Raw genomic sequence first — 288,358 nt, 5'->3', positions numbered from 1 at the left:
TTAATTGGTATGTTCGTTTGATACTTTTTGGTGTACGTGTGTCATTCGAGCCGATTGGGAAAGCCGCAAGCAATACACAATATACCAGATTTATTTCGATTAAAAATCACGGACATTTATTTATTTATTTACGTTTTAGTGTTAAAATGCGACTTTTTTTTTTTTTTTTTTTTTTTTTTTTACTGACTGGCCTTAATGGACAGTCAAATGCAGTTTAACGTGGCTTTTACTTCATTCTCAATCGCCAATACAGCAAAGGCAGTGCGCTTTCCTTGCTTTACTGTTGATCGGAGGTGTTTTTTTGACGCGCTTCGTTAAAGAAAATTCTCTTTCTCCAGGGTCGGGGATAATGTTTTCAGCGGTACGGGGCTTTCAGCTCCGATTTGTAAAAATATTTCTCGGTTGAAATGCCAGCGGGTGAAGTTCACACAGTTTGCGCGCAATTCCGTATCTGTTTAATAACAACAAAAAACTTTTCGTTTTGGGCCCTAGGCAGGTGCCTAGTTTGTCCACCCCTGAAGTAGTTCATTATATTACTTTACCTGCAACACCTGGAGTGGAATAGCCCTCCGGGACTGTGATTGGACCCCCCTAAAGAAGAAACGTCAAAATGGGAGCCATGATATTGTTCTATACAGCAATACTAAATTAAACTTAATACATTATATTGCACTTTTTTTCCCCCCAATGTGTTTAATGATGAAATTACGTGATTTATAAAGATATCATCCCGACGTGATGAAGTGTGAAGGATTTCTTAATTGTCTTATTCAGAGTAATGTGCAGGTATCCAGAAATTACCCATGTTGGTGTGAATTCAGCAGTGGCCAATGGTTTTGCATCACCATATAGAAATAACTAATTTTACTTCTAAGTTGAAGTTAAATGAAACTGCATAATGTTATGTTAACATATTGAATTACATACCGCTTTGTCGTTTTCTATATACTGACAAAAACTTAAAAAATGTGACATTTCTGTATACTGTACTACTATTATGGCTTCCGGTAGACTTTGAATATATCATTTTGTAGTTTATTTGATAGTTTTTAAATTACGTTCATATAGTTTTTTTTATATATGTGTCAACCTTAAATTCTAGGTGATGCAAAACTTTTTGGCCACAGCTTAGTCGGGAAGAAACTTGATGTACCCCACGGCTCCCCGCCTCCCCGCCTCCCCAAGCAGCAGCGGACTGTGGTTCCCTTTATTGACAGGTGTGTATCCACAGGCACGCCGGTCCCTTATGAAGAAGCCCTGCCTGCAGCTACGTTACTCAGAGGAGCTGGCAGTCAGTCTGCTTGCCCAAAGCGTGCGGAAAGACACTGACCGAGTGATTAACACACAGATGACTCGCCGTGCGTAACATTTGGATTTCACATTCAGGCAGGGGAGTGGGAGGAGGTCGGTCATTGCTGTCTGCCCTGGGAGCACGCTGATGAAGATCTAATGAGAGACTGCTGTCAGTTAATAGATTTTTTTTTTCACTCGATGCCGTGTGTGCATTGAGAAATGTGGCAGATGTGACAAAGCAGGGTGTAACTGACATACTTAAGAACACTTCTGACAGTGTTATGGCTGGTCAAATTTACACTCTAATACTATATAATATTTCGATGTTTTAAAAAATGGAACGTAAGAAAACTTTTTTTTTTTTCATTTTATTTTAATTTCACACTACAACACAGATCACAATGTAAAACAACCAACATCACCACACCAGTCATCTATTGGGTAGATCCAATATCGCAATATCTAAGGGGGGGGGGGGGGGGCGAGGAGTGACCACTCCCTGATTGGACTTGCCCGGATTTTCTTAGAACGGGAATGGTCAACCAGATTTGTGGCAGGGTCGAGCACAGCAGGTACAAGCAGTAGAGTTCATGGTTGTATTAAAATAGATTAAAGACTCGGCTGCGCCTCGTACCTAATAACGCCCTGCCTGTGACTTTATACACGACATATCACAGCCTCTCCTACCTTATTGCTTTTTTAAAACGGCTACACCAATATTTGTAACGTTAGTCACTTTTTGAGATCTAGTCACCTATGTATAGTTATGCTAAACTCCGCTAGCAAATCGACTAGCCATCCTATGCTAGCTAGCTAGCTAGCTGGGTTACTAAAAAAAACATTAGCTCAAACATTTCCCAGGTTGCGTCTCTCTCTCGCTCCACCATTTAGCTGGCTAGCCCTGATATAAACTGAAACAAAATCATGGCAAGCCGAGCTGATGGTGGTATTAGCCAATTTTTATTTGTAAAACTATAGCATGACATGCCATTTGGCTATAGTATTGCCCCCTACTGGACACTCGCAGCGTAGATTTCACATTGCATGTATTGTAAATCCCAAATTTTAAAGCAATCGTTCACATGAATTTGAATGGGTTTGGTACTTCGGTCCATGTTGATTAGGTTGTTGTGCAAAGATATAATTTATGGAACAGTGAGAAGGCCTAACAGCGGCCTATGGTTGAATATAGCATGGCTGGATCGCTGACCCATCAGAGAGGAGGACCGGAACTATCAGTTTTATAAATTAATCAATGTTCTTGTGAGTATTCTTCCAAATTATAATAAATTTTGCTAAAGGTATTAATTAAATGGATTGCTGTTGTTCTTTTGTGCATATTAAAGCAGATGCAGCTGAGCTTGAGGATCGAGAAAGGGACAGAATGGATGCTGTTGCAGAGTCCAGTGCAGAGAGAACAACAGCTGAGGAAAGAGAAGGAGAGAGAGACAAGATGCAGGCATATGAAGTGAATGCAGGGGGGTCAGCTGGTAGCTTTGATTACTTCACACGCCCTCAGTCCAAAGAGCTGGACACATTTTTGTTATCACCCTAACACAGTGGGACAGACTGAAGATGTCAGCTTTGGATAGATACAGGGTCAACACAACAAGTGAGCACAACACAACAGTGGAGCATGTGAAGAAGAGCTGGAGCTAGAGAACAAAACGTGCACTTCATGCAAAAACTGTATCATGTGTTGCTATTTGATTCTATCCCGATACAATTTATTGACTGATGCCTATCATGTAATTGGTTTGGGCTAAAAATTCCTCCTGACTTTGTCAGTAACCACTTGGAAGGGTTCATGCCAATGTATACAGAGAAAGAGATACTGATGGCCCTAGACAGTGATGGAGTTATTGACAGGATTGCAGAGAAGTGTGCACTGCTGCGACGTCTGCTGGCGACGTAAGGTAGGACAGTCTCGTTTACTTGTATTTGGGTGAAGTAGTTGACTGTATTTTGAGATATAATTAGGGGTTCTGAAACCCTATTGTAATTTTGGGTTGCTATTGGCGCTGAGTGCTGCTAATGGTTTCTAGAATTGCTAAATATGAGCCGATGTGTTCAGAATTATTATTTTTTTTTTAATTAGGCCTATTGAGAGACCGCAATCTGTGTGATATGTGTTTATACTTTACAGTTTATTATTAGGCCTACTGAGGTTGGTTTTGGTGTGCAGAGAATGGTTTCTTTTCTACGTGTTGCATTCACTAACCACAAAGCGGTGGCAGACAGAGACGTGCAGAGACAAAGAATAATGAATAGAAACATATTTCGTAGACGAAAAAATCTATGATATTTTCAATAGGATAGCCTATTATTTGTGACTTCTATATCATGAAGCCATGGTATGGCAACTGCCATAGCCTATACTTTGCCATACCTAAATCGCCCCTGATATGTTTGAAAACCTGGTAGTAGCTATAGCCTACAATGTACAAAGAAGTTTTACCCTAACAATTTAAAACTCTATTTTTTTTACCGATACTTCATCATGACGGCGCGCTGCGTGCGCTGACTTCATTATTATTTCGGTATGTTGATTTTGACATAAATGTGGGCCGGTGGACCCGAACTTCCTGGGCCGATTTTTGGTCCCAGTCCGCCCCTGCTTGAGGGGTAAGTTTGTCGGTGATATCAGTCAACCTGCATTCCTTTTTAGTCATCTCCCAATCAAAGACAGTACATTATTGTGTGTAATTGTGTGCTGTTTTAATGATGAGGCCTGTAGTCCACTGGGAATCAGCTCAATAGGAAAGTAGCCCAGGGCCATGCGGCGTTCTAACACATGAAATATCACGCTGTGCTGCTTTACACTACTTCAAACATGATCCCTTTCACCCAGAAAAGATCATCTTAAATGGAGTCATCACCGGCAATATTATTATTATTATTATTTATTTCTTAGCAGACGCCCTTATCCATGGCAACTTACAATTGTTACAAGAAATCACATTATTTTTACATACAATTACCCATTTATACAGTTGGGTTTTTACTGGAGCAATCTAGGTAAAGTACCTTGCTCAAGGGTACAGCAACAGTGTCCCCCACCTGGGATTGAACCCACAACCCTCCGGTCAAGAGTCCAGAGCCCTAACCACTACTCCACACTGCTGCCCAGTATGTTTGGTCACTATTGCAGTTATGTGGGGGTTTACTGTGTTCAATATGATAAAGGTTTTATTGTACTATATAATGTATATAACTGTCATGATAATTGCACAAGCTATTATAGTTCAGTTATGTCCTGAACTGTAGAATTCTGGAGAAAATGCTAACTATAAAACTATGGATACCAAAACTTGTAAGGGTTGTGTTTGGAGATGGAGAAAGAAGCAGGTAGACGTCCAAAAGTTGCAGTAAGTCTCTAATTTACTGTGAAATCTACATGATCCTTTGGATAACTCTAGGCAGGTTGGTTCCAGGCATACATACTCTACCCTAACCCTAACCCTAACCCTAACCCTCACACTTCAGCCCTACTTCCTCGCTCGCTCCATCAACTGCTCCAGCTCCAGCTTTACACAGAGGTTCATTACAAACTCTACCACTTAATCTACGATGGCCTTTTACACATAAATATATGTTTCAATAGCGTTGTAAAATTGCTGATCATTGCTTGTAGGAATCCCTTGGCTATTTGCATGGTGCACTGGAGTACGTAAATGCCTGTCACTCTGTACGACCCTGATCCAGACACTGAGAAGCTGTGACTTGTTTCCAGTGACACATGGAGGTGTCAAGCCTCTAGTTAGACACTCTGTTTTGAGCATGTTGTGTGTTAGCCCTGCAGTTCAACAGCACAGCCTTTACTGACAACTGTCTTAAAGAGGATGTGCCTGCCAAGAACAGGTGCTGCTCTGCACTTTCAGAATGCACTGTTTTACATTTAAAGCTATACAAAAAAAAACAACAATTAGATGAAAAGACAACCTCAATTGACTTCTTCCCTTCAGACAAATGTTCACAGCTTATATAACCCCACAGAACCATAAGCTTTTAATAGATTGTAAAATATATTATTCGTTATATAAGTATTCATTATAACAACATGTTTCTGAAATGTTCATCAATTTTTTGTACAAATAAAATCAAACATGTAGAGTATATTTTTTTCATAAGTGACGAGTAGTTATAGAGGTTAAGTGTTATTATGTCATCTTCCAGCAGGGGTCGACACTATCCAAGAACATCACGCGACGTGGCACTGTTTTTCTTAGTAATACAATGCCTAACAGATGGGGCAGTGCGTGCTCTATGAAGATTGATGTTAGAGGGTTCTTGTGGCGGGATGAAGTAATTAACCCATGAAAGCAGTGGAATTTAATCACCTTTTCCTCTGATTAGTCTCTGAATGGCCGCTGTTGGGATCTCGTTAGTCTGATCCCTGATTAATATTAACCCTCTAAGTGGTGTTTAATCAACGACAAGTGACTTAGTCTCAATCAATAATCAAGGGATATGATTAACTATTGGTCATCCTTCAGCGTTCGGAATAGCGGGGGAATTTCTTCATTGTTGGGTTGCAGCTGTGAGGTAGCCTTTCAATTCAGATTGAGTTGAAAAAGTGGGTGGAATTGATAAAAATAGAGTTTCTTAATAAAATGGTTTCTTAACAACCCTGGAAACTATCTATCTATCTATCTATCTATATCTTCATCATCATCATCTTCAGCCTTTTTCAATCCACTGCTGGATGAAGGCCTCCCCAAGATTCTTCCACAAAAGTCTGTCTGCTGCGTCCCTCATCCATGTTGCTCTGGTGTGTTTCCTAATTTCATCTTGCCATCTTCCTGGAGGTCTTCTTCTTGGTCGCTTTATATCTCTTGGGATCCAGTCTGGTATCTCCTTGGTCCAGCGATGGTCTGTTCTTCTTGCTACATGTCCGGCCCACTGTCATTTCAGGTTTTTCGCTCTTATAGTAACATTGCATACTTTTGTTTGTGCTCTTATCCATTCCTTCCTTTTCCTGTCTCTTCTTGTTATTCCCAGCATGCATCTTTCCATACTCCGTTGAGTCGTTTGTCATTTTTGAGTCATTTTTGCATTGAGGGTCCAGATCTCGCATCCGTAAGTTAGCACTGGCAGCCCGCATTGGTCGAAGACTTTCCTCTTGAGGCATAAGGGTAGTTTCCCTTTCAGAACCATGCTTAATCTTCCAAAGGCACTCCAGCGCATTTTTGCTCTTCTGTTGATTTAGCACATTTGGTTCTCCGTTGCCGAAACCTACTGTCCTAGGTATACATAGTTATTGACGTCTTCAAGCTTGATCCCATTGACTTCAATTGCCTGTGGAGTGGTATATTTATTGCACATGACTTGAGTCTTCTTCAGGTTCATTTTCAAGCCCACTTTGATGCTAGCCTTGTGTAGTTCTTGTATTCTTGTTTGTAATTTTTCTGGGCACGTTGTAAATATGAGGATGTCATTAGCAAATCATAGGTGATTCAAGTAGGCTCCATTGATCTTCAGCCACTTATTTTCCCAATCCAGTGATTTGAAAATGTCTTCTAGAGTCTCCTATCTCCTTGATGAACTCCTTTTTTAATCTTGATTTTGTCGCTGTTTTCTTGTAGTCTTACTATGGATGTTGCATTCTTGTATATGGTGTTGATCAAGTCTCTGCACGTTTTCTCAATTCCTTGTTTTTTCAGAGCGCTTAATACAGATCTTGTGTAAACAGAGTCAAAGGCTTTTCCATAGTCGATGAATCTCATGCAAAGTGGTAGTTCATACTCGTTGCTGGTTTGGATCACATGCTGTACAACTTGAAAACGGTCCATTGTGCTAAATCCACTCCTGAATCCTGCTTGCCGATTCAAATGCACACACACACACACACACACACACGCACACACACTCACACACACACAAATAGTATATATTGTGGAGGTTAATCATAGACCATACTTTGTGCTGGACAGAGCAGAGTTCTTGCTGTACTGCATTGATTGTGCATGTGCAGTCGCAGGAGTGCAATATTCCCTGATCACTTTAACAGACAATTTTAATTTGCAAAGACAGTGCCCCCCCCCCCCCCCCCCCCCACACACACCTCTCCACCTCTCGTCCAAGCCCTAGGTGGTTCAAAAGCAAAATAAAAGCAGCTAAATATGGTTTCTTAGAGACGGCACAGAGCACAGTCAACAGGTTTAAACCACTGGGAGGGAATTGATCTAGAAGTCTGACCTGCGGTAGCTGTGGGGGTCATAATATTGGAAAGCACTGGTGGGCAATATCCATGGATAAATAACTAACTCTTTTAGGCTATTTTAATGATCTAAACATGATCTTAATACCACCAGTTATTAACCTGACAGAGCAATGTTGTATATATCAAGATTGTTTTCCACATGAAAGACCCCTATCAATCTTTACCAGTTACTCTGTACTATTTTAAGCTTTATAAATCTCTCTCTCCTTGTTAACTCAAGCGTTTAGCCTTCTAAAGAGCTGGGAATAGTGTGGCCCAGTGCAATTCATAAATTAAGGTCAGATTATTGGATTTCCTGGGCAGTTCTTCAAAAACATATGATGTGTATGAATTTGAATCCATTGTGATTTCTGACCCCACGCACTTAACAAACACTTGAATGTCACTTACAATCACAAAATATTCACAATCAGATAGAATGATAGACTGCATTTAATTAAGAAGCACAGCGCGTCCTTACATCTAATTTCAGGAGTTCTTAAGCTCTTAAAAGTTCAAGTTGCATGCCATAGATTTACAGCAAGTAAACCAGGCAAGATCAGCGACGGTCTTAAAAGAAGTAAAAGACACTAGGCCTCTGGATCAAGTTTCACTTTGTTTTGCTGCTAATACTCTGCTGTGCACTAGAAGGCGCTGTTGTGCGCTTGTGGTTAAAGACACTTTGATCTAGCTTACATTACTTAAGTCTATGTCAGGCAACTAGAACTGAACAATATTTGAGTAATCGCTATTTTATAATTTTGATGTATGTTATTTAAAGGGGTATTTTATCATCTTATCTTTTTACTATTTGTCAGAATTGTTTTGTATGCTGTACTTTTTTTATCTGTAAAGCACTGTGAGCCGTTTCATTGTGAAAGGCGCCATATAAGAAATAAAGGTTCATTGATTGATTGATTGATTGATTGATTGAAACACTAAGAATGATTGCAAACACCATGGAAAGTTAAGAGGACAGAGAAAAAAAAAGAAATGTAATTTCAAATGATCTGTTCTTTAGTTGTGTTATGTTTATTGAACCTTTTAAATTTGACTATTAAATTATAAATTATGATTATGGTATTATTTCCCATAGTGACAACACACAATACCAGGGAATAACTATTAAAACAAGCACATCTATACATTTATTCATCGATGCTGGTGCTTTTGTTGACAAGCATGCTAGTATAGACCATAGAGGTGCTTCGGAGAGTTGCTGCACTGCCCTGTCTCTCAGTGTGACCCGAGGATGAACTATGCATATCAAACTGCTCTCACAGCCCTGTCTGATTTGATTCTGCTTGTCAAGAAGGAAAATCAGAGCCTGTGGAAAATAAGAGGGATCTGTTTATTGGGGAGCATGTTATTGCATGCTTCTCAGAAATGCATTGCTTGATCCACTTGCTTCAAGGTGAGTTTCAATCATCCAATCAGTTATTGATTTAATAACACAGATATTGTGTTTGTTGGGGTCAGACCCATTTATGGCATCTTGTTTGCATGGGGGTCTTGTGGAGAAAAACACATCCAGTTACATCCATCATACACACAGTACAGTTTCCATTATTTCCATAAGATCCATTATATTAAACTAATAAATTATGCCTTTTTGCAGCACTGATTTCCAGAATTCTCTTAAACTTTCGACCTTGGTTTGCTATAAACTGTCCTCAAACCATGTCTTAAGCAGCATTGCTTAGTTGTATGTCTGGTGAAACATTTGTGATGAATTAAATGTAAGAAATTAAACTTAAAATTCATTCAAATAGCCTATGATAATACATATTATTTTATTAAATTGACACGTGTGTTTATCATTAGCATTTTCCTGTGTATTTGAAATACATGATATAATTTGTAATTAAAATAGGGAATATATGTCGATCTTTCCTATCTGGCCTCATCTCGTCGAAAATAACTGAAGCTGTTACAATGTTAACGGTAGAGCGCCCTCTAGTACAATCCCTGGGCAATTGCAGCACATGGTTACAATGGGCGCCCGGTGAGACGTTTATTCAGCTGTAAAAATGGAAGAGGGAAAATGTGCGTCATTATTGAATAAAAACAAACTGGAATCGTTTCAGTTCAACCCCAAACTAAATAATAAACAGTTCCCAAGAAAAGCGGTGAATCAAAAAGTTGTTTTGTTTTCGTATTTTTATAACAAAAGTTTTTAAATGTATATTATATATCCCAGTTAACATTTGCAAATAAACGTCTATTGTACGTGTTTAGCTACAACAACAACAACAATAATAATAATAATAATAGAATTGACTGCTTGTGAATGGTGACAAGTACTGTATATATTGTGTGGCACTGTAACACAAGCATAGGCTACCCCAATGTTCGCCTTAAAACATACTGACAATAGGCGACATTCAGTCAGGGTTCGATGAACATTTGAGTCCACTCAATATACTTCTGAATGGAACTCGTTTTTTGATTACTAGGTAAATTTGAAATGTCATGAATGCAGAATAAATACCAGTAACATGTTTGACCTCAGTTTTTTTTTTTTAAGAAGAATAAAATAAACGTCATAAGTGAGGAGGTGAGGGGAGGGGGGGGGGGGGGGTAGTTGAGGGTTGTCAGCTTGTAGGAAACCAATTAACTGCCCCCCCCCCCCCCCCCCCCCCTTTCACAATGGGGTGGTCGTGTGTTTGCAGAGCGCTTGTTAGTTCAGTAATATATCGATGAGTTGTTCTGAAGTATTCACGCACGAGGGGAGGGGTCCTGTACCGCCCTCCCCTCGCCCGGCTGCAGTGTCCTGGAGACAGCTGCAGGTATATAAACCCCCTGGGTAGCGGTAGTCGAGCAGAGACAAACAGTTCCAGTCAAGAAGCAGCAGCGTACCGGTTTATCCAAAAGGATCTTCACATAGCACAAGCTTCGCAACAGCAGCCTAACCTACCGCCCTGCTTAGCACCTGTAGTAAAAGTAAGTACATAGAGGGTTACATTTTAAAACATAGGAGACGTATTTTTGTAAATTCTAACTTATTCAGGCATACATTGACACTGAACATTTTGACAGTAATGCTTGTCTGTTTGGGGAATATGTGTTTTTACAATGCAGTTTTAAAAGTTTTCTGCTGTTTAATATATAATAATACTATAATTTGAAGCTTTCAGAAGTTGATTTCTAACGTAATCTGACAATTGTGTGTGTGTGTGTGTGTGTGTGTGTTTATTGTTTTATTACTGCATCGGTATATGTTTCCTCAAAATACGGAATATATATACACTTGGTTAGTTGGTTTTAAATACAGGCTGTTGTTAGTGGTAACTACAACTTAAAACGTTAATGGTACTGACTTGATGACACGATTAGGTGTTATACACAACACCTATCAAAGAGATGTAGCCTGGCCCTGTGCATATCATTGACGAACTCTCATACCTGGAAACGGGTGTAGGCTAAGTTATGTCTTATTACCCTTCATTCTTTAATCTTCTTCGAACAGTTGTACATTGTTGACCAAACACTTGACAGTATAGCTTGAGAGATAATATCTCACAAATTAATAAGTTTAATTTAAAAGTCAGATTTTTTTTGTATTTTGTATTATTGTTATATATTTTTTTACTTTATAATGTATTGAATTTTTAGGCGTAGGCCATTATATATATATATATATATATATATATATATATATATATATATATATATATATATATATATATATATATATAACTTTGTCTTTGAGACTTTTTAATGTCTTTGTTTTTGCTGATTAACATCACGGCCGAAGAAACAGAAAAAAAATATATGATTGTACTTAAATTTATAGAAAATGTTTTATTTAACTACTTTCTAGGTCGTCTTCAGATTTCAATGCCTGCAGCCAAATATTACTTATATTTACAAATCAGCCTGTATTTAAAACCAACTAAACAAGTATACCTTCACTTATGTCAAACATAAATATTGAATTATGCAATTTGCTAATTTCGATCAATATAATTTTTATACTTTCTATCTTAAAGCAATTAAACAATACAAATGCAATTACAAAATGAGCATTCATTTAATTGTTACGGAAATAAGACTAGTATAGTTATGTAATATAATTAACATTGATTTGAATTATTTATTTAGAATAACCTGTGAGATGATCACGTGAAGGACTGATTTAAAAAAATAAAATAAAATAGAACTCGAAAAATTACAACTATAAAGAACATCTGTTTTCTTTTTAAACAAAACGTTTTTATATTGAACCCTTTAAAACATATCTGCCCAGTATATAAGAACAGTTATTATTCTGGTAGAACGCCCATTAAACCTTTTTAGAGAGCTTAACATGTTTATTTTTAGATGTTGATACCCGATTCTCAATAAGATTTAGTCTGCTCTAAAAATTCATCATTTACATTAAATTGCAATAGCACCTGAAGTATTAAAAGGACGTATATTTTCAATTAGGTATTAACTGTAGCAATTATTGGCTCTAGACGAGACGTAATTAATTAGCGAGAGGTTAATTCGTGGATATTGGACTCTGAGCTATAGTGCACTTGACTGACTGGTGATAAATAATTAATAGAATGGTACTGAAATACGAAACCTGCTCGGAGCAACCCAATTTCAATACTGTGTAACGTAATGTAAGCTTAACAGATTGACATTGCAGTTGTTTGTAATACAATTTAAAAGACATTCAGGCATATTACTTTACATTTGTTATCTGTTGTTTTTTCTTTCTTTCTTATTGTAAAATGTGCTATTGATGCAGACTGCAAACATATTTTTGACATTTGCTATTTGCTGGAGATATTACAGTAAAAATAAACACACACACACACACACACACACACACACACACACACACACACACACACACACATATATATATATAATTTATTTCTTAGCAGACGCCCTTATCCAGGGCAACTTACAATTATATATATATATATATATATATATATATATATATATATATATATATATATATATATATATATATATATATGGTGTTAGATATAGGTTGATAGATTAGATAGATGATAACGCTATTATTATTATTATTATTTATTATTATTATCAACAACAATAATACTAATACTAATATGGTTTACTAAGGCATATTTTGGATAGCCTAATTATCATTCTGCAATGACGGGAACGATCTATCTGCGTAACTCATGAATGCATGGTCTTTCGCAGATGGTGTCCTGCCTGAAGCCCTGGAGTGTAATGCTCGCTCTGGTCCTGTGTGTGTTGGTGTGCCTGGGGACCTTTGTCGATGCCTTCCCTCCGAAGCCGGAACACCCCGGGGATGATGCCCCTGCGGAGGACGTGGCCAAATATTACACTGCGCTCAGGCACTACATCAACCTCATCACGAGGCAGAGGTGAGTGGAGCGCGCCAAAAAGAAATTCGTCCAAAAGTACTTCGCTCCGAGACGTCCCCGGTTTCAGTTTTCATCTGGTTTTAGTTAACCAGCCGTTGGCGCTCAAGCAGCAGATTGCTTGTCATTGGTTACAGGATACTGCCCGATATGCAAATGAAACAAATCAGGGTTTGATGCTGCTGGAACATGCCAAACATTTGAAAAGATCAATAACATAAACTAACCAGGGGTGTAGTGCTGGGGGGTCGGGGGGAGTGCCGCCCCCCACTTCTCTCGGGCAGGGAGAACGCCACTTCCTACATGTGTAGAATATTTAACTGTTTTGCTTCTGTTGTTAATATATGGAGATATGTATGGATTACACTTTAACTCTTAAAGCTCAGCCCCATTCATTTTGGGGCGCCAGCGCACCGAAGGTTACGCACATATTAATCAGGCACCGTAAAAGCCACCTGCCTGGTTCATGGCTTGTTTGAAAGTACAGAGCCGTCGCTTTCCAATGACGTATTCTGTGTGTATAAGCAGTACTCCTAGCCAAAGCTACGGTCGCCTGAAGGTAAGCCTCTCGTCATGTGACAGAGTTTACAGCTTGGCTTTCGTTTTGAGTCGATTGCTCCGTCCTTGTAGCAGCTAGAGGGAAACCGCATACCTAGTTCAGTGAGAGTTAGGGCACTAGAGAAGCTGCTGGCCTGACAGTGAGAGCGTGAGAGCGCGCGCGAGAGAGAGAGAGAGTTGTATGCTGCGGGGTCAGGGGGAGCAGGGACCCCTCACTTCTGGGGCAGGGAGAGCACCACTTCGGTACTTCACATGTAGAATATTGAACTGTTTTGCTCCTAATAATATATGGAGATAGACATACATGTGCATAACCCATACAAATAAGCAAAGAATACAATAACGAAAGAGATAAATAATGAAAGAGTGTTACGCATAGGACTATTAATAATAATAATGACAATGTTTTAATCATGTGTGTATTAATGTATGAAACTGGTTATGAAAAATAAGTATTTATTTTTTAATATAAATAGCTGTCAGTCTAGCACCTTGCATATACTATTGTTTTACAATAATACCTCAATACCTGATTGTCTGAATTTGGAATGAATTGGTGCACTTGTTAGCCCTTTCAAATACTGTAACTACTGTAGAGTGATAAACTGCGGTTCTGTTGAGTGTATAGGGGAATGGGGGGTGGGGGGGTAGATAGTAACGACCCCTCACTTCTAAATATAGCACTACACCACTGAAACTAACCCTTGCAGCCTAAAACCAGGAGTTCACTTGAGGTGCGCAAACTTTTTATATGCCGCCCCCTTTTCTTAGCATACATTTTGTTGCGCCCCCCTCCATCGCCCATGACACACATTAAATGTAAATGGGGTATTTCCTAGATTTAACCTCATAATGTACAGGATTAGCTAAAATACATATATGTTTTTTTACACTTGGCTAGTTAACATTTATACACTTGTCGCCCCATACTTGGAAGCCGCCATTTCGGCTCTGTTCACTGCGGTTTCACTGACACTCGGCACTTTAAACATCATTTCTCCGACTCTACAAGTCCTAGAGTGATAGTCAACGGCTTATTTGAAAGGTAAGAACTTGGACTAATTAGCTATCATTTATGTATTTATTTAAAATGTTCTCCCCGCTTACTGCCTCACGCACCACACTTTGAGCACCACTGCACTAAATACATCTAATGTTAGAAATACACCTTGCACTACAGTACTGCACTAGCACGGATCCTCCCTGTTATGCAGCTATACATTGAAACATAACTGCAATAGAATTTCTTAAAGCCTCTACACTCTACAGGTTCACAGCTAAACTCTGCACTGTGCTGTATTGTAATCTAATTGTTATTGAAGCCCAAGGCCACCCACTGAACTGTATTGGGTTGCGCTGATTAGATGCTTGAAAACTATTATCATAACCTTACTGCTCACACCGGGGATGACTTACAGCGACATTAGCTTATCAGCGGTATCCACTTGTCAATCGGCAATGAATCAGCAGGCTCCATTATTGGCATTATGCTTACCTGACCCTGTCTAGAAACATGCACATACAAACACAACAAGCGAATGTGCATCACTAATAAAATGCATTGAAGGGGAAACCAAGCCAAAGTGGCATTTAGCTTAGCAGCTGTTAAAACTAATTACTCCATAAAGAACTTTATTAGCTGATGTTACTTTTCAGGCTTCAGTGCGTAAAGACCATACGTCGAGATTTCACACTTTCCTACAGGCCCCTGCAGCTCACCTGGGTGTCATATTCCTTTATGTGCAATAGATGTGTTTTATAGCAACAGAAACCGAAATATCATGAAGAGATACATGTGCATTTGGGCTTGACTAATGCACATCTACAGCAGGAACCGAGAAATAATCCAAACTTAAAAGGGATCCAAACTGTTTTCTATTCCCTGTTTTGTGACCACAGTGAAAAATTATCTTCCTCAATGACCATTTTGAGAATGTCTCACTTCATTGATCGCTTATGTGAAAGCAAGGGGAATTGGTCAATATAGCCTCTTAGAGACAGATTGTGTGTTGCTAGTCAAGGTTTCTGGAATAGAGGAGGTTATCAAATAACCAATGGATAGTGGTTGATTCACTCTGGCAGTCATTTTTAACCTTTCGCTATTGACCATTTATGTTAATGATCAGATATACCTCAACCTCAGTATTTTCTAAATGCCATTAGTGTCCTGTATAATGTCAAGCACATAGCCACCTGTTAATGTTACTGATCAAAGTGCAGTGATAGAGACAGTACCAACCCAGAAACCAGATTATATTTCTATAAACAATACGGCAAGCACCATTCAAGCAAGTCCTGTAAACGTAATTGTGGAGCAGATAAAAGGATATTGAAACTCCATTATCCAGCCAAGTGGGAAGGAACAGAAGGATTTAATGTGATTATGGCTGGGCCAAGAGCTTTGAATTGGGGATGTATTGCTGGTGCTAGTTTCTGATTTCATAAGCTGGCAGGATCTCTGTGATTTCAAACAGCACACTGCACACCAACCAAGTTTACCATGCCAGTATTGCACTGCATTATTACTGGTCTGTCTTTCGGTGTTAAGATTGGAGTTTTGAGCCAAGAGATGCTAAGGGAAGCCAAACTCCAGACACAACATAACAACAATAGCTATATGCCACTTAATACTCATATGTCAATAGTTCAACAATTTAATTGGCTATTAAAAGGATTAGGCCAATGCAATTATTTAGTCATGCATTTCTCGTAGATGGTCTGGTGAGTTAACCCCTTTTATGCTGTACCCACAGGTATGGCAAGCGCTCCAACCCAGACTCCCTGATCTCAGAGCTGCTCTTTGGTGACAACTCAGAGAACAACGCTCGATCAAGGTGAGACAGCTTTACATGTCATTAATGACCCTTATTATAAATTATGGTATACCATCCCATTTAGAGGTAAAGAACAGTATGGTAAAAAAAAAAAGAAAAGTATGAGAAATGCATTTTATCCACATGGGGAAATAATATGAAGAATGAGGCTGTAATGTATTTGTTTCTTGATTTGTAGATACGATGACTCCTACGTGTGGTGATCCCGTCTCCTGACCCTCCTCCTAACGCCCCCCCCCCCCCCCATCTTTGTGACCATCGTGATGAAAAGCCTGATGAAAAGAAGTGACGTCAACTCTATTAACGCCAAGTCATTGTGCTCAGCCATTCGCTGCATGCTATCTCTCTCCTCTTCTCCCTCACTCTCTCTCCCGCTTCGACCATGCTTCTACCTACACAAAGACAATTGTATATAATTTATTAATGAATAAGACATAAAAAAATAAATAAAAAAAATAAGAAAACTGTCAAAGCAACGCACCATATCTGAAAGAAAATTCTTTTTGTTTGTATTGTAAAAATGCTTATGTGAGATTAAAATTTAATGGATGATTCAGATCTCATGGTTTTTTTTTTTGTGCGTTCATGTATGTATGCATATATGTATGCAGAGATAGAGATAACCTGCATATCTGCCATTTCTGTACACAAGAAAAAGCAACCAGCAAACATTATACAATCCCTGGCTAGCCCTGTTGTCTTTGCAGCCAATCACAGTAAGAATAAGAACATTTCGAAGCTACACAGGTTGAAGCGTAAACACCCCAGTTCAGTCCAGCTACAAATCCAACTGGAACCATCGTCAGAGGCAACCACTAAGAAAAAGGTGCCTATAATATTAAACAAACTGTTTTATAACTTATTAATGCATTTCCTTATTTTATGCATCTGTATGACTTTATATTGAAGTTTTATCATGTTCACTAAGTTTAAGAATTTCATGTTAAAATGTAAGTAACATAATTAATTTGCAGAGTCAGTGTGATACCCCCTGAAAATACATTTTACTCCCTCAGTGTTCAAATTAGAGGGAAAGTTACTCCCAGACCCAAAACCTTATTTGGAGTGCTGTATGTATGTATGCAGCAAGCTTTGGTGCAACAATGTGAATGGTTTTGTGCTGGAGACAATGGTAACACCAAGGCAGCTACAATGAGCCATGGTACCGAAAGTAACATTTTCATATTCTGACTAGCCAGGGCTGGTGTTACAGGCTAATTCTCACCCCGTCTCTAAAACAGTCAGTTTCAGAGTAGTGCCAAACCTGTGAGAAATGTCAGCATGTCAACATGGTTTATTTAGATTTCCAGAAAGCTTTTGACAAAGTCCCGCATAAAAGATTAATTCTCAAATTGAACGCAGTAGGGATTCAAGGAAATGCATGCACATGGATTAGGGAGTAGTTAACATGTAGAAAACAGAAAGTACTGATTAGGGGAGAAACCTCAAAATGGAACAAGGTAACCAGTGGTGTACCACAGGGATCATTATTAGGTCCTCTGCTATTCCTAATCTACATTAATGATTTAGATTCTGGTATAGTAAGCAAACTTGTTAGATTTGCAGACAACACAAAAATAGGAGGTGTGGCAAACACTTTTGCAGCAGCAAAGGTCATTCAAAATGATCTAGACAGCATTCAGAAATGGGCAGACACATGGCAAATGACATTTAATAGAGAAAAGTGTAAAGTACTGCATGCAGGCAATAAAAATGTGCATTATAAATATCATATGGGAGATACTGAAATTGAAGAAGGAATCTATGAAAAAGACCTAGGAGTTTATGTTGACTCAGAAATGTCTTCATCTAGACAATGTGGGGAAGCTATAAAAAAGGCCAACAAGATGCTCGGATATATTGTGAGTTGAATTTAAATCAAGGGAAGTAATGTTAAAACTTTACAATGCATTAGTAAGACCTCACCTAGAATATTGTGTTCAGTTCTGGTCACCTCTATACAAAAAGGATATTGTTGCTCTAGAAAGAGTGCAAAGAAGAACAACCAGAATTATCCCGGGTTTAAAAGGCATGTCGTATGGCTAAAATAATTTAATCTATTCAGTCTTGAACAAAGAAGACTACGCGGCGATCTGATTCAAGCATTCAAAATCCTAAAAGGTATAGATAATGTTGACCCAGAGGACTTTTTTGACCTGAAAAACGAAACAAGGACCAAAGGTCACACATGGAGATTAGATAAAGGGGCATTCAGAACAGAAAATAGGAGGCACTTTTTTACACAGAGAATGTGAGGGTCTGGAACCAACTCCCCAGTAATGTTGTTGAAGCTGACACCCTGGGATCCTTCAAGAAGCTGCTTGATGAGATTCTGGGATCAATAAGCTACTAATAACCAAACGAGCAAGATGGGCTGAATGGCCTCCTCTCGTTTGTAAACTTTCTTATGTTCTTCTTATGTTCTTAACAAGCCAGTACAAACTTACAGTATATTGCACCCCATTGCAGTCAAGGAAACCTGGCAACAGGTGGAGAAATAATTACTGTAATATGTGTATATAAGAGAACTTACAGAGCTACCAATATATTTACTATTACTGCAGAGTAATTATTTTCTCCAGCCAATTTTGAAGAAAGGCTGGAGAAAACACAACTGTAAGAACATAAGGAAAATCAAGAATGAGAACAGGTCCTTTCATCTGCTACAGCTAACCCATGTCCTAAAAGCATCTATTGTTAACACATCATCCAGTCAATTATTAAAGGATACCAATGTATTGGATTTGACTATGTGGTCTGGTAAACTGTTCCAAGCATTAGCCCCTTTGAGTAAAAAACATGTTTCCTTACATCAGTCCTGAATCTGTTTTTAAGGATAGGAGCCCTAATAAAGTGGCCAGCAGTGTACATCAATGCAAAAAACTGGCTGTTCAGACAAAACAAGTCATTATTGCTACAGAAATTAAAATGCATTACTTGTTAGTTTATTCTTTCTACAGGTTGAAAATGATTTTGTTAATAAATAATATAGCATTATCACTACTGTTTTTAAAACATATCTAGAATCTATTTACTTATAAAGCTATATCACTAGTCTGCTAACTTTCTTCCAGGAGTGCAAAAATGTTTTAGAAGACCAAGTCATTGTGCATCACATTACATCTGCTTACCACCCACAAAGTAATGGGACTACGGAGCAACTGAACCAGACTCCGGTGAATGCCCTGTTGAAGAAGGTGGGGGAATACCAAGACACATGGGATAAGGCTGTGGAAAATGTACTTTGTGGCTACAATTTCTCTACACACAACATCAAAAAATACTCCCCATTTGAAATAATGTTTGGAAGAAAAAGTAAGATGCCATTTCAGCTAGCAAACAAGGATGTACAGTGCCGTGAAAAAGTATTTGCCCCCTGTCTGATTTTCTGCATTTTTGCATATTTTTGACACTGAATGTTATCAGACAACAGCATCAGTCCAATCAAAGAAATATCCCCAGAGAAAATAGATTGCATAATTGGAGAGGGTGAAGGACATTTTATTCCTCAGAATGTGAAAGTCATGAAGGACCGTCAAGATAAAGTTAAGAGGAACATAGAGGAAGTACAAGAAAGGATGAAAACTGTATGATTTGAAACATGGTGGATCTGCCTATGAAGCTGATGAAAAGGTGTTGCTGAAGAACCTTCGAAGGGGGGGGGGGTAAGGAAAGGAGACAAACTGGATGTTAGATATACAGGTCCTTACAAAATAAAGGAAATCACAGGAAAAGGAACCAATAGACTGGAAAAGATTGATGGTACAGCAACGAAACAAAGAAGCAATTGGTGAACTCCTCTAGACTGAAACGTTATTTGGAACATGACACAGTGGTAGAGTCAAAGAGAAAAAACCACCACTGGATGTTGCTGTTTCAAGTGAAACTACTGCTACACAGGAAGCAATACCTGATGACATCCCTACAATAACATGCTCAGTACAGGAGAATTTGTACTTCCAGCAAATAAACAAGCAATCAGACAGGTAATCCAGACAGACAACTGTTTGATGTCAAGGTCCACAGAAATCTCCAGAAGCCCCAGACCACGGTTTTACTGCAGAGTAGTAACCTTGTGGTCAAGCCACAGGAAACACATTGTATTGTCGGAGATGGCAATTGTTTTTTCCACTCCATCTCTGCAGTGGATTTCAGTGTTATGTATGAGCCAGCCACCTGGACCACAGACGCAGAGATTTTGAGTGTTGCAGCTTTTCTAGAAACTGACATGTATATATTTTTCTCAAATGGATAAACAGAAGCAAAGTGGACCAAATATGAGGCTTAAGCATTTGGCCATCGAAATGAGCTCTGTGGCGTCTACCTGCACAGTCTAACAAATACACACTTTGATTTTGTTTTAGCAGTCTAAGTAGGGTGGCCAACTGACTCTAGGGCTGCTATGATTAAATCTAAAATTGATTTTTCGATCGATTCCATTCCTCATTAGATACGTCGATATAAATACTGGATAATCGATTCAATAATTACATTTTTGTAACGCACATAGTTAATAACATTATTTAAGTTTATCAACGAAACTGCACCGAACGCCCTGCCTTGCTATTTACAGTACTTCTGCCAGACAAGCAGTGGGCGGGCTCTTCTTTTCCTGCTCGTGTTAACTAGCATCTGATTTGCTGGTCCCACCCTACCAGCGAATCAGTTTTGAAAATGCTTTGTAAGTACACGCCCCTCTGTGTATTCGATGTAAACAAACAACAAAAAAGCACGGCGCGTTGAATCCAGAGCAGGGCGACAGGCTTGTATCCGTGGCAGGCAGCCTGTAAATAAATTGTGCACATTGAAGAAAATTGACTGTATATAGTTTGCGCTGCTTTGGAGTTTCAAAATGAACTGTTATATAATGAATATTTAACAATATTCAATAACGTTAAAAATAAATAAATGATTGGTTGAAGTTAAACGCAATTTTGGAGTAACGATCAGCTTGACCTATAGTGGATATGCATGTTGTGATAAGTAAATCAATTTATTATTATGATGATGATGATGATGATGATGATGATGATGATGATGATGATGATGATGATGATGATGATGATGATGATGAGCGGTGAAGCAATGCATGCTGTTGTGATTGGCACTGCTCTGCCGAACCAGAACACTTTATTTTATACACACAGTTGTTTTAATGCCTGTTTTTGACTTGCCCTGTCCCCCTGTACCCGTCCCGTGTGTCTGCGGTTAAATTGGGAGCGTGTGAGAGTCACCCGGTCCTTGTGGTCCCGTCTGTTTCCTGTCTGTTCATCTTGAATCACATTGCGCAAGAATGCTACACTATTCTGAGATTTAAATGGCTTCATAAAAACATGTTGTCCAGGCTGTTTTCTATTTTTTTTTTATTGCCAGAAACAAAACAATGCAGTGCAACATATACAATCCAGAGGAAATGAGTAGTTACATACAAATTATATATAATATATATATATATCTGCATGTTGTCCAGGCTTGCGCTAAACAAGATTCTTGGTTTATAGCGTATGAAACATTTTTGTTCTATTATTGTTCAATAAACGTTGCTTATTAGATCTACATCACAGTATTTTTTCCTGTATCTTTTACTGTACATTCACAAATATATGTCCTACTGCTGATTAGCTTAAATTAGTTATCGTACAATGAAAACAATTACGCTATGTACAAAGTACTGGGCTGAGAATTGGCCTGGGGTGAGAATTAGCCTATAACACCGTCTCCCGGGTCTGGAGCCGGAGCAGAGCTGGAGCTGGGGATTATCTCTTATAAGAGCACAGGAAAGTGTAATAAAGTACAGTGAAAGCATTGTAAAGAATAGTGAGATATAGTGAAGCATATTAATAAACATGGCAAGCCTATGGAGAACTATGGAGAATGTATAGAATAACCATGGAAAGGGCCAGTTAAAACTGCAAAAATACCACACACACCACAGCCCAAAAAGAGATGTTTGTTACTAACATATCTAATCTGCTGGGAAATGCCACTATTCTCTAACTATTATTATTATTATTATTATTAATTATTTCTTAGCAGACGCCCTTATCCAGGGCGACTTACAATCGCAAGCAAATACAAATACATTCAAGTGTTACAATATAAGTCATACAATAAGAACAAGAAATACAATAATTCTCAAGTGTGACAAACCACAATTCAATAATACAGCAGATAATAGTGAAAGTTACATCAGGATATGATTAAGTAGTGATAGTTACATCAGGATATGATTAAGTACAAAATACTACAGATTAAACACTTGGGAGATTACAATATTCTGAGGTACAGGATTAAATGCAGTAAAATAGGGGGCAGATAAGAGCAAAATAAAGCATATTTAAATGAAGGGTGATAGTGTCCCAGGATACAACAGAGGAGTTCTACAGGTGCTGTTTGAAGAGGTGAGTCTTAAGGAGGCGCCGGAATGTGGTCAGGGACTGGGCAGTCCTGACATCTGTAGGAAGGTCGTTCCACCACTGCGGAGCAAGGGTGGAGAAGGAGCGGGCTCGGGAGGCAGGGGAGCGTAGCGGAGGTAGAGCCAGTCTTCTAGTGCAGGCGGAGCGGAGAGGTCGAGTGGGGGTGTAGGGAGAGATGAGGGTCTGGAGGTAGCTGGGTGCAGTCTGATCAAGGCATCTGTAGGCTAGTACAAGAGTCTTGAACTGGATGCGAGCGGTGATCGGGAGCCAGTGGAGCGAGCGGAGTAGTGGAGTAGCGTGGGCGAAGCGAGGTAGAGAGAACACCAGGCGAGCAGCAGAGTTCTGGATGAGCTGGAGCGGACGGGTGGCGGACGCAGGGAGGCCAGCCAGGAGGGAGTTGCAGTAGTCTAGGCGGGAGAGTACCAGGGCCTGGACCAGGAGCTGGGTAGCATAGTTGGTGAGGAAGGGTCGGATTCTTCGGATGTTGCTCAGGAAGAATCTGCAAGTGCGTGCCAGAGTGGAGATGTGCTGGGAATAAGAGAGGCAGGGGTCCAGGGTGACTCCAAGGTTTTTAGCTGAGGAAGAGGGAGAGAGTGTGGTAGATTCCAGAGGAACAGAGATAGAGAGATCAGGGGAGGGGGAGGAGGAGGGAAAGAAAAGGAGGTCAGATTTAGAGAGGTTGAGTTTGAGGTGATGCGAGTGCATCCAGGAGGAAATAGCAGACAGACAGGTAGAGATACGGGAGGAGATGGTGGAGTCAGAGGTGGGGAAGGAGAGGAAAATCTGAGCATCATCAGCATAGAAATGGTATGAGAAACCATAGGATGCGATGAGGGGGCCCAGGGAGCGGGTGTAGAGAGAGAACAGGAGAGGACCCAAGACTGACCCTTGGGGGACTCCAGTCAAGAGAGGGTGAGGTGTGGAGGTTGCTCCACGCCAGGTTACCTGGTAAGTGCGGTTGGAGAGGTAGGAGGAGAACCAGGCCAGAGCAGTGCCAGAGATCCCCAGGTCAGCAAGAGATGATAGTAGAATAGAGTGATCAACAGTGTCAAAGGCAGCAGAGAGGTCGAGGAGAATTAGGACAGAGGAGAGAGAGGCAGCTCGGGCACACTTAAGTGAGTTGGTGACAGACAGAAGGGCGGTTTCAGTGGAGTGAGCAGAGCGGAAGCCAGATTGGAGAGGGTCAAGCAGAGAGTGGTTGGACAGGAAAGCAGAGAGCTGGCGGTGTACAGTCCGCTCGAGGGTTTTGGAGAGGAAGGGTAGGAGGGAGACAGGACGGTAGCTCTGGAGGGAGGTGGGGTCGAGGGTAGGTTTTTTGAGGAGGGGAGTGATCGAGGCTTTTTTGAAGGCAGAGGGGAAGATGCCAGAAAGTAGAGAGGTGTTGAGGAGGGAGGAGATGAAGGGGAGTAGAGCAGGAGCAGCAGCTTGAAAGAGGTGAGTGGGGAGGGGGTCCAAGGCACACGTGGTGGGTTTGTGACCCTGGAGCAGGGAGGAGAGGTCAGAGTCTGAGAGGGGCAAGAAGGTGGAGAGGGAGGGCGAGTTAGTAGGGGATGTAGTGGGTGTAGGGGTTGGAGCAGGAGGGGGTGCGGGGGAGGGAGAGGTGTTAAAGAGTTTGCGGATATCTGAGATTTTAGAAGAGAAGAAGGAGGCAAAGTCGTCAGGGGAGATAGAGGAGGGAGGAGGAGGGGGGGAGGGTTTAGGAGGGAGGAGAAGGTAGAGAATAGTTTACGTGGGTTGTTAGTGGAGGCTTGGATTACAGATTGGAAATAAGCACATTTAGCAGAGGAGAGAGTAGAGGAGAAGGAGGAGAGAAGAGTGCGGTAAAGGTCTAGGGCAGCAGGGAGTTTGGTTCTCTTCCATTTCTTTTCAGCAGATCGCAGTGTGATTCTTGCCGAGCGGAGCACAGAGGAGAGCCAGGGATGGGGAGGGGAGGGGCGAGCGGGTCGGGAGGTGAGGGGACAGAGGGAGTCGAGGGAGGAGGTGAGTGAGGAGAAGAGGGTGGAGGTAGCAGAGTCTACGGAGAGTTGTGAAAAGGAGTCGATAGGAGGGAGGTGAGAGAGAGCAGTGGAGGCAAGGACAGAGGGGGAGAGAGAGCGGAGGTTACGGCGAGAGGTGACAGTGGGGGTAGGAGGAGCAGGGAGAGGGGGGAGAGACAGAGAAAAAGAGATGAAATAGTGATCAGAGAGGTCCAGGGGGGTGACAGAGAGGTTGGAGGGGCAGCAGGCCCTGGAGAAGGTGAGGTCCAGTTGACGGCCAGCTTTGTGGGTAGGAGGAGACGGAGAGAGACAGAAGTCGAAGGAGTGAAGGAGAGGGAGGAATCCAGCAGAGTGGCTGGGGTTGGAGAGATGGATGTTGAAGTCACCCAACAGGACAGTCGGGGTAGACAGAGAGGGGAGGGAGGAGAGTAGATAGTCGAGTTCATCCAGAAAGTGAGTGAGAGGCCCAGGGGGGCGGTACAAAACAATGAGCAGGAGTTGACAGGGAGAGGTTAGTTGGACTGCATGAAATTCAAAGGTAGTGACAGAGAGGGAGGTGAGATCAGAGGGGACAGAAAAGAGTAAGGAGGGAGAGAGGAGAAGACCCGTCCCACCTCCCCGTCCGGTGAGACGCGGGGTATGGGACAGGACGTAGAGAGAGGACAGGGCAGCAGGAGTAACAGTGTTATCAGGGGACAGCCAGGTTTCAGTGAGAGCAAGGAAATCGAGCGAGAGGTGGGAGGCAAAGGCAGAGATGAAATCAGCTTTGTTAGCAGAAGAGTGACAGTTCCAGAGTGCACCAGAGAGTGTGCGGGAGGGGGGGAGAGGCAGAGAAATGAGGTTAGAGGGGTTGGAGGAGCAACAGCGGAGGGAGGGCAGAGGACAAGGACGGGAGGACAGAACAGGGATGTGAGAGACAGTCATAGCAGGACAAGCAAGACAAAAGGCACAGTAGGAGCAGTGGGGTGGAGGATACAGACCTGACTAGTAGATGGCTTCTTCCAGAGCGCTGGTAGGTTCGGATCTAGTCGAACAGCGTCTCAGCGCAGGCCTCCCCTCGCTGGACTCCCACAGCTAGACTCCCGGCTCTTTTGTTGAGGCTCTTCGGTTGGCTGGCGCGTCTGGCTGGCGCTAAAATAGGCTGCTTAATATATATTAAAAAAACAACTGCGTGGAAACCAATCAGATAGCAAAACAACTTCTATTCAATTAAACCACTCACCTGGTACTAATCACACACACCAACTCAGCTAATTCAAACACCACCTTACAGAGTTACCAAATGTAGTTAATTAAAGATTACTTGAAGCAGGAGCTAGCCTAACTAGACTAGCAAAAGGGCATACTAGCATTCATTTTTCACTTACTCATATTTGAACTGCGAGTAGTTCTTCAGTACATAGCAGGTTGAGCTCCATGTGTAATTGCAAACCTCTGCTCTATAAACGCTGTTTTTCCCACGGATTGTCTATTGAAGATTGTGTGTTTGCATTAAAATCACTGTAATGTCAGACCAAGGGATTCATTGAACTAAATAGGGTCATTAATTTTCACCACCTGTCCCACAGGACAATGGAGCGGGCCCATCACTCATATTCTTGTGCCTGACGTACAGTAGGAGCAGCATATGGATTTTCCAGCAGGGTCCCATTACAAAGAGAATATGATTAATATTAGAAAAAGGTGACATGGAGACTGCAACCTGCTGCTTAAAATGAACAGTGAAACTATAGACGTGTGATAATGTTGAAAATATATTGTATACCTTTAATGGGGAGACAATCACTTTGTATCTTACAGGAAGCCTGCCCTATACTTTCTGTTATATAATATATAGGTAAATAAGAATAATTGATTTGTATAGCTAATCTTAATACCGATCTCATACAATCTATATGATAGAAGCCATTTGATACAAAAAAGCATAGACATGTATCAGGGTTTATTTATAATTTCAGTACTATGGCTTTTAACCATTGCAAAGGCTGTAAAGTTAGACAGATATTTAATATGCCACCAAGTGCTGTCAGAAGGATAGCCGCACAAATGGAACAAACGGATACTGTAGAAAACAAGGAGAGACTTGGACAGTAGGGCTGTGGCCAAAAGTTAAGCATCACCTGGAATTTTAGGATTGAGACATAATAAAAAATAAAAATCTATATGAACATAATTTAGATATTTTATTTAACATCATGTAATCACAGAAACTACAAAAATGATATTGCAAACATTGGAAGCTGCAAAGCGGTGTGTAATTCAATATGTTAACGTAACATTATTCAGCAGGTTTCATTCGACTTTATGAAGCAAAATTTATGAAGCAAAATTAGTTAATTCTACAGGGTGCAGCTAAAATTTTGGTAAATCCTGGGGATTTATGACGCAAGAATGGAGGGCATTTTGATAAATCATGTTGAACTGTCAACAGCACAGTCAACCCATTCAGTGGTACAATCTAATCTTACTGGATTTGTAGATACCTCTAGAGAGACAGTACTAAGCTGGGCCAAGAGCACCTAATATGCTGCTGGTTTTATTTGTGGCTTGTTTGTACCAGTTACGCTGTAACTGAGCCACACAAATCAAGTGTACTAATACACCTGGGGTGTACACAGCATTCGGATGAAGGATACATGTCTGACATTTACACACCACAGTAAAAGCATAGCTAAGTCTAGTAAAGCTTTGATTGTAAAACACAGACAAAGAAAAAAATCTGGTGCATTGTATCCCTTAAAAAGTTACCATGATTTTCTAAGTTTTAAAATGTGATTTACCTGAACTCAGCTACAATACACCTATGCCTTAATACACTTCGCTATGCTTTTATAAGGGATACTCTAAGAGAGCATGGTAAATAGCCAATTTGCAATTCAAAGGAACCCAGCAAAGGGCATTGCACAATATCCACCAATAATTATTATTTATTTCTTAGCAGCCGCCCTTATCCTGGGCGACTTACAATTGTTACAAGATATCACATTATTTTTACATACAATTACCCATTTATACAGTTGGGTTTTTACTGGAGCAATCTAGGTAAAGTACCTTGTTCAAGGGTACAGCAGCAGTGTCCCCACCTGGGATTGAACCCACAACCCTCAGGTCAAGAGTCCAAAGCCCTAACCACTACTCCACACCGCTGCCTAATGTATGCAACACCGAGCAGCCAATAGAAATCTCGAAATATTATGCTAATACCCTAGTAAATCCACAATCTCGATGGGACTATAATAAAATGATAAGTATTTGAGTCATTTGTAAGGCAGCATGCCCATTAAAAAGAATATGTTTTTAATAAATGTTAACGACCCTGCCGCAGCAGTAAAGAAAGCTTATCACCAGTTTTTTGTTGTTTTTTTTCGCAGTGCTTCTGTTGGTTCATAAATACACAGTCATATTGGTCGGTGGTAATAATTTTATAGCAGGAACCAATCCATTTTCCTATCTGTTATTAGTAACATTATCATACTGCTCATTCAAATACAAAAACAGGATGCTGCTTCCTGGTTCCTAATTACTTCCTGTGCTGTAAATGAACTTCACTGGTCTAACTGTAATCAAACCATGTGATTTGCTGCACAGGTACCAGGATGCAGCTGTTTATCTACCACTATAATGTTTTGCGTATTTGGTACCATTGTATTGACGAACATCATTCCAAACCAGATGTTTTTGCTGTATTATAAGGTTGCAATAGTTGTATTCCTTTTTAAAAAAAACAATTAAATAACAATGTCTTAAAAATATTCCTCACTCATCTGTCTTCAATTGATTTTTTTTCTTCTCTGAAACAGCCTTGTACTCATACAGGCAGTGTGTGTTAAATATATGAGCTGTGACAATGTTCAGTTAAAATAAACGCCAGCCAAGAGGGCTTTATTGGGATACTACTATAGCATTTATGACGCCTTCAAAAAGACCACTGTACAAGTACGTGCAGAATCCTTCAATTTAAAAACCCACATGCACGCAAAAGTTTTGGAATTACATGTGTTCCAAACCCTAATCTACTGTAAAAAAAAAAATAATAATTAAAATCCGCATTTCGGTGTCGCCATGTGCAGTACATCCAATAATAATATAATTGGTAGCATTCCAGCAAGATGTTATGACAACATATTTATGAATACTTACATGTCAGTTTTCAAAGCGATCATGAATTTAGTCATACAGTGTTAGGTAGCCTTTATGAAGGTTTTATGATTGCTATATTGTGACCAATTAAAATAAACCGTTACCGCCAAGGGAAACCACACTTAAAACGCACCTACAAAGCTATGTCCTTAACCCTGGACAGTTCAGTGTATTAAACTGACAGATTGAGAGTTAACTGTTCTCGTTATGGGTCATATATTGGCTGTTGCTTCTTTAGCTTGTCAGACTTATCCGGGTTAATTCATTTTCTCAGAAGCTTCCCTTCCTAGTAAATGTGCTTTATGACTGATGAATGATGTTTTCTTTTTCTCCTGTGTAATTACACATATTGCATTATGGAGGTATTTGAGCGAATCGTAACAGCGAGTTTGGACACTATACAGTTATTGCTTGCCAAGTCAAAAAATAAAAGACAGATGTTTGTGCAAAAGGAACTCCCTGTTCAGCTGTACCGTGGCAGTCATTCTTTACAGATACAAGTGCGCCCCCTTGAGGACTGAGAAAAGAAGCACTCACATTTCAGTTATTGATATCCAGACCATTTTCTCCAAATTTTAATAACACCCTTGTGTGGATGGATAGCTGTAGCATTGAAGATATGGATTGTAGAAGGAAAGACAACAGAATAATTCCCCTCAACTTTTAATGGCAAATATGAGAAATGAACCAAGCCTCTTGGATTTAAAAACGTGTACAGATTTGTAATAGATGTCTTCATTATAGCATTTTAATGCTAAACTTCTCTGTTGAAACTCTACCTCCTAGTCCCATCGTCTCGGCATATAGCATGTATTTTGAAGAACATGAATAAGCTTTAATTGGTTTTTGCAGATTTTGCCAGGTAACAGCTCAAAAGCTGACAACGACTGGTTCCTTGATCTGTGGCTTAACGAACCTTTTCATTCTTTATTTATAAATAATGCACTCCCCCCGATGCTTGCATGCATAGTCTGTTTTTTCTTGTCAAAATTAGCAGCCTAAATAAAAACATTACATTCTGTGGGATTCTCTGTTGTTTCTGATAACATTAGTATTTGCCATGTTTACTAACTATTCCAGTAAAAACTATTGCTAAAAAAGACGAGGTTGTGAGCTGTTAGTAAATAATCAGAACACACACGATAATAATAATAATAATAATAATAATAATAATAATAATAATAATAATAATAATAATAATAATAATAATGTAGATGATATAGAAAGGATCCTCTTTAACAGTTAATTAGACATACCTTATGAATAATGACATGACGATGCATACATTTCCCCACCAATAAAATTAAAAATGTCTTTTCATATTGATGATGTTCCTGCTTTCACCACAAGAGGGCAACATAAGACTTCAAATCCGCTTGCCCAATGCAACCCCCTTTGAGATGATCCACAGTGTTTAGGAGGGTGTTGTGGGCATGGAGGTCAAGTCTCAAGGTTTACCCGTGAAACTCAGGTTTTTTCACAATTTTGAGAGTCTCACGGCCGTGCAATGGATTCTCATGTTTGTGCATATTACGTTTGTTATCGTTTGCGAGGCTGCGAAACCCTTTATACATGATACAGCGGTAAATCCAATACAACTGTCTAAGCGTATTATTTAATTTTTTTTGGGGGGGTGGGGGTCACCATGAAGAGGTGTACATTACCATTCTATATTCCTGTACCTGCTACGCAAACTCCCCCCTTCAATTGCCTTGTTGTCTCAAACTGACGGTTTGTCTGCGGGAGCCTTCTCTGTTTCTGTACACAGCACGTCATTACTCGGACAGAGTCGAAGGAGAGGCTGGCTGACTGTCACTGTCACAGAAATTACCACAGAAATAAAAGAGAAATAGACATCAACGAGAATTTAATTGTTAAAGACGAAAAAATATAATGATGCCAGAGTCAGTGATTATAAAGACAATACAAAGAAAGACGCCATATGGTAAGAAATAACAGAACAATTGGAAATTGATGGTATGTCTATCTCTCTTTATTTCACTTTAATTTTGGTCAAAGTGTTGACCAGTAATAATAATAATCACATTCACACACTAACTGAAGATTTTATTAAAACTGAAAATCAATTAAAAAAAGTATATTAAACAAAGGCAAAGGAACCGCGGGGGCCAAGGAGGGCCAAGCTTTTGTTTTGGGGGGCCAAATTATCTTTTGCCCCCCCCAACAATCACAGGAAACAAAATCCGTTGGGTGCCACAGAAATTGGCGTCACAATTATTAATTTTGTTTAACATTTTGCTAGTCCCAGGGAAATAATGGTAATTTGTTGATGCACAACTTAAGAACAACCAATGAGAGCAGTGTAACGAGACCGGAAATCACAACACGCCTTTTTTTTACTTGCAAGGAAGTCTTCTTGAAGATGGTTGCCTGGCAACAGTTCAATGAAGAGCTAAGATATGTATTTTACCATTTTTCTTAAGAGAATATTTAGACTACTAACGCACATTAGCCTACATGTAAGCCCCTTGCAGACGAACAGTAAATAGCTCTAAGAATATTTAATTTTGAATGGCCGTAATATAATATATATTTTTCTTTTTGGGTGATATTTCAGAAGACGTTATGAGCCTAATTTATTAATCAAATTACTGTCTCTGCAGATAAGCTACATTGTCACAAAAGCAGTTTTAAGTACTAACTGTCCCCGCAAACTTCCTTAGTTTTTTTCTTTGCTAAGTATGTCATCATTATTGTGAATATTATGGCGCCTTATCCATGGCGACTTCCAGGGTTTTTCAAGCATTAAAATTTTTTCGAGAAAAATGTAATCGGATTGATCATTACATTTTATAAACTGTGGGTAATTATATATATGACATTTTGTAACAGATAACTCAAATATGGCCCAGCAGCAAAGACGCAAAGGCAGGGAGCAACACACCTTGTTTAGCTTTGGCATTAAACGCACTCTTAAGACGCATCAACACCTACTTGAGGTCCAACATGACTCAACAGCGCCTGAACCACTGTATGCGGTTGCATATATTTAAACAGAGAACTGACTATTTTAGCCTGACAAATATTGCCAGTATGTTTGTCAGTGTCAATGAGAGGAGACACAACTTTTTTGGTTAATTTTTCTTTTTATTTTTTTTAATAATTTCGAAATCTGGTCCCCCCAATGTCAGACATCTTCCTACGCCTATGTTAAACTAATTCTCAGTCTTTACAAAGACATAGGTGTAGATGTATTCTTTTAGAATGATTTACATGTTAAATCAGATCATATATAAACATTCACTGTTAAATGTCATTTTTTTTTTAGTGTGTGGTGTACCCAGACTATTTCTTTGTTTTATATATTTTATTTCGTCTCCACAAAAGGAGCAAAAGCAGACACTCCAAAACAAAATCTAGTGGTCTAGGTTAAGGATTTTCATTAATCCCAAGGTTTTTCAGGTGGGGTCTCACTGGTATGAACACTTAGGGGTTGACATGTATGTATGGGAGGTGGGGGGGAGTGCAGCAGTAATTAGACACCATGAGGTCACTGGGTGGGAAGTGCTGCTTACTGTCATTGCAGACTACAGCGACACCATACGGCTCACTTCATACACCATAGCTGTTAGTTAAACGTGTTTGAATGGCTTCGAAACAACCAAGGGTATGAGTGACTTTTTTTTTACAAGGTGAGACAAAGTAATAATGTTGATTAAAAAGAAATATATATATATCAGCATGAATAAATACATTCCCTTGGTAGCGCACAGTTTAACCCAGATTTATTAATATTCCAATTCTAGACCGTTAGTGGAAGTGGCTTGTAAACTGCAGTTTAGCGCACCCAGTTTATGCAAATGTTAACAATTCTAACAATAGTTTAGAGGACCCAGGTTGTGAATATTATTAAATTATTTTAGGTAGGGGTTTGGGGGCTTGCCCCCGGTAGACTCTGTAACTTACTATACATAAATATGCCTTAAACGTAGGGCCTTCTGCGGTGTCACCACAGCTGAGCCGAGACCCAAGCATTGGGCCCCGTGAATAGGCCAATACACAGTGGAAATCGGGTGTATAAATGGATGTTTCGTGTTGAGTCAAGCAGTGTGCAGCTTGACATCGTGGATGCTTAAATTCTGTCTATTTACTAATGTGGAGTCTCTGTATAGCCCCCACTTCTCTGCTTTTGTGAGTGGCAGGTAGTGTATATAGACAGTTGCCTTGATTGATGTGTTTAGCACTGTCTATATTTCAATTTCATATCAGTATTTAAATTATATCCAGAATTTCTGTCTGTTGCATTTTATTTTTGACAAATGTACCTATTTGTATTAAAGAGTTAAATGAGCTAAAGAGTTAAATGAGCTGAAGATGGGCTTTGTGGTCTTGCTGCACTGTCACAGAGATGAGATTGATCTCTCCAGAACAGACATTTTGCAGAAATGTGATGCCAGTGGTCACAGGAAGACTGGCAAACTCCATTTAAAATCAGATGCACATGATGTAAAAAAAGCCAATTGGAACACTGCATTTTCATGAAAGAGAAGACTTATATTTCTGTATATAGTTGTCACAGCACTACAAAAACACACAGGTCCAGCAAATTTAGAACCTCAGGTATATAATAGTATCTTATTCAGGAAAGAAAAACCTAACAAAACGTTTGTATTTAAATAAACAACATATAATAATGTCCTTATGTCTTTTTTCTTCCATTATAAAAACTTCATTGTGGTAGGTGCATGATCAAGTGCCTAGGTGATTATTTTATTGCTGTCCTGTCTACACACCTGAGTCAGTATAAACAGACTTCAGAGATTGTAAAGTAACAAGCTACTGGCTTGCTGCTTCGTCCACTGAGCAATATATGAGACCTAGAGCAGTTAGTTAGTAAGCCATAAAAAATGGATTGAGATAAAGATTTATCAGGACATGAATGTTGGTTCTCGACTAGACGGGGGAGCATCTGTCCCAGACCACAACTGCAAATCAAAGAGTATCTTGTATCTTAAGGAATAGCAAATGTCCCAGTGGGGAAGAGTTAGGGTACAGAGGAGTGTGGTATCTGAAGGACAGTGCACACATTGATCCAGGTAGTGAGTAAACTCTATCGATCAGAACAGTGCGCAGGGAGTTCGACGCAACATGCATTTATACCAAGCACTGAGTAGGTGGCCATTTTATTAGGAACACAACATGCATAGCATATAACGCACTGACAAAGCTTTCTCATTGACAAGTTTGTCTAACGTGATTGCAGCGTTTTGTTTCAGTACAACTACACATCTGCAGTACCAGCAGCATTTTGAACCGGCTATCTGCAGGAGCTCAGCTTAGCATTTCACGTTCAGAGACATTCTGCTTAAGGACTGTAATTTATTTGCTTGTAGTTTCTTCCTTGGAGTGTAATACAGAACTGCGTAGGTGCAAGCTGAATACATAAGATGGCATTACCAATTCATTTTTTCATTTTGCCCGGGCCAGTACCTAATGCTGACAAAGGTAATTAGGCAATAACTGATTTCTGTATTCGCTAGACAAAGCCGCTTGGGGAAATATGTAACTCTGGATATTATTCAGCCTGTAAGTGGAAATCTGATTAAACATATTACTGTATATTAGTGAACTTACAGAGACAAGACAAAAAATGAAATTGTTCCTAGAGATATACATGACTGTGACTGGGTGACATTTTTTGTGGTTTATTTGTTTAAATAAATGATTTATTTTGTACTGGTACCTGTTTTTTTCATTCACTCTCATATTCTACAGTATAAATGCTCATAATTATTTCACTCACTTCTATATTTTCCTATTTAAATGAGTTTATTTTAGAAATCTTCACTAGTTGTATTTGTTGTTGTTAATGGTGTGTATTAACTTAGGACAGGGTTCATTTCAGCCTTGATTTCAATACTTGTTGAAATCGGGGCTGGGGCACGGGTTAGTGCCAAAATGGAAACTGTATTTGTAAAAAAAACTTTTAAAAAAATAAAATAATTTGTTCCTATTTTTAAAAATAAATGTATTTAATAACATTGCTATTTTAAGGGATGCCTGGTAGCGTTTGCATAACCTTTACAATGACTAGTCCACAATGATTATCACCCCATAAAATCTGCCTCAAACATCAGTATCTGCGCAGTGTTAAATGGGGAAGCACCTGCCAACCGAGCTGTCAGACCTCAAAGTCTGCCAGATGGGGTCGGCGCATATTGTGAACATACAGTAACAGTAACGGAGCAACACGCTTCACAAAGGATGTTGGTAACCAGACCTGTAGCTTTTTACTAGAAGTGGCAAATATGATGTATTGCAGGTATATGAACAATTGAAAATATGATCACCGGTTTTTTTGCTAATGCTCCCGAGGGGGATCGTTTTAACTATGCGCCAGAATTTATGCAGCATGTTTTCATGTAAAAAAAAAAATAAAAAATCTTCCTTGCGGTTGATATATAATAATCACTATATTCGTTTATAAATGAACCACAACGTTCTGTACCCTCATTAAAACAAATGTTTCCTACAAATCTCAGATGCAAATATGATTATGTATTCTTAATATGAAAGCTGCATCTTCCTGGCGTTGGATCGTTTCATTCACAACGGATAAACCCGTTTTTACTAGTTTTGTCCAGTCCGAGTAGGATTACCAAATACAGAAAGCTGGGGTTTACCCTGCAATCTCTCTGCTTAAATCCACCTCTCATTAAACCTCCAGAACAGATGACAAAATAGGTTTATAATCTCTGCAATGTATTTGGTATGCCTTTTATTAAATTACCGCATGTGCATTTGATCAAATGACTGGGGTTTAAAGCACTAGTGAAAATACTATACATACGTCAAACATTGCATAGTATCTAAAGCGATAAGGGATCTCATATTGAATGATGACCAGTGTCCAGTTAAAGTATGATTCATGCTTTATAACTTAACACAAAATTATGTGAAAATCAAATAAAACCATAAGTCGTCCTTATATGTTCCCTTTGAAACAGCATTGTTGAACGTTTTGAATTTTAGATGCAATATAATAAATTCAGTTCCATTTAAATACTTTTTCTCTAAATAACAACCTTTTCGTTTTTTTTTGTTTTTGTTTAATTCAATCCGATTGATACAGTGGCACTGAACGGCGCACGCAATATTATTATTATTACTATTTTAAAATGACATCCCTTAAAGCGCAACCCCCTACGCCTAAGAGATCAGAAGCAGCCTTGTTGTTATTCTCATAGAGTCAGTGGGGTCCACTGTGATTGTGGTAGGTAGGTTGTTTCCCTTTTAAGAGCGTAGTAAATGGACTGAGAGTGACATTTCGGCAACGGTAGAACCCTAACAATACTAGCATATAACAATTGGTCATAAAACCCGTTTCATAAAAAAATAAAAAATAAAAAATAAATAAAAATTAATAAAGAAAGAAAACCAGCTACCAGAGAAGACGTCAGCTAAACCAGGTGAGTGCACACTTTGTATTTCTACAGCACAGCTGAGGATGCAAGAGTGAAGCCGCTTCATTTTAAATTTCATTCTGTGATAATTCTACATAGGCTACAATACCTACTGCGTTCAATATATTGGAATGCATTTCCGAAGGGGGGAAAAAAAAACTGTTTTATTTATATTCCAATGTGTATCCTATGTATTTCAAGCTGTAGTTTAATTAGATTTTTTAAAACGACGGTATCCATGAATTTTTAATTTGCAACACTTACGCTGCGGGCTGTGTAGGATGCAGACAGAAGCTTGTTGATTCTGTGGAGTATTACAATTAGTAACGGGCAGGGAAGTGAGGGTATTTCAAATATTACTCTAGGCTTTTGTCAGAACGGTACTGTAAAACTATAGAAGGCAACATCACTTGTCCTGTTACGGCGGTAGTTGGTCATGAAATGTAAATATAATGAACTGTTTAAAATGACGTACTGCATGGTGGTAGTCTAGGTTATGCATGACCAAGTGCATTTTGTGAAAAGATCCCTGTCGCAGTTGTCCATATAAACCAAATGTTACTCAATATTACGAGGTTGAAAAAAAAAAAAAAGAAAACAATGAGTGTTTTTTCCGTACATTTGTACAAAAACTCAGCTTTATACAGTACATTATTATTTTTGAAGTACTCCTGTTGTATGGTTGTATTATGCTATTTTATTATTGAATCTCTTTTTCTAGCGTGTTGTTGTAGTTTCTTTTTTTTTTTTTTGGGTGGCTTCCACAGGCACAGAGGCACGTGCGCACAAAGTCGCTGGTTGCCGTTGAGACATTCTATCAGTTGCAATGATGACGCATTTTGGGATTGAATTTCATAGTTTGAAAAAAAACATGCGCTCCCTGGGTAGACAGTCGAACTCAGTGCTAAACCAATAAACCAAGCTCTTGAGACTGGAGGGCATAACTAGGAACATATGGAATGAATGAGCAGCTCAGTTTTATAGGCAAGAATATCTAAGACCTTGTAGGTCATCAATGCAATTTTAAAATCAACCCTGAATCGCAGCAGAAACCAATGAAGGCATTTACAATAGAAAAAATATGCTTGAACCACTTCTTTATATACTGATTTATTTTTAACAATACATTATATTGCAAGAATCTCCATGGATCATGAAGGCTGGGTTATCACATGTAGAGATTGCTGGTTTTTGATTGCCCAACCTGTTTTGTACAAGAGACATTTCCCTGGTGTGTGTTTTTTTTTTTTTTAATAAAGCCAATTTGCTTGCTTGGGCTAGAAGATATACTGCCTTCTCTTAGGAAGCGTTAAATTGATTTTTCTCTCTCCAGCGCAGTCATATTTATAAACGATGACGGGATGCTGTGATTTACGCAGATTATGTTGAATGTACGCATGTTGTCAGTTGCCGAGGAGATTATTTCCACAGGTTCTTGACTCACCGGGAAAGGATTTGGATCCGCATCTGGTATACTTAGGTAAAAAAAATAAAAAAACACGTAGTATTTTGTTTGGATCCTAGAGCATAGTTTTCAGACCCAGAAATGAGATGCGGTTGTGTCAGTTCCTACTGCCCAGCCATGCTGCGTTTTAATACTGCAATGTGGATGGAAGCCAAGCTCATTGAGGTCTGTTGCCCCTCTGATATCCTGTAAACAGCAGGGAACTCCTTTTTTTCCTCCAACGCGGAGCAGCAAAAAGCAGCTGCTTCCAATTGCCTAGCAGAAGGAGCGTGCAGCCAGGCAGGGCATTTTGGGCTGTTTTTATTGAACCCTTAGTTTTAAAAAGTCACCAGTTTTTCTAAATAACAAGAAGAATACATTAGTTAAAATGGGTTATTTTATTCCTGAGAGAGAGAGAGAGAGAGAGAGAGAGAGAGAGAGAGAGAGAGAGAGAGAGAGAGAATATACCATGGCCCACCTGAAAATATTAAATTTATTTCACAAGTAGCCTTTGCCTATTTAAGTAGAATAAGTACGATACTTCTTAAACTTTAAGAACTTTAAGAAACTTTAGATAGATAGATAGATAGATAGATAGATAGATAGATAGATAGATAGATAGATACTTTATTTTTTAAAAAATGTTTATTTACTTATAAAACTCAGTCAAACCAATTTGTAAACATTTAATTACATTATTTTATAACACAAAATTCATTCAGAGATTTAAACAACTCTTCCAGCTTATCCTCCACCTCACAGAGTGCCCCATTCACACACCACAACATATCAAAACTCAGCAAGTCGTGCATCATCTTATAAAACTCAGAAGTTATACGAGTAACCACCAATATCCTGAACACTTTTACCAGATCTTGATAAACTTGACTTTTCCTACTTTTTAAGATGGACAATTTTGCCTGCCCTAGAATAAAATTGGCCATCTGAATCAAATACTATTTATTTTTTGTATATTTCACACCAAAAATAAAAACAGTCTTTGTAAACGATAAATTCAATCTTGAAAAAAGGTTGTTTAAGAAATTGAGCAAAGTCTTTTACAATCCATGTATCAGTGGAAGACAGTCTCTCTCTCCTGGCAGAAGGGCATTGATCAGTCACCTCAGGGTTTATTAAGCTTATGAATGCATTAACAGCCAGGATGGTATGAAAGAGTCTCCATTGCAGGTCCCCTGATCTTTTACAGAGGGGGGGGGGGGGGGGGTATACAAAGTCCTCAAGGCTGGCTTGTCCTCCTCTCCTGCCCCCAGCCGTTCCCTCCAATGGGTATCTGGAAGTGTTAAGTAGTTCCTGTTAACTTTCACACAAATTTGATAGACTTTTTTTCCCCTCTAATAAGTTGAACTGACGTTAACACAGATACTTCACTTTTAAAATCGTGCCATTCTCTTCACCAAATTGCCTTATCGCAGGAGGATTAGCAAAGAAGGAGTTTGCTGAGGCATTCGACGTTCATCAAAAATGCTCTCCAGTACCTCTCGCCACTCCAGAGACAGGGCTTCATGCAGCTGTGCCAGATACAGACCAGCCACATGCACAGACCGCATGGCCAGGGCACCGGCTACACATTCAGGGCTTTTCCACACACACTGCTCTGTGTCTATCAGGTCATAAAGCTTTACTAGTTTAGCCCTTATGAGAGAATCATTAAACGATTCTGAACTATTAAAATAAATATTTAGGTGTGGATTTAAAACCAAAGGCTGCTCCAGAACCCCAAAGGGGTCCAAGGAATCATCATATTCAGCCTTTAGTAACATCCAAGCCCTCAGCACACTCTTATAAAAAAGAGGAAGACATGTACAATGTATTTTATTAAAATCTAAAAATAACAAATTCAAATCAAAACCAAGCCCCCCAGCCTGACTAAGAAACAAAAATGCCATTTCCCTCCGAGGCAGCTTTACCAGAGAATAAAACTGTTTCTGCAGAGCTTACATCCTAAAGGCAACTATCCTGCGCGCAATAAATTATTTATAACCAATACTTGGGCTTGGCAGAATTCGATTTTTAATTTTTAAGAATTTCGACAGATAATATCGATGTTTATTTTTAAACATTTACTTCGATTTTTATCTATTTAAATTTTCAGGATTGCGTGAAATTAGGGGTGGGGGCAGACAAAATTAATGTAAAAATTAATTTAAAAAAAATTCATTTGCTAGATCCAGCAAAGCTCTCCACATTTAAGTTTGTTTTTATTGTAGTAGCCTACAAAATGTTGAGCTGTTCAAGGCTTTGCCTTGAACTAACTGAATGATCTTTCCATAGACACTGAGGCACTGCGAGTGCATGTAATGCCACACCGGACATGCCAGGCAGTGACTGGGTTTCACTTTTCCAGTAATCAAGTGTTCTTATGTTTTTATCACAGGACATGTACAAAAAAAATAAACTATTATTATAGTGCAGTTTAACCGCCCGCAACAAACTGAGTATGATCTTTCTCAACTTTAACCCCAAAGCACCGCACCGTACAATGATGCGCAGCATAAATTATTCCCAGCTCCTCCCTGGAGCAGGCTGCTCTAGCCAGAGATGTAAATACTGTATCTCCTCCACTCATTGCGTTTTTATACACATTAATGAACTCTAATACGTTTTCAATCATCATTTTTCTTACGCCCACTTTCTATAAATTTTGATTATTAATGATGGAAATATTTTTTCGTCAGTATGTGAGTGTCAGGTGAAATCGTCGTTTATCAACGTTTACCGATAAACCAATACTCTTGCTCTAAAGGACATCTGTGGAAGAAGCCACTTTCACCTCCACCTGTAAACAACCTTTTAATTTTTCTAGAACCCCTTCCCAGTTTAACTGTTCCACTTTCTCACTGACACGCCACTCAACAGCACTCAGTCACGCTGATATATCCCTAACTAAAAAAATATTATGAAAGATGGATCTATTTGGGATGCAATAAGTTTGATCAGGATGCACAACCTTCTCGATCACTCTACTCAATCTGTTGGTCAGAGCTCTGGAAAGGATCTTATATTCAGAGCACAGCAGCGACACAAGCCTCCAGTTTTTGACATTACTAAGATCACCCTTCTCAGGGAGGAGTGTGATGACAACTATTCTACAGCTCAAAGGTAACTCCCCTTTCTCAAAGCTCTCTTCAAACACTTTGAAAAGGTTGTATTGAAACTTAGTCCCCAAAACTTTCTATGGGCAACCCATCGATTCCAGGAGCTTTACCTTGTTTTAGCCCCTGAAGGGCATCAGTAAGCTCTTCCATCGACAGTGCTCTTCCCAGCTCCTTTTTTGCCTCTTCAGGCAGACATGACAAGTCCTGCAGGAAACTCTGCATCTCTTCATCCTCAGCCTCAGCCTCCACTGCGAACAAGCCCGATTAGAACTCCACAGCGTACCTGCGGATCTCCTCCGGCTCCCTCAGCTCTACTCCATCTGGCCTTGTCACACAGTAAATGGTCTATCTTTGGCCACTTTCCTTCTCCAACCCAAAGAAAAACCGTATGGGTGTGTCTGTCTTTGAATCCTTACATCCTGGACCTCACCAGAACTCCCTGTACTTGTGCATCTAAAAGATCTGCTGTTAAATGTTTCTTATATTTACATTTTTCAATTAAACTATCATTTGGGTTGGAGCCCAGAGTTTCTTGAATCTCTAAGACATCCTGCTCCAGCGCTTGCAGAGAATCATTAGTTCTCTTTGCAACGTTTTCAGTAAATGGTTGACAAAAAGCGTTTATTTGAATCTTTCCCACATCCCACCATTGCCTGAGGTTGGAAAAACTTTTTTTTTTTACCAGCTCTCCATTTTTTCCAAAGAAAATTAAACTTGTAACAAACTTGTATTACATTTCCAGTAAGAGCGGCTATGTTTAAAAGGGCAATAAAACAAAGAGAAACAAGGTAGGGAGAAGGTAGTATGGAAATGTGACATTGTTTAATCAGGTTTAAATATTCTTTAGAAACATAAATTTGATCAAGTCTAGCCATTGAAATATTACTACTATACTCAACCCAAGTATATTATCTTTTATCACAATGTATATCAACTAACCCATGCTTTTTTCTTTATCAAGACTGCTAGTTCCCGGGCAGATTGAGGGTGTGGCTCAGGGTGATTCCTCTTTAGAATTCACAGTACAGTTAAAATCCCCTGCTAAAAACAATCTCTCTTTAGAGGTACAGTTTACTAAAACTTGCTCTAAAATCTTAAAAAAAACTCCAGCCTCCCCTATCCTTCATTTGGAGCATAGATATTAATAAAACAGAAAGACTGACCTTCTGTGACAGCTTTTACTTTAATCAAATGACCTTTGACCTCTTCTGTATAATTATTGACTCAGGTTTAAAATGTAAACAAAACTGCTACTCCAGTGCTGATTGGACCCGTGGCTAAAAGCTATTTCCCCTTTCTATTCTTTTCAGATCACAATGCGTTTCCTGCAAGAATTATTACATCAATCTTTTTTTGTATAAAATATTCAAAAACAGAGGCTCTCTTAAGATTGCCACATCCTTTTACATTAAAATTGCCAAATAAAAATGTCTTCATTGGGATAAATAGAGAAAACAAAACACAAACAACAAACAATATAAGAACGTAACATAATAAAAGTTTCTTATTATATTTACTTTTTGTTAAGATTATTTTGAATTTTAGTAACACAATTCTGTAGATGCCAGCGTTCGTGCTCCGTCAGATTATTATTATTTATTTTCTTAGCAGACACCCTTATCCAGGACGACTTACAATTGTTACAAGATATCAATTTATTTTTATGTACAATTACAGTATTTTTTACACATTATTTTTACATACAATTACCCATTTATACCGTTTAGGTAAAGTACCTTGCTAAAGGGTACAGCAGCAGTGTCCCCCACCTGGGATTGAACCCACGACCCTCCGGTCAAGAGTCCAGAGCCCTAACCACTACTCCACACTGCTGCCCGAAATTAGACCCAGACGCTTTCTTTACTAAGAAAGCCGCAGAACTTAGAAATATTTTCAGATTAGGGAAAAGATCCTCTACATCAGTTTTTCTTCTTCCTTTTGTGAGTTCTAAAAACTCTCTTCTATTTTGCTCACTATACCCGCTTTTTATCAAAGCGGACTCTGAGATGAGTCAGTAAGATCTACGTTGTCCTCGCTGTCTGATTCTGAGCTGCTCTCCTTCACAGTGCTGGCAACGGCTACACTCCAGGACTTGCCACACATATCGCTGACATTTTATTTCAGTTAGAATGACCACACATTGATGAAAAAATTATGTCTGTGGAAAAGTGTTGTAGCGACAGAATTTTAGAAAGGCAAAATATCGCCCGGCGAGCGATATTTTGCTGCTCAAATATTTTCCCGCAATGGCAAATCTGGGTCTAGCCAATCAGGTCCATGGTGTGGGATATGTTATGTCTTCATGAACTGGAATATCCATCAACATGGAGAAGTGTCTCAAAGACGGCTGGAGTGGGTGGCATCAGACCAGAAAGGAATACACACAGACAGACGATGGTGATGAAAAGCTGAGTGCAAATGGTAGCACTCAGCGTTTATTAACAAAATAAAAGGTTTAAACAGAAAACAAAAACAGGACACGACACTTTACGCCAAAATAAAACAGACAAACAAAACGCACTAACACTTAACAAACGGTGCACGGAGAGACAAACAAACACGGTGAGTACAAACACTTATATTTACGTTCTTATTTATTTTAACTCCTCTCTCTCTCTCTCTCTCTCGCGTTCTCCACTCTCGAACACCCAACCCCGAGTGAAAGAAATGTGCATCTATATATACTGTTGTGCTGGGATTCAATTACTAATTAATTATTCACTTGAATCCCAGCACGTGAATTAATTATGTGCAACCTCGTGCTCGCATATTAATTACTTTAAATGCATGTGCAGTGATGTGCAATCCCGTGCCTAAATACAATTATACATTTTAAATCACACGTGAAACACAGACCCGTTTATATCCCGTGTACCAATCTCTATATACCAACATTAACACACGCAACATACAACACATAACACACACATGCACACAGGGGCGGGGCACATTGCCACAAGGAGCTACTGATAGCTGAAGTTTCTCAGCATCCCGAGCTATTTGATTATAAAAATAAGAATTTCAAGGACGTTGGTTATGGGTCTATTGAATGATCCAGAACAAATACTAACCGCTTACACCCTGCATTAATCCAGTTACTTGACATCCTGTATCATTTGAAGGACATTCGCCGTCTGTTTTACCAGCTTCTGTCTCCTTTATTTTACTTGCACCAACAAAAACGTCACTTCTACTTTTTGTTTCAAGCTCCAAAGATTTAATATTTTTTTTGTTCACCCCTACACCAACCCCACCACTCGGCCCCGCTGCCTCTCCATCATTCATTTCAGCCCTCTCATTCTCTCTATCAGCTTTCTGATTTTCCGCTCCACCAACAGCACTACTTTTTTACACAGAGAATTGTGAGGGTCTGGAACCAACTCCCCAGTAATGTTGTTGAAGCCGACACCCTGGGATCCTTCAAGAAGCTGCTTGATGAGATTCTGGGATCAATAAGCTACTAACAACCAAACGAGCAAGATGGGCTGAATGGCCTCCTCTCGTTTGTAAACTTTCTTATGTTCTTATGTTCTTACTCGGCACTGTAGATTTCCGAGTCACTTTCTCTTTCTGCCCCCTCACCAGCTCCCTCCTGCTCTTTTGATTTTGGACAGTATTTAACTAAATGCCCATCAGCCCCACAATTAAAACATTTCATGGTGTCCGGTGTTGCAAAAATCACATAATTAGTGCCTTCTACTTTAAACTTCAGGACAATGTTAAGTTATTCATCTGTTTTATTTACAACCATAAACAGCTGCCTCCGAAAGGAGCTCCATGTTTTAACAATCGATATTTATATCAAAGCAGAATTCTTTTTGGGGCTGAGACAATCTGCCCGTGCCGTGATAACTCATTCATGATTAAATCGTTTTTTAGAAAAGGTGGAACGTTTGGTAGAATTATTTTCTTTGCCGGTACCTCTAGCGGTGAAACGGCAACAAAAGAATCATTTATAATAATTCTGTTCTCAACAATTTTATTGACCAGATCAGTTTGACTCAAAAAAGCCACAACTGAACCATTCATTCTTGAAGCAGACTTCATGTTTTCACATCCAACTACTTTGCCAATCACTAAAACACACTTCTCTAAAAAAACAAAGCTTTCTGTAATTACACCCACCCCTCGTTATATTGCCCCTTGTTATACTGTGGATTTGGATATATCGCGGTCCTGGAGTTGGCTCCCCATTTTTACTGACTAACTGCATATGCCTTAGCTGCAATAAACATAGGCACTTAGAATTTCTGTTTGTTTGATTTCGTATTGCACATCACAAACAAAAATATACAAAACAATTAAAAACAAAGCATTAATATTGTACTGTTATCATATACACACGTATTGCACAATAACACAAAGCAAATTAAATATATATTTGCTGACAAGGTGTTCACTTGTGGCAGCAATGCACAAGCAAAAATCACAGGGTAGTGACGTCAGCTCCCTAGCAACAAGCCTCCTATGTTGGGAATGGATTCTTTCAATGCAGCGGGTTTGTGCATTTGAGAAAGGATAGGAAGACTCATGAAATTAATTGGAGACTGAAGTTGATGGGAAGCAATTACCCTCCACAGTATGAATTAAAATGGTGTGCTGCTTTTTATACGAAAAATGAGAAAAAGCCACTGGAGTGGCTGGAGAGTAAAACATGTTTGTTTGTCATGAGAATTTGTAGTTAAGAAATTCTGGTTATTTTTATCTAGGACTAGAAGTATTACACAAAAGTCAAAGACCACATTTATGAATCACTTTTTTGTATCATTGTATAATTTATAAATTACAGTACAACTTTGCATATCTGACCCCCTGTGGACTGGAGTATAGGCGGATATGTGAAAAAGCCGGATTTACGAACATCTATAGAAGAAGCATTTACACATCCATAAATAGGTTAGTGAATAAAAACAACACACAAACTGCTTTAAACATAGGGACATTTTTTACTTTGAAAGTTAGCAAACCTAAATGAGATTAATTAGGCTACAAATACACAGTGTTGCTATAAGCCATCTCCACGCAAAGCTTTTTAAAAAAATAAATAAATACAAAACAAACGGTAAATGTACAGTAACCTGCAACTGATGGCTTCTTTCTTAACTCTAGAAGTCCCTGTCTGCCTGGTTCTGCTTTCTTAATATCTCTGTCACAGTACTTTGCTCGCTTTCTTGATATTGCCAACTGCCGATAAGCAGCTCGGTTTGAATATTGCTTCGGCTATTTTAAACAAATGACCGGTAAGCACTGCGTTTATGAAGCTTGCTTTGTTCAAATGCATTTAAAAGCTACAACAACACGCTGCCAATATCTGCAAGAGTGCGCTCCATCATATAAACACATTGCACAAAAAAAAGCTTTCTCTACTGGTGTACTGAAATGTCACTGCTACACGCAGCTGACTGACACACGCACACAGCCCGCCTCTCTTAAAGGGGAACACACCAAAAGGCTGATTGCTATAACGCTTTCTTTCTGTTTCCATTGCGGAAGCTGCATTTACTGCCAATTACTCTCGTAACCTAATTTTAATATATATTTATTTATTTAGCTAGGCGGTTAATTGATCGGTTAATTGATCAAGGTGGTTATGTGACGGTTGTATAACCAAGCTCCAAAACAACTTATATATACAACTTTATATATATATATATTTGAACACATATTTTTAACAGTAAACAGTGGACAGTTGAGTACAGGCATATAATTGTAGGAGCCCATAATTATAATGAATTGTCCTTGGAACCTGGTTTATATGGATACAAAATCGAACGAAATAGCCAGGATTCTAGAATTGTATGTGGGTTTTTTTTTTTTTTGGACATCATCAACAATTCTAATGAGCTGTAAAATACATTTTGATATGATTAACGATGAATGCGAGTACTGATATCAGGAGTAAAACACTGCTATCAGTAATTCAAATCTTGATCTATCACTAATTGGAATTAAGTACTAAAACGACCTGGCTTTAAGGTACTTCCTTCTTCTATTCAGTTTAATAGCTGCAGTGGGAGAGGGGCGGACAGTGAGGCATTAGGAGGTAAATGGACTTGTTCAAGGTCGGGGAGCGAGTCAGTGGCTGTGCTGGGAGGATAGGAGCTAACTGTAACCAAATATCGCTGTACAAAACACAGCCAAACAATAACTAAAAACGCAACCTTAAAGAGACTCATTACTGGCAAAGAAACTTAGAAAAACGAAAACACTTGGGACTCCTTTATTCTGTTGATTATGATCTCGAGTTATGCCCCATGTTGCCTAGGGCTGTGCTTATTAAGTGCAGTCCTTGGGAGACGCCTAACAAACCAGAATAGTGTTTCAACTACATGGAGGCTTTAAATAACTTCTATTTTGAGATGTGCATTGCTGCATGATTTAGACAGAAACATTTTTCCATGGACTATCTTTCTATTTTGGTATTCATGAATTTACTGCTAAGAAAAGGTATGTTAAAGTGCTTGTTATTGCTAGTTGCTGGAATAAAAATAAGACTTTTATTGCATAGTCAGACCAATGTGTATTAGAGTATCCTAGCTGGGAGAGGGAATAAGACTTTTATTGCATCATGCTTTCATCCATCCAGGATTTATTCTAAGATCAATTACGCAAACCATAGAGACCTTAGGCACTGATGTGATTAATTCAGTGAAAAGCCCTCTGGATCAGTCCAGCCCAGCGGACCAAATTCTGGGGATTTGTTTCTGCCATTTGCGATTGGTGATACGTGAATCACATGTAATGGAGGATAAAGGTCCAGGGTAGATTTTCTGTGCATGCAAAAGAAGAGCTGGGTAGCTTGGTTAAAATGGGGCCTATTTAATTGATCTATGCATCTATGCCCAGTTTTATGTTTTCTCCATGTACAAGACCAATAGTATCATCTTATTTCAAGGGATTTTCACCTATAAAGCTATTAATTGACTAAAGCCATTGATGAAAGGGCTCAAGCACCGACTCAAACTACAAATGGAGTTTTCATTTCCTCCTTCACCTCTGCTTTCCTGTTTTGATGCATAGTGTTGAGTAGTGGTTAGAGCTCTGGACTCTTGACCGGAGGGTCGTGGGTTCAGTCCCGGGTGGGGGTCACTGCTGCTGTACCCTTGAGCAAGGTACTTTACCTAGATTGCACCAGTAAAAACCCAACTGTATAAATGGGTAATTGTATGTAAAACTAATGTGATATCCTGTAAGTCGCCCTGGATAAGGGCGTCTGCTAAGAAATAAATAATACTACTACTACTAATAATAATACTAATACTAATACTAATAATAATAATAATAATAATAATAATAATAATAATAATAATAATACCATCCCTGATTCCTGGTCACTACTGGCTGGCTGTGATGTAACAGTCCATGGTCTTACAGTGAAATTACGAATACTATAATGCACCATGATCCAGCAATGGCTAACCATGGTAAATCAGGTTTGTCAAATGGTTTAAAACATGATAGAAAAGTCTGGGAGGTGTGTTGTGTTGACGTCTAAGATATTGGGTGTGTTTTGTAGAGAGAGAGAGAGAGAGAGAGAGAGAGAGAGAGAGAGAGAGAGAGAGAGAGAGAGAGAAGGAAGGAATGCCAAGGATATGGCAGTGAGACGACAAGAGCTCAGAGTCTCATTATCGCGCTGCTCGTTGGTTGTGCCAGGCTGCGTGGACCAGCACTGGGTCTGTGAATATGAGAGACGGACTGGCACGGCTGTCTATAGGTATATCCTAAAACAAGGACAGTACAACCTGGGGGAGGGATTTAACACACACGTCCAAACCTGCTACACAGAAATGTGTATAAAAAGATGGACCCCTCACTATTGGTGGTTGTCTATCATGGTAAAAGCGTAACCTACTGTAGCATAATGCAGTAAAGCACAGACAAGCACTGTAAAGCTTGTTTAAAACTACAGTAAAGCTTGGTAAATAAACAATGTAATCATGGAAAAACTTCAAAATCACCACCTCACAGTCTTTGACACATTTAGTTTGTGTTATCTGAAAGTGCGTTCTGGGAGCAGTTCCAGAAATCAAACATATTGTGTATGGAATTTTTTTTATTTTTTGGACTACAGTTCAACTACTACAGCCATGAGTCTGGTTTAAGCTTGTGTATTATTGCAGTGTCCCCTATATAACTGTGTACAAACTCACTGCTCTTATAATGTTTTTGTTTGTAGGATGTGCACTTTCATGCTGGATTTTGTTTGGACTTTTCCTTCATTTAAGTATTGTATTACCCATTTTCTTGTAAGTTTTGTCAAACAGCACAGGCATGCATTGACTATGTAAGTCTACATCATGCTTGCTAAAATATTGTCTGTATTAAAGCTTTATTAGAAGCCAAAGGGAACACCAATGGCCTATCCCTGCCAATCTTTTTTATGTAATATTCTCAGCTGAATATGTTCACCGAACAGTGTCTTATAGTACAGCTATAGTACACATACTTTCCTTGCTGTAACAAAATAGCATGTTGTGGCCATTACAGATTAACCATTTATTATCATACACAGCATGATCACATAGGGCCGTATGCATTAATGTAAATGCATAGGACCCCAAAGTTTTCCCAACAATGATCCATTTACTTCCAATGCACTGATGAAATCAGGAGCAGAAGCATTTTTCAATCAAACTTACTTTAGGCGAGAGTTTAGCCTAACTGGTTTACTCTAGCATCAGAGTAACAGAGGTGACCCATCCTCAGCCAATTTATCTCCCAGCCAAGATCAGCAACTCAGCATGACTGCATGACCCCCACTGCATTCCGGAATGTAGAGCCTTAATACTAAATTAGACCCTAGGGGTAGGACGTTTCACCTACAATAATTGAAAAACATTGAATTCATTCATTTGTCTCATTGTATCATACATGTTCACTGCGTTGTGATTTTACACTTTCAACCCATCCCTGTACTCCCAATTGTAGTGTAGTTATCACTTTTTAAAAACAGGGTCTCCAGTAATCAATGGAGCCGACTAGAGATTGCACTACTCTGCATCATGCCCTACCCAGGACCTGCTCTCCATGGAGGCTGTTTAAAGCCTGGGACTGTATGATCAGGACACTAAGATATTTGCCTGGCACTGATGTCTTGCAGTAATCAAAAAGACAAGGTACTAATCCCATCAAAGAAGCCCTGCTGTACCTCAGCTGAGTTGAAAACCCATGTCTATGAAGCTGTAACTGAACTAGATACTCTTTGAAAACAGCGGCAGTTCCATTAAATGTAATGCTTGTGTGAGGTTTCGATCGCCACATTGTGGATAAAGCATAATTCTGTAGTATAATTTTTCTTTTAAATCAAAGTTTGCACATTTCTTACTAATCTCCAACAAAGGTCCTCATCGCTTGTACACTTACAGATAAGACAAGCACACTTTTGCTGCCTTGAATTTAAAGAATCTAAAAATATTTAGCTGAATACTTAAAGTATATTTAAACATGTTTGTCCCGGCACTAGCAATTAAAACACACATACATTACCTTGTTGCAAATCAAGGCAATTCCAACCATTCATACATAATCATACTCTAGGAAATGAAAGGTTGCCATTTTAAAGGGCAATGCAGCACCAGATTTGATGCTGTAATTATGCTCTTTTCATACACGACAGGAAGGGGGCTAATTGATGGGGAGCTTTCATTCCGCGGGGTGACCTTTGACTTTTACTGCAAGCAAGGGGTAGGAATAATAATCCAGGGTTATAGTTGGGGGATGGGGGCGGGGGGAGAGTAGGATTTGCTTTGTACTGCATTTAAAGATACAGTAACCCTTATTTAACTGCCCATCCCCCTAACTAGCAAAAAAAACACTCATGGACCCACATGGAATGGGCATACTGTATAATCTTTATGCCAATTATACATTGCGAGATGCAGTGTAGGGCCTGTAGCGGTTAGTGTTTGAAGGTTTATCAGATCTTGTTTTTAATTGATACAGTTGTGTGTGCCTGACTAGTCATAGCATCTCAGACAGCAGCTGTGACACTGCTCCCCAGCTCTCTATCAACACTACTTTGCTCAGCCCCCTGGTACCGTGCATTGAGGAAGTGTGTTCCAGATGGAACAGAAGCAGACGGCATTGCTCAAAGGAGAATCTGTGGGGATCATCCCTCTTGCAGTAGAAGAGGCTCTATTTTACAGGAGTTGTGAATTATCCTCCCGGCTCCACCCCATCGAGACTAATACTACATCCTGTTAAGGTGGCGCCTAGCTATTATGTTTGCTCATTGAAGCAGCAGCAATTCCAATCTCTTATGGTCACTGGCCTTTGAAAATTAGTTTGTAAGGATTAGGGCTGATTATGCTTTGACAGTGTTATGTGATTCAGTTTTGTTTTGTTCGTTCTCATCCTTCTCCTGTCTTTCCTCCTTAAATGTTGCCTTGGCAACCAGGCATTAGTGGCTCTGATGCTTTCGAGCCTCTCTCTCTCTGTCTGCACAGCAGTGATGCTTCCAAAATGACAGATTGTATCTCTATGGTCGATCTCTACAGCCTGAGAACCCAGGCTTTGTTATTTATTAATGTCTTATTTCGTAAACTCTTCACTGTAAAAGAAAAATCACAATTATAAGGGTAGTAGAAAATTTCAGTCATTCGTTAAACCCAAGGAAATATAAAAAGGATATTCCCAGCTTTATGACAATAAATAATTTTCTGCCTAAGGTCTTCAGATAGCTCTTTACTTTTTCACCATATTGACTTATTGTTAATGACAGCAATCATCCTATGCCTAACCCTTTTATACTGTCTAAGAATGTTCACCTACAATCCAGCATTTTGTAGACTTTTCTAGAATTAGGTTTTGCATTATATTGAATTTTCTTGCACCTTTTAGACAATACTATCATAGCATCAAAGGGTATGAATACTTTTGAATTAGCATTTTTGGAGTTTTGCAAAAAAGATTGCTGAAATAAATAATTGTAGGTCTATTTCTTGTAAGTTTCCTCATCCACAAAAGCAAAACATTTGCAAAACATTTGCTACAAAAGATTTTTCCTAAAATTCTTTGTTTTCGAGAAATTTCTAGAAATTATAAATTCTAGAAATTATAAATTTCCATTGTAAACTTTTGACTTCAACTGTTATATATATATATATATATATATATATATATATATATATATATATATATATATATATATTATTTATTATTTATTTCTTAGCAGACGCCCTTATCCAGGGCGACTTACAATTGTTACAAGATATCACATTATACATTATTTCACATTATACAGATATCACATTATTTTTACATACAATTACCCATTTATACAGTTGGGTTTTTACTGGAGCTATCTAGGTAAAGTACCTTGCTCAAGGGTACAACAGCAGTGTCCCCCACTGGGAATTGAACCCACAACCCTCCGGTCAAGAGTCCAGAGCCCTAACCGCTACTCCACACTGCTGCCCATATATATATTACAGTCAACCTCAGTTAATTCGTCTTGGTCACAGATTTTCTCCATATAAAATCTATGCATCCTGCCTCTTATTATGTTAATTCATCACCACGTTTTACTCATAACTTGACACTTATTACCGGTACCAAAGGGATAAAAACTATTAAAAAGACTTGTGGATAACTCGACACTGTCATTTCACATGACTGACCTCTGACTGGAAACGGATCGTTCATTCATTCATTCGCAGCTACCAAGTGCAGCTGGTTACAATGTCAGTTCATAATAAGTGAGAAGCGAAAAATTAGTTCTCGTTCAACTGGCTTTGAAGCTCAGGTTATTCAGGATAACAAGCTGGTCAGCAGAACTTTCAAAGCACGTGTTTTTGCATGCGAAACAATCAACAATGCTTGATTTCTGTGTGAAACTGTAAGTTGTTCATTATTGTTTTTGTTCACCAAATTAATTCTATATAATGCACATTTGTTAACTTTTGCTATTTAAGCCGTCAAATTAGATAGTACAAGCCAATACATAAAAGTATAGTCAATAGTTTGTGCACAGTTTGTGGCTCGATTGTTTTCATAAAAATAACGCTGTAGTTATTTTATTAATTCTTATTTCAATCGAACTATACGAGTTGTACCAAGTTTGTACAGTTCTGTAGGCTGGAAATGATTCATTCACTGCAGTTCTTTCAACCGTTTTTATAAGGACATTTTACTAAAAATAGACTTGCTGTAATACTGTAAACGTGTGAGTTCAATTACTTATATGCATGCTAATGCCATGGCTCGTGTGCACCCGTGGTTAACCCGTGGGGTGACGAGTTAACCGAGATTGACTGTGTGTGTATATATATATATTCAGTGATGCGAAAATCATAACGTGTATTATATTATTTATATAGGACGATTCAATTTTATAATTGCCTTTTATATGAAATAGATTTTTTTTCATCAGCTGGTCAAATGCCAACACCACTTATCACAGATGTAGATTTTAAGCGAACAGCGCCACTAGTGCTTAACTGTTATAATTATAGCATTACTTTGAAAGGTTAAATCAAATTGGGGGTTATAGGGAAATCCCTGGTCTCTAATCACCCTTAACAAGCACAGTAAGCAATGAATTACCCTTTCTCAGCCAGATGGAGCCCTTGGTAAATGTAATTAATACATTCGGTTTGTATCATCCTGCCTAAAGGCCCAGCGTTGCTACTCACAACACCTTCATTTTACGTGCTTGTGTGAATATTCTTTGCATCACATATCGACTTTAAAGAACAAGAAGCACAACAGTTAGAGGAGGGCAGTGTGATGTTTCAAGAGAGGCTGGACAGAGCTAGCGACTTTTCAGGGTTCCCTAGAGACAACCTTTTGTCAAAGCGGCTAGCGACAATTCCAGTGACTTTCATAGAAAGAACTTGAAGTCGCCAAATTGTGTCGTCACGACGTCAGTCATGAACAGCACAGTACACCTGGGCTTCTCATCCGGTAACGGAAGCACATCACATCACGTTAACATGTGATCACACGTTGCCTTGATGTGCCTTGGTCTGATATTTTAATAAGTAAGTAATTTGGAGCTGTATCTAAAATGGATATGTCCAAAGCTGAAACGCAGCACACTCAGCCATACCGACAGGAGCCCCCGTCAACAGCCTGAGACGTGTACCAGTGTTCAACAGCAATCTACATCCAAAGACGGAGCATGCGACTGGGACATGCAGATTTTGATTTGGAGCAATTCACATGTATTAGAGATTCTGTATCAGTTTATTATGTGCAACACTTGGTAAATTGTCTAGCGACATTTTTGACGACTTTGTGAGGTCTACCGTACCTAGCGACAAATAACAACTTTTATGGCGTATGGCGACATTCAGGTGTAGAAAGGTGTAAAAACGTCTTCTGCCTGTTTAGATTGTAGGCAAACATCAAATGGGCAAATAAGTTAGCAGAAATGCACAGAAAGCTGTAAATGTTGTTTGTTGTAGCTTTAGCTGCCACAGGGACAAATACCTACCATGATATGGCCGCTGTTTTGGATGTTAAAGCTTAATTGTTTTTAGTTATAAAGTCAGAACCGCATGTTCGGGCTTGTTTAGGTGATGACTGATGTAATCAGGAAAGACGGAGTGGTAATTAGCGCAGACAGCTCCATCGCCAAGGGGGAGATAGACAGTCGTATGTCAGGAAATTGAAAGCAACAACGCAAGAGAATGACGGATCAGCTCCAGCACATGATCTCAGTTTTTATTACCATCAGCTTGCTTGTCTGCATGCCGGGTGGCTGTCAGCTTTCTGTCACTGGGGTGGCAGTGACGTCTAACCAGCTACAATGGAAAGAGGAGAGGGAGGGGACACCAAATAGGAAATGCGATCTCATTTACAAATTTAAGTTGTCAGCATGCTTATGAAACCAGAGGAAGATTTAATACCCAAGAGACATTTCACAATGCAAATTGCTGAGACTGTCCTTTCTATATGTTTTTAGAAGTAGGCTATATCACACACCACCGTTCATCTCATTTTCACTTGTTCCTCCTTTTAGCATCTTTCTTATTTAACTGTGGTACCCAAAAATAGCTATCACAAGTGAAACTTGGATTGGTGGTCTCAACATGGTCTCCTGCTAGCGGCTGATAAGTTAATAATATCGACAGCAGCATAAGACCCCTACTGGCCTCACCACTACAGAGCTTGCTCTTTAGTTGAATGGTAAGACGCTTGTCTTTGGGACCATATGAGATGCATTGCAAACGTATCCCCCACTTGACATTAGTCTACATCACAAAGCTGCACAATACAGCAGTCTCTGCTTTAGAGAGGCTCGGGACTGGAAAGGATGGAGGTGCACTCACTTGCACAGCTGTGAGAAGGGAGTTGTACACTGTTCCAGACTGTAGCCATTGCCCCTCACCTTTTGAGCACTAAATTTGCATGTACCATTGTTTTAAAAAGAAGATAAAACTAATAGAAAAACATTGAACAACAGCACCTAATAATCTGTCCTTTTGTCCTCAGTTCAGGAGCTGTGTGGGTGAAGGTCAAGGATTTTCAGCTGTCGTTGGATTCGGATATGCCAGTCGCATCTGCAAGTTCAGATTCTGGTAGGCAGCGCTCGGCATTTCTATTCCAGTATAGCTGTGCAACGCATGCATTTATTTCACACTGCTCTGAACATTTAAGGGACTTTCAGAGATATTGAAATAGTGCCTAACCCCCTCATCTTAATGCTAGACAGGTATCCGGTGAGGTGCCAAGTGGTTGCACTGCAGATATCCGTCATTATATGCTAGGAAAAGGGGTCCTTGTTGTCCACCTTCCATACAGTATATCTAATGTCTGACCACCATGGATACTAATACAGGCATTGATTATGTAGATTGGAAATGAGTGTGTCAGTGCCTATACACATGGTTCACATACACAACTCTGTATATTCCTTAACCAGGAATGTAATAATCATCAGCGGTACCAATGGTGAACTTGCATAACTGCTGCTTCCTGGCATCTCTTCCTGTGTTGTAGTTGAAACTCACTCCATTGGTCTAGCTGCAGTCAGACCTATAGCAAAGGTACAGAAAGATACACACTGTTGAAATAGTTGCAAGATACAGAAGTTTATCTACTGTATAGTGTTGAAGTATTTGCATATCCTGAATTAACGTAAAAAAGATTCTTAGCCCAATAAAAGGGGGCACCAGTAAGAAAGTTAATAAGTTAATAAGGTTAATATTCAAGTTAAGACAAACGACCGACATATTTAGTAGAAACTTATGTTAATGGACAGATGTGAAAATACAATGGAATACACAGACATGCCAACAGTGTACAGTGTTGATACGAGAGAGAGAGAGAGAGAGAGAGAGAGAGAGAGAGAGAGAGAGAGAGAGAGAGAGAGAGAAAGAGAGAGAGAGAGAGAGAGAGAGAGAGAATCTCTGGGGTCCAGTCCACAATTAACGTAATATCCCAGTGTCTCTGTATTGACTCATTTACTCTGCAGCCACCCACTGGGCACACAACACATTGACCGTGAATTATGTTGTCTAGCAACCTGTGAGCCTGGGAATAAATAAAAAAACACAGCGCTGCTTTACATCCTTGATTAAATCCCTGTTCTGTGTCTGTAATCAAACTTACATACATACGAGACACTTTGGAAAACGACACAGTGCAAAACCGTTCAAATGGGCTGTAATTGAATAATATAATATACAGCGCTTTTTGAAAAATTGATTAAATTGATTTGGGGGATAATGTTTTTAAAAAATAAACACGTTGTGTAATTGATCAATTCATTAATGAATTGTTATTATTAGTTTGTTGCGCTACATCTAATTCATAACAGTGACCAAGTGGCCAGTGACACTTTTTATAAACTAAGTCAAGTAGACCTACAAGAAATTTGAGATCAGTACCCTCATCACTGTGGCAGCAGCTGCAGCAGCAGGTACAATCTACAGAAAACTCAAGGGGAACATTGTTGCAGATTTCTGGTGTGATTTATTCTCATGAAATGAATACACTTCTAGAAACTACAAGCCAGAATGCAAATCAGGTATTACAGGTGTGCACGAATCCGGAACACAGAACCCTACCATTTTTTTAGGTCTGTATTGATATTGAACAATAGACAGCGAGGAATGGCAATGGGTGCATCTATAATTGAAAAAGCCTATCCCACACTATTTCTTAATAACCCAACTTCCCTGTTAGAACCTACTGATCTATTCTAGCCCTCCTTTTACCGTGAGGAATCTGAAACAATAGCAGGTATATAGTTGTAGTTTGTAAACTCAGAACTTTCTGAAGTGCTGGGCAGTGTGGATTACAGTGTGGTTGTAGATCAGGTTGCACCAGCGTTAAACTGTACAGGCAAGCAATAGTTTAATAGTGTGAATCCTTTACTCAGCAAGCATTGTACTGCTTGTCCTAAAATATGAATAATTCATACATTCATTCCATAACTGTTACATTCAAATGCGCTACTAGCTATGTTATGTCTGCATTTAGCTCACTTGGTAGAGGGCTTGTTCTGTGGAATAGAATGAATCTTCCAATCTTCTTAATTACAGAAGAAACTAAAATATACTAATCCCAATTCCCCTTTGCCTGCATTTCTGGAAACACACACTAGATGGCAGCAGTGATGGTGTTTCCCCATTTGGTGTCCATGTTAATTAATATGTAATATTCCACTACTAGTGCAATAAAACCACATTAGGAATTAAAAGTAAATATAGATTTACATCCTGGGGAATTACACAATTGTGCACCCGCGTAATTTTATGCATAAAACGTATCAGTACGCATAGGCATGTAGTATTACATAATATCACCGTTAACAGAGAACGACAGGGAAAATGTCAGATCACAATGAGGGTCAAGGGAGCATTGATCGATTTTGCCAGAAAATGCCACAACAAAGGTCCCACGTTACAAATATATAAGCAAAAGAGAGAGTAAAAGATTTTCTTGGGCAGGTATTTGAAGACCGACTTGTTTTGGTCATCAATAGCTGAGCATCTTCCAACACAAATGCAGTAACAAATACAGCTGATGCTGAGCGCAGTAACTCACTGTATAATCTTGTCCTGTGCGATCAGAGGCGTTGTCGGAAGAAAAACTGAAAGAGCTGGAGTGCCTTTATTTTGGTTTCTACTTAATGATGCGTTTTTTTTAAACTTACTGTCTAGTATTTTGATATCCAGTATGAGAGAAGAACCCAATACAACTGCACAATACTTTTGTTATTTGCACATACTTGTACAGAGATACCGCATCATTTTGCATATATATATATATATATATATATATATATATATATATATATATATATATATATTCTGTGCATAATTCCCTGGGGGTGTATAGATCGCACTGCATTATGAAAGTATACAATATAGATCACATATGTGTATTTTAGTTTTCATCACCAGAAAAGTGTACTAGCTCAATAAGATTTATACAAATGTTTTTTCAATATAGTGATGCTTAGAGCTATGTGTAAAATTAATATCTCACTGGATTGAGTGTCATTCTTTATTTATAAATATGAATGAATCATTTTTATGTAGCCCAGATACAAAATTGAATAACTGGCTGTGTGTGCGGGGTTTTTTTTTCATATACTTAATTTGTTCCATATGCATAATGCACTGGTTTAGAAATCAGTATGCAGCAACACAGGCCTTAAAAATAACCTCCATCTGAAAGTGTACATTAAAGACATACAGTGGCTCTCAAAAGTATTCACCCCCCTTGGACTTTTCCACATTTTATTGTGTTACAACATGGAATCAAAATGGATTTAATTAGGAGTTTTTGCCACTGATCAACACAAAAAAAGTCCATAATGGCAATTATAGCCATGAGTCTATTTGGATAAGTCTCTACCAGCTTTGCACATCTGGACACTGCAATTTTTGCCCATTCTTCTTTGCAAAATTGCTCAAGCACCGTCAAGTTGGATGGGGACCTTTGGTGAACAGCAATTTTCAACTCTTTCCACATATTCTCAATTGGATTGAGGTCCGGGCTTTGACTGAGCCACTCAAGGACATTGACCTTTTTGTTTTTAAGCCACTCCAGTGTGGCTTTGGCTGTATGTTTGGGGTCATTGTCCTGCTGGAAGATGAATCTTCTCCCAAGTCCCAGGTCTCTTGCAGACTTCAGCAGGTTTTCCTACAGGATTTCTCTGTACTTTGCTGCATCCATTTTGCCCTCTATCTTCACAAGCTTTCCAGGCCCTGACGCAGAGAAGCATCCCCATAGCATGATGCTGCCACCACCATGCTTCACGGTAGGGATGGTGTTCTCAGGATGATGTGCAGTGTTAGGCTTGCGCCAGACATAGCGCTTAGCATTGAGGCCAAAAAGCTCTATTTTGGTCTCATCAGACCATAGAATCTTCTTCCACTTGGTCTCAGAGTCTCCCACATGCCTTCTGGCAAACTCTAGCCGAGATTTGATGTTTTTCAACAATGGCTTTCTTTTTGCCACTCTCCCATAAAGGCCAGTTTTGTGAAGCACCCGGGCTATTGTTGCCAGATGCACAGTGTCTCCCAGCTCAGCCGTGGAAGACTGTAACTCCTTTAGAGTTGCCATAGGCCTCTTGGTGGCCTCCCTGACTAGTGCCCTTCTCGCCCGGATACTCAGTTTTTGAGGACGATCTGTTCTAGACAGATTCACAGTTGTGCCATATTCTCTCCATTTCTTAATAATGGACTTTACTGTGCTCCAGGGGATATTCAATGCCTTGGAAATGTTCTTATATCCTACCCCTGATTGGTGCTTTTGAAGAACCTTATTCCGGATTTGCTTTGAATGTTCCTTCGTCTTCATGATGTAGTTTTTGTTATGAAATGTACTAACCAACTGTGGGACCTCCCAGAGTCAGGTGTATTTAACCTGAAATCATGTGAAACACCTTAATTGCACACAGGTGGACTCGATTCAACTAATTATGTGACTTCTAAAGACAATTGGTTGCACCAGAGCTTATTTAGGTGTGTCATAGCAAAGGGGGTGAATACTTATGCAATCAATTATTTTGTTTTATATTTGCAATTAATTTAGAACAATTTGTAGATTTTATTTTTCACTTTGACATTATGGATTTTTTTTGTGTTGATCTGTGGCAAAAACTCCTAATTAAATCCATTTTGATTCCATGTTGTAACACAATAAAATGTGGAAAAGTCCAAGGGGGGTGAATACTTTTGAGAGCCACTGTACGTATTAGACATATAAAATGACTTAAATAAAGCAGACAGAAACAGCTCTGGTTTCTAATTAAGTAGATTGCAAAGAAAGGGAAACTACAGAAAAATATGACAAGCAATCACTCTGGAAAAAAATACATTTGTAAATTGTATTGTGGGATGCAAAGTAAACATGGCCATCATACAACCCTAAAGGTACAGCAGGATACAAGCACAGCTAAATGTAGGAAATAAAACATGTTTTACAATTAGCGTAAATTCCCCATCAAACTTTTATATTAAATTGCAAAAACCAGCTCTATATTGTAAAAGCATATTGTTTTTCATTTTCCAGCACAGTGCTGAAATTCCTTTAATCTGTCATTGTGGTTAAGAAAAGGGAAATACTATTATGATTCATTTGATCCGATTGTTAATTGTTTTGATCAGAAACAAAAGGTGTTTTGTTTATCCAATACAGTCGACCGGGATCAAATCCCGGAGAACCCAGGGGAAGGGATTTGAAACCGCGTCACTGTTCTGGGTGTGCATTCAGAAGCTTCCTGTGAGGGTGACATGTACAGTACTGTCATAGAGAGAGTGGGGATTGTGATTTACAGCACATTGTTCAGCCAGGCTTATAGGAAAAACACACTTACTGTATAAAACACTCAATTGCAATATAGTATGTAGAAACGCTAAAAGAAACTAGTAGTCTTTGACAAACCTTTCGTTTTGTGTCGTACTAAAATTTTTGGGACTGATGTGTGAGTCAACACTGAGCCAACTTTCCCTTTTAGAAACTCATGGTGCTAATAATCCAATCTCTTGTTGCACAGTATGTTGCAATATTAGCTCCATTGAAATTACATTGTATTGTATTGTAACGTGCATTTGACTGGACAGGTTCTATTTATGTCTAAGTGTGTATAGAATTCGCTGTCTTTCCATCCACAATTTAAGGCATGCAACCAATCAGAATTGAAAGCCTGAGAGTAGGTGGAGCTGGAAGCAATTGCATTGTGTGATTGGCTGAAGGGTCATGTCACAGTCGCAGGAGGGGGAGGGACTTGGTTTACTATATTTACTACACTGTACTATGTCTCCTGATACTGTTTAGGACTTACAAACTCCACCCACATCCAACCCAAGCAGGCAGAATGTCAGCTTGAATTGGCATTAAAGAGTTAATCACACCCACCCCTCCTTCCCTGCACTTCAAGGAGTTGGGGAGAGGAGTGGTGGTGGGGAGGCTGGTGAGAACACATACTGTAAAAGCCTTCATTGCAGACGGAGGGTTAAAAATCAGCCAACCGAGATTGAAGAGAGAGAGAGATAGAGAGACAGACAGACAGAGAGAGAGAGCGCATAGACCAAGAGAGCAGCTTTCCCTATTCTTTCTCCCTGTGTCGACATGGCTGACAGTCTCTTGAGGAGATTATCCTTGGAAGAGGGCTCTTTAAATTCGTCAGAGGGCTCCGAGCTGAAGCTGAGCGGAGAAGGTAAGGGGATGGAATGGGGATTCTCTGTGCTGAGGGTTAACGGAGCAATTACAGACCAGGTGCCTTTTTTAATTGAACTTAGGGCTGTGGGAGGACCTGGGGAACAGTAAGCTGCCTGCTGTTTAGTACTTAGTGCTGCATGGGAAAAGAAAATGAATGACATTCACAGGATAAGGATTAGAGTCCAATTAGGAAGTAGTGTGGCAGGTGTGTGGCTTGAGAGCACAGGTGATGGGGGGGGATAGGGGACATTATGTATGTTGAATCCAAACGAATATTTACTTATATGCTGGGTGGTGTTTTGTTCATCCATACCATGTTACAAAATACTGCAGAAATATTTAGCGTTTTTTTTTCTTTTTGGCAAGATGACTGATTTTGGTGGTCTGGAAACAAGCTGCCCCTCCCTCTCATGTACAGTGGGTTAGGGATATTCTGTATTTCCTGAAATTGGGAAAAATAAACAAATACACTCAGAGCCAAAGAATGATTCTTCCAAGGCATGGCACCCTTTTCTGCTGTATGTTGAAATTGCAGACTATTGTGCTGGATAAGGCACTAATGTCACAGTTCACTTGCAAATGAAAATGCACAAAAACAGCTAAAGATCACAGATTAAAACAAATACATTACAGTCTCTAAAATTGTTTAATGATTAACTGTTACATTACCGTAGCTTGTCTCTTTGCTTTGTTTTGGCTGAATTTTCGTCCGGTGAAACTGGAGGAAGCGCTGTGTAACTGCACAATAACAGACTCATTTGGCATGCAGAGAAAAAAAAAAACCAAAAAAACACGGGTTGTGACGGATAAACAAGTACATTGTAACATTGAAGAGATGGGCTTTGTATCAGCAAACTGGTGACGGAATCACGTGTGACGGGTATGAGCAATAATTTGTTCGATATATATGATGGGGATTGATTTTATTCTCAATACAAGGGCGGTAAAACGCGACTGACGACTGTACCATAATCCGATACCATAATCTTACAATCTCCTGTCATTGAAAAGCGCAACCCCTTCTTGCCAACCCACTGTTTAAAATAGAATCTTGTTTATTGAATGGATCTTGTTTATCCAGTTGCTGTTGCCAGATTTTCAAGTTAAAGCTCAGCACCTGTGAAACATGTAAAACATGTAAAACATGCAGATTTGTAAATTGAATTGTGTTTTTCATGTATTGATTTATTTTTACAGGGCAAACAAACCCCAGTTGATTTGTTTTCACGAACTTTAGCATGCTGACTATTTAAATACCAATCATCACTGTGTTGGAGAACAGTAAAACACATTACTCTGTTAAAATAAATTACACTACTTAATACAAATAACCAGGGGTGAAATTCTCAGCAAAAAAAGTACAGGTACTCATATGCACAGCCGGGTGTAAACGTTTTTTAAAATTTAGACAATTTGAGTGCCAATGAATAAATACTTTAAAAATGTATACATATTGGTACACGATACATTTATAAATACAAAACAAGCCTTAAAAAATAACTGATCAATTATAACCATAAACAAAGAAGTTGAAAATACTGAAAGCTTTCTATCCTCTGCTTGTGTCACTCAGTCATGTACTGTAATATAACACTGAAGTTAAACCTTAAATGACAAGCATTAAGAAATATTACACTATGCAGTACCTGCTGTAGAGAGGGAGTTTTGTTTCAAGATATCCTAAAAAAGGGATGATGTTATAGAAAATGGTATAAAAAAATCAACTGTGCTATGAAAAAAATATACAAAAAGGTCTAAGTCAAACAATACACAATAGGGGCTAAAATACCCCTCTAATGTATTATGTAACAGGCACTACTAATACTAATGATTAGTAGGACCTGGCCATGCTACGATAATAGCCTTGGATTAGAACATATATCCCTGTTTCTTTTATTTATTTTGTACTTATTACTTATCTTACAATACTATGTTCTGTGTGCTTCTCTGTTGTGTTTCTGAGTAGATTAAGTACCATGATCTATTCCAGAAAAATATTTTTCAAGCAGAAACAGTATAAAAGTAGACTTTATTTTATTTTATCCCTGGTATTGTGGTTTCTGCACAAGAAACAAAGTGGCAAAAGACACATTTTCACTCAAGCGAAAACTCACATTTAATTTAAATAAACTCTTCAAAATGTTTTAGAAAAGGGGGCATTGTAGAAAGAGAAAACACCTCACTGTTTTGGTTTTCATTTACTACAGTCCTCATAACAGAAAATACTAGGTTCACAACAAAACAAAATGTTGATCACTATGCTTAACATGTACCTTGGACCATGGACTCACTTACCAAATCTGAAGCTGCACTTTGATATTGTTTTTTTATGTTATTGATAATTAGGGATGCCAACTGTCCGGTTTTGGACCGGACATCCAGGTTTAAGAGAACTTGTACCGTGTACGGTCAGAACCACTGACCGGACAGCAAAAGTCTGGTTCTTGCGAATCTTGCTTACTCACTGTTCACTGCCGTTTGGGTATTTCCATTCTCGCTGAGCCAGTCCACTGTGCCTCCCCCAACCCCCCCCCCCCCCCCCCCGGAACGCTCAGCTTGCATTCTTGCATTCTCAGCTACCACGACCCCCACGAATGCTTGCCCCCCCATCACTTTGCTCGCATTGCTGGTTTTGGAAAATGTAAAGTTGGCAGCCCTATTGTTAATCCCTACTGTCCCACACATCACTTGCCATTTTAGAAAATTTCGTGCAAATTCTGTCAATGTGGTAAATCGGTTCAAGGCAAAACGCATTATGATAATTGATAATTATGTAATTTATAGCGAACACTGACGTGGATTTTTGCCTTCAAATTCATATGCAGCAATGTTCGTTTCGAATATTTCAGATAGCTTCTCTGCTACACTAAAGAAAATAATTATTACTTCGTAATAATGATAATTACTCCATACTGCTACTTTCACGTTGCACTGCTAAAGTCTTCTCTTGCTGATCATTGAATGAGCTCCGACACAAAGCGAAATGGGCGGAGATTTGTGACTCATGCCAAATGAAATCTGATCAGAATGAAAGCTTGGCCAATCAACATGCAGTGACGTTAATGGTGGCCAATAGCAGCTAACAAAAACAGAAGCAGTAAGGGGAAACAGAATTCAAGCAGCACGAACTGTGGTGAATGAAAGCGCATTTGAGAAGCTAGTGGACTGTGTGAGTGGGTGGAATGCATTCGCACTGGATGAAAAGCAGATTAAATAAGTCCCGGTACCCAGTACCAGCATCAAAATAAGTCCCGGTATGGAGTACCGGTGAGTACCGGCAGAATTTCACCCCTGTAGCAAGACAGTTTCCTTGTCAATATATAAAAACATTTAACATGCTAATTCAACAAATTAATAAAATACTAATGGTGCCATTCAGAGACCATGCTATTAGAGAACTACAATAATAAGACTCCATATACAGTAATGCCCCTGTAATGTATTTTCTAATACATTCGCAGACAGTTATTGCATGCTGTTTGGGGAGAATAATCTTGAAATTACACTGCTGGCCACTTTATTAGGACATATGCCTAAAAGCAGGTTGGGTCTCCATTTGCCCAGATTGCAGCCTTGATGCAAGTGCTGTAGACTCTACAAGGAACTGGTAGGCATCTCTAGAGATGTGAATCCATTCAGTCATTAATATTTCATGCAATAGGTAGGCAGAGGACACCCCTGTATATCAGGGGTGTCCAAAGTTGGCCCTTCCATACCTGGTCTTTGTTCCAACCCTATTCTACATTTAATTGAACCAATTAAACCTCCATCATCCAGACCCTACAGTAGTTAATGATGTAATTGTACCTGTTAAACCTGGAGTGGAATGGCCCTCCAGGACCGTGATTGGACAACCCTGATGTGCAGGCTCAAGTGGTGAGATCCCAAAATTGTGGTACCAATGGGAGATGTCTCTCCTGCACCTCAAACCATTCAAGCACAAATCTAATACATTGGATGACTATTATCATTATGAAAGTAGACATCGCCATCAGGGTTCAAGGGCAGCATAGTTAGGTGGACTTGATCCGCAACAATGCTGAAATCGAGGCAGCCGGGGTGTACCAGGAGAACATGACCCACACCAGGACAGAGAGGTCCTAATAAAGTGGCCAAGCAGTGTATACATGTAATATATAAACTGATGCACAAAAGAAACGCAACATTCAGGTCTAATGGATTTAATCAAATATTTTAAACATAGATATTAAACAAAATCACAGAAAACGTGAACAAAAATACAGATCAAAGAATCATGATAAGTTTTCAGTATAAAACGTGACACACTGTAAAAATGAAAACATTACAAAGTTAGTATCGGGTATGCATTACCTCAATCCTGGCAGCGCTGATGCATAGACCTGATTAGCCTCTGGATAGACTGTTGTGGGATGTTCCGCCACTCTTCCTGTGCAGCTGCAGCCAGCTGAGGAAGGGTGGCTGGTCACGGTTGTCTCCTGTGGATGGCACTGGCGATTTGGTCCCACAGATGTTCTGTTGGACTCAGGTCAGGAGAAAAAGCTGGCCACGGCAAGACCTCGACATTGTTTTCTTGTGGTCGTGCAATTGTAATCCTAGAACTGTGTGGTCTTGCATTGTCCTGCTGGAAAATCGACACGTCCTGATTGGCTTACAGGAACGGAAAAACTGTTGCCTCAAGGACTTTGTCAATGTATCACTGAGCAGTAAGGTTGCCCTCAATCTGCACCAAAGGCGTTCTTGTGTTAAAGGAGATTAATCTGCTGATTGTTGAAGCAGAACATCTCATTCTCCGGACAACTTCTCTCACAGACAGCGCGCCTTCAATCATGCCAAGAGCAACCAGGCGATCTTAATTACTCAAGCGGGGCACGGTTGTATCTTTCGCTGTTCTTGCGTTAATTAAATCATGTCTTTTTGAATGGCTATTTATACAGATTCTTAAATCAACTCATTTTGGCAATTTTAACTCAACTCAAATACCAAACACTGAGTACCTGGCGTTTTTATGAAATCACATGACTTGAGCTCAGTATTTTGTCATTCCAAGGAACAATACTACTCAAACAATCAACAAACCTATCAGCTCACTATTTAAAATGTAAATAACATTATGTATGTGCCCAATGAGCTATTGATGTAAAACTTAGACTGTTGCATTTTCATTGTAAATCAGTATATGTTGTTTGTAATCTGCTTGTGCCCTTATCCTCTGGGGCAACCTTGCAAATGAGATTTCACACACAATCCTATAACGGCTAAACTCAATCAAACATATATTAAAAATCAGGGGAATTAAGGATATCTCTGCTTTCATAAAAGGGTTATAAAATGAGATGAAAATTACTAAATTTGCCTTTAAAAATATCTAATAGTGCTGCTGAGATCTGTACCTTTACAAGCACTTTGTCAAAATCAATGGAAAATCAATGGAGGCTTTTCCTCTGCAAGCATGAGACACCTTTAACATTTAAAGTACAGTGACCAATACAGTTATAAAAAAACAGGAAAAGCAACTATGTTGCAAATATAAACATCAATTGAAAGGATCGAGATCCTTGCCCCCCCCCCCCCCCCCCCCCATTGGCTGAGCTACAGCAAAGCTTATGGTGTCTCAAGCAAGGCTGCTCAGTTCCCAGAGTGATGGAGTGACAACAAATCTTCAGCACAAGAAAGAAGGCATGTGTGCCTGCAGCTGAAACTACCTTTAGGGAATGGAAACCTATTGGAAAGCCAGAGAGTGCAGCAGTGGTAGAACACAATCAACAGTTCCCAATATCATTTTCAACACAATGCAGACGTGCCAGCCAAAGCTATTTCCTACCTCTCATTACTGACTGATTCAGTCAGCAGTACTCTAGATCAGGGTTTACCAATCCTGGTCCTGGGGACCCCCTGTGTCTGCTGGTTTTCATACCAACTGAGTTCTCAATTACTTAATTAAACCTTTAATTGAACTGATCATTTGCTTGATTACATTTGGACACAAACAAAGCCAGTGACACACAGACGTGTAAATAAAATAAAACATTCTGAATAAAGAGAAAAACTCTTTGTGGAAATACTTGTAGAAATTAGATAAATGCATTACTTAAATGAGAGGTACAGCTGGTCATGTTTTAACAGTTTCGAAAGATGATTAACGGTGCTGAATAAGATCTTTCTCCTTCCTTGAAATGCCCCGCTGCTCTGTCGCTATCTGCAGCAGCAAGAGGTTATACATTTTGTTTTTGCAGCTCTTAAAATAGTTGATCGTTTGTGTACCAACATATCTGAATGCTACAATTTCCTATGGGAAGAGATATGGGCAGGATGTAAACTTGCAAGACTAATGATTGCGCTGTAATAATGGTTTTTTAAACATAGTTCTTCAAAGCTTCACGAGCGCCAGCTAGTGCTGTATCCCCCAGGAGCTGAGATCAAGGGAAATGCTCAGTCATCTGCTTCATTTGAGTTTCGGAGGAAAGTTATATGAGGAAGATAGGCAAATGCACAAACAGTGAAATGATTTGGCTTTGCAGTGTGGATACAATATTGATTCTGGGCTAGAGGTGAAAGGGGAACATACTACATGCTGAGGTGCTTATGTTGTCAGATAGTACCGATCACATGTCTGGGGAAGAATGTCCAGTTGGTGCTTCATTGAGGTTGGTCCTAGAGACTGTTGTAATTTTGATTACTTAAATCTTCACAGTGGTTTTCCAGAGGGTTCATGAGTTCATTCGAATGTTGCAAAGCATTGTTTATGCTAAGAGAATATTTATAAACCAAAAACAGCCCTTAAATCAGTCCTTGGCGTGTTATAAATAGGGAGCATTATCTTCAAATTGCAGCTCAATAGTGTGTGCAGTTTTTACAGAACATTAGTTTTTCATCCAAATGAGGCTTTTTCAGACAAAAAAGGCAAACTGTCGCACACTCTTATTTTGTCTGCAGTCTTACAGACTTTAGATTAGATTTTGAATTGAATTGTGCCTCTTTATAGAAAACCCTTTCACAGTAAAACGATTTTTATGATTTACCATGCTTTTCTTATGCTCTACCGCAATTGGCTATACTTTTACCATGGTGTATCACAGTATTTTGTTCTATGGGTAATTATCACAAGTTGTAGTCTGTAGGGAAGGAAGTGAGGTTATACTGTTGTGGCAGGGGCTTTACATGACGGAAAGTGAAAATAAAGAATAAAGTCCTGTTTATATCATTGAACTGCTCATTGCTGCTCAGGGATGATTCAGCAGGTGTTAACCCCCCCCCCCCCCCCCCCTTTCTACTTCAAGCCTTCTGGTTTGTTAACGTTATTAAAATCTTTCACCAACTGGCAATGCATTTTGAGTTAGCTTGCATTTTGAGTTAGCTTGCATTTTGAGTTAGCTTGCATTTTGAGTTAGCTTGCATTTTGAGTTAGCTGTTCTTTTTGGTGTTTAGTTGGTTGGGTTTACAGACTGTTGATTTCAGTAGAGTGCTATACAGCCATTTGCAAATACCACGTTTCCATGAACCACATAACCCGGGTACGTGTTCGAGTAGCCCCCCCCCCAACTCTGTTTCCATGTTTTTAAATTACTCGAGTTGGCTCCCAATTTGGATGGGAGCCCGAATTCTCTGGTCTGATTTCACTCCTCGGGCTGACCTGAATTCGGGCTGGGAGGAAATTGCATCACAAATGTCAATCAGAAAAGTTGTAGGGGGAGGGAACATACCGTATAATGGGACATTTTGGCTGGTATTAAATTCGGTGGATTTGCTACCTTGGGGGATTTTGATGGTTTTTGAATTGCTGTTTTTCACTAAGCACAGTCACAAAGAAAAATGCAACGCAGTTTTGCATTTATACTTTTAATTCCAAAAAAATTCAAATAAATGTTTACTTAATGAAGTCTGTCTGCTAAAACAATAACTCATTATACTCGCATCTACAATGTCACTGCAGCAACTTGGACAACAAAAAAGGCATTCTAATCAGTTAGACACTGGTAAAATCAGCTCAGTTTTATAGTGCAGAACTCATTTATTTTAATGTTTTGTTTTGTTTATGGACTTTGCGATACCTGCACGGTGGGGGTCTTTAGTAATATCTACAACGTATCGAAAATACAATCAACGATTTTGCTACAGACTTTCTAACAAGTCTGGCATAAACAATTTTAGCTGTTACTTAATTAAACCCTTGTAAAAAAACAAACAAAAAAAAACACACAAAAAATGCTTAACATAAAAGAACAGTCCTACTACAGTAACAGGCGCAGTTTACAGTGCCTCTGGGTTTCTGATTGCATCAGATCAATTCCAGATTTTTTTAAAATCCTTTGATGGAAATGTCTGGTCTACTTTTTATGTTTTGAAGCAAATTGGCTTCATCACTGCCATTCTCATATCCACTTTGAAATCCAACACATTATTTCCCTTGTCCAGCGCTTCTTTCCCTGTTCTGCATACCAGTCAGCCAGAGGTATATGCACTGCATGAAGCAAATGTGAAAGAATATCTAGATGGATTTATCTTTTAAATCATTGACAATTTGACTGTAATACCGTCTGCAGCAAATGCACGTCTTGACCTTTAACCCCCAAGTATTTCCTGACCAACTCAAGTGATAACTCGGAAAACCACGTAAACGGCTCCATTTGCACCGACTCGAGTTGGCTTTCCATGGAAACGAGGTATAATTGTCTATGCTCTTCCTTTAAGTTTTTCGTTTATAACGGTGTTTTTATTTTCATTTTCATTTCAATTACAATTTTTTAGACTTCAATTTGTTATATTTTTTACAAACTAGCTGTTTATCTTAGTTTTTCTAATTTTACAAATAAAACCACCTTTTTTGTCTCCTTTTTAATTTGTTTTATTTTTTTTTGTATTCCTGTTTTTAATTTTAACGTTTTTGTTTTTTGTTGTTGTGGAGCCCTTTGGACTCTTTGTGACGAGAGGCACTATAGAAATGTGATCTGTATTGTATTGCATTGCAACATAAGACAATAAGAAAATTTGGGCATAATTCCATACCCTTACCACAAGTAAAGAAGTGTCTCCTACCCTCTGTCTTAAATCTGTCTCCACTTAATTTCCAAATGTGTCCTCTGGTCCTGGTTAACTTTGTCAACTCCTTTTAACATTTTAAAGACTTAATGTTTGACGTCTCCTCTTAAATGCGTTCCAGCTACCAGCACTGTACCAGATACAGTAAGATCTACTGTATAATAAAAAAATGTAACTTCTCTGTAGACGAATACAGGGAGTGAGGAAGATATAATTGCAGTGAAAACCTTCAGCCCTGTTGTTACGGCAGAAGGTGTAAGGTGCTTTGGAACTTAATAGACTTCCTTCCCCAGCAGTGGAGCCACTGTGTGAATTATATTATTTGTTGTATTATTATTTGAAAATGTATTGTTTATGTGTGTAAAAACACGTAATTGTTAATTGTTTTGCAGCATGGATGGGGTTAAACTTCCCCATCCATGCTAAACTCGTGCAGAACCGTCTCCAGATTGATTCATTTATTACTGATTTGGAGATGGTCACATGTATATAAACCTGCAGCTTTGGCTGAACGAAGTTGTGTGTTCAGAGGCGGAACGAGAGATGTGAGTCATGAGACACGAGTCAATATTATTAGAAAGCAATCGCTATCCGTGCTGGTTTAACACCAGCACGATGCTTGTTTCTTTTCGTGTCTGTGTTGCCTGTTTGTTTTGGCCACTGTGCCGTTTTGTTTTGTATTACTGTTCTGTTTATTCAAACCTTTTATTTAGGTTATTTACTATTAAAAACGCACAAGAAGTGCTTTCAGTTACCTCAGTGCTGTCTGTGTGTGCTACTCCTTCCCAGCCTGACGTCACCACACAAGCCAGCCTGTTCACAGCCACACTGCAGCTTGTCGCCCTGTCGAGAATCAAGAACGTGTGAGATAAGATGCCACTGCCCTGCACTCCCACTGGCCGACCCTTAGCAAAGGAGAACACGGGCAGACTGTAGACCAGCAGCTGACTACAGCCCTTTGTCAATACAGTTCAAATGATGTTGGTGCTCACAATGTAGGAGTCGTTTACCAACACATAGGCATTGTAGTACCAGGGTTAAAAAACTCACACGGGTCCTGAATTTCAGAGCTCCCCTTTACTGTGTTTACACGCACAACAGACGATCCTTTTGTGACTGATACTATTGAATCTGAAAACAAAATGTAGAGAGTTTTTGTACCAAACTCAATTGGGCTTGGAGGAATCAATGCTCCTTAACGATGCACTAGACTTCCCAACACGGTTCCAGCTGGTAAATTCAGACTACATAGAGGCTTAATTCCTGGAACAGGTAGCTTGAGTTTGATTGGACTATGCATATAAACAAGATACTTGTTTAGGTGTACTGTTGAAATGACTAGGTGCCACCAATGTACTCCAAGCTGATTGCACTTTTCATCACAGCATGAATATATCCCACCTCAGTCTGTAGCGAGCTATAGGGGAGGAACAAATCATTTAAAAGGGGTCTGATTGCACAAATTCCTGCCTTCTGATAATGTACATTCTACACTTAATTGATGGGAGCTCTGGAACCCAGGACTGGGTGCAGTGTCTAACCGTGAATACTGTGGACCTAACTGCTGTTGATCTAGTTTTCAGCTTTGAAATAAGAGCAGATTTTTCCTTTCTGATGAAAGCTAGATATTTTGAAGGTAAAACGCTTTTAAAAGTCAGTCCCTACAGTACAGTGTGAGCAGGGCTTGGAAATGCAGTTTGTGTTTTCAGTCATTGGATTTAGCAGTTTAGGGAGTATGGTAGGTCTTACATGAGGAGTAGCATTATTGGTTTATTACATGTGACGCATTTAATGGAATAAGGTGAGCTGGAGGCTGGAGCAGGCAGTGGAGCACCGAGTAGCTCAGTATTAACCTGGGTGGAAAGTGAAGACGCTGGGGTTTGAAACGACTTGTCCTGCAGCAGTGACTGGAGCGGAAATACATCATTTTACATTCTGCACAGCAATATGGGGGCATGACTTCTGCAGTTTATGTGACTTTAATAGAATAAAATGATATGACATAATTAAGCACCACTCTTAAAAAGGTTTACCACAGTATTTTTGTACTTTTACTATGCTTTTCCACTCAAGGTTATACTATGAATTTACCATTGTTTGCCCTGTTTTATAATATGCTTTACCATACCTCTTTGTGCTTTGCAGTGCTTACCTATGCCTTACCATACTTTTACTGTGCTTTATTCGACTTAGTTGTTACCTAGTACAGTAAATCCAGTGCCACAGTTTCCTGTAACATAACAAAACACCATATGGAGAAAAAAAAAGACATTTCTATTTTGCCTCCTGTTTTTTTTTTTTTTTTTTTTTTTTAACAGATCTTTTATTAGAACATCCATTTACAATGACCTGCTAGACTGTAAGACATCATCTCCCAGAATTAACAGTCAATGAACAAAATGGCATTAACAGCTAGGCAGCATAACACACAAGACTCATTTGAGGACAGGCTAATATTTTTTGGAGCATTTTTAACTGGCATCTACCGGTTATTTATGTTTTTTACGGGTGCATTAGTAAACTCAATCTGACGTTCTGAAAAAGCGTCCGAGAATGACCTAAACAGTTTAATACTGATAGTACTATTATTAACTATGATCATTATGCAGTTGTGTCGTTTAATGGCTTTTTCTTAGACCGATATAACCGTTATATATATATAAGTATAATACTACTGTAATTATTACTGCTGCTCTTCAGTTTAATAATTTTTTATTATTATTTTTGTGCAGCGGTACTGTTTAAAAAAAAAAAGGAAAACGGGCTAGCGTGTAGACGACGACTCCTGCCCTTTCTCCCCTTCAGTCACTTCAAGATGTAAAAAATAAAAATAGGTTTAGAATACACCCGCATCCACCACAGCGAGCCGTTATCCATTTTGAAAGTGAACGCTCTGAGAATCCAGCTCTGAAGCTAGAGCGGCCAGTGTGCTCCGAGCGCACAGAAATGTGTCTCCTCTGAGTTTTCGAACTACACCACAGAGCGCTCCAGGAGTTTACGAACGGTCAGAGTGCGCTCTGACACTGAGACTGAGTTTACGAACGCACCCTATATTATGATAACTGCAAAAGTTGTCTAAATGCAACTGTTAATTCTGCAAATACAGCAGTTCAAATGCTTTTATGATGCCTCAATATAAAATAAGAAACTGAAGCCTAAAAATGACACATTTCTTGGTGTTTCCCTCCCCACAGTGATGATAAACTCCATTTTCTATGCATTGAGATTCATAGCCGGTGTGAAATTTAACTGGTCTGATTATGGGCACGTCTAACTTGACTGTCCTCAAACGAAGGATTTAAAACAAAGGATTTTTTTTTTTTTTTTCTGTGAAGAAATATAGATTTAGAATGCATCAAATTACTATATGTTGTATTTTTTTGGTCACAGGATGATAGGTAAGAACTAGGGGGGTACGATTATTTGTATTCCGTGTGGTGCTTTTGTACAAAGCATCCTTTCCCTATCATCACTGCAAATGCGTCTGTCTCTTAATTGGGAGTACAGAATGGAGTCATGACAAGCTTTAGAATGTGAAGAGTCGTATCTCATGTATGAATCTCAGGGGTGTAGTGGTTAGGGCTCTGGACTCTTGACTGGAAGGTCGTGGGTCAGTGCTGCCTAACGTACCAGATATATCGTTAATATATATACAGTAACGATCTTGGTTACTCACAGGCGGAGGTGGGATGCGAACCTAGGACCTGCACTGAAGTATAGTGGCGACACTGCTGTACAGAAGATCCGCCTCCCTTGCAGGAGCTGGCATCGGCCTTATGTCGTCGTATGTGATTGCGTCACCTACCAAACCTGATCTCTACCCTCGTGCATGCTACAACCCTGACCTCTACCCTCGTGCACGCTACAACCCTGACCTCTACCCTCGTGCACGCTACAACCCTGACCTCTACCCTCGTGCACGCTACAACCCTGACCTATATCTACAATATATTTTTTAAATAAATGCTGGATTGCTTGGGATTGCTCATCGAGAAGCTCTTACTGATAATATGTTGTCGGTATTTCCAATTTCATTATGTTACATGGATAAAATTTCTTCAATGTGATGTGACAGTTTATTTGTAGCCTGCTTGAAAGCTAGCGCTTTGAATTTAAAACAACCTGCGTGATGCTTTTGTCTCTGTTCAATGAGGATCGATAATAAAAAAAAGATGTATTTTGATTAGGAGCTTTATTACTGTCTAGCGTTTCATGAATTACAATTCCAGATTAAAACACTGGGCTGAATGTCTACCTTTACTGTTTTTTTTTTTCATTCTTTTCGGCAGTTAAATCGTTTACATTTGAAAATAGTCTCATATTAAGAAAAATGTTAAGGAATAGATTTTTTTTCCATTACCAACACTGGTACCTCACCGGTCTTTTATAACAAAAAAAATACAAGTTGCCCTCTTTTAATACATCATTTATTGTGACATTTGCAACAAAGATGCACACTCTCATTGTAAATGCAGTTTAAGATTACATTTAATAGAATCACTTTGTAACTGCAGTTTAACACCAAAAAATCAGTAAAAACACACATTGCAACAGCAGTTTAACAATAGCCTGTAATAAAATCACTGTGTACCCACAGATTGACACTAGACTGTAATAAAATTACATTGTAGCTGCAGTTTTACACTGGACTGAAATTATCACTGTAACTGCAGTTTAACACCACAATGTAGTAAAATGCCATTGGAACAGCAGTCTAGCTCCCACTGCAATGCAGTCCAATTGTTCCTGCAGTTTAACAATGAACTACAGGCACAATAATACGCACTGTAACTGCAGTTTAACATTGCATTTAATAGAATCACTTAAAAAACATTCTAAGTTTAGTGATGTTAAATCCTTGTTCTCAATTTTAAAAACTATTATTTACATGTATGTTTTTTTACTGTTAATAAAGATTGCATTACAAATGTTTCATTAATAGATGATAATTAAATAGTTTATTATGGACAAAACATTTTGAGACCTTGTGAAATGAACCTTATGTCTTGTCCATTAAAACCTGTTTAAACTGACATAAAGGACGTTATGTCAAGTCATTTATAGTGTCTAGTGTGACACTTCATTTCTTACCTTGCAATTATGCATCATAGATTTCCAAAACTATGTAGATACGACCAACATTGTTTTACTATTTCGCTAGAATTACTGAGTTTGCAGTCTTTGCATTAACAGTGGGCGTTCATGTGTTGAAGTGTACATGTATATCCATTGCTACAGCACCGGTGGACCATGATGATGGATGTCTCTTGTGTCATTTTGAAAGAGATGCATGTTCTGCCTTACCTGATGATGGCAATCTGTGGTTGCTGTCTGGTTGCTGTCTGTCTGGGGGGCAACAGCAAACTCTACTGGCCAGACACAGAGCACATTCAGAGTGGATAAGAGGCAGGGCTGATCTCTGTTCTTTGGGATCAGTAGCCCCGCCCACCTCTGCTCTGGATTGCTCGGTGTGAAAGTGATTCTGGCTTTAGGCTTGTGAGATCGGAGGACGCTCACACGCCCTCAGAACGTCTGTGCTGTGTGGGGACTCGCTGCGGTGAGGAGACAAAAAAACATAACTGAACATTCCAAATTAGGGGAAAATAAATAAATTGGTCACTCGAAATTAAAAAAGAAAAAAGAAACCTTAACGCCACATTTCCTTGCTCTTGTGGCAGTGAGTTCAACCCTAACGCTGCATTAATGTAGTTTTTTGTAATGAAAAAAACAATAGATAGATAGATAGAAAGGTTTTATATATATATATATATATATATATATATATATATATAGTAAATATGGACTGGAAGTGGAAAATTATTGACCTGAGGGAAGACTGTTGTTACCGACAGGGGGCTGTAATGCCTGAAGCGAGGTAACAACACTCTTCCCGAGGGACATTTCATTGTCCACTCTGAGCTGTGTCTGCAGTACATATTTAATATATGAGTCAGTCAAAATAATGAGAGGCAAGGATGGGTAGTAAATATGGCTTCATATACTGTAAAGCCATAAATATTTGCAAGCCTTTAATTATGCGTTTTTCACGTATGAAAAAAAAAAGTTTTTTGGCACAAATATCTTAGTGCTGTACATATAATGAAGTAATATACTACTACCAGTGCAACAGGTCAGCAACATTTCTGGAGAAAAATAGGTTTTATGAGTGTGATGTGCCAAATATTTTGGTTGCATATATTTATGGCTTTACAGTATTTTGTTTAAATGTAGCTGATACAGCATAAGTACATAGCTAAATAAATAACAGAATGTTTTTGAAGTTCATACCGCAATTTTTTTTCTTTCTGTTGTCACAGAATCGCCGTTCAGCAGTTTTTTCATTCAGCCATTTTTTCTTGTTGTTAGGAGTGGAGGTGGAGGACGTTCCTTTAAAAATGGGCGGGACTGACAGTGATGTTAACCAATCACATGTCAGAGGGATATATATATATATATATATATATATATATATATATATATATATATATATATATATACATATATATATATATATATATATATATATATATATTAGCTCAAAGAGCCAGCTGCCCTGATTTGAATATACTGTATATATATATTCGGTAAATAAATGCTGAGACTACTTAGTTGCTTCCAAAACATCAGCATACCATTACTTTACTGCAGTCAAAACAGTCTCACAGTCTTCCTGGGGTGACAGTAACTTTTCACCTCTTATCTTCACACGTTCTTATTGCAGTCTTGTAGTCTTACACCTCTCAAAAGCAGCTCCTCTCATTTTTAGCAGAGCAAAGATGATTAAAAAATAATCTTTTTTAAAAATGGATAAGAAGCATTTGAGATACGAGTCCTCTATTTAAAATCAATTCATAACCTTAAGGCAATGTACCAAGAAATGCCTGCTGTAAAAGATATGTTTTTAAATGAGATTTTAAAACAGGGACAGACTCTGCTTGTCTGATCAAAGGTGGAAAGGGATTCCAAAGGCTAGGGAAAAGGTAAGTGAATGACCTTTTATTCATTCTTATAGGTTAGGAGCAGGAGCTTAAAATCAGCTTTAAATAGTACCGGAAGCCAGTGCAATGGGGCCAAGACCAGAGTGATCGTTTTTCCTAGAAATAGTTAACACTCTTGTAGCGGATAAGAAACTATGCTGTCCCCAAAGTACAGTATTAGTCTGAAATTCAGTCAGTCAGTGAAAAATATAAAGTGGTTTGAGGGTTATTTGTTAAGATTCTCCCAGAGTCACAAAGCTTATATTGCACTGAGCTCTGCTTTGCTTCTGAAGATTTACTTTTCTATTTGGAAATCAGTCAGCTGTATGAGCTGAAATCTTCCACAGGAATATTTGCCATCAATCTTCCGGAATAGAGATTTGCTGTATAATTGTGAAATTTCTTTACAGACTGTCAAGGGGTCTGGTGCTCTACACTTCTCCAGAGCTTAGGGGTTTAGTTATTCTTCCGTTGTTTTGTTTTGCTATTGCAATTTAAATGTGTGAAGCGCAGGCAATAAAGCCAAATAAATTGTGTTGTTAAGTTTCATTAAGGAAAAGATTGATATACAAATGCACGTTGGCCCACATTAGATCTCAATTTAGGGATTGTAAAAGTAGGCACATCATTTGATCTTAGTACATGTCTCTAACAGAGATGTAAGGTAACTTGGAGCATTTCCAGTGAACACCTTATAAACTAAACACAGAAAGATGTGAATAGGTAGGCCAAGGGGTTGTGGAGGTGGGGGGATGCAGAATTGAATACAGGAGGAGGGCACAGTCTAGGAAAGCAGAGTAATACCGAGTGAAAGCAAGGTAAAGCACAGGCAGTCAAGGGAAACCCCAGATGAACATGGGAAAGCTTTGTAAAGAAATACTGGTAGTATAAGAATGAGATTACCAAATTACCATACTAAACAGGCGTTAAATGCATTGCGAGTCTAGTTTTGGCGTTACTATACTAACTTCAGACAGATCAAACATTTTTATTTTTGTTTTAAAGCTGCATCCACACTGGACGCGAGCGATGCGAGTGAAGTCGCCGAATGTCAGTCCACACCAGATGCGGCTTGGAAACGATCCAAAAGACTTGATAAATACAGTACATGACCCCGCCCATGCAGTCCTATTGGACATGCTAGAGGTGGTCTGACCTATTACAAAACAGGTCTTGTTTTGGACTATAGATCAGAGTTATTGAACTCTATAGATCAGAGTTATTGAACATCCCTATATGTCCAAAAGTTTTATTGTTATCATTATTATTAGTAGTAATTGTACCGTTGTAGTCGTAGTATTTTATTTATTTTTTTCGTGGTACCAGTAGTGTTATTTCCACGAGTGCACCTCATCGCTACAAAATGGGATGTAAGCAAACGGCGAAACGCGCCGCTGGTTTTTCTTGCTATAAAAAGTTAGAAAGCGTTCGAGCTCCTGAAAAAAACCTGAATCAGATACATGACGCCAAGCAATTTGGTGTTTTCCATTCTGGCAAATTGCTTCACTATTCTGTTAAATAATTTTGTGCATGTCTTGAATATTGCTCCTGTACCTGTTCATAATTAATCTAGAGCTGCTGCTGCATTTTTTACAGGTGCACTCCACTTATAACGGACTCCCAGGTACAATGGAAATCAGTACTTTATAAACTAAGTACATAGTAAACGCAATTTGAAATGCAGTATGTAACTGCCAACATAAGTACCTTAAATATAAACAATACCAGAATGCTTAACTGCCAAAGACCGGGGAGTTTATTATTAGTACAAAACACACCCCAGTGGGCCGTACAATGTAATAAGTAGTACCATTTTACAAGTTTTTATTTTTGCTAAATGCAATTAAAATTGTATACATTATATGTTTAAACTGTGCCTGTGCCAATGAAAACATAGAAGAATAAAACTAAACAGCAACGGTTTTTCCTGCCTGACGTCACAAATGTTGCCATGACGTTTACTGTCCTGGATGGACCTTATCTGCGCAGACTATCTACATGTGCACCAGGAAAACTGTACGTCACGATACTGTATGTATTAAACTGTATGTGTTAAACACAAAAGACCTGCCTGTGGAACAGGAAAACTGTACGTATTAAATATACGTTATAAACGAGTCCGTGTTAACCAGAGTGATTCCCTATTCAAACCCATGTTGTTTGGCAGGGACATGACCCTCAATACATTGTAAACGGAACTCCGTTCTAACAAGATCTAAGTGGAGTGAACCTGTAGTTCAGTCTCACCTGATCCACAATGGAAATGAATGAAGATTGTGGTGATTAGAAGAGGAAATCCCAGCAAGTGTTTGCAGTCTCTAGTGTTTTTTTTTTTTAAATTTGTACCTGGCCAGGTTTACTGCAGTTCATTTAGCTGCTGGTATTACATATCTAGCACCACTTTGTGTGGCAAATGCCACAGTATAATGGCATCCCAGTGGTATTTTTCGAAACTTTACGAAGGTTTTTTACTGGTGACCTAAATGTGCAGAAAACCCTGCTGTGACCTGCATCCTTACATAACCACCAGGTCTATGAATAATGTATACTTTTAGATGCTGTACTGCACAACACTTTCATTCCTGCCGTGATCAGTGCTGGCACCTTATCATCAGTCCAGCAGAGCCTAAGTTGTGCTGTTAACTTGACTCCCGTGGTCACTTATCATCAGCCTCTGAAGTTGTGGGTAGGCAGACCAGTATGCAATTCATTTTCTTTCTCCTTGGCTCAGATCTATCACACACCAGGGAGACAAGCAAACAGTAATCCGCTGGGGACGATAATTAACTCACTGGTATTTTTATCCTGGGTTTTATATCACCTTTGAGGTGAGAAAACTTTAGATAGACTTCCAGACAACTGAGTCTTTACAGGGAATAATTTAAAAGTGTTGTTCCTCAAGTTTTCAAATCCATCTTCTCACCTTTGATTGGCTTTTGGTACCATTTTCATGCCCACCAGTCTTGTCAAGACTTTGTCTTGTTGGTTTGATGGTCCTGCTTTCATTTAAGGGTGATTCTTTATGTGCTGTATTAACTGTTAACAACTAACATATTAACCCCATTTGTAATAGATTAAAGGCACTGATTAAATGGATTAAAGCTGTTACAGTAGTAATGTTTAGGAACTGAGAAGAGGTTTTAATTGATAGATCTTCTTTATTAGTTTATCAATAGGATAATTTATATTAACTAACATTTGCATGTAAACATGTTAGTAAGCTTAACCATTGTGATTCTTATACAGAATATATAACTCAAGTAGATAAACATTTTGACTGTGTTATTATTATTTATTTCTTAGCAGATGCCCTTATCCAGGATATCACATTATACAGATATCACATTATCTTTTACATACAATTACCCATTTATACAGTTGGGTTTTTACTGGAGCAATCTAGGTAAAGTACCTTGCTCAAGGGTATAGCAGCAGTGTCCCCCACCTGGGATTGAACCCACGACCCTCCGGTCAAGAGTCCAGAGCCCTAACCACTACTCCACACTGCTGCCCCTGTTATAGCAGTGCATATTCTTGTACAGTAAAACCTCAGAACACCAAACACCAAATATGAAAATGTGGTGCTGTTCCCAATTGTTCCTCCGTACTGAACCACATTGCATTGTAGTGCCTTTCCATTGATCTTGGTAGGGGTGTAAACCACCCCTACTGGAAGTAATTCAGAGGGTCAGATCTATACAGGGAGACACACATTGCCTGGAAGTGCATTACACAGTCCAGCTCAACCTGCTCGTTGGCTGAAAGGCGTTGTTTTCTAACATCCAGCGGGAGTGATTGCATGCGCTTGAAATCTGGACATTGAATTGTAACAAAGTGAAAGCCGGAGCCTTTAAAGAGAACGTGATCAATAAGAAGGAGGCTCGATTTTAATCTTATCTCCATTCCCAGCCCCCACGGTCGAAGCCAGCAAACCCAGTGATGCTGGTTGTCTCCATGGCAGCAACTCACCCGTTACCATCACATGGAGGAGCTTAATTAATGAGTGATGAAACAGCTTCTAATGAGGCGTTTTAGCTGCCTCAGCTTCAACCTTGTTGTGGAGAAAGTCATTTGCCTGTCGTGGGCACTCAAATTCGTATGTGTCCTTTTAATTGCTTGTTTACATTCCCCTTTCTAGGTGTTTGCAAGCATTACGAGTGGCTCTGGGTGCTGTTCCTCCCAAATTAAGTTTCCATTTTAACTGCTGTGTTAAGGTGTTTTTTTCTAAATCTGCCTTTCAAATCACCTACTATATATACATACACATACACATATACACACACAGAGAGTAGGTGGGGCTGGCAGAGTAGAAAGGTTACAAGTCACATGATTTAAACAGATTTCATCTGGAATGCTATTAGTTCTGGCATTTAGGATTCTCCTGACAAGCTCAAAGCAGATTTAGAGAAAAAAAAAACGGCATAAAACTTAAAAGAAAATGCAACAAAAGAAAAAAGCAATTCAAATTGCAGTTGAAGCTAATACTCTTTTAATATAGTGCATTTGGTAAAGCCCTCATTAAATGTTTTTTTAGACTGTTAAATTGCTGTGGTTTGAATAGCCAGATTTCCAACCCAGGCCTCGAGATGAGAGGTGTAAAAGCGTGTGCCGTCCAGCCTTCTAACCCTCCGAGGATTTGACAGCGGCGGTTCCAATTAGTTGAACAGAGTGCCCTGCACTCATCACATTCGGCTCCCTGGACTATCAGGCTGTCTTGCGTTGCCTGAGTTGAAGGTACGCAGGGAAGATGTGCATTGAAATTAATTACATGCTTGGTAATTGGTCTTATATAGCCAGCTTGTTCCCATAATTTGCTACAGTGTCTTCAATGAAGATGTTGCAAGCCCTCACCTTTGTTTTTCTTCAGTAGCTGGCTATTGCTTCTTTACTAAACTGGGTATGTCTCCCATATTTATATATATACACTGACCTGCTCTTAAAGGTGTCATTTTTAAACATCTCTCAACTGTATTTTAATACTTTTACCTTAAAACCATTGCTGCCCAGTATGTACTGTGTCTTGTTGCAAGTTTCAGTGTTAGGATGAAGGCATGCACCAAAATGTTTGACGGATATCATCCTTTTTTTAAAAAACCTTAATTGTTTCGATATTTGAATCCACATGTCCTGGGATTAATCAGCTTCAGGATTGCTACTGTAATACTGTAATCTGTAAGGAATGGCACTAAGTTGATACACAGAGGGGTAAAAGAGGGGCTCTTTGGCGTTTGGACCTATGCAAGGGTTCTGCATCTGTTCAGGTGTAAAAACATGCAGGCAGGTAAGATGGTTGAGATGTGAAACATATCATTTTAAGCATCAGCTTAAAACAAATATTCATTTGAAAAGACTAAACAGTAAAAAAAATCAAAATCAGAAAGTGGATTTTCAGATCCAGGAATGGGGAAGCCATTACACTAACAGTATTTTTTCTTTTGTTGGCCCTGTGATGTGATTACAACTGGTAATGTAATAGTAATGAGTTAAGTCTCCAGTAGGTGGCTAGGACTAGTGCTGTTGTAATGCATTGCTGCCCAGTGCAAGACCTGACGCGATTGCCTTGCACATAGTCCTGCTCTTTAGAACTACCTCTTTGAGTTTGTTATAGGCAATTCTTTCTGGAAATGCAGACAATGGCGCCAGTAGAATTATAACCCCACTTTATACCACAAGGGAGGGTATATCAAGCACAGGATACATTTGAGTTATTCCACTTAAGTGGAAGAGCATGCTTACCGGGACTCATTTCGAATGTGTCTTTGCTAAATTCCAATCCAGTGGTGTGCTGCTGAAATTGACAGACTGAACTAAAGGTTCTCTCTAAAAAGAATGCTGTGAAGAGGCCATAAACAGGGCTCAAAATCAATCCGCCTTGAAGCATAGTCTGTTCAAAATTAAAGTAAAGATCCGCCAGGTAAAATAATCCCTGAATGAATTGATTTAATATAAAAAAAGACAAATTGTATTGCAATGTATTTTAAAATATATACTTGTGTTATAAACAGACTATTGAATGAATGTTCGTGGCATACAGTTTTTTTTCGCCTGTTGTGGCTCGTTGCGAATAAAAACTGTATACAGTAGTCTCAGTGTATAGGAACACCTCCAAAGAGAACACTTCGCCTAAGGGAACACCCTTGTGGTGAAACTGATTTTTCCCATTGTAAATGCTATGGCTAAAGGAACAGGAACTTCACTTAAAGAACATCTTCTTGGCACCAATAGCGATTTGTTCACAACGGATGCAGTACTGTTTTGTAACCTGATAGCTCATCATCATCAAACTTAAATTAAAATGGTTTATTCAGTCTTTTCGGTGTTTTGAGCGACACAGATTGGTTTATTAAATCTTTCCAGAACCGCCGTTATATTATCATTGACTCATATTCTGATTTCCACAAGCGCCTCATCGCAACAAAATGACATGTAAACAAACGGCAAAATGCGCCGCTGTTTCTCTTGCTACAAACAATTGGAAATTGTTCGAGCTCCTGAAAAAAAACCTGAATCAGACAAAAGTCGCCGAGCAATTTGGTGTTTCCCGTTCTGGTGAGTTGCTTCACCATTCTGTTAAGTATTGTACATGTCTTGTATATTGCTGCTGCATTTTTTAACATGTGTAGGGGTGCTGTGTTAATTTAGTTTGACAATTAGTTTATTAACATTAGTTTGTCTGTTACTTTATTATAGTTTATTAACATACACTTGCTTTTCTCTTATTCAATTAATTTCACGTGTTGATGCACGTGCATCATGACAAGTAATACATATTTATTTATTTATTGATTCATATTGTGTCTGGTGGCTAACTCCACTTTAGAGAACACTTCGACTATAAGAACACTTCGCTTGCTTCCCGAGGGGTGTACTCTTAGCCGAAGACTACTGTACCAAAAAACATCATTCAGTATCCTCTATTTACCCCACCTGCTGGAGGTAAAACAAATTGCATACTGCCTGTTTGAGATCCACGAGTAACTGTGGCTGCTGTTCTTTTGCCTCCCCAGCAATGCAACAAGTCATGGATACCCTGAGTGATACCACAAACTCCACGGGAGCCAATGACCTGGACCTCATCTTCCTCAAGGGGATCATGGAGAGCCCAATAGTAAGATCTCTGACGAAGGTACACTTAGCAGCGGGTCGAACTGGGTTTGAGTTCAGTCCAGAGCGCATTTGAAAGGGCAGCATTGCTGTCAGTGAAGGAATCCCAGAGGGTCCGGAGACGTGTTTAACGTATGGACCTGAGCTCAAACACATTAGCAAACCCGATGCGAGAGGAAAAAATGTGTTCATGTAGCTTAATTTAAAGGAGGTTCAAATTCCATGACTCTGCAGTCCTATCTATTAATGCACAATGTGTGTTTATAATAGACGCTATAGAAATCAGCTATCAAAGCAGACCCTGAGCCTATTCTTTGAAAGGTCAGTCGTGGGCTTCTCTGTAGAAGTTGTGATGAACTGTGTAGTGGCTTTGTAACACTCGTTACAGACTCATATAAACTCATATAAATTTGGTCCGATGTGACCCTAGTATATTTTTAAAGCATCTGGAATCTTTATTAATAATACATAGTATTCTTTTTTAGCATCTTCAATGTAGGTTTTATGCATTTATCCTGGGTATGGGGGTTGGTTCTGTGGGGTTTTAGTTTGTGAACGCACAGTACAAAAAATCCCAAACCCTCAAACTGCTGTACACCACACCTCAGCTTTCATTCATCTAGACCTTATTTATAAAAACCATTCCCACAATCTGTCAGCCAAATAAAGCTTGGCACTTCAAATGTAGATATCTCCTGTACAGCGCTGCCAGAACGCATTTATTTTACCGTAAATTATTTATGGAGTAACTATTTGGCCCTGTGTTTAAATAATATAGTTTTTACAGGTCTTGAGTACAGTTTGAGCTACTAAAATCCATTGGGTAGTCTTGACACCCAGATGACCATGACACCTGACAAAACAATGAGGCTGTGAATGCAACACCTATCGTACCTGTCAAATTATCTTCATTCCCGTGCATACGTACTGTTTATACAACCAAATGTGGGGTGATTGTAAAATCTCAAGTAGCAGTTTACTGAGCCTTAAACAACATACAAATTTAGGGACCCCTGCAGTACACAGATAATAACAAGCTATACTTTGATTTAAGGTTGGTGCACCATTGTGGGGCTCTGTATCTTTAAAATAGTCTCTGGTAGTTTATGTGTGAATGTGTCTGTTGCCTTTGCAACTGCTTTGAGGCGTTTTATAATAAGAGCAATGCTCTTACAGAATGGATTAATAAAAAGTCATTAATGCAAAACATAATTGGGATTGCAATCTTTTTACCCCGCAGGGCAGCCGATTTGATTTATTTATGTCTCTCCAGTCTCAGTACAGCCTGCACAGTTAACCATCGGAAGCATGAAAAAGATTTGTATCGGCTCCAAAGCCGTCATGTGGTTTTTGAACAACAGCAACCAGGGCTGAGGCGATTCAGGCAAAGTTATTTGGGCACACACAAGGAGGCAGAGAGACAACAGCGCGAAGACCGTCTTGTGTTTGCTTTTGTTTAAGGCTGCAGATTCAATTTAGATTGAGCTTTTGAAAGCGAATGTGACCTGTAGGTATTCTGTCTTTGTGCGTTTGTTAGGGGTGAGGAGAATGGAGGCTGTCAAGTCAATCACATCAGTCGCTGATTTAGGAGCAGATATCACAGTATTAATGGCCCTTGGATTGTTCCGGCTGGCTGTTTAGTTACAAAATCTCCTCTAGCTATATAAAGGGGTACAAACGTGGTAGTATGGGAAAGCCAAATGTCTGACTATATCATGGCTTACAGTAAATTCCCAAAGGCCGCATAAGGCTTTTTGCAGGTACATTCATCATTAATTAGTAAAACTCATATATTGAAGCTACAGTACGTGGTATAGTGCTAGTCTGTCTGGGTTTGTTTTCCGCTCCAGTGAGTTTGAAGATCTCTGTATTATCTCTAAGTGATGTCACAAAGCCATCCCACAATTCAGCGCAGTTGGCTGTTCCTGCTTGAGAGGACCCAAGACAGAGGGATGATTAGGTCAGGAATGAGCTGGTTCCAGTCATGATGAAATATCATATTATTAACCGGCTTGCTGTTCATACCTTCTTGGTGGCGTTATTATAAAAGCATCTAATCAGTGATGATGTTTCTGTCTGGCTCCTGTCAGCCAGTAAGCAGGTGGCAGGGATAATGGAGGGATTTGACAACTGAATCATGCATTGCAAATTGGAATAGAGATACAGGAAAGTGGAAAGTGAACTTGGTTGGTGCTTGCTGCTAATTTGCTCAGGGCCCTGTTCTACCTGGGCAGAGAAGCATCTGGTGCTTAAGCCCTGTTGAGAATTCAGCTGCTGCCTTCAGTCTCTGTTGCGTCAGCCTGGAACATTGCCTGGCCTTGGATGGGTAAAGAAAGTTATTCTGCCATAAAAGATCGAACGGGTCTTGTATGACATTTATCAGGGCTGTTCCTATTCTGTCTAATGATTTATTAATTTGGGATGATGGGGCAGTTTACAATCGCTGTACATGTCTCTGTGTGCTGTGCAAAACTCACAACTTACAATAACCCACAGCACAGGCAGAACTAGTGAACAACACGCCCTCCTCCAACCTACAGCACAGGCAGAACTAGTGAACAACACGCCCTCCTCCAACCAACAGGACAGGCAGAACTAGTGAACAACACCCCCTCCTCCAACCCACAGGACAGGCAGAACTAGTGAACAACACCCCCTCCTCCAGCCCACAGCACAGGCAGAACTAGTGAACAACATACCCTCCTCCAGCCCACAGCACAGGCAGAACTATTGAACAACACCCCCTCCTCCAGCCCACAGGACAGGCAGAACTAGTGAACAACACCCCCTCCTCCAGCCCACAGGACAGGCAGAACTAGTGAACAACACCCCCTCCTCCAGCCCACAGCACAGGCAGAACTAGTGAACAACACCCCCTCCTCCAGCCCACAGCACAGGCAGAACTAGTGAATAACACCCCCTCCTCCAGCCCACAGCACAGGCAGAACTAGTGAACAACACCCCCTCCTCCAGCCCACAGCACAGGCAGAACTAGTGAACAACACCCCCTCCTCCAGCCCACAGGACAGGCAGAACTAGTGAACAACACCCCCTCCTCCAGCCCACAGCACAGGCAGAACTAGTGAACAACACGCCCTCCTCCAACCAACAGGACAGGCAGAACTAGTGAACAACACCCCCTCCTCCAGCCCACAGCACAGGCAGAACTAGTGAACAACACGCCCTCCTCCAACCAACAGGACAGGCAGAACTAGTGAACAACACCCCCTCCTCCAGCCCACAGCACAGGCAGAACTAGTGAACAACACGCCCTCCTCCAGCCCACAGGACAGGCAGAACTAGTGAACAACACCCCCTCCTCCAGCCCACAGCACAGGCAGAACTAGTGAACAAAGGAAATGTAAACAAATCAAACAAACGTGACAACGTAAATCTAACAGAAGTGACCAATATCAAAGGAAAAGAACCAAACAATATAATAACCAAAGAACCACAAGTGAAATGGTGCTCTCAGACTGCTGCGGGCCAATTTACTGCTTACAAAGTTTCAAACCTTCACCTCTCTTATATCAAAAACCATAAACCAGCCAGCAAGTAATAATAACTTTGGTTATTTGTGTTCGAAGATAATCACACCCACAATAAATAAGCAACCTATATATACAGTATATATATATATACAGACATGCTCAAATTTGTTGGTACCCTTACAGCTCATTGAAATAATGCTTCATTCCTCCTGAAAAGTGATGAAATTAAAAGCTATTTTATCATGTATACTTGCATGCCTTTGGTATGTCATAGAATAAAGCAAAGAAGCTGTGAAAAGAGATGAATTATTGCTTATTCTACAAAGATATTCTAAAATGGCCTGGACACATTTGTTGGTACCCCTTAGAAAAGATAATAAATAATTGGATTATAGTGATATTTCAAACTAATTAGTTTCTTTAATTAGTATCACACATGTCTCCAATCTTGTAATCGTCATTCAGCCTATTTAAATGGAGAAAAGTAGTCACTGTGCTGTTTGGTATCATTGTGTGCACCACACTGAACATGGACCAGAGAAAGCAAAGGAGAGAGTTGTCTGAGGAGATCAGAAAGAAAATAATAGACGAGCATGGTAAAGGTAAAGGCTACAAGACCATCTCCAAGCAGCTTGATGTTCCTGTGACAACAGTTGCAAATATTATTAAGAAGTTTAAGGTCCATGCTACTGTAGCCAACCTCCCTGGGCGCGGCCGCAAGAGGAAAATCGACCCCAGAGTGAACAGAAGGATAGTGCTAATGGTAGAAAAAGAACCAAGGATAACTGCCAAAGAGATACAAGCTGAACTCCAAGGTGAAGGTACGTCGGTTTCTGATCGCACCATCCGTCACTTTTTGAGCAAAAGTGGGCTCCATGGAAGAAGACCCAGGAGGACTCCAGTTTTGAAAGAAAAACATAAAAAAGCCAGACTGGAATTTGCTAAAATGCATATTGACAAGCCACAATCCTTCTGGGAGAATGTCCTTTGGACAGATGAGTCAAAACTGGAGCTTTTTGGCAAGTCACATCAGCTCTATGTTCACAGACGAAAAAATGAAGCTTTCAAAGAAAAGAACACCATACCTACAGTGAAACATGGAAGAGGCTCGGTTATGTTTTGGGGCTGCTTTGCTGCGCCTGGCACAGGGTGCCTTGAATCTGTGCAGGGCACAATGAAATCTCAAGACTATCAAGGCATTCTGGAGCGAAACGTACTGCCCAGTATCAGAAAGCTCTGTCTCAGTCGCAGGTCATGGGTCCTCCAACAGGATAATGACCCAAAACACACAGCTAAAAGCACCCAAGAATGGATAAGAACAAAACATTGGACTGTTCTGAAGTGGCCTTCTATGAGTCCTGATCTGAATCCTATCGAACATCTATGGAAAGAGCTGAAACTTGCAGTCTGGAGAAGGCACCCATCAAACCTGAGACAGCTGGAGCAGTTTGCTCAGGAAGAGTGGGCCAAACTACCTGTTAACAGGTGCAGAAGTCTCATTGAGAGCTACAGAAAACGTTTGATTGCAGTGATTGCCTCTAAAGGTTGTGCAACAAAATATTAGGTTAGCGGTCCCATCATTTTTGTCCATGCCATTTTCATTTGTTTTATTATTTACAATATTATGTTGAATAAAAAATCAAAAGCAAAGTCTGATTTCTATTAAATATGGAATAAACAATGGTGGATGCCAATTACTTTTGTCAGTTTCAAGTTATTTCAGAGAAAATTGTGCATTCTTCGTTTTTTGTGGAGGGGTACCAACAAATTTGAGCACGTCTGTATATATATATATATATATATATATATATATATATATATATATATATAATTTGTTTATTTAGCAGATGCCTCTATCCAAGGCGACTTAGAGAGACTAGGGTGTGTGAACTCTGCATCAGCTGCAGAGTCACTTGCAACTACTTCTCACCCGAAAGACGGAGCACAAGGAGGTTAAGTGACTTGCTTAGGGTCACACAATGAGTCAGTGGCTGAGGTGGGATTTGAACCGGGGACCTCCTGGTCCACACAGCCTCCTTATATATATATATATATATATATTACAATATCCAAAAAAAAAACCTCTAACAAAAACAGCGATTGGCGCAATATTCCTAGGGAGAGTCCGTCACACAAAGCTATACACACTTACTGGCTCCCCCCAAACTTCACCTTCACAAACGCCTTAAACTCACAGCTCCAGGAAATCACACAACAGCACGCCAGTGAACTCTCTCTGCGTCTTCTTTGAAAGCAGTGGAATGCTACCTGTATCTGCTGCCAGTAATCAGCCGGCATTGTTCTCACCTGGGCTTCATCTGATTGAATTAATTCTCGTTACCGGGTCAACCTACTACATTCTGATTATACACATGTATATCTATCTCCATATATTAATAGGAGCAAAACACTTAAATATTCTACATGTGAAGAACGGGCCGACCCCGCGGCACTGCACCCCTGCATGCACTGTATACATGTACTATAAGTCTTTACGGCTGTACTTACATTTTAAACTCCTGTAGTGTTGAGTTAAATATTGATGCTTATAAAACATATGTAATTGAAAGATTGGTATCATCTGGACATTGCTACCACTGCCTACAACTTATAGGTACAAGTGGTAATACCCTTATAAATGTTTACCACATTAAAAGTATAACAAAGTGTAATAAAGCGTGGTAAAGCATGGGTAAGCATTGTAAAGAATAGGTATGATAAAGCATATTAATAAAGATGGCAAACCAGGGTTAACTATGGTAAATGCAGAGTATAATCATTAGAATTTCTGTAACCTGGCTTAAGTGCAGGTAAACTCGGTGTACAAACAGAACACTTACATGCCTCTTGGCGTTCATTTAAAGCGTCTGCTTGTGGATTTAAACACGGTTTCTGTGTTTTCCTGGCCCTCAGGCCCATGAGAAGCTGGAGGAGACGAAGCTGGAAGCAGCGGTGCGAGACAACAACCTGGAGCTGGTCCAGGAGATCCTGCAGGACATCTCCCCACTGGTGGAGAGGAACACCTCTGCCTCGGAGCTGGCACGCATCCTGAAGGAACCACACTTCCAGGTACAGCTGATCAAACCCACTCAGCCATCGCTCCATTAATATCCAGCTGTGGCTTATCCCGGCGGGGGAAAAGGTTGGCAAGCTGCTAGTGCCTTAGCAATTACAATGCAGAGGGCACTAACAGAAACGACTGTTTTACCTTTATTTATTTACAGCATTAAAAAACCACAGCGTTAGTACTTATAGTCAACCAAATGGTTCTTAAACGATAAAGCGATGTGCTTAATAGATAGTTGGTATAGCCTGCAATAAATCTGTTTAGGGCTGATGTATGATCTGTTTTGTTTTATTACACATAAGTCCCCTGTCAGGGTCATCACAGGTTATGCATATCCTTGGTGTATTGTTACGCTAAGGATATGCATAATAGGATATGCATGGATATATTGGTTCATATTCTCATGTGTGTTTTATTGACAGTCTCTCTTGGAAACTCACGACTCTGTGGCTTCTAAAAACTTCGAGACCCCGCCCCCCAGCCCTTGTGCTTTCTTGGACACAGCCCTGAACAACCAGCCCGTCCCCCCCGACGCTGTGCGCATGGTGGGCATTCGCAAAGTTGCCGGGGAGCACCTGGTAAGGGCATTCTCCGCTAACTTTGAAATTTTAAACCATAGTCCAACCCATTAAAGAGATCAACATTCTCTGAATACACTATGTAACACAATTTTTGTTCCTGGGTAGTAAGTGTTATTTTCTAATTGCTTATGCCTCAAAAGTATAGAAAATGGCTATTATTCCCCACAAACTTTGCTTTTGTGACCAGGACAGTGATATTTTGAAATTTACCTATTTCCAATGAGAAAACGGGCGAATTTGTGTCTTTTCGTTCACATAAAGTCAGAAAAAAACAACATATGAATCCAAATTAACATGTATTTATACTAAAGTAATACAAAAATGACTACAAAAGATTTATAAGTGAGTAGTTTTTCAAGATTTATGATTATACTGTAAATCACTTTCACGAATCAGCCCCCAAATGTAGTCTCCCATCATATTCTCGTTATACTGTCCTTGGTAGCGGCGTTCAAAGTCCAGTATATCCTGGTGGAAGCGCTCGCCTTGCTCCTCCGAGTACGCTCCCATGTTCTCCTTGAATTTATCAAGATGAGCATCAAGGATATGGACTTTGAGGGACATCCTACAGCCCATTGTGCCGTAGTTCTTCACCAGAGTCTCAACCAGCTCCACATAGTTTTCGGCCTTGTGATTGCCCAGGAAGCCCCGAACCACTGCGACAAAGCTGTTCCAAGCCGCTTTCTCCTTACTAGTGAGCTTCTTGGGGAATTCATTGCACTCCAGGATCTTCTTTATCTGTGGTCCGACGAAGACACCGGCTTTGACCTTTGCCTCAGACAGCTTAGGGAAGAAGTCTTGAAGGTACTTGAAGGCTGCCGACTCCTTATCTAGAGCTCTGACAAATTGTTTCATAAGGCCCAATTTGATGTGCAGTGGTGGCATCAGCACCTTCTGGGGGTCCACCAGTGGCTCCCACTTGACGTTGTTCCTCCCCACAGAGAACTTGGTCCGCTGTGGCCAGTCCTGCCTGTGGTAGTGCGCCTTGGTGTCCCTGCTGTCCCAAAGGCAAAGATAGCAGGGAAACTTGGTAAAACCGCCTTGGAGACCCATCAGGAATGCCACCATTTTGAAGGCTCCTATGACCTTGATGCCATCTCAGAAAAATGCAGATATGTATCCACTGGAACTAAACTGAACTGGTGGACTTAAGGCCCCTGTATTTATACTACTATTTATATTACTGGAAAGTTCTAGAAGTTACTCCAAGTTTACTCAGCACTGAATCTATCTGGAATGTTCTGGAAAATAGGTACATTTCAAAATATCACTGTCCTGGTCACAAAAGCAAAGTTTGTGGGGAATAATAGCCATTTTCTATACTTTTGAGGCATATGCAATTAGGAAATAACACTTACTACCCAGGAACAAAAAAAAAAAAAATAATTGTTACACGGTGATATTCAATACTGTAGCTGTTATGTGTATTCTGTATTCTCTATTGACGTTTCAGCTTAGAGAGATCCTTATTTACCAGGATTACTAACAAAAACAAAATTCTTTTGTTGTGTTGTGGTTAATGTTAGTAAATGGAAGATTGCCGTATAAAAATAAAAGACATTTTTAATACCCACTGACTGCAGACTACAGCAAGTAATTATACAAAAAAAACATTATAAGATATTAAACAAGTAAGAAATGAAATCTTCAGAAAACGTACATTAGGCGGTGTAAAGCATTCCTTTAAGATCTTTTCACTGGGGATCCTGAATGACAAACAGCTGCAGTTTTCCTACAGATGCATCCTTGACCCACGTATTCTCACCATTAAACCGATATTCTCCCACAGTGCTTACAAACTATCAGCCCTCCTTTAGAAGCAGCTGCAGTTTGCTTGCCTGTGTGCCTGACACTCTGCCAGGGACACAGGGGAGACGGTGTCATCTGCCTCGGAATAGAGACCTGGCAGAGAGGGAGCCAGCAGGCAGCCACAGCCTGGCAGTCAAGACAGGAACAGGGCAGAGTGCCAGGGTAACACTCGAAAAACATCACTCTGCCACTGTCCAAAAAATAAATAAAAGAAGCCTCTCTCAAGAATGCCATTCACATTTTCTCTGTGCCTGCAGTGCTGTCGGTTAAGGCATTCTGATTCTGGAGGGCTAGGAATTTGAAGTGAAATTACTTTCACTTGCAGTGGCAGCAGTGTGGAGTAGTGGTTAGGGCTCTGGATTCTTGACCGGAGGGGCGTGGGTTCAATCCCAGGTGGGAGACATTGCTGCTGTACCCTTGAGCAAGGTACTTTACCTAGATTGCTCCAGTAAAAACCCAACTATATAAATGGGTAATTGTATATAAAAATAATGGGATATCTTGTAACAATTGTAACCCTGGATAAGGGCGTCTGCTAAGAAATAAATAATTAATTATACCCAAAGTTGATTAGTGACCATAAGTCAGTGTGATGCAACAGTGCTGTTAACCACTTTAATACTGGATTAGCCTATAAGTGTAAATTGTGTATTTAGCAATACTTAAAGAAAGCAGTAAACGCCAATGGGTCTTTATCAATATCTTTAATAGTATATGTTCTTATAGCGTATGGGGTTGGTTGTTTGCTACAGCAAAGTAGGTGTGAAAACTCTTAATGGTACTTTCAGTAGTTCGGGACAAACACCAATCACAAAATGTTTTAGTACAAATATTTATTGTGGAGAATGCGGAGTATGCGATTTTACAGAGGAGTATGCTGTATATACACATTCATTTGGCATCAAACCTAACTTGGTTTGAGGGCTCGCTGCCTGGCCGACTGGACGAGGCTGAGACCCCCATTGATAAAACATAGAAATTGTTTTTAAGAAAGGCGGCGATGGAAAGGTGGTGGGTTACGATGAAATCGAAACGCAACTGAGAGGTAAGTGAAGAGGGTATTTATAGTGCTAACAATCTTAATTAGCTAATGTGTAAATTGAATGATTCAATTTGGTGACGCGGAGATTGGTGTCTGACCCTCCTCCCGAACTTTAATTATAAATTTCTTATTGAAGCTAAACGTACAGTATGGTGTTGGTCTGACGCTATTGACAGGGCCATAGACAGCCGTACAAAATCACAGTGGCACCTGTCAATCTTGAGATTATTATATATTGTTTATTTAAATACAAAAATGTTTTTTTTTTTTTTCTAAATAAGATACTAATTTTGACTACCTGATGTTCTAAATTTGCAGGACCTGTATGTTTTTGTACAGTGCTGGGACAACTATATACTGTACAGAAAATGCAGTGTTCCAATTGGCTTTTTTTACACATCATCATGTGCATCTGATTTTAAATGGAGTTTGCCAGTCTTCCTGTGACCACTGGCATCACATTTCTGCAAAATGTCTGTTCTGGAGAGATCAATCTCATCTCTGTGACAGTGCAGCAAGACCACAAAACCCATCTTCATTCTGGCCGTTATTCACCGGAGTAGAAAGAAGGCAGTTAATCAGCTCATTTAACTCTTTAATAGAAATAGGTACATTTGTCAAAAATAAAACGCAACAGACAGAAACTCTGGATATAATTTAAATACTGATATGAAATTGAAATATAGACAGTGCTAAACACATCAATCAAGGCAACTGTCTATATACACTACCTGCCACTCACAAAAGCAGAGAAGTGGGGGCTATACAGAGACTCCACATTAGTAAATAGACAGAATTTAAGCATCCACTATGTCGAGCTGCACACTGCTTGACTCAACATGAAACAACCATTTATACACCCGATTTCCACTGTGTATTGGCCTATTCACGGAGCCCAATGCTTGGGTCTCGGCTCAACTGTGGTGACACCGCAGAAGGCCCTACGTTTAAGGCATATTTATGTATAGTAAGTTACAGAGTCTATCGGGGGCAAGCCCCCAAACCCCTACCTAAAATAATTTAATAATATTCACAACCTGGGTCCTCCTAAACTATTGTTAGAATTGTTAACATTTGCATAAACTGGGTGCGCTAAACTGCAGTTTACAAGCCACTTCCACTAACGGTCTAGAATTGGAATATTAATAAGCTGGGTTCGCTAAACTGTGCGCTACCAAGGGAATTTATTTATTAGGGCTCAGGTGCCTCATAGCTGGCTGCGGCCTTGACTGACTCATGCAGGTGGGAATAGGTCAATTATCGCTAGCTGTGGGCATAGGAAAGAGAAAGGCTTCAGGAAAGTTAGGTAGATCTGATTCCTCTTGGATATTTTCATGTAACTAAAGACACAGTCATATCCGGGTTATAACAAGCCACTGCTGTATAAGCACTCCTGTTATGAATGGTGCGCCTGTCTGTGGTTCTAGGGCGTGACCTTCCGCGTGGAGAGCAGCGAGCTGGTGATCGCCCGCATCCTGCACGGAGGAATGATCGACCAGCAGGCCCTGCTGCATGTGGGTGACATCATCAAGGAGGTGAACGGGAAGGAGGTGGGCAACGACCCCAAGGTGCTGCAGGAGATGCTGAAGGAGGCCAGTGGCAGCGTGGTGCTCAAGATCCTGCCCAGCTACCAGGAGCCTCACCCCCCGCGCCAGGTACCAACTCAGAATGCTTTACAGCACCTTACACTGTCAAGAGGGCATTGCCAGGACAGGACAGCATTGATTTAACATGGGTCTGCAAGGTGACTAGACTGGTCAGGAGGGAAATACATCTGGCTGGTTTTAATCTTTGACTTCGAATCTTAAAAAATACACCTGAGTTATCGTAGACCCTGATTTTGTATTATTCTCATTTTATTTTAGATAAGATAGTCCAAGATTAGTGTTAATCAGGGTCTGTGTAACCTACCCTAAAAAAATCAAATAGACATGCTTTAAAAGCAAGGCAAATGTAAATTAGAATTGGCATTTATGAACAAAAAGTTGTTTTTTTCTTAAAGCATTTTGGGTGCCTTTCGGAAACTGATTAGTTTTAGTGGTAAAGTTTGTAATCCACTAAATTCTGCTGCCTTATGGGATTCACCAAGCATATAGTGTTGCAACCCGGGTTTAGTCCCAGTTTAAATTTAAAGGCTTGAAAACTATGGGTCTCTGGTTGCTTAACGAAGACAAGAAAGTGTAAAATTCCTTTTCATGACAGCTTGTCGGATTGCAGAATATGAATAGGTTTTGATCGGCTTTGAATAGCTTTGATCAAGCCCGTCGTCTTGTTCCTCTGAGCTTGTTTTCTCAAACATTCCTTCAGCTTTTCCTGTGCCCTGCACTTCAGGTGAAGTCCCTGTGTGGATGCCCTCATGCCCAACTGATTGTTCCTGCAGTGCTGCCTGAGCAAGTGGAATAATTTAATGACATTCCTCAAGCCGTAATTGCAAGGAAGCGGGTATCAGGCAATTTATGAAAACGTACCTTTACTGGACTGCCAGATTATTTTAACCCCTTCACTTCAACCGGGTGCACCCAATACAACAGTATTGTAATCTGATCTTACTGCGCATTATTATTATTATTTATTTCTTAGCAGACACCCTTATCCAGGGGGACTTACAATTATTACAAGATATCACATTAATTCGCATTATACACATTATACAGATATCACATTATTTATTTTACATACATATCTTTTTTTTATACATACAATTACCCATTTATTCAGTTGGATTTTTTTTTTACTGGAGCAATCTAGGTAAAGTACCTTGCTCAAGGGTACAGCAGCAGTGTCGCTCACCTGGGATTGAACCCACGACCCTCCGGTCAAGAGTCCAGAGCCCTAACCACTACTCCACACCCAATGAGAAACCATCATCATCTATGGTTGCTAAGGAATAAAAAAAATAATAATTAAATACTACTGGTGCCAGAATTTAATGTTGCTGGCACTTATCAGGTACCCAGGCGCTGGAATTTAGCTCCATAGCAGCAAAATTGCACGACACATGTTGGATCATCCAATAGTCTGTGTTGTGTGATGCACAACTGTATTAATAATGCTGACCCCTGCTGGTAAGACAAGGGAATGCAGTAAGTGCTACTTTTTACAGCAGTTTTGAGCAAATTAAGGGCCATGAAGTTGGAAAGAACACAAAGAGGGCAACACACAGGGTAACTAAACAACGTCATGATCACAATGTTAACACTAGAGTTTCTGCTGCTGATTTCTGGAAGTTTGCTTGAATTGCCCAGTTAATCAGGACAACAGCGTGGGTCACTCTGGTGCATTCCAGGGATCTTAGTTATAAAGGTTTGTTAGATTTGTACTGCCTTGCATAGATCTTGATGAGGCAAAGATAGATTTTTACTGGGGAGTGGACAGAGCATCAATCGGCACAATTAGCAGAAACACCCCAGTACATTGCAGACCTGGCCCTTTTTCACCTAATGGCCCCTTCAGAGCTCTCCACTTCCCCCTCCCCTCTTCCCCCTAAAATACGTAGATTTGGACATTAGACACTTTTTCCTGCAGAGGAAGACGAACCTTGTCAGGATAATTAAGTCTGCCACACTGAGTGAGCCTAGCCAAAGGTCCCTCTAATGGTAACAGACTTTTTTGTCCGTGACATTTACATTGACTGCACAGTCTGCAGCGTCTCCTGTGAGAATTCATTGAAATTATTTTCTTAAACATGGCGGGGGGCTCCTGAAGGCTACAACATTGTCGGCTGACAGCCTGGCATAGTGTAAAGTGATGCATGTGGCGATAACAGAATCCAAATCCTTATTGCGCTTGGTTAAAGGTGTAGCCCCTCAGGGTTGAAAATAGTAAAATGATTAATGATTAAATCCTTAGCTTTGCTGTCATTTTCACTGCCCCCCCCCCCTTTATCATTATGTAGTCAAACTGTTCTAATACGCATTCTCTGAATGCCCCCTGTTAAGTGTGCCTCATGCTTTCTGTCCAGTTGAAACAGCAATCACAATGCTTAAACAATGCTGTGTGCTTTATTAAACTGTGGGACAGGTGAATGTCACAGGGGTTAATTTAATTGATCTAAACACGCAGTCTAATTTAAATATTAAATTAGGAGCATTCTATTTGAGAAACATAAATGGGGGGTCACGTTTGACCTTAATTCAGTGGAAATTAACTAAATGTCCTGCAGCGCTCTGATTAGCTGGTGATTTACAATACTGCCAAACAAGTAGTCTAGTAGGAGCCTAGTGGAACACAGAGCACAAATGCATGAGAAACATACTGTAACTACTGCAGGGAAATCGCACTACCTCTGGAGGTTGTAGTCAATACCAATTTGTTTAGAAAAAGAGAGAAAAACAAATTAGTACTACAAGGGCTGTTGCTCAGAGCAGAGGAAGCCTCCGGCAGTATCGGTCCACTCCAGTCAGCATGAAAGGGAATGTGCTGGCTCCTTACAACACAGAGGAATGTTTCTCGCAAACAGATTTGCTACCTGAATTCTGATGTTATAAACCCAGACCGCAGTTTGCATATGGTAAAGAGCCTAGTCGTGTTCTATTAAGAAAATGCTTCAATTACCAGCCCCCTGCCACTGAAGTAAATGAAGGAATTCATCAATAGAAAGTAGCGGTGGTGTATGAGCTCTGCACATGATGCCTCCAGCGGGGTCGGACGATGTTTTGTTTTAATCAGTGTGTGATGCGCAGTGCTGGTTGTCATGGTTACCAGCCTTCACAGCCTGTTTGTCCTTTATCTTCCCTTCCCCTTTCTCCTCCAGATTGGAATTGTTGAAGTTCTCTGAATGTAGCGCCGTTGTGCATTGCCATTATCCCCTGAACGCAGCAGTCCCGAGAGACATCAGTGGTTGACTGTGTCTCGGAGACGTAGGTGAAATACAACACAGTGTGAACAGTGACAGATAGAGAACTGCCTTTCTCTTAATAAATATAGAGCTGGAGAAAGGTTTGAAAACAGATAATCAGCAGGAGCTTGCACTCACAGCTTTATTTACAAGCATGCATGCCGCTTCAAGCCAGCCATAGACGGTTTTAGGATAGTTCAGTCCCCATGTCCCTCCAGTCCTTTTAAAATGTACCCTTATTAACAGATATTTAGCCTAGTTAAAGTTCTAGTTTAGGGATAAGCATTTTCCAGTAGCTGTGCGACAGTGATGTCATGCCTCCCTTCAAAACCCTGAGCTTTCTGGCACATCCTGCTTTGATCAGGAGGAAGTGAAGGGGTGAGGTCTGATGTCACCTTCCTTTATTGCCCAACACATGACCCCTGCGAGTTCATTCTTTCTAGAGTTCTTCCTGTCATTTTACAATGGTGGATTTCAATAAGAAAAGTAATGGGTTGGCTAGCATAGGTAAGAAGCATATCCTTTGCTATAAGTGTTGGTCTCTCTGTCGTTCGCAAACCCCCCCCCCTCCCCCGGCTCAGGTGTTTGTGAAGTGCCACTTCGACTATGACCCTGCCCATGACAGCCTGATCCCATGTAAGGAGGCGGGGCTAAAGTTCAACAGCGGAGATATCCTGCAGATTGTCAACCAGGAGGACCTCAACTGGTGGCAGGTGGGAACTGCAGTCTTTTCATAACAGCAGATTACAAATGTATCAAATTAAATACGACTGTAGAATATCTTTTGGGGCATGCATTTGTAAAGCCTGTTATTCTGTTGTCTGTTTGCTTGTCACCCTGTAAAGGCGTGCCATGTTGAAGGAGGGAGTGCCGGCCTCATCCCCAGCCAGCTCCTGGAAGAAAAGAGAAAGGCATTTGTGAAACGAGACCTTGAGCTGGCAGCTACGGCAGGTAGCAATCCTAGAACTCAATACTCACACTCACTGCACAGCTAGCAAGGAAACCACTCACACATCCACTTCCTTGTTGGGACGTGTTACTAAAAGCAATCAAGATCCTTCTCCGAATTTCTCCTGCTTAACACAGGTGTTATCCAACCAGGAATAAAGTCTCACCACAGTAGGTCATTAACTGATTACCAACAATCAGGTGAAAACAGTTTACTTTAACCAGTGGCATGCCTGATTGTTAGCACTTGATCACTTTCGTATGCTGTATCAGCATTGTTTCCATTATGCAATGGTTCCCATACTTCCGTATTTTAACAGTATAATATCTAGATCTAAAAAGCTGGACTGGGTACAGGGGAAGATCATTTTTCTAGCCGAATGCTAATTTAACTGCCCCTGCCATAGATGTTTTTTTTGTTTAGTTTTGTTTAATATATGTAGTACATTCGTAATTTCTCCTCTCATACTGGTTTATTTGCCTTCTTGACGAAATTACTATGATGTAATATAACCATCTAGTGGACTTGATTGGTAGTGCAATTTAATTTTAGTTTAACAGGTCACTGGATTTGTCATTTTTTTAAAGTGTTTTTATTTAATCAGGTGCGCTGTGTGGAGGAATTAGCGGCAAAAGGAAGAAGAAAATGATGTACCTCACAACTAAGAATGCAGGTAGAGTATTGATTATCCTCCCCTGGGATAAACAGTAGTGGATGCACATGTACACACACACAATATGAATGTTTTCTGTGCATGGAACTTGGTACGGTCATTCTTTAGCTCAAATTCTTGTACCAGGTTTTTAACTAGGTCATGGTGGCCTACTTGAGTTCTGTATAGTTGGGCTACTATAAGGTTAAATCTAAAATTATGATCACACCTCCAAATTAATGAAACTGTTGTAAAAATGATCTTCTTGCTATAGCTTGAGAACCGCTTTTTTGATGAAACCGTGCTATTCTGTACTTTCTGCCCCCCTCCCTCCCTCCCTCCTCAGAGTTCGACCGCCATGAGCTGCTGATCTATGAAGAGGTGGCCAAGATGCCACCATTCCGCCGGAAAACAGTGGTCCTGATCGGAGCTCAGGGAGTGGGCCGTCGCAGCATGAAGAACAAGCTGATGGTGTCGGACCCGGCTCGATATGGGACCACCATCCCCTGTGAGTAATACTGAAGAGGAGGGGGGCTGCAGGGAGACCCCTGTGTTACCCCTAAATACAAATCCTTCGATACCACACAACTACCTCTAGAATAAACGCTTTGATAACGCGCGGCTCGTCTGTGGGTTTCAATGTGCTTTGCTGAGCGCGTTTTCGATTGCCCCGCAGACACGTCTCGGAGGGCCAAGGATGACGAGACGGACGGGCAGATGTACTCGTTCGCCTCGCGCAGTGAGATGGAGCAGGACATCAAGAACGGCCGTTACCTCGAGCACGGAGAGTACGACGGGAATCTCTACGGCACCAAGATCGACTCCATCCACGAGGTGATCGAAGCAGGCAAGATCTGCACCCTGGACGTCAACCCCCAGGTCAGGAGCTCTGCCGTACCAGACACATGGGCTTAATGGATACTTTAACTTTTTCATAGTGTTGAACCTGTTATCTAGCCCATGCAGAGTGCACATAGTAACCCACTGGGAACACAATAAGTCAATTAATACAATTGCCCATTGGGCCGACTGTTCAAGTCCTCTTGTGTATATCACATGGTTAATTAACAAGAAGCTACAAAGCCATTCATTCATTTAGGAGCACATCATGTGATATATGCACATAAGGGATACAACAGTGCCCTCTATGGGCAGTTGTTTTTTTTTCCAGTTTGTTTTTCCTTGGTGTAAGCTTGTCAAAACCAAAAAGGTTAAGCTTAAGCACAGGTTGTGCTAATATTGTGAGTGCTGAATCCTCTCTGTAGGCTCTGAAAGTGCTCCGAACATCCGAGTTCCTGCCCTACGTGGTTTTCATTCAGGCTCCAGATTTTGAAGTTCTCCGCACTATGAACAAGGCAGCCATTGAAGCCGGCGTGGTGACCAAGCAACTTACGGTAAGGAACAGTGTGATACGGTAAGCCCGAGGAGCAGCTTGATACTGTCTGCAGTCTGTTTCTTTTTACTGAGATTCCAAAAGCGCCACTAACACCGGCCTTAAGAAATATTCAACACCCATGTAGAAATGACCTTCAAAATACTCCCAGTGGAAAACAACCAGAGAAGGTCATCCACCGGTCACAATGACTTATCTCTTCATTTTAATTTGATGTCTTGCAGCAGAATGCTAATTATTACTCACAAAGACAGACTTAGCACTGAATTCATTCTCACTTTTCTCTAATTTAATTTTCTCTTTTGTACCTGCCTGCACTCAGTATACTGCCATCAGTTCAAGCCCCAGTCTTCTTGAGTTATCAAGTGGTTTAAACTGCAACTGAAAGGTATCTCAAGTCCCTCTGAGCACAAGGAACCTCGTCAGCTTGTCTGAAACTTTAAAGGTTTTAATACTGAGCTTCATGTTTTTTCCCCGACAGGAAGCCGAGCTGAAGAGGACCATAGACGAGAGTGGCAGAGTCCAGCGAGCCTATAGCCACTACTTCGACCTGACCATCGTCAACGACAACCTAGAGAGCTCCTTTCGTAGCCTGCAGGGGGCGCTGGAGCGGCTCAACACAGAGCCTCAGTGGGTCCCTGTCAGCTGGGTGTTCTAAGGCAGCCCAGGGGGTGGGGGTGGGGGGTGTGGGTGGGGGTAGGGCTGGCTGGGGGAGAGGCTGGTTCAGGCCAAGGTCATAAGAACTTACTCCTGATTGGCTGAGCTAATGCAGCATGATAAAACGTTCTACGCAAGACCTACTAGCATAGAACAAGATAATTGATATAGTTTAGCATAGAGCACAGTGACAGCGTCCATGTTCTTCCTTATATTGTATTTACTGTAAATACGAGAGGTCATGTTTACATGTTGATTCTAGTCTGAACTCGTCATTCCGGTAACTACTGGAAGCAATGTCACAAGCGGCACAATACCAGTTCACTTGAATGCATTTCTCCTGTGCATAGAAAACACCTTATGCAGATTGAGTATGGAAGGCAATGTGGCTGGCATTGAATCTTCTAATTATAGCACCAAATAAAACAAAAAGAAAAATAATAAAGATCAAATAATTGTGTTCTGATATAAAAATTAAAATTGGTAGGACAGCGGTACAATATTGAAAATACGTCATTTTAAATGCTAATTTTAGACAAGCCACTGTGCCTATAACAAAACAATGTATTAGGTCAATGCACCTATTGTCCTAAAAATGCCTTTGACAGTCAGTGATAAAAATTTGCCATGTGGAACCATTGCACCACCTGTACCTGTAGAATTGCATCACTGCCATGCCAAAATCAATAAGAAAACACTGCCCCCTGGTGGTCGGAGACTGAATATCCCCCCACCCACCTCCCCAGCCGCTTTTCGCTAATTTTTTTACAAATTCCTTTTTAAAACTTTGTTTTTATTGTATTTTTAACTTTGTAAAAAAAAAAAAAAAAAAGAAAAAAAAGAGTTCTCTATATCTGTATCTTGTAAAAGACGTACCAGAGTTAAAAAAGGGAGTGTGGGTTTGTGTGGGTGTGGGTGTGGGGGTGTTTTTTGTAATTTATTTTTTGAGTGGATTACTCTGCAAACGGTACATATCCGGAACAAGGCCAAACCATGGAAATCAAGTAATGCCTTTGTGTCAGAGATTTGAATGGATGTTTCCTTGATGTATGTGGCTCAGTTAAAGTTAAGAGGTACATTCTTAAAGGATGCAAGATAGTAGAATTATATATTATCTATTCTAGATTACCTATTCTATATTATTATATTCTAGCAACTTTTGTCATATACATTTCTCAAACACTCGTCACATTTTGAGCGACCATCAGCCAAGAGTACTTGGAGACCTCTGTACAGTTTTAAGTGTTTTTTTTTGGTTTACATATTTCAAACTAGAACTTTGTTTTAATATTACACATACCAACTGAAAAAAGGCATCCATCCCTCTCTTCATATTTCTGAGGTTTAACACATTACATATATCATACATATAGAGAGAGAGAGAGAGAGAGAGAGAGAGAGAGAGAGAGATTACAAGATTACATTCTCACCTGATTTGATAGGCTCAAAACCATGTTAAGATAGATTTAAAGAAAAAAGGTGAGAACTCAGTATTCTATCAACAGAACCCAGAGCCCCTCTGAACAACAACAAACTGCGTAAAACAGAGTACTAAGGAAAATGTAAGATTTTTGTATTTGATTATTTCTATATATCTAAATGTAATCCATTTCTGTTTATGGTTCTCGCTCTGAGAAGCTTTTGATATGGTTTGTGTTAATATGGGTACGTTGAGCAGTGTGTGTGCGTGTGTGCCTACAGTATCAAATGATACGGTAATTAAACTGTAACAATGCGGTTTTCTGAGGTAAGCCAACTTTGGCAGTGCTTCAGAACACAGCCTGATTAAGTTCATTAATAATTAATTAATTTATAAATTATGAGTAGGATGATGATTAAAACCTTGGAACTGCATGGGGTATAAACAGAGTGTTATTAAAAAACACACACACTGAACCCAAGTGTGAGTTCAAACAAAAAATACAGTACAGATATATGACCCACAATGACATTTGAAACTAAACAACCCTTTAACTGTGACTTGCAAATACTAAAGCCTATATTTTCCACTGTGGGAAAACTGCAAACAAATTGCTCGCTCCATAGGAAATGTATGACGTTGGCAATTAGCTGACAGTAGACCTACCATGAAAGAGGTTGAACATTTTTTTATATGTGGTTGAACAAGGCTGAGGTTTTTAACAACCAGCAATAGACCTTTCAATGCACCTGGCAGGTCGTTTTGCAGATGTCTTCTTTAGTTTCAAAGGTAAAAACCTGCATGCCTACCACCTTGTGCTGGATCTTTGTTTCAAACAGTGAGAATTCAGTGTTTCGGAGGCGGGGTTGTGGAAGCTGATAGTTATTAAAAATGGTTAGTGGGTGCAAAGATGTTTTTTTTGTGTGTGTCATTCCAGTTTGTGAAAACCGTGCATATTGAAAAATTAACTTGATGGCAGCTATGACCGCCACTTAGGAAAGAAAACAATATATATGTATATGACGTTTTTTATATAAGTATTTCAAACATTTTCTTTCTTTTTTCCATTTGTTCTCTATAAAAAGGATTAGACTAGACTCAGATACTGTAGTGGTGCTCTATCTGTGTATATTTGATGATGTTAAACAAAAATATATAATAAAAATGTACAAATGATAATCTCAGTCTGTCTTCTTAAACTGTCTTGGTAGTCCTTCTGTATGTGATGTGTAACAGTGCCATTCAATGAGTGTCCCAATAGCTGCACTCCACTGAACCAATGTTGAAAAGACCCCCCCAAAATAGAACTACAACTGGAGATACATTATATAAGATTAAAAAGAAGTTGAATTGCGTTGTTTTTTTTCCTTAAGGCTGTGCCAGTTGCAGATACACACGGGCTGGTTTGCCCATTAAATGATATACAGGGTTATTAAACCCAGTGAAGTTAGGTTGATATTGGATATTAGATATCCGGGTGGGTATTTCACCTCATGAAAGATGTCATGCTAATGAGTAATGTAAGTCACGTGTCATTGATTTGCCAGTTAGTAATCACTAGAAATGCGCACTCAAAAATACGCATACAAATTCACTTTACATTGTACAGTAGGCTACATCATATAATGGTTTATATCTCCTACAAACAAACTCAGAAAGGAATACCGTTTCAACACGTGAAAGAGATGTCATGCCATAGAGTAATCAGGTCGTGTCTCATTGATTTGCGAGTTATTTATCTCTAGTTATGCAGTGTGGAGTAGTGGTTAGGGCTCTGGACTCTTGACCGGAGGGTTGTGGGTTCAATCCCCAGTGGGGGATACTGCTGTTGTACCCTTGAGCAAGGTACTTTACCTAGATTGCTCCAGTAAAAACCCAACTGTATAAATGGGTAATTGTATGTAAAAATAATGTGATATCTGTATAATGTGAAATAATGTATAATGTGATATCTTGTAACAATTGTAAGTCGCCCTGGATAAGGGCGTCTGCTAAGAAATAAATAATAATAATAATAATAATAATAATAATATGCACACGCAAAATACGCATGCGTATTCACTGTACATTGGACAGTAGGCTACGTCACATAATGGTCAGCACCTACATACAAACTCGCAAAGGAATGCTATTTCACCTCATGAGTCTTGATACCAATGAGAATTTAAATCAAGTCTCATTGATTTGCGAGTTAGTAATCTCTACAAATGCGCACGCAAAATACACACACATATTGTGCATTGTACCATAGGCTACGTCATATAAATGTTATAGCTCCTACACACAAACTCGCAAAAGAATAACATTTCGCCCCATGAAAGACGTCATGCCAACGAGTAAATTAAGATATGGCTCATTGATTTGCGAGTTAGTAATTTCTAGTTATGAACACTCACAGTAACACAAAGGATGTATTTGAATGTGGCAGTTACTGAGAACACTCGCACGGCTCAGAGAAGTAGAACATCAAATGAATGGGTAGCATCAATGACAAAACACGATGATTAATACAGTAAGAATGAAAATAATTCAATTCAATATACTACTATATATTATAAATTGATACAAAACAAGGATGGTGGCAAGAACATGAAGAAGAGCAACATCAACAATAATAATAATAATAATAATAATAATAATAATAATGATGACTGTATTTTAATCATGTGAGTATTAATGTATGAAACTGGTTATGAAAATATGTATTTATCTTTATTTATATAATAATAATAATATACGTCATTCTTTGCTTTGAAACGTCATGATTGTCATTTAACTAAACAAACAAAACACAACTCGTCTATATGTATTTGTATTTATTGTATTAGATTGTAAATTGAAAACGTCCATTTTCGCACGCTTCAGTGTGTGGTGCTGAAAGAACATCTCCGTGTAAATGTATCGTTGATAGTGCAACGAAATTTGTGAGAAAATCTGAACTAAAATGGACTGATTGTAACAAATTAAGAAAAAATTGATAGGAAGGAAGATAAGACAGAAGAAATGTCTATTTTGTGGTTTGCCGTCAGAGCAGTTTTGTGTTGGCCCGGTTCTTTCTCACTCCCTTGGGAATGGATAACAAACTCATCCAGCACGGACTGTTACTCCCTACAGCATCTTCAAACAGGCTCTATTAAAAGAAAATATGCGCTGACACACACGCTTAAACATTGACCCATGTGCAATTAATTAAACCTTTTGGTATTTAAAGGTTAATACCTGAATCGCAGAAGGTAAAGATAGTTAGATTTTGGGCCATTGTTGGCCTTATTATGAAGGGACGCAATGAAATCATACAAATGCTATCCAGGGTAATTGCATATTAATAATAATAATAAAATGATTAACTTAATGTGTAGGAAAATACGGATGTGATTTTTCTTACTTCAGGTGATCCTAAGCCGACCTCATCAGCTTGGGCTTAATTGCATTTTTAGAAAGCTGAAATCTTGTCGTGTTCGGCTTGGGCTTGCTTTGTGAATGACCCCATCGCAATGTAGACAATTCACTTTACCCAAAGCCGAAAGAAGATCCTATACCAGAACTGATCCGATCAGCCCTTCAAGTCGATATGAGACTAGTTTGAATTATTCTCCAGGGTAGCCCCAGAAGTGTCAAACTAGCCTACTTTGGCAATACAAATAAATACAAAAATGAATTAAAAGAGACTTGCTGTTTCATTGAAAGTGTGGTAGCTATTGATACAGTATATAAGTGTGTATTGTAGAGTATCTGATTTCGTCAGTCTATAGTAGGGTGCAATCATAATACAATATAATACTATCTTTAATTTTATATAGCGCCTTTCATAGTGGGCCACCATTACAAAGCACTTTACAGAGGTAGGCTGTGAACTGTGCATTATATGCAGAGTCACTTACAATAGGACATTGATTTAACAATGGAGCATGATCAAGGAGCTTCATCACATGATGAAGGCTATCGATTCAACACCTGTGAACCCCTGTAGGACTGAAGGGATTAGTGTATCACCTTCCGCAATGCCAATGCAGAGTATGGGTGGGGCAGGAAAACATGTTCGACCTGATAAAAGGATCCAAATGGAGATTAGATAAAGGAGCATTCAGAACAGAAAACAGGAGGCACTTTCTTACACAGAGAATTGTGAGGGTCTGGAACCAACTCCCCAGTAATGTTGTCAAAGCTGACACCCTGGGATCCTTCAAGAAGCTGCTTGATGAGATTCTGGGATCAATAAGCTACAAACAACCAAACAAGCAAGATGGGCCAAATGGCATCCTCTCGTTTGTAAACTTTCTTATGTTCTTATGTTCTTATGTTGATGTTCCCAGAAGCCTTAGTGGCATATCCCCCGTACAGCCAGTGGATAAGTAGCAGCAGGAGGTTAACTATAGTAGCCAGAACCTCGGAGCCAAGTCCCTTGCTAATATCAGCGCTTCAGCATACAGTGTGCATACTTTTTAGAGCTTATCAAGCAGGTTGGGAATCAGATAGGCAGCTCTACAGTGGGTGACTTGGCCTCAAATCGCCAAGATGGTATCAACCACATAGTGCAGCAGGGTGTGGTTATAGCCCCCAGGTAAATTTGGTTGTGAAGGCTGATGTAAGGGAACCACACACATTTAGGGGTGACACCACAGGTAAGTGTAACATCCATGAGTGGGAGGAGATAATGCAATCGTACCTAGTTAAGAAATCCAGTGACTGAACAGGCTGAAGAAATTATGGAGAGACTTATGTTAAGGATCTTGTAAAGATTGGGATTTGGCATATTGCTCATATTGATGTCATGCGGGATCCAAGCGTTATATTTAGCATATTGAACCAACATTTTGGGGAAGCTGTTTCATCTGTCACCCTGCTTACAGACTTCTATTGGACCTTGTCTTGATTACTGGGTATGCCTGAACAAGGCTGTAGATCTAGCTCAGGGGTTCTCAAACTATTTTTTGCTGGACCTCTGTGGCAAAGTGGTTGCTGATTATGTACAGGTGCAGAGGTGATGCAGTGCAGGAATAAACAGACAGAGATTTGTAATCCAGTATGGAAAAATATCAGTTTTATTTTAGTTATAATCCAGGTCTGGTGACCAAATAATAAACTCCGGTTATACACAGCGATGCGTAAAACACGGAGAACAGTAACAGGGATTGCAGACCTAAACAATAAACACAGTATCTCTCCCACAATATACAACCACGGTCACCAGTCCTGGGTGCGTGCTGTAGTGCTCGTTGTGGGTGATACAGGTTAAAGAGTGACAATAGTGCAGTGCTGTTCCGGGTTCAGTGCTGGATATTAGCGACAGCTCCGGAACGTGTTAGCCATCTATAAACACACAAGTAACAATTATAGACAAACAAAGACAAACAAACAAACACTCACGATACTCTTAATACACAGTGCACAGGTCCTTCCGGGTCTATTTCAGAACCAAAAGCGAAGGAAAAGATTTACAATTCTCCAGCCCCTTTTATGCGGTTATACATGACCCCTTGGTAAACGAGTGCAGCTGATTATATTGCCTGCAGCTTCTACCTCGTTTACCTTCCAGGTCAATACATTCCCGCACTGGAGTCCTGTCTTTTTCCAGGCTGACTGACTTCCCGACCCAGGGAATGAACTGTCAGGACAACCTGTCCAAAGCCTTTCCCTTTCGCTACTTCGTACCCTCACAGGTTGAGAGGAAGATTTACAACCAGAACTCATTATATTTCCATCACAGCCCCCCTTTGGAAACGTTTCAGGCTGTGATGCCCCAAGGGTTTGTAGTAATGCCACTCATAGTACTCACTGTGTTAGAAATAACTTTTAGCTGTTTTAGCTGTTTAGAACCAGGGCATAGAAGCCGTGGTTGTGTTCAAAGAGGACACCGTAGTAGGCCATTCCCTTATGAGGCAGATCCAGGGAAACTAATACGCCTGCACTCTGAGGGGCAAAGTGCGGGCAAAAATGAAGCCCAAGTAAAGATAATGAGGACTTAGAGAGCATGTATTCTTATCATTGCGAGAATTCACCTGAGAACACTCTTATAGTTCAATGCACACAGAGGTTAACTGATAGCGATAGTCTGTTTTATGCAACAGTACTGGTTCAGGGTTGGTAGAGTTAAGCGCTATGGTAGATAGTGGCTCTATGGCCTATTCAGTTAGTGAGAAGGCTGAACAGAAATCAGCAGCAGCCATCAACCTTTGTACTAAGAGTCCTTCCTTAATAGTTCATATAGGGTGTGAGGACAGAAAGTTAGGCCTAAATGTGTATACAAACTACAGTTAACTATGTTTGAGTGTAAAATGTTGGTTCCAGTTTTGGTTGTTTCAAGACAGCCAGATGAAACGATAATAGGAACCAATGTTTTGAAATACCTTCTTCACCATCTTAAGAAAAGTGGCAGGTATTAGGATTTGTTGTCTAACCCAGATGAGAGTGTGGATAGAAAAACAGGAATGTGTTTAGACTTTTTAGCCAACTTAGAGCATTGGAAAAGGCACTGTAAAACTTAGACAATTTGTCACGCTATGACCAAGACATGAGCATTTACTATAGGGTAAGTTAGCAAATAATGAGCCTATATCAGTGGGTAGCACTGTTGTGGTAGAACCGACAATTTTTAAGGCAGCACCTTGAAACGTTTTAGTAGAGCGCTTAATTACTCCATTGTGGTGGGATATGTGGATCCCCATGAAGGTGATAAATCCTCTGGACAAGCCCATAGTTGCAGACATACATGGCTGTATTGCCCTTGAAGATTCTGAGCCAGTTTATAACACCCCAAAAGTAGTTTTAAGGCATTGCCAGGAAAGTGACGAGCCGAGCACACTGTCCATGGAGCAAAGCCAGTCTGCCAGAAGCAAAACCCGAAAGAGAGAGACGAACATTAACAACAAGGACGTGAGTACTACATCCTGTAGGACCTTAACATTACAGCATGTGAGGTGAGCGATCACTGGAACAAGAAACCTGTTGTTTTGGTATCCTGATACAAGCAGATCTTCTCTCGAGGCAAGCTGGACTGTGGAGAAGCAGCCGGATTCATACATAGGATAAGGCTGGAAAATGACCATTCAGACTTCCATACAGGAGAGTACTACCTGTGCATTAGCACAAATATTGAATCTTTAATTTCCGGCAAGCTATCTTACAGTGGAAAAAGGAAGATATTTCCAGGGCTAATTGTGTTTTTTTCAACCCTCAACTGAACAATGAAGGGCCACTTATTAAAATGATTCCCCCCTACACCATACACTGGCACCACCCACACTCACACAGTTCGTGCTGCGCTAATAACTCACCACCTCACAAACGCAACAAATAAATCAACAAGGGGAACAGGATCGATCTCTCATGTGCAATTTGGTGAAACTTTTTAGGCAAAGAGAAGGAGATGTGATAGTTTTTTGGACTAACTAAACAATAATTAATCACAAGCTTTCAAGACCTCAAAGGTCTCTCTTCAGGTGAATGTATGCAAGAGAGATTTATGTTTACATTCAAAGGTGGCATCAGAACTTTAACAAAAAGAACCAATTTTGAATCACTGCAATTCTATTGATTCAAAACGGGTAATTATTATTTAGTTAGTCCAATAAAAGTTGTCACATCTCCTCCTTTTCTATCATCTCTGAACTGATATGGCTACCATTTCATCTATCAACGACTATGGAAGATGCCAAAACTCGTTGTTTTAAATTTTTTTGTATTTCTACCTTTTGACAGTTTAGAATTATTTAATTCAGTTCCATTCTAATGCCGCTGCAATTAGAATGGTCACAACAGGAAACTTTCACACAAAGAAAAATTAACTGTTGAACATTCTTGCGTAAAATATACTGGACTGTTTGCTCTTATTGTGCTGCATGGAAATTGATCGATGCACTTTGGTCACATAAACATGAGGTTATCTTTGTTTATGACAGGGCAGAGAATTTTCAATGTCTATTTACAGTAGATTTGATAAGAACCATATTTTGTTTTTTGTCAACCAGGCATATTTCACATATATTCTGAGATAATGTAATTAATTTACTGCGACTCTCAAACACTTCTGATAAGGTTTCAAGGTTTAAACAAAAAAATGAAGCATGAATTAAAATAACACACTTTTATAAAAACATTTTGTGGGGAAAATCCCCTTTGAAATGTAGAGTCACTGTTCATCATCTTGCAGTATTGTTTCTAATTCAGTAAAATGATATTTTATATAACATGCTTTGTTGAAATTCAATGGTCCATTAGCTGTTCATAGTTTAAATAACTGCAAAATTACCCCTGCTTAAGTCATAGCACTGTGAGGTCTGGACATACAATACATTATTATACTGTATAAATCTCATTATTTCTCTTGGAAGCCCAACAAGATCTGTGTGACCTCCGACACAGATGCCTCCCCACAAGCGAGTCTCCTCCAAATCAGTCCCATTCAACGATGTTGGATTGAGTAAATTGTTCTCCTTGGCCTTTCCAACCTTGAACATGTTTATTAAAAGAGGGGACAGATGAAAACTTGATTCAGCAGTGAACAAAACAGGGGTCCAATGACAGAGCTGGCAGTTCTGAAGAGCAAGGTAGTAATCAGCAGTCTCTTCTGTGTTGTGGGGTCAATTGAATTACATACCGCGTTGTAGTTTTTCATATACGTAACAAAAAACTGAAAAATGTGACATTTCGAAATCTAACACAAAATACTGTACTACTATTATGGCTTCCGGTAGACTTTTTTGCAATATAATTTTTTGATTACATGACATTAAATAAAATATCTAAATTATGTTCATATAGTTCATAAAAATTATGTCTTAATCCTAAAATTCTAGGTGATGCAGATCTTTTGGCCATAGCTGTAGAAAACAGCCATTGCATGGTGTGGTTGTGCAGCTACACGTCTTTGCGTCTCTCTCTCTTATGCGCTCATCTGAGGAATGTGTAGCAGAGTTTGGAGGTTGTAGAATGCATCTATTGTGGGCTGGGGTGGGGTTTGTGGGTTTATGTATTGTTAGAATGTTAAACTCACTCACAGATGGAAAAACAGGAAAGTGGCTGACACGTGCCAACTGTCCTGAGCTAATAGCTAAGTATTTTACTTTATATGTTACTCTGCATCAGGGCTAATTTATAAACTCTAGAAGTAGTGAATGTATAATTGCACCTGTATGTTGATAATAAACCCTGATTACTGTGATCTGAAATTGTTAGTTGTGTCTGGTCATGTTTAGTCTCATGTCTCAATAGATATTAAGAATATATTAAGCCTTGTGTTCTTACAGACTTCACTCAAAAAATCTTCTCTGCCCCTACCTGGCATCTTAAGAAGTTATGATTCTCAAAGCAACAACAGTAAGCAGTGTTATCATCTGAGCAGCCACTTCACCGATGCCCAAATCTGAGCTCAAAATAAGGGCTGCTGCTTTTAAAGGTTGGGGGAGAAGCTGGTGCAAAATGCATTTCAACAGTTGTCACATTTTATTGAAGAGTGTGGAAATTGATTAATACATTCCAGTCACATAATCTAATGTTTATCTTTGGTTTATGACAGAGCATAGAGATTTTTCAATTTGTCTTTACAGCATAGCTGATAAGGGTTGTATTTGGTTTTTCGTCAACCATGCATACCTGTATTGTATACCCTAAACTGTGTGCCATATTCATATATATTCTGAGATAACATAATTAATTTACTGCAACCCTCAAACACTCTGATAAGAAATGTCTGTTTTGTCAGAATTGTAAAAAAAAAAAAAAAAAAAAAAAGACAATCCTCAAGGTGTAAATAAAAAATGAAGCATAAATTAAAATGAACCACTTTTGTTAACTGGTTTTGAAATTTAAACATTCACTGCTCTTCATATGAAAGGGTCCTCCAGTTCTGTTTCTAATTGAATTGCTGATTAGCACACTTACTGGGCGGCACGGTTGCGTAGTGCTTAGCGCTACTGCCTCACAGCGCCAGGGTCCTGGGTTTAAATCCAGCCTAGGGTACTATCTGTGTGGAGTTTGCATGTTCTCCCCGTGTTCGTGTGGGTTTTCTCCGGGTACTCTGGTTTCCTCCCACAGTCCAAAGACATGCTGTCCAGGTTGATTGGTCACTCTAACTTGTCCTCTGTGTGAGTGTGTGTGGTGCCCTGTGATGGACTGGTGTCCCGTCCAGGGTGTAGTCTCACCTTGCGCCCTGTGTATGCCGGGTTAGGCTGTGGCTCACCGTGACCCTGTAAAGAAGTAAGCAGCTAATGATAATGGATGGATGAACTCATACTTTTATATTACATGTTTTGTTGAACTTCAATTTCCCTGGTCTTTTAAAGGAAATTCCCAGCATTCATACTTTATGTAACTGCATAAGTTACCCCATAAAGCATACTGTACAATACAAACATACTACATAATACAACATGCTATGCAATACAAAATGCAAGTCATTAACCAGTAAGATCTGAACATACAGTACATCATAATACACGGATTAATATATTGCATAAATATATCAATATTTCTTTTGTAATACAATGCAATGCAACTTACTTTTACATAGCACTCTTCATGCATGCATGTCAACTGGGCCAGCATTCCTCATATGATTTGGAATAGCGTTCCAAAGGCAGGGAGCAGAACTACTAAAGGTCCCCGTCGCCCCTCCTGGTTGCAGCCGACTTCTAGGAGCTACCAGAAGGCCAGCATTTGCTGATCTCAGGGTATGACAAGGGGCATAAGGTACCAGCAGTTCCTGCAGATATGAAGGCACTAGACCATGAAGCACCTTATAAGTAGTAAGAAGAATTCTAAAATCAATCCTGGATTTAACAGGGAGCCAATGTAGTGATTTTAGAACTGAGGTGATGTGTTGTGAACGGTGAGTGCGAGAAAGCCCTCCAGCTGCAGCAAACTATGGATTCAGAACTGCAAACATAGTTCTGAATCCATAGTGATTCCCAGCTTTATCACAGTATGAGACGGCGTCAAAAGATTCCCATCAAAAGATGTTTCAAAGCGAGGCGATTTAGCTAAGTTGTGTCTAGAGCCCGCTAACAACACCTCTGTCCTATTTGGATTTATTTTTAAACTATTTATAGCCATCCATGATTGGATTTCACGCAGGCAGACCCCACCATCTCTGATTTAGCAGGAAAAGAACAAGATATTTGATTATCATCTGCAGTGTGGAGTACTGCTTAGGGCTTTGGACTCTTGACCGGAGGGTCATGGGTTTAATCCCAGGTGTGGGACATTGCTGCTGTACCCTTGAGCAAGGTACTTTCCCTAGATTGCTCCAGTAAAAACCCAACTGTATAAATGGGTAATTGTATGTAAAATAATGTGATATCCTGTACACAGGGGAGGAACCTCTAAGACTATATTTAAAAAAAAATATGCATGAAAATATGTAATGTTATCATTGCTATACAATGGTACACACTGAAGGTATGTATTACTGCTGAACAATAACAATGTCCCGAGTGAGGTCTTAATTTAAAATGCTAGTGCCATATCTCATCACCAGTGATTGCTTTTAACGAAGAGACGAAGGTGTGTAATGTGTTTAAATGTATGCTTTACTAAGACCGGTTAAGTCAATTAAATTGTAGGTATTATTTTTAATACAGTATTTAAGACATTGTCATAACATATACATAAATCAAATTCAAAAATGTAATCTTAGGCTTTTCATCTTCACAGCTTAAATCATTGACAGTAGTACACAAACGAGTATGTTTCGAATAAAATGTACAGGCTAGTTTCACAGTTTAAAATAGAAAGGTGTCTGTATATATTTGTAGCTACTTGTTCCTGGTAGATAATTTATGTTATGCTACAACCTGATACAAAGCAGAGGCATAGCTAGGGGTGGTTTTAACTTTGAGCTTTGATAAAATATAGAATCTATATATAAATCACTACACAACATTTTCAGGAAGATGGGTACTGTTTAAGCGAGGCATTTCAGCAGTGTGGAGTAGTGGTTAGGGCGCTGGATTCTTGACCGGAGGGTCGTGGGTTCAATCCCAGGTGGGAACACTGCTACTGTACCCTTGAGCAAGGTACCTAGATTGCTCCAGTAAAAACCCAACTGTATAAATGGGTAATTGTATGTAAAAATAACATATAAAAAATAATGTAATTGTATGTAAAAATAATGTGATATCTTGTAACAATTGTAAGTTGCCTTGGATAAAGGCATCTGCTAAAAAATAAATGATAATATAGCTTAATATCACACAGAGCTCTTTTTCATTTGCGCAAATTCTGGTGAGGCGGTAAATAGGTGCAAGGTATTATTGTCATTTGTATCGAATATGAACATCTGATTCTTGTATCTGAATACATGTAAAAAATATTTACTTGAATATTCAAATATTTGTCCCAGCACTATATATATATATATATATATATATATATATATATATATATATATATATATATATAGTGTGTGTGTTTGTTCAGTATTTAATTGATGTGCAATTACACCTTTATTGCAGTTCAGTTACATGTTAAAACTAAGACAGGCAAAATATATGCAAAATCTATTAGACCACCAATGCAATGGTATAAAATATCTGATTGCAAAAACAAAAAAACTTCTTGTCTAAATTAGGTCAAATATAAAATGGTCATACATATTTTCCCCTAAATATTTATCTTATCAGACCCTTCATTGGTTTACAGTAGCGCTGGGTCAAATATCCGAATATTCAAACAATTGTTTTTTGTCAAAATTCAGATGTTCGTATTCGCTAGAAATGACAAAACCAGCTTGCACTTCTTTACAGGTTCTGCGCGCGCACGCACAGTGATCTCTATGGAAAGCCATCTGGACGAAAAAAGTGTTGTGCTGCTTTAGAGTCTAAGTCAGAGTTGTTGTAGCACAGATTTCCGCAGTTCTGCACAGATCTGCACAGTTCTGCAAAGAATCCCGTTCTGCGAGGGATGCTGCATGACGTCACAAAGCTCCACTCTCAAAAATCTGTGCAGGTCCCGCACAGCCAGCGCAGCTTTGGAAAGTAGCTGCGGGAGGCTGGCTGCGGCTGTGAACCAAAGAGATGAAGCACAGATCACGAGTGACCTGCCAATCATAGTTCAAATAGCTTAGAAGTTAAATTTCACTTTTCGTTTGCTTGCTCAGCTACAAAAAGGCACAAGTAAACCTCATGTTATTACTTTATGAAAACGTGTCGAAGGCCACTGTTTACTGTGGAGAAACAGGAGTGCGAGTGGGAGTGTAAAAAGATAAAAGATCTGACAGATAAGTCGGAGCTAGCCTATGAAGAGCCTTATATGTCAGCATTAAAATTTTAAAATCAATTCTAAACCCGATAGGCAGCCAGTGCAAGGCCTCCAAGACAGGAGTGATGTGATCTCTTGAGCGAGACCGAGACAAAATTCTGACTGCAGTTTTGAACAAACTGAGGATGCTATTAGAGACCCCAGCAAGCAGGGAGTTACAGGAATCGATCCTGGAGAAAACAGTGGTTAAAGAAAAGGGCTTGTAACCAGGAGGTCCCCGGTTCAAATCCCACCTCAGCCACAGACTCATTATGTGACCCTCAGCAAGTCACTTAACCTCCTTGTGCTCCGTCTTTCGGGTGAAAAATACATTTTTTGCCAAATAAAACAATTTAACCCTGGAATAATTTTCTCAACCACCTGGCTGAGCAAACAGACAAAGGTTTAAAAGTACTCAGCAAGAATAGTGAATGTTTTCTATTGCTGTTCTGCTGCTGGTCAAGCACGACAGGATCTGTAGAAGTTGTATTTAAAATTGTCCGTACTGGGAATGCTCTTCATTTAAACTGTAATAATATCTGCAGGAATATATATTGTAGCGTTTCCACGCAGTGCGCAGGATAGACAAACACAACACCCCGTTTTCAAGTTCAATGCTTTATTTATGAACCTCTTAGAGCCCACTGCTCTAGCCACTTGCTCTACCCCGACCACAATGAGCGTGCAACGCCCCGTTTTATAGCTAAGCCCCGCCCCTTTATGTTAATCGGGTGCCAGAGCGAACAGCTAACCCATTGGTCCCCAGCCGCACACCAGGACCAATGGGCACACACAACAAACAGCCTATGACAGGGGCAGCTTGCACAGCCAGAGACAGAGCGAACCCGCAGCTACAGGTAATACAGACGGGGGGAAAGGAACACAATACAGCGGCAATAACAGACAATAGAAACAAGAGGGAATACAGTACACAAACACAATACACGGATCGCTACAATATTGTAGCGAGCACAGGGATTAACAGAGACACGCACACAATAGCTCTTTTAGGTAATGCAGTTTAATAAGCAGCTAACAGCACGTCAGCGCCCTTCACGAACACACACACACAGCCCTTCCCCACCCCAGAGCACTACTCTGCCTCTCAGGGTGACATTCACATATTTAACACATAACACAGGAAGGGTAATAACGATTACAGGAAAATGCAGGAAATAATACTGGAACTTTTACAGGGACAACAATTAAACACAACAGCAATAATTCAGTTTCTCCCCTACCATAGTTCGTACTCCCAGCATCCTCTGCTGCACATTAACCAAATGTAGGGGACTGGCTCCGGGCACAGCGCCTTATTCGCCGACAGGCGGCGACGGCGAGTCAGTCCAGCCGTGCCCGTTACACAGCCCCCTTCTTAGGGCCGAACGTCCCGTCGGCCCAACACTTAATGTCTCACAAAGTCCGAGAGTCCCGGGGGTGGTCGACGGATACGCTGGCCGCGCTGGAGCACAGGTGCAGCGGGCTGGGAGTCAGCTGGAGCCGGAATGCCCCTTCGTGGGCCACCAGCTGGTGAACTATTCGACTGCTGCAAGGGGGAAGTGCTCTCCCTGTCCTGGGAGCTGGCCTCCGGGCTGGCCGCAGGGACAACCGCGTTTGTTCCAGGGCGGTAGGGGGCCAAGCGGTCTTGGTGGAGCACAACCGCCCGGCTACGGGTCCGCAGCCGCACTCGATAAGTCACCTCAGAGAGCCTCTCCAGAACAACACAGGGACCCTCCCAGTGACTGGCCAGCTTGGGGCAGAGTCCTTTTCTTCGCCGGGGGCAATGAACCCAGACCTGCTCCCCAGCTTGAAATCCCCGGCCCTTGCAGTGAGTATCGTATGCCCGTTTCTGACGCTGGCCAGCCGAGGTGAGGTGCTTCCGAGCATAAGCATGGGCAGTGTCCAATCGGTCCTGTAGCTGTTGGAGGTATTCCGGGCCGGCAGGTTCCGGAGTGTGGAGCTGAGGTGGCCGGCCGAACACAAGGTCCACTGGGGTGCGGAGCTCTCTCCCAAACATAAGAGCCGCTGGCGTGCACCCGGTAGATTCCTGCACTGCAGTCCGGTAGGCCATTAGGACCAAGGGCAAGCATTGATCCCAGTCACGCTGGTGCTGGGAGGTCCACATGGTCAGCTGGGTGGCAAGGGTGCGGTTGAACCGCTCCACCAATCCATCGCTCTGCGGGTGGAGTGGGGTCGTCCTGGTTTTCTTAATACCCAGCCGCCTGCACACCTCCCCGAACACCTGCGCTTCAAAGTTACGCCCCTGGTCACTGTGTAGCTCCTCGGGAACCCCAAACCGGCAGAACATGCCTTCCAGCAGTGCCTCCGCGCAGGTAGTTGCGCTCTGATCGGGGACTGCGTACGCCTCGGGCCATTTAGTAAAGTAATCCATGGCCACCAGGACGTACCGGTTGCCCCCCTCCGTCCGTGGAAACGGCCCTAAGATGTCCACACCGACGCGCTCTAAAGGTGCCCCCACCTGGTACTGCTGGAGCGGGGCATGAGAGCGGTCCAAGGGGCCCTTCCGGGCGGTGCACCGGTCACAGCGTCGCACATACGTCTCCACATCACGTCGGCACCGCCCCCAGTAGAACCGCTCCCGAAGCCGACCCAGGGTCTTGGCAACGCCGAAGTGTCCAGTGGCTGGTCCGCCATGCACGGCTCGCAGGACGGTCTCTCGGAGAGCTTGAGGAACCACCGCTTGTAGCTGCTTGCGCCCGGTCGCAGGGTCTGTCCAGGCACGGTACAGCACACTTTCCCGGAGGCTCAAACATTCCCATTGCGCCAACAGCGCTTTTACCTCCGGGGAGAGGGCTGACACCGCACGTCTGGCTGGGCGCTGACCCGCCGATAACCAGCGGATCAGCGGTGCCAGCTCAGCGTCCAGACCCTGCTGACGCTGGATCTCCCCCGCTGGCAACTCGAGGGGGGTCTCCACAGCTACAGTGGCAGCACTTACTCGCTCCTCCACGTATCGCTGCGCCTCTCGCTCCTCCATCCGATGGCAGTGCTTACAGTCCTCAGAGAAGCAGGGGCGACGGGACAGGGCATCTGCATTATTGTGTAGGCGGCCAGCCCGGTGCTGGACGGAATAGTCATACCCTTGCAGTGTCTCTATCCAGCGAGCCACCTGTCCTTCGGGCTCGCGGAAGTTGAGCAGCCACCGCAGGGAGGCATGATCCGTGCGCAGCTTGAATCTTCGCCCGTAGAGATAGGGACGAAAGTGGTGCACGGCCCGTACTACAGCCAACAGTTCCCGGCGAGTCACACAATAGTTCCGCTCTGTTTTACTAAGAGCCTGGCTGTAGTACGCGACCACTTGTTCCCCGTCCGGGCCTTCCTGGGCTAGTACTGCTCCGATCCCTACATCGCTCGCGTCCGTGTCCAGGATGAACGGTTTTTGGGGGTCAGGGAACGCCAAGACTGGGGCCTTCACAAGAGCCTCTCGCAATTCCCCAAAGGCAGCTGCGCAGTCGGTGTCCCAGCTGAACCGGCCCCCCTTCTCGGTCAGGCGGTGCAAGGGCCTGGCGATCTGAGCAAAGTCCTTCGCAAAGCGGCGGTAATAAGACGCCAGGCCCAGAAAGCTACGCACCTCCGTCACAGTCCTGGGGACCGGCCAGTCCTTTACAGCAGTCACTTTAGCAGGGTCTGTGGCAATGCCGTCTGCCCCGACAACATGTCCGAGGAAGTGTGTTTCTCTTCTCAGCAGGTTGCACTTCCCAGGGTGAAGTTTCAAGCCAGCTCCACGGATGCGCTCGAACACAGTCTGCAAGTTTTGCAGTGCCGCCGAAAAGGTGGCGGCGTGCACCAGTAAGTCATCCAGGTATACAACACAATGGGTCTGTGGAACTCCGGTGAGCACCCGCTCCATCAGGCGCTCGAACGTTGCTGGGGCATTGCACAGTCCAAAGGGCATCACTGAAAACTGCCACAGACCCTGGCCAATGGAGAATGCAGTTTTCTGTCGTGCCTCAGGGGCCAGCTCGACCTGCCAGTATCCGCTGCGCAGGTCGAGGGAGCTGAACCAGCGGGAGCCTGCGATGTAGTCCAGAGCTTCATCGATTCTGGGAAGGGGGTACGAGTCCTTGTGGGTCACTGCATTCAGTTTGCGATAATCCACACAGAACCGCAGTGACCCGTCTTTTTTTTTTACTAGTAAGGCTGGCGCGGCCCAGGGGCTAGCCGATGGTTCGATTACCCCGGCAGCGGCCATTTCCAGAATCATGCCCTCGGCCGCTTCCCGCTTTGCCAAGGGTAGCCGCCGTGGTCGCTCCCGGATCGGAGCCGCGTCTCCCGTGTTAATGCTGTGCTGAACTAATCCGGTCCGCCCACAGTCCTCTATGTTTGCAGCAAAAATGTCCAAGTACCCCCTTAATAGTTCCCATAACTGGTCCTGCTGGCCCTGAGATAGACCCTCCTTACTCCTCTGCCACAGCGCTTTCACCGCATCAGTTATCCTGCAGTCCTGAGTTCCACCAGTTGTGGTTGCGGGGGGCGATGAACGTTCTGCAGGGGAAGGGGCGGAGACAGTTGAAACCCTTGCAAACTCTGCTTCTGGGAGAGGCCGGGTCCTGCCCCTCCGCGTCCGACGAAACTCCTTGGTCGGAATATGCCGCACGGTGGATCTGGTGCAGCGTTGCTCCCCTTCCTTCTCCCGACCCGGAATCAGGCGCAGTTGGCTCCGGCCAAGGCACAGGGTTCCCTCAGCCAAGTCGATGGTGGCTCCTACTTTGTTCAGGAGGTCCAAACCCAGAATGCAGCGATCCTGTATCTCCGCCAGCCAGAACTCGTGTTGGATCGTGCAGTCTCCGAGCTGGATCTCCAGACGCCGTCGTCCCAGCATGGACGCGACCTGGCCGGTGACAGTGCGGAGGCAAATCTCGGTGGGCGTCCAGCCTCCCAGCCATCCGTCACCTTCTCTGGGGAGGACCCCGGGCCGCAGGATGGAGATGGTGGAGCCCGTGTCGACCAAGGCCTTGCACTGCACCCCATTTAAGAAGCAGGGTGCATGCAGACTGTTGCCCTGGCCAACACGGCCCACCATTGCCACAGCGTCGTTCTCATTGTCTCGATGGGTGGGGGAAGGAAGGTGAAGGAGCGGCGGGCCCCCGTTTACGCCGCTCCATTTTCGTTTCCCGCCGACGACGTCTCTTGTTCAGCCGGTACTGGGTGACGGCGGCGGCGGCATTGTGCATGCAGGTGACCCGGGCTTCCGCAGTTCCAGCAGCGTCTTACAGGCGTGGTCTGCCTGACAGTGGCAGTATCCTCGTCTCCATCGCTATCTTCCTTCTCTCTGACCGCGCGGACTTTGGGGATCTGGACTCGCTCACCCTCCTCGAGCACGGCCTCAATCCTTAGGGCATGGGTTAAAGCCTGCTCTAGGGAGGTTGGGGCAACGAGCCGAACCTGTTGTCTGAGCGCGGTGGGGTTCAGGCCACGGATGAACGCCTCCGTCGCCAGGTCTTCTTGTACAGCCGGAGGTAAACCAGGATACCCCCTCCGTGCCAAGTATTTAGTGTCCGCGGCCAGGATCCCGAGTTTCTCGCCACTGGCTCTCTTGCGCGTGGCGAGGCGATCGCGCAGGCTGACGGCTGACTCCACTTGTCCGAAACGGCGCTGGAGATCCGTGGATAGGGTATGGAAGTCACACGGCTCGTCTGGGTCTAAATCGAGCAATGCTTGCATCGCCTTCCCTTCCAGTGCCGCCGCCAGCTGCCCCGCCTGTTCTTCTATTCTCCAGTTGTTTGCCAAGGCTGCGAGGCGGAACTTTGCTTGGTAGGCTTCCCAGGGCGCAGTCCCGTCATAGCGGCCTGCCTTCACAGTACTCTTGTTGGCAGGTTGCGCTGTTTCCACCGAGGCAGGGGGCTGGGGCCGCCCAGGCTGATAAGGGTTTACGCCACTTCGGTTCCGTTCTCGGCCGTCCTCTTTCCCGCCACCGGCGTGCTCGTAGCCTCTCCTGGAGTAGCCCGCTCGGCTAGCCCCGTCTAGGCTGCTGCTCCCGAGGCATCCCGCCTGGTTGCCGTCTTCGGCGTCTCTCCGGAGGTGGCGCGCTTGACTGCCAGCTTCTTTTTGCTGCAGCAAGAGTTCGCCGCCGTGGGTCTTCTGAAACGCGAGTCTTGCTTCTCCGCTTCGCCGCTGGGTGTTCTGCATCTGTCCCGTCAGCTGGGCGATCTGCTGCTCCATCCTCTGGATCTCTTCGTCCATCTTCCAGCTGCAGATCAAGTGCGTGTCATCCATCCCGCTTCTGACACCAATGTAGCGAGCACAGGGATTAACAGAGACACGCACACAATAGCTCTTTTAGGTAATGCAGTTTAATAAGCAGCTAACAGCACGTCAGCGCCCTTCACGAACACACACACACAGCCCTTCCCCACCCCAGAGCACTACTCTGCCTCTCAGGGTGACATTCACATATTTAACACATAACACAGGAAGGGTAATAACGATTACAGGAAAATGCAGGAAATAATACTGGAACTTTTACAGGGACAACAATTAAACACAACAGCAATAATTCAGTTTCTCCCCTACCATAGTTCGTACTCCCAGCATCCTCTGCTGCACATTAACCAAATGTAGGGGACTGGCTCCGGGCACAGCGCCTTATTCGCCGACAGGCGGCGACGGCGAGTCAGTCCAGCCGTGCCCGTTACAATATTATGTACTGACGAATATTCCTACCCAAGACTTGCCTTAAAAATGGCACTTGTGCCGACTAAAAAAAATCGATTAACAGCCAGATTGATTTATTGAGTCTTTCTTTTTTACTCCAGCAAATGATGTGTTGGACACTTAAAATATATGTGTGCGTGTATTTTATTTTCACTTTCATATGTCAAAATATATCAAAAATAAAAAGCCCAAAGTTTCATTCATTTCACTTTATACAAAACTGCAGGCACGCAGGCTTGTTTCTTAACAGTAAAACAAACATGGTCATGCAAACCCTTACATGCTACTTTCTCTCGCTGTTTAAATCTGAATCGATTAGTATTTGCTTCTCACAGTGATATCAATTATTTTAATTATAGAACTGTAAGGTCTACAGAAAAAAAAATTTACCTGACTAAATATACTCTGGTGTGCATCCACTTTCTGTCATGCAGATCGGTACTGCCGATTCAATCTGGCTAAATCCAGCTAAGAAACTGTTATGTTTCCCATAGCCATAGAAAGTGTGTTCTAATTTAAATTAACCGTCGTTTAAAAAAAAAAACGTTAATACACAACAGCGCCACATCGGCACACAGAGGACATTAAAAAAAATGGCAGCTTTATTTTTTTAGAGTAAAAGTACGGGGGCCAAACTATATACTCCCGCCCCGTCGGAAAAGTGCAGGGGCCATGGCCCTCCTGGCCTCCCAGCGCCCCTGTTCTGTACTCCTGGGATATTTATTTTTTACTTTAACATGTTACATATTGTAAATTCTTACTGTAAAATAAAGGCACACACACAGGGTCACGCCTGCTGCCTCAGCTGCTATGCTGTCTCTGCCTGCGTTATGAGCAATCTAATGGCTTTTATTACTTTTTGAAAACGACCCAATTTCGGAACGAGTATTTAAATTGAGCGAATATCCAAACATGAAAATCCCGTGTTCGTCCCAGCACTAGTTTATAACCTGGCTTACACTCTTTATTTTTTCTTCTAAACACTTTCCTTTTACCACTCCCACATCTTCCTTATCAGGTCTTGTAATAAAAGGGTTCCACTGCCCTCTCATAATCATACACACACACAGGCTTGCTCTCTCCAGTAACTCTTTTAGTGTCTGGGATCCCTCTTAAAGATGTGGCTGCTTTTGATTCTTGCTGGCTGTGTCTTGTTAGCTTCTCTGACCTATTTCAAGATATTCAAAGGCAGTCCCTTCTCTAAGGATTCGGTGAGGCAACCTAAATCTTTGGTACTGGATCAGAAAGCCAGAGACAAAGTTCTGAAACATGGTGAGTATACTGCCAGGGGTAAGACCAACCAGAACTATAAAACACTTTAAAAACTACAAATTATCCATGAAGAATATGTCATTGGCAAAGAATTCTAGTTGAAAGTTTCTTTTGGTATTTTTGAAGGCCTGGGGGAGATAAATTAGCCAGGGGAGGGAATCTTTAAAAAGTGCATTCAGTTTTTATTTTGAGCAGTAATATGGTGTTTGGCTTATTTGATAATTCAGTTTTATTGATGTAAAGTGTAGTGCAAAGTTGTTTTTTTTTTTTTGTATGATTTCTTTTTTCTTGTTTTTGTTTTACCAACATCAAGGTAATATGCAAAAAATAATTTCTACCTGCCATTTTTGTAAGATATAAACAACGATAAGTGTTGAGTCAGTAAAAATAATTCACTCTTTCGAGTACGAAAATAATTTGACTCGATAATTAGATTCAATTGACTGTTAATTTGGTAACTGGATTCGTTTTTTTGTTTTTGCTGTTTTGTTGTGCTAATTTAAAGCAGTTAAAATGTTTGTCTCTCACATTGTGGGAATGTTGTCATTGGTTCCTCGGAGTTTGAGTTTGAAATCCCACTCACACAGACAAGTGTGTCTCTTGTAAGTGAAGATAGAAGCCATTAAAACATTTGTGACATCATCCTTTGATCTTTTGAATAAGTAATTCTACAAGCCTTCTAAAAGTGGCCGTGTGGGGCAGATATATATATATATAGTAAGATAGCGGGTTGTGTGAGACAGCAGGGAGGGGGTTAAAACCTCCCTGCGAGAGAAACATGTGTGGAATGCACTTTTTTGTTTGATTGTATTGCTTTATTGTTTCATTTAATTTGCTAATTGATTTGTTTAATTGTTTTGTTTAGTTTAACTGTTTTATTGTTTAAGTATCCCCTGCACCTGGGCAGTAATTGGAAATCAGAACCAGGTGCAGGGTATAAAAGAAGAACAGTCAGTTTACTCGGGGCTGCTGAGTAGAAGGAGGCAGAAGAGGTGCTCTGTCTCCGAGTAGCCAGAGTTAAAAAAGTAAGTGCGGTGTCAAACCTGTGTTTTTGTAAGGACGGGAAAACAGCTTAGCTGTCCCGTGTTAGACAGTGTGTTCCTGAAAGTTGAGTTAGTGCTCCAAGAGGAGTTAGGTGTTTATTTTGATTTTGTATTTGTTTGATTTTGTGTTTATTAAAAATTAGCGCAAACACGCTTTAAAAATCCACTTCTGTTGTGCTGGGTCGTGTTTTTAAAGGGGCAATGAACCCGAGTGAGGTGCAATCGTTTACAATATATATTTAGCAGACGCCTTTATCCAAGGCGACTTACAGAGACTAGGGTGTGTGAACTATACATCAGCTGCAGAGTCACTTACAATTACATGTCACCCGAAAGACGGAGCACAAGCAGGTTTAGTGACTTGCTCAAGGTCACAAAATGAGTCAGTTGCTGAGGTGGGATTTAAACCGGGGACCTCCTGGTTACAAGCCCCTTTCTTTGGCTTTCTGATTCAGTACCAAAATATGTATATATGTGTGTGTGTGTGTATATATATATATATATATATATATATATATATATATATATTATATAGTATCTCCCGTCTCTCCTGAGCACCTCCAACACACCTTGGAGTCCCTAAGTCCCAACAGAATAATTTTAGCTGGAGTCCAGGACATTCTGTTAAATCTCTTGAATTGGATCATTTTGAGTTCAGCATACCGTATCGGAGAAATCATAGTTTTTACAATACTGTCCCGTTCCTTTTCCTCATAATCTACCCCCAAGGATGTTAGATGCAAACTCAGCTTTTGCATTACTTTTAATCATTGTTCAAACAAGTTTACACAGCTCACTTAGATTTTGAGTACTTCTCAAACCGATCGCAGGCAATGATATTTAGGTCTTCATCTGTTTTAGGTTCGGTAAAACAATCATTAACTTTACTCTCCATTCCCTGTTTACATTCCTTTGTTTTGTTTTTGCCTTTTTATCTTTCGAATGATACTTTCATGTTCTACATCTCAAACATAGTCCTCGTGACTATCTTCACTTACAACAGACAGTTTTTGTCTGTGTGAAGTGGTATTTTAAACACTGAGGTGTCAAATTGAGTGCTTACAAAATTTAAAACAAAACTACAAGAAACGAACAACAACACACATAGAGTATGTATATGTGTATGCTATTAAAATAGATAACCTTTTCAGTACATGTTTGGGATTTCAGGCCATATTTTCAATTCATGTACTCTATTAATTCCTATTAATGTCTGTACCATGGCAGCCACACATCTACAAATGTTTGCCATTCTTTAAAGACAGGTGACAAAATCGCTCTTGATTTACCGGTGGAATCTGCAGACTGGAATAAAGATCCTGCTGATTACCCCCCTCTGCCATGTCGCTTTAAAACTCCATGATTCTAATTGATCTTTGCTTTTACCCAAAGAAGTGTGACACAATATGATGTTTAGACAGAGAATACAAATTAAGTGCAGTATGTCTGTCCATGGTTCAAAAAATAAAACAATGGAATAATATTTTCCATATTCATATTTATGGACCTTGCTCATGTTGCCAATGATCATAAAAGAGAAAAATTGTAAAAATATGTAGTACAGTACTCAGTGGAGGCAGTCACACCAAGTAGTAAAGATATTATAAGGCATGCTAATGCTTTAGGAACCTATTACAGGTTTTCCCAGAAATAATAAGCATTACATTGCCAAGAAGATCCAGAGGAGTTCAAAACATGATAAAATAAGACTAGTCTAGTGTACCCTTAATAGTATTCTCCTCCCTTTCTAAACAGAACCCTTGAGCCTGAAGTATGGTATTGTGTTTTGGTGTGGGGCTGCAGTCTTCATCTTGCCTGAAACTGTAGCGTGACATAAGATCTGATTTCACACTGGCCTCTTTTTTTAACAGGGATTTAAAGGCCCAATTTGTAGGTTACGTCAAAACAATATTCTTATTTGATGAGGGAGGCTTACAATATAGATAAAAAAAAATGTTCCGGGTGCTTTAATGTGGCGATTATACAGTAATATCTTGCTATCCCTGAATAGATAACCCTATTCAAGAATAAGATTATCCAAAAGCTGAATGTCCTCTGAAAATCGTACTGTGGTGTCCATATTTAGCACTAAACTCTGCAGGTATCACCCCCACCCCCCAGAGCCAGTGTTACAGCTGCATGAAGTGATAAAACATCTTCTCCTTGGTGCTCTGGGTAGGGTTTGCCACTGATCGTATCCCAGTGAATCTGGACGCCATTGTGATTGGAAGTGGGATTGGCGGGCTGACTGCTGCAGCGGTTCTGTCCAAAGCTGGTAAACGGGTCTTGGTGCTGGAGCAACATGAACAGGCAGGAGGCTGCTGCCACACCTTTGTGGACAAGGGCTTTGAGTTTGACGTTGGTAAGGATTGAAATTTCATATATAAAGAATCATCTGCCATAACTGTTACTAGCTGACAATAACATTGATATACTGTCCGCTATTGGTTCGAAATTGGCTGATTTAGTATATTTCACCCAACAAGGGACACAACTGCAAGGGTGAACCATCTCCAGCCACAGTTCTAAAAGACACCTACTTCCCTCCATCCACTAGCCTGTCCTCAGTTTAGTACATTTACACAGAATAATGTTACATTTGAAGAGGTATCTCCAAAATTCAAAGTACTTTTTTGGATGCTCCTTTGAAAGTGCTACAGCTTGCAGGATGTTTTCACCCAAGCCTTGTCAATGTTTCAGGGGTCCACTACCTTGGTCAGCTGCATGAGAATGGGATGCTGCGTGTGATCCTGGATCAGATCTCAGAAGGGCAGCTGGACTTCGTGCCTCTGGAGCAGCACTACGATACCATCATCATCGGAGAGAAGGAGGACACCCGCCTCTATCACATGTACAGTGGGAAGACCGAGTTTGCAGAGGCCCTCAGAAGGCAGTTCCCCGAGGAGACCCAGGCCATTGACAAGTTCATGAAGCTGATGAAGGTAAACACGGTACCACAGTCACCGCCCTCGATTCGAATCAGTGGTGTAGGTTAAACTCTCCAACATATTAGTGAGGGACCAAGGATTTGATTACCAAGGTGTGAGTAGTATTGTTTAAATGGATGACAGTGGTATTTTGGAGTTACAGTTATTACCAGAATAATAATCGCATTTAGTATAAGATATAAACCATTAATTTTAACAAACTCATAACTACTTCATCTACAGTTCATAAATTGTGCGTGTTACACACGTGAAAATGTACTAGGAGTGTATTCAAAACAATGGAATTTATTAAACATGCAATGCATTGCCTTTGTCCGGTATGCGCCTGTTTCCGTGGAGGTGTTACTGTAAGATAAGAATCACCAGACTATACTTCTCTGTCTCTGCACAGGGGCTTTTCTTTATTAGTCCCAGCAATGCAGATATCTATAGTGGATTCTTGCTAAATAAAACTATATGATTTACAAAGGCTTGAAATTAATTTCCCTACTTATTGACAATATATATACGTTCTAGATCAAAGCAAATTCCCATGCAGCTTATCGGTTCCCCAATCATTCCTGTGCTGTCACATGGTCTAATTGTTGCTAGATTAGAATGAAACAGACATAGCTTGGTTTCAAACAAGCATCCAGCGATTTTTATAGTCTGTGTAAGTCGATTGTTAATTGATTAATCAAGCACTTTTCCATCTTCACTCGGATTCCTGCTATGCAGTCCCCATGCATGTGTCTTGAATGAGGTTTCTCATTTACGGTTGATCAGTGTGCTGTCTCTCCCACAGCACGTGGCTCACAAGATCCATATTTATGCCATGCTGAAGATCGTCCCGCAGTGGATGTCCATGTTCCTGATCCAAACGGGCCTCGTTTACTGGATCTCCTCGATCTTCAAGCTGGCGATCACCAGCCACACCGATATCCTCAACCAGCTCACACAAAACAAGGACCTCCACACTGTCTTCTCTTATTTGTTCTATGGTAAGGGGATCCCTGAGAGTTAAGATGCAGGAGCTAGAGGGGGTTGAAACTCAAAAGGAGTCATATTATCTAGCTGTAGCAAGACAAGCATAATAAATATACACTAATTGATTATTGATTTTTCTGCTTACCAAACCGATACAGACTTTAATTTACAGGGTTAAAAACTCTATATGACAGTTATTATGTATTTATTTATTTATTAGCAGATGCCCTTATCCAGGGCGACTAATAATTGTTATAAATTATCACGGTACAAAATATCAGATTACAGAATATCACATTACAGATAAGAGCAGTTTTAAAGTACAATAGCATCAGTAGCAAAAGATCAAATTCAAATAGGAGCAAAAAATAGAGAATATAGCAAATAATTACATGTAAGAGCGGGTTAACTTATATTAAAAAATGTACTTATACCAATAAAGTCCAGTATGAGCACATAGTAAGTACGATGAATGGATGAGAATGATTTCAATACTTTCAATTACAAAAAACGTGAATACGGATACCTATAAGAGTAAAGTCAAATATAAGATACAGGAAGTAGTTATAATTAAGAGCAGTAGTCGAATACGACAAAGTATGGAGCAGTTCAGTGCAAGTATCAAGCTGATGCAAATACTGGAACAGCTGGGTGCCATATAGTCCAGTATAGTTGAGAGTTGTGAGATTTGCAATTGCTGCCTGAACAGATATGTCTTGAGGAGACGCCAGACAGTGGTCAGGGACTAAGCAGTCATGATATCCATGGGTAGGTCGTTCCACCACTGAGGGGCAAGACTGGAGAAGGGTTGTGGATTCAAGAGGAATAGAGATAGAGAAATCAGCAGTGGCGGAGGAAGAGGGGGAAGAAAAGGACTTCGAGAGGTTGAGTTTGAGATGATGCAAGTGCATCCAGGAGGAGGTGCGCAAGAGGCAGGTCGAGATACAGGAGGAAACGGTCAGGCGGGGAGAGGAAAGATCTGAGCATCTTCAGTGTAGATGATCAATGATACAAGAAGCCATGGGAGGTGATGAGGGGACCCAGGGAGCGGGTGTAGAGAGAAAACAGGAGGGGTCCCAGGACTGAGCCTTGGGGGACACCTGTGGAAAGAGAGCAAGGCAGAGGATGAGCCAGGCCAAGACGCCCAGTACGTGTGATCAGCAAGGTAGGAGGAGAACCAGGCAAGAGCAGTGCCAGAGAGTCTCAGGTCAGCGAGGGAGGACAGGAGAATAGAATGGTCAGTCATATTATATGTAATAATTACATATGAATTACAGTACTAGAGATGGGTGCCGTCAGCTGTACCTCTCTATTAAACAGACCGCTAAGCTTTCGATTCCTGCAGCTTCTTTTAGTTCAGCTGTATTTTGTTTTCCTTCCAGGCGTCGCCCCAAAAGACTGCAGTTTTGTCATAAACGCCTTGCAGTTGCATCATTACAAGCGGGGGGCATGGTACCCCAGAGGTGGGGCCAGCGAGATTGCCTTCAACATCATCCCGGTCATCCAGAAGGCAGGTGGCGCTGTTCTGGTCAGGGCTCCTGTCAAACGTATCCTAGTGAACAAAGATGGGTCAGCTTGTGGTAAGTCAGACTTACTCTCACTGCTGTTTGGACACTGTGGAACTGTGCTAGACTTATGGAGTGCTTGTTTTTTCCCTGTCTGCTGATGGATATGTTTGCACCACCACTTGCTCTCTTTGTACCAGTACTTCCTTGGTTCTGGTGATTACCTCACTTCCTGTTGTTTCAGGAGTGGCAGTGAAGAAAGGTCAGGAGGAGGTCAATGTTTATGCCCCTGTGGTCATTTCCAATGCAGGGATATTCAACACCTTTGAAAAGTTCCTACCACCTGAGCTACAGGCCAAACCTGGTGAGTCCTTTTATTTATTTATTTTGAAATGTACACACACCAGGAAAACCTCATTAAGTTGGACCTGGTACTTATTGTAGAACAAGGGTTAATACGACTTGTATTATTATATAAATGGTTTTTTAATGGAAATAGTTTGTTTAAAATTACTTTATTAAAGTATGTTACAGTTCTATAGCATAGAATAAGTCTATAGCATAAAACAAGAATGGTTTATTTGGGGATCGCTTTAAGTAGGATCAATTGAGTATGAATTAATGGATTAGTAATCTAAAGGGTCGATTTCTTATTTGTATTTTAAAGTGTTCTATTCATGCATAAGGATACAGTAACAATTAACTGATTTTGTTTTTCAGAGATTCAGTCCCGACTCAGCATGGTTAAAAGCGGAATGGGTTCATTTCTGGTGTTTGTGGGTCTGGACGGAACAAAGGAAGAACTGGGGATTAAATCAACCAACTTCTGGATGTATAAGCACAACAACCTGGATGAAATGTATGTCCTTTGTTTGGTTATTGCACTCTTTTACTTGAGCTGTAAGTGCAAATGGTACTCGGTCCTGCTACAACTTTGGTGCTACTGGACTAAAGCCAGTTGTCACAGTCAGACTTGGCAGCATGGTTTGGTACTTCTAAGTAATCAGAACCCCAGCTGATCTTGCATAACAAAGAATGCAATCTGATTGCAGGATGGCGCGCTATTCTTCTTTGAGCAAAGAAGAGGTGGCCGACAACATTCCCATGATGTTCATCACATTCCCATCAGCCAAGGACCCCACTTTCAACAGCAGACACCCAGGTACGGGGTGGGGGTGGGGGTGGGGGTGGGGGTGGGGGTGGGGGGGTCAGAGTGTCATCTATTCTATTTAAACCACTCTACATAAATATAGTATATATGCGATTACTATATTATATATGATCTGTCAGAATCTTATTCCTAAAAAACAACCGTACAACTTGGTATTTTGTATTCATTTCCTAGCATAATTTCTGCGTTTAGGAACATGTATTTAAGCCAATAGTAATATTAATAAAAAACATTAAGATACCGTTAAGACTCATCTCATTCTCCGTCTGGTCTGAAGCACGTTTCCACAATTGTGATGCCGGTAAGGGTCAATTAACGGCACAATACAGATTTAAGAATCAGACAAATAATTTGGTAATGAGAAAATTGGTCTCCAAGGGTACGTTATTCTAACATCACGATGAGTGAAGTTTTCTGACGGTAAATGTTGTTTATGCATCACCCGATGAAATACTGTCATGTTAAAAACTATTACTGGCAAGATAAAGGAGACAGTAAGTTTTATGAATATGGGCAAATATCTCGGGAACTATCCATGATGGAAAATCACGTTTTAAATACTGCCCGATAATCTTTTTTACTGGCCAGAAATTACCGCCATCTTTTCTGAATATGGGCCAGAGTGTTAATGGTTACACTGTGGTGTACCTGCTGAGCTTAGAGAGATGACATGTTTGAGGCAACAGGGTTGCTTTCATCCTCACAAATGAAATGCAAAGTCATTCTAAACAACAAGATCGCTAGATCTTTACCCTGTGCTCCCCCAGGGAAGTCGTGTATGACCCTGCTGACAATGGCTCGGTACGAGTGGTTTGAGGAGTGGCAAGACAGCCAGGTGAAGAAGAGGGGCGACGACTATGAGAGCTACAAGATGTCCATCGCTAATGTGCTGATCGGCTGGGCAACAGAGATCTTCCCCCAGCTAAAGGACAAGGTACAGTAATTATTGTAAATGTGCCTCATTCACAATCATCAATCTTTTGTTCAACACTTATTCATAGCTAACTGCTCTACAGCTTATGTAATATGTATATATATATATATATATGCCCAACTGTACCAAAAAAAAGAATAGAATCTAAACAACACCTTAAAAGGAAAAGTGATTTTAGCCACAGTATTATTTTTTTTATTTTTTTTATTTTTTTACAATGCTTCAATAAAGTCTAAGGATTGATCCTCATCTCTTCTCTTCCCTGTAGATTGAGTTTGTGGAGGCAGCCACCCCCCTCTCTAATCAGTACTACCTGGGAGCCCCACGAGGGGAGATGTACGGGGCGGAACACGACCTGGGGCGCTTCAGCACTGACGTCGTGGCAACAATGAGGTCACAGACACCCATCAAGAACCTCTACCTCTCAGGTAATGAGATGCATACCAGAGCTGGCAAGGGAATCTTTCACAGAATAGAAACTAAGACAACATCTACAAAAGCAATGCAGACAGTGGCACGACCACAAGTACTAAAAGAAAAATGTAATAAATTCAGTGGCAAAAGGTATTTTTCAATGTTGCAATAGGTTTTGATTGAAATGCTTATATCACTGGACGATGTGGTCACTACTCCCAAATGGTATCTCTTAATGGTCCCATTAAGAGGAATGGGTAATGGTAGCACACAGGCAGTTTATAATCCAGGACACTGGCATGTCTACAGTTCAAGGCTAATATCCTGATATCCCAAAGAGATTTTTTTAATTGTGATGTAACATCTCGTTTGCTCAAGCTGCCCTGTCAGTCTCATTGGAGATATTATACAATCTCAGCCTTTGTGTGTTGCAGGTCAGGACGTGTTTTGCAATGGTGTGGCAGGCGCTCTGCACGGGGGTCTCCTCTGCGCCTCGGCAGTCCTCAATTGCAACCTCTACATCTACCTCTTCCTGCTCAAGAAACAACTCAAGAGGGAAAGAGCCAGGAAGCAAGCCTGAGGAGACAGCAACCCTCTGTTGGCACTGATGTTAAGATATAGCAGTGCTCTAATTTTCATAGTAAATAGCACTTAACAGTACTGTACATGCTACTACGCACCATACTCTATTCGCAAGACAATTGCTTAACCTTCAACATCATACCCAGCTTGAGGTGGCAAAGCCCTCAGAATGTGCGCTAATATACAGGAAAAGAAGGGTGTGTGTGTGTATATTTCACAGCATAGCCTGTAAATGCCTACTTGTGCCACTCTGCAATCTAGTTTATGTTGAAGAGAAATGCTCAAGCTTTAAAATGATACCCTACTTAAGGTGGCACATCCAGACTATCTATGTGATTTCCCCCTTAAAATGTGAGCTAATATTCAATATGTAATTGTGCGAGTAAGTAATTACCTTCAGCCTCGAATCAGGAATAAGTAACTAACTTCAGCCCTCGAATCAGGAATAAGTAACTAACTTCAGCCCGGTACTTCTGTAAAGCTCAGAGCCCCTATCCAGAACTCGTCTGTTGAGTGTCAGTTTTGGGTTCCAACTAAAGTTATCTGTGATTGGCTGAACGCGTCGGCAGACAGCAAGAGCAAGCCTCGATTTCCTCGATGGACGTGGGCGAGGCTGAGGGGAATGATTGACACTTTGCGCTTGCACAGTTTAAATAAAATGTATTTAAAATAAACTGTGGAGCAAAAGTACACAGCTGAAATAAAGATCTTGCGACAACTAGCGTACATTAAATTTACATTTAAGGGAAGCTGTTTTTTGTACACAGCTCAAATAAAGAATTGAATTTCAGTTTAAAGTATGCTGTTTTTTGTCCTTGAGTAAATTCAATTTCAGTTTCAGGTATGCTGTTTTGTTGTTAATAGATTCATTTTTTGTTAATAGATTGATTACATGTTAATAGTGGTTGCACATGTTTTCCTGTGCTTTACCATGGTTTCACTAGTATTGATCCTGTTATTGCTCACCAGTGTAGTCATAAATCTGAAGGTACTGGAAACGCCACTAAAATATCGATTTTTTTAAACAAGATTTATTGTTTGTACACTGAACTTCAAGGAACAGGTATAGGCGCGTTTATCTAATTTCTACACAGTCGTAGTCGATGCACTGTTGCTCTCGTATTCGTCAGCAATTTTAAGCCTTCCTAAAGTAATTAGTAAGGACTACTGACTGAATCAGACAGTTGTGTAGGAGACGTGAGTCATGTCCTGTCTATTAATTATGCGCGTTCTGGCTCAACTACACCACTGCTGCCTATAGAAAACACACTGTTCTGGTGTTATGATGAATCCTGTACCCCTGATATCTTGCATCCCCGAGCAATCGCCAACATTTCGCGCTTGCGCAGATCTCTATTGTTGCTCATGGGTTAATAAAATAACTACCAGAGCAGAAGTTATAATCCAGTTTATTTGGGAATTACATTTTTTTTTTCTTCATCTATTGTATAAAAGTAGGTTGTCCTCCTCGTAGTGTAATTAACTGTATTATTGGTACATATTGTATGTACTATACAAAGCTATGCGTAACACAATTGTTTGTCATTAATTTAATAAACTGTGTGTAGAATAATATTTATACTTGTATAGCATATGTATGCATGCACTGAAGTACCTCAAAGTCTAATCTAATGTCCAAACATTCTCAATTTTGGCTTTCTTAGTCTACAGGGAAACATTATTGTTATTTATTTATTTATTTATTTATTTATTTTACATGGTTAAATTTCCCAATTGCATATCTATTGACTGTTTCAGGGAACTTCAGTAAATGGACAATTGCGTGTTAATGAAACACGTATTCATGCCGTGCAATATAAAGCAATACTGACAAAGGTACAGTATGAAGCTCTGTACAAGTCTGGTAAAATGCAAAATTACTACGGTTACCTTTAACTTTCACGTCACAAAGAAAGTGTAAATCCTGTAAACTGGCACGGGAGAGCGGATAATTCTCCCATTTATGAATCCTGGTCCCAGAGTCATCAATAAAACTGCTTCACGCCAAGGACTTTAATCTGTAAATCAAAGAACGCCTTGGGTTTTATCAGTAAAGGGAAGTGAACACACAAACCATGGAGAAGCCATACTAATGGGGGATTTCAACTTCCCCTGCATAAAATGGGAGAACCCGATGGGGGGCACGACGGACGAAATTGAAATGGTGGAAATGACAAATGCCTGCTTCCTAACGCAATTTGTCAAGGCACCGACTAGAGGGGGAGGCATGCCTTGACTTAGTCTTTTCAAATAATGAAGACAGAATAACTAAAACAGAGAGCCATTGGCAAACTCAGACCACAACATGGTCTCATTTGAAATATTTTTTAAAACCCCAAAAGTAATGACTAAAGCTAAGGTTTACAATTTTAGAAAAGCAAACTACAAAGGTATGAAACAGAGACTAATAGAAGTAGATTGGAGTAAAATAGAGAAAACATCCACAGAAAAAGGATGGCTGGTTTTTAAAAATGTAGTACTAGAGGCACAAAACAATTACATCCCAAAAGTAGACAAATCTAAATCTAAAACAAAATGGCCAAAATGGTTTAATAGATCAATTAAAAAAAATACTCAGCGAAAAAAGGCACTTTACAGAGCGTTTAAAAGGGACCAAAAACAAAGCACACAGAAAGAGTACTTGGAACTGCAAACACAAGTCAAAAAGGAAGTTAGAAAGACCAAGAGAGAGATAGAAATCAATATTGCTAAGGGGGCTAAAACCAATTCCAAAATGTTTTTCCAATATTATAACAGCAAGAGAACATTCAAAGAGGAGGTTAAATGTCTAAGAGACACAAATGGCAAAATCATAGATGAAGAAAAAAAAAATAGCAAATATATTAAATGATTACTTTTCACAGGTTTTTACAAAGGAGGACACGGACAACATGCCCCACATGTCGACCTGTTCCTATCCAATTTTAAATAACTTTAGCATAACAGAGGCAGAAGTGTTAAAGGGACTAGGAGCTCTTAAAATAAACAAATCCCCTGGGCCAGATGAGATCCTCCCAATAGTACTCAAAGAAATGAAAGAAGTTATTTACAAACCGCTAACCAGTCTCTTGACACAGGGGTTGTACCGACAGACTGGAAAATAGCAAACTTAATACCGATCCACAAAAAGGGAGACAAAACCGAACCAGGTAACTACAGACCAGTAAGCCTGACTTCTATTATATGTAAACTTATGGAAACTATAATAAGATCCAAAATGGAAAATTACCTATATGGTAACAATATCCTGGGAGACAGCCAGCATGGTTTTAGGAAAGGGAGATCATGTCTAACTAACCTACTTGACTTTTTTGAGGATGCAACATTGAAAATGGATAACTGCAAAGCATACGACATGGTCTATTTACAGACGTGCTCAAATTTGTTGGTACCCCTCCACAAAAAACGAAGAATACACAATTTTCTCTGAAATAACTTGAAACTGACAAAAGTAATTGGCATCCACCATTGTTTATTCCATATTTAATAGAAATCAGACTTTGCTTTTGATTTTTTATTCAACATAATATTGTAAATAATAAAACAAATGAAAATGGCATGGACAAAAATGATGGGACCGCTAACCTAATATTTTGTTGCACAACCTTTAGAAGCAATCACTGCAATCAAACGTTTTCTGTAGCTCTCAGTGAGACTTCTGCACCTGTTAACAGGTAGTTTGGCCCACTCTTCCTAAGCAAACTGCTCCAGCTGTCTCAGGTTTGATGGGTGCCTTCTCCAGACTGCAAGTTACAGCTCTTTCTATAGATGTTTGATAGAATTCAGATCAGGACTCATAGAAGGCCACTTCAGAATAGTCCAATGTTTTGTTCTTATCCATTCTTGGGTGCTTTTAGCTGTGTGTTTTGGGTCATTATCCTGTTGGAGGACCCATGACCTGCGACTGAGACAGAGCTTTCTGACACTGGGCAGTACGTTTCGCTCCAGAATGCCTTGATAGTCTTGAGATTTCATTGTGCCCTGCACAGATTTTTGATTATACAGTGTATAGTTAAACAACTTTTTAAAACTAAATTCACATAAACAACCTGTACAATATGATTGTAAAACGCTGTATTTACACTACAGCACTGCATTAGTCACATTACTAGGATATGTACTTCTAGTATTACAGTATTACACACATTATTGCAGACACCATCCCCTTATCCAAAAAGCCTGCAGGAATAGGTTACAAACAGCTGACAACATCCTGAATTTCAACCATTTTTTAAAGAATGTATTCACAGTTTAGTGTTCTGTTTAATCTAGTATGATTTTGACTCATGCGGATCAGGACAAGGAAATGGTTCCCTTGATATTTTTTTTTAATGTCACTTCATTGTGCCTTTGCAGTTTCATTGGAAGTAATGTCGCTTGCTCATTGGGAAGTGGGAAAACATTTTCTACATTTTTATTTAAAAAAAAATCTCCTTAAATGTGTGATTTTACAGAATATTCGAAATAGTCCTCTAATGCATTACAATCAATCGCAATGTCCAAACCCCTCCGTTCAACCTCACAGGGAGTTGGCTTATGTCCCGCAAGTCTAGGGCTTTACCAATAAAAGTGCTTGCTACATTTATAAGGTGCGATTTTATTACTGTACACATGATTTTGCTCACAGAATTTTTAGGATTGACCTTAGAGTGTCTTAGAGGTAACCATCCACAAAGTTACCCAGTCCTTCCTTCTCAAAACGCCAACGACGCTTCGAGGAAAGTTGGGTGAATTTGCTCCTAATGTGCATTTCCAAGCAGTAAGTCCCTCTCCTTCTCCTTTAAGGTAATAGTTCAAGTGTTTACTTGCAGCTGAAGCTGGGCTGAAGCACGGGGCTCCACATCTGAGGTGAAGGGGTCAATGGAGCTGTAAGGTGGTGGGAGGTCGTCTGGGAGAGGGAACAAATGTGGCTTCAGTGTAGCCTACAAATAATAGAGGAAGAGAAACTTGTTAGATGGTGCTGGACTGCAAATTGCCACCGGGATTTGAAGAAAGTCCGGAAGAAAGCTTAGCTCAGCTGAGCACAGCATTACCAGCGCTGGCAACACAATGGAATAAATAGCAGTGCAGTGGATTACTGATATAGAACTGCAGGGGATGCCAGTACAAAACAAATGCTGTTTGTTTGTTTTCTTTCTTACAGATGCAGAATAAATCCCACAATGTTCTGTCTATTCACCTCACTGTAGGGTGGTGGGCTCCCAAAGTCCGGTGTTAATTGCGGCCTGGCAGTGACGTCCATGTATGGCACATGGATGACGTAGGGTGCCCCTGCCTCGACGCTCTCTGCTGGCAAGCATTGGATTCTGCAGCAAGCCCTCCACAATGCAGAGATGCAGAATAGGAGGATACCAAGGGAAAACAGGGGGATGATTATCCTGAAAAGGAAGACGATTTTCAATCCCACTCGCCCAGATCAGTAACACCAAATCAGGAACAAGATTGGTAACATACAGTGTCAGTACTATGTAAAAGGTATCATACCTTACTAGAGCATGTGGAATACAATCTCATGATAAAGATTCACATAGCGTTTAATAGAAACACATTTGAACTCTTTGTATGGCAATTCTGCATCTGGTGTGACATCATGAACTGAAAAAAATCCTTTAAGATTCCCACAGGAGACCATCCTTATGGGCATCTCAATAGGACGCTACACATAATTCTCACAATTACAATAGGATTCAGAATTTCACAATAGTTTTATGACAGTACACTGTAGGATTCTTGCTAATGGTAGCTAACCTTCTGTGCATATTATAAATTGATGCAAATACTGACCAGGAAACTCGAGCTGTCTTTATTTAATCAAAACTACTGCAGTGAAAGGAATAGTTCAGATTGTACGTACTGAAACACTGTTACTGTCTGGGCTGCCATCGCTCTAGTGCAGCCGTCAAAACCCCAGGAGCACCTGCTTCAAACACAATGACATCGTCAGGATCGAGACCTTACCAAGCAGCGAGCCACCCGCCTTGAGAAAGCAAGGCCATGCTTTTAAACTTCATTTCAGTTGGAATATCACGAGAAAGCAAGGCCATGCTTTTAAACTTCATTTCAATTGGAATATCATGAGAAAGCAAGGCCATGCTTTTAAACATCATTTCAATTGGAATACCACGAGAAAGCAAGGCCATGCTTTTAAACTTCATTTCAATTGGAATATCACGAGAAAGCAAGGCCATGCTTTTAAACTTCATTTCAATTGGAATATCACGAGAAAGCAAGGCCATGCTTTTAAACTTCATTTCAATTGGAATATCACAAGAAAAGCCTCCAAACAGCATATACAGTAGGTGTGCTTTTTCTTTAACACTTTACAAGGAAGTGGAGGGAATAAATTACCTGGCAAACCTGCCATGAAAACTTTGCCCTGGTCCTTGTACCTCAAACATTATGTCAGGTTCAATGTATTTCTATCCCTTGTATGCTATGTATTACTTTACAAATGTGGAAGTCTGCTAGTCTTCATGAATGTACTTTTGTCTGCTTGACAACATTTTACAGATTTGAAGTTATGGACGATACAGTATATTTTACTATACTCTGCTTGCCACATTTGTTAAGCTATGTTTCCACAGATAACACACCGGTAGTTGATTTGAAAGACTTTTGACCACCAACAAGCAAGCAAGGCTTATGATAATGTACTGCATATCTAATCTTGGCCTGAGATGCATTTAATATTATAATGGTGTTCTATATAAATTTATTTTAAAAAGCAGCTTTCTAGAGGTAATTCCATGACTGTAGTGGTGCCACAGTTCGCTTAATATAACTCTATCCTCCGACCACACTCAAGTCTCTAAAACTATTGTACAGATAGTGACCCATCTAACACCATTACAGTACAGTGCTGTAGCATATATAGCATCTATTAATTGGTGAACCATTTTAAAGCTGTCATTGTATTCCACTTCTGGCACAGACCTTACTGCTGAACAAGTGGGATTGTATGGGTAAACAGACTCACACAGTTTCTAGTACAGTATTGAAAAGCTAGAAATTGCTTACCTGAACCACCTGCCCAATGAAGAACACAAGTCGAAGGCAATTCTAAGGTAGGACTTAAGCAGAGTTATCTCAGGTTCTCTCTATCTGTTTGCCCCACTTTCTCTTGGCTGCTCTTTGGCACTGCTCTCTCTCTTATCTCTCCACGTGCTAGTATAGGACGACAGGTGTTTAACGCTGAGGTCAAAGAATGGTTTTATGTGAATGATGGGCAGCTTAAAGGTACAGTACATCCTGTTAAAATCCAACACCCACAAGACATAAGGAAATGGCTGTGAACAGCAGTAGATTATTGTTCAGTAACATTCCATTAATGACACCACATACAGTACCTAACCCAGCACTGTATTGTGATTTAAGCTACATTACTCAACAGTCGTGCTTTGTGTTAGTAGAATTCCCAGGGTTTCTACATAAATCCATAGTTACTTGATCGGAAACCAGATTGTATTCCGTTTTAGACTTTAAAAACTGCCTGCCAGTATGGTATTTGATTAGACATGCTTGTGTTAGAGATGCAGCAGCAGGAGGTTATGAGACACCTTCAAACTGAAGATCGCCACGATATCTTTTTTTTCTGATTCTGTTAACATTTTTAAGAGACACTATACTCTTTAAGATCACACTTCTAATTTAACATGTAGCTTTTCTACACACAATACATTATGTTCCAGTATCATCAAAACAAGTTCATGATCACAATGACTTAATTTTCCATCAGACTGAACGTAACATGTAATGTGTGGTTTAATAAAACAATGTTTAGAGTTACTGTCAATCACCATCACAATTTAAAATAATAATTTGGCCAATCGCCTGAAAGGCATTTGTCTGGTTTGATAGAATTATTTGTTTATTTACTCAAAGATAATTTATTAACCTAAAGGCGTTTAAGCCAAAACCTTCAGACTGCAAATCAAATTGTGAAATAAAAATAATGATTTATATACAGTTTGATATCCATGGTCTATTGGCTGCTGGAAAACTATACAAGATAATTAAAGATAATATTTTTGTGTAATGTGGTACAAAATACTTTTATAGTAAAACAATTAAACAAAGTGTATTTTTATATATTAAAGGCCAAACTGGATTTTCCATTGGTGGTGTTGAGTGCAGTAATCTGGAGTTAGTAGTTCTCACAATGCCAAGTTCATTTATCCTGTTCACTTTTTGTGTTACAGCTAATAGGATCCCCCTGAGCCGAAGACTGACAATGCACATGGAAGTGGTGTCAGGTAGGATTCTGCTATCTGCAACACCAGAAATGATTGGGGACTTCCATTTTGTAACAGAAGTCTGGGAAACACCAACAGCAAAACAAGAGGGGGTTTGTAAGAAAAAAACAATTTTCTTTTTGATACATTTGCTTAAAAGGACCGTGGTACATCGCAGCAGAGATGTCACTAGAGGAGATTTCATCTAGACAGCTCACAGAAATACCTGAAGACCACACTCAAAGAGTGACCTCATCCTAACATGTGTTTATTGCCTAGATTGGAATTCATCTCCATTATAATACATGTTCAGATGTAGAAAATAGAAGCATGGTAAAAACCTGAAGACCTGAAAAGTGCATTTTCATGCTTGTAGAACTGTCATAGGGTGCTGTATCACATGTTGTGCAACATACTGTATTTATCACCACGGGTGAAAAAATCGAATCTTTTATCTAAGCTTCCACCATGAGGCAGACCTTTAGCTTTTGTACCAGTTGCATTCTGTTAAGGTGTGAACTTTCATTTTAAAAGCCTTGCAACCTTTCCCAATAGCCATAGGTGGCAGCAGGATTGACATCACCTCACTCCATGGGTTCGTTAGTTTGAATTATATTTAATCTACCTATGATAACCATGGATTTGTGATTGCTGAGTGCTATTAAATGCTCTGTCGGGGGTATAGGTTTAGCCGAGTGATGCTAAATTACTTTTCAACTGAAATAAATAAGGAAATCAAAAACAAATGCACTACAGTAGAATTTTTATTATTTGTAATGTATGAGCCAATTACTTTTTTTTCTGTAGTTGCCTGTTGCATGTAATGGGTTACAAAATGAATGATATATATTTAAAAAGCAGAACATTTTGATCTCACATTCCCTTTAAATAAACTCTGAATGTCTTTAATATACAGCCACCAGGGGGTGCTAAGTGCTATGTATTAATCCATTAATGCTAACGTCCCATTCAAAAGTGCAAACAATTTAAAATACATATAACATATTAAATGGTATTAATAACAATTATGGATTCTTTATAAGCATGGGTTATCGGCTCTGCTTCTCAACAATAAAAGTTTAAACATTTTACATCAAAATGAAAGAATGAATCCAGTCAAACGGTCTCAAAGTTCCTTGACTATCCTTTGACTTATATGTTAGTCACAAAGTAAATCATGTGATAATAAAAATAATACTGCACAGAGGAAATGCATTACATGTTGAATAGTTAATAAGCAACTAATAAATAGTTACCCCTTGGCAGAATGTAACAAGATAGGAAATAAAATAATGTTATCGGCTCAAAAGCAAATAGTAACTGGACATAATTTGCTACACATTGAACACCATTCCTTATTACTCATTGTCATTTAGTAATTAACACAAACATTAATAACAGTTTGCAAGGCTCCTTTCTTCTCTGATTGTACTCCTTCCCTACATAACTTAATGACCTTTTTTAAAAAAAAAAACATGATTCATAGCATAAATTCATAATAACAAATAAAATATACTGAAAAAGTCCAGTCTGTACTTCTGCAAAGTTTTTTTCTTTTTTAAGAAAAGTTTTTTAAGCAATGCCTTTACACAGTGATATGAATTCTTACGGCTAGTTTCACAAACCCTGCTTAATCATGGAGTACCCTGTGTTATCTTAGGTAAAGTAACCCAAGAATAATCCTGGTCTGTGAAACCAGCGGTTGGTGTCTAATGACTACATTCTTTCACAGTCTAGACTTATGCGCTTAATCGAGCAGCAGGATTTGTTGACTGCTCAGTTTGTTTCCATTCTCTAGCAGGTCAGTTCCCTTGCCCGGCTGTGGGTCTCCAAGCTGCGCTGTTAACTGGCCTGCACCACATAGTTTTCAGGAAAGAATCCTTCCACGCCGTTCAGGACTCCTTCGTACCACCCATCGGCGTTCTTCCTGATGACATAAATAACTTCACCCGCTTCAAACGAGAGCTCGTCAGCCTTGTCTGTGTTGTAGGCATACAGCGCAACCACTACAATGCACACGACAAAACAAGACATGATATCATAATGATCAAATCAGAAGAAGCATCAGTTCCTGAGCAGAGTGGCTGCTGGCAACGAAACAGTACACTATAGAGAGGAGGGTATAATTTGCTTAGCCGACTGACCTGATTCATGTTATTATTTCTAAATAAAGTTCTTGTCATAAAAGCCATTTAAAACAATGAACAATTTACCTTTACAATACCAATGCATTACTCTGGAAAAGCCTTAGCAGAATCTCATACTACAGCATGTGTAGCAATGGCAATACAGCAGATTTGGATACATTACCAGTGCACAGTTTATGTTACTATTGTGGTACAGTTCAATCAATGACAGCCTCGTCCCACTGTAGCAGCAATTGCTCTACCACTGCTCCTTTGCACAGAGCCATTAATTCTATTGCTGCTGCAGTCCCACCACATGATCTTAAATGACAATGCAGTGTATAACCACTAGGGGGCACTTACCATCTTTTAAATGTCATCCAGAGGCAGTGCCTGTGACAGTGGCTTTTCATGCTAACATAAAAGACCTAATAACAAAAAAGAGGGTGTACCCTTTTCCATGTAATTGGGAGGAGCGCCAACATCATAGTCCACTGGGGGAGGGGGGGGCGGACTGCAGTCATCAAACTCGGAGTACATCTCCGGGGGTGGGGGAGGGGCTTGGAAATCTACCTCTGAAATGGGAATGAGAATACAGTGCTGAACATTCTACACAACCACATAGCCATCCCTCCGACGACTGCAGACTGCACCCCTCTTCGAAATCAGCCTAATAGTGATCCATTCATTCAGGCGTAGCAGAAGTGCTGGTCCTAGGAGGGTCAATCGCTTCCACAGTTAATTTGTGTCAATGCAATCTAACTATGCTCGGTGCTCAGTGATACAAAGCAATTTCACAGTTGCTTTCACACAGGAGATGACTAAGTGTTTTTGCTAGGAGCTACACTTCTCCGGGTACTTACCAATTTGTTGAAAGTGGGTGGCGAACCCAGTGAGGTTTATCTGTGGGGGGAGCGGGGCTAGAGGGGGAGGGTAGGGAGGTGGGGGTGGAATGATCACTTTGGGGGAGAATAAATGGTGTGTATGGGTGGGGGGTGGGGGAGTTGTAAAAGCACATAAATAAGAATCAGTACTGATTCCATAGTAAATGTAAACGTTTTCATATTTACAGTGTTCTAACTTATTAATCCACTACAGTCCTCAAATACTGAAATATATATTTAGTCAGCAGTGATAAGCTCTACCCTGTGCACCACATGATTACCACTTCATTCACATTAGATATGGTTCCACGGTATTGCAATGTATTACTAGTGCCCAGTTTTTTGTTGCTCTATATAACTGGTATATGGCAACCTTAGACATACTGTACAGAAGTAGACAAAGAAGCAGAAACCAGGAGAAAGAAGCCTTACATGCGTGCGGGGAGATGAGGGAAAGGGTGTGCCCCTGGAGGTGCAGTGAGCGCAGGGAGAGACCCAGGCGCCCCAAACGGGCTTGGCGGGAGATGGTAGAGTAGCGATGCCCTCTCAGCCTTTTAGAGTGGAGCTGAAAGCATTGAGGAGAGGAGGCTGGGAGCAGCAGGGTTGAGAGGAGAGGCACAGAGAGACACAGGCAAACACATTAAAAAAAAAACATACAGAAAAGCCACTCCACTATCTTCACTGCCTTACACAGGGTTACCACATGACCCCAATGCATTCTGGTAAGTGTAGTCCTGCTGTAACAGATACCTGAGACATGTCAAAAGTACCAGAATGCATTGCAATGTGAGTTGAAAAGCCTGTACCAAACTGTCCTAGTGTACGTGGTGTCACATTGTAACCCTAGCAGCTACCTCTAGTAAAATGTGAAGTTCCTTTAGGAAACGCATCTTAGTTTGGTCATCTACTCTCACTGCTAGTTTTTCTAATTGGGAACCTGCTATCATGGTCCTTTCTGATTGGCTTCAACCCTTTTTACTACCAACGGCCTACTTTTCTAGGTGATGTATACAGCACAGTCGATCACGTGACACATCACATGGTGTTTATATGTCACCGCAAAGAGGTCATTTCTACCTGAACTGAGCCCATTGGACGGGAGAGGGGGTGGTGCTGGTAGGCCGTCAGCCATTGGAGGTGGGAGAAGGTCTGACATCATAGGTGGAGGGAAACTATGCTCTCCTGAAATTATATAAAAAAGCCAACTTCAGTTTCACAATTGTCTGTCTGTACAGGGAAATCATTAGCAAATGAATGATGTAAGACATTTTATAACAGTTGCTGCCATTACCATGATCTGCTTCTATCTGTTCTGATTTCAAGCTTTGCATGGTAATTTTGCACCTTTATGGTTTGTCATGTTTATTTATTTTTTTTAATATGCTTTCCTATATCTCTCTCGGCCATGCTTTCACTGTGCTTTTTTACACTTTTATACACTTTCGCTATGGCAAACTTGTATAAGGTAAAACACATAACGTAACATTATTATCTAAGTATCTAATGCGAAGGTTAGTTGTTTATACTGTGTTTCCACACTGGGGATTTGAAGAGATGTGTTAACTGATGCTAGCCAAAGATCTTCAGCTTGCTTTTTCTAACCAGTATTGTAGATGAAATGGCAGTATTTTCTTTTTAACCACATGTAGATTAATTGACCACAATATAGTTAATTTACTGTACATATTTAAATTAAATTTGTGGAACCTTAAAAAAACGTAACTAAACTCAGTATGCAGCTTAGTTAACCCTGCTTTTTTAACAATCTGCTTTTATCTGAGCCAGTTTTCAAACTTCAAAAGCAGCTTTAGTTGGTTTGTTTAATGAATGCAAGATACATACACTTACAAGGCAAATTGCTCCTTTGAGCCAAGCGGGACATCCCTAAACTGCACTATGAAAATGTTAACAAGAAGAAATCTGACATTAATTATGCAAAACTGTGTGACGAATGTCATTTTGGCAGAAATTAGAAATTTTTAATGTGCTTTTCCTGAAATGAGGGCCATTAAAATAACCAAGAGCATCAATCTATCAAAGTTTGATTTTGGTATTTCTTTTTCCAAACTGTAAAAAAAAGTTATGATTTTTCATTAAGCAGTGCGTAGGCATATTTTGTAAGAGGAACGAAACATTTACAACACTGTAAAACCAGCAAGAAAAAAAGCTTTACTGCAGAAAGGAGGTTTTAAATTATTGAGTGGCAGTGCATAGTAAAGGTTATTCAACAGCACAACAGTTCTGTAAAGTGTGGCAGTACTAGAACTGAACTGGTCCAGTGTATATAGACATGGAAAAGCAAAGCTGTCTCAATAGATATATTCAATGAAAGAGACAATAGAGTTTTAAAATGTACCTGTTAAGAGTGGCGGTGCCGGAGGAGGAGGTGCTGGAGCTGGAGCAAGGACTGATGGGATAGTGGGGGCTAGCGGAGGTGGTGGGGGGATATTCAGGGGTGGGGCTGGGGGAGGAAGGGGCATATCCAGGGGAGGGGGCAGCGGGCACTCCTCCAGGACAGGTGGCGGGATGTCTGGTACAATGAAGGCAGGCACTGAAGGCGGGGGCACAGCGATCCCAAAACTGGAACTGAAGAATGAAAGAAATGATTTTCCTACTGCCAATGGTCACATATTCCTTTGAATTTCTGATGGATTGCCTATTGTTCCTGTGGCGTTGAATTCAAAATGAAGCTGTGACCAGGACTAAACATGTATTACACAATAACAACAAAATTGTTTTGACGTACGATTTGACTCCATGAAAATCATATGAAATTCAAATGAAATTGTTGCCAAGCCCTCCAACACGTATTGGGCTGTATAGGCAACTGTTGCCCATTTTACCCCACTGTGGCACCAGTCAGTCATTTTACGCCAGAAAATGTTATGCTGTCATTTATTACAATTTTAGATAACCCAATGTGTTGCTCATCAGTTAAAGTCACATACATTTGCTGAATTGTGAAAAAAAAAAAATATTAAAAAGAACTTGAAGGGCCAAACACAGTACATTGTACTCCTTTCAGATGGTCGTTTCCTTGTTCTCTGAGCTAAAATCATTTGCGTATGCCCGGGCAAGCACAGTACACGGTGTACCATGTACCACAAAATAACACCACACCAGTTCTACATGTGTTCACTCGTCCCAATACAGTGTGTATAACAGGACCACTGAGATGATTCCTTACCCAGTGGAACGGTCATTGAGGGAGGACATGGACGGTCCGCGGGACAGTGATGGGACGACAGGACACAGAACAGGTTCAGGGGCTCGAGAACTCCTCCTACAGGAAGACATGAATTCAATAAGAAAGTGACTAACAATGTCTGTCTATGTAGCATTGATATCATTTCTCAGGCAAACTAGCCTGTGTATAGTGAATATGAATCCCTGCTGGTATTTTATTTAAACTTCCACAAGGGTCTTCTGTTAACTAATCTGTCTGATTTTGTTGGTGAACAGTGACACCTGGTATACAGTTGAATTACAGTACCATAGGTCTGCTAATATATTAGAATGGCCATACAATATATATGCAAATAGAAGCACCAGAATTATTATCAATTGTTATTGTACATGTTTTACTATTTAAAACTTTATAATGGAAAACCATAGGCAATTAAACTGCGTGTTGGATCATTCTCTATGGTACTGTATAAAGACATTATATTCTGTAACATGTAGGTCAGGTTAAACTTGTAAGAATCTAAAGCAACGCTTTTGCTAAGTGTAGTCTAGATGACTGGTAATAATTCCCAATGCTAATGTTTTCGTTGGAAACCTACACTCCCCTCTCCCTCATGAAGTAAATCTGTCCGATTTTTTACTCTCCTGAAACAAGGCCGGAGATACACAAGCAATTATTTCTTGGCAACTCAAATTGACAATAAAAATTGACCGTGTGTCACTAATTGACAGCTTCAGTTATCAACAAATTTTAGGTTGACAATCAAGTTGCTAGAATAAATCTCAGGCTTATTTTCAGCAATTCAGTTGACAATTTTTCTACGTGCCTATGTGTGGTCAGCCAATGATATTGCATTTTCGAATCACCTGATTTCACTCTCCATTTTGTTAAATAGGAAGTACGGCTACAGACAAGTGAACGCATGACGAAACTGTGCAATTGATCCATTTTTTTCATGGAAGAAAATGTTTATGGGATGTTAGATGTGCGGAATATAAAGACTGCAATAAAAAAGAAGACGAATATAAGGAATAAGCAAATATTTTCGGGAAATCACCAGCATAGGTAAAAGACAAACTGAAGAACCTCCAAACTCAATATTTTGCCTGTTTCTGCGGCAGAGCCAATCTCTGATCCACACTGAATTTCTTCTCTGTTGATATCTCAAAATTATTCCAAGTACTATAGCAGCTGCAAACTACTGCAAACAGGTGCCATCTTCAAATTGCTTAAAATGAAGTTTTCCTGACAATAACAACTGCATGTGTATCTCCGGTTTAAGGCCCCACGGTTCTCATTTCTCTGCAGTCTTTTCAGGGTTTGGTTCGGGGTCTCCTGGCTGTGAACGTACCCCAGTGTTCCCTGGGCCTCTCTGTTGTTAATTGATTGCTTCTTGTTCATGGTGCCAGTTCTGCCCAGCTGCTTACCCGTGCCCTGTTGAGGAGTAAATAAAGGTCCACTACTTAAACTATTTAAAAAACAAACATCCTTTCAAGTTCTAAAATGAGAAATAAACCACCTATCTTACTTACACTGTATTTAATTAAACTTATAGTTTATTTATAGTGGTATACCTTTAGCAGCTTTTTTTCACCTTTGAAAAACAATTGTAATTTCCTAAGGCTTTTGAAAATCAGCCCCTGATGTTAAGTAACACAAAGGAAATTCATGCGATCTTTTATGAAAGGTTACATAGATTTTTTTTGTAATTAGGTAATCAGGAAGTACATTTGTCACGTATTGGCGTGCTTCTGCCACGCTTTAGCACGCTTCTCTCTGTCTTCTTGTGATCGGCGATGTGATTTTAAACACATTAACCTCTCACCTTCACGCCATGCCCGATGGTGTCCAGCGACGAGTAGGTAATGGGATTCCGGATGTACCTGCCTCTTGGCTCCTGGCTAGTGGGCGGAATGATTTTCTGGTTCCGAGGGACTTTCTTGGCGGTGGTGAAGGCACCAATTTCCCGCCGGGCCACCTTTTCCCGGTGCATATCCACTATCTGCAGAACACAAGAAAGATTGAGGAATCTTGAGGAAACACTTTGGAATCATATCACATTTTACGAAACTGTCAGCATTTCATAGTGTCAGACAAATTACCATAGAAATATTTTGGTCACACTTTAAAGTAATCTATTCATATATAATATATGGATAAGCACTACTAATTGCACCTCAAAACATTAAGTTACATCAAAAAGTTGACGACACATCGCCTATGTATTACTTCTCTCAAATAACAAATGGGGCTGAAGTGAATTACTTTAGGTTATGTATGGAGTAGTGGTTAGGGCTCTGGACTCTTGACTTGAGGATCATGGGTTCAATCCCAGGTGGGGGACACTGCTGCTGTACCCTTGAGCAAGGTACTTTACCTAGATTGCTCCAGTAAAAACCCAACTGTATAAATGGGTAATTGTATGTAAAAATGTATGTGATATCGTGTAACAACTGTAAGTCACCCTGGATAAAGGTGTCTGCTAAGAAATAAATAATAATAATAATAATAATAATAATAATAATAATGCCTCTCTGGGTTAATCACAAACCACTGGAGCTTTGCTCTTGTGGTTTATGGACTCACCAGAACCCCTTGATGCAATTATAACCATGTAATTCACTGCAGCCCATCTATTATTCTATATATATGAATGAATTAACACATTTTCTATTGCATTCCTATGAAGTTAAACTATAATAGGGATTAATTGAGGTTAGTATTAGGTTTACGTATGAAATATTGTTTACTTGATTTGAATGTAATAATAATTTAATGATAAATATTACACTTGTTGATATCGTATCTGTAATAAAGTGTTACCAATATACTTGCTAGGGTTCAACACAGTTTAAAACGTCATGCAATTTGCATTGCGTCCAGTAGGGATAGACTGCTGCTATAATGTTTACTCTTGCTGGATCGCTCTGACCCCTTCATTGGCAGATCTCTCTGAATGTTGTTCCCTATATGAGCACCAGTCTGAGATAAAGACCCAGCTATATTCCCTTCACGATCCTGCCACTGCCCTTGTAAACTTCACCATGGTCGCAGCCATTCTGCAGTCTGCCTTTCTTTTAACGACACTGATGAAGGCACCAGCCGAAACATTTGTCTCTGACTTTCTTATATTACCTTATATTTTTATAGTTATGAATGCCATGCTTTTTCCCATCACAGTACTGGGCAGTTTCCGTGTTTTACTTGCATTACTTATATACTTCCTCAATGTAGTATGCTTTGCTTTGTTTTGCTTTTAGCATATTATACTGCTGCTAACTTGTAGAAGGGTCATAAAATGTACTGTTGTGGGCAGTATACCAAATGTATTATTGTAAATTGTTATATATTGCAGCGTAGAATATATATATATATATATATATATATATATATATATATATATATATATATATATATATATATATATACTGTATATATACTGTATATATAGTGGGAGAGTAGCGAATGGAGAATATATTCTCCGTATGAAAAGGTCTATTCTCCCATGTTAGGCATGGTGTTGGATGGTGTAGTTTTGAGGATCGACCACTAGAGGGCATCACCATATTAAAATGTAATACATGTATTACTGTTTGAAGGGATAGAGCACAGCTGTTCTACCTGTATTTAGCAAATTAACCACAGAACTTAAACCACTTGTGTAACATTGTTCAGGGGGAAGTGAAGGAGTTCATTTTTTAAGATATAATTTGATTGGAAAATATAGCAGTTTTTGATATATATATATATATATATATATATATATATATATATATATATATATATATATATATCACTGAAAATGATCTGTCGATCTTGGGCAGGTGTTGTGACTCTCGCCAAGGTAGAAATTGCTGGCTGTGAGCACCCAAGACGGCGAGCCACAGTACGCTGCTCTAGTCCAGCCTCCAACATGCCGATTGCACGAAGGCGCTGCTCTCAGACAGACGTGGCATATTGTTTTTTGTCTGTGATTTTATTTATTGCTTTTATTCAAGCATGCAATTCAACAGCTGAAATCACTCCATATCCAGTGTCCAATCAACTGCCTCACTAATTAGGAGATTAAGTGCATATGCTTCAGTCATAGTCACTCAAGCGTGTCATGGTCAAGGATGATTGATCAAGTGATTAAAAAGAAACCAAAAACATTTTGTCAATGTCCATCATTTATATACCATATTTTATTTCCGAAAATAAATGTGTTATAAAAGTTTCTTTTGATGCTCGGTATATATATACATATAAAAAATACATATATATAAAACTGCAGTGTACAAAACTGAAGGCATATGAAAGAAAAAGTTTTTTCAAAGATGTACACAAAAAGTTTAAAAGATGAAAAAAATCTTTTATTTTCAGGATGTTTTGGGCAAAAGCCCTTCTTCAGCTGTTTAAAAAGAAAAGTAAACGCAGTGCAGTAAACTTATTCAAGAATATATAGATATAAATTCTGTGTAAAAATTTGTTTCAAAGAAAGACAGCACTATTTATGTCACCCATTTTGACAAGTTCAAGGGTTTCAAAAAGCGGTTCACAGCTCTACAGTGTGAAGACTAACAACAGTTTGTAACCCATTCTACTTAGAAAATACATACTTAAATAGTGCAGTGCTTGAGGTTTCATAGGTGTTGTTTAATAAAGCTTATATGCTAACCAAGTGAGAAAGAGCTGCTTTTTTTTCTTTCGATAAAGTTTGAGCAACACATTATTTGAAAATGCATGGGGTTTTAAACTCAAAGAGTTGTCAGACTACAGGGTGACTCATATATTTTTTTTGTACCACAGGTAACTGTAGTGAATCATTTGTGAGCCGGGTGAGGAAAGTCTACCATAACTCTTACATTTCCTGTTTTTCACTTCTTTTAATACAATTCAAGTAACAACTTGTTACACAGATATACCCCCTTCAAGAAAAAGTTTGAGAAACAGCGAACATCAGAAAAATAATAACAAAATAACTGCTGATCTCAGTCATGTATTTTAATTTGTGAATTAAGATGGGTGTCAATGCATTGATGGATATTAAATCAGCAGGATTAATATAAAAAGATTTTTAAAACGTTTGCATTAAACGCATTTCAATGTTTCAATTTTAACATATTGGGAATATTTGTTACCGATCAGCAAAGCCACCATAGCAAACCACCTTTTTATCAATTTTAATTTGTGTATAAGACTGATGTTTGCAGCATGTAATTGTATGTGGTAAAGACTGAGAAGATGTATTGCATAACAATTAAACTAGCTTATGCTGTACACATACAATTATATCATCATTAGGCCAACACCTATATTTGCCCTGAACATTTTTGACAATGTGAAACGCTCAGCCAAAATGTTGAATGTTTAACTCTTTCAAACTCATTCAAACTCTGTACAACTACAACCCCTTTTCATGTGGTTGATACACGTCTCATGCCCCTTGTCCGACAGAATCTTCATAAGACCCAGCGATGCCAGGGACTGCAGGTTTAAGGGTCACCCCGGAAACCTAGAGCTGGGGTGCTGGTTTGGAATGCCAGGCACGGAGCAGGCTGGGATAGCAGCTAGTAAAGAGTCTTGGTCTGACGTCTGGGAAGCCTGTAAACGCATTGCATTGACCCCAAAAGCTATTCACTCTCTCAGCACCAGGCAGGGACCTAACAATAGATCCTGGATGCCATCCCAGTGAGACTAATACACTGATCACCGGCACAGAGAGCACAGGGGGAGGGGGAGGGGGAGGGGGAGGGGGATTAATAATCCTCGGAGCTGGTTTTAGCACTGCCAGTGAGACAGGGTTGAAAGATAGCTTCTTTCACAGTGAACTGGATCTGTGCATGGATGTTATGAATTGTTTTTCTTTTTTACAATGTATAAGAAACTTGAACGTTAATTTTAGCCATCAAGGACAAACGGTACTTTTGTATTGTTTAATGCACAGCATCCATTTAAGTTAGCAGTTGAATGGGCAGAGCAAAATGAGCTCAAATGAATGGCTAACAAATAACTAGGAAAATACTCACTGAGAATCCAGGTGCCTGTAGAATCTGTTTTATTGTGTACAATACTGTACTGTATTTCAGGGTTAGAAATTATCTGTTACAAAATGGAGCAGAATACTGTAAACATCATTTTATTAGCTTCTGTCAATGTCCGTTTTATCGCTAACTTAAATTGCATCCAGATGTGTCAAATAATGTATGCTACACAATACATCAGTTAAGTTATGGTGTTTTTAAATCACTAAGAAAGAGGCCTAGAGAGAAGGGGGTCTGCTGTATAAAGCTAAATTGTTCAGCGGGCGGACCCATTTTATTCTGGTTTCATGTCGGGTTGTATTTTGCCTGTGTTTGTGTACATGGGAGGCACACACAGAATCTCACTGACCTGCGTGACGAGGTTCACAGAAGACTCCATCCTGCTCAGCTCGTCAGTCTGTACGTCCAGCAGTTTGAGCACGCTGGTGGCGAGGGTGCTGATCTGGTACGCCACGCTGGCCAGGGATTGGGCAGTGAAGGCTTTCGTCTCCTCCAGGGCCTTTGCCTGGTCTTCCCCCTGAGGGCAGATACACAGTCACTACCTCCTGTATGTACTATGATGTTTCCTTCACACTATTCACAGAGTGTTTTTAGAGACATGTTTTCAGAATCTAGTTAAAGCCAACAGTTTAATGATTCTTTAAAGAAGGTGATGAAGTTAAACCTAGACAATGCAGAGAGTAGGAGACAGAGAGTGGTGAGGATTTGAATGGGCTGACAAGCTATGTTGTTGGTGCTGAATTATTGGCATCCTTTAAGATCTACCTTGATCAATTAGCTACTAGGAATGGGACTAGCACGGATGGGCCATATGGCCTCTCGTTAGTCAATTTTCTTACATTCTTATGTTTTTATGGTTCTGTATAAGAAGATATATTTAATTAATCAAAACAGTGCAATGACTCTGAATATTGATCCTTGATATAAGAACATAAGCAATGTTCATAAACAGGTTTTCAAAGAAAGAATTCATCTTACCAACTTTCGGCTTGGTACATTTTTCTTATAATGGAGTCCTTTACATTAACAGTAAATATACCTTCTCTGCTACTTTATAAGGCATGTCTCAGTTTCGTTTCACTAGAAATTGAAGAAACCAGCATATCTGTCATAAGCTCATGAGAAAATGCAGTTACAATTCTGCACTTAAGTGCACTTTGCAAAAGAAATTCCATCGCAGTAAACTAAGATTTTTGCTGTCTTCTGCTTTCACAATGAATCACTCTATCACATTTATTCCTGACTTCTGCAAAGGTACTATCTTACAATAACCTCAGATTAGCTTTATGGTAACCTTTCATCCATCTATCTATCTATCTATCTATCTATCTATCTATCTATCTATCTATCTATCTATCTATATCACTTCAGAGAGACTGAGCATGTGCAGAGTTGACTTTGTAAGTTATTTATGATATATTATGCTACAGTACTTATATAGCCTCAGACTTCCCTGTTTGAAAATATGTTGCTGGAGGCTACGTACTTTTAAATTTGCAAGAGCTTTAGAAAAATTGTTTTTATAGTCTGTTTTGCTGAATTATTGTTATTTATGGTATTTCTGAAACTGTTCCTACTGCATTTGATTAGTCAAACCAGCGTGTGAACATGTTCTTTTGTTGCTTAGTCTTAGCCTCAGAGAATGATCATGGCTATTTTGATATTGTCCTTATCTTGCGTTTTTTTATATATAGTTTTGTTCCTTCCTCTTTCTAAATCTAATCATTTGACTCGATATTTTTATCATGTTTGTGATGTCATCAGTGGGAGGCTCAGTATTGTACATTACTGAACAACATCAAAAGAGACCCTTGTATGCAGCTTAAAGTAACATTGATCAATATCGCCCATTCTAACCCTAACCCTAACCCTCACCCAACCTAATTTGAAGGACTACTTCCAGCCTTCTTATTGCACTCTTAGAATTGTGTTACCCATAAATGCCTTTTTTTATACTATTTTAATATTTAAACAATAGCAGTATTTATTTCTGAATAGACCCCCACTCACGCTCTCACTCTCTGGTGATTCACAGCCCTTTTGCCCACTCCCAACTACAAGAAAGCTTTGCATAACAAGATCCAGGGAAATCAGCTGCGTGAATAGAGTAGCACCTGTGAGGTGACTCTTGCTGCCTGCACTGCAATAGTTTAAGCCAGCCTGCACTGCAATAGTTTAAGCCACAAAAGCAAATGTGAAAGTTAAAAAAACAGTCAGGAAATCCTTTGACATCTGGCCGTCTTTATTCTCCGAGTGTCAGAAAAAGCCACAGCTTCTTAAAACTAGGTCTCTCACACAGTTACAGTCTGGGGGAGGGGAGCTGGGACTTTTGACGCTCTAGTTTCCAACGCTCGCTATTGTGCAGCCTGAACTTCTAATCTGCACAGGAGGAAGAACAATGAGACGACCACAGGTTCCGTACACTGTTATCGTGTCTGGTGATGAGATAGTTCAAAGCAAAACACATACCGGTACACAGAGTTTCCTTATACATGAAAAATGGTACAGTCATTCATGGCTGTCCACATTTACTTTAAGACTCTGATGGTATATATGGTTGTGCACAATTTAGATATATAATCCTAGTAAAACTATTAATCATTTAGTAAGCATAATAAGATGTGTCTGCACATTTATGTACTGTACATACTGGACTGTAAACTTTAGATGGTTGGGGAATCTATATAGATATGTAATAGGATGAACATATTGTATATCCAGTACAATAGCACCATAGAAGGTCCAAGCAGAGCACATAGCCTTCTTAAAACCAAAGTCATTGAGCACATAAGAGGAACAAACCTCAATCAAGGTGACAGATTACTACACTAGATATGATTTTAAAAAGCAAGAGGAATGTGATAACTGACATTCTTGTTCCATGAAGCACTGTGCAACATGCTTGCAAAGTAAAGTGTGTCATAATGGTATGTTCGATTGGAAAAGAGAAGCTGCTACCTCTAGAAATCTTGATCTGGTCGAGACAGCAAGAGAAAAAAAAAAAAAAAAAAAAAAAACGGGATCCACGTTTTTGATTTCAACTTGCTTCCTAAGTTCAGAGTTATAGTTTAGAGTCTAAACAATTTAACAACATCCAGATATATCCAGATGTATTGTTTTACATGCTTACTTCTGTGATCAGAAGTAAGCATGTAAAACAATAGTGTATTTATTTAATATTCAGTATTTAGTCATAGTCCACAAACACAGGAAATTCAACAGAATCTATGACCCCCTACTGTTAAACAGTGTGTATATGAATAAGTGGCATAGTGGACGTAAAGGTCTGTATGCATAAACAAATGGGACAGTAAACAAGGTCTGCTCTAATCAAGTCGAGTAATGTAAAGAAATGTAAACTGTTATATGCATTTACAGTAATGGCTGGGTCTTACCTGCAAGTAGTTGCTCTCACAGTACTCGGCTACCTTGTGCAGGTTGCTGTAGTTGTCCAGGAGACACTGTCTGGCTGCAGGGGCCTCCTGAAATATCCTCTGCATCTCCTCAGTGTTGTTCTGGTCATTCATGTTGTCCTGGCCTGTGCTCTGCAATGTGTGAACATCGGAAAAAAAACAAACCAACAAGAAAACAGAAGCAGCACAGCTCAACCCGCTGGGCCTCAAACTGAATAAAAGAGAAGCAGCTACAGCTTGGTATTCAGTGTGAAAAAAACAAACCTCTTTTTAAACTGGGTCTTTAGTCTCCGCCTCAAGAGGCAAGTTATTTTTAAAGGAACAGTCTCATTCTTAATTTGAGATCTGAGGTTTCACATCGCCCACACTCACACACACACACAAATTTGACATCAAAGTTTTAAAACTCCAATGTGCAATAGAAATGGGTAGTACTGTGTGTTATAAAACTCATATAAATAAGTCAGAAGGCTAATTGTCCCTCTCTAACTTCAGTATCGTTCATCAGTAGTGATGAAACTTGCCATGCACATTCTTTAGTACACATTCTTGTTTCAGGTTCTTACTAGTCTTGTAAGCATGTGACACTTCAGAATGCTGTTGTGCTAGGAAAGATCTGTGAAAACATTTCTGAAGACCTAGGCATAGCTATTACATAATGCTTTAAAACTAAAATATGATGCTTTGACCTAATTCACAATGCTTTCTAAAGATGCTACATGCTCACTGCAGTGGATAGGATTTTTTTTAAGACATGTAAATACAGGTTGAACCTTAAATTGACTTTCATAATTCTGTCCTGAATTCAATTTGTTTAGGTTTCAGATGACAAACTATGTTACCCTGGCCCATTTAAAGATTTTTGAATCTTTTGCAGTTCAGACACCATCGCATCCATAATACTGGACTTTAGGCTGTGCCATTAAAATAAAAATAATAATGATGCGATACATTATAATATGATTGTGGGGAGCAGCCAAGTGCTTCTTAGAAAATTACATTATTCTGGGTGGAGGTCCCACAAATCATAGACTTTTGGGAATATACCGTAATGTTTGTCCTTTCCTCTCCCATCCATGCTTAACAGGATCATCATTGGGTAGCTCCAAAAACACTGTCCAGGACGGGCTTTAAAAAGCAATGTTTTAATTTTACTCAACCGTGTTAATTAAATTCATTAAGGGATAGTCTATGGTTATACAGTTACATGTTGTGTGTAAATGCCAAATCCATAACACTGGGATTGCCCCAATACAGTAAACTATCCTGACTTATTTTATTTATTTAGCAGACACCTTTATCCAAGGCGACTTACAGAGACTAGGGTGTGTGAACTACGCATCAACTGCAGAGTCATTTACAATTACATCTCACCCGAAAGACGGAGCTCAAGGAGGTTAAGTGACTTGCTCAGGGTCACACAATGAGTCAGTGGCTGAGGTGAGATCTGAATCGGGGACCTCCTGGTTACAAACCCTTTTCTTTAACCACTGGACCACACAGCCTCAGCATTCTGGTGATCTCCTGCTCTCATGTCATTGAGAAAAAAAAATCATGAAAAAACGAATTTAAATGTAAAAATGTGATTGAACATGCTAATTGATTTGTAACATTGTTCCCAATAAGTTTGGATAACAGAGATTTCACACAGCAGTTGTAGTTCAAACTTGAGCATTATTCCAGTTAGAACATTCCTAAAATCCAGTTTTAGGGTTTATTTTCTGAAAATATGATAAATCCATGTGCTGCATTTGTATAATTGCTGTAAACTTGTGCTGGGGTGTGTTGTGCTGGGCAAGACGGAGCTCAACAAAAACAAAAGCTTTTCATTCGTTGCTGCTGGCTGGTGAGAGATATTCACTGCTAATGTAGTTAAAATAAACCAAATTATTTTACTGATATCCAGAGCATTGTACGGAGGATAAACGATGATTTAACAGGTTATTTCTGATTCTTTTAAATAGAGCAAACAATTAGGTAGTATCTATTCGCAAACATGATGAATTGGTTTGATTAAACGGGAAGTGTCAAGCAAGCAGTATGTTTTTTTTTGTTTGTTTTGTTTAGTTTTTTTAAGGAAAATATAAAAAGAAACGTTTACAACTGGGGTAATTTAATATGTAAGAAAATGCTTGCAAATGTTTTGTTTACCATTATGTATTTTAACGGCATAGAAAAATTAAATAATAATAATAATAATAATAATAATAATAATAAAATATACAAGTCAACAGTATGAGCAGCTCAAATGAAGTGAAACTCAGTGCGTTGACAACTGTAATTAGTCATTTTTTTTGAAAATACACAATTAAGATACAATTTTTATACCTTATGGTACGAGTTCAGAAAATCGCACTTCACAAAGATCAGGAAAACAATGACCATATATACCATTTTCGTTCTCAACACTAGATGGCACATTAAACCTTGTTTCTTCCAGTTACAAAGATGGCTACCTGCTAAGGGCAAATCAATCTAAAACAGAAGCAGCTGGGGTTGGTTGCCATAGAGACGCGTTCTGAGTGCAAACGACTGCGAAAGCCAAGCGTAACTTCAGGTAAGCACGTTTATTTCTTTAAAACATTGTTGTAATTAATAATTAAAGTTAGTATTATTTAGGTTATCGAATTGTAACGAATTAGTAGTAAAGCAGCAGTACAGTTTGGGGTTCTACGACATTTATATTTTGTTTTTCATTTGCGTTATCTTGAATTGGTCAGGGGTCTGAATACTTTTGCAAGGCACTGTGTGTGTGTGTGTATATATATATATATATATATATATATATATATATTACACACACAGTGGTAATCAATGGAAATGTATAATTTCCCCCCAGCTAATTTCATAGTACAGTACATAGAGATTTAAGCTTTTTGACTGTTGTTTTGGTTTAGTTTTATTAACGTTAGTTTGCCTGTTACTTTATTATTATTATTATTATTATTATTATTATTATTATTATTATTATTATTATTATAGTTTATTAACATACACTTGCCTATTGTTTTGCTTTACTTATTCAGTTCATTCCATATTTTGATGCACGCGTATCATGACAAGTAATGCATATGTATTTATTGTGTCTGGTGGCTAACTCTGTCTAAAGCCCCTTTCACACTGGCACTCCTACTCGGGTCCGGATCCGGGCTCTGGCTACCCGGGTCACAATCCCGCGTAGTGTGAAACCACGTATCTGGGTCGTACCTGGGTTAACCCGGGTCCCAGCGACCCACCTCAGGATGTGGGTCGACACGCTTTGACTCGGGTTGAATGAGACAAAATGCATGACGGCAGTTCATGAGCCGGTGCAATAACAAACAGCCACGCCTGCGTGAAGGTTTCACTTCCGCAAGGAACACTTCTGTTTATTCTGTTTAGCCATATTTTTGTTGATTTGAGACACAGATGAGCCAGATTGCAGCAGGGATGTAGAAACATTTGCTCTAATCACAAGCTGCTTCCAGGGCATTGATACGTGCATTGTTTACTTGCGTCTGTCACCCAGGTCAACCCTGCTTTATCAAAAGCAGTGTGAAATCACGTAGCTGACCCGCATGACACGGCATCCTGACCAAGGTAGGTTCCGACCCAGGTCGAGAATGCCAGTGTGAAAGGGGCTTTAGAGAACACTTTGACTGTAATAAGAACACTTTGCTTGCTTGCCAAGGGGTGTTCTCTTAGCCGGAGATTATTGTGTGTGTGTGTGTATATATATATATATATATATATATATATATATATATACCAGTATGGTGCAATTGAGAAGTCACCACTTTCAGAATTTTATTTTTCTCTTTTCTTTAGCTTTGCAAATGGACGAATCAGAAACCATTAACTTTTCTGCCCTGGAGCGAGAGCTGGAGGCAGCAGTGGCAGCTGACAAGAAGTACCAGAGAGAAAATGATGCCAAGTTCCGTGCCATTCATCAGAAAGTGGCGTCGTATGAGGAGTTCAGGTAAGTTTCAGTTTAGATTGAACAGCATATGCTTGTGAAATAAAGTATTAGCCCTCATGGGTTTCAGTGAAAACAATTAACATTCTGTCGCAATTCAACTGAAGCAGTTAAAGTAAGTATAGAATAACACAATCATAATTTGAAAAAGTTCATGTCATTTGCATTATAGTCAAAGTACCCACGCTATTTATTTGCCTTTTTTTTTTTTTTTTGCTCTTAATTAGCTTTTAAAAAAAAAAAACATGCAATGCGGTTGGAGATATATTTTTTTTTAAAATCAGTTTTAAAAAAGGCTATATACAAAAATATTAATAAAAAAACCTGTTTCTTTGCTTATTTTTTTTTTACCAGGGATATTGTGCAGGCATCACACCTGAAGCCACTGGACAGAAAGGACAAAGTAGGAGGACGAAGGTACCAACCTTGGAACTCACTGGCATCATCTTCTGGACAAAAAGTCCGCTCACAGACCGATATTATAGAGGTTAGTGCCAGTTCATTTCCATGTATATAGAGGTATCATCCATGACTACTAACACTCAATAACACTTTCATTTAATAATACTAAAATAAACTAAAACTCAGACAAATGTTTCGGGAAGAAGTCTTTTTCAATGTCTTCAAAAAACAAAGACGTTGAAAAAGCCTATTAGTCGAAATTGAATTTTAGCTTCTTTTAGTATTTCTACATGTCTGTAGAGGTGCACAGTGCACTATTACTTTACACCAAAGGCTATAGTTGAAACCACCAGTCATTTGCAGAAGTTAGTGAATTAAGACTATACATAACACAGTTGTGATTTGTGATACATGTATTATTATTATTTTTTTTTTTACTCATGTCAGGAAAGGTGGTGCGCGATCACAATTGCATACATTTCTGTACACTAATGCATCATTTTTATAACTAAAGGATCCTCAAAGCCTGCCCGAAACTGCAGCTGAATTCAACAGAGACTGGCGCAGGCACAACAGAAGTGGAGCAGAGAAATACAATTTCCTACTAACCCTGGGAGGAAAGCAACTGGGTGTGATTTTCAAGAACGAGATCGCATTTGGGTTGCTTGGGGAGCTCCTCCTTGTGCTTTCAGAGAACTTCATCACGAAAGACCAAGCTAGCCTGACCGACATTCTGTACCACCTCTCACAGACCAAGAGGTTTGGGCTTAACGTGGATTTTTTGAGTAAGAAAGAAAGGGACAGTTGTTTGGAGCTGTTTCAGAAGCTGCTGATCATGGAAGATCCTGGTGTGGAGACGAGAAAAGAAGACAGTGTGGAAAATGAAAAAGCTCAATGCATAAGGAGATTAATGAAGGTCTACAATGTTCAGACTTAACTTTTACAAGAAGGACTTTAGTAACAGTTAAACTCTTATTAATATCACATCTCAAAGCAAGACTTGTGTTCCACATTTTGAGAAATGTGGCAGTATATCCCAGATGGTGTGGTACTGTAATTCACAGAGGTACCAGCAGAGGGCCTCAATACTTTTGCATGGTATTAATAAGTCAGTAGAATATTAAAGAAACAAACACATTAGTTAGTAATGTCTGTAACTCTGAAACTTGTTTCTGGTTCTGTCGCAGTTTCTAACTGTTGTTGTAAACTTTGGAGAGTTGGAATTTTGTACCCTCTGCTGTTTTCATTAGACTATTGTTTGTCATCATACTCCTATGAATTTTAGATTCAAATAAATTGTCTTCAGGTTGACCACGTTTCCATTTGTGAAAATTACATAAGAAGAATGTGGGAATGGTTAAACGGGAATGTTGCAACCCTTGGTATATAGAGAACTTCACAAATAAATGAGTTTAAACATTTGCCAATATGGCATATTACTTAGGATCCTGTACCTTAACATCTATCTTCTAGTGCCAGGTAAACTCTGGCAAAGTTTGAATCTGTTTTTGTGTAATTCTAAGAAATGGTGGTCATAAAGTTTTGTGTATTGTCTATTTATAATTTCCACACAATTCAGCATTCTAAATGGATTATTCTAGAACACTGTTAGCACGTGCACATTCTAGAACAAGTAGATTGGAACCAAATCTCTGAGCAGCTAAGCAAATCATTCACTCTGTCATCTCAATATTGGAACAGAGATGTTTTAAAATGGAGCTCATGATCAAAGTGTTTGCTTTGTTTCTTGTGAAGTTTATCCCTTCATTGAAGTCCTATGAAGCAGAAGAGGAAAAAGAAGATATCTTTGCTAAGATCCCTTGCCCTGCTTTCCTGATCTTTGATAATGCAGCTTATTTAGCTGACATGACTATAGAGCTCCCTTGCAACTGTAAACCTGAAGAGGTCAACGATGTGGTCTGGTTCTACCAGAAATACCTTGGCCACATGAATACCAGAGTCCTGACCGATTTCAACGGCACCAAGTTCATAGACTCTGCAGAAATAGGGCTGGGATCAGACATCCAGAACCGCTTCATTATCCGTCTTTTCAGCCTGGTTATCTTCCGTTCCCAACATAGCGATTCCGGCCACTACATCTGCGGTACATCCAGAGGGGAATTCTTTTATGGTTATGATGTGGATATACAGGAAGCGCGTAGCACGGCGATTTCCAAAAATGACCTACATCAAGCTGTGAAACCAGGAGAGCCTGAAAAGACCAAGGAATATAATGTTTTCACTAGTTTCTGGGACTGGACCATGTGTGACCGATGTGACGTGAGAGGCGAGCAGACCAAAGTGGGGTTCTGCTACTTCCAAAGTCAATTCCTTTACAGCCGCTACAGACGCAAGATCCCAAGCGTGGCCTCTTGCGGGTCAGCCTCTGTCCCCCGCCGCTTCAAGAAGAAACTGCAGATGAAGAAAGCAGAGTACCTAGTCCGCAGCTGTATAACCACCTGCCCTCCTCCATCTGAGGTATTAACCGGGGAAAAATCCTTTCTAGAAATCTTGGGATTTAGTTCCAAAACTCCCACGGTGGCCATTCAATACCACATGCATCCAGTGGGCTACCCTCTCATCCTGGCTTGTCCAGGGGCTAGACCTGAGCACGCCGTGGCCTGGGACAAAGGTGAAGAAAGGCTGTACCGTGCCGAGTTCATGGTGGGACTCAACAAGACCACGCGGATATACATCGACCAAGGCAATAACCTGCATTTCCGCGTTGTACAGAAGGATGACAAGGGGACTTACTTCTGCTGGCTCCAGGGAAAGAAAATAGCTGGATTCAGGCTAGGCGTGTCCATACGTTCCAAACACCTACGCAAGATCACAGACCCTGAATCCATCTATGCAATAAGGGCCCTATTGTTCACCTACATGGTATTCACAGCTGCTTTTGTAATGTTTCAGGCTTTGAAGTTTTTCTGGTATTTTTTTACATGCCAAATGTGTTCTTGATAAAGGAAGTACCTTTTGGTGCACAGAATGGGAGTTCTAACCCACAGAAGAATATCAGCAGTTTTTGAAGGCTTAAGACAAGAATGTTTTGGAAGATTTTTTCTTTCTGTGTTAAACAATAGCATGGGAAACGATAGGAAAGGTCTGTATATTGTAATAGGCCTTTCATTTTGTGCCATAGGTTCTAATTTACTTTATATTTGAACAGTGCAATATTAAAGAATATTAAAGCTAAAAGGAAAATGGATTTTAAATATTTTTTTATGGTTATGCTACAGATACACTTGTAATGGTGTTTATTCATCATTTTGAAAAATAAACTTTGTTTTCAGCTTGATTGTATTCTTATTTTTATTTTTATAGTAGAAAGGCAACCACACAGACTTCTGTTTTTCAAATTGATACAGCATTAATAAGTACATTTAAACAAAGAAGCTGCAGACACAATTCTGACTAGACAAACAAAAAAGCAAAATGAATTCATGTTGTATTTTTTTTAACATTTGACAATTTTGTTAAGTTTAAATTTACAAATAAATTAGAAAATTGTGTTGCCTCGTGTTGCATAATCAAATAGTTTTGACCTGAAAAAAGCAGCAGGAGGTTTTATTTGGAGGAGAGCACCTTGTATGCCAGGTAGCTGGTGGCCACCACCAGCCCCAATCCAAGGACCAGTAGAATCCACTGTCCTGCCGCAGCCTGGTCACTGCTCAGGTCCATCCCCAGAAAACTGACCTTGCCTGTTTCTTCTGCTTTTTTAGTACCTGTAAAATTTTAAAAATATATAAACACTAAATCAAATAACATTAAATTTGCAATTTACATTTGTTTTGGAAATAGTTTTTGTCTTGTTTTTTTAATATATATATATTAATATATATATATATATATATATATATATATATATATATATATATATATTTTTTTTATCACATAGCGCAGTATATTTATTATTTGATCAGAATTATTTGTCATACTGACTTGCTCCCCTCTAGTAGATAAAGCCACTAACTGTCCTTCATGTCTAACTGGCAGTCATGTTTACCTGGAACCCAGTCGTATTCAGGCCATCCCAGGATATCACCATTTTTCTTGTTCTCCTCTTCCAGCCATTTAATCAGTGGTTCAAAGTACTTAAGTAGGGGTATGGCTGTCATGTTAGGTTGCCCAGTGATAATTTTCATGGCTTCAGGCCAAGGCTTACTGAACCCCAGCTTCATCACATCTCTATAAAGGGGCAAAAGGGTGTCCTTCAGTGTTTTGCAAATAATAGTGACACAAATTAAACGCAAGCTAAAATGGTGGAAAGCATTGTACATGTTTATATTTTGCAGTTTTAATTCATGTTGTACAGGACTAACCCAAGTAGTTTGCCAGCTTCCTTGGACTGATAGATATCACACTCGTGCAGGGCCCCGGTCTGTTTGGCTGCTTTGCACAGAGCCTCGTGGAACTGGAATTGGATCACAAAGCTGACAAAGTACCTGGAGAGGACAGGAAAGCCACAGTCATACAAAGAGACGACAAGCTTTAAAAAGTCTGTTGTTGTTAGCCGATTAAGATTTTAAGGGACAAATACTCTGTGCGAAAAGCTGCTCGCTTTGGAAAGGCCTCTTATTGGTGATTGATGATAAAGTGTTTTCTCACAGTTTAAGCGTGAATATTGTGAATGAATTACCGGCAGTTTTCAAGGTGAATGCAAGTAGGCAGGTATTATACTTAAAAAAAAAAAACAACACATACTGTACACTAAAATTCATTCCTTTTTCAGAACAGTTTCAGTTTAGTTTTTGTGAAGTGTAGACCACTCAGACTATAGGTGATCTAGGTCATATAGTGATGAATACAACTCACCTGACATATGGGACACTGGCAGGAATGTGAAATTTGGCACCTGGGTCAAAGTCTTCCTCGGAGCGTGGCACAGGAGGGCACAGACCTTGATATTTTAACCTGAAGGTGGGGGTAGTAAGAAACTTAAGAATACACTATGGGGTTGGTCATTTAGATCTGGAGAGTATTTTCAGACTTGACAGATCCTTTAAGTCTCACCTGAGGTTCCACCACTCCTTGTTATAGTCTGTCTCAGAAATGCGCCCATCAAACACCTTCCAGCGCCACTGGTCTATAAGATACCCAAAGGGAAGGAAAGCGATCTTCTCCAGAGCAATGCTCATCAGGTAGTTAATGTCACTCTCTAGGGGCGAGGAAGGGAATTTGAAGGTTTAATAGGAACAACAAGGCAGTGAGTACTATGCTTTCTCAAAAGTATAAAAATCATCATTGTTCTTTAAATGTCATACCATGGTTAGTTTCCACTTTGTCCAGCAGTCCGATTTTGTTCAGGTGCTTTGGCGTAGAAACAGACAGTGCCAGGACATCTCCAATGGCCTCGTGGAAGCCAGAGTTGGCTCCTTCCCGGAAGGAGATGGGCTGATCCTTATACTGTAGGAAGTACTGCACGTGTCCCATCTCATGATGGACGGTGATGAGATCACCCATCGTCACCACTGTGCACTGCTTGATTCTGAATTGAAAGGGTAACGAATTGGATTGCTACAAACATGGTTTCTTGGTGCCAGAGCTATAATCATAGATGACTGATTACTGTCTGTTGAATCTCAAAAGTGCAAAGGAAAAAGACATTGTCATTTAAGTGTTGTTTTGTTGCTATTATAAACCATTGCTTTTGCCTTATTCGAAAGAGTCAGCTTAGTGACTGTTACGGTTGAATTATGCAATCTTTCTGATTAGTGGGTGAAAGTTCTAAGGTTTATGATTAGTTGTAATCAAGGATCAAGTGAGAAAGACCTTTGACAGTGGTGCTTGTTTTTGTTATTTTTAAAGCAGTTTATGAATTGATTAACACAAGTTGTAACTTCTGATAGATGGTGGTTAGATATATGACTGTTTTGTTTTTTGTAACCTACAATCCTTGAGGCTTGATTTGCAATGATTACAAGGCGGTTGAGTTAATTCAATTAACTGTTTAGCCAGAGGACAACATTAAAGGAAATGTAAAGTTCATGCAATTTAAATGGAATTTCAAAGTTCGATGATGCGTTAATTTAATTCAAATAGATGCTTGACTTTGTCCTTAAGTTTGCCTCTAGCTAAAAAGTGAATTGAATTTCATGGTAATTGTAATGACTGACAAACCATTGAATGCTGGTAGATGATTAGCACGGTGTTCCCTTTGGAAACAGTGCTTCTAAAACTTTAAAGTTAACTTTTAGTTAACATAACAGGAAACCACTCTTTAAATCTTGTCAGGTTGTTGTTTTCCTGTTTAGGATTTGTGTCTAGGCCGGTATTTTGTTGTGGTTATGAACAGGTTCAAAAAAGTGAAATCTCATGCCCATACTGCATACAGCACACAGTGAAGGTGTTGCACTATGCACATTTAGCTTCAACAGTACAGTGTAGTTCAGTGTGCTTCAACAATGTGAAGGTTCCTGTTATACTGGCAGACAAAACTTCTAATAACTTCTCTAGGCTGAGTACCACTCAATGCTACTCATGCCTTTAATTATTCAATTGAATCAATTAAGCCAGTGAGTGGTCCTGAAGTACCTAATCATATAATTATATCTGGTAAACCTGGAGTTACCTGCCCTTGTATTAAAGAGTTTTGCAGCAAATGTAAAATTAAGCATTTCTTGTAAACACAACATAGTGTTCTGTAGCCTTCTGATACAATAAAGTTGTTGTTACATACAAGAATAAAGCATTATTTCCAGACCTACTGAGTAAGAGGAAGTGTGCTAAAAGCAAGTCCTATCAGTTCCTAGGTAAATGGTTAACATGCACTAAAAGTGTATTTAAATGTAATTGACACATTAAGGAGTTAAACTGCACAGTAAACAAGATTTACTGCAGCCAAATGACATTTAAATTTAAATTGCATCAGATTATTTGTTCATTGCCTTATTGTCTATATTGCCTATTGCTGTTTCCATTCCATGCTGGCTCAACAAATTTGCTTGTATTCTGTTCTTGCAGTTCCCAGCGATACCTTTCACACAGCACGGTTCTGGTGTTTAAAATGGTATGAAAAACTGTCAAATCTTGATATTATTTATCTAAAAAAAAAAAAAAAAAAAAAAAGAACGGGGCACTCAGAAAATATTATTATGTGATTAACTGGGCAGTAGTTCAACAACAAATCCAGGGAGGATGGCATCCATGAACACTTCTATTGTGCTGTGGAAGTGCCTGTGGCAGTTTCGTCCCATTCTCTCTGTACCTGAAGTCCCTGCGGTTGTAAAAGTCCCAGGCAGAAGCGTGGCAAACCACCTGCCGTCCGTCAGTAGGCTTCTCCAGCATGGATTTTTCCCAAAACTCCTGGGGCATGGGGAGGAGACCCAGGGAAGTGAAGAAATGGTCTGACTGCTCAAACATTTTCTTAGCATTCCAGCCCTGAAAAACATTAAACTCCTGTTAACCTGCACCATATCTCACCACATGAATACAGCAATAATACTATATATATATATATATACACACACACACTACCGGTCAAAAGTTTTAGAACACCTCCATTTTTCCAGTTTTTATTGAAATTTACGCAGTTTAAAGCATAGAACAAATAAACAATTGGAGATAAAAAAGAAATCATGGAATCGTTTTGTTTAACAAAATTTAATCTAAATTTTTGACTCATCAAAGTAGCCACCTTTTGCAGATATAACAGCCGAACACACTCGTGGCATTCTTTCTACAATGGAAATCAAATATTGTTCGGAAAGTTCTTCCCAACACTGTTGCAGAAGTTCCCACAAATGTGTTGCACTTGTAGGTTGCTTTGCTTTCACCCTTCTGTCCAGTTCATCCCAAACCAGCTCGATGGGGTTTAAGTCTGGAGACTGTGCTGGCCATTCCATGATTTGAAGCCTACCGTCTTGTTCTTTTCTTCTAAGGTAGTTCTGACATAGCCTGGAGGTATGTTTTGGGTCATTATCTTGCTATAGGATGAACCCCTGACCAACTAGGCATATAACAGAGGGTATTGCATGGCGCTGCAAAATTCTGTGGTAGCAGTTTTGGTTCAGAGTGCCACTCACTCTGTGCATGTCGCCGACTCTGGATCCAGCAAAAGAGCCCCAGACCATCACGCTTCCTCCTCCATGTTTGACAGTTGGTGACATACACCGAGGAACCATCCTTTCGCCTACTCGACGGTGTACAAAAACCCTGCGTGATGAACCGAAGATTTCAAATTTTGATTCATCGGTCCATAAGACCTTCTTCCAGTCTTCAGTAGTCCACTGGCGGTGCTTCATGGCCCAGGCAAGCCTCTTTTTCTTATTTTGCCATCTTAGCAATGGCTTTCTTACTGCCACTCGACCTGTCAAACCTGCAGCTCGAAGTCTTCTCTTCACAGTTGAAACTGAGACTTGCTTACTTCGACCAGTGTTAAGCTGTGCTTGAAGCTGTTGTCCTGTGAGCCGCCTATCACGCAAGCTGTTGACTCTCAGAAACTTGTCTTCTGATTCTGTTGTGGCTTTGGGTCTGCCAGACCTCTTCCTGTCAGAGTTTCCTCCAGTTTCCAAGTGCCTTTTGATGATGTAGGAAACTGTACTCACTGACACCTTGGCTTTCTTTGCAATTTCTCTAAAGGAAAAACCTACACTTTTAAGGGTTATAAGAGTCTGTCTGTCTTCCTTTGTTAATTGCCTTTTTCTCGCCATTATGAGAGCAATCTACTACTTCCTGCAGTACAATGCTGTCCAAATAATGCTTAAGAGGGTGTAGTAACACAGTCTGTTCCAACACTGCTTTTACACAGACAGAGGGTTTGTAAGTAATCAACAAAAGTTGGGACACCTGTAGGAATTGTTAGCATCAACATTCAAGGCTTAATTTACTTCCATTGCTACAGAACAGCTGTAAGTTGTTAACCCATTACTTGTTCCCTGAAAAAGGCCTTTTTGTATAACTCTGAAATGTACATTATTTTTCAGTTTTAGGTAACCTAAACTTTTTTTTTTAACCTCTGGCAGTTTACCGCTTACCTTTGTACCATTTCAGGTTATTCACTGGACTTGAACTGCTTAAATTTCAATAAAAACTGGAAAAATGGGGGTGTTCTAAAACTTTGGACCGGTAGTGTATATATATATATATATATGTGTGTATATATATATATATATATATATATATATATATATATATATATATATATGTGTATATATATATATATATATACACACTGCAAGGAAAACAACAAAGGAGAATGTAATTCATGTAATGGTATCTTTTATATACAGGGACAAAGCTTGCATAAACATGTAATAAAGGAGAGCGTACGTCTACCAGAGATTTTCTACTTTAAAGGAAGTGTGGTGAATCAATACTTGAGAACCAATAAAGCCACAGAAAGTAATGCACACGTCTTCATTGACCTGAAAGACAGATATGCTGAACTGCCCAAACCTGGGTATTATCTAGTCTGTTTTACCTTGGCAACCATGGCTGGTGTAGCATCCACTTGGGTGGCACCAGGAAAAGGAACCAAAAGATCATAAATGTTAGTCCAAGTCTGGGCCCACATGTTACCTGTGGAGAACAAATTAAATTAGCCTTTCCAAAGACTAATGTGTGTGTCTACTGCTTATTGTTGTGTTTGCAGTTTTACATATTGGTTTCCTGCTAATGTAAGAATACGTTTGATCATTATGTTTGGTCAATGTAAATTGTTGTAATCCTAACTTGATGCATCCTAGTTCATATTGTATTTTAGTTGTATTACTTGCACTTACTGTAAACTACACTGTATGTAAATATTACGCTTACATTGTAACCCTTTACTGCCCTGTAAGACCTGTAAGTCGCCTTGGGTAAAAGCGTCTATTCAAGTTAATTTTGACCTACCCAGCACATGAGCAGGAATAGGACCCTTCAGGTTAATATTCTCCGCTCCATACTTCTTGTACAGGGCTCTTCGGACGTAGGCATGCAGGTTAAGGTAGAGAGGCTGCATCTCGGTGTAGATTTTCTCTAGATCCTGCTCAAAGGTTGGCGTCTCAAACAGGGACCGCCAGAATGCCCCATTATCTGAGTGACCTGCAACAGATAGAAGATTCATTAAGTTTACAATGCACTACTTGAGAAATAATTGCCCTCATTTGCTTTGCAAAGTAAAATACCACTGGTCACAAATCATGACATGAAAACACATGCATACAAGTGGTCTTTCTTACATAATAGCATGGAATGAATGCAGCTTCCCATATCTCCAACAACCACGGTTCTATGGTGGGGGGAAATGGGAACTTTCAGATGAATCGCACAATCTTTCAAGTGCACGATACCCCTTACCATTCAGCCTGGCCGCCTTGTTGCTAAGCTCTACATATCTCTTGTATTCCTGACGGATTTGTTTCCCTGAGGCATCACGCCATCCCTTCCAGGCAAAGAGAAGATCACTGTAGTCCCTGGATTTGGCGAGGACCTCTGTTAGATCTGTGAGAAAGCGTGGGAAAGGCAGGAGTCACAAGGATTGCATTTACATAATGGTGTGTGCTGGGCAGGGGACAGCCAAGGATCCCACCCCACTGGGTTGAAGAAACAGGTTAGGTTCAGTAAAGTGAAAAGCTGTGGCTGCTCACCTGGATCCAGAGGGAGGCACTTTCCGTTGTCACGACAAACTACAGCTACACTGTATTTGGTTGCCATACTGGAGAGGATATTATTGTACTAGAAAAGGAAAAAAAATTCTAAATTTGTAAAATCCAAACAGTTGAACATGAGTTACCAATGTGTTTGCGTAGATTTTTATTCTTATTATTACACACACTATAATAATAAAAATGAAACGGTCCAACTGGACGGCTTAATTAATTGCCCAGTGTGTTGGATGCAATGCACCATGAGACTAAAGAATGCTGATGTGATTGTGCTGTTTTGTTGCTCCCTTATCCTGAACAGTTTCTGACCTCCTTCAGTTCATTCTCAGGAAGTCCAGCCAGCTCAATGTCGTTCAGTTTCTTGAGGATGCGCTTGGTGCTTTCGTCCTGGAAATCCGTATAGTCGAAATTACGCGCCTCCAGCCCGTACTGCAGGGTGTGGGTTGACATGTCAAAGTTCTTTTGCAACTAGAAAGCAAGCAAAGAAAGCATATGCTTATACAACAGTATACCCCATGAGATGTTCGAAGGCGAGCGAGCGATAGAAAAGGATAAACTACCCATACCCATATCAAAATACCCATACCCATATCAAAATACCCATACCCATATCAAAATACCCATACCCATATCAAAATACCCATACCCATATCAAAATACCCATACCCATATCACATCTACCAAATGGTGCTGAGAAATAATCCAGTAGCTGTGTTGATTTATTTAATTAAATCCACTTTTTATTCTAAGGAGCACAAGGAGAGTCTATTCAATTGATTAACAGCGGCAGATCTTAATATTGGCGTCACTAAAATACATACCTTCCTAAATTCCTAACTACATAGACTAATATGATCTATTGCATGTTTGATTGTTATAATCTGGGGTCCTTTATACATTTTTTAAAACAGTGGCACTGTTTACATCTGCCATGTCTAGATCAATTAAATAAACCGCCATGGGTCCAAAATAGCAACAAATTGTCAAAAGGCATTGTTTTATAAATCAACATATATTTTGGTGGTAAAACAATGTAAGGAGTGGCTGGAAAGCTTGAGAATGTTGATGGATGCCATTATATATTTTCCAGTGCTCCAAGTAATTTAAAGCACTGTACAACAACAGCATTCTAGAAGACACGGTGTTCATGGGGCACAAAGACCAGGTCACTCTCCCCACAGCCCAGCTTGTCTAAATGGCAGCCCTTTTGCTGTTACCATGATCTGCCTGTTGTGCTCTGTGATGTTGGTTTTGTATGCCCAGGACGCCTCACAGTACACGTTCCAGACTTTCTCGGCCGTGTCGTTGAACCGGCTGAGGAATTCCTTGGCTGCTGTTTCATCTGCAATTTTATCTGTAGGAAGAGAGAGAATATTGTTTTCTACAACTTGAATTAATTGAATCACACTCAAATATGTTTTTCTTGGTGTCTCTTTGCTACATTCTTTCATAGTTCAGCCTACTGTGCACGTTCACCATGTGGAAGTTATACATAAAAAACAGACATTGCTGTCTGTATTAAAGATTAATTATGGCGCTGCAATCCTTATCTTTATGAAAAGTACCTAATAACAAAAAAACGTGATAACTGCAATTATGAACTAGCCATGCTGTCTGCTAGCACAGAAGTCCCTCAAAGGCTATTTGTAAGGTTTAGGTTTGCATTGTTTTGAGAGAGAGAGAGAGAGAGAGAGAGAGAGAGAGAGAGAGAGAGAGAGAGAAACTTTAATTGTCACGCATACTAGAGTATAGAGCAGGGAGTCTTAGCTAAAAAAAATAAATAAATAAATGACGTTGCTGGTTATTGCTATGGTAACTTAAGATGAGACTCAACGTACTGTGTTTTATTTACCCACTGTAAGCAAAGTTACCTCATTAACACAGTAACAGCCTTTCATAATGTCAAAAAGGACTTTTACAAATGGAAAATCCTCAACTAAAAGGCTTAGAAATTAAAAACTAGCTCTAATGTTGCAAGTAAGTCAGTTAGTTCCCTGTTATTGTATGTCTTTTTTGTGTGTTTGTTTAACCGTAATGACTGATGACTAATATAAACAACAAAACAATAATTTGTTTTGTTGGAGTGGAAAAATAAAAATAATAAAAGTATGTCTTTTTTTTTTTTTTTTACTATACAACCCGTTTTTAAAGTTAACAATACTATTTTTTCAATACAATTCAATAAAAAATGACTCGTACGCCAATGCAGACGACCTCAAACCGAATGGAAAAAATAGAAGCCTGTACTAGATTTACACTTTTGTGTTGTTCGCTGCGGCTGTGGTGTACATAACTTCATTCAAATCAGCCTAATTACATTTTTTAAAACGGTAAAAACTGAAATCACAAAATTCTGACATATGCCCTAACTGTTCTTTATGAACCTGTTTAATTCACTGTCAATGTTAATTTGTGATGTTAAAGCTGAAAATCATGTTCGAAATCACGTTAAAAATCCTCATTTCTGTAATGCTAATAATACTGAATACTAAAAAAACCTACTTTGTTTAAATGTTCAATATTTATAAAGCAATATACGTTCAATAGAATGATATGGGTAAGGCAAAAAAAAAAAACTAGATACATATCCTTTTTTTTTCGAATGGCTCAGGATGCAAATATAGCCTTCATCCACATGGATGAAGGTTATATTTGCATCCTGAGCCATTCAAAAAAAAAAAGGCATAATACCACAGTAGTGAAAAGGTGATAATTTATATACTATGTTAATACATTAATGCAGGAATAAACCCAGAAAGATGTTTTGCGCACAGTGTTTAATATGACTATAATAAGCTATTAAAGATATATATGCAAATTATCCCAAATGTAATTCTGAAGCTTTGCCTAATACTGTACCTGAATGTCTGAAATATATGAGGCCAAGATGATTTGCAGTCTCTCTCATTGCTACCGAGAAAAAGATTCCCGTATGATATAAAGACTTACTGAATGGCATTTTCAAGGCACCACAGCGGGTTGATGCACTTTGCATTTAACCTGCTTGACTGAATGTTTGCTTACCCATGATTTGGGATGTGTAGTTCAAACCCTCTCATTACACAGTAGTGTAATCCACACCCCAACCCTCCTTATTTGGCACAACTGTCTTTATATACACATGAAGAGAGGCCAAGGGATGGCTAGGGGTTGAACCTGCTCTCCCACCCCTAATGTGAGTATGTGAGTTCTTACCAATTCCTTCAGGGTATCCCTCTGGCACTGGGGGGCGCCACTCAAAATCGGGCCAGCCGAGTGTTTCGTTTTGATTTTGCTTCTCAAGCCATTGAGTGAGAGGTTGGAAGTATTCGAGTAGGGAAGAAGCATCCATATGGTCAACTCCGGTAGCATTCTTCAGGATTTCCTGCCATGGTCTGGAAGATCCAGCACTGAGGACCGTTCTGAAGGGGAAAAAAAATCATGTCTTATTCATTTTGAACATAACTGTTTAATGGGTGTAGATATGATATGTAATAAGCTAGGTCTTGCTTTGGTAGTCTAACCAGTCCAGAGTTAAATACTTTTGGTTTATGATTTTTGTTTCTTTTATAATTATCCACCTTATTTTCCTCTTACTCCCCTCTCTCTCCTATTATCTCTTTCCCTCACTCTCAAAGGGACTCCAAGCTAGCTGGCAAGCTCCTTATAAGTGTCAGTCTTTTTGGTTAACCCAGCCCACACTTTAAACAGCCTTTCCCAAGCAAGACACAGCTGATAACACACTGCTTTCTACTCCTGTATTTCTTTCTCTCTCTCTCTCTCTCTCTCTCTCTCTCTCTCTCATAAGGTTTCTTATGTTCTTACTCTAGCATAGCTCCAGCTTCTTTGTTTCGGTAGATGTCACACTTGTGCAGTGATCCTGTATGGTTGGAAAGCTGGCACAGTTTCTGATGGAACTGGAACTGAAGGATGAAACTCACAAAATATCTGTAAGGTAAAATCAGATATGAAAAACAGTAAGTAATATCTTTGAACATTGTATAGTTACTATATTATTGTATTAGAAATACATGCTGCTACTGTATGGGTAGACAACCACGGTCCTGGAGAGCCATTCCTCATAAGGTGACCCGTTATAATCATTACAAACCATCTTACTGGGGAGGCGTAGGAGGAAACCACTATCTGGCTAAATAGGATTGTGTCTATCTGTTTACAAGGCGCCTACCTGATGTAAGGGGTGTTTCCGGGAATATGGAATTTTGCGCCAGGGTCAAAGTGTTCCTCAGTGCGTGGAACTGGAGGACAGATTCCCTGATACTTTGTTCTGTAAGACACACAAACTTTGATAAGACACTGCAGAAGGATGTTAAAGACGCACAAAAAAATACATTGCTCCTAAAAAATCGTTATAAGAGCATTGGTAGCTTGTCTGGTGGAGTTCGCTTTAATCCAGCAGGGTTTTTTTTTTGTTTGTTTGTTTTTGCTCTTGTAAAGGTTTGTGTCTGTGGCTGGAATACCCCAGGACTAAATGTGGCCCAAGTGTTCCTACAATCAGAATTCAAAACATCTAGATTCAATGGGTCTGCCTGTAGAGCAGAGCAGCCCCACTTCACCCTTGCTCTCTCACACACTCTCACGCTCACTCACCGCAGGTACCACCACTCATAATTGTAGCGCTCAGGGGGAGTGCGTCCACTGAACACGCCCCACCGCCATTGGTCAATTAGGTATCCAAATGGGAGGAAGGCGATTTTCTCCAGGGCCATCTTCAAAAGGTAGTTAAGGTCACTTTCTGGAAGGAAATTAATTTTTAATTTTAAAAAAGAACTTTATTAAAAAATAAATAAATAAACAAATATTGCCTCTACTACAAAACCAAATCACACATCATAAAATTCAATTTACGAGTTTAAAACAATGCATGAAGAGCTGAACATAATAAATGTATTAAACAAAATAAAATCCATTAACAGATAGATAAAAACACATAACAGTTCACATTTTCATACCCAACTGACCCTCCTCAACACAATACACCACCCCTCCAATCCCCCACACCATCTGAAACAATTCCAGCTGCTGCACAAGACTGTAATAAGTGAAGTCCAGCCTAACTAGACCAAACCAACACTTTAAACACAGGCAGCACATCCCCAGTTAAAATACCTTTTCTATCAATGGATGGATATATCTCTACAATATTTTTTTTTGTTAATTTCTTTAGATGATTAATATGTATAGTTGATCGAAGCTTTTTTTCTTTTTTTTTTTTTTTTTTTTTAGACGCAGTATATGCAATTTTCAGTTTACTGGTACCCTGACTAATAATGTATTTTACATCAGACCTTGATGAAGTAGACACCTGCACTTAAAGTTAAGTCTGGAGTTGGGGATGAACACTCAAAACACATCATTCCAAAAAGTATAATACATGTTGGCCCAGAATACAGACCACTGTACCACCCTCTTAGCTTTTGCTTGCTTGGCTGCTGGTGATCTGATCCACCTTACTGTGTCAAGGCTGTCTTGGTTTTAAGATATATTCCAATTCTGTGTGACTCCTTACCTTCATCATCAGTGACCATGTCGAGCAGGCCAATTTCCTTTAGATGCTTGGGTGTAGAAACAGACAGTGACAAGACGTCGCCTAAGGCCTTGTGGAACCCAGGGTTAGCTCCGCCACGGAAAGTCACAGGCTGGTCCTTGTACTGCAAGTAGTATTCTATGTGGCCCATTTCATGGTGTACTGTAAACAGCTGCTCCATTGTCACTGTAGTGCATTGCTTAATCCTGAGTGAAGCATACATACCGTTATAATAAAAACATACTGGCAAATTCCACCTCAGACACTGACTCATTGTGTGACCCTGAGCAAGTCACTTAACCTCCTTGTGCTCCGTCTTTCGGGTCAGACGTAATTATAAGTAACTCTGCTGATGTATAGTTCACACACCCTAGTTTCTGTAAGTCGCCTTGGATAAAGGCGTCTGCCAAATAAACAAATAATAATAATAATTCAGTAAATGTTTCAGGATGTTTCGGACAAAAACATTTCAGCTGTGTAGAAAGCAAAGTAAACAGTGCAGTATTTATGATTCTTTTTAACCATTTAAACCTTTCATGTATATCCCAAAAATACTTTTAATTTTATATATATATATTGATCGAAGACTGTCATACTATGGTATTGCATAGGGCTCAGTTCCCCTGAATTGTGCTCCCCATCGATCCCTCACAGCACACTCACCTAAAGTCTTTGCGGTTGTAGAAGTCCCAGGCAGAAGCATGACACACCACCTCCCGATTGTCAGGCTTCTCCAACATGGATTTGTCCCAGAACTCCTGTGGCATACCAATTAGTCCTAGGGATGTAAAGAATTCTTCGGAAACTCTGAACATGTGTGTTGCATTCCACTTCTGTAAATGGAGAGAAACATTTTAAACCGTGACACACCACAGGCTACAAGCTTGGCATCATGCAATCATCCATAGACTTTAGAATCACGGTTTTGGATCCAGTGCAATCATTCTAGGGGTCTGAATATGCATTAGTGCTCATTTAAAATAGACAGACAGTTGTGATTTATTTCTTAGCAGACGCCCTTATCCAGGGCGACTTACAATTGTTACAAGATATCACATTATTTTTTACATACAATTACCCATTTATACAGTTGGGTTTTTACTGGAGCAATCTAGGTATAGTACCTTGCGCAAGGGTGCAGCAGCAGTGTCCCCCCCACCTGGGATTGAACTCACAACCCTCCGGTCAAGAGTCCAGAGCCCTAACCACCACTCCACACGGCTGTATTGTACTACTTTGTATAATATTAAGATAAGGGTAGATTTAAAATATATATATACAGTATTTGTAGTAACCGCTGATTTCGACCATTTTTTTTTTTTTAACATCCTATGACTGCTTTTTTTATGACAACGCACTGAAACAGTGCCATTATTGGTATATTCCACCTTGTTGGATATAGCGGATGATTCAAATAAAGTGTGTTAATGATGGAGTTACCTGATCGACCATGGTTTGTGTCACATCCATGTTGGGTTTGTTAGGGAATGGAATCATCCTATCATATATGTTGTTCCACTGCTGGGCCCACATGTTACCTGGAAACAGAATTGTACACAGGACGAGTGTCAACTGGTCAGAATGTTACTGTACCTTAATAATCAGAGGTTTGCCCATGGATGTCAAGTCTCAAAGTTTACCCATGAAACTCATGGTTTTTCACAATTTTGAGAATCTTGCGGCCATACAACTGTCTAAGCGTATTATATAATTTTTTTTGGGGGGGTGGGGGTCACCATGAAGAGGTGTACATTACCATTCTATATTCCTGTACCTGCTATGCAAACTCCCCCCTTCAATTGCCTTGAGGTCTCAAACTGACGGTTTGTCTGCGCGAGCCTTCTATGTTTCTGTACACAGCACGTCATTACTCGGACAGAGTCAAAGGAGAGGCTGTCAGACTGTCACTGTCTCGTTCACACAGAAATTACCACAGAAATAAAAGAGAAACGGACATCAATGAGAATTTCATTATCAAAGTCGAAAAATATAATGTTCTTTATGATGCCAGTGTCAGTGGTTATAAAGACAATACAAAGAAAGACGCCATATGGTAAAAAATAACAGAACAATTGGAAATTGATGGTATGTCTATCTCTTTATTTCACCTTAATTTTGGTCAAAGTGACGGGGAGCGCCACACAATACAACATCATAGTTTTGATGATTATTCAAACTTGCACTATTAAAACATAAATCAGCTATGAGGTATTCTTTTAGATTTTTGTATCTTGTAGTTATGAAGGTCTTGTGCCAGCAATTTAGTCTTGTCTGTAACATGTGCTCAGAACTTTGCAATCAACTGGAAAAACTTCATACTTCATCCTCTTTGGAAAACTATATTCTGGAGCTGTAATGAGTAGCAATTCTCGATGAGTCAAGTCCTTGCATGAAGACTCGACTCGAGTCCCTGGTCGAGTTCACAAGAACTATGGAGTAGACGGGGAGGGAAATAAGAAATCTGCATCCTGCCAGCACTGAGAAACTAGAAAAACTAGATAAACTAGATAAACACATTGTCTAAAATTATTTTTTTACATTCCCATAGCCTCTCCTTTTTTTTCTACAACCACTGATTTGCATTCTGGGTAGATGTTTTAGAGTTAGTTTGGTTAAAAATGTTTTGCTTTTTTAAAGAATTAATTCATAAAAACGAAAAAATGGGCAGACCTGACCACAGCAGCATGGTTTTGGGCCCAATCAACATTGCCTGATGAAAGGTTGAGGATGGAACTGCATAGTTTTCAATTAATTTTTAAGAAGTGGTCTGTAGATTTTGTCATAGTGGGCGAACAGATCAAGTGTTACACCAGTAAAAAAAAAAATGTTTGATTTGTGTTGCTGGGGTATTTTGCATGTGTTTATATGAAACAACAGCTATAATACCAGTCTTTTACGTTAGTAGGTTTATTCAAAATACAATTGACCTCTTAACATTACTGTACGTTTGCGCATTTTAACTATATTGATGATTTTATTTAGAAAAACAAGTGGGATTTTATTGTGCTAAGTATAGGTGGTTAAAGGGTGCTATTTTTAAAATGCATTAGTGCTGTAGTGAGCAACCCTTTTTGTAGCTGAAAATAACAAAAGTTACTTATTTTGTAAAACGCATTACTATGCTAAACTCTTAGCCTTTCAAGATATATTTATTTCTGTAGTATTAAGCAAATTAGGTTGAGTTTATTGATTTTGAACAGGAGCTTATATGTGCGAGTATACAATGGTTTTTTATCATTATTTGTTTATTTAGCAGACGCCTTTATCCAAGGCGACTTACAGAAACTAGGGTGTGTGAACTATGCATCAGCAGAGTCACTTATAATTACGTCTGACCCGAAAGACGGAGCACAAGGAGGTTAAGTGACTTGCTCAGGGTCACACAATGATTCAGTGGCTGAGGTGGGATTTGAACCGGGGATCTCTTGGTTACAAGCCCGTTTCTTTAATCACTGGACCACACAGCCTCCTAAAACTCTGATTTCGCCTCAGTTGCATTACTTGGACTGCTTTCCTTTAACTGCTATGTTTTAAGGCCTAGAAGCAAGATCTCTATATCAAATATCAAATTAAATGCTACATAATTTCCATTGACAAGGTTAAGGTGTCGAATAAACCTATTAAGGAGTTTCACAGTTGAGAAAAAGTGAAAAACACTCAGGCTGCATCAATAAAATTGTAAATAAATGGTTAAATGCATTATTTTGTTTTGTGGTATCCATTACTGTACATCCAACCCAACTGAACATAGGTAACAGGGCCTCTGTATGGTCAACAACAAAATCTGCTTATAAATAGGCTAAGGAATCGAACTGAAATGGAGAGACAAAACACAACACTGAAACCGTGGACCTTTAATGGTGAACAACAGTGGGGCAAGCATGAACTCATTATTGTGCATCTCAATTTAGTATTTTTAATTGAAATGTTATTTTCATTTTACTTGTAGATTGCCAATCTCCTATAAAATTAATCTGATTAAATCAAACTGTCTTGAACTGTCAGAACTAATGACTCGATCTGACTCGAGCCAGACAGGTGACTCGACTCGACTCGAGCAAACTCAGTGACTCGACTCGAGCTTGGCAAGTCAAAGGCTTGACTTGACTCTAGTCTTTACTCCCCTGTGACTCGACTCGAGTCCCCATTTTTGAGACTCGATTACAACACTGCAGGAAGGATGTATGCTTTATGTGAAAGAACCCTGCAAAATATCACTTTAGGTATCCATTGATGGCCATAGTTTTTTTTTTTTTTCTAAATCCTTACATTCTGTTTTGGGTGTCCACAACCAGTGACCTGTGAGACCAATGTGGCTCTTTCAATGAATAAGGCATGACATTTTTGTTAACCTGCTTAGTAACCCATCCCATTGTTTCAGTAGTGTTCAGTGTTGCTGCACTGTGTGGTACAGTGTACAATCTAATTTGCTGTCACAAGTGGCTGTCTGCTCATCCATAACGTTGTTCTACGTTCACCAATTGCTCTTTAATCACATAACGCTTGGCCACTTTCAACAAAAAAGGTTGCTCTTTTGTGTCCTCTTCTAACATATTTTGATGCATGAAAAATTGTCAATGGAACAGGAAGCTACTGCAAATGCCTACCTAATAAGTGAGCAGGAATGGGCCCTTTCAGATTGATGTACTTGGATCCATAGTGCTCGTACAGCTTGCGGCGAACAAAAGCATGCAGATTCAAGTAGAGAGGCTCCAGCTGCTTATAAATCTTCTCCAGGTCATCTTCAAAAGTGGGCGATTCATACCAGGATCGCCAGTAGTCCCCAGTGTCTGTGTAATCTGGATACAAGAAACAGATCATACATAAAAACAATTGTTGTTGTTTCACCTCCTTTAACATTATCACTGTTGACTTTCCAACCTCTCAAAACTCTACAGCAGCCCTCTCCGTGATGGGCAGGAGTTCCATACCTTTCACTCAGTCATAAATTCTTCAGTAAAACAAGTATAAGAAACTTAAGTAGAGTAATGCTGCCGTCAATGTTTTAAACACTATAACTGGTCAAAGCTATTGGTGACTTGACTTCATGTTATTTAATGTTCTCTGTAGACTCCAAGAACATTTTGGCACTGTCCACACTATGCCTTTAAACCGCATTAGTTGCATTTAAGATGGCTTAAAAGTGCTAAATACGGTTTGCGTCCACACTACGCAGCATTTAATACCGTACTCATCTCGAGTCCTGTTCTAATTAGATCGCATCAGGTAGTGCGGTTTATCAGAAGTGTGGACGCTGTAATACCAAACTACATTTTTTTGTGTATCCTCCAATATCCCAAAATGCTTTGTTGTATGTTTGGCGAAATACTCAGAGCAGGCGCATGAAGGATTTGCTATTACTGTACACTCCGCACTAGGTATTCATTTTTATGCTTCAAAAAATCTGTCAGGACATCTCTGTTAAACTAGTGGGGAAAATAACAAAAACACAACGTTAAAGTAGGCGACTGCAAAAATGCAATGCGAGTTAAAAGTAGGACCGAGGATTAACAAATTATGTAATTTGTCAGCTCTGTTTGAAATAAAATGAAGAGGACCAGAATTAGCCTCAGGCAAGATATGAAGGTAAAAACAAAGATTGTTTTGTAATTAACAGCTTTTTCTGAGTTTAATTATAAAACAGAATCAGTTAAATTTGTTTAAAGGGACTTCACCTGATTAAAAATAAAACCTGAAAACTTCAAGCCCTACTTGTGTGTGTGTGTGTGTTCGGATTTACTTTTTCCACAATACTTGTTATATGTCATTTATACAATATGCACCTCTGTTAATATGGGGCATAACACATTATTTTAAAATAAAACACAGTGCATGGTGGGATACTATCATATCAATTTCCACGGTTCGTTGCGCTGCTGGGAATTGTAACTGAACTATTCTAATGGTGTAAGGACGCATTAAGCCTGACTAAACATGAAACGGTACTTCAGTGTGGACGCTTTGAGCTGGATTAATTAGAACGGTTTCGAGTACGGTTCTCGAGAACGGTTATGTAGTGTGGACAGGGCCTTTAACAGTGTGTGTGGGACTATAACTTTTCAAACAGGGAGAACAAAATGCCGTAACATCCTTACTGTCCATTGTGGAGGCTTTGTTGCTGAGCTTCACGAACTCTGGATATTTCTCCCTCAGCGGAACGCCTGATTGGTTGTGCCAGCCCTCCCAGGCATACAGCAGCTTTTTGTAGTTCCGGGAGGTTGCCAGCAGGTTTGTGAGGTCTAGGGAGGCCAAACAAGAGTTAGCCAGTCAGTTTATTTACTGTATTCCATCCTTTATAAAAAATATTGCGGTATACCCTTCAATTCATAAAATTAATAAACCAATCCCATTGTGTATTTTGATGCTAATGTTCTTATTTTTTGCACTGAGGTGCACAAAACAGGGTTTGCCGATGGGCTAGATCTCGTCATCCAAATTTGTCCTCGTCATACACTCAAATGTATTTTTAAGAAGAAAACGTTTGAACAACCACTCAATTCCTTGTGTACCTTCAGGGGTTAAAGGATGCTAAAATCTTGGGAAGAGACTTGGCATGAGTTCATTTGTCTTGGTATAAGCCACTTATTATGATTTTTCCTGCTGCTAGTTTACTATTTAACTATTCATTTATATAGTGTTTGGCCACTAGACATTCTGTTATTGTTGGTAGACAATACAGTATCCTGTGTTATATATGCACACTTCTGTTTTTTTACATATTAAAAAAATAAATACAAATCTTGGTGTTTCCTGGAATACACATGCATCTGGACAGGCATCCTGAAAAAGTTAAATGTTCCATGAAAAAAGCCCCAGCTTTGACCCAATATTCATGAAGACGTCCATTATAAACATGAACTGGCTTGTTCACCCTGCTGTGTTTGAACTGCGAGACTATTGTATGTTGATCTTTCAGTGAACTGACACAGCAGGACAGCTGTGGGAGCTCAAGCTGCTATCTATGCATTTGTATGAAGTATGGAGGTCTTACACTAGCAATTTAGTCTTGTCTGTAGCATGTGCTCAGAACTTTGCAGTCAACTGGAAAAACTTCATACTTCATCCTCATTGGAAAACTATATTCTAGGAAGGATGTACGGTTTATGGGAAGTGCAAAATATCACTTTAAGTACCCATTGAGGGCCACACAGTTTTTTCTAAATCCTTACATTCTATCACAGGTGTCTACAACCAGTGACTTATCAAATTATTAATTATAAAATGAACAAGCTGATCCCATTGTGTATTTTTAACCCATTAAGGTACAAGGGACATTTGTGTCCCACAAATAAAATTATGCTAACCATCTTATTTTTGCAGTGAGTTGCACGAAACTGTTGCTCTTTCAGTGCACTGACACTGCTGATAGTCCTCTCCTTTCCATCAGGACAGCTGTGGGAGCTCAAGCTTCTGCCTATGATGCTCATGTATATTGGTAAAGTAGGGTTAACTACCAAGAATAATGTTGTAGGCTGGTACCGGTAAACAGCACAAAGACATTTAGTTCAGACTCGCATAATAGCTAAGTGAACCATGGCCTGAAATTGTGCACAGCAGAAAATGTGTTGTAGTTTTTAGTAATCACAACATTTACCCATCCAGTGGCGCTGTTTGGTATATAGGATGCATTTCTCTACACAAACGTTGCTTAGTTAAATATAGGCACAGTACTGCCAGTATTTTCTCAACAGTATGAAATCAGTGCAAACTGGAATCAGCAGGTTACTTGATAGTAAACAGCCTACTTCTAAGTATAAATGGGTTGCTGGAGACCCTTTCAATCACTAGAAAGGGTTTGTCATTCACCCTGGAACTAGTGTTTCTGATTATCCACAACAAAAAATACATATTCCATTTCAGATGCTAGAGGAACAACCCTTGTGTTCCCCTATAAAGTACTGACCTGGATCAAGGGACCAGCATTTGTCTGAGACGCCAGGGGGACACACTTTGGCGGTTGAGTAAATGTTGTCCATCTGGCTCAAAATGGTATTGTACTGAAATAGGAAAAAAAAACAACTGATCACTGTACCTGACATAAATTCATGTAAAAACCATCTCAATAGCCACAAAGTTTGTATTACCTGCTGAAATATTGGGAATATCACATGAACTGTTTCAGAGAAACCAATATGGATCGTACAGCTCCAATGTTTGAAACTGTTCCAATTGTGATTAAAATAATTTAATAATATTTTCGATACATTAAATTCTAAAGGCTTTAACAAAATAGGGCATTGTACTTTGTAAACCCTTTAAATCAAAAGGGGTCTCTGGACCTCACAATACACAAATAAGTTTGATCGTTCACTTCTTGTATTTATTTTGCAAACCGTGAACCAACAGAGTGCTGTACTTCAAGGCCTTCTGTCTTTGTAAGAGGAAAAAGCAGTTTCATTCAAGCAGCTCTGTTCACTGTAATGAAATAGAATTATTTTGTGCCGCTGAAAATGCCATTATGTGCTTTGACTGGTTTCTCCAGGCATCAGAAAGGGCTTGATTGCTGGTGGAATTCTTCAGTCACAAAGGTGGGCGATTTAAACACCTGAAGGGCAGACTGAGGGACAAAGTCACGAAACTCAGGCATGAAATCGACTATAAATAAATACTTCTCTAACAACATCTCTAGTGTATTTGCTCGTCTGGTTTTTATTGAGTAAAAACATAGTTTGATATTCATGAAACAGCTGTTAAAGAACCCAGCTAATCTAGGTTATAAACGGAAGCAAGTTTAGAAGACAGGAAGCGCACGAGGGGGTACGCATACTCACTCTCTCTCGCTCATCCACAGGCAGGTTGGCGACCCCAAGGATTCGGATTTTACTAATCAGCTTCTTCAGCTGTTTGTCCTTGAATGATGGCAGGATGTTGTCAAAGAGCTGCTTGGCCTTGTTTCCCCATGCCTCATTGAAAGCCTGCTCCTTCAGTGAGGCTGCAATCTAAAGAGTTAGGGAAGACATTTGCATTAGTGGGATATGTATGGATTAACTCTTATCAAACCCTCTGTTCTTAGCATATCCTTATAAAAGTCTCCCATAGTCAAACCATAACAAAGTGTAATAAAGCATGGTGAAAGCATGGCAGCATATGGACAAGCATTGCGAAGAATAGTGCGGTATGGTAAAACATATACATAAATATGGCTAACCAGGGTAAATTGTGGTGAATACATAGTATAACCTTGGGAAAAGTTGCCAAAATTGCCAAAATACAATGGTACACTTTTATAAAGGGATGTCCTTGCTCCCAATCCACTTCTGCCTACAATTTTTACCCCAAATCCTTTCAGACATATTTATCCCATTTGTAAAATAATCTACAATTTTTGTCATAACATAGAATTTAATGGAATTTCTAATAGTGATTATGTAATGAATAATTTGAACATACACGCAATTTATACTTCAGCTCTGACCCTTCCTACCGTAGATAGAGTGCATTCGTTTCCCTTTCCTTCTTTACCCTCTGTGACGTAAAATACATCTTTACATTAGAGCAATGTTTGTTTTCCTTGAAGTTAAAAAGATAAGCCGCAGTGTTATGGCTGCTGCTTCATCCTGTCTTAATACACTTCATCCTTGTTGTTCTTCCCAGTGACTTGGGCTCACAGTACAATCTTGATTTTCCAAAGCTGCCAAATGCTTTACTAAGGAGTATGGCCAGTCACTAATGTTTGCAATTTTCCAAATGTAGTTGCATTTCTTATCTCAACACATACAGGTCAAATGTGTTTCTTTCAATGAGCTGGCAGCCTCCTCAGATCACATGTTCCAACACAGTGGTGTTAATGTTACATGTTACATGTTATGCTGCTTGTTTCTTGTTTCTGTCAAAAGGGTCTTTTTGTTTGTTATATCATTGCTTTGAATCTAATTACTATTATCATCTGTAGTGTGTCCTGCAAACCTTTAGTAATGATTATATTATACAAATGTATTTTTTTTCTTTCTTTAGTTTTTTGATAAGTACCACAGCTTAATGTACTAACTATCTTTATGGGAAAAGCGAGTTCAACATCATTAGCACAAACGTGAAAAGGGCGTTTTAGATTATTTAATTGTATTTATTTATTTTTGGTTAAGATTGAGTAAAATCACCGACACCAACAAAAACGATAGGTTGCGGATGCAACCCCGGTTCCCTGAAAGAGAAAATAACCATCAAGGTATGGGACATTGCCGTCAGGCAGTAGGGATTGGCTGAGCTTTATGTCAAAGCTGCCGATAGGCCTCCGCGCAAGCTGCCGTGTAAGCCCGCCCCCCTGGGAGCTTACTATACGCAGCGCGCGGAGAGTCACTTCCTCTTTTGCCCTTCAGGCCGTGAAGGCCTCCAGAGCAACCTCACGGCTTGATGGTTATTTTCTCTTTCAGGGAACCGGGGTTGCATCCGCAACTTATCGTTCCCTTTCAAGTCGAAAATAACCATCAAGGTATGGGAACAGTGTACCCAAGCCGTCGCGAGGGAGGATTCTCGGCAGTAGGACAGCCTTACGTCATAACGCAACTGCGTAGGCAGTACATCTACACATATGCGGAGCTGCGCCTCAGCGTCTATGCTCGCAATGATACCTGTCCCAAGGTGGAATAGTCACACCATATTGTCAACCACTCTAGACGTCCACAACCTGAGGCGTCATAGAGTGCAACACAGATGCTCCAAATGATGGAGCAGAGGATTCCAGTACATTTAACCTGTAAAACCTCATAAAAGTATGCGGCGTAGCCCAACTGGCTGCCGCACAAATATCAGACACCGGCACCCCTCAAAAGAGGGCCCAGGATGTCGCCATACCCCTGGTAGAATGCGCCTTCAACTGCCCTGGTGGTGGAAGGCCTGCAGATTCATACGCTAATTTAATAGCATCCACTATCCAGTGGGAAAGGCGCTGTTTAGACAGCGGCTGACCCAAAGATCTAGAACCATGGCATATGAACAACTGTTCTGTCTGCCTCACAGTCCTTGTACGGTCAATATAACACCTCAATGCCCTCACGGGGCAGAGCATGTGTAACCGCTCTTCCTCTGGGGAAGAAAAAGGAGGAGGATGGAACGCCATCAACTCGACTGACTGGTTCATGTGGAACGGGGATATAACCTTTGGTAAAAAGGCCGGATTAGGGCGCATGGAGACCTTAGAACCGTCTCCTGCGAAACGAGTACAAGAAGGATGCACTGAAAGTGCATGTAACTCGCTCACGCGTTTTGCTGATACCACAGCCAGCAAAAATGCAGTCTTAATAGATATGAGCTTCATATCCACGCTGTGGAGAGGCTCAAACGGTGCCTTGGCAAGGGCTTCTAGCACCACATCAAGGCTCCACGACGGTAAACTGGTCGTTCTTGGAGGCCGCAAGCGTCTTGCGCCTTTCAGAAATTGAGATGCCAAAAAATGGCAACCAGGTGATAACCCGTCAATGCGTACATGGCAAGCCGAAATAGCGGCCAAATACACTTTAAGTGTAGAGGGAGACTTACCCTCATCTAACAGCTTCTGCAGAAACTGTAATATCACTGCCATAGGGCAGGAGACCGGGTCATGGCCCTCAGCCAGACACCAACTCTGAAATAATTGCCACTTATACGCATATTGCGACCGAGTAGAGGGCGCTCTCGCACTCTGAATGGTGGATATAACCGCCGTCGAAAGCCCTAAGGCTGACAGGCGCTCCCGCTCAGGGGCCAAGCCCATAGCTGCATGAGCTTGGGGTTCGGATGCCATAGCCCTCCTTGGGCTTGGGACAACAGGTCCGCTCGCAGAGGGAGCTCCCTCGGGCGACCGTGCAACAACTGCACTAGACTCGGGAACCATATCCTCCGAGGCCACCGAGGAGCGATCAGGATCACTGTCGCTTGCTCTACCCTGACCTTCTCCAAGAAGGCGGGGAGCATCGAAATCGGTGGAAATGCGTACAGGAGCCCTGGCGGCCATTCGTGAGCCAGTGCATCGACTCCTAGGGGGCTGTCGAGGTCCTTCACCGAGAACCATAGGGGGCAGTGCGTGGTCTCTCGCGAAGCGAAGAGATCGACCTGCGCTGTGCCAGTCCCAAATGCGCTCTACCACCCGAGGCTGAAGACGCCATTCGCCTGCAAGAGGACCTCCTCTGGATAGGAGATCCGCTGCGTAATTGACTCTGCCCGGTAGGTGAACCGCGGTTGAGAGGCTAAACGCGGTTGAGCCCAAAGCAACCGGTGAAGACCGGGGGACCGCAAGCCGCCCTGGCGGTTGATATACGCCACTACCGTGGTGTTGTCTGACCGCACTAACATGTGCTTGCCTAGAAGCACTGGCAAGAAGTGCCGCAGGGCAAGGTCCACCGCTCTGAGTTCCAGAGCATTGATGTGGGCCGACCTCCAGGGTCCTGACCACACTCCGCGAGTCCCCGACCCGTTCCAGACTGCTCCCCAACCTTGGTTGGAAGCGTTGGTCGTAATAACCTCCCTTCGGAAGATGGGACCCAAGCGTACGCCCTGGCGGATGTTCGACGGAACTTTCCACCAGCGCAGTGCCTCCCAGCAGGTTCGGGATACCCTCAACCTGCGGTGTTTGTCTCTCCGCGGATGCAACGCGAAGGCATTGAACCAGGCCTGCAGAGGTCTCTGGTGTAGTAAGCCCAAAGGAAGGGCTTGCGAGGCGGCAGCCATCAACCCCAGCATGCGCTGACACAGCTCCATGCTGACTGTTTCTCTCAACCTGAATAGGGAGAGACACCGCTCCAGTGAGGCAACTCTTTGTGTCGACAGGGTCGCTTCCATGGACACAGAGTCCAGATGCAGACCCAAGAATTCGGTCTGTTGGCTCGGCACGAGGCGGCTCTTTTCTGAATTGACCTTCAGACCTAGCCGCTGAAGATGGTCTGTAACCATCACTGTGTGCTGTGCCAACTGTTCCTTTGACTGCGTAGGTATTTGTTCAGTAGTCGCAGATCTAAAATAGGGCGGAGCCCGCCGTCCTTTTTTGGCACCAGGAAGTACTTGGAGTAGAACCCCTGGTCGGTCAGAGCAGGGTCTACTAGTCGAATGGCACGCTTCTTGAGCAATGCTTGTATTTCTGCATTTAGAGCTGAGGACTGAACCGAGTCCTTCACTGCAGTTACCACCACTCCCCTGAAGGGGGGGGGGGGGGGGTTTAACCGGAATTGAAGGGTGTACCCGAGTATAGTCTTGCGCACCCAGATGTCGTTGGTGCATTGTTGCCAGAACAGAAGCTGTTGAACAGTGTAGGGGTGGGTTAATGGCTGCCGGGGTTTCTCAGGGCTGCTTAGGCTGCGCTCGCTCACGAGGGGCCTGACCAGAGCCACGAGGGCGTGGTCTGCTACCTCCTCTGGGGCGCCACCCTCCGCGCTGCGGTCTTGCAAACGCGGGTTGGCTGCGTGCTGCAACCCCCAAAGGGGCGGTTTTACTGCCCTGTGGGTGCGCTTGCTGCTGCGGCGGCGCCCTGCGCCATTGGCGCTCCTGCGGCCGCCTTGGCTGGAAAGGCTTGCTTGGCCACATCTTAGCCAACTGCTGCGACGCCTCACGCGCCTTGACGGAGCGTTGCAGCATCTCCTCCACCGCTGGGCCAAACGTGTGCCCCGGGGATATAGGAGCATCTAGCAACGGGGCCTTATCAGGCTCCTGTACCCTGGCCTGTGAGAGCCATAGCTGCCTCCTTGCCACTACAAGGGAAGCAATGCTCCTGCCCTGTGCTCGCGCATTCAGCTGAGCCAGCTTAACCAAAAGCTGTGCAACTGCACCCAGCTCGGTTCTAAGTCCGACGGATGGGGACTCAGGCAGGTCGCGAATCAGCGCCGCCTGGTAGACTGTCAGGAGGCTGGCCACGTTAGACAGTCTAACTGCCTCTGTAGCCGCGGCATAACCCTTTTTTAGGTGGGCCTCCGTAATCCTACACTGCCTGTTAGGGCAGGAAGGGTCCTTAGCCAGCCCCGATAGTGTCGGCGTCTTTACTAGCGCGGCGAACGCGGCGCCCACTGGCGGAAACAACGCTAGCCCAGCTTCGCTCGCCCCGTGCATGGTGAAGGCCGAAGCCTTGCGAGAAGTCGCAGGGGCGGAGGCCGGTGCTCCCCAGGTGGACTGCACCTCCTTAATAAAATCCGGGAATGCCGGGAGCATCCTGGACTGAAGGGGCGGAGCCGATGGCAACTCAAATAGAGAGCGTCGTGTTGGCTCTGATGCAGGCCAGTCCACGCCTAGGTGACGGGCTGCCCTCTCCACCACTGACCAGATAGGGTCATTAGTATCCAGCACTTCAGGGTCGTCCTGCCCAGAGTGCTGGGATGCCACCTCAGGCTCTGTGTCTTCAAAGAGCGGGTCTGCGTCAGATGCGTCCCTTGAGACAGCATCGGCGTCCCACTCTACTTCCTGGGGCACTGGTGGTGGAACCATCGGCTGACTAGCGCTGGGTCCGGTTACCATCTCTGGGGCCCGAGGCGCCACATTCGCTAGGGTCATGAGGATGGATTGTTGTCCCATCATGAGCTCCATAAACTGCGACATCTTGGAGGTGAGCTCAGCCACCCCAGATGTGTCCTGATGTCGTCTACTTCAAGGGGAGCGAGAGTGCCTTCTCCGGCGAGGCGATCGAGATCTGGATCGAGACTCCCGACGGGGGCGAGCCCCGCGAGAGGAGGGGCTGCGGGAACGTTCCCGAGCACGTCTAATTGGAGACCTCTGACCAGCTGTAAGCTGGGAAGATGGGCTCAGAGGGAGCTGAGACGTCGCCGGCAGCGACACGATAGATGATGGTGGGGCCGAGACGGTGTGGGACAAGCCCGAGGATGGGGAACGACCTCCAACCGCCTTCCTAGCTCTCTGGCGCAGGGTGCGTGTTTGAAACCCCGCACATAGCTGGCAGTATGCCCTGTCTGCCAGGGCAGATGCAGCATGGTCCGGCCCTAAGCATGCGACGCAGTCCTCGTGAGGGTCGCTGGCAGGCAACTTGGCCTGACAGGTCACGCAACGGTGGAACCCAGACATCGTAGAACGCCGAAGCGTCTAGTATTGACGTCAATCACCAAGAGACGTTAAAAGCCGAGGTGCGCGCGTCGAACGCCGAAGTGCCGGGCACCAAGCGTCAAGCACCTGAAGTGCGTGCGTCGAGCGCCGAGGTGTCGAGGGTGCGTGCGTCGAGCACCGAGCGCCGAAGCGTCGAGCACCGAGGTGCGTGCGTCGACGTCAAGGGTGCGCGCGTTGAGGCGTCGAAGCGTCGAGCGCCGAGCGCCGAAGCGTCGAGCACCGAGTGTCGAGCGTCGAGCGCCGAAGCGTCGAGCGTCGAGCGCCGAGCGCCGAGCGTTGAGCGCCGAGCGTCGAGCGTCGAGGCGCGTGCATCGAGCGTCGAGGGTGTGTGCGTCGAGGCGCCAAGCGCCAAGCACCGAGCGTCGAGCGCCGAAGCGTCGAGCGTCGAGCGCCGAGGTGCGTCGAGGGTGCGTGCGCCAAGCGTCGAGCGTCGAGGGTGCGTGCGTCGAGCACCGAGCGCCGAAGCGTCGAGCACCGAGGTGCGTGCGTCGACGTCAAGGGTGCGCGCGTTGAGGTGTCGAAGCGTCGAGCGCCGAGCGCCGAAGCGTCGAGCACCGAGTGTCGAGCGTCGAGCGCCGAAGCGTCGAGCGTCGAGCGCCGAGCGTTGAGCGCCGAGCGTCGAGCGTCGAGGCGCGTGCATCGAGCGTCGAGGGTGTGTGCGTCGAGGCGCCAAGCGCCAAGCACCGAGCGTCGAGCACCGAAGCGTCGAGCGTTGAGCGCCGAGCGTCGAGGCGCGTGCGTCGAGGCGCCAAGCGCCAAGCACCGAGCGCCGAAGCGTCGAGCGTCAAGCACCGAGCGTCGAGCACCAAGCACCAAGCGTTGATGGAACGTGCACCGAGCGTCGAGCACCGAGCGCCGAAGCGTCGAGCACTGAGCCCCAAGTGCAGAAGCACTAAGCACCAAGCGCAGAAGCGCTGCACAAAGCGCCGAAGCGCTGCACCAAGCGCACAAGCGCTGACACCAAAAGCGCCGGAGCGCGAGCGCCGAAGCGCGAGCGCCGAAGCGCGAGTACCGAGCGTGGAACGCGAGCACAGACGCCTAAGCGTCAGCTGACCCGCCAAGCGGAGACGCTAAGTGCTGGTACAGTGTCTGATGCTGTGCAATACCTACCTGAAAGGTGCTGGGGATTTTGCACGTTGGTGGTTGTCTTCCTCTGTATAGTGAAGGGAAAATTGTTTTTTTTTTTTTTTTTTTATGTGGACGCTGCAGAAGGAAAAGGGAGTGTAGTGCAATACCACGTGGCGGGAACGCGCCGCGGGGGGGGAACACTGCAGAGCAGACTACCCGCACACACACACGGTTTAGCCTAAGCTAGACCGAGGATACAAATGCGCGTGGCCAAGGCCAACGCGACACACGTCCGACACACAATGTACAATATATAACCAAATATATATATACACAATAAATATAATATATATACACAATATATATATACAAAAAACCCACACAATAATAATTAAAGGAACAGAGGAAAGACGGGGAGACCACGAAGAACGCGATGCCGAAGCAAAGCGAAAAGGAATATATTAATGTAAACAATATATAATCCTAAATAATAATACAAATAATACAATAATAACAATAATAACTCCGGAGAGTATAACTGAAATAAACTCGGAGAAGGGGATAAACCAGCTTCTCAAGCCTAAGCTTAGTGAGTACAATCAGTTAAATAGCTCTAAGTCCTACCGCTACTGATGCTGAAGGCAAAAGAGGAAGTGACTCTCCCAGGGGGGCGGGCTTACACGGCAGCTTGCGCGGAGGCCTATCGGCAGCTTTGACATAAAGCTCAGCCAATCCCTACTGCCTGACAGCAATGTCCCATACCTTGATGGTTATTTTCGACTTGAAAGGGAACCACAGAATCCCAGCCTTAATTATTTTATATCAGTTTAACAAGGAATGAGCAAAATAAATAAATAATTACCCTACGATTGCATATAATTTAATTAAGTGAATAAAAACAAACTAAAGCCTATATTTAATTATCATTATTATTATTATTATTATTATTATTATTATCTCCACAAACTCCCCGACTTCTGTTGCAGTCACACCGCTGCTATATTGTAAATAATTAGTGCAGCACGGACTATGGGTCAAACCACTGTACGTGTAGGGTGCGTTTTATTGTGGTTTATTATTATTATTTTATTTATTGTTAATGTTGGATTTCTGCCGTCTTATGACTGACTTTACTTTTTTATTACATTTTAAACCGTTTAAAAGCAAAACCATAACAAAACATATAATAATAGTGTGTATACACTGAGAAAAACGTGGTTTGCCTCCCCTGTGCAGTGCACTATGGGCTAGGCGCCTATGGTCTCAATCTAGTTACAGTGCAGTGGAGGAGAAAGATCACAAGAATGAAGTACGTGCGATAATATTTTACATGCCTGGCTCCAGCTGATAATATAAGGGACTTCTGTGTTAGTCTCGTCAGCGTCACAGAACAGTCACTACTTCGTCAAGTTAATTATTTTTTCGTCAGTGTCCCAGTCATGTCTAGATGACTGCTTTTCGTCCTCTCATTGTTGATTAAATTAAAAATGTGTCATTGACAGATATTTTCGGCACTATTTTCGTTAACGAAGTTAACATTTGAGAGAAGGGCAACTAAGCTGATCCCAGGACTGAATGACATGAGCTTCCTAAAAAAAGGAAGGAGAGAATGGTTGACTGAAGTCTACAAAATCCTAAATGTTACAGCTAACGTTTACCCAAGACACTACTTCAAAGTTAGCACAGAGAGTAGAACGAGAGGGCATAAGTGGAAACTGAGTAAAATAAGGTAGAAAGCACATAGATTTATACATGCATGGAATAGCCCAACAGGTGAGTAGTAGGATCTAAAACACTGGAGACATTAAAAAACAAAGACTAGAGTCTGTTCAATTAAATTAGGTCCCCCTAGTAGGGGAGAATGGTGTGCTAACCCATTCTCAAACTTATGTTCCTATCTATAAAGGGGAGACAGTGGGGTTGGTTGTCACAGTGCTCATAACTATGAAACTAGATGATACTAACACTGAAATGTGTGTTCTATTGCATGGAACTCAGCCATCTTGAGGTCAATTCCATGTATCATAAAGGTTAACACATATTTCATATTTTTTTCATACCCCAAGTAAAAAATGTATATCTTGTTATTTATGTTATAACTCTTAGTAGTACTGATAGCCAATTATATGGAAAACTACAGTGGTATGCAATTTGATATGTTAACATAACATTATTCAGCAGGTTTCGTTAGACTTTATGAAGCAAAATGAGTTAGTTATACAGGGTGATGCAAAACCTTTAGCTATAGCTGTAGTACATAGTACACAAGCTTTAATGTGTAATAGAACTTCAGAAGCACAGCAGAAGTAAAGATTAGCAGAAGTAGTAAAGAATTTTGGTACCACTGTAATAACAGTTTACTGCATTTTCTGAGAATAAAAAGCTTTCAAAGTAATAGTTTTTTCTACAAATTCAATTATGTAATCTGAAATATGCCATTGTTGCAGTATCAATAGGGTTAAAGCTGTCTAGAAAAATTAAATGTGTCTAAAGTAAATGCTGCATGTATTTTCAAATGGTAATCAGATAGCTAAATAAAACAGATTATCAAGGCTCCTTATCCCTTTCTCCCTGCTTTTTGTCTTTCACAGTTAGTAAGTGTTTCTATAACACCTGCAAAACCTTCTCGCATAGGATCAAAGATGCAATTATATTTCGGTACTTATCTTCTTGAATAGTTTCTCGACACAATTATTAACTGAAACAAATGATAAGAATGCAACATCTTCATAAATATTTTAGAAATTGGATGAATGCTGTTTAGTGCTGCTGTGTCTGTCTCAGAAATGTCAGCTTGATCCAATAACAAGCAAGCTAAGTGCTTTACTAGTATGTAATAACATTCAGGGGTCTATTGTTCAAACAGACAGATACACCTTGTACAACGCATACAGGAAAATACCATTCTTCACATCAAATATTTTAAATGTTTGTGAACTGTTTTTTTTTTTGGCAAAAAACTGTATTATTCTTGGAAAGAGAATACAGAAAATTAGTGGTGTGATTTAATGTTTGAGCCTACCCAATTCTTGAGACAGAACAATACAATTCTGTACTGGTAGACCGCCTTTTAATGACTCAGCCCACAGTCTCAAGAACACTACCCATTGATTTTTGGACAAACATTCTTTGTAATACTATTTTTTCATCAAATTATGACATACTGTCAGTGTTCTTTTGTTGTACAACAATCGCCTGTAATAATACACTCAATGCTTAAATAAATGTCACTGTCCTTAAGCATCATTATCAATTTTTGCTTAAACAGATAACCGTGTTCAATTTGTAATCTGGTGTTTGTTATATAGAAATACCCCCTTGATTCATTTTTTTAATGCATGAAATTTGATTTGATTTGCATTGTTTTAAAAAATTAACTGACAACATTTGAGAAACAAAGTCGTTCTCACATACCGATGAGTGCAGTTTAAGTGGTTTATTTTTAGTCTAAAATTCATGACACACTAGACCAACCTCAACAGCTATTGCCCCTATCTGCCTGGCCATATTTTCAATATTTTCATTTTCATAATGAGATTCTTGGGGGGGGGGGGGGTATTTGGGGTACAGATGCTATATATATATATATATATATATATATATATATATATATATATATATATATATATATTTTAATTACAATAAATATTTGCATCCAACAAATTTAATTTAACAGCTAACTTCTGGAGGTCTCATGCTAGAAAGTAATTTACTTTTTATAACATTACAGTTTAATATGTCTGCTTTTTTTAGACGGGAAGGGTCCTAATAAATTAGCTGCACACCAACCCTTACGTAGTGGGAAAAATAAATAAATAAAATAAAATAAAATAAAATAAAATATGTCATGGATCCAACTACTATACACTGGGAGTTATTATTTCAATCTCTAGTGTGCATGTGGACAAAGGTAATATAAAACAGTTTTACCCATGTCTTCAAATTCACTCATGCACATAGGAAGGCATTATCTATCAGCACTGTGAAAAAAAAAACACCTATCCATCAAACAATCCGTTTTGGAATGTGCCAAATTATGAACTCTTTCATGATTCCGTGATGCCTACAGTCAATGTATTGTCTTCTTTTTATCTGTGCTGATGCATACTATGTTTTATTATGAGTAAGATTTTTACATTATATGTTTAAACAGTTATTTTAATTTAAGGTTTAGATTCTATCAGAAAAATAATGTAGTCCTCTAAACACAAAATGGATATTCTAGCCTAGAGCCACACAGAGCTAGGTTACAAAAAAAATAGCAATTGCATTTTGTGCCGGTTTACCTTTTCAAGGCTGTACTTCATTTAACTCTATTGCAACCCAAACCTAATAGAATCTATGAAGGGCACAGTTCACAAAAGAATCAGCATAGAAAGGTGGTGACAAAGCCCCTTACCTGTTTCTCCTGGTTAGCGATCGTCAGGTTCGTATTATATTCCCAACTAGCCAAAACGCTTTCGTAGAAGACATTCTCTGATGTCATGTTGTAGTCGTTGACAAAGCTCTGTGCCCCTTGCTCAGTGAGGTTATAGTTACCTGGTAATTCGTTGGGCAGTAGCACAGTGGCAGAGCCCAGCAAGGGTAGTAGCCAGATTGCCTGCCACATACTTTTTTGTGGTCGGTTTTGATTGGTGGCAAAAAAATGAAAAAACCCCAAAAAAGAGAACTCTTGCCACACTGTTTCCCTCTCACCTTATTTCCTTCTTACCTTCCTTGCTTTTTTGGTTAACCCAGCCCACACTTTAAACAGCCTTTCCCAAGCAAGACACAGCTGATAACACACTGCCTTCTACTCCTGTATTTCTCTCTCTCTCTCTCTCTCTCGTTAAGCCACCCTATCAAGGATCAGAATTCTGACTTGTTGCAATTGTGACGACAAGATAAGAGTGTGGCTTCACCTTCTGTCTGTGCCTTTGTGTTTGTGAAGCCTCAGGAGGGAACTGGGGCAGCAGCTGGAGGACACTGATTGCCACCGCGGGGATGAGCCACGCGAATGTTTTGTTTTAACTTTTGTGTCTCTGTAGTGCGGGACTGTTCTATTTACTGTTTTTATTTCAACCCTTGATTACTATTGCTAGTATTCAAGGGGGGTTTCTTATTTTTGTTTGTGCAATACCGTACCTGTCTTTTGACCCCTGCTATTTTCCATACGGAATATTAATAAAACCCTGCCCAGCCCCACCTTGCTGGTGCGTAGGTTGTACCTCACTGGCTGCCTATCTCCGTCACTTCCGGATCGTCGCCCAGCAGCTCTGGGACCACATGACGAAATGGCTACGGCCTGCCGAGAGAGGGGCCGAGGCTGTGGCACAGTCTGTGGCCATTGACCAGTTCTTGGCAGTGGTTGGAGCTGACACCCAGGCCTGGGTCGCCAGACAGAGCCCGGAGACCATGGAGAAGGCCGTTGAGCTTGCAGAGGCCTACGAGGACTCCCTTCTGTGGGCCAGCCCAGGATCCTCCACGGTGACCCCCTCCAAACCGCGGATGACGACACCGGCTCCGACCCAGAAGGCCGGGATCCCGAAAGCAGCGGCTGCTTCCTCATCGGTCCCACCGAGCGCCTCCCCTCCAACGTGGAGACGAAGGTTAGCTCCCAGCTGGGCCAAAACAACCTCCTTGTCTGGTGGGGGAGCAAAGGATAAGCAGTTGTCTCCCACAGCCTTGTCACCCCTGATCTGCTTCCGGTGCCACGAGGCTGGGCATATTGCCAGGTAATGCCCAGCTGCTATGGAGTGTGACGTGGCCTCCCGTTTTACCTCAGCGGAAGCAGGTGAATATCAGGGGAAAGGACGGGAGGGACCGTGTATCATTAATGTAAAGGTAGGCAAGATGAGCACCCATGCTTTAGTGGACTCCGGGTGTGAGCAAACTATAATTCGGCCTGCTCTCTTGGAGGGTGTGTCTTGGAGGCCACAGAGTACTGTGGCTATCTCCTGTGTCCATGGAGAAACCAAGACATACCCGACCACTAAAATTCAGATGACTGTTGGCAGTCGAACGTGCCGCGTAGCTGTGGCCGTCGCGGGGAAGTTGCCATACCCTGTTATAGTCGGTTGGGACTGGCCTTACTATGGTGAGCTGAAGGTCATCCCGACCAAACCTCTGACCGTAAAGGGAGTGGTTGCAACGGGAGACACAATTGGGCAAGTCTTCCCGTGGCACACTACTTTGTTTCCCTCCAGATTCCGGCCCCGGAAAACGAAGCGAGAGCGTAGGGCTGAGAAACTAGAGGGAACATTAATGAGACAAGGTTGGGACCTGGTGGGAGAGTCTGTGGTATCTGTCAAGCGCACGCAGAAGGGGGTGGGGGTTCAGTGTGACCAGCCGGAGCGGGTTACTGAGGCGCCTAGAGCTGAGGCTACGAAACCTCCACTCAGCATACCGCAATTCTGGGACCGGGATGTGGATCTAGAGTGGGAGCAAGATAATGACCCTACTCTGGTGCACATCCGGTGGCGGGTTCGGTCTGTTGAGGGGAAGGAAGTTGATGGCTGCGGGCCGCTCACATTTCCTCACTTCATCGTGTCTGGACACTTACTGTATAGGATATCCCAAGCCCCGGGTACCGGACAGCCGGTAACACAATTATTAGTTCCAAAGTCTTTCCGCCAGGAGGTCATGCGGCTGGCGCATGACATCCCCTTTTCTGGCCACCTGGGGCGGGAAAAGACTTTGGAACGGATTTTGGCCCGGTTTTATTGGATGGGACTGCATGACGATGTGAAGAAATATGTAGCGGAGTGCCCTGACTGCCAACGAGTAGCGCCGGCACGAGTTCGCCCGGCCCCACTGGTCTCACTGCCCCTGGTTTGTACCCCCTTCGAACGTATGGCGATGGATATAGTGGGTCCAGTGCTGCCTTCCGACTCCGGATATACACACATCCTAGTGATGGTGGACTATGCGACGCGATATCCGGAGGCGGTGCCTCTGCGATCCACTTGTGCCAGCGCCATAGCCAAAGAATTAGTGCAGGTTATTGCGAGAGTAGGGATTCCCAAGGAGATTCTGACGGATCAGGGAACTAGTTTCATGTCCGACACTCTGAAGGAGGTGTATAAAATCTTGAAAATTCGCTCTATTCGAACCTCTGTGTACCATCCGCAGACAGACGGTTTGGTGGAGCGCTTTAATCAGACACTGAAGCAGATGCTGAGACGCTTTGTTGATCAAGAGCAGAAGCATTGGGCTAAACTCCTCCCTTTCCTCATGTTCGCAGTGAGAGAGGTGCCGCAGAGCTCGACTGGGGTTCTCTCCGTTTGAGCTTCTGTATGGCAGACAACCCTGGGGCATTCTCGATCTGGTGCGAGAGGGTTGGGAGGGACAAAAAAATTCCAAAAATGTAGTCAAATATGTACTACTCTTGAGAGATCGCTTGGAATTAGTTGGTCGATTGGCACAAGAGAACTTGCGCAACACCCAGCAGCGGCAACGGCAGCAGTACAATAAAAATGCACGAATTCGGACCTTTCGACCTGGTGACAAGGTACTGCTGCTCCTTCCCTCCTCGGATTCTAAGTTGTTTGCCAAGTGGCAAGGCCCCTACGAGGTGGTCCGGGCGATAGGGAGGGTCAATTATGAAATCAGGCAGCCTGACCACCGAAAACCACTCCAAATTTATCATGTAAATTTGTTGAAGCCCTGGAGAGAAAGAGAGGCCCTGTGTGTCACTATGGAGAGCCCTGAGGAGGATTTTGGTCCTGAGGCAGGGTCACCTGAGCAAACAACAGAGATTTCGATGGGGGAACAACTACTTCCCGTCAGAAAAATGAGCTGAGACAGCTAATTGAGGAGTTCAGGGATGTTTTTTCGAAGGTGCCCGGTAGAACGAATATCATTGAACATGCTATTATTACTCCGCCAGGTGTTCGAGTGAGACAGAGGCCTTACCGGATCCCAGAAAGTCGGCGGAGCGTGATGCGCCAGGAGGTAGAGGACATGCTTGAGCTTGGAGTCGTTCAACCATCCCAGAGCGAGTGGTGCAGTCCGGAGGTAATGGTTCCTAAGAAGGACGGTACCACCCGCTTCTGTGTGGATTTCTGCCGGGTGAACGCCATCTCCAAGTTTGATGCGTATCCAATGCCCCGGGTCGACGAGCTCCTCGACAGGCTGGGTAAGGCGAGGTACTTGTCAACTCTGGACCTGACGAAGGGGTATTGGCAGATTCCGTTGGAGTCCAGCTCTCGTGAGAAAACCGCATTCGCTACCCCGGATGGTCTGTTTCATTTCCAGACCATGCCTTTCGGTTTGCATGGAGCCCCGGCCACTTTCCAGAGATTGATGGACAGGGTATTATCTCCCCATCATCAGTATGCATCTGCATATATTGATTACGTGGTTATTTTCAGCTCCACCTGGGAGGAGCATCTTGTTAGACTAGCGTGCGTCCTTCAATCTCTGAGAGAGGCGGGGCTAACGGCCAACCTGGGTAAGTGCGCGTTTGGCCACCAAGAGACCCAATATCTCGGCTTTATTATGGGTAATGGACGTGTGAAACCGGTGACCACCAAGGTCCAGGCCTTGGTGGATGCTCCGGTTCCACGAACCAAGGCTCAGGTGAGGTCACTCTTGGGGCTGGCAGGCTATTATCGCCGCTTTATCCCCAAGTTTGCCACCATTGTCAGCCCCTTGACTGACCTCACCAAGAAGAGCGCCCCAAATTTGGTAAGGTGGACAGGTCAGTGTCAGGGGGCGTTTGACTTGATTAAACAGCTTCTTTCCCAGGCCCCGGCGCTGATATCACCGGATTTCAACAGGGAATTCCTCCTCCAGACTGACGCTTCGGATGTTGGTCTGGGGGCGGTCTTGTCTCAGAAGGTAGATGGCGTGGAACACCCAGTGCTGTACCTTAGTAGGAAATTGCTCCCTAGGGAGCGGAACTACGCTGTCATAGAGAAGGAGTGCTTAGCCATTAAATGGGCTGTGGACTCTCTTCGTTATTACCTCCTGGGTCGTCCTTTCACTCTTGTCACGGACCATGCTCCTCTGAAGTGGTTGCACACGATGAGGGACACAAACGCGCGGATCACTCGGTGGAGTCTGGCGCTGCAACCCTTCAACTTTGTTGTGAAGCATCGTGCGGGTAAGGAACATCTAAACGCTGATTTTTTCTCTAGGGAGGGGGGTCAATTAGGGAACTTAGGGTTGGCCAAGTGTGCCTACGGCTCCACTCTTAGGGGGGGATGTGTGACAGGAGTGAAAGGAGTCCCTCTTGTAATTCACCCTCCCGACTACTGGCAGCGCTGTGCAGGGAGGACCGAGACAGAGGAGAAAGGCTGAGTAATGGTTGGGGCAGAAGCCGCAGTGGTGGCGGCCATCTTAACTTGGGGCAGGACCTCATGGTTGAGCCCCATTATTGCAATCAGCTGTGCTGCGCTTGACGATTGGCTGAGGTGGGGCAGTACACTGATTGTTGGGGTGGGGCTCGGCACTATTTAGGCTGTGGGGTTCTGCCATTTGGGTTGGCTGTGCTGGATTAACACCTGCAAGAGACGTGCTGGTTGGTTTGTTTTCATTTATTTCTTTTCACCACTGAAGCCCTGTGTTTGCAGATCCTTGAAGAGCTGTGAGTTTGTTTTCCCTTGCTTTCCCTACCCCTTTGGATACCTGGGCGGATCTGCAGCACAGCACCTTCTGTCTGTGCCTTTGTGTTTGTGAAGCCTCAGGAGGGAGCTGGGGCAGCAGCTGGAGGACACCGATTGCCACCGCGGGGATGAACCACGCGAATGTTTTGTTTTAACTTTTGTGTCTCTGTAGTGCGGGACTGTTCTATTTACTGTTTTTATTTCAACCCTTGATTACTATTGCTAGTATTCAAGGGGGGTTTCTTATTTTTGTTTGTCCAATACCGTACCTGTCTTTTGACCCCTGCTATTTTCCATACGGAATATTAATAAAACTCTGCCCAGCCCTGCCTTGCTGGTGCGCAGGTTGTACTTCACTGGCTGCCTGTCTCCGTCACTTCCTTCCATAACCCACCACACCATGTCTTCAAATTCACTCATGCACATAGGAAGGCATTATCTATCAGCACTGTGAAAAAAAAACACCTATCCATCAAACACTCCGTTTTGGAATGTGCCAAATTATGAACTCTTTCATGATTCCGTGATGCCTACAGTCAATGTATTGTCTTCTTTTTATCTGTGCTGATGCATACTATGTTTTATTATGAGTAAGATTTTTACATTATATGTTTAAACAGTTATTTTAATTTAAGGTTTAGATTCTATCAGAAAAATAATGTAGTCCTCTAAACACAAAATGGATATTCTAGCCTTGAGCCACACAGAGCTAGGTTACAAAAAAAATAGCAATTGCATTTTGTGCCGGTTTACCTTTTCAAGGCTGTACTTTATTTAACTCTATTGCAACCCAAACCTAATAGAATCTATGAAGGGCACAGTTCACAAAAAAATCAGCATAGAAAGGTGGTGACAAAGCCCCTTACCTGTTTCTCCTGGTTAGCGATCGTCAGGTTCGTATTATATTCCCAACTAGCCAAAACGCTTTCGTAGAAGACATTCTCTGATGTCATGTTGTAGTCGTTGACAAAGCTCTGTGCCCCTTGCTCAGTGAGGTTATAGTTACCTGGTAATTCGTTGGGCAGTAGCACAGTGGCAGAGCCCAGCAAGGGTAGTAGCCAGATTGCCTGCCACATACTTTTTTGTGGTCGGTTTTGATTGGTGGCAAAAAAATGAAAAAACCCCAAAAAAGAGAAAGAAAAGAGAACTCTTGCCACACTGTTTCCCTCTCACCTTATTTCCTTCTTACCTTCCTATCTTATTTGCCTCTTACTCCCCTCTCTCTCCTATTATCTCTTTCCCTCACTCTCAAAGAGACTCCAAGCTAGCTGTCAAGGTCCTTATAAGTGTCAGCTTTTTTGGTTAACCCAGCCCACACTTTAAACAGCCTTTCCCAAGCAAGACACAGCTGAAAACACACTGCCTTCTACTCCTGTATTTCTCTCTCTCTCTCTCTCTCTCTCTCTCGTTAAGCCACCCTATACAGGATCAGAATTCTGACTTGTTGCAATTGTGACGACAAGATAAGAGTGTGGCTTCACCTTCTGTCTGTGCCTTTGTGTTTGTGAAGCCTCAGGAGGGAACTGGGGCAGCAGCTGGAGGACACCGATTGCCACCGCGGGGATGAACCACGCGAATGTTTTGTTTTAACTTTTGTGTCTCTAGTGTCTTTTGACCCCTGCTATTTTCCATACGGAATATTAATAAAACCCTGCCCAGCCCTGCCTTGCTGGTGCGCAGGTTGTACCTCACTGGCTGCCTGTCTCCGTCACTTCCTTCCATAACCCACCACACGTGGGGTCAGAGGTGGGATTGAGAGGATGGACCCAAACGTGGTGGCCGCCCTGCTGGAGGCCCAGGATCGGCGCAGGGATGGTGAGGAGTGGAGACGTGAGGAGCGGGACGCTCAGCGGGAGGCTGAGCGAACAGCCCACATGGCTGCCATGATGCAACAACTGACAGCCATGTGTACCGCGGTTCAGGGGCTGGTCACGGCGCCGGCGACGGTGGGAGCTGGGCCAGTAATACAGCCCACTCCGAAGATCAGGCTGCAGAAAATGACGCCGGCGGATGATCCGGAGGCGTTCTTGACCACCTTTGAACATGTGGCCACGGTCTCGGGCTGGCCTAAGACGTGGTGGGCAGCGCAACTGGTCCCGTGCCTATATGGTGAAGCCCAGGCTGCCTACCGGGCGCCTTCCAATGAGGCTGCCCTGGACTAAGAGCAGGTCAAACAGGCCATTCTCCGGCGTCTCAATATAACCCCGGAGACCCACTGCCGCCGGTTCCGGCAGCACCAGCGGCCAGAGGGAGTGAGACCCCGGATCGTCGCCCAGCAGCTCTGGGACCACATGACGAAATGGCTACGGCCTGCCGAGAGAGGGGCCGAGGCTGTGGCACAGTCTGTGGCCATTGACCAGTTCTTGGCAGTGGTTGGAGCTGACACCCAGGCCTGGGTCGCCAGACACAGCCCGGAGACCATGGAGAAGGCCGTTGAGCTTGCAGAGGCCTACGAGGACTCCCTTCTGTGGGCCAGCCCAGGATCCTCCACGGTGACCCCCTCCAAACCGCGGATGACGACACCGGCTCCGACCCAGAAGGCCGGGATCCCGAAAGCAGCGGCTGCCTCCTCTTCGGTCCCACCGAGCGCCTCCCCTCCAACGTGGAGACGAAGGTTAGCTCCCAGCTGGGCCAAAACAACCTCCTTGTCTCCCCCTGGTGGGGGAGCAAAGGATAAGCAGCTGTCTCCCACAGCCTTGTCACCCCTGATCTGCTTCCGGTGCCACGAGGCTGGGCATATTGCCAGGTACTGCCCAGCTGCTATGGAGTGTGACGTGGCCTCCCGTTTCACCTCAGCGGAAGCAGGTGAGTATCAGGGGAAAGGACGGGAGGGACCGTGTATCATTAATGTAAAGGTAGGCAAGATGAGCACCCATGCTTTAGTGGACTCCGGGTGTGAGCAAACTATAATTCGGCCTGCTCTCTTGGAGGGTGTGTCTTGGAGGCCACAGAGTACTGTGGCTATCTCCTGTGTCCATGGAGAAACCAAGACATACCCGACCACTAAAATTCAGATGACTGTTGGCAGTCGAACGTGCCGCGTAGCCGTGGCCGTCGCGGGGAAGTTGCCATACCCTGTTATAGTCGGTTGGGACTGGCCTTACTATGGTGAGCTGAAGGTCATCCCGACCAAACCTCTGACCGTAAAGGGAGTGGTTGCAACGGGAGACACAATTGGGCAAGTCTTCCCGTGGCACACTACTTTGTTTCCCTCCAGATTCCGGCCCCGGAAAACGAAGCGAGAGCGTAGGGCTGAGAAACTAGAGGGAACATTAATGAGACAAGGTTGGGACCTGGTGGGAGAGTCTGTGGTATCTGTCAAGCGCACGCAGAAGGGGGTGGGGGTTCAGTGTGACCAGCCGGAGCGGGTTACTGAGGCGCCTAGAGCTGAGGCTACGAAACCTCCACTCAGCATACCGCAATTCTGGGACCGGGATGTGGATCTAGAGTGGGAGCAAGATAATGACCCTACTCTGGTGCACATCCGGTGGCGGGTTCGGTCTGTTGAGGGGAAGGAAGTTGATGGCTGCGGGCCGCTCACATTTCCTCACTTCATCGTGTCTGGGCACTTACTGTATAGGATATCCCAAGCCCCGGGAACCGGACAGCCGGTAACACAATTATTAGTTCCAAAGTCTTTCCGCCAGGAGGTCCTGCGGCTGGCGCATGACATCCCCTTTTCTGGCCACCTGGGGCGGGAAAAGACTTTGGAACGGATTTTGGCCCGGTTTTATTGGATGGGACTGCATGACGATGTGAAGAAATATGTAGCGGAGTGCCCTGACTGCCAACGAGTAGCGCCGGCACGAGTTCGCCCGGCCCCGCTGGTCTCACTGCCCCTGGTTTGTACCCCCTTCGAACGTATGGCGATGGATATAGTGGGTCCAGTGCTGCCTTCCGACTCCGGATATACGCACATCCTAGTGATGGTGGACTATGCGACGCGATATCCGGAGGCGGTGCCTCTGCGATCCACTTGTGCCAGCGCCATAGCCAAAGAATTAGTGCAGGTTATTGCGAGAGTAGGGATTCCCAAGGAGATTCTGACGGATCAGGGAACTAGTTTCATGTCCGACACTCTGAAGGAGGTGTATAAAATCTTGAAAATTCGCTCTATTCGAACCTCTGTGTACCATCCGCAGACAGACGGTTTGGTGGAGCGCTTTAATCAGACACTGAAGCAGATGCTGAGACGCTTTGTTGATCAAGAGCAGAAGCATTGGGCTAAACTCCTCCCTTTCCTCATGTTCGCAGTGAGAGAGGTGCCGCAGAGCTCGACGGGGTTCTCTCCGTTTGAGCTTCTGTATGGCAGACAACCCTGGGGCATTCTCGATCTGGTGCGAGAGGGTTGGGAGGGACAAAAAAATTCCAAAAATGTAGTCAAATATGTACTACTCTTGAGAGATCGCTTGGAATTAGTTGGTCGATTGGCACAAGAGAACTTGCGCAACACCCAGCAGCGGCAACGGCAGCAGTACAATAAAAATGCACGAATTCGGACCTTTCGATCTGGTGACAAGGTACTGCTGCGCCTTCCCTCCTCGGATTCTAAGTTGTTTGCCAAGTGGCAAGGCCCCTACGAGGTGGTCCGGGCGATAGGGAGGGTCAATTATGAAATCAGGCAGCCTGACCACCGAAAACCACTCCAAATTTATCATGTAAATTTGTTGAAGCCCTGGAGAGAAAGAGAGGCCCTGTGTGTCACTATGGAGAGCCCTGAGGAGGATTTTGGTCCTGAGGCAGGGTCACCTGAGCAAACAACAGAGATTTTGATGGGGGAACAACTACTTCCCGTCAGAAAAATGAGCTGAGACAGCTAATTGAGGAGTTCAGGGATGTTTTTTCGAAGGTGCCCGGTAGAACGAATATCATTGAACATGCTATTATTACTCCGCCAGGTGTTCGAGTGAGACAGAGGCCTTACCGGATCCCAGAAAGTCGGCGGAGCGTGATGCGTCGGGAGGTAGAGGACATGCTTGAGCTTGGAGTCGTTCAACCATCCCAGAGCGAGTGGTGCAGTCCGGAGGTAATGGTTCCTAAGAAGGACGGTACCACCCGCTTCTGTGTGGATTTCCGCCGGGTGAACGCCATCTCCAAGTTTGATGCGTATCCAATGCCCCGGGTCGACAAGCTCCTCGACAGGCTGGGTAAGGCGAGGTACTTGTCAACTCTGGACCTGACGAAGGGGTATTGGCAGATTCCGTTGGAGTCCAGCTCTCGTGAGAAAACCGCATTCGCTACCCCGGATGGTCTGTTTCATTTCCAGACCATGCCTTTCGGTTTGCATGGAGCCCCGGCCACTTTCCAGAGATTGATGGACAGGGTATTATCTCCCCATCATCAGTATGCATCTGCATATATTGATTACGTGGTTATTTTCAGCTCCACCTGGGAGGAGCATCTTGTTAGACTAGCGTGCGTCCTTCAATCTCTGAGAGAGGCGGGGCTAACGGCCAACCTGGGTAAGTGCGCGTTTGGCCACCAAGAGACCCAATATCTCGGCTTTATTATGGGTAATGGACGTGTGAAACCGGTGACCACCAAGGTCCAGGCCTTGGTGGATGCTCCGGTTCCACGAACCAAGGCTCAGGTGAGGTCACTCTTGGGGCTGGCAGGCTATTATCGCCGCTTTATCCCCAAGTTTGCCACCATTGTCAGCCCCTTGACTGACCTCACCAAGAAGAGCGCCCCAAATTTGGTAAGGTGGACAGGTCAGTGTCAGGGGGCGTTTGACTTGATTAAACAGCTTCTTTCCCAGGCCCCGGCGCTGATATCACCGGATTTCAACAGGGAATTCCTCCTCCAGACTGACGCTTCGGATGTTGGTCTGGGGGCGGTCTTGTCTCAGGAGGTAGATGGCGTGGAACACCCAGTGCTGTACCTTAGTAGGAAATTGCTCCCTAGGGAGCGGAACTACACTGTCATAGAGAAGGAGTGCTTAGCCATTAAATGGGCTGTGGACTCTCTTCGTTATTACCTCCTGGGTCGGCCTTTCACTCTTGTCACGGACCATGCTCCTCTGAAGTGGTTGCACACGGTGAGGGACACAAACGCGCGGATCACTCGGTGGAGTCTGGCGCTGCAACCCTTCAACTTTGTTGTGAAGCATCGTGCGGGTAAGGAACATCTAAACACTGATTTTTTCTCTAGGGAGGGGGGTCAATTAGGGAACTTAGGGTTGGCCAAGTGTGCCTACGGCTCCACTCTTAGGGGGGGGATGTGTGACAGGAGTGAAAGGAGTCCCTCTTGTAATTCACCCTCCCGACTACTGGCAGCGCTGTGCAGGGAGGACCGAGACAGAGGAGAAAGGCTGAGTAATGGTTGGGGCAGAAGCCGCAGTGGTGGCGGCCATCTTAACTTGGGGCAGGACCTCATGGTTGAGCCCCATTATTGCAATCAGCTGTGCTGCGCTTGACGATTGGCTGAGGTGGGGCAGTACACTGATTGTTGGGGTGGGGCTCGGCACTATTTAGGCTGTGGGGTTCTGCCATTTGGATTGGCTGTGCTGGATTAACACCTGCAAGAGACGTGCTGGTTGGTTTGTTTTCATTTATTTCTTTTCACCACTGAAGCCCTGTGTTTGCAGATCCTTGAAGAGCTGTGAGTTTGTTTTCCCTTGCTTTCCCTACCCCTTTGGATACCTGGGCGGATCTGCAGCACAGCACCTTCTGTCTGTGCCTTTGTGTTTGTGAAGCCTCAGGAGGGAGCTGGGGCAGCAGCTGGAGGACACCGATTGCCACCGCGGGGATGAACCACGCGAATGTTTTGTTTTAACTTTTGTGTCTCTGTAGTGCGGGACTGTTCTATTTACTGTTTTTATTTCAACCCTTGATTACTATTGCTAGTATTCAAGGGGGGTTTCTTATTTTTGTTTGTGCAATACCGTACCTGTCTTTTGACCCCTGCTATTTTCCATACGGAATATTAATAAAACTCTGCCCAGCCCTGCCTTGCTGGTGCGCAGGTTGTACCTCACTGGCTGCCTGTCTCCGTCACTTCCTTCCATAACCCACCACACCATGTCTTCAAATTCACTCATGCACATAGGAAGGCATTATCTATCAGCACTGTGAAAAAAAAACACCTATCCATCAAACACTCCGTTTTGGAATGTGCCAAATTATGAACTCTTTCATGATTCCGTGATGCCTACAGTCAATGTATTGTCTTCTTTTTATCTGTGCTGATGCATACTATGTTTTATTATGAGTAAGATTTTTACATTATATGTTTAAACAGTTATTTTAATTTAAGGTTTAGATTCTATCAGAAAAATAATGTAGTCCTCTAAACACAAAATGGATATTCTAGCCTAGAGCCACACAGAGCTAGGTTACAAAAAAAGCTGTCAAGGTCCTTATAAGTGTCAGCTTTTTTGGTTAACCCAGCCCACACTTTAAACAGCCTTTCCCAAGCAAGACACAGCTGATAACACACTGCCTTCTACTCCTGTATTTCTCTCTCTCTCTCTCTCTCTCTCTCTCTCTCGTTAAGCCACCCTATACAGGATCAGAATTCTGACTTGTTGCAATTGTGACGACAAGATAAGAGTGTGGCTTCACCTTCTGTCTGTGCCTTTGTGTTTGTGAAGCCTCAGGAGGGAACTGGGGCAGCAGCTGGAGGACACCGATTGCCACCGCGGGGATGAACCACGCGAATGTTTTGTTTTAACTTTTGTTTCTCTAGTGTCTTTTGACCCCTGCTATTTTCCATACGGAATATTAATAAAACCCTGCCCAGCCCTGCCTTGCTGGTGCGCAGGTTGTACCTCACTGGCTGCCTGTCTCCGTCACTTCCTTCCATAACCCACCACACGTGGGGTCAGAAGTGGGATTGAGAGGATGGACCCAAACGTGGTGGCCGCCCTGCTGGAGGCCCAGGATCGGCGCAGGGATGGTGAGGAGTGGAGACGTGAGGAGCGGGACGCTCAGCGGGAGGCTGAGCGAACAGCCCACATGGTTGCCATGATGCAACAACTGACAGCCATGTGTACCGCGGTTCAGGGGCTGGTCACGGCGCCGGCGACGGTGGGAGCTGGGCCAGTAATACAGCCCACTCCGAAGATCAGGCTGCAGAAAATGACGCCGGCGGATGACCCGGAGGCGTTCTTGACCACCTTTGAACATGTGGCCACGGTATCGGGCTGGCCTAAGACGTGGTGGGCAGCGCAACTGGCCCCGTGTCTATATGGTGAAGCCCAGGCTGCCCTGGACTATAAGCAGGTCAAACAGGCCATTCTCCGGCGTCTGAATATAACCCCGGAGACCCACTGCCGCCGGTTCCGGCAGCACCAGCGGCCAGAGGGAGTGAGACCCCGGATCGTCGCCCAGCAGCTCTGGGACCACATGACGAAATGGCTACGGCCTGCCGAGAGAGGGGCCGAGGCTGTGGCACAGTCTGTGGCCATTGACCAGTTCTTGGCAGTGGTTGGAGCTGACACCCAGGCCTGGGTCACCAGACACAGCCCGGAGACCATGGAGAAGGCCGTTGAGCTTGCAGAGGCCTACGAGGACTCCCTTCTGTGGGCCAGCCCAGGATCCTCCACGGTGACCCCCTCCAAACCGCGGATGACGACACCGGCTCCGACCCAGAAGGCCGGGATCCCGAAAGCAGCGGCTGCCTCCTCATCGGTCCCACCGAGCGCCTCCCCTCCAACGTGGAGACGAAGGTTAGCTCCCAGCTGGGCCAAAACAACCTCCTTGTCTCCCCCTGGTGGGGGAGCAAAGGATAAGCAGCTGTCTCCCACAGCCTTGTCACCCCTGATCTGCTTCCGGTGCCACGAGGCTGGGCATATTGCCAGGTACTGCCCAGCTGCTATGGAGTGTGACGTGGCCTCCCGTTTTACCTCAGCGGAAGCAGGTGAGTATCAGGGGAAAGGACGGGAGGGACCGTGTATCATTAATGTAAAGGTAGGCAAGATGAGCACCCATGCTTTAGTGGACTCCGGGTGTGAGCAAACTATAATTCGGCCTGCTCTCTTGGAGGGTGTGTCTTGGAGGCCACAGAGTACTGTGGCTATCTCCTGTGTCCATGGAGAAACCAAGACATACCCGACCACTAAAATTCAGATGACTGTTGGCAGTCGAACGTGCCGCGTAGCCGTGGCCGTCGCGGGGAAGTTGCCATACCCTGTTATAGTCGGTTGGGACTGGCCTTACTATGGTGAGCTGAAGGTCATCCTGACCAAACCTCTGACCGTAAAGGGAGTGGTTGCAACGGGAGACACAATTGGGCAAGTCTTCCCGTGGCACACTACTTTGTTTCCCTCCAGATTCCGGCCCCGGAAAACGAAGCGAGAGCGTAGGGCTGAGAAACTAGAGGGAACATTAATGAGACACGGTTGGGACCTGGTGGGAGAGTCTGTGGTATCTGTCAAGCGCACGCAGAAGGGGGTGGGGGTTCAGTGTGACCAGCCGGAGCGGGTTACTGAGGCGCCTAGAGCTGAGGCTACGAAACCTCCACTCAGCATACCGCAATTCTGGGACCGGGATGTGGATCTAGAGTGGGAGCAAGATAATGACCCTACTCTGGTGCACATCCGGTGGCGGGTTCGGTCTGTTGAGGGGAAGGAAGTTGATGGCTGCGGGCCGCTCACATTTCCTCACTTCATCGTGTCTGGGCACTTACTGTATAGGATATCCCAAGCCCCGGGAACCGGACAGCCGGTAACACAATTATTAGTTCCAAAGTCTTTCCGCCAGGAGGTCCTGCGGCTGGCGCATGACATCCCCTTTTCTGGCCACCTGGGGTGGGAAAAGACTTTGGAACGGATTTTGGCCCGGTTTTATTGGATGGGACTGCATGACGATGTGAAGAAATATGTAGCGGAGTGCCCTGACTGCCAACGAGTAGCGCCGGCACGAGTTCGCCCGGCCCTGCTGGTCTCACTGCCCCTGGTTTGTACCCCCTTCGAACGTATGGCGATGGATATAGTGGGTCCAGTGCTGCCTTCCGACTCCGGATATACACACATCCTAGTGATGGTGGACTATGCGACGCGATATCCGGAGGCGGTGCCTCTGCGATCCACTTGTGCCAGCGCCATAGCCAAAGAATTAGTGCAGGTTATTGCGAGAGTAGGGATTCCCAAGGAGATTCTGACGGATCAGGGAACTAATCTCATGTCCGACACTCTGAAGGAGGTGTATAAAATCTTGAAAATTCGCTCTGTTCGAACCTCTGTGTACCATCCGCAGACAGACGGTTTGGTGGAGCGCTTTAATCAGACACTGAAGCAGATGCTGAGACGCTTTGTTGATCAAGAGCAGAAGCATTGGGCTAAACTCCTCCCTTTCCTCATGTTTGCAGTGAGAGAGGTGCCGCAGAGCTCGACGGGGTTCTCTCCGTTTGAGCTTCTGTATGGCAGACAACCCTGGGGCATTCTCGATCTGGTGCGAGAGGGTTGGGAGGAACAAAAAAATTCCAAAAATGTAGTCAAATATGTACTACTCTTGAGAGATCGCTTGGAATTAGTTGGTCGATTGGCACAAGAGAACTTGCGCAACACCCAGCAGCGGCAACGGCAGCAGTACAATAAAAATGCACGAATTCGGACCTTTCGATCTGGTGACAAGGTACTGCTGCTCCTTCCCTCCTCGGATTCTAAGTTGTTTGCCAAGTGCCAAGGCCCCTACGAGGTGGTCCGGGCGATAGGGAGGGTCAATTATGAAATCAGGCAGCCTGACCACCGAAAACCACTCCAAATTTATCATGTAAATTTGTTGAAGCCCTGGAGAGAAAGAGAGGCCCTTTGTGTCACTATGGAGAGCCCTGAGGAGGATTTTGGTCCTGAGGCAGGGTCACCTGAGCAAACAACAGAGATTTTGATGGGGGAACAACTACTTCCCGTCAGAAAAATGAGCTGAGACAGCTAATTGAGGAGTTCAGGGATGTTTTTTCGAAGGTGCCCGGTAGAACGAATATCATTGAACATGCTATTATTACTCCGCCAGGTGTTCGAGTGAGACAGAGGCCTTACCGGATCCCAGAAAGTCGGCGGAGCGTGATGCGTCGGGAGGTAGAGGACATGCTTGAGCTTGGAGTCGTTCAACCATCCCAGAGCGAGTGGTGCAGTCCGGAGGTAATGGTTCCTAAGAAGGACGGTACCACCCGCTTCTGTGTGGATTTCTGCCGGGTGAACGCCATCTCCAAGTTTGATGTGTATCCAATGCCCCGGGTCGACGAGCTCCTCGACAGGCTGGGTAAGGCGAGGTACTTGTCAACTCTGGACCTGACGAAGGGGTATTGGCAGATTCCGTTGGAGTCCAGCTCTCGTGAGAAAACCGCATTCGCTACCCCGGATGGTCTGTTTCATTTCCAGACCATGCCTTTCGGTTTGCATGGAGCCCCGGCCACTTTCCAGAGATTGATGGACAGGGTATTATCTCCCCATCATCAGTATGCATCTGCATATATTGATGATGTGGTTATTTTCAGCTCCACCTGGGAGGAGCATCTTGTTAGACTAGCGTGCGTCCTTCAATCTCTGAGAGAGGCGGGGCTAACGGCCAACCTGGGTAAGTGCGCGTTTGGCCACCAAGAGACCCAATATCTCGGCCCCGGCGCTGATATCACCGGATTTCAACAGGGAATTCCTCCTCCAGACTGACGCTTCGGATGTTGGTCTGGGGGCGGTCTTGTCTCAGGAGGTAGATGGCGTGGAACACCCAGTGCTGTACCTTAGTAGGAAATTGCTCCCTAGGGAGCGGAACTACACTGTCATAGAGAAGGAGTGCTTAGCCATTAAATGGGCTGTGGACTCTCTTCGTTATTACCTCCTGGGTCGGCCTTTCACTCTTGTCACGGACCATGCTCCTCTGAAGTGGTTGCACACGGTGAGGGACACAAACGCGCGGATCACTCGGTGGAGTCTGGCGCTGCAACCCTTCAACTTTGTTGTGAAGCATCGTGCGGGTAAGGAACATCTAAACGCTGATTTTTTCTCTAGGGAGGGGGGTCAATTAGGGAACTTAGGGTTGGCCAAGTGTGCCTACGGCTCCACTCTTAGGGGGGGGATGTGTGACAGGAGTGAAAGGAGTCCCTCTTGTAATTCACCCTCCCGACTACTGGCAGCGCTGTGCAGGGAGGACCGAGACAGAGGAGAAAGGCTGAGTAATGGTTGGGGCAGAAGCCGCAGTGGTGGCGGCCATCTTAACTTGGGGCAGGACCTCATGGTTGAGCCCCATTATTGCAATCAGCTGTGCTGCGCTTGACGATTGGCTGAGGTGGGGCAGTACACTGATTGTTGGGGTGGGGCTCGGCACTATTTAGGCTGTGGGGTTCTGCCATTTGGGTTGGCTGTGCTGGATTAACACCTGCAAGAGACGTGCTGGTTGGTTTGTTTTCATTTATTTCTTTTCACCACTGAAGCCCTGTGTTTGCAGATCCTTGAAGAGCTGTGAGTTTGTTTTCCCTTGCTTTCCCTACCCCTTTGGATACCTGGGCGGATCTGCAGCACAGCACCTTCTGTCTGTGCCTTTGTGTTTGTGAAGCCTCAGGAGGGAGCTGGGGCAGCAGCTGGAGGACACCGATTGCCACCGCGGGGATGAACCACGCGAATGTTTTGTTTTAACTTTTGTGTCTCTGTAGTGCGGGACTGTTCTATTTACTGTTTTTATTTCAACCCTTGATTACTATTGCTAGTATTCAAGGGGGGTTTCTTATTTTTGTTTGTGCAATACCGTACCTGTCTTTTGACCCCTGCTATTTTCCATACGGAATATTAATAAAACTCTGCCCAGCCCTGCCTTGCTGGTGCGCAGGTTGTACCTCACTGGCTGCCTGTCTCCGTCACTTCCTTCCATAACCCACCACACCATGTCTTCAAATTCACTCATGCACATAGGAAGGCATTATCTATCAGCACTGTGAAAAAAAAACACCTATCCATCAAACACTCCGTTTTGGAATGTGCCAAATTATGAACTCTTTCATGATTCCGTGATGCCTACAGTCAATGTATTGTCTTCTTTTTATCTGTGCTGATGCATACTATGTTTTATTATGAGTAAGATTTTTACATTATATGTTTAAACAGTTATTTTAATTTAAGGTTTAGATTCTATCAGAAAAATAATGTAGTCCTCTAAACACAAAATGGATATTCTAGCCTAGAGCCACACAGAGCTAGGTTACAAAAAAAGCTGTCAAGGTCCTTATAAGTGTCAGCTTTTTTGGTTAACCCAGCCCACACTTTAAACAGCCTTTCCCAAGCAAGACACAGCTGATAACACACTGCCTTCTACTCCTGTATTTCTCTCTCTCTCTCTCTCTCTCTCTCTCTCTCGTTAAGCCACCCTATACAGGATCAGAATTCTGACTTGTTGCAATTGTGACGACAAGATAAGAGTGTGGCTTCACCTTCTGTCTGTGCCTTTGTGTTTGTGAAGCCTCAGGAGGGAACTGGGGCAGCAGCTGGAGGACACCGATTGCCACCGCGGGGATGAACCACGCAAATGTTTTGTTTTAACTTTTGTGTCTCTAGTGTCTTTTGACCCCTGCTATTTTCCATACGGAATATTAATAAAACCCTGCCCAGCCCTGCCTTGCTGGTGCGCAGGTTGTACCTCACTGGCTGCCTGTCTCCGTCACTTCCTTCCATAACCCACCACACGTGGGGTCAGAAGTGGGATTGAGAGGATGGACCCAAACGTGGTGGCCGCCCTGCTGGAGGCCCAGGATCGGCGAGCTGAAGGTCATCCCGACCAAACCTCTGACCGTAAAGGGAGTGGTTGCAACGGGAGACACAATTGGGCAAGTCTTCCCGTGGCACACTACTTTGTTTCCCTCCAGATTCCGGCCCCGGAAAACAAAGCGAGAGCGTAGGGCTGAGAAACTAGAGGGAACATTAATGAGACAAGGTTGGGACCTGGTGGGAGAGTCTGTGGTATCTGTCAAGCGCACGCAGAAGGGGGTGGGGGTTCAGTGTGACCAGCCGGAGCGGGTTACTGAGGCGCCTAGAGCTGAGGCTACGAAACCTCCACTCAGCATACCGCAATTCTGGGACCGGGATGTGGATCTAGAGTGGGAGCAAGATAATGACCCTACTCTGGTGCACATCCGGTGGCGGGTTCGGTCTGTTGAGGGGAAGGAAGTTGATGGCTGCGGGCCGCTCACATTTCCTCACTTCATCGTGTCTGGGCACTTACTGTATAGGATATCCCAAGCCCCGGGAACCGGACAGCCGGTAACACAATTATTAGTTCCAAAGTCTTTCTGCCAGGAGGTCCTGCGGCTGGCGCATGACATCCCCTTTTCTGGCCACCTGGGGCGGGAAAAGACTTTGGAACGGATTTTGGCCCGGTTTTATTGGATGGGACTGCATGACGATGTGAAGAAATATGTAGCGGAGTGCCCTGACTGCCAACGAGTAGCGCCGGCACGAGTTCGCCCGGCCCCGCTGGTCTCACTGCCCCTGGTTTGTACCCCCTTCGAACGTATGGCGATGGATATAGTGGGTCCAGTGCTGCCTTCCGACTCCGGATATACGCACATCCTAGCGATGGTGGACTATGCGACGCGATATCCGGAGGCGGTGCCTCTGCGATCCACTTGTGCCAGCGCCATAGCCAAAGAATTAGTGCAGGTTATTGCGAGAGTAGGGATTCCCAAGGAGATTCTGACGGATCAGGGAACTAGTTTCATGTCCGACACTCTGAAGGAGGTGTATAAAATCTTGAAAATTCGCTCTATTCGAACCTCTGTGTACCATCCGCAGACAGACGGTTTGGTGGAGCGCTTTAATCAGACACTGAAGCAGATGCTGAGACGCTTTGTTGATCAAGAGCAGAAGCATTGGGCTAAACTCCTCCCTTTCCTCATGTTTGCAGTGAGAGAGGTGCCGCAGAGCTCGACGGGGTTCTCTCCGTTTGAGCTTCTGTATGGCAGACAACCCTGGGGCATTCTCGATCTGGTGCGAGAGGGTTGGGAGGGACAAAAAAATTCCAAAAATGTAGTCAAATATGTACTACTCTTGAGAGACCGCTTGGAATTAGTTGGTTGATTGGCACAAGAGAACTTGCGCAACACCCAGCAGCGGCAACGGCAGCAGTACAATAAAAATGCACGAATTCGGACCTTTCGACCTGGTGACAAGGTACTGCTGCTCCTTCCCTCCTCGGATTCTAAGTTGTTTGCCAAGTGGCAAGGCCCCTACGAGGTGGTCCGGGCGATAGGGAGGGTCAATTATGAAATCAGGCAGCCTGACCACCGAAAACCACTCCAAATTTATCATGTAAATTTGTTGAAGCCCTGGAGAGAAAGAGAGGCCCTGTGTGTCACTATGGAGAGCCCTGAGGAGGATTTTGGTCCTGAGGCAGAGAAGCTGCTACCTCTAGAAATCTTGATCTGGTCGAGACAGCATGAGAAAAAAAAAACAAAAAAAAAAACGGGATCCACGTTTTTGATTTCAACTTGCTTCCTAAGTTCAGAGTTATAGTTTAGAGTCTAAACAATTTAACAACATCCAGATATATCCAGATGTATTGTTTTACATGCTTACTTCTGTGATCAGAAGTAAGCATGTAAAACAATAGTGTATTTATTTAATATTCAGTATTTAGTCATAGTCCACAAACACAGGAAATTCAACAGAATCTATGACCCCCTACTGTTAAACAGTGTGTATATGAATAAGTGGCATAGTGGACGTAAAGGTCTGTATGCATAAACAAATGGGACAGTAAACAAGGTCTGCTCTAATCAAGTCGAGTAATGTAAAGAAATGTAAACTGTTATATGCATTTACAGTAATGGCTGGGTCTTACCTGCAAGTAGTTGCTCTCACAGTACTCGGCTACCTTGTGCAGGTTGCTGTAGTTGTCCAGGAGACACTGTCTGGCTGCAGGGGCCTCCTGAAATATCCTCTGCATCTCCTCAGTGTTGTTCTGGTCATTCATGTTGTCCTGGCCTGTGCTCTGCAATGTGTGAACATCGGAAAAAAAACAAACCAACAAGAAAACAGAAGCAGCACAGCTCAACCCGCTGGGCCTCAAACTGAATAAAAGAGAAGCAGCTACAGCTTGGTATTCAGTGTGAAAAAAACAAACCTCTTTTTAAACTGGGTCTTTAGTCTCCGCCTCAAGAGGCAAGTTATTTTTAAAGGAACAGTCTCATTCTTAATTTGAGATCTGAGGTTTCACATCGCCCACACTCACACACACACACAAATTTGACATCAAAGTTTTAAAACTCCAATGTGCAATAGAAATGGGTAGTACTGTATGTTATAAAACTCATATAAATAAGTCAGAAGGCTAATTGTCCCTCTCTGTCTTCAGTATCGTTCATCAGTAGTGATGAAACTTGCCATGCACATTCTTTAGTACACATTCTTGTTTCAGGTTCTTACTAGTCTTGTAAGCATGTGACACGTCAGAATGCTGTTGTGCTAGGAAAGATCTGTGAAAACATTTCTGAAGACCTAGGCATAGCTATTACATAATGCTTTAAAACTAAAATATGATGCTTTGACCTAATTCACAATGCTTTCTAAAGATGCTACATGCTCACTGCAGTGGATAGGATTTTTTTTAAGACATGTAAATACAGGTTGAACCTTAAATTGACTTTCATAATTCTGTCTTGAATTCAATTTGTTTAGGTTTCAGATGACAAACTATGTTACCCTGGCCCATTTAAAGATTTTTGAATCTTTTGCAGTTCAGACACCATCGCATCCATAATACTGGACTTTAGGCTGTGCCATTAAAATAAAAATAATAATGATGTGATACATTATAATATGATTGTGGGGAGCAGCCAAGTGCTTCTTAGAAAATTACATTATTCTGGGTGGAGGTCCCACAAATCATAGACTTTTGGGAATATACCGTAATGTTTGTCCTTTCCTCTCCCATCCATGCTTAACAGGATCATCATTGGGTAGCTCCAAAAACACTGTCCAGGACGGGCTTTAAAAAGCAATGTTTTAATTTTACTCAACCATGTTAATTAAATTCATTAAGGGATAGTCTATGGTTATACAGTTACATGCTGTGTGTAAATGCCAAATCCATAACACTGGGATTGCCCCAATACAGTAAACTATCCTGACTTATTTTATTTATTTAGCAGACACCTTTATCCAAGGCGACTTACAGAGACTAGGGTGTGTGAACTATGCATCAGCTGCAGAGTCATTTACAATTGCATCTCACCCGAAAGACGGAGCTCAAGGAGGTTAAGTGACTTGCTCAGGGTCACACAATGAGTCAGTGGCTGAGGTGAGATCTGAATCGGGGACCTCCTGGTTACAAGCCCTTTTCTTTAACCACTGGACCACACAGCCTCAGCATTCTGGTGATCTCCTGCTCTCATGTCATTGAGAAAAAAAAATCATGAAAAAACGAATTTAAATGTAAAAATGTGATTGAACATGCTAATTGATTTGTAACATTGTTCCCAATAAGTTTGGATAACAGAGATTTCACAACAGCAGTTGTAGTTCAAACTTGAGCATTATTCCAGTTAGAACATTCCTAAAATCCAGTTTTAGGGTTTATTTTCTGAAAATATGATAAATCCAAGTGCTGCATTTGTATAATTGCTGTAAACTTGTGCGGGGTTGTGTTGTGCTGGGCAAGACGGAGCTCAACAAAAACAAAAGCTTTTCATTCGTTGCTGCTGGCTGGTGAGAGATATTCACTGCTAATGTAGTTAAAATAAACCAAATTATTTTACTGATCTCCAGAGCATTGTACTGAGGATAAACGATGATTTAACAGGTTATTTCTGATTCTTTTAAATAGAGCAAACAATTAGGTAGTATCTATTCGCAAACATGATGAATTGGTTTGATTAAACGGGAAGTGTCAAGCAAGCAGTATGTTTTTTTTTTGTTTTGTTTTGTTTAGTTTTTTTAAGGAAAATATAAAAAGAAACGTTTACAACTGGGGTAATTTAATATGTAAGAAAATGCTTGCAAATGTTTTGTTTACCATTATGTATTTTAACGGCATAGAAAAATTAAATAATAATAATAATAATAATAATAATAATAATAATAATAATAATAATAATAATAAAATATACAAGTCAACAGTATGAGCAGCTCAAATGAAGTGAAACTCAGTGCGTTGACAACTGTAATTAGTCATTTTTTTTGAAAATACACAATTAAGATACAATTTTTATACCTTATGGTACGAGTTCAGAAAATCGCACTTCACAAAGATCAGGAAAACAATGACCATATATACCATTTTCGTTCTCAACACTAGATGGCACATTAAACCTTGTTTCTTCCAGTTACAAAGATGGCTACCTGCTAAGGGCAAATCAATCTAAAACGGAAGCAGCTGGGGTTGGTTGCCATAGAGACGCGTTCTGAGTGCAAATGACTGCGCAAGCCAAGCGTAACTTCAGGTAAGCACGTTTATTTCTTTAAAACATTGTTGTAATTAATAATTAAAGTTAGTATTATTTAGGTTATCGAATTGTAACGAATTAGTAGTAAAGCAGCAATACAGTTTGGGGTTCTACGACATTTATATTTTGTTTTTCATTTGCGTTATCTTGAATTGGTCAGGGGTCTGAATACTTTTGCAAGGCACTGTGTGTATATATATATATATATATATATATATATATATATATATACACACACACAGTGGTAATCAATGGAAATGTATAATTTCCCCCCAGCTAATTTCATAGTACAGTACATAGAGATTTAAGCTTTTTGACTGTTGTTTTGGTTTAGTTTTATTAACGTTAGTTTGCCTGTTACTTTATTATTATTATTATTATTATAGTTTATTAACATACACTTGCCTATTGTTTTGCTTTACTTATTCAGTTCATTCCATATTTTGATGCACGCGTATCATGACAAGTAATGCATATGTATTTATTGTGTCTGGTGGCTAACTCTGTCTAAAGCCCCGCTGGCACTCCTACTCGGGTCCGGATCCGGGCTCTGGCTACCCGGGTCACAATCCCGCGTAGTGTGAAACCATGTATCTGGGTCGTACCTGGGTTAACCCGGGTCCCAGCGACCCACCTCAGGATGTGTGTCGACACGCTTTGACTCGGGTTGAATGAGACAAAATGCATGACGGCAGTTCATGAGCCGGTGCAATAACAAACAGCCACGCCTGTGTGAAGGTTTCACTTCCGCAAGGAACACTTCTGTTTATTCTGTTTAGCCATATTTTTGTTGATTTGAGACACAGATGAGCCAGATTGCAGCAGGGATGTAGAAACATTTGCTCTAATCACAAGCTGCTTCCAGGGCATTGATACGTGCATTGTGTACTTGCGTCTGTCACCCAGGTCAACCCTGCTTTATCAAAAGCAGTGTGAAATCACGTAGCTGACCCGCATGACACCGCATCCTGACCTAGGTAGGTTCTGACCCAGGTAGAGAATGCCAGTGTGAAAGGGGCTTTAGAGAACACTTTGACTGTAATAAGAACACTTTGCTTGCTTGCCAAGGGGTGTTCTCTTAGCCCGGAGATTATTGTGTGTGTGTGTGTATATATATATATATATATATATATATATATAGTAAAAGGACTCACCCACTTGGGTTCGTTGCCCCTTTAAAAACACGACCCAGGACACTCAAATGGATTTTTTTCAGCGCGGTTGCGCTATTTTTTTAATAAACACAAACGTAACACAAAGCACACAAAATAAACACCTAGCTCTTCTGAGCACTAACTACACACGCAGGAACCTAACTACCACAGGACGGCTAAGCCGTTTCCCTGTTCCACACAACTTAACCACACAGGTTTAACACTGTACCTTTTTCCTCGGGACTGCCAGGAAGCAGAGCACTCCTTTCTGCCTCCTTCTCTTTAGCAGCCCTGAGCAGACTGCCTGCTCTCCTTTTAAACCCCGCACCTGGGCCTAATTTCCAATAGCGCCCAGGTGCGGATGATAATTAACAATAAAACAATTAAACAAAACAATAAGACAATTAAGAAATCAATTAGAAAATCAAATGAAACAATAAAGCAACACAAATCAAAACGGTGCATTTCTATAGCAGGGAGGTTTTAACCCCCTCCCTGCCGTCTCTCACCACCCGCTATATCACACACCTCCCCTCTTGTCTTTACAAGACACAGGCCACGAGACGGCCACCTCCTCCCCTAAAACACAACCACCCACCCTCAAGTCCATAAATGTCCTTTCTTGCCCTCTTCCACGGGCAGGCTTGAGGGTGGATCGGTCCACATCCCGGCTCAGCCAGGTAAGGACCGCGCACCGGCGACAAGGGGTCCCAACGGTTCGACAGGGGCGACCGGAGCGTAGACCGTGGCACTGGAGGATGCAGCAGTGGACAGAGATCTTCCCCTGGGAACCGGCGCAGTGACGTCCGATCACCCAGGGGAAGCGAAGCAGCGAACAGGGGGAGTGACAGCGACGTCTGGCAGCAGCCCAGCGACGTCTGGGTGCTCGGGGAGAGCGGAGCAGGGAACCAGGGGCAAAGCTGTGGCCAGTGCTGCAGACTCCTGGGCTCTAGGTCCAGCGCAGGAAGGTCCGGGAAGACCGGCCGGGTGTCCTGGAGCAAGGAGTGAGGGACTGGACGCAGCAGCGCCGGACTGGACCATAGGGGTGGTGCTCGGGGCTGTGGTGGAGATATGCGTTCCCCCTCCTCCCCGGGCTCCAGAAGCAGCGGCTCCTCCCCTCTGGGCTCTGGCAGCGGCAGCTCCTCCCCTCTGGGCTCTGGCGGCTCCTCCCCTCTGGGCTCTGGCAGCGGCGGCTCCTCCCCTCTGGGCTCTGGCAGCGGCGGCTCCTCCCCTCTGGGCTCTGGCAGCGGCGGCTCCTCCCCTCTGGGCTCTGGCAGCGGCGGCTCCTCCCCTCTGGGCTCTGGCAGCGGCGGCTCCTCCCCTCTGGGCTCTGGCAGCGGCGGCTCCTCCCCTCTGGGCTCTGGCAGCGGCGGCTCCTCCCCTCTGGGCTCTGGCAGCGGCGGCTCCTCCCCTCTGGGCTCTGGCAGCGGCGGCTCCTCCCCTCTGGGCTCTGGCAGCGGCGGCTCCTCCCCTCTGGGCTCTGGCAGCGGCGGCTCCTCCCCTCTGGGCTCTGGCAGCGGCGGCTCCTCCCCTCTGGGCTCTGGCAGCGGCAGCTCCTCCCCTCTGGGCTCAGGAGACTGTGGAGCTACGCTCGCCTGCTCCCATTCCAGGAGTAACCGCTCCAATTCTGTTGGCTCCCTCCTCTTCACTGGAGCCAACCCCATCTCTCTCTCCCATCTCTCCAGCTGCTCCTTCTGAGCAGCGGCATTTCTATTGATCTGCTCGATCATCTGTAGTAGGTCCATTTTCTGGGTCTTAGGGGCGCCCACACTCTCTGCCACCATATGTGAAACGGACTCACCCTCTCGGGTTCGTTGCCCCTTTAAAAACACGACCCAGGACACTCAAATGGATTTCAGCGCGGTTGCGCTATTTTTTTAATAAACACAAACGTAACACAAAGCACACAAAATAAACACCTAGCTCTTCTGAGCACTAACTACACACGCAGGAACCTAACTACCACAGGACGGCTAAGCCGTTTCCCTGTTCCACACAACTTAACCACACAGGTTTAACACTGTACCTTTTTCCTCGGGACTGCCAGGAAGCAGAGCACTCCTTTCTGCCTCCTTCTCTTTAGCAGCCCTGAGCAGACTGCCTGCTCTCCTTTTAAACCCCGCACCTGGGCCTAATTTCCAATAGCGCCCAGGTGCGGATGATAATTAACAATAAAACAATTAAACAAAACAATAAGACAATTAAGAAATCAATTAGAAAATCAAATGAAACAATAAAGCAACACAAATCAAAACGGTGCATTTCTATAGCAGGGAGGTTTTAACCCCCTCCCTGCCGTCTCTCACCACCCGCTATATCACAATATATATATATATATATATATATATATATATATATATATATATATATACCAGTATGGTGCAATTGAGAAGTCACCACTTTCAGAATTTTATTTTTCTCTTTTCTTTAGCTTTGCAAATGGACGAATCAGAAACCATGAACTTTTCTGCCCTGGAGCGAGAGCTGGAGGCAGCAGTGGCAGCTGACAAGAAGTACCAGAGAGAAAATGATGCCAAGTTCCGTGCCATTCATCAGAAAGTGGCGTCGTATGAGGAGTTCAGGTAAGTTTCAGTTTAGATTGAACAGCATATGCTTGTGAAATAAAGTATTAGCCCGCATGGGTTTCAGTGAAAACAATTAACATTCTGTCGCAATTCAACTGAAGCAGTTAAAGTAAGTATAGAATAACACAATCATAATTTGAAAAAGTTCATGTCATTTGCATTATAGTCAAAGTACCCACGCTATTTATTTGCCTTTTTTTTTTTTTTTTGCTCTTAATTAGCTTTTAAAAAAAAAAAAACATGCAATGCGGTTAGAGATATATATATTTTTTTAAATCAGTTTTAAAAAAGGCTATATACAAAAATATTAATAAAAAAAACAGTTTCTTTGCTTATTTTTTTTTTACCAGGGATATTGTGCAGGCATCACACCTGAAGCCACTGGACAGAAAGGACAAAGTAGGAGGACGAAGGTACCAACCTTGGAACTCACTGGCATCATCTTCTGGACAAAAAGTCCGCTCACAGACCGATATTATAGAGGTTAGTGCCAGTTCATTTCCATGTATATAGAGGTATCATCCATAACTACTAACACTCAATAACACTTTCATTTAATAATACTAAAATAAACTAAAACTCAAAGACAAAAGTTTCGGGAAGAAGTCTTTTTCAATGTCTTCAAAAAACAAAGACGTTGAAAAAGCCTATTAGTCGAAATTGAATTTTAGCTTCTTTTAGTATTTCTACATGTCTGTAGAGGTGCACAGTGCACTATTACTTTACACCAAAGGCTATAGTTGAAACCACCAGTCATTTGTAGAAGTTAGTGAATTAAGACTATACATAACACAGTTGTGATTTGTGATACATGTATTATTATTATTATTTTTTTTTACTCATGTCAGGAAAGGTGGTGCGCGATCACAATTGCATACATTTCTGTATTAATATTCAGTAGAATATTAAAGAACAAATCACATTAGTTAGTAATGTCTGTAACTCTGAAACTTGTTTTCCATGATTTTAGAATTCTGGTTCTGTCGCAGTTTCTAACTGTTGTTGTAAACTTTGGAGAGTTGGAATTTTGTACCCTCTGCTGTTTTCATTAGACTATTGTTTGTCATCATACTCCTATGAATTTTAGATTCAAATAAATTGTCTTCAGGTTGACCACGTTTCCATTTGTGAAAATTACATAAGAAGAATGTGGGAATGGTTAAACGGGAATGTTGCAACCCTTGGTATACAGAGAACTTCACAAATAAATTAGTTTAAACATTTGCCAATATGGCATATTAGTTAGGATCCTGTACCTTAACAACTATCTTCTAGTGCCAGGTAAACTTTGGCAAAGTTTGAATTCTGTTTTTGTGTAATTCTAAGAAATGGTGGTCATAAAGTTTTGTGTATTGTCTATTTATAATTTCCACACAATTCAGCATTCTAAATGGATTATTCTAGAACACTGTTAGCACGTGCACATTCTAGAACAAGTAGATTGGAACCAAGTCTTTGAGCAGCTAAGCAAATCATTCACTCTGTCATCTCAATATTGGAACAGAGATGTTTTAAAATGGAGCTCATGATCAAAGTGTTTGCTTTGTTTCTTGTGAAGTTTATCCCTTCATTGAAGTCCTATGAGCAGAAGAGGAAAAAGAAGATATCTTTGCTAAGATCCCTTGCCCTGCTTTCCTGATCTTTGATAATGCAGCTTATTTAGCTGACATGACTATAGAGCTCCCTTGCAACTGTAAACCTGAAGAGGTCAACGATGTGGTCTGGTTCTACCAGAAATACCTTGGCCACATGAATACCAGAATCCTGACCGATTTCAACGGCACCAAGTTCATAGACTCTGCAGAAATAGGGCTGGGATCAGACATCCAGAACCGCTTCATTATCCGTCTTTTCAGCCTGGTTATCTTCCGTTCCCAACATAGCGATTCCGGCCACTACATCTGCGGTACATCCAGAGGGGAATTCTTTTATGGTTATGATGTGGATATACAGAGGAAGCGCGTAGCACGGCGATTTCCAAAAATGACCTACATCAAGCTGTGAAACCAGGAGAGCCTGAAAAGACCAAGGAATATAATGTTTTCACTAGTTTCTGGGACTGGACCATGTGTGACCGATGTGACATGAGAGGCGAGCAGACCAAAGTGGGGTTCTGCTACTTCCAAAGTCAATTCCTTTACAGCCGCTATAGACGCAAGATCCCAAGCGTGGCCTCTTGCGGGTCAGCCTCTGTCCCCCGCCGCTTCAAGAAGAAACTGCAGATGAAGAAAGCAGAGTACCTAGTCCGCAGCTGTATAACCACCTGCCCTCCTCCATCTGAGGTATTAACCGGGGAAAAATCCTTTCTAGAAATCTTGGGATTTAGTTCCAAAACTCCCACGGTGGCCATTCAATACCACATGCATCCAGTGGGCTACCCTCTAATCCTGGCTTGTCCAGGGGCTAGACCTGAGCACGCCGTGGCCTGGGACAAAGGTGAAGAAAGGCTGTACCGTGCCGAGTTCATGGTGGGACTCAACAAGACCACGCGGATATACATCGACCAAGGCAATAACCTGCATTTCCGCGTTGTACAGAAGGATGACAAGGGGACTTACTTCTGCTGGCTCCAGGGAAAGAAAATAGCTGGATTCAGGCTAGGCGTGTCCATACGTTCCAAACACCTACGCAAGATCACAGACCCTGAATCCATCTATGCAATAAGGGCCCTATTGTTCACCTACATGGTATTCACAGCTGCTTTTGTAATGTTTCAGGCTTTGAAGTTTTTCTGGTATTTTTTTACATGCCAAATGTGTTCTTGATAAAGGAAGTACCTTTTGGTGCACAGAATGGGAGTTCTAACCCACAGAAGAATATCAGCAGTTTTTGAAGGCTTAAGACAAGAATGTTTTGGAAGATTTTTTCTTTCTGTGTTAAACAATAGCATGGGAAACGATAGGAAAGGTCTGTAAATGGGAAAGGTCTGTATATTGTAATAGGCCTTTCATTTTGTGCCATAGGTTCTAATTTACTTTATATTTGAACAGTGCAATATTAAAGAATATTAAAGCTAAAAGGAAAATGGATTTTAAATATTTTTTTATGGTTATGCTACAGATACACTTGTAAGGGTGTTTATTCATCATTTTGAAAAATAAACTTTGTTTTCAGCTTGATTGTATTCTTATTTTTATTTTTATAGTAGAAAGGCAACCACACAGACTTCTGTTTTTCAATATGATACAGCATTAATAAGTACATTTAAACAAAGAAGCTGCACACACTTTTCTGACTAGACAAACAAAAAAGCAAAATGAATTCATGTTGTATTTTTTTTAACATTTGACAATTTTGTTAAGTTTAAAATTTACAAATAAATTAGAAAATTGTGTTGGCTCGTGTTGCATAATCAAATAGTTTTGACCTGAAAAAAGCAGCAGGAGGTTTTATTGGAGTTCCAGTTCAGACACTGATCGCTTCCTTTTGGAGGAGAGCACCTTGTATGCCAGGTAGCTGGTGGCCACCACCAGCCCCAATCCAAGGACCAGTAGAATCCACTGTCCTGCCGCAGCCTGGCCACTGCTCAGGTCCATCCCCAGAAAACTGACCTTGCCTGTTTCTTCTGCTTTTTTAGTACCTGTAAAATTTTAAAAATATATAAACACTAAATCAAATAACATTAAATTTGCAATTTACATTTGTTTTGGAAATAGTTTTTGTCTTGTTTTTTTTAATATATATATTAATATATATATATATATATATATATATATATATATATATATATATATATATATATATATATATTTTTTTATCACATAGCGCAGTATATTTATTATTTGATCAGAATTATTTGTCATACTGACTTGCTCCCCTCTAGTAGATAAAGCCACTAACTGTCCTTCATGTCTAACTGGCAGTCATGTTTACCTGGAACCCAGTCGTATTCAGGCCATCCCAGGATATCACCGTTTTTCTTGTTCTCCTCTTCCAGCCATTTAATCAGTGGTTCAAAGTACTTAAGTAGGGGTATGGCTGTCATGTTAGGTTGCCCAGTGATCATTTTCATGGCTTCAGGCCAAGGCTTACTGAACCCCAGCTTCATCACATCTCTATAAAGGGGCAAAAGGGTGTCCTTCAGTGTTTTGCAAATAATAGTGACACAAATTAAACGCAAGCTAAAATGGTGGAAAGCATTGTACATGTTTATATTTTGCAGTTTTAATTCATGTTGTACAGGACTAACCCAAGTAGTTTGCCAGCTTCCTTGGACTGATAGATATCACACTCGTGCAGGGCCCCGGTCTGTTTGGCTGCTTTGCACAGAGCCTCGTGGAACTGGAATTGGATCACAAAGCTGACAAAGTACCTGGAGAGGACAGGAAAGCCACAGTCATACAAAGAGACGACAAGCTTTAAAAAGTCTGTTGTTGTTAGCCGATTGAGATTTTAAGGGACAAATACTCTGTGCGAAAAGCTGCTCGCTTCGGAAAGGCCTCTTATTGGTGATTGATGATAAAGTGTTTTCTCACAGTTTAAGTGTGAATATTGTGAATGAATTACCGGCAGTTTTCAAGGTGAATGCAAGTAGGCAATTATTATACTTAAAAAAAAAAAAACAACACATACTGTACACTAAAATTCATTCCTTTTTCAGAACAGTTTCAGTTTAGTTTTTGTGAAGTGTAGACCACTCAGACTATAGGTGGATCTAGGTCATATAGTGATGAATACAACTCACCTGACATATGGGACATTGGCAGGAACGTGAAATTTGGCACCTGGGTCAAAGTCTTCCTCGGAGCGTGGCACAGGAGGGCACAGACCTTGATATTTTAACCTGAAGGTGGGGGTAGTAAGAAACTTAAGAATACACTATGGGGTTGGTCATTTAGATCTGGAGAGTATTTTCAGACTTGACAGATCCTTTAAGTCTCACCTGAGGTTCCACCACTCCTTGTTATATTCTTTCTCAGAGATGCGCCCATCAAACACCTTCCAGCGCCACTGGTCCATAAGATACCCAAAGGGAAGGAAAGCGATCTTGTCCAGAGCAATGCTCATCAGGTAGTTAATGTCACTCTCTAGGGGCGAGGAAGGGAATTTGAAGGTTTAATAGGAACAACAAGGCAGTGAGTACTATGCTTTCTCAAAAGTATAAAAATCATCATTGTTCTTTAAATGTCATACCATGGTTAGTTTCCACTTTGTCCAGCAGTCCGATTTTGTTCAGGTGCTTTGGCGTAGAAACAGACAGTGCCAGGACGTCTCCAATGGCCTCGTGGAAGCCAGGGTTGGCTCCATCCCGGAAGGAGATGGGCTGATCCTTATACTGTAGGAAGTACTGCACGTGTCCCATCTCATGATGGACGGTGATGAGATCATCCATCGTCACCACTGTGCACTGCTTGATTCTGAAGTGAAAGGGTAACGAATTGGATTGCTACAAACATGGTTTCTTGGTGCCAGAGCTATAATCATAGATGACTGATTACAGTCTGTTGGATCTCAAAAGTGCAAAGGAAAAAGACATTGTCATTTAAGTGTTGTTTTGTTGCTATTATAAACCATTGCTTTTGCCTTATTCGAAAGAGTCAGCTTAGTGACTGTTACGGTTGAATTATGCAATCTTTCTGATTAGTGGGTGAAAGTTCTAAGGTTTATGATTAGTTGTAATCAAGGATCAAGTGAGAAAGACCTTTGACAGTGGTGCTTGTTTTTGTTATTTTTAAAGCAGTTTATGAATTGATTAACACAAGTTGTAACTTCTGATAGATGGTGGTTAGATATATGACTGTTTTGTTTTTTGTAACCTACAATCCTTGAGGCTTGATTTGCAATGATTACAAGGTGGTTGAGTTAATTCAATTAACTGTTTAGCCAGAGGACAACATTAAAGGAAATGTAAAGTTCATGCAATTTAAATGGAATTTCAAAGTTCGATGATGCGTTAATTTAATTCAAATAGATACATGACTTTGTCCTTAAGTTTGCCTCTAGCTAAAAAGTGAATTGAATTTCATGGTAATTGTAATGACTGACAAACTTTAGAATGCTGGTAGATGATTAGCACGGTGTTCCCTTTGGAAACAGTGCTTCTAAAACTTTAAAGTTAACTTTTAGTTAACATAACAGGAAACCACTCTTTAAATCTTGTCAGGTTGTTGTTTTCCTGTTTAGGATTTGTGTCTAGGCCGGTATTTTGTTGTGGTTATGAACAGGTTCAAAAAAGTGAAATCTCATGCCCATACTGCATACAGCACACAGTGAAGGTGTTGCACTATGCACATTTAGCTTCAACAGTACAGTGTAGTTCAGTGTGCTTCAACAATGTGAAGGTTCCTGTTATACTGGCAGACAAAACTTCTAATAACTTCTCTTGGCTGAGTACCACTCAATGCTACTCATGCCTTTAATTATTCAATTGAATCAATTAAGCCAGTGAGTGGTCCTGAAGTACCTAATCATATAATTATATCTGGTAAACCTGGAGTTACCTGCCCTTGTATTAAAGAGTTTTGCAGCAAATGTAAAATTAAGCATTTCTTGTAAACACAACATAGTGTTCTGTAGCCTTCTGATACAATAAAGTTGTTGTTACATACAAGAATAAAGCATTATTTCCAGACCTACTGAGTAAGAGGAAGTGTGCTAAAAGCAAGTCCTATCAGTTCCTAGGTAAATGGTTAACATGCACTAAAAGTGTATTTAAATGTAATTGACACATTAAGGAGTTAAACTGCACAGTAAACAAGATTTACTGCAGCCAAATGACATTTAAATTTAAATTGCATCAGATTATTTGTTCATTGCCTTATTGTCTATATTGCCTATTGCTGTTACCATTCCATGCTGGCTCAACAAATTTGCTTGTATTCTACTCTTGCAGTTCCCAGCGATACCTTTCACACAGCACGGTTCTGGTGTTTAAAATGGTATGAAAAACTGTTAAATCTTGATATTATTTATCTAAAAAAAAGAACGGGGCACTCAGAAAATATTATTATGTGATTAACTGGGCAGTAGTTCAACAACAAATCCAGGGAGGATGGCATCCATGAACACTTCTATTGTGCTGTGGAAGTGCCTGTGGCAGTTTCGTCCCATTCTCTCTGTACCTGAAGTCCCTGCGGTTGTAAAAGTCCCAGGCAGAAGCGTGGCAAACCACCTGCCGTCCGTCAGTAGGCTTCTCCAGCATGGATTTTTCCCAAAACTCCTGGGGCATGGGGAGGAGACCCAGGGAAGTGAAGAAATGGTCTGACTGCTCAAACATTTTCTTAGCATTCCAGCCCTGAAAAACATTAAACTCCTGTTAACCTGCACCATATCTCACCACATAAATACAGCAATAATACTATATATATATATATATTATATATATACACACACTACCGGTCAAAAGTTTTAGAACACCTCCCTTTTTCCAGTTTTTATTGAAATTTACGCAGTTTAATGTCTCAATGTACTCTGAAATTAAAGCATAGAACAAATAAACAATTGGAGATAAAAAAGAAATCATGGAATCGTTTTGTTTAACAAAATTTAATCTAAATTTTTGACTCATCAAAGTAGCCACCTTTTGCAGATATAACAGCCGAACACACTCGTGGCATTCTTTCTACAATGGAAATCAAATATTGTTCGGAAAGTTCTTCCCAATACTGTTGCAGAAGTTCCCACAAATGTGTTGCACTTGTAGGTTGCTTTGCTTTCACCCTTCTGTCCAGTTCATCCCAAACCAGCTCGATGGGGTTTAAGTCTGGAGACTGTGCTGGCCATTCCATGATTTGAAGCCTACCGTCTTGTTCTTTTCTTCTAAGGTAGTTCTGACATAGCCTGGAGGTATGTTTTGGGTCATTATCTTGCTATAGGATGAACCCCTGACCAACTAGGCATATAACAGAGGGTATTGCATGGCGCTGCAAAATGCTGTGGTAGCAGTTTTGGTTCAGAGTGCCACTCACTCTGTGCAAGTCGCCGACTCTGGATCCAGCAAAAGAGCCCCAGACCATCACGCTTCCTCCTCCATGTTTGACAGTTGGTGTCATACACCGAGGAACCATCCTTTCGCCTACTCGACGGCGTACAAAAACCCTGCGTGATGAACCGAAGATTTCAAATTTTGATTCATCGGTCCATAAGACCTTCTTCCAGTCTTCAGTAGTCCACTGGCGGTGCTTCATGGCCCAGGCAAGCCTCTTTTTCTTATTTTGCCATCTTAGCAATGGCTTTCTTACTGCCACTCGACCTGTCAAACCTGCAGCTCGAAGTCTTCTCTTCACAGTTGAAACTGAGACTTGCTTACTTCGACCAGTGTTAAGCTGTGCTTGAAGCTGTTGTCCTGTGAGCCGCCTATCACGCAAGCTGTTGACTCTCAGAAACTTGTCTTCTGATTCTGTTGTGGCTTTGGGTCTGCCAGACCTCTTCCTGTCAGAGTTTCCTCCAGTTTCCAAGTGCCTTTTGATGGTGTAGGAAACTGTACTCACTGACACCTTGGCTTTCTTTGCAATTTCTCTAAAGGAAAAACCTACACTTTTAAGGGTTATAATGGTCTGTCTGTCTTCCTTTGTTAATTGCCTTTTTCTCGCCATTATGAGAGCAATCTACTACTTCCTGCAGTACAATACTGTCCAAATAATGCTTAAGAGGGTGTAGTAACACAGTCTGTTCCAACACTGCTTTTACACAGACAAAGGGTTTGTAAGTAATCAACAAAAGTTGGGACACCTGTAGGAATTGTTAGCATCAACTTTCAAGGCTTAATTTACTTCCATTGCTGCAGAACAGCTGTAAGTTGTTAACCCATTACTTGTTCCCTGAAAAAGGCCTTTTTGTATAACTCTGAAATGTACATTATCTTTCAGTTTTAGGTAACCTAAACTTTTTTTTTTAACCTCTGGCAGTTTACCGCTTACCTTTGTACCATTTCAGGTTATTCACTGGACTTGAACTGCTTAAATTTCAATAAAAACTGGAAAAATGGGGGTGTTCTAAAACTTTGGACCAGTAGTGTATATATATATATGTGTATATATATATATACACACTGCAAGGAAAACAACAAAGGAGAATGTAATTCATGTAATGGTATCTTTTATATTCAGGGACAAAGCTTGCATAAACATGTAATAAAAGAGAGCGTATGTCTACCAGAGATTTTCTACTTTAAAGGAAGTGTGGTGAATCAATACTTGAGAACCAATAAAGCCACAGAAAGTAATGCACACGTCTTCATTGACTTGAAAGACAGATATGCTGAACTGCCCAAACCTGGGTATTATCTAGTCTGTTTTACCTTGGCAACCATGGCTGGTGTAGCATCCACTTGGGTGGCACCAGGAAAAGGAACCACAAGATCATAAATGTTAGCCCAAGACTGGGCCCACATGTTACCTGTGGAGAACAAATTAAATTAGCCTTTCCAAAGACTAATGTGTGTGTCTACTGCTTATTGTTGTGTTTGCAGTTTTACATATTGGTTTCCTGCTAATGTAAGAATACGTTTGATCATTATGTTTGGTCAATGTAAATTGTTGTAATCCTAACTTGATGCATCCTAGTTCATATTGTATTTTAGTTGTATTACTTGCACTTACTGTAAACTACACTGTATGTAAATATTACGCTTACATTGTAACCCTTTACTGCCCTGTAAGACCTGTAAGTCGCCTTGGGTAAAAGCGTCTATTCAAGTTCATTTTGACCTACCCAGCACATGAGCAGGAATAGGACCCTTCAGGTTAATATTCTCCGCTCCATACTTCTTGTACAGGGCTCTTCGGACGTAGGCATGCAGGTTAAGGTAGAGAGGCTGCATCTCGGTGTAGAGTGTCTCTAGATCCTGCTCAAAGGTTGGCGTCTCATACAGGGACCGCCAGAATGCCCCATTATCTGAGTGACCTGCAACAGATAGAAGATTCATTAAGTTTACAATGCACTACTTGAGAAATAATTGCCCTCATTTGCTTTGCAAAGTAAAATACCACTGGTCACAAGTCATGACATGAAAACACATGCATACAAGTGGTCTTTCTTACATAATAGCATGGAATGAATGCAGCTTCCCATATCTCCAACAACCACGGTTCTGTGGTGGGGGGAAATGGGAACTTTCAGATGAATCGCACAATCTTTCAAGTGCACGATACCCCTTACCATTCAGCCTGGCCGCCTTGTTGCTAAGCTCTACATATCTCTTGTATTCCTGACGGATTTGTTTCCCTGAGGCATCACGCCACCCCTTCCAGGCAAAGAGAAGATCACTGTAGTCCCTGGATTTGGCGAGGACCTCTGTTAGATCTGTGAGAAAGCGTGGGAAAGGCAGGAGTCACAAGGATTGCATTTACATAATGGTGTGTGCTGGGCAGGGGACGGCCAAGGATCCCACCCCACTGGGTTGAAGAAACAGGTTAGGTTCAGTAAAGTGAAAAGCTGTGGCTGCTCACCTGGATCCAGAGGGTGGCACTTTCCGTTGTCACGACAAACTTCAGCTACACTGTATTTGGTTTCCATACTGGAGAGGATATTATTGTACTAGAAAAGGAAAAAAAATTCTAAATTTGTAAAATCCAAACAGTTGAACATGAGTTACCAATGTGTTTGCGTAGATTTTTATTCTTATTATTACACACACTATAATAATAAAAATGAAACGGTCCAACTGGACGGCTTAATTAATTGCCCAGTGTGTTGGATGCAATGCACCATGAGACTAAAGAATGCTGATGTGATTCTGCTGTTTTGTTGCTCCCTTATCCTGAACAGTTTCTGACCTCCTTCAGTTCGTTCTCAGGAAGTCCAGCCCGTTCAATGTCGCTCAGTTTCTTGAGGATGCGCTTGGTGCTTTCGTCCTGGAAATCCGTATAGTCGAAATTACGCGCCTCCAGCCCGTACTGCAGGGTGTGGGTCGACATGTCAAGGTTCTTTTGCAACTAGAAAGCAAGCAAAGAAAGCATATGCTTATACAACAGTATACCCCATGAGATGTTCGAAGGCGAGCAAGCGATAGAAAAGGATAAACTACCCATACCCATATCAAAATACCCATACCCATATCAAAATACCCATACCCATATCAAAATACCCATACCCATATCAAAATACCCATACCCATATCAAAATACCCATACCCATATCACGTCCACCAAATGGTGCTGAGGCAAAAGGCATTGTTTTATAAATCAACATATATGTTGGTGGTAAAACAATGTAAGGAATGGCTGGAAAGCTTGAGAATGTTGATGGATGCCATTATATATTTTCCAGTGCTCCAAGTAATTTAAAGCACTGTACAACAACAGCATTCTAGAAGACACGGTGTTCATGGGGCACAAAGAACAGGTCACTCTCCCCACAGCCCAGCTTGTCTAAATGGCAGCCCTTTTGCTGTTACCATGATCTGCTTGTTGTGCTCTGTGATGTTGGTGTTGTATGCCCAGGACGCCTCACTGTACACGTTCCAGACTTTCTCGGCCGTGTCGTTGAACCGGCTGAGGAATTCCTTGGCTGCTGTTTCATCTGCAATTTTATCTGTAGGAAGAGAGAGAATATTGTTTTCTACAACTTGAATTAATTGAATCACACTCAAATATGTTTTTCTTTTCTCTTTGCTACATTCTTTCATAGTTCAGCCTACTGTGCACGTTCACCATGTGGAAGTTATACATAAAAAACAGACATTGCTGTCTGTATTAAAGATTAATTATGGCGCTGCAATCCTTATCTTTATGAAAAGTACCTAATAACAAAAAAACGTGATAACTGCAATTATGAACTAGCCATGCTGTCTGCTAGCACAGAAGTCCCTCAAAGGCTATTTGTAAGGTTTAGGTTTGCATTGTTTTGAGAGAGAGAGAGAGAGAGAGAGAGAGAGAGAGAGAGAGAGAGAGAGAGAGAGAGAGAGAGAGAGAAACTTGAATTGTCACGCATACTAGAGTATAGAGCAGGGAGTCTTAGCTAAAATAAATAAATAAATAAATGACGTTGCTGGTTATTGCTATGGTAACTTAAGATGAGACTCAACGTACTGTGTTTTATTTACCCACTGTAAGCAAAGTTACCTCATTAACACAGTAACAGCCTTTCATAATGTCAAAAAGGACTTTTACAAATGGAAAATCCTCAACTAAAAGGCTTAGAAATTAAAAACTAGCTCTAATGTTGCAAGTAAGTCAGTTAGTTCCCTGTTATTGTATGTCTTTTTTGTGTGTTTGTTTAACCGTAATGACTGATGACTAATATAAACAACAAAACAATAATTTGTTTTGTTGGAGTGGAAAAATAAAAATAATAAAAGTATGTCTTTTTTTTTTTTTTTTACTATACAACCCGTTTTTAAAGTTAACAATACTATTTTTTCAATACAATTCAATAAAAAATGACTCGTACGCCAATGCAGACGACCTCAAACCGAATGGAAAAAATAGAAGCCTGTACTAGATTTACACTTTTGTGTTGCAGCTGTGGTGTACATAACTTCATTTTAATCAGCCTAATTACATTTTTTAAAACGGTAAAAACTGAAATCACAAAATTCTGACATAGTGCCCTAACTGTTCTTTATGAACCTGTTTAATTCACTGTCAATGTTAAAGCAATATACGTTCAATAGAATGATATGGGTAAGGCAAAAAAAAAACTAGATACATATCCTTTTTTTTCGAATGGCTCAGGATGCAAATATAGCCTTCATCCACATGGATGAAGGTTATATTTGCATCCTGAGCCATTCAAAAAAAAAAAAGACATAATACCACAGTAGTGAAAAGGTGATAATTTATATACTATGTTAATACATTAATGCAGGAATAAACCCAGAAGGATGTTTTGCGCACAGTGTTTAATATGACTAGAATAAGCTATTAAAGATATATATGCAAATTATCCCAAATGTCATTCTGAAGCTTTGCCTAATACTGTACCTGAATGTCTGAAATATAGGAGGCCAAGATGATTTGCAGTCTCTCTCATTGCTACCGAGAAAAAGATTCCCGTATGATATAAAGACTTACTGAATGGCATTTTCAAGGCACCACAGCGGGTTGATGCACTTTGCATTTAACCTGCTTGACTGAATGTTTGCTTACCCATGATTTGGGATGTGTAGTTCAAACCCTCTCATTACACAGTAGTGTAATCCACACCCCAACCCTCCTTATTTGGCACAACTGTCTTTATATACACATGAAGAGAGGCCAAGGGATGGCTAGGGGTTGAACCTGCTCTCCCACCCCTAATGTGAGTATGTGAGTTCTTACCAATTCCTTCAGGGTATCCCTCTGGCACTGGGGGGCGCCACTCAAAATCGGGCCAGCCGAGTGTTTCGTTTTGATTTTGCTTCTCAAGCCATTGAGTGAGAGGTTGGAAGTATTCGAGTAGGGAAGAAGCATCCATATGGTCAACTCCGGTAGCATTCTTCAGGATTTCCTGCCATGGTCTGGAAGATCCAGCACTGAGGACCGTTCTGAAGGGGAAAAAAAAATCATGTCTTATTCATTTGGACCATAACTGTTTAATGGGTGTAGATATGATATGTAATAAGCTAGGTCTTGCTTTGGTAGTCTAACCAGTCCAGAGTTAAATACTTTTGGTTTATGATTTTTGTTTCTTTTATAATTATCCACCTTATTTTCCTCTTACTCCCCTCTCTCTCCTATTATCTCTTTCCCTCACTCTCAAAGGGACTCCAAGCTAGCTGGCAAGCTCCTTATAAGTGTCAGTCTTTTTGGTTAAACCAGCCCACACTTTAAACAGCCTTTCCCAAGCAAGACACAGCTGATAACACACTGCTTTCTACTCCTGTATTTCTCTCTCTCTCTCTCTCTCTCTCTCTCTCTCTCTCTCTCTCTCTCTCTCTCTCTCTCTCTCTCTCTCTCTCTCATAAGGTTTCTTATGTTCTTACTCTAGCATAGCTCCAGCTTCTTTGTTTCGGTAGATGTCACACTTGTGCAGTGATCCTGTATGGTTGGAAAGCTGGCACAGTTTCTGATGGAACTGGAACTGAAGGATGAAACTCACAAAATATCTGTAAGGTAAAATCAGATATGAAAAACAGTAAGTAATATCTTTGAACATTGTATAGTTACTATATTATTGTATTAGAAATACATGCTGCTACTGTATGGGTAGACAACCACGGTGCTGGAGAGCCATTCCTCATAAGGTGACCCGTTATAATCGTTACAAACCATCTTACTGGGGAGGCGTAGGAGGAAACCACCATCTGGCTAAATAGGATTGTGTCTATCTGTTTACAAGGCGCCTACCTGATGTAAGGGGTGTTTCCGGGAATATGGAATTTTGCGCCAGGGTCAAAGTGTTCCTCAGTGCGTGGAACTGGAGGACAGATTCCCTGATACTTTGTTCTGTAAGACACACAAACTTTGATAAGACACTGCAGAAGGATGTTAAAGACGCTCAAAAAAATACATTGCTCCTACAAAATCGTTATAAGAGCATTGGTAGCTTGTCTGGTGGAGTTCACTTTAATCCAGCAGGGTTTTTTTTTGTTTGTTTGTTTTTGCTCTTGTAAAGGTTTGTGTCTGTGGCTGGAATACCCCAGGACTAAATGTGGCCCAAGTGTTCCTACAATCAGAATTCAAAACATCTAGATTCAATGGGTCTGCCTGTAGAGCAGAGCAGCCCCACTTCACCCTTGCTCTCTCACACACTCTCACGCTCACTCACCGCAGGTACCACCACTCATAATTGTAGCGCTCAGGGGGAGTGCGTCCACTGAACACGCCCCACCGCCATTGGTCAATTAGGTATCCAAATGGGAGGAAGGCGATTTTCTCCAGGGCCATCTTCAAAAGGTAGTTAAGGTCACTTTCTGGAAGGAAATTAATTTTTAATTTTAAAAAAGAACTTTATTAAAAATAAATAAATAAACAAATATTGCCTCTACTACAAAACCAAATCATACATCATAAAATTCAATTTACGAGTTTAAAACAATGCATGAAGTGCTGAACATAATAAATGTATTAAACTAAATAAAATCCATTAACAGATAGATAAAAACACATAACAGTTCACATTTTCATACCCAACTGACCCTCCTCAACACAATACACCACCCCTCCAATCCCCCACACCATCTGAAACAATTCCAGCTGCTGCACAAGACTGTAATAAGTGAAGTCCAGCCTAACTAGACCAAACCAACACTTTAAACACAGGCAGCACATCCCCAGTTAAAATACCTTTTCTATCAATGGATGGATATATCTCTACAATTTTTTTGTTAATTTCTTTAGATGATTAATATGCATAGTTGATCGAAGCTTTTTTTCTTTTTTTTTTTTTTTTTTTTAGACGCAGTATATGCAATTTTCAGTTTACTGGTACCCTGACTAATAATGTATTTTACATCAGACCTTGATGGAGTAGACACCTGCACTTAAAGTTAAGTCTGGAGTTGGGGATGAACACTCAAAACACATCATTCCAAAAAGTATAATACATGTTGGCCCAGAATACAGACCACTGTACCACCCTCTTAGCTTTTGCTTGCTTGGCTGCTGGTGATCTGATCCACCTTACTGTGTCAAGGCTGTCTTGGTTTTAAGATATATTCCAATTCTGTGTGACTCCTTACCTTCATCATCAGTGACGATGTCGAGCAGGCCAATTTCCTTTAGATGCTTGGGTGTAGAAACAGACAGTGACAAGACGTCGCCTAAGGCCTCGTGGAACCCAGGGTTAGCTCCGCCACGGAAAGTCACAGGCTGGTCCTTGTACTGCAAGTAGTATTCTATGTGGCCCATTTCATGGTGTACTGTAAACAGCTGCTCCATTGTCACTGTAGTGCATTGCTTAATCCTGAGTGAAGCATACATACCGTTATAATAAAAACATACTGGCAAATTCCACCTCAGACACTGACTCATTGTGTGACCCTGAGCAAGTCACTTAACCTCCTTGTGCTCCGTCTTTCGGGTCAGACGTAATTATAAGTAACTCTGCTGATGTATAGTTCACACACCCTAGTTTCTGTAAGTCGCCTTGGATAAAGGCGTCTGCCAAATAAACAAATAATAATAATAATTCAGTAAATGTTTCAGGATGTTTCGGACAAAAACATTTCAGCTGTGTAGAAAGCAAAGTAAACAGTGCAGTATTTATGATTCTTTTTAACCATTTAAACCTTTCATGTATATCCCAAAAATACTTTTAATTTTATATATATATATTGATCGAAGACTGTCATACTATGGTATTGCATAGGGCTCAGTTCCCCTGAATTGTGCTCCCCATCGATCCCTAACAGCACACTCACCTAAAGTCTTTGCGGTTGTAGAAGTCCCAGGCAGAAGCATGACACACCACCTCCCGATTGTCAGGCTTCTCCAACATGGATTTGTCCCAGAACTCCTGTGGCATACCAATTAGTCCTAGGGATGTAAAGAATTCTTCGGAAACTCTGAACATGTGTGTTGCATTCCACTTCTGTAAATGGAGAGAAACATTTTAAACCGTGGCACACCACAGGCTACAAGCTTGGCATCATGCAATCATCCATAGACTTTAGAACCACGGTTTTGGATCCAGTGCAATCATTCTAGGGGTCCGAATATGCATTAGTGCTCATTTAAAATAGACAGACAGTTGTGATTTATTTCTTTGCAGACGCCCTTATCCAGGGCGACTTACAATTGTTACAAGATATCACATTATTTTTACATACAATTACCCATTTATACAGTTGGGTTTTTACTGGAGCAATCTAGGTATAGTACCTTGCGCAAGGGTGCAGCAGCAGTGTCCCCCCCACCTGGGATTGAACTCACAACCCTCCGGTCAAGAGTCCAGAGCCCTAACCACCACTCCACACGGCTGTATTGTACTACTTTGTATAATATTAAGATAAGGGTAGATTTAAAATATATATATACAGTATTTGTAGTAACCGCTGATTTCGACCATTTTTTTTTTTTAACATCCTATGACTGCTTTTTTTATGACAACGCACTGAAACAGTGCCATTATTGGTATATTCCACCTTGTTGGATATAGCGGATGATTCAAATAAAGTGTGTTAATGATGGAGTTACCTGATCGACCATGGTTTGTGTCACATCCATGTTGGGTTTGTTAGGGAATGGAATCATCATATCATATATGTTGTTCCACTGCTGGGCCCACATGTTACCTGGAAACAGAATTGTACACAGGACGACTGTCAACTGGTCAGAATGTTACTGTACCTTAATAATCAGAGGTTTGCCCATGGATGTCAAGTCTCAAAGTTTACCCATGAAACTCACGGTTTTTCACAATTTTGAGAATCTTGCGGCCATACAACTGTCTAAGCGTATTATATAATTTTTTTTGGGGGGGTGGGGGTCACCATGAAGAGGTGTACATTACCATTCTATATTCCTGTACCTGCTATGCAAACTCCCCCCTTCAATTGCCTTGTTGTCTCAAACTGACGGTTTGTCTGCGCGAGCCTTCTATGTTTCTGTACACAGCACGTCATTACTCAGACAGAGTCAAAGGAGAGGCTGTCAGACTGTCACTGTCTCGTTCACACAGAAATTACCACAGAAATAAAAGAGAAACGGACATCAATAAGAATTTCATTATCAAAGTCGAAAAATATAATGTTCTTTATGATGCCAGTGTCAGTGGTTATAAAGACAATACAAAGAAAGACGCCATATGGTAAAAAATAACAGAACAATTGGAAATTGATGGTATGTCTATCTCTTTATTTCACCTTAATTTTGGTCAAAGTGACGGGGAGCGCCACACAATACAACATCATAGTTTTGATGATTATTCAAACTTGCACTATTAAAACATAAATCAGCTATGAGGTATTCTTTTAGATTTTTGTATCTTGTAGTTATGAAGGTCTTGTGCCAGCAATTTAGTCTTGTCTGTAACATGTGCTCAGAACTTTGCAATCAACTGGAAAAACTTCATACTTCATCCTCTTTGGAAAACTATATTCTGGAGCTGTAATGAGTAGCAATTCTCGATGAGTCAAGTCCTTGCATGAAGACGCGACTCGAGTCCCTGGTCGAGTTCACAAGAACTATGGAGTAGACGGGGAGGGAAATAAGAAATCTGCATCCTGCCAGCACTGAGAAACTAGAAAAACTAGATAAACTAGATAAACACATTGTCTAAAATTATTTTTTTACATTCCCATAGCCTCTCCTTTTTTTTCTACAACCACTGATTTGCATTCTGGGTAGATGTTTTAGAGTTAGTTTGGTTAAAAATGTTTTGCTTTTTTAAAGAATTAATTCATAAAAACGAAAAAATGGGCAGACCTGACCACAGCAGCATGGTTTTGGGCCCAATCAACATTGCCTGATGAAAGGTTGAGGATGGAACTGCATAGTTTTCAATTAATTTTTAAGAAGTGGTCTGTAGATTTTGTCATAGTGGGTGAACAGATCAAGTGTTACACCAGTAAAAAAAAAATGTTTGATTTGTGTTGCTGGGGTATTTTGCATGTGTTTATATGAAACAACAGCTATAATACCAGTCTTTTACGTTAGTAGGTTTATTCAAAATACAATTGACCTCTTAACATTACTGTACGTTTGCGCATTTTAACTATATTGATGATTTTATTTAGAAAAACAAGTGGGATTTTATTGTGCTAAGTATAGGTGGTTAAAGGGTGCTATTTTTAAAATGCATTACTGTAGTGAGCAACCCTTTTTGTAGCTGAAAATAACAAAAGTTACTTATTTTGTAAAACGCATTATTATGCTAAACTCTTAGCCTTTCAAGATATATTTATTTCTGTAGTATTAAGCAAATTAGGTTGAGTTTATTGATTTTGAACAGGAGCTTATATGTGCGAGTATACAATGGTCATTAAACAAATCATTATTTGTTTATTTAGCAGACGCCTTTATCCAAGGCGACTTACAGAAACTAGGTTGTGTGAACTGTGCATCAGCAGAGTCACTTATAATTACGTCTGACCCGAAAGACGGAGCACAAGGAGGTTAAGTGACTTGCTCAGGGTCACACAATGATTCAGTGGCTGAGGTGGGATTTGAACCGGGGATCTCTTGGTTACAAGCCCGTTTCTTTAATCACTGGACCACACAGCCTCCTAAAACTCTGATTTCGCCTCAGTTGCATTACTTGGACTGCTTTCCTTTAACTGCTATGTTTTAAGGCCTAGAAGTAAGATCTCTATATCAAATATCAAATTAAATGCTACAAAATTTCCATTGACAAGGTTAAGGTGTCGAATAAACCTATTAAAGAGTTTCACAGTTGAGAAAAAGTGAAAAACACTGAGGCTGCATCAATAAAATTGTAAATAAATGGTTAAATGCATTATTTTGTTTTGTGGTATCCATTACTGTACATCCAACCCAACTGAACATAGGTAACAGGGCCTCTGTATGGTCAACAACAAAATCTGCTTATAAATAGGCTAAGGAATCGAACTGAAATGGAGAGACAAAACACAACACTGAAACCGTGGACCTTTAATGGTGAACAACAGTGGGGCAAGCATGAACTCATTATTGTGCATCTCAATTTAGTATTTTTAATTGAAATGTTATTTTCATTTTACTTGTAGATTGCCAATCTCCTATAAAATTAATCTGATTAAATCAAACTGTCTTGAACTGTCAGAACTAATGACTCGATCTGACTCGAGCCAGACAGGTGACTCGACTCGACTCGAGCAAACTCAGTGACTCGACTCGAGCTTGGCAAGTCAAAGGCTTGACTTGACTCTAGTCTTTACTCCCCTGTGACTCGACTCGAGTCCCCATTTTTGAGACTCGATTACAACACTGCTGGAAGGATGTATGCTTTATGTGAAAGAACCCTGCAAAATATCACTTTAGGTATCCATTGATGGCCATAGTTTTTTTTTTTTTTTCTAAATCCTTACATTCTGTTTTGGGTGTCCACAACCAGTGACCTGTGAGACCAATGTGGCTCTTTCAATGAATAAGGCATGACATTTTTGTTAACCTGCTTAGTAACCCATCCCATTGTTTCAGTAGTGTTCAGTGTTGCTGCACTGTGTGGTACAGTGTACAATCTAATTTGCTGTCACAAGTGGCTGTCTGCTCATCCATAACGTTGTTCTACGTTCACCAATTGCTCTTTAATCACATAACGCTTGGCCACTTTCAACAAAAAAGGTTGCTCTTTTGTGTCCTCTTCTAACATATTTTGATGCATGAAAAATTGTCAATGGAACAGGAAGCTACTGCAAATGCCTACCTAATAAGTGAGCAGGAATGGGCCCTTTCAGATTGATGTACTTGGATCCATAGTGCTCGTACAGCTTGCGGCGAACAAAAGCATGCAGATTCAAGTAGAGAGGCTCCAGCTGCTTATAAATCTTCTCCAGGTCATCTTCAAAAGTGGGCGATTCATACCAGGATCGCCAGTAGTCCCCAGTGTCTGTGTAATCTGGATACAAGAAACAGATCATACATAAAAACAATTGTTGTTGTTTCACCTCCTTTAACATTATCACTGTTGACTTTCCAACCTCTCAAAACTCTACAGCAGCCCTCTCCGTGATGGGCAGGAGTTCCATACCTTTCACTCAGTCATAAATTCTTCAGTAAAACAAGTATAAGAAACTTAAGTAGAGTAATGCTGCCGTCAATGTTTTAAACACTATAACTGGTCAAAGCTATTGGTGACTTGACTTCATGTTATTTAATGTTCTCTGTAGACTCCAAGAACATTTTGGCACTGTCCACACTATGCCTTTAAACCGCATTAGTTGCATTTAAGATGGCTTAAAAGTGCTAAATACGGTTTGCGTCCACACTACGCAGCATTTAATACCGTACTCGTCTCGAGTCCTGTTCTAATTAGATCGCATCAGGTAGTGCGGTTTATCAGAAGTGTGGACGCTGTAATACCAAACTACATTTTTTTGTGTATCCTCCAATATCCCAAAATGCTTTGTTGTATGTTTGGCGAAATACTCAGAGCAGGCGCCTGAAGGATTTGCTATTACTGTACACTCCGCACTAGGTATTCATTTTTATGCTTCAAAAAATCTGTCAGGACATCTCTGTTAAACTAGTGGGGAAAATAACAAAAACACAACGTTAAAGTAGGCGACTGCAAAAATGCAATGCGAGTTAAAAGTAGGATCGAGGATTAACAAATTATGTAATTTGTCAGCTCTGTTTGAAATAAAATGAAGAGGACCAGAATTAGCCTCAGGCAAGATATGAAGGTAAAAACAAAGATTGTTTTGTAATTAACAGCTTTTTCTGAGTTTAATTATAAAACAGAATCAGTTAAATTTGTTTAAAGGGACTTCACCTGATTAAAAATAAAACCTGAAAACTTCAAGCCCTACTTGTGTGTGTGTGTGTGTGTTCGGATTTACTTTTTCCACAATACTTGGTATATGTCATTTATACAATATGCACCTCTGTTAATATGGGACATAACACATTATTTTAAAATAAAACACAGTGCATGGTGGGATACTATCATATTAATTTCCACGGTTCGTTGCGCTGCTGGGAATTGTAACTGAACTATTCTAATGGTGTGAGGACGCATTAAGCCTGACTAAACATGAAACGGTACTTCAGTGTGGACGCTTTGAGCTGGATTAATTAGAACGGTTTCGAGTACGGTTCTCGAGAACGGTTATGTAGTGTGGACAGGGCCTTAAACAGTGTGTGTGGGACTATAACTTTTCAAACAGGGAGAACAAAATGCCGTAACATCCTTACTGTCCATTGTGGAGGCTTTGTTGCTGAGCTTCACGAACTCTGGATATTTCTCCCTCAGCGGAACGCCTGATTGGTTGTGCCAGCCCTCCCAGGCATACAGCAGCTTTTTGTAGTTCCGGGAGGTTGCCAGCAGGTTTGTGAGGTCTAGGGAGGCCAAGCAAGAGTTAGCCAGTCAGTTTATTTACTGTATTCCATCCTTTATAAAAAATATTGCGGTATACCCTTCAATTCATAAAATTAATAAACCAATCCCATTGTGTATTTTGATGCTAATGTTCTTATTTTTTGCACTGAGGTGCACAAAACAGGGTTTGCCGATGGGCTAGATCTCGTCATCCAAATTTGTCCTCGTCATACACTCAAATGTATTTTTAAGAAGAAAACGTTTGAACAACCACTCAATTCCTTGTGTACCTTCAGGGGTCAAAGGATGCTAAAATCTTGGGAAGAGACTTGGCATGAGTTCATTTGTCTTGGTATAAGCCACTTATTATGATTTTTCCTGCTGCTAGTTTACTATTTAACTATTCATTTATATAGTGTTTGGCCACTAGACATTCTGTTATTGTTGGTAGACAATACAGTATCCTGTGTTATATATGCACACTTCTGTTTTTTTACATATTAAAAAAATAAATACATCTTGGTGTTTCCTGGAATACACATGCATCTGGACAGGCATCCTGAAAAAGTTAAATGTTCCATGAAAAAAGCCCCAGCTTTGACCCAATATTCATGAAGACGTCCATTATAAACATGAACTGGCTTGTTCACCCTGCTGTGTTTGAACTGCGAGACTATTGTATGTTGATCTTTCAGTGAACTGACACAGCAGGACAGCTGTGGGAGCTCAAGCTGCTATCTATGCATTTGTAAGAAGTATGAAGGTCTTACACCAGCAATTTAGTCTTGTCTGTAGCATGTGCTCAGAACTTTGCAGTCAACTGGAAAAACTTCATACTTCATCCTCATTGGAAAACTATATTCTAGGAAGGATGTACGGTTTATGGGAAGTGCAAAATATCACTTTAAGTACCCATTGAGGGCCACACAGTTTTTTCTAAATCCTTACATTCTATCACAGGTGTCTACAACCAGTGACTTATCAAATTATTAATTATAAAATGAACAAGCTGATCCCATTGTGTATTTTTAACCCATTAAGGTACAAGGGACATTTGTGTCCCACAAATAAAATTATGCTAACCATCTTATTTTTGCAGTGAGTTGCACGAAACTGTTGCTCTTTCAGTGCACTGACACTGCTGATAGTCCTCTCCTTTCCATCAGGACAGCTGTGGGAGCTCAAGCTTCTGCCTATGATGCTCATGTATATTGGTAAAGTAGGGTTAACTACCAAGAATAATGTTGTAGGCTGGTACCGGTAAACAGCACAAAGACATTTAGTTCAGACTCGCATAATAGCTAAGTGAACCATGGCCTGAAATTGTGCACAGCAGAAAATGTGTTGTAGTTTTTAGTAATCACAACATTTACCCATCCAGTGGCGCTGTTTGGTATATAGGATGCATTTCTCTACACAAACGTTGCTTAGTTAAATATAGGCACAGTACTGCCAGTATTTTCTCAACAGTATGAAATCAGTGCAGACTGGAATCAGCAGGTTACTTGATAGTAAACAGCCTACTTCTAAGTATAAATGGGTTGCTGGAGACCCTTTCAATCACTAGAAAGGGTTTGTCATTCACCCTGGAACTAGTGTTTCTGATTATCCACAACAAAAAATACATATTCCATTTCAGATGCTAGAGGAACAACCCTTGTGTTCCCCTATAAAGTACTGACCTGGATCAAGGGACCAGCATTTGTCTGAGACGCCAGGGGGACACACTTTGGCGGTTGAGTAAATGTTGTCCATCTGGCTCAAAATGGTATTGTACTGAAATAGGAAAAAAAAAAAACTGATCACTGTACCTGACATAAATTCATGTAAAAACCATCTCAATAGCCACAAAGTTTGTATTACCTGCTGAAATATTGGGAATATCACATGAACTGTTTCAGAGAAACCAATATGGATCTTACAGCTCCAATGTTTGAAACTGTTCCAATTGTGATTAAAATAATTTAATAATATTTTCGATACATTAAATTCTAAAGGCTTTAACAAAATAGGGCATTGTACTTTGTAAACCCTTTAAATCAAAAGGGGTCTCTGGACCTCACAATACACAAATAAGTTTGATCGTTCACTTCTTGTATTTATTTTGCAAACCGTGAACCAACAGAGTGCTGTACTTCAAGGCCTTCTGTCTTTGTAAGAGGAAAAAGCAGTTTCATTCAAGCAGCTCTGTTCACTGTAATGAAATAGAATTATTTTGTGCCGCTGAAAATGCCATTATGTGCTTTGACTGGTTTCTCCAGGCGTCAGAAAGGGCTTGATTGCTGGTGGAATTTTTCAGTCACAAAGGTGGGCGATTTAAACACCTGAAGGGCAGACTGAGGGACAAAGTCACGAAACTCAGGCATGAAATCGACTATAAATAAATACTTCTCTAACAACATCTCTAGTGTATTTGCTCGTCTGGTTTTTATTGAGTAAAAACATGGTTTGATATTCATGAAACAGCTGTTAAAGAACCCAGCTAATCTAGGTTATAAACGGAAACAAGTTTAGAAGACAGGAAGCGCACGAGGGGGTACGCATACTCACTCTCTCTCGCTCATCCACAGGCAGGTTGGCGACCCCAAGGATTCGGATTTTACTAATCAGCTTCTTCAGCTGTTTGTCCTTGAATGATGGCAGGATGTTGTCAAAGAGCTGCTTGGCCTTGTTTCCCCATGCCTCATTGAAAGCCTGCTCCTTCAGTGAGGCTGCAATCTAAAGAGTTAGGGAAGACATTTGCATTAGTGGGATATGTATGGATTAACTCTTATCAAACCCTCTGTTCTTAGCATATCCTTATAAAAGTCTCCCATAGTCAAACCATAACAAAGTGTAATAAAGCATGGTGAAAGCATGGCAGCATATGGACAAGCATTGCGAAGAATAGTGTGGTATGGTAAAGCATATACATAAATATGGCTAACCAGGGTAAATTGTGGTGAATACATAGTATAACCTTGGGAAAAGTTGCCAAAATTGCCAAAATACAATGGTACACTTTTATAAAGGGATGTCCTTGCTCCCAATCCACTTCTGCCTACAATTTTTACCCCAAATCCTTTCAGACATATTTATCCCATTTGTAAAATAATCTACAATTTTTGTCATAACATAGAATTTAATGGAATTTCTAATAGTGATTATGTAATGAATAATTTGAACATACACGCAATTTATACTTCAGCTCTGACCCTTCCTACCGTAGATAGAGTGCATTCGTTTCCCTTTCCTTCTTTACCCTCTGTGACGTAAAATACATCTTTACATTAGAGCAATGTTTGTTTTCCTTGAAGTTAAAAAGATAAGCCGCAGTGTTATGGCTGCTGCTTCATCCTGTCTTAATACACTTCATCCTTGTTGTTCTTCCCAGTGACTTGGGCTCACAGTACAATCTTGATTTTCCAAAGCTGCCAAATGCTTTACTAAGGAGTATGGCCAGTCATTAATGTTTGCAATTTTCCAAATGTAGTTGCATTTCTTATCTCAATACATACAGGTCAAATGTGTTTCTTTCAATGAGCTGGCAGCCTCCTCAGATCACATGTTCCAACACAGTGGTGTTAATGTTACATGTTACATGTTATGCTGCTTGTTTCTTGTTTCTGTCAAAAGGGTCTTTTTGTTTGTTATATCATTGCTTTGAATCTAATTACTATTATCATCTGTAGTGTGTCCTGCAAACCTTTAGTAATGATTATATTATACAAATGTATTTTTTTTCTTTCTTTAGTTTTTTGATAAGTACCACAGCTTAATGTACTAACTATCTTTATGGGAAAAGCGAGTTCAACATCATTAGCACAAACGTGAAAAGGGCGTTTTAGATTATTTAATTGTATTTATTTATTTTTGGTTAAGATTGAGTAAAATCACCGACACCAACAAAAACCACAGAACCACAGAATCCCAGCCTTAATTATTTTATATCAGTTTAACAAGGAATGAGCAAAATAAATAAATACCCTACGATTGCATATAATTTAATTAAGTGAATAAAAACAAACTAAAGCCTATATTTAATTATCATTATTATTATTATTATCTCCACAAACTCCCCGACTTCTGTTGCAGTCACACCGCTGCTACCGTCAGCTATATTGTAAATAATTAGTGCAGCACGGACTATGGGTCAAACCACTGTACGTGTAGGGTGCGTTTTATTGTGGTTTATTATTATTATTTTATTTATTGTTAATGTTGGATTTCTGCCGTCTTATGACTGACTTTACTTTTTTATTAGATTTTAAACCGTTTAAAAGCAAAACCATAACAAAACATATAATAATAGTGTGTATACACTGAGAAAAACGTGGTTTGCCTCCCCTGTGCAGTGCACTATGGGCTAGGCGCCTATGGTCTCAATCTAGTTACAGTGCAACAGGAGGAGAAAGATCACAAGAATGAAGTACGTGCGAAAATATTTTACAGAACATGCCTGGCTCCAGCTGATCATATAAGGGACTTCTGTGTTAGTCTCGTCAGCGTCACAGAACAGTCACTACTTCGTCAAGTTAATTATTTTTCGTCAGTGTCCCAGTCATGTCTAGATGACTGCTTTTCGTCCTCTCATTGTTGATTAAATTAAAAATGTGTCATTGACAGATATTTTCGTCACTATTTTCGTTAACGAAGTTAACATTTGAGAGAAGGGCAACTAAGCTGATCCCAGGACTGAATGACATGAGCTTCCTAAAAAAAGGAAGGAGAGAATGGTTGACTGAAGTCTACAAAATCCAAGACACTACTTCAAAGTTAGCACAGAGAGTAGAACGAGAGGGCATAAGTGGAAACTGAGTAAAATAAGGTAGAAAGCACATAGATTTATACATGCATGGAATAGCCCAACAGGTGAGTAGTAGGATCTAAAACACTGGAGACATTAAAAAACAAAGACTAGAGTCTGTTCAATTAAATTAGGTCCCCCTAGTAGGGGAGAATGGTGTGCTAACCCATTCTCAAACTTATGTTCCTATCTATAAAGGGGAGACCGGGGTTGGTTGTCACAGTGCTCATAACTATGAAACTAGATGATACTAACACTGAAATGTGTGTTCTATTGCATGGAACTCAGCCATCTTGCGGTCAATTCCATGTATCATAAAGGTTAACACATATTTCATATTTTTTTCATACCCCAAGTAAAAAATGTATATCTTGTTATTTATGTTATAACTCTTAGTAGTACTGGTAGCCAATTATATGGAAAACTACAGTGGTATGCAATTTGATATGTTAACATAACATTATTTAGCAAGTTTCGTTAGACTTTATGAAGCAAAATGAGTTAGTTATACAGGGTGATGCAAAACCTTTAGCTATAGCTGTAGTACATAGTACACAAGCTTTAATGTGTAATAGAACTTCAGAAGCACAGCAGAAGTAAAGATTAGCAGAAGTAGTAAAGAATTTTGGTACCACTGTAATAATAGTTTACTGCATTTTCTGAGAATAAAAAGCTTTCAAAGTAATAGTTTTTTCTACAAATTCAATTATGTAATCTGAAATATGCCATCGTTGCAGTATCAATAGGGTTAAAGGTGTCTAGAAAAATTACATGTGTCCAAAGTAAATGCTGCATGTATTTTCAAATGGTAATCAGATAGCTAAATAAAACAGATTATCAAGGCTCCTTATCCCTTTCTCCCTGCTTTTTGTCTTTCACAGTTAGTAAGTGTTTCTATAACACCTGCAAAACCTTCTCGCATAGGATCAAAGATGCAATTATATTTCGGTACTTATCTTCTTGAATAGTTTCTCGACACAATTATTAACTGAAACAAATGATAAGAATGCAACATCTTCATAAATATTTTAGAAATTGGATGAATGCTGTTTAGTGCTGCTGTGTCTGTCTCAGAAATGTCAGCTTGATCCAATAACAAGCAAGCTAAGTGCTTTACTAGTATGTAATAACATTCAGGGGTCTATTGTTCAAACAGACAGATACACCTTGTACAACGCATACAGGAAAATACCATTCTTCACATCAAATATTTTAAATGTTTGCGAACTGTTTTTTTTTTTGGCAAAAAACTGTCTTATTCTTGGAAAGAGAATACAGAAAATTAGTGGTGTGATTTAATGTTTGAGCCTACCCAATTCTTGAGACAGAACAATACAATTCTGTACTGGTAGACCACCTTTTAATGACTCAGCCCACAGTCTCAAGAACACTACCCATTGATTTTTGGACAAACATTCTTTGTAATACTATTTTTTCATCAAATTATGACATACTGTCAGTGTTCTTTTGTTGTACAACAATCGCCTGTAATAATACACTCAATGCTTAAATAAATGTCACTGTCCTTAAGCATCATTATCAATTTTTGCTTAAACAGCTAACCGTGTTCAATTTGTAATCCGGTGTTTGTTATATAGAAATATCCCCTTGATTCATTTTTTTAATGCATGAAATTTGATTTGATTTGCATTGTTTTAAAAAATTAACTGACAACATTTGAGAAACAAAGTCGTTCTCACATACCGATGAGTGCAGTTTAAGTGGTTTATTTTTAGTCTAAAATTCATGACACACTTGACCAACCTCAACAGCTATTGCCCCTATCTGCCTGGCCATATTTTCAATATTTTCATTTTCATAATGAGATTCTTGGGGGGGGGGGGGGGGGGGTATTTGGGGTACAGATGCTATATATATATATATATATATATATATATATATATATATATATATATATATTTTAATTACAATAAATATTTGCATCCAACAAATTTAATTTAACAGCTAACTTCTGGAGGTCTCATGCTAGAAAGTCATTTACTTTTTATAACATTACAGTTTAATATGTCTGCTTTTTTTAGACGGGAAGGGTCCTAATAAATTAGCTGTACACCAACACTTACGTAGTGGGAAAAATAAATAAATAAAATAAAATAAAATAAAATAAAATATGTCATGGATCCAACTACTATACACTGGGAGTTATTATTTCAATCTCTAGTGTGCATGTGGACAAAGGTAATATAAAACAGTTTTACCCATGTCTTCAAATTCACTCATGCACATGGCATTATCTATCAGCACTGTAAAAAAAAAAACACCTATCCATCAAACACTCCGTTTTGGAATGTGCCAAATTATGAACTCTTTCATGATTCCGTGATGCCTACAGTCAATGTATTGTCTTCTTTTTATCTGTGCTGATGCATACTATGTTTTATTATGAGTAAGATTTTTACATTATATGTTTAAACAGTTATTTAAATTTAAGGTTTAGATTCTATCAGAAAAATAATGTAGTCCTCTAAACACAAAATGGATATTCTAGCCTAGAGCCACACAGAGCTAGGTTACAAAAAAAATAGCAATTGCATTTTGTGCCGGTTTACCTTTTCAAGGCTGTACTTCATTTAACTCTATTGCAACCCAAACCTAATAGAATCTATGAAGGGCACAGTTCACAAAAAAATCAGCATAGAAAGGTGGTGACAAAGCCCCTTACCTGTTTCTCCTGGTTAGCGATCGTCAGGTTCGTATTATATTCCCAACTAGCCAAAACGCTTTCGTAGAAGACATTCTCTGATGTCGTGTTGTAGTCGTTGACAAAGCTCTGTGCCCCTTGCTCAGTGAGGTTATAGTTACCTGGTAATTCGTTGGGCAGTAGCACAGTGGCAGAGCCCAGCAAGGGTAGTAGCCAGATTGCCTGCCACATACTTTTTTGTGGTCGGTTTTGATTGGTGGCAAAAAAATGAAAAAAACCCAAAAAAGAGAAAAAAAAGAGAACTCTTGCCACACTGTTTCCCTCTCACCTTATTTCCTTCTTACCTTCCTATCTTATTTGCCTCTTACTCCCCTCTCTCTCCTATTATCTCTTTCCCTCACTCTCAAAGAGACTCCAAGCTAGCTGTCAAGGTCCTTATAAGTGTCAGCTTTTTTGGTTAACCCAGCCCACACTTTAAACAGCCTTTCCCAAGCAAGACACAGCTGATAACACACTGCCTTCTACTCCTGTATTTCTCTCTCTCTCTCTCTCTCTCTCTCTCTCTCTCTCTCTCTCTCTCTCTCTCTCGTTAAGCCACCCTATCAAGGATCAGAATTCTGACTTGTTGCAATTGTGACGACAAGATAAGAGTGTGGCTTCACACACCATCCTCAGCTGGTGGTGCTTCATTTATATCTCTCCAGCTCTCCTGATTGCCTGTCCCTGAGCTGTTCTCAGAGGGAAAGAGAAGGAGAGGGAGAAGGGAGGGAGATAAGAGTGTGAGGAATCAAATAAGAAGTTAACCATCAATTTAGCCACCAGCAGCAATCACTATGCTTGAGAAAGTGACGGCAGCAACCTCCACAAACTAAGAGCGCACCCCCTTCAGTTAATGTTTTACCCTTCTGGTTTACCCATCCAACTGGAATTATTAGTAGTTTACTATTGCCAAAACGCTTAAAGCAGTGTCACACAATTAATTAAAATAAATTTTATTATCCCTAATTAGCTTATTTAGTGTTATTACTGGCCCCATTTTCTATGCCAAGATCTTTTTAGTTCTTAACTTATCCAACACCATACATGATACATTTCAGGGTGCAAATTTGGCACTATGGCACTAGATTCTAGAGCCAGGTTACCTCAAACAGTGCCAGCAACATTCAATTCTGGCTGTTTTTTGTTTTTTTTAAGGGCTAAATCTAAAGCCTGTATTTTTAATTCCCTGATGGATTGTGAAATAGAAGCATGAATCAATTTAATCCTCTACACTGTACAACCCTGAGTCAGCAAACAACATGTAACGGTGAATGATTTTCAACAAATTTCTTTGTTTAAAAAAGTGCAGTACATACAGTATATATTCCGTTTTGCAACATCCTCAGTAGGTAGAAGCAAATTCACGTGATAAAAACAACCCAGCAGTGTGGAGTAGTGGTTAGGGCTCTGGACTCTTGACTGGAGGGTCATGGGTTCAATCCCCAGTGCGGGACACTGCTGCTGTACCCTTGAGCAAGGTACTTTACCTAGATTGCTCCAGTAAAAACCCAACTGTATAAATGGGTAATTGTATGTAACAATAATGTAATTGTATGTAAAAATAATGTGATATCTTGTAATAATTGTAAGTCGCCCTGGATAAGGGCGTCTGCTAAGAAATTAATAATAATAATAACCTACAATTCTGAAACATGTTTAGGTACATTAGCAGAATTTTGTGTTAGAACACAGGCTATGCACATAGGTGTACAGGTGTGTGGGTATGCACGTGTGTTTGGTGGCTGGCAGTCATCATCTTGACGAAGGGGCAGCCTGAAACAAAGATTGGCCATCATTTGCACAGCCTTGTGGTTTTGATTGGATTCATTATTTGATTGTTCAATTGTGAGATGACGAGAAAAATATGAAATGTGGCCAAATAGTGATTAATTGATTTATTGGTATAAAAGGAAAAGAGAAATGTTTATTTTGAGAGTGTGTGTAGGAGCGTGTAAGAGAGAGCAAAAAGACAGAGAGTAGCAGGTTTGTTTAATCACCGGGATGGTTTGGGTGCTGTGTTTGAGTTCCTGTTTGTAGTATTTTGCTTGATCTTTTATTTTGTTCCTGTGTTTGTTTTGTTATTAATAAAAGTGTGCAGAAAAGTGCTTAACTTGCAGTTTCAAGGGCGCAGAGCAGCCTTGCACAGGACGCTACGCCACACTTGACAGCGCTCATCAAGCACACTAGTCTAGCTATTGCCAGATTTGTTATTTTCTAAGCTTCCCACAGACAAGTATTTATTTGTTCTGTGTGTTGCTTATTTAAATACAATACCAATTTGTGAATACAAGGAAGGAATTCCTGCAAATTCTTGGGATGCTTTTCCAGGAACTTGATACATTTTAAGCACATTTTGTTTGTTTTGTTTTCTCCACATACTTTCCAATTCATGGGCATAGTTATACATTATTGTAGCGAGACATCTTTGTTTTAGATCTGCAAGGCAGTTGAAAGATACACTCGTAGTGCTCCTTGATTTTTGCAAGTGGAAGAAGTTTACTTTATATTTTTCACAAAAATGGTAAATGTAAAGAATGAAGGCTGTACCTTCACTTGGCATGCTTTTGTTTTTGTTAAAAAAATAACAGAAATATGTCTAGTTTTGGAATATAATGGTTGTAAAAGTAATGAAAAGGGTTGTTGGCCTGATTCTTAAAACTCCACCAATTACGATTCTAAAAACAGTGTCCAAGAGTTTAAATGATTGGAAGTAAAAAGCTTTGAGAAGCTTGCCCTGTATATTTTAACGACGTGTTTTTGGGGCTTACATACAATATATATATATAAAAAAAACTGGCTTGGATTGCAATGACTTTGTAATTATAGTTTAACATGATGCAGCCTAAAAATAGTTCTGTGTGCAACAAGGAATATGAGTCTCTCTGATCTCATTTATGTTTACACCCATAGCCCACTCCACACTGTCATTACACCAGTCTTTCACCCCCATAAAATATGCTGTACATTTTTTTTTCTTTTCATGGTAAAAATGGGTGATGTCAGTTTGTGGGGGCTATGACTAGAGAGTCAACCGTTGTCCATTCAGCTCTTAACAAACCCTGAAAGTTACTAAATCCAGGATTAGGTTAATTGTATTTTGATTTCAGAGTTTTACCTCTAGTCATGCTAGATCAGTGGTTCTCAAACTTTTTAGTTCGTGGACCACCTGAATTTTTTTTTTATCTCGGCGGACCATACAATAACAGTATAGGTGACTGAAAAATAAGCACATAAAAAAATCACGAATTTACCGAGAGGGGAAAAAAATGGTCTGTTTTATTTTTAAATTGATCATTACAGCAGAATTTGATTTATGTGAATTAATAACCTGTGAAGTTACAATACACCCATGAGGTACCAGCACAGTCAGAGATATAATCTTTATTTATAAAACGGAATGTTTGGATGCTGCACGCTGATTGGCTGTTGAGGAGTTTTTACAGTGCACAGCCGAAGCACAGTTCAATTAATACATTACCAATACACAACATACAAAACTTGCAATAAATATAGGCCTACACATTGTTAAAAATGAGTGACATTCCTTTCATCACATTTGATCTTTTCGGAGGCATAACATGTCTAAAAGTGCATACAATTACAAGAAGCAAAACCTCAAGAGAGAGACACAAAGATTAACAACTTAATGAAATCGAAGAAAACTAAAATTCTTGGGCAGCTGGTGTTTTTATTGATTTGATGAAACATAAATAAATGAATCGACTTAAAAACAGTTTGTCTTGAAAATCTAAAAGGTCTGCTACGATAATTCTATGCTTCAGTGTGTTATTCTGCTGGTCAAGAGAACTCGGTTTTGTTATGTTAGACTCCGTGCTGGTCTCAATCGCTCTGTAAACAGTGCTGATATAAACCACAATGACAGCCTGTTAGTGACCAAGCATTCAAAAATGCCAATCATGTATTGTTGTATGAGCTTCTCCAGGTCAGCGGTAGTAATGCATGGATAGTGAACTTTGTCTTTGCCTCCTTTTCTGTATATCTGTTCATTATCAACAAAACTACACGATTGGCATTTTTAAATGCTTGGTCACTAACAAGGTTAACATTGCAGGTTATGTCAGCTCTGTTTACAGAGCGATTGAGACCAGCACAGAGGCTTCATTCATTTGAATTAATTACAATAAATGGAAATGTTGAAAACCTCAATGTTGAAAACAAATAATAGAACTTTGTTTGAGGGACTTTTTTCTCGAAAGCGGAAGGATATATCTTTTTTTTATTATTATTTTATCCATTTTATAAGTGGGATAACACTCCAGGGCTTGTGCGTTTTGTTGCACACAACCATATATTCATGCAACACAACGCACGCCCTGTCTTGTACTTTACAAGCTTCTGTGTTGATTGCACGTGAGTACAACACAAGAAAACTCCCTAATAACGAATACATTTTAGACATTCGAAAAACTATATATGATGGAGAGTTTAGACTTCTTTTTTTTTACTTGGAGATATTCTCAATTTATGGATTGTCTTCCTGCATCTGTAGCTGAGTTTTTAAGGTCTCAAATTTTGGATTTGCAATGGGATCTATAAACTATGCTGCTGCGTAATTATGTAACCTTTCCACGGACCACCTGAAGGGAGCTGGCGGACCACCAGTGGTCCGTGGACTACAGATTAAGAACCACTGTGCTAGATGAAGCAGCAAATGACACCTTTCTCCTGAAATGCAGAACTTGGCCGAGCGCCGCCAGGGGGGAGGGAGGGTTAGGTCAGCCAAGGTGTCCTCGGCTCACCGCACACCATCAACCCCTGTAGTCTGGCCGGGCACCTGCGGGCCTGTAAGCTGCCCGAGAGCTGCGTTGTCCTCCAACGCTGTAGCTCTTGGGTGGCTGCATGATGGGTCCACAGTGTGAAAAAAAAAGCGGTCGGCTGACGGCACACACTTCGGAGGACAGCGTGTGTTTGTCTTCACCCTCCAGAGTCAACACAGGTGGTAGCGGTGAGCTGAGCTTAAAAATAATTGGCCATTACAAATTGGGAGAATATAATAAAAATAATTGGCAACGATTAAATTTATTTAAAAAAAAAACATATTGAATTACATACCACTTGGTAGTTTTCCATATTCATAACGAAAAACTGACAAAAATGTAAAGATTTGATATTTCCAAATCTAACATGAAATACTGTGCTACTGTTATGGCTTCCCGTAGACTTTTGCAAAACTATATAAACAACAGTACCTTGTGCCAATCATTTCTAATTGTGGTATGGATTTGTGTTGTGGTATTTTGTATTAGAAAACCATAACTAATTTCACTTATGATGTAGGCCAGATTTAAACCCTGCCTGAGGTTGAAAGGCTAGTGCTTAACCTACTGCTTCACCTTCTGTTTTAATATGTTTATGTAATGAAACAAAAACACATGAGAAATGTGAAAAAAACACCAAGTTCTCAAAAGTGCCCAGCCATTTAAAGTGGAGATATCAAAAAACAAGCCAAGTTTCAAGAAACCATTGGGGCAACCTTGCCCAGCACAAAGAAATAGGCACAACTGTAAAACCGATGGGTGCCAAGGTTGACCCAATTGTTACTTCTACCTTGTATCAAAAAACACAAGCTAAGTTAGAAGAAACAATTGGGGCAACCTTGGCCATCACCAAGCAAATAGGCACAACTGTCAAAGCGGTGGTGGTCAAGGTTGCCCCAATTGTTTCTACTAACTTGGCTTGTGTTTTTGATGCAAGTTCGATCCGCTTTTATTGTGGCTGAATATCACACTCTTCCTGAGAATTCTCAGCTGGCTGACTTAATCTTTCAAAATACTGCCTGTTTTTTCAACTAATCGTGTAGCACTGACAGTAAGACAACATGCTTGCAAACTGAAGGTTATAGACCTTTTTTATAGTTATATTATATATATAAAATAAAGATATTTTTTGCAGGCAAATGTTCCATTTTAAAACAGAAATAAATCATTTAATATAAATGATATAAATATCACAATAAATGTGTTCCCTAGTATATTTCCATCTTGACAAAACAAGTTAATTGTCATTAAACTCAGATGTCCTGTAATATACATATGCATGGATAAAAATGCCCGGGGTCTAAAAAAACATTGGGTGAAAAAGGAGGACATTTTTACCTTACTTTGGCAACTTATTTATCTTACTGTATGACAGGTATTCACTTTTTTCTACATTTCACCAAAGAATGTTGGAAATTACAAATTAAAAGTGAAATGGTTACTTTTGCTGCACCAATACCCTGAAAACACGTAAACTATCCTTGATCTATAGAGTCTCTGGCAGTTCTCGCTGATAACTTGGCGTGAGGAACTACCGTTCCTCTCAATTCTTTATATCTTAAACTGAAGATGAATGAAATCTACAGCTATGGCCAAAAATTTAGCATCACCTAGAATTATAAGATTGAGACATCATAACAACAACAAAAAAACACTATAGGAACATAAATTATTTAACATCATGTAATTCAACATTTATTTTATTTCTAATTTCTGATTATTATTGGAAAAGCCATATGAGCTATAAATAGGTCATTTTCAAATTTTATCGAATTTGCTGACTATTCTGTGAGGTACTGACCTCTGAACTTGCTGACTGGCACTACCAGGTACAGTATTGCAATACGTCTGTCCACATAAATTGCATTATAATTTATTGGGTATTAGTGTAAGCTAAGTTCATATTAGGGTATTTTAATGGCAGTAAAACCCTGGATCATAAAACTAATAGTGTAATAAAAGGAAACAAGAACCCTGTTTATGGTATTTGATAACTGTGAACTGTTGAACAGTGCTAGATGTTAATGAATAGCTCTGGAATTGTTAACATTCCCTGATTCTTTTGAGTTACCACCAGTGATTAACCATACTAAAGAGTACTGCATGTTGGTCATAAATGTGTATGTTAATTGTTAAATAAATGACCAGAAACCCTTTCCACATTACTGACTGTTTCCATTCATTAACTCCTCCGTAAAAAGCCAAAATAAGGTAATAGTTGGCTTTGGATGTTGGTCAGGTTGTTTTCGTGTTGTATTTTAGCCGCAATTTTACACATACATCTTTCAGTAATCAGAGGCAGCAACACATTTAATCAGTAATGAAAGCCAACAAATTCTATACAGTGGGCTGAAGCTAGCAAATTTCAAAACAAGGACGCTCACACAAACAAACTATGCACTTTAGATAATTGAGTCCTGGTGTTTTCAGAAACACTTCCTGTGAAGCAAAGTTGCTTCCTCCTTATATTTCTGTTTCTTGGTATTTTGAGGTTAAGCACACATCAAGGCGAGGCGCGGGAGACAGCTGGCTGTTGAGGCATACTGTACAAAACTGTACCAGCACAGTTCACTTCATTTCAAGTTGGGCGAGTTCAATATATCATACTCCAATATATATATATTATATATATATATATATATATATATATATATATATATATATATATATATATATATACACACACACACACACACACACACACACACACACACACATATATACTGAGCATCAAAAGATAAAGGCATCTGCTAAATAAACAAATAAAAGAAACTTATCACTTATATTTGGATAAAATTCACTAGATGTGATCGAAAAATGACACACTCTGTTTTAGAGCAGGTGCAGTTACTTTTTTTATTGTGCTGATTAACAATTGACATCACGAAGATGCTGCAAAATGATCTGTCAATCTTGGGCAGGTGTTGTGACTCTTGGTCTCCCAGTTTGTGGCCTCTCATTGACAGTGTGTGTCTGGTTATACCGTCTCGCCAGGTTTGAAATTGCTGGCTGTGAGCACCCAAGACTGAGAGCCACAGTACGCTGCCCTAGTCCAGCCTCCAACATGCCGATTGCACGAAGGCGCTGCTCTCTTCACAGACATGGCATATTGTTTTTTTTCTGTGATTTTCTTCATTGCTTTTATTCAAACTTGCAATTCAACAGCTGAAATCACTCCATATCCAGTGTCCAATCAACTGTCTCACTAATTAGGTGATTAAGTGCATATGCTTCAGTCACAGTCACTCAAACTTGTCATGGTCAAGGATGAATGATGGAGAAAAGAAACCAAAAACATTTCATCAATGTCCATCATTTATATACCTTCTTTTTTTCAAATACAGGGCCAGATTAACCCATCATTAGGCCCTAGGCAAGCCTGCACTTGCCTACCTCTGAACAAACAGCCAGACACAAATATACATATACACACACCCCTCTATATACATTATAGCCTTCATAACTAGCCCTCCACCCTCTTACAACAGGTACAATTCTAAGTTTTAAAGTTATTATGAATGACTGAATGAATCTGACTAAATACATTTCAGAATAAAATCAGAAAAAAAACTGAAGCCTGCGTTAAATCCTGCAGCTCAGCTCGACCATGACTTTTCCTGATTTACTAAATAAAAATACAACAGTTCAAACAAGGAAGGAAGTTGAAAAAAAGGTAAAATATAGAAGGATGCTCAAACTTGTTTTTACTAACGGTAGCTCCACAATAGTCCATGAAAATAATAGTAAATAAACAAACATACCTGTACATTGTTAGTCAAATGCGTTACAATTTACTGCGTGCAAAATCAGCAAGAATGTTTTTTTTTTTGGTTTTGTTTTGTTTTTTTGATCGGGTGGGTTTTGACTCGCTTCATTAAAGAAAATGCCCTTTTCTCCAGAGCAGAGAAATCGCCAATGTTTTGGCATACAAGTAAAATCAGGTGTTACATATGGTAGATGTCTGTATCCTATAGAATTCTGTATCCCCACATGACTGCATGCCGACACAGCTGCATTTTTTCAAAGATCTCTGGACCTGAATACTTGATGTTTCTGAACAGTTAAATGTAATACAATTAAAATGTGTTTTAAAAGAAAAATAAAGTTTTATAAGGTTACTTTTCATGTTTCTGTATCTACTGGTTCTAGGGAGCAATGTGATGGGTTTCTTGACTATTTTCTAACTAAAATTGATAACATCATACAGGAACTGTTAGTTACTGACCCCTAATATATTGGCTTTTAACGGTACCTGTTTGTTCTGTTTTGCTGAGGTTACTTCTTCAAGGCTGGCTGAAATAGTCACTAAAATGAAACCTACCATTTGCTCGCTAGATCCAGTCCCTACACCACTCATTGTGTCACATTTGTCAGTTCTCAGCCCGATGGTGACTGATATCATCGAGTCACTGAGTTCTGGAGTAGTTGCGCCAGCATTTAAATATGCCGTTTTGACTCCTTTGTTTAAAAAAACAAACCTTGATGCAGATATTCTTTGTAATTAAAGGCCCATCTCTAATCTAACCCTTTCTGTCTAAAATCCTAGAACGCGTGGTGGCTCAGCAGCTACAGAGTCATCTATCGGAATGCGATATTTACGAACCTTTGCAGTCAGGTTTTAGATCAAGACACTGCACTGAAACAGCCCTTGTTAAGGTTGTTAATGATCTGTTCATGGCCGCTGACTCGGGTACACTGACCATTCTGGTCCTATTAGACCTTAGTGCTGCATTCGATACTGTAAACCACGCCATTCTAATTATTATTATTATTATTATTATTATTTCTTAGCAGACGCCCTTATCCAGGGCGACTTACAATCGTAAGCAAATACATTTCAAGTGTTACAATACAAGTAATACAATAAGAGCAAGATAAATACAATAGCTTGGAATGTTGTGTGGATGTTACTGGCATTGTCTTACAGTGCATCCGATCATACTTGTCAGATCGTAGGCAGTGTGTTTCTGTGGGCGGCTATACATCTGACCCCTAGCCCGGTATCTGCAGGTGAGCCACAGGGCTCTATTTTAGGACCCTTACTTTTTAATATCTATATGCTGCCACTTGGACAGATCATACAGATCATACTTCGTCATGGTGTGAGTTTTCACTCATATGCAGATGACACACAATTATATTTTAAGACTACACCTGATACAAATGTGGCCGTTTCGGCTCTTGTTAATTACCTGACTGAGATTAAAACTTGGATGCGGCAAAACTTCCTACAATTAAATAGCGATAAAACCGAAGTAATGCTACTTGGCTCACCTCGACAACTTAGAAATGTTGACTCTTTTAGCATAGTGATCGATGGGCTTGAAGTTAAATCTAGCTCTGTAGTTAGGAATCTTGGTGTGGTCTTTGACCCTAGCCTTGCTTTCGAGTCACATATCCGCAATGTCACCAAGGTATCCCTTTTTTCACCTTTGTAACATTGCTCGTCTGCACCCTATGTTGTCTGTGCCTGATGCAGAAAGGCTAGTTCATGCCTTTGTTTCTTCCCGGCTCGATTATTGCAATGCGTTGTTTGCAGGTGTCTCCAAGGCTGCTAACAGCAGGCTACAATATATTCAGAACTCGCTTCTCACATTTTAACTGGCACTAAACTGGGTGCCCATATTACACCAGTTCTTGCTTCTTTGCACTGGTTGCCAGTTGAGAACAGGATTGATTTTAAAATACTGTTGTTAACCTATAAGTCTCTGAACAGTTTAGCTCAATGTTACATTGCTGAATTGCTTACACGTTACAAACCTGTACGTAATCTACGTTCTTCATCCTCGGATTTATTGGCAAAACCCCAAACTAAGTTTCGCTCCATGGGCAATAGGGCTTTTGCTGCTATGCGCCCAAACTTGAGTTAAAGTAAAAACAGGTTCATAAATATGCATCATACACATGGGAGGAGTCACACCCAAAAAATACTCAATTATCATACAATAGATGTATCCCCCAACCCAACCCAACCCAACCATCATGACAGTGAAAATAGACATAATGAAGCGTTCTTACCTTTGTATAAGTTAGTGATCAGCAGATCTGTCAGCCGCAGAAGATATATTTTATATTTTTTCTATGGGTAAATATCGGCACTTTCTTCTTCTGCATCGGGACTGTCCCGACCATATAGGGTCTGTTGGCATGTATGGATACCATGCACAGTATCATGATATTCGATACTATCGCGATACTTTGGATCTTATGCCCATTGCATGTTAAATGACTGCCAAATTCCTTTTTTTGCAAGTGCAAAGTGCGTAAGAGGCAAACACACAGTTAACAATGCTACAGCATGGTGAATGCTTGCTGGTTAAATTTATATATCACACATATATACATGTATATACACATACATACATATACACACACTGCTGAAAACAAAGGTCATTGTCACTGACTATAAAATTCAAATAAAACTGGTAAGAAAGAGCAACACTTAGTGTAAGCGACACCGTTTTTTATTTTTATTTCTTACATATAAAAAAAATACTCCAATTACAAGAAATCTCTTAATTCTTATAGATAACAAAATAACACAGAAATACTTTCCTTGAAGCAGACTTTTTATGACTAGGCCAGATGTTTTACATACAGGGTGTCGCGGTGCTGAGCGGTGTTGTCCCACAGACTATCACAAAACTTAGAGAATCAGGGTTCAAGTCACTCTCTCTGGCAGTGTTGTGTGCAGAGCAGTAGTAATTCAGTCACAAGCAGTATTTCAGTTCAGAATCTTTACTTTAGAAATGTTGCATAAAAACAGCAGCACATAGACAGCAAGGCTTTCTTTTAAAAACAGTTCATACCTCCGGATATTCAAGTGCGGTGATATTGTAAACAAATCCAAAACAAAGTGCGTAGTGCAGTATCCAGACACAGACAGTGTGCAAACATGCTAAAAACGAACACAGTTCGAGGTAACAGTAGATTGCAATATTTAAAAACATCAAAAGCGCAAACGTGTTACAGCTTCGACAAATGGACTCAAGGTCCACCACTCCTTAGATCCATTCATACATTTTATACACAAAATTACATTTTAAAAACACACGTTAAAATCAAAGCAGGCAATTAAATAAATGGGCGTGCTCACTATCTCCAGACGGCTAAACCGCCACATTCCTCCCCTTCTTCCCCAGTTGAAGCATATTCAAACAAAGTGCTTATGCTTTAACTGCTTGACTCTCCTGTACCCATATAGGAGATAAGGTGTCAGCATTGGCATTGGCCTTACCAGCTCTATACTGTATTTCAAAGCAAAAGAGCTGTAAGGAGAGACTCCAGCGGGTCAGCCGGGCGTTCTTGTCCTTCACTTGATCCAGCCATCTCAAAGGGTTATGGTCAGTCTGAACTACAAACTTTCGATCCAATAAGTAGTACCATAGGCACTCAACCGCCCACTTAAGTGCCAGACACTCTTTCTCAATAGTGGAATAATTTTTCTCTCTGCATAACAACTTCCAACTGATATATACAATCAGATGTTCCTGCCCCCCACTGTTCTTGACTCAAAACAGCACCAATACTGGTGTCTGATGCATCTGTTTGTACAGTAAAAGGGAGAGAGAAATCTGGACTAGCCAAAATTGGCTCAGAGCATAACGCAAGTTTAAGCTGATTGAATGCTTCAGTACAGTATTCAGTCCAATTACCCTTCTTAGGCTCTTTCTTTTTGAGCAGCTCTGTAAGAGGTGCTGCTATCTTAGAAAAATTTGGCACAAACTTTCGGTAATAACCAGTCAGTCCTAAAAATGCCCTTACCTGTGTTTCTGGTCCTGGGTAATCGCGCACTGCCTGTATTTTACTATTTTCAGGCTGTATAGTGCCCCTTCCAAGTACATGTCCCAGGTAATGTACCTCTACCATACCAAATGCACATTTCCCAGGATTTACAGTCAACCCAGCATTTCTCAAGGAATTTAACACTTTGCGCACCTGGTCTACATGGCTCTCCCAATCCACACTAAAAATGACCAGATCGAGGTATGCAGCTGCAAAGTCCTCAGCACCCAGCAACAGTCTATCTACCATTCGCTGAAAAGTGGCAGGAGCACCATGCTGACCAAATGGCATGACAGTAAATTGGTACAGACCAAAATGTGTTATAAAAGCAACTCTTTCCTTAGAACTTTCAGACAGTAGAACTTGCCAGTATCCACGATACAGGTCCAGTGTTGTAATAAATTTAGCTTTTCCCAGTTTCTCTATTATATCATCGATTCTGGGCATTAGATAAGCGTCAAAATTAGACCCTTTGTTAATTTTACGAAAATCTACACAAAGTCTAGTACTACCGTTTTCCTTAGTTGCGAGAACTATGGGAGAAGCCCATTCACTCTGTAAAACTTCAATAACCCCAGTTCCAGCTGTGACAGGATGACAGAGGTTGAGACTCAGAGAAGGTGTGAAAAGTTCAAAAATAAAGCTTTTTAATACACAAAAATACAAAATAAACCGGCACGAGGGCCAAACAAAAGGTTTCTAAAACACAAACAATAAACACAAAACAAAACTTACACAAAATACGGCCTCCGCTGTACCAATTGTGTTTGTAGTAAATATGCAAATCGCAAGTAGGTCCAACAAGCCTCTGTCTTCACTTTTCTCAAAGCACCATTGATCAAGAAACAAAACTACTGATCCAATAATTACCTGATAAGAATTCTCATATATTGGACAGTTCATTGTGAAAACACTTAGTATTTTTATTTTGCAGATGTTGGGGGCATCTATTTGCCACATTTAGCAAAATATAATCACTTGGTTAATTACTGTAGATTTGTGAGATAAAACATTGTAATTACTGTTTGCAACCACTGAAGGCCCTCATATAATAGAGATGCCTGCTTTATGAAAATGAAACTAAGACTAAAAATTTACAAGAAAAAGCAACGGTACCTTGTGCCAATCATTCCTAATTGTGTTATGGATTTGTGTTGCGGAATAAACTACAGCCCGTTGTGGTATTTTATATTAGAAAACCATAACTCATTTCACTTTTGATGTAGACCAGATTTAAACCCTGCCTGCTTCTTCTGTTTTAATATTTATGTCATTCTCTCTATTTTAAACTGGAGATGACTGGAACCTACAGCGACGGCCAAAAGTTTTGCATCACCTAGAATTTTAGGATTGAGACATCATAAATAAATTAAAAAAAAAAAAAAACTATATGAACATAAATTTGATCTTTTATTTAACACTAATAGCAGTACAGTATTTCATGTTAGATTTGGAAATGTCACATTTTTTAATTTCTGCCAGTTTTTCATTAAGTCTAGAAAGCGGTATGTAATTAAGTATGTTAATGTAACATTATTTAGCAGGTTTCATTTCACTTTATGAAGCAAAATTATTGAATTCTACAGGGTGATGCAAAACCTTTTGCCACAGCTGTACATAATGTACGATAGATCAGAGTGCATGTGTCAATTGCCTTCTGGCAAAATTCATATTATTTTTATACTGTATGCTATGATAGGGTGCTTTGAGTCCATTCTTGGGCTAACTTTGTCATCCTTGATCTGCCTCAGCCTCTTTCATCTGGAATAATGTAATTCATAGCTGAAGGCAGTAGGAGTTTGGATAATAGCATTGTATCCTTCTATCACAAACTGGAACTAGTAAGAAACAATGTAAGTTGACTTCTGTGTACTTAAAGAAACTTTGAGATAGTTATATATTACCAAAACGACATCCATAGGTTGAATCTTGCCCCGTGGTTTAAAACAGTGCAATACACATTGCTGTTTATTGCCTGGGATTATTATTTAAGGTCGTAACGACCTGGATTACAAACGGGAATAAAGAATTGTTAGGACCGTGAACTTTGTTGTCTGTCATCTGTTACGCATTGCATCACTTCTACACCTACGCACTGCAAACCACTTTGCACACACACACACACACACACACAGCTTCCTTGGAGGAATGCATTAGCTTGTCCCCAGTTTTTCCAGCATGATATCTTGACAGCTCGACTAATAGGAGGCTCACATTATTCTGAGATGTTTCATCCGTACCATTAAAACAACTAAAACAGCAACGTTGTGAAATACTAAAATAAATTAAATGATATTGAGAATAATGAATAGTTGATGATCCATTTGTCATGATCCAAGCAAAACCGTTCCCCATTTTCCCTCATCCTGTTAATTGTGCTGCAGTGTAAGCTTCAGAGAGATGTGAACTGCACTCCTGGGTCTTTTCAGATCTAATCAATATGATCCAAAGGAGATCACCTTGGACTCTTGTTCATCCTATCAATGGTCATAAGACAGCTATCAGTGGCTAATGTTTGTTGTTTTGTTTTACCTGGTAACTGAGGTTAAAAGTAAAGTCCAGTGATAGGTAGCAAGTTATACATTAATAACACAGCAATTAAAGTTGGCTGCTAGGTGTTGTGCGAGTTGAGACTAATTCCAAGATCAGTTGTTCTTATCTTCATAGCAGCCCTTCCAGGGGTCATCTTTGTAGCTACAGTGTATCCATACATTCCGTTGGAACTTTTTCATGTAAAATAATGTAGATCTGTAGCTGAGCAATGGAACATGTTAGGTGGAGGTAGCAAATGATGAGCATAATGGGACTACCACCAAAGAACTTACACACATACGTGTTACTGCTTATGATGAAAAAACACAGTGGCTTTCATTGTAAGTTTTAATATGGTCACCATTGGTGGAGTTTCCATACATGAGACACCTTTGATAAAAATGTGACTTCTTTAAAATGTACAGAAAATTATCAACAAGTGGTTATAATGGCAAATGACAAGACATTTTAGAACAAAATCATTATATCTTTGCAACATAACAGATTAAATCTGTTTACACTGTGAGAAAACCAGTTCAGGATCGGAAAAGTGTTTGCATTGTGGCCAGAAAGATTTGAAACCCCAGTTACCAAATGATATCAGAACAGCACGATGTGAAAGTGAATTGCTAGCAGATATTCGAACATGACACATTTCCAGGTACTACTACTACCTGTCTACTGTCTACTACCACTGGATACGTGCTACTTTATATGCAGGTATTTTTCAGCAGATGGTGTAGAGACTATACCATAGACCAGTGAATTATACTGTGCTCCATACTTGGACAATACTCTTACTGGTAAAATAATAAATGTAAGTGAAATGGTATTTTAAATATAAGATAATAACAATATGCATACTGTCTAACAGCTTGTTACCCCTTACATTTAAACAAACTGACTCAAAGTTCTTGTCTTGGCTCATTTTATGTTGAATTTCTTAACACAGAGCACTTTGCCGTTCCCCCCAAAAAAACCCGCTTATAGCACACATACCTCTAAAAGCCTTTCAGTTGGTTTCAATGATCATTAATATTACCCCAACCATGCATTCTGGAAGACGAGTTTGCCTTGGGCACTGCTGGTACAGGGAAAGTGTTTTAATTAATGTTTTGTTTTCATTAAATGTCCATTGTACAGGCTGCAGTCTATCAACGCAAACAGATACGAAGGCAGCAATACATTTTTACGGTCCGTTAACTCTCATAATGGCCTCCAGCACTGGCAGCATGTCACCTTGGCTTTACAACAGAGGCTCACAGTAGCTGCAAAAGCAAGCTGTTCATTAGAAGCCTAACAAGATAATGGGTTTGTTTTTATGTTATTTCATTAGACATGAGCATGGGTGAGCTTGAGTAGGGTAGTCTTCTCCTGCAAGTTATTCCCTAGTAAAATACTGTTTTGTTAAGGCTTCTACCGTACAATACAAGAGATAGATTCTTAGCTGTAGTGTTGTTTCCGTTGTTATTTCCGTTTTATTAATACATTAATTTAAATTCACAAATTCATTAATTAACAAAACGAACCATTCTGTGAAAACAACAAATTGCAATATAAATCGCATTTGAATACCTTCATTTTGATCACATAAGGCTGCTCATTCAATGAAGTAGTTGGTTTTGCATTGGTGAACAGCAAAGGGAAGAGACTATTTTTATTATCAGTTGATTCAATTATCCAGTGGTTTCATTAAGAGGTTTTCACTGTACTGAAAATCATAAACATTTGCCAAAAATTTAGACCAGGTTTGTCAACATTTTCAAAATGCCTCCCCAGTGCAGCAATCATATCACTAGACTACTCGTTGCCTTCAAATCGATGGTAACTAAAGCAAAAGTCCTTTGACAACCCTGTAATTCTGTGCAGTATTCTCCCATTAAAACCCAAAGCACACCCTCCACAAAACTTAAATCTGATCCTCTCACTTCAAAACTTCTCTTATCATGAAAAAGCAGACGCAGACTTCACAGAGTGCTCTGAGGAGCCTTAAGCCTCAAGGAAATGAGCTTTCAGTCTCAACACAGGAGAACCCACAACATACTTGACAGTGCTCAATTACAGTGGAACTGTTGACTTTTTCACCCGCAGGGTGCTGGAAAGCTCACATTCCTTGTCCTGTGCTTTGCCTGCGTTCTGATTTCTAAACTATTCCGAACTACTTAAGGTCTGAACTGGCGAGTGAGGCTTATTACTTGAAAAAAACACCTGTGTGATAAGTATGACCAGCGTTCAAAGGGACATGATTGCACAAATACAGTACATGCAGTACCTACAGGAGGGTTGCACTTAACTACAGGAGCCAATGTCATTTTCTAACTCTGTTTCGCCATGTCTACAATTCACAAAATAACAATAATGCATTCAGGAAAAACATGCAGGATTCACAGCGTGTGTTGCAAATGTCAGCTAAGTGACTCAGCTGTTTCCCAGCTATGTTAGGCTCTTGACCACACGCTAGGCACAGATGTTTAACTTGAAATAAAAAATTACTGTAGAGAGCAGGACATGCTGAGCAGTTGGCTAGATTGAAAGATCTAAGGTGCCACGGATCTAAACACCACAGTAGAAAGAGGTTCACGTTACAGTGAGTTTGTGAGATGACGGGAATCCGTTTTTAGATCAGTAAGGTATAGCTGAATGCCATTTTTTGGAGTACCAAGCATGTCACTATCACAAAATAATCTTTATTTATGAGGGGATGTGGTTTAAAAGACATATATCCCAGTATGAAATATCAAGATGTATCATGTTTTCCACCACATACTGTATGTAAAAAATAAATAACTATGTTTTCATTCTCTCAAAAACTGTTACTTTTTTTTTTTTTTTTTTAAGATCAAAGTCCAATCCTAAACTAGTATTTAAAACCAGTCTATTCAAGGCTACAACAATAACAATATATCTATGAATTATTTTGGGCATGTACTGTGGAAGGATCAAAGGATTCTAACATTACAGTGGGTAACTTTAGTCTACAGGTATTGTTAAAAAAAAAAATCAGAAAGGTGGCAAACATCATAAAAATAATCTCAATGCCAAAGCAACAAATTCATTGGCATGTATAAAGTACACCATGGCATGTGATAAGAAAACTTTACAGTAATGTACTTGGGTGGAAATCTGTGATACTGGTCTTTTAAGATACAGTAATAGTGTAAGTTTGCCCCCTGCACCAGATGATGAACTGGTGTTGCTCAGCTGTAGAACCAGGCTTCATTATTTAACCATACACCATTCTCACCCTGCTTCAGGCTCTCCTTGCTGCATTGGAACGCTCTCATCATTCTGAAAATGCAATCTCTACAGCCAGTGATACATTCTGCCTGCAGCACAGCTTTGTTTACAATCAAATGAGACCAAAAGAAGCACTTCAGCTGTGTTTTTATGTTTTATGTTTCTATCGAAATCGTCTTTCGTAGGCATGCCATCAATTCTCGGCTGCCTTTGTTACCATGTTTTCTAAAAGTCATTTCATATCTGTCACACATGGAGAGTCTCACGTCGTTAAGTCCTCTCGGAGCTGCCTCCCAGACACAACGGATTCATTTATTTTCCTTGTGGAAGATTCAGGAGTTGTGATATGAATACAGAGGCTGCAGCTCCATATGACATCAAACTGATATTTCACATACAGTCGTTTCATGAATGAGTTTATGCTCCAGTGGAAATGACATTAGCAAACAACAATTGTACAATCTTAAGCCTCATAGAGAAGCTCGAATAATAAATTACTAGCTTTAGCACTGGTTTGAAAAATGCAACAATTGTTCCATATTTGATAAATGGCTAATTAAAATGAAAATAAAATATTTTGCAAACATGAAAACTCTTGATTTTCAATTAAACGTGCTGTGTATTATATTGTGTATGCATAAGCAATAAGACCCGACACAGAGGGCATTACCAGGCATTAGACGACCGTTTGGGTAAGGGGCCCGAGACGAAGTATAATGCCTGGTAATGCCCGATGTGGAGGGTGTATTGCTTATACTTCAATGTTACAGCACAATTATCTATAATTTTTATTGATTTAAACTTGGTTTTCATTTTTTTTTACATATCCTTCCACATAAGCGCTCTAAAATGAACGTTCTTGCTCGTTTGGTTGTTAGTAGCTTATTGATCCCAGAATCTCATCAAGCAGCTTCTTGAAGGATCCCAGGGTGTCAGCTTCAACAACATTACTGGGGAGTTGGTTCCAGACCCTCACAATTCTCTGTGTAAAAAAGTGCCTCCTATTTTCTGTTCTGAATGCCCCTTTATCTAATCTCCATTTGCGACCCCTGGTCCTTGTTTTTTTTTTCAGGTCAAAAAAGTCCCCTGGGTCGACATTGTCTATACCTTCTCTATAAAACGAGTGTACAAAACAGCGTTTTTAAAACTGTATACTTTTATTTGAATAAATAGAGAACAAAAGATTGTGAAAAAATGTATTATTATTATTATTATTATTATTATTATTATTATTATTGCGCAGTTATTAAAAATGCTTCCGTGAAAATAAACTGAGGACAAAGTTCTGAAAAAAAGATTGTGCAAGTGTAATAATAATAATAATATTATTATTTTTCCTTGGTAATTGATTTGAATATTTCAGCTCTCAAAGAAATATACCTTGATATACCGTACTGTTGTCCCTCTTTATTTTTGACGGTTGCATAAAATTCTCTGAGATATTCATTTAAAGTCTGGCAAGTGTTTCCCTCAAAATGTGTGTTTATTCTTTTCCTTTAACCAGTCTCAAAAAACATGAATTGCCCAAGCTGTTTGTTTTCTGGTATTTTTTTCAGTTCTTTCTATTTCAACTAAATCAAGTCGCTTTTGCTAAACGCTCCCATGTCTAGCACTTAATACTGATGGTAGATTTTTCAGTTTGTCCGGCAGTACTTCTCTCTGTACTACTTACAGCGAATGTAGACATCTCAGGGGTGCTCGTATTTCCCGGGATGTTTTGATTTAGCCATTCCTCAATTGACATCTTCTTAAAAAAGTTGGAATTTACTTTATACGACATTTCGTCAATAGCTGATGGAGTGAATTTGTTTGATTTGTTTTTGTGATGCGGTTACAAAGATTCTAAGGGCATATATCAGGGATTATATCCCTCTAGCTCAACTGTATTTAGAATTTGTGGAATCTTTCCATTGAAGTATATATGCGCATATACTGTGTGATCCAGATTTTATTCAAAACCGGGGTTCATATAAGGTAGGTACCTGAAGTTGGAAAGTGAAGGGAAATATTGGCAAGTGTTGTATAGTTGTACTTATTGCATGTCCTCTATTGGTGTTTTTGTTTTTTGGTGGTGTTTTTATAATACCATATGGCCCAAAACACATGCCCATACTACCTCCTACCTGATAATTAATTTGCATTGCCTTTCACTCTCACTTCTAAACAGGTATATAACTTGTATATTATTCTAGCGTGAGGTTTTAAGCAATGCCACATTTTTAATTCCTGCTCTTGTTTATTTTGGGCCAAGAATCTTTTTATTTAAGGGTATTTATTTTGTAACAAAAAGCTTAATCTAAATGGCGATCAGTACCTTCTGCATCCTGATGGCCATTTCATGTATTTAAAATGATTTTAGACCTAACAAAACAGGATCACAAATTGTGCTTAACCATCTAAACTGTCAGCACTCTCATCAGCGGTAACCTTAATTACAATAAACTAGTATTGCTGACCTGACATTTTTCCCAAGCCAACTGCAATATAAAAAATAACTAAATAAATAAATAAATAAATAAATAGAGGATATGAGATGCTTTTAAGTCCATTATGCAAAAAATAACCCATGCATGAGGCAATCATAGTGTGTGTGTGTGGAGGGGGGGGGGGGGGGGGGGGTTACATTAATTAAGGAATCAGCATTGCTTATATTCTGCACATCCAAATGTACTTTAATCGAGACCGAAAGTGTTCATGGGTTCAGTTAACTTACAAACCACTAATGCACATTTATTAAGTAACAACCAAAATACCATTTAAAGTATGAACATTTCATTTCCATTAAATGAGCTTAGCTGTTATCTACTTCATGTTAATATTGGACTTGGCAAGACAAAATGAGACAGTACTGGTGGGGACCAACCAAGACGTGCCTTCGCTGCAAAATAGGCTTCATTAGCCTATTTTTTTTTTGTAACTGCTCTTATCCATTTATCATACTTACTATGTGCTCTTATTGGAATTTACTCTTATAGGCAATCATTTTTCCTATACATTTACTGCTCTTAGTCCAACTCGCTCTTAAAGGTAATTATTTACTGTATTCTTTATTTTGTTCTTATTTGAATTTGATCTTATTTCTACTGATTTTACTGTACTTTATAACTGCTTGTATCTGTAATGTGATATTGTGTAATGTGATATTTTGCAATGTGATACTTTATATTGTGATATTTTGAACTGCACGTCACCCTGGACAAGGGTGTCAGCTAAGAAATAAATAAATAAATAAATAAATAAATAAATAATAATACATGATCCTTCAGTGCTTTACCTCCACCAAGTAACATGGATTTCCTATTGGCCTGGTGTTGATGGCTGAAGTGTAATGCTGGCTCCAGGGATCAGCCTATTTGTGGCCTCCCTGGCGCATCAGTACACAGAATGGCGGCGATGCTGGCTCCAGGGATCAACCAAAGTACGGCCTCCCTAGCGCCTCAGCATGGCAACCGTCTGGAATGGGCTGGGTGGGGCATTTCAGGTGGGCACCTCCCGTCTTTGGTGTTTCGTTGACGTCAGGAAGGCGACCCAGCACTACTGCCCTCCATCCCCTGCCCAACTCAGCCCAGTTTACTGACCTTAACAATCCATTCCTTTTTATTGATGTTAACTTGCTATATAAAGCCTTCACTATTCACTGCACTTCCTGTCCACTGAATCCAGTATCTCTGAGAAGCCGGGGTCATGGAGTGTGTGACGAATCCCGACACCTCACCTCTACTAAAGATGTTACTACCTGAATCTGGCTTAATAATTATACAGTTTATACTGCAAGATATTACAACAAGTACCGGTACAAAGGAAATCATGTATTTAAGCAAATAAAATAGAAAACCACTACTTCTGTTTTATCTTTCAACACCCAAATCTGAGGTGTCCAGTGATATTTTGAGCAGTGTATACGGTTTTAGCAGCATGGTGTGTAGACTGTATTTGTGATAATATAGACATAATCTACACCCGCACTGTGTACTGTGTGAGCCATTAAACAGAGCCCTTAGCTCTTTTTTAGATTTATTTATAAGAGATGTATTGGTCATGCAGTTTTCAACCCAAAAATTCAGAGCAACACAGTCTAAACATCTTAAGATAACCTTACAGCTGTAAAAATAAAGAAATACCGTAATTTACAATAACTTTTCATTATTCTTCACTACACTACTGTAAGACACACATTGTTCTAATATTTCATACCAGTTTAGCTGCTATAGGTGGAAGCTGCATATACTAAGTCACCCTGGATAAGGGCGTCTGCTAAGAAATAAATAATACTACTGCATATTGTAGGTTTAAGATAATGTTACCTTAATCTTAAATCATTGCACATTGACTAGACAGCTCTGTGTCTTATACTTTGTACAACACTTTGATTAAAAGCTTGTTCAAACTACTTTTTAGAAGGGGTATAATATATATGCCTTCGCCAGTACAAAAACCACAAAAAAGCATTTGCTTTTTCTTTTAACTGAACTTCTCAGTAGTGTAATGAAGTTGCCCCTTTTTTGTAGTGGTTAGGGTGGCAGTCATCACGAACATCGTTTTCTTTCTTTAAATAATAAAGTCAGCCACCAAAATGGATGGAAACGCTGTTGCGTGTATTTATTTTTCCAAAACGAATCCAAAACAAAACCTAACCCACCTCGGGTGCCTGTCTAAATGGGGACAGGCTAAACCAGTTTACCCCAACTAAAACAAACACCAGTTATTCTTCGTTTTTACTCACAGTTTCGTTTCCTTTTTTCTCAGTCACTCACTCCCTCCCCTCCAATTCTCCCTCTGCCACACATTTGACCCATTGTGCTTTTAAAAGTCAAACAATCATTGCATTAACCCAAACCTTTGACAATTAATTATACAATTTAGGATGCCTTCACCAACATGGCCTCCCGACACAGCCACCTTTACCAAGATAGAGTGTACCTCTCCTAACCCCAGGGTCCTAAAGCCTCCAAGATTCCACGTTAGGAACGTACACACAGTAGCTATAAAATAATAAACACTAAATATTAAACAAATTCTGTACTCTACCAGTGTTTGCAGATCAGTTATTAGTCTTTGGACTGTCTAAATTATTGGGTAGCAAACATGAAAAATAAGGTTGTAAAAATATCACGTGGATACCTGGCTCAATACTTTTTTCTAGCATAAATAAGTTCCTTTAGATATGGATGTTCATAATGAACAATAAAAGTAGATATCATTTTCACAAATAGCTGATACAGCAAAATTTAATTGAAGTTATAAAACATAATTAATGTTGTAGCCTGATGTTATGTAATTCTTTACATAACTAAAGGGAATATCTCATGATACAGTATGTGGCAATTCCATGCTACAAAAAAAAAAAAAAAGAAACTTTAAATTGAAGGACCAACAGGCTCCAGGAGGCATTCCCTCTTTTTATAGATATTTTGAGGACAATCAGCCTCATAAATATCATTCGAGACTTTGGAAGGTACACTTTTTCACAAACTTTATATCTTAACTGTTTCAAGCACTTGCTGTATCGTGTGTTCAAGGTAAAAGCACAGTAAACTTAGGCTAAGTAATCCGTTCCTCTTAGCAACCATGCGTTCAAGTTTTGCTGATAATTTTACTGATTTTCCATCTAGACATCTTAAGCTTTAGGGAATGGGTGTTTTTTTGTTTTTTTGTTTTTTAGCAAAACAGGATGTTTCAATCATCTGTCAAAACAAAGAATATATGGTGACCTGACTGGGTCAAAAAAACAAGACTGAAATCATTTTCCATGAAATACCAGTGACTTATCAGTAACCTCTAATTGTCTTTGAACTTTGATGAACTTTACAAACATTGTATCCTAAGAAAATACAAAGCATAACCATATAGCACTGAGTTGTTATTGAGCCTACCATTTACCAGTTGAAAATGTAATGGAAATTTTTCTTTCTCTCTTTAAAACTGTGCCCTAGATAGATCATACATATTTGTTGAAATGTGTTGAACAAAGAAAAAATCAGCAGTAGTCAACACTAGAATCATTTATCAAGGTTTTGCATTATACATTTAGCTCTGGGCGCAAACCACTTAACAAATAAACTGTTGCCAAAAACTATTCCCATTCTAGGAAGCATAATAAGCTTACCGTCAGTTATATTTCACATTTACACTTACACCCATGTTCTTTGCTGCAAGTTATCACGACCATTACCTGCATCACAGGAAGGGAATAGGGAGAAGAAATCAGCTATCAGACTTTTTTTTTTAAGTGTTTTTATGTACCAGCAAATACAACTTTACAAGGACAGTCCAGTCAAGCAATGAAGTGATTTAGGATTGAAACAGAATTATAGCAATGTATCTCTGCTAAGAGTATAGAAAGGCAAGCATTGCAATCTCAAGATTAATTTCAATGCCGGTATCAAAACGAAACCTGTCAGATAGCAGTTACACGTTGTACAAGTTAGTTTACCTGCATGTTTGCTTGCTTTTAAAAAAGCTGACACAAGTGATTTAAATGTAAATGTGCTTTATTTTGCTCTTATCTGCCCCCTATTTTACTGCATTTAATCCTGTACTTCAGAATACTGTAATCTGCCAAGTGTTTAACCTGTAGTACTTTGTATTTAATCATATCCTGATGTAACTATCACTATTATCTGCTGTATTATTGAATTGTGGTTTGTCACACTTGTACTTTGCTTGAACAAAAGTTATTGTATTTCTTGCTCTTATTGTATTACTTGTATTGTAACACTTGAAATGTATTTGCTTACAAGTGTAAGTCGCCCTGGATAAGGGCGTAAGCTAAGAAATAAATAATAATAATAATTATTATTTATTTGCTTATCGTTTTTAGTTTCGTCGCTCGAGATGAAGTGCAGCAGCTTGTTTTTGGGGATCTCATTCAGTTAGATAAAGGAGATCTGTGATTATTAAAAAGTGAGATCAAATTACGATCGCTGTCAGCACAACTCCAATGTGCTCAGAATGCCAAGGCTTCAGACAACACACACTGAGATGAAGGCAATCGCCGATGTGGGGAAACTACCAGAATTTCAATTAGCTGGAGCAGGTTTCATTTGCTTCCTGAAGTAACTGCTTTCAAGATCTGCATCAGTTACTTGTTTTTATATCCATGTCATCTGTAATTATTTACAGTGCTTCTCAATATTATTACTATTGTAGGTTTATCTTCTTAAAACAGGAATTTTAATTTTGTTGTGTAGTTTTTCCTTTATTTTTTGCAATAACTCTAAAATCTCAGTATTGTATAAACATAACTTCTGCAACCGACTATGCACTGTTGTGATAAATTCATTGAATCTATCTAGTTTAAAGCAGCACATCATAGTAAAAGAATAGCAAAGTTATATAAAGCATTGTAAAGCTTGAGTACACAAGGTTAAACCAAACTGATGTATGATAACAAAAAAGTTTTAACATTGTATTCTATAGTCCACTGTATGGTAAACAAAGAAAGATTACAATAAACATTTATAGGGCAGACTACCTGTATATTATCATTGGGGAGCAATGGTATCAGCAAGTCATAAAAAGCAATACATGAGTTAATGCACAACAGCAAAATAACTTACATTATCACATCATAAAATAGGAATTGATTATGAGGCTATAGTGCAGAGCGTTTACAGTTCTCGTCCTGTTTCTAGTGGTATAATATGAGGATTTCTGCAACCAGTGCACTTCATCCTAACACTAGCCCAGGTGTTCTGGCTACCTGTGACAGGCTGGTCGAGTGGTCTGACGTCAGGCAGAAGCAGGAAGGAAAACTGACACCAGGCAAGTACTGCAGTTAAAGTAAAGAATCGGCTGGCCGCCGTTTTTTTTTTTTCTTTTCTTTTTTTTTTTTTTTTTTAAATTTAGTCGTCGCCAATTATTTTTACCCCGGTTTTCACACAAATTTAGCATGCCCAATTATTATCTGTATCCCCGGCTCACCGCTCGCAACCCCCCCGCCGACTCGGGAAACGGAGGCTGGAACACGCGTCCTCCGAAACGTGCTCCTTCCAAGCCGTCATTTTTCGCACTGCAGATCCACAGCAATGCCACCAGACCTATAGTGCCGGAGGACAACACAGATCTGGCGGCTCCGCTGCAGAGCCACAGGCGCCCTATCGGCCACAGGGGTCGCTGATGCGCGGTGAGCCGTGGATTCCCCTGCCGACCTAAGCCCTCCCTACCCGGGCAGCGCTCAGCCAATTGTGCGCCGCCCCCTAGGAACTCTCGGTCACGGTCAGCTGTGACATAGCCTGGATTCGAACCTGCGATCTCCAGGCTATAGGGCACATCCTGCGAGGAGCGCCTTTACTGGATGCGCCACTCGGGAGCCCCCGGCTGGCCGCCGTTTTTATGAACAAATAACAAAAATAAATAAAAGGTTTGAACAAAAAACACTTGCTCCCAGAACGAAAATAAAAGGTTTAAACATAAACAAATCTCGAACAGAAAAGTAATAAACAAAACCCAGGTCAGGCTGAGCACTTGCCTTCACTGTTCCTGGAGTTTAATTTTGGTTTCGTTCTCTCTCTCTCTCTATCTCTCTCTCAGCTGGAAAGATTCAGGTGACCATCTCCCGATTATCAACAAAATTAATCGCTTGCTTAATTCGGGAGATTGCCACCTTCTGCACGACTTTTCCCATTACTCCTGTCACAGGACGAGCACCAGTCTCGCCTCTGCCAGAACACGTTTTAAAAATAAACAACCCCACAACAAAACAAATACAACAGACACTGCACAGGGGCGGAGGGGGACACCCCGATCTAAAAATAAATAAACAAAACAATGTACAGGGCACCGCGCCCTGTTACACTACCACTCACATTTTGCAAGAGCTTGACCTACAAAGCCTTTTATGATCCTTCAATTCTGTCCTCCACAATTGTATGATTCTAGAAAATTCAAAATCTGCCCAGTAACTTGTTTACTTATCCTGCAACTAAACTTTGAACCCATAACCTTAGCAAACAAGACTGTTATTTTATTCATTTACAGTAGGGCTGCATTTGCATCACATGTTGTTGATGTTAATATTTAACATGTGAATGTTTTGTTTATTTCTCCAATGTAATGGTATCATATATATATATATATATATATATATATATATATATATGAAAATAATGGTAAACCAATGGTGAAAATAATTTTCATGATTCGATAGTTTGCATATTTGTTTTTGAGTTACCACATGACTTCATGCACACTAGGACAGTTCATGCTTTTTTACGTACACCCCAATGCATTCTGGTAATTGTATTCCTGTTGTGAAAAGTACCTGAAACAGGTAAAACATAAGAACATAAGAAAGGTTACAAACGAGAGGAGGCCATTTGGCCCATCTTGCTCGGTTGGTTGTTAGTAGCTTATTGATCCCAGAATCTCATCAAGCAGCTTCTTGAAGGATCCCAGGGTGTCAACTTCAACAACATTACTGGGGAGATGGTTCCAAACCTTCCTAATTCTCTGTGTAAAAAAAGTGCATCTTATTTTCTGTGCTGAATGCCCCTAAATCTACCATTTGTGACCCCTGGTCCTTGTTTCTTTTTTCAGGTCAAAAAAGTCCCTTGGATCGACATTATCAATACCTTTCAGAATTTTGAATGCTTGAATCAGATCGCCACATAGTCTTCTTTGTTCAAGACTGAATATCTTCAATTCTTTAAGCCTGCCTGCATATGACATGCCTTTTAAACTCTGAATAATTCAGGTCGCTCTTCTTTGCACTCTTTCTAGAACAGCAATATCCTTTTTGTAGCGAGGTGACCAGAACTGAACACAATATTCTAGATGAGGTCTTACTAATGCATTGTAAAATTTTAACATTACTTCCCTTAAATTCAACACTTTTCAAAATATATCCGAGCATCTTGTTGGCCTTTGTAACAGGGCAAGGAGCCCTGTACATGGATTTGGTTTATTTTTAGAACGGGGTTTCCCCCTCCGCCCTTGTGCAGTTTATTTTCTATTTGTGGTTTTATTATTATGATGATTATTGTTATGATTTATTATTGTATTTATATGATGGCGAAGCTGCGTTCTGGCAGAGGCGAGAGTGGGTACTCGTCCTCTGCCAGGAATAATTAAAAAAACCTCGTGCAGAAGGTGGCCATCTCCCGAATTAATTAAGTGATTCATTTGTTGCTAAATCGGGAGATGGTCACCTGCATATAAACCTGCAGCACGCTCAGTTCCGGGTGTGTGTTTTGAGAGGAGGAACGAGAGAGCAAGGAGCGAGAGAGAAAACGAGACTTAAAAATTAAACCTATAGGTTCCGTGAAGGCTGCTGCCCAGCCAGACCTCAGTATTGTTTTGTGTTCGTGACTTGTTTTGTATGAACTTTTATTTTGCTCTGTGAGCACTTTGTTTTGTGTTTAAAACATTTATTTTATTTTTGTATTATTTAAATAAACTGCGCCACCGCTTCTGTATTTTGAACTGCAGTACTGCCCTGGTGTCAGTTCCCTTCCTGCTTCTGGCCTGATGTAACTACTCAGCCACCCTGTCACAGCCTTTTTTATAGCTTCCCCACATTGTCTAGATGAAGACATTTCTGAGTCAACATAAACTCCTAGGTCTTCTTCATAGATTCCTTCTTCAATTTCAGTATCTCCCATATGATATTTATAATGCACATTTTTATTGCCTGCATGGAGTACCTTACACTTTTCTCTATTAAATGTCATTTGTCATGTGTATGCCCAGTTCTGAATCCTGTAGTGAAGAAATTAAGCTGACAAATGGTTTTTGATTCAAAAACACTTTACGTACAAGAAAGGTATACCTCCAATACAATCATATAAGCACGAGATTTAAACTGACTTTGGACAAGGCCTCAGTACAGCTCAGTGCATATGTGTGTATTAGAAAGCACGGATATCCATGGAGTCAATTCGAAAGAGATGAAAAGACTGACAGAATTTTACAATGTTTGGCATTTATACCTTTGTAAACACTTGTTGACTCCACTCCCATTTGTCTTACCTCTGTCCAATGATAGTGGTTTCCACTCTTATCATTGCACATTCCCACTGGGGGGGTTGAATACCACCTTGTACAGAGCAGGGCGCATCCATCTTGTCTTTCAGTTCCCCTCCCCCATCTCACACTATCTCTGCTAATATCCTGCCTTTAGGCATTTAGCTCTGACACTTATCTGTGACTTCCAGTCGTGTTAAGCCCGCTGCACACAGCCCGACTCAAGCTGTCCTGCCTCATGTCATCTAAGTATGCACAGATTTTGCGATCAGTTTTGCTCAGTTTTGGTTTCATGTTACAGTTCAGTTTTACGACTGGGTGTCGCACACTGCTAAGACTGAATTACTGACCACAACTATATACTGGTGATTACTATGTATGCAGATTTAATTAATACTGCCCTGTACTCATTTTTGTATTAACTTAGCCCAACATAGCGACCCTCATATTATGCATGGCATCGTATGCTGATTAGTCGGTGGAGACAGCGCCGCGAGGCAACCAAAAGAAGCGCTTAGCCTATTAATTTAGCTATTGACCATTTACACCGTGCAAACGTTTCAGACAGCGTTTGACTTTGTATAGTTTGTCTACTACACTGTAGCCTGTGGTAAATAAAATCCAACCTGTTGATTTTTTTATTTGACTTTTGCGGGTTTTTTTCTCAGCGTGTGGATCTATTCTAGGGGCTTGTGATTTTTGACATATTGGAGATCGACGCACCGGTTACTTGTTTTGCGCAGTAAGAAAATATAGGCTGCCAGTAGATTGATAATAAAAAGGTAAATTGATAATTTGGTGGGCTATAGCATGCCCCTATTATGCCCTTTGAATTTTTGTCCATTAATCTGACCCATATTGATTCTGTGTTGTTTTTTTCTTACAGATTTATCACCTGGGCTTCAAGACTATTTTTGATGTATAGCGCTACCCCTCTACCTCTTCTGTCTTTCCTATACAGTGTATACCCACTTGTATTATACTTGTCTCCATCACTCTCAGATAACCAAGTTTCTGTAACGCCTATCACGTCGTAGTTACCTCAAGTTGTAACATTTTGTTTCTGAGATTTCTAACATTTAGATAAATACATTTAATGGCTGTCTTACCCGAGTTGTTGGCCCTTGTTTTGCTGTAGTCTCCCTTCTGTTTTTTGTTGATTTCTCCCCCCTTCCCTTCCTGTTCTAGTGTACATGGAGTATATGGCAACCCTAATTTGTTTTATTTGGTTAGTCCATGCTGACTGTAAATTGTACATAAACTATACTTTACAGTATAAGAGCTCTTCACTATTTCTATATTAAAAAAAAAAAATGCAATAGGACCGACACTGTCGTGCTGAAAGAGTTCACAGCATGCCTGTGATTATAAAAACCTGAACTCCAGCACCATCCTGTAGCTGCTATACGCTATTGCAGGCTCTGTTTACTTCATTGCAAACATAGGCCTATATTCACCAAGCGTTTTCCTTTGTCTAAATGGAACAAAATAGAAACGAAAGTTAAAATGCAGTAAGTCACAGCGCATGTGGTTTATCTTATAGATGCTGTGTATGAGCAAGTTGTTCATACATTTTACATCTTATGTGGACGTTTGTAGCCTTCAGAAAAAATAATGCTAACACCGAATTTGCGGAAAACACTTGATGAATATAGGTCATACTGTAGTAAAGAATCACCTGACATTTAATGGACCTACATTTCAGTTGTGACAGACTTTACAGGTAAATGTATTTTTTTAAACTATCTTGTTGACAAGCATGCACATTCCTGGTTTTGTTTTTGTATTATATTTCATTAAATTCACTTTATAGTTCAATGTTGTTAATAATGCTGTTACTGTTGTGATTTTCATCAATGGGAGAGAAACCTGTACATCCTTTATAAACAAGCAGGGTCAACTGCAGCGTACCAAGTGTAGTCCACTTGATGTGTCTATCTAGTGGATTAAGCAGGTTTAGTCCACTTGATTGGACTAAAAGTTAGTACACCTTCAAATCCCGGTTGCATAACAAAACAGATTTGTGATGATCCTGTTCAAGTGGATTAATTTGTAGACTAAGACTAACTTAGTATGCTTGCTCGTCCTCAGCATTTATTGGTTACTATTTCTTTTGCAGAGACAACTGCATTTTCCGTCTGAAATGATTAGTGCATCTGAAAACTTTATTCCATACATTTCTTATGCCCGTCACGTTCTGGCAGTCAGATCTGTGAGAATAAAGTCTTGCACAATAGATATATAGGCCCTACATTTAAAATAAACCTTTGATACAATTTCAGTTAATATGCTTTAACTATAAACAACTAATGGTTCAATACACGCAATAAAAAGTTTCTCTGCTTAAATGCGAGTACGATCTGCCAGGGGAGTGGGTAAAAGCCGGACTGAGACAAAACTACCCGGATGAGGCAGTAAAACTGCTCAGATTGCCTTAAAACATACATCAAATTATTACTCCATCCCCATGCATTACATACCAACAGGAATTATCATTATGGCTGTTTTCCTAAATAAATGTTTATGCTTCAAGCCAAAAACAATAATTATCACTTGCTCCCTGTTC

General features: G+C 40.8%; 9 protein-coding genes across 21 annotated transcripts; 6 read left to right on the top strand and 3 right to left on the bottom strand.

Moving 5' to 3' along the window:
• Positions 1 to 10,287: 10,287 nt before the first annotated feature.
• LOC117433502 (peptide YY) lies at positions 10,288 to 16,800 on the top strand. The gene is made up of 4 exons (XM_034055813.3): positions 10,288 to 10,438; positions 12,668 to 12,855; positions 16,164 to 16,244; positions 16,423 to 16,800. The coding sequence occupies exons 2-4, from the start codon at positions 12,668 to 12,670 to the stop codon at positions 16,445 to 16,447; spliced, it is 294 nt and encodes a 97-aa protein (XP_033911704.1). The 5' UTR covers positions 10,288 to 10,438; the 3' UTR covers positions 16,448 to 16,800.
• Positions 16,801 to 35,985: 19,185 nt separating this feature from the next.
• Positions 35,986 to 105,558, top strand: mpp2b (MAGUK p55 scaffold protein 2b). Of its 7 annotated transcripts, none has more exons than XM_034055506.3 (13): positions 35,986 to 36,206; positions 55,197 to 55,282; positions 84,385 to 84,485; positions 90,886 to 91,041; positions 91,462 to 91,617; positions 95,899 to 96,126; positions 99,890 to 100,021; positions 100,154 to 100,259; positions 100,862 to 100,930; positions 101,256 to 101,417; positions 101,586 to 101,788; positions 102,175 to 102,303; positions 102,784 to 105,558. In XM_034055506.3, exons 2-13 carry the CDS (start codon positions 55,252 to 55,254, stop codon positions 102,958 to 102,960), a joined length of 1,650 nt encoding a protein of 549 aa, XP_033911397.3. In that variant the 5' UTR covers positions 35,986 to 36,206; positions 55,197 to 55,251; the 3' UTR covers positions 102,961 to 105,558. The 7 variants fall into 7 exon arrangements, with proteins under 7 accessions (XP_033911397.3, XP_033911395.3, XP_058862670.1 ...); XM_034055504.3 differs by having other exon boundaries at positions 84,385 to 84,503; XM_059006685.1 differs by lacking the exon at positions 35,986 to 36,206 and adding an exon at positions 47,077 to 47,207 and having other exon boundaries at positions 84,385 to 84,503.
• Positions 105,559 to 125,402: 19,844 nt separating this feature from the next.
• On the top strand, positions 125,403 to 135,839 carry si:ch1073-13h15.3 (all-trans-retinol 13,14-reductase). Its single transcript, XM_034055829.3, has 11 exons — positions 125,403 to 125,559; positions 128,782 to 128,964; positions 129,303 to 129,544; positions 130,335 to 130,530; positions 131,899 to 132,096; positions 132,266 to 132,385; positions 132,742 to 132,880; positions 133,074 to 133,183; positions 133,960 to 134,126; positions 134,395 to 134,554; positions 134,975 to 135,839. Exons 1-11 carry the CDS (start codon positions 125,406 to 125,408, stop codon positions 135,118 to 135,120), a joined length of 1,815 nt encoding a protein of 604 aa, XP_033911720.3. The 5' UTR covers positions 125,403 to 125,405; the 3' UTR covers positions 135,121 to 135,839.
• An 8,249-nt stretch (positions 135,840 to 144,088) lies between these two features.
• LOC117433484 (ABI gene family member 3) lies at positions 144,089 to 161,097 on the bottom strand. 2 transcript variants are annotated; one of them, XM_034055780.3, is made up of 11 exons: positions 158,969 to 161,097; positions 155,923 to 156,090; positions 151,376 to 151,552; positions 150,902 to 150,984; positions 149,551 to 149,646; positions 148,720 to 148,949; positions 147,441 to 147,545; positions 146,796 to 146,951; positions 146,343 to 146,438; positions 145,932 to 146,054; positions 144,089 to 145,359 (listed from the first exon to the last, which is right to left on the bottom strand). In XM_034055780.3, exons 1-11 carry the CDS (start codon positions 159,098 to 159,100, stop codon positions 145,196 to 145,198), a joined length of 1,530 nt encoding a protein of 509 aa, XP_033911671.2. In that variant the 5' UTR covers positions 159,101 to 161,097; the 3' UTR covers positions 144,089 to 145,195. The 2 variants fall into 2 exon arrangements, with proteins under 2 accessions (XP_033911671.2, XP_033911672.2); XM_034055781.3 differs by lacking the exons at positions 146,343 to 146,438; positions 146,796 to 146,951 and having other exon boundaries at positions 144,091 to 145,359; positions 158,969 to 161,090.
• A 338-nt stretch (positions 161,098 to 161,435) lies between these two features.
• On the top strand, positions 161,436 to 164,654 carry LOC117433486 (coiled-coil domain-containing protein 103). Of its 2 annotated transcripts, XM_059006528.1 has the most exons (5): positions 161,440 to 161,543; positions 162,495 to 162,565; positions 162,794 to 162,944; positions 163,296 to 163,428; positions 163,858 to 164,654. In XM_059006528.1, the coding sequence occupies exons 2-5, from the start codon at positions 162,544 to 162,546 to the stop codon at positions 164,278 to 164,280; spliced, it is 729 nt and encodes a 242-aa protein (XP_058862511.1). In that variant the 5' UTR covers positions 161,440 to 161,543; positions 162,495 to 162,543; the 3' UTR covers positions 164,281 to 164,654. The 2 variants fall into 2 exon arrangements, with proteins under 2 accessions (XP_033911676.2, XP_058862511.1); XM_034055785.3 differs by lacking the exon at positions 162,495 to 162,565 and having other exon boundaries at positions 161,436 to 161,543.
• A 134-nt stretch (positions 164,655 to 164,788) lies between these two features.
• LOC117433485 (Ig-like V-type domain-containing protein FAM187A) lies at positions 164,789 to 166,559 on the top strand. The gene has a single exon (XM_034055783.3). The coding sequence runs from the start codon at positions 165,057 to 165,059 to the stop codon at positions 166,302 to 166,304; it is 1,248 nt and encodes a 415-aa protein (XP_033911674.3). The 5' UTR covers positions 164,789 to 165,056; the 3' UTR covers positions 166,305 to 166,559.
• Positions 166,560 to 166,654: 95 nt separating this feature from the next.
• Positions 166,655 to 221,407, bottom strand: LOC117433482 (angiotensin-converting enzyme-like). Of its 3 annotated transcripts, none has more exons than XM_059006526.1 (25): positions 220,891 to 221,407; positions 188,231 to 188,398; positions 187,363 to 187,456; positions 185,555 to 185,698; positions 184,067 to 184,258; positions 180,900 to 180,997; positions 180,123 to 180,292; positions 179,442 to 179,665; positions 178,523 to 178,667; positions 178,101 to 178,199; positions 177,737 to 177,859; positions 177,128 to 177,333; positions 175,150 to 175,286; positions 174,242 to 174,400; positions 173,915 to 174,002; positions 173,625 to 173,768; positions 173,178 to 173,369; positions 172,765 to 172,862; positions 170,551 to 170,723; positions 168,608 to 168,831; positions 168,357 to 168,501; positions 168,159 to 168,257; positions 167,666 to 167,788; positions 167,350 to 167,531; positions 166,655 to 167,068 (listed from the first exon to the last, which is right to left on the bottom strand). In XM_059006526.1, the coding sequence occupies exons 1-25, from the start codon at positions 221,020 to 221,022 to the stop codon at positions 166,911 to 166,913; spliced, it is 3,717 nt and encodes a 1,238-aa protein (XP_058862509.1). In that variant the 5' UTR covers positions 221,023 to 221,407; the 3' UTR covers positions 166,655 to 166,910. The 3 variants fall into 3 exon arrangements, with proteins under 3 accessions (XP_058862509.1, XP_058862508.1, XP_058862510.1); XM_059006525.1 differs by lacking the exon at positions 220,891 to 221,407 and adding an exon at positions 199,939 to 200,210; XM_059006527.1 differs by lacking the exon at positions 220,891 to 221,407 and adding an exon at positions 196,164 to 196,200.
• A 1,999-nt stretch (positions 221,408 to 223,406) lies between these two features.
• Positions 223,407 to 287,683, top strand: LOC131704939 (coiled-coil domain-containing protein 103-like). Of its 3 annotated transcripts, none has more exons than XM_059006523.1 (4): positions 223,407 to 223,489; positions 227,078 to 227,228; positions 227,582 to 227,714; positions 286,679 to 287,683. In XM_059006523.1, the coding sequence occupies exons 2-4, from the start codon at positions 227,086 to 227,088 to the stop codon at positions 286,715 to 286,717; spliced, it is 315 nt and encodes a 104-aa protein (XP_058862506.1). In that variant the 5' UTR covers positions 223,407 to 223,489; positions 227,078 to 227,085; the 3' UTR covers positions 286,718 to 287,683. The 3 variants fall into 3 exon arrangements, with proteins under 3 accessions (XP_058862506.1, XP_058862507.1, XP_058862504.1); XM_059006524.1 differs by lacking the exon at positions 286,679 to 287,683 and adding an exon at positions 281,651 to 282,088; XM_059006521.1 differs by lacking the exon at positions 286,679 to 287,683 and adding an exon at positions 228,790 to 228,979.
• Positions 230,347 to 257,011, bottom strand: LOC117433335 (angiotensin-converting enzyme-like). The gene is made up of 25 exons (XM_034909351.2): positions 256,481 to 257,011; positions 251,562 to 251,729; positions 250,694 to 250,787; positions 248,888 to 249,031; positions 247,398 to 247,589; positions 244,229 to 244,326; positions 243,454 to 243,623; positions 242,773 to 242,996; positions 241,860 to 242,004; positions 241,439 to 241,537; positions 241,075 to 241,197; positions 240,431 to 240,636; positions 238,567 to 238,703; positions 237,947 to 238,105; positions 237,620 to 237,707; positions 237,330 to 237,473; positions 236,883 to 237,074; positions 236,470 to 236,567; positions 234,293 to 234,465; positions 232,365 to 232,588; positions 232,114 to 232,258; positions 231,916 to 232,014; positions 231,421 to 231,543; positions 231,105 to 231,286; positions 230,347 to 230,811 (listed from the first exon to the last, which is right to left on the bottom strand). Exons 1-25 carry the CDS (start codon positions 256,688 to 256,690, stop codon positions 230,621 to 230,623), a joined length of 3,828 nt encoding a protein of 1,275 aa, XP_034765242.2. The 5' UTR covers positions 256,691 to 257,011; the 3' UTR covers positions 230,347 to 230,620.
• Positions 287,684 to 288,358: the final 675 nt, after the last annotated feature.

This window comes from Acipenser ruthenus, chromosome 33 (assembly GCF_902713425.1).
Source record: "Acipenser ruthenus chromosome 33, fAciRut3.2 maternal haplotype, whole genome shotgun sequence".
NCBI lineage: Eukaryota > Metazoa > Chordata > Actinopteri > Acipenseriformes > Acipenseridae > Acipenser > Acipenser ruthenus.
Note: the sequence above shows the minus strand (reverse complement) of the source record. Positions and strands in the feature narration are given on the sequence as shown.

Excerpts from the sequence above, each read along its gene's own strand:
- LOC117433484 (XM_034055780.3), bottom strand. The coding sequence starts at position 159,100 with ATGAATGACCAGAACAACACTGAGGAGATGCAGAGGATATTTCAGGAG. Across the intron at positions 156,091-158,968 it reads GTGAGAGCAACTACTTGCAG|GGGGAAGACCAGGCAAAGGC; the intron begins GTAAGACCCAGC and ends ATCTGCCCTCAG. Across the intron at positions 146,055-146,342 it reads CACCCACTTTCAACAAATTG|AGGTAGATTTCCAAGCCCCT; the intron begins GTAAGTACCCGG and ends TTCCCATTTCAG.
- LOC117433502 (XM_034055813.3), top strand. The coding sequence starts at position 12,668 with ATGGTGTCCTGCCTGAAGCCCTGGAGTGTAATGCTCGCTCTGGTCCTG. Across the intron at positions 12,856-16,163 it reads AACCTCATCACGAGGCAGAG|GTATGGCAAGCGCTCCAACC; the intron begins GTGAGTGGAGCG and ends CTGTACCCACAG. Across the intron at positions 16,245-16,422 it reads GAGAACAACGCTCGATCAAG|ATACGATGACTCCTACGTGT; the intron begins GTGAGACAGCTT and ends CTTGATTTGTAG.
- LOC131704939 (XM_059006521.1), top strand. The coding sequence starts at position 227,086 with ATGGACGAATCAGAAACCATGAACTTTTCTGCCCTGGAGCGAGAGCTG. Across the intron at positions 227,229-227,581 it reads GCGTCGTATGAGGAGTTCAG|GGATATTGTGCAGGCATCAC; the intron begins GTAAGTTTCAGT and ends TTTTTTTACCAG. Across the intron at positions 227,715-228,789 it reads CACAGACCGATATTATAGAG|TTTATCCCTTCATTGAAGTC; the intron begins GTTAGTGCCAGT and ends TTTCTTGTGAAG.
- mpp2b (XM_034055501.3), top strand. The coding sequence starts at position 61,293 with ATGGCTGACAGTCTCTTGAGGAGATTATCCTTGGAAGAGGGCTCTTTA. Across the intron at positions 101,418-101,585 it reads ATATGGGACCACCATCCCCT|ACACGTCTCGGAGGGCCAAG; the intron begins GTGAGTAATACT and ends ATTGCCCCGCAG. Across the intron at positions 101,789-102,174 it reads CCCTGGACGTCAACCCCCAG|GCTCTGAAAGTGCTCCGAAC; the intron begins GTCAGGAGCTCT and ends TCCTCTCTGTAG.
- LOC117433486 (XM_059006528.1), top strand. The coding sequence starts at position 162,544 with ATGACACGGCATCCTGACCAAG. Across the intron at positions 162,566-162,793 it reads GACACGGCATCCTGACCAAG|CTTTGCAAATGGACGAATCA; the intron begins GTAGGTTCCGAC and ends TCTTTTCTTTAG. Across the intron at positions 162,945-163,295 it reads GCGTCGTATGAGGAGTTCAG|GGATATTGTGCAGGCATCAC; the intron begins GTAAGTTTCAGT and ends TTTTTTTACCAG.
- LOC117433485 (XM_034055783.3), top strand. The coding sequence starts at position 165,057 with ATGGAGCTCATGATCAAAGTGTTTGCTTTGTTTCTTGTGAAGTTTATC.
- LOC117433335 (XM_034909351.2), bottom strand. The coding sequence starts at position 256,690 with ATGTGGCAGGCAATCTGGCTACTACCCTTGCTGGGCTCTGCCACTGTG. Across the intron at positions 250,788-251,561 it reads CTGTGGATGAGCGAGAGAGA|TACAATACCATTTTGAGCCA; the intron begins GTGAGTATGCGT and ends TTCCTATTTCAG. Across the intron at positions 232,015-232,113 it reads AAGGAGTGGTGGAACCTCAG|GTTAAAATATCAAGGTCTGT; the intron begins GTGAGACTTAAA and ends CCCCACCTTCAG.
- LOC117433482 (XM_059006525.1), bottom strand. The coding sequence starts at position 200,148 with ATGTGGCAGGCAATCTGGCTACTACCCTTGCTGGGCTCTGCCACTGTG. Across the intron at positions 178,200-178,522 it reads TATGAGTGGTGGTACCTGCG|AACAAAGTATCAGGGAATCT; the intron begins GTGAGTGAGCGT and ends TGTGTCTTACAG. Across the intron at positions 174,401-175,149 it reads AGCACAACAGGCAGATCATG|TTGCAAAAGAACTTTGACAT; the intron begins GTAACAGCAAAA and ends CTTGCTTTCTAG.
- si:ch1073-13h15.3 (XM_034055829.3), top strand. The coding sequence starts at position 125,406 with ATGTGGCTGCTTTTGATTCTTGCTGGCTGTGTCTTGTTAGCTTCTCTG. Across the intron at positions 132,097-132,265 it reads CAAAGATGGGTCAGCTTGTG|GAGTGGCAGTGAAGAAAGGT; the intron begins GTAAGTCAGACT and ends CTGTTGTTTCAG. Across the intron at positions 134,555-134,974 it reads CAAGAACCTCTACCTCTCAG|GTCAGGACGTGTTTTGCAAT; the intron begins GTAATGAGATGC and ends TGTGTGTTGCAG.